Source organism: Apodemus sylvaticus, chromosome 6 (genome assembly GCF_947179515.1).
Source record: "Apodemus sylvaticus chromosome 6, mApoSyl1.1, whole genome shotgun sequence".
In the NCBI taxonomy this organism is placed as follows: Eukaryota; Metazoa; Chordata; class Mammalia; order Rodentia; family Muridae; genus Apodemus; species Apodemus sylvaticus.
Window position 1 is genome coordinate 125,537,242 of NC_067477.1, and position 288,358 is coordinate 125,825,599.

A 288,358-nucleotide genomic window follows, 5' to 3' on the forward strand; every position below is an offset into this window, starting at 1 on the left:
TTAGTATGATGTTCTCTAGCTCCACCCATTTGCCTAAGAATTTCATGAATTCATTGTTTCTAATGGCTGAATAGTACTCCATTATGTAGATATAGACTTCCCTGTCATTTCTCTGCTTTTATGTCCCACCCCATTTTTAAATTCTAAAGATCCCACATCTTGGGAAACTGGTGTTGAAGTAAAATGCACCGATTTAGGGACTTGACACCTAGGCTTCATGCTCATCTCTGCAAAGTCCTCCACCTGTCACTCTGGTCTCATGGATTCTGTGAGGGGATGAATTGTCTGGGGCATAGGTTCCCAGGTTTCACGTTTTGAAACATTGATTTTGGTGGTAACTCCACAGATTTTTTTCAATTTCCTGCAGACACACTGATGACAATTTCACCTGTTTTACACCTTGCCACTTTGGCTCTGAAGGAAATGCCAAAGATTTTCTATTTTTCTGCTCTGATTTCAGTGGCAAATCTGAGAATTTGACACTGGTCAGTGATGGTCCTGCTAAAAGCTTCCTGGTGGACAGTGGTGGCAATACTATCATTGGTTCTTTTGAAGACCGCACACTTTGAGACTGTGCTGCTGGCTTCAAATGTATGGCTTGAACATTTTGAGAAAGAGGTTCTTTCAAAAACACCTTACTTCTCAAGGCGGTCACTAGGCAGAAGTAGATGTTCAGAGCAGGGCGAGCAGAGCGGAAGTGGCTTTGCTCTGGCCGGAGCCCTTGGGTGAAATTGTTAGGCGTGGACGGGGAGTGATGTCTTCCAGACTTGGTGCAGTCACCGCCGCGAGTTTCTTGGTGTGACCATTATACTTTGGAGATAGAACTGTCGAGCAGAGACACACGGTTCTTTGCTTTTGTCTTGAATTCATAGTTGGATTTATTCAGAGCCCAGTAGGCCTCACCCTTTTATATCAGATCCACTTACTTACTTCCCCCCCCCCGCCCCCGTTTTATTTTTATTGCCTATTCCTCTTATCCTCGGTCTCAGTTCCTCAACATATTGTAATTATTCATAATCCTTCAGCATCCCTAGTGCCTCCCGTTGCTGTAAAATATATTACATATATGCATATTTTTCCGTCTTTTCTTTTCGAGCCTCCATCTAGGATAGGGTTTTGAGAATGGGCAATGATGAAAGCTCTGATATTGTCAACCCGTCTGTACAATGTAGACAGCTTCACATCTAGGCACAGGGGGATTCATCTCTTTGGGGACGAGGTACAAAGGTCCCTGGCACTCACTCATGTGCTTGCAATTTGCTAGACCCGGGACCCACATCCAGTAAGCAGCAGAGGAGCACCAGGATCCTGGGAGCTAAGAAGTAAGTCAGGCTTTCTGAGGACATCTTTGTAATTGTGTAGACAGTGCTGCTAATGGTGTTCTGTGTCTGTACTGTGCAGCGTCACAGCCACCAGACAGGTATGGCTTTGGGGCACTTGAGATGTGGCTACAGAAGAATAGAATGACAAATTCTATTTCATTTTAATGGACTGAAACTTCAATAGCCATCTATAGGTAGCGCCTACTGGATTGGACAGTGCAAATATCAGCCTAGTGTGGGGGAAAGAAAACCTACCTTGCAATAAAACTACAGTCTAATAAAAATGAGTGTGTTTCAGTTAGTGGTATCCCTGCATGTCCTCTGCCCCCACATCAAATATGTGCTCATAATTAATTTGATGGACTCTGGGAGGGAAATAAAAATTCCTATGAGCAGTCTTTATATTTCCAAGCTACTTGGTTGCATCACTGATTCATTATTTTGTGTAATGAATGTGCTAAGTTTCTCCATGGCTGATACAAGAGAAAAGATTTTATTAACTTGGACCTCCCTGGTGAGTTCATTCACTTAGATAACACTTAGGAAATGTCTTCTCTGTACTGGCTGTGTTGGGCTCCCAGGCATGAAAACAGCTGTTGGTTTCAACAGATGAGGTGGGAAAACATGGCAAAACAATCCAGGGTAATAGGAATAAAACTATTTTTTAAAGTAGGGCTTCACTATCTGGGAATTCCCTGTGACACTTAGGTTGGCCTGTAACTTGTAGTCCTCATGCATCTGTCTCCTGAGTGCTGGGATCACAGGCCTGTGCCATCAGACACTTATTTCTGTTTGAGACAGGGTTTCACTATGTAGCCCAGGCTGATCAGGAGCTGACTATATAGTCCAGGCTGAACTTTAACTTATGCAGTCTCTGCCCAAAGCCTTCCCAGTGCAGAGTTCACAGGCATGCTTTACGCTTTTAATCTGTGCTCTGCTAGTAAACACGTTTATAGTGGAATTTAATACCATTTTTGGGAATATTTTTCAGTGTTACCAGAATAGTCCACTCATAGACAGAAGCTGGAAGGTCTTTGAATAATAGCTAGTAAGGAGTCCCGGCTTCCTGTCTCAACAGAACAGTATTGGAACTGAAGAAAGAAGTTTAAAATAACTAGTTGTGTATCCTTGGCATGGAGGATGATAGCAGGTAGAGGGTATTGCAGGGTGTCTTTGAGAGGAGTTAGCAAGAGCCAGGTCTTTTAGGGCATGCTAACATGTTGCAATTGTCATTGTCCTGGAGGGGAAAGTTCACCTTTGAAGGCATGGATTGAAAGAAGTGTGGCTGCAAAAAATGTGGTATATCTACATAATGGAGTACTATTCAGCCATTAGAAACAATGAATTCATGAAATTCTTAGGCAAATGGGTGGAGCTAGAGAACATCATACTAAGTGAGGTAACCCAGACTCAAAAGGCGAACCATGGTATGCACTCACTAATAAGTGGATATTAACCTAGAAAACTGGAATACCCAAAATATAATCTACACATCAAATGAGGTACAAGAAGAAAGGAAGAGTGGCCCCTTTTTCTGGAAAGACTCAGTGAAGCAGTATTCAACAAAACCAGAACGGGGAAGTGGGAAGGGGTGGGTGGGAGGTCAGGGGGAGACAAGGGGGCTTACGGGACTTTTAGGTAGTGGGGGGGGGGCTAGAAAAAGAAATCATTTGAAATGTAAATAAAAGATATATCGAATAAAAAAAAGAAAAAAAAACAAGTGGAGAAAGCCAACTTAAAAAAAAAAAAGAAAGAAAGAAGTGTGAAGGTATTTTTGTGTTTCTTCTTAGGGGCTTCTACCTGTTGACCCATATTCTCCTATATTTTTTAAGGGACTTATTTATGGCCTTGAAGTCCTCTATCAACATCATGAGATGTGATTTTTGCCAGGAGCTATTCTCACAGAGATCTCAAAAACCCCCTCCTCTCAGCCATTTCCAGCTTGCTTTCTCTAGGCTGCTTTTAGCAGGAAATGTACCAGTTTAAAGATTATCCAAGTAAGCTAGATGGTCAGTAGGTACAGAGCTCACCCGAGTGGGCTCGAACAAATGAAGCTCACCTGTGGTTAAGTTACCATAGCAACTCCTATCCACCTCACCTCCTCATGATCAAAATATGATGCCAAGTTCCTACAGCACCTGCCAAATCTTAGCTGAGACCCTGAGAGACAATTCTGAGAAACTGTTCCTGAGATACGATGCTAGCCCCCTGAGATTGTTCCCCAAATACAATGACTTTCCCCCTTAACCCCTCCCCACACCTGCTTGCTTGCCTTTATAATGCCTTGTGTGAAAAGTAAAGATTGACAGCTTGATCGGGATTCAGACTTGCTGTCCGGTTCTTTTGTGTCTGTCTTCTCTCTTGCCATTCCCCTAGGTGGTTCCAGGACCCTACTGACTGTCCCATGGGTCGGGACAGATTTTAAACCCAGCTCTTGCTTTTCCGATGTGTTGCAGTATTCAAGATTTGCTGTTGTGGGAGAACTGGGTTCTGATGGTGCCATGTTGCCTTGGTTTCTGTTGGTAATGATGTTCCATTTGCCTTTTGCCATTAGATATCTCTGGTGTTAGCTGTCAGGGGACAGAAGATGCTGGAGATGATGTGGAGAAAGAGGAACACTCCTCCATTGCTGGTAGAATTGCAAACTGGTAAAACCACTCTGGAAATCAATTTGGTAGTTCATCAAAAGTTAGACATAGTACTACCTGAGGACCCAGCTATACTACTCCTGGGAATATACCAAGAACATGCTCCAACATATAATAAGAACACATGCTTCACTCTGTTCATAGCAGCCTTATTTATAATAGCCAGAAGCTGGAAAGAACCCAGATGTCCTTCAACAGAGTAATGGATACAGAAAATGTCTACAGAATGGAGTACTATTCAGCTATTAAAAACAATGAATTTATGAAATTCTTAGGCAAATGGATGGAACTAGAAAGCGTCATCGTGAGTGAGGTAACCCAATCACAAAAGTATGTACACATAGTATGCACTCACTGATAAGTGGATGTTAGCCCAAAAAAAACTCAAGATAAACAAGTTACAATTCACATACCACTGGAAACTCAAGAAGAAGGAGAACTGAAGTAGGGTTGCTTTGGTTCCTCTGAGACAGGGAACCTAATACTCTCAGGAGCAATAATGGAGACAATGTTTAGAGCAGGGACGGAAGGAAAGGCCACCCAGAGAGTGTTCTACCTGGAAAACACCAAACCCCAAAAGTACTATGGATGACAAGTGCATACTGAAAGGAGCCTGCTCTGGTTGCCTTTTGGAGGGGCCCTGCCAGAGCCTTACAGATACAGAGGCTAATACTAGCAGCCAACCATTGGACTGAGCATGGGGTTCACAATGGAGGAGTTGAAGGGTAGACTGGAGGAGCTGAAGGGGTTAGCAACCCCATGGGAAGAACGATGATGTCAGCCATCCAGATGCCTCAGGGCTCCCAGGGACTAAGCCATCAACTAAGGGGTACACATGGTTCCTGCTAAAATAGTGGCAGAGGAATGCCTTGTTGGGTGTCAGTGGGAGGAGAGAGGTCCTTGGTCCTGTGAAGGCTCAATAGAGACCCCAGTGTGGGGAAATCAATTGGGGGTTGTGGGAGTGGGTTGGGTGGAGGAGCATATTCTGGGAGGCAGGGGGTAAGAGCAGGGGTTGGGAGTTTCCAGGAGGGGAGAAATGGGGAAGGGGAAAACCTGCAAGGACTATAACATTTGAAATGTAAATGAAGACACAGGATCGGCGGCGGCGGCGGCGGCGGTAGCAGTGGCTGCTCCAGCTGAAGGGCCATCAGCGGTGGAACCAAGGCGACACAGGGTCCAGTTAGGCCCTGCGCCCACGACCACTGACCTTCGCTGACCAGCCGGGCGGCAAGCAACTGCGGTTCTGCGGAGCCTTTCGCTGCACGGAAGCCACTTCAGAACTCGGCTGCCCGCCAGTCAGGAGAGACTCACCGCCATCTTGATCCCGGGCTCCAGAGATCGGTCAGACTGAGGTACACAAACATAATCCTAGGCCCAACACCGCAGGGGTCTGAGCCAGACGGGTGTTGGCCTGCACCCAGGCCCTGGGCTGTTCGAGTGGCCATCGGGGCGCCAACCCAGCCAGGAGTTTTTTTTTTTTTTTTGCCCCGGCCGGTGCACGGCGCCGCCATTTTGCCTACAGGAGCCAGAGTGCTCGGGAGGGCAGAGACTGCTAACAAGCGTAGCCTGAGGCTAACAAAACGGGGGTCTAGGCCCCAAAAGGCACAGGACTGACCCCAAGAACTGGGCGGCTTGGTGGGCCATCTGTGTGTCAACCAGCCCAGGAGGTTATTAGCACAACAGACTCTCCCGGTGCTTTCGCGGAGCGCGGACGCGCACGCCCGCCATCCGGGTCACCTGGCGGACCCAAATAACAGACATAGCCCTAGGGGAACTTTGCTCGGACCTTGGCCTCCCAGGCTTTTGCCTGGACTCAGGGACTGGGCGACAAGGCTAACCTAGTGTGCGCCAGCCCGGTTGGGGAAATCGGCTGCCCAGCGGAGTGAGCGGAGCACAGGGGAGGTCACAGCAACATTCACCTTCGGAGCTCCCTGGGGGTGCACACGGGTTCCACCTGGTCCACAGACACAATCTGGGGCAAGGCCTCAGGCAGAAGCCCCCAGCTCAACTCTCTCCGCTTCAGATCAGCCTGGGTGGCCGCCACATCTCCAGGTCCCTCAAGAGGCTAGTGGGGGCTTCCGGGCGGCCAGCTGGGAGAAGTCGGTGTGCTCCAATAAATCCTGCGGGCCCCAGCGGGAGCCTTCAGGTGCCTGCTTCGGGATCTGAACAGCCTGGACAACAGCACCCTGTCTATAGGCAGTGCAGAGTGTAAGCTGTGCACCAGAGGCCAACGGGGAAGGGGCAGCTTGCACTGGTGAGTCCAGCACTGACAAGACCAAGTAACACCAGTGAGAGCTAGATGGCAAAAGGCAAACGCAGAAACGTCACTAACAGAAATCAAGGCAATATGGCAACATCTGAACCAAATTCTCCTCTACCAGCAAGTCCTGGATACCCCATCACACCAGTAAAACAAGATTTGGATTTAAAATCACTGGTCATGATGCTGGTACAGGAACACATGAAGGACATACTTAAAGAAATTCAGGAGAAAATGGATCAAAAGTTAGAAGCCCTTGCAAGGGAAACACAAAAATCATTGAAAGAAATCCAGGAGAATACAAAAGCCAACAAGGAGGAAATGCAAAAAACACTTAAAGAAATACAGGAGAACTTTGGTCAACAGGCTGAGGTCATGAAAGACGAAACACAAAAATCTCTTAATGAAATACAGGAGAACTTTGGTCAACAGGCTGAGGTCATGAAAGAGGAAACACAAAAATCTCTTAAAGAATTACAGGAAAACACAAACATGCAAGTGAAGGAGCTAAGCAAAACCATCCAGGATCTAAAATCAGAAGTAGAAACAACTAAGAAAACTCAAAGGGAGACAACTTTGGAGATAGAAAGCCTTGGGAAGAAATCAGGGGACAGAGATGCAAATATCAACAACAGAATACAAGAGATAGAAGAAAGAATCTCAGATGCTGAAGATTCCATAGAAACCATGGACTCAACAGTTAAAGAAAATGCAAAATGCAAAAAGCTTGTAACCCAAAATATCCAGGAAATCCAGGACACAATGAGAAGACCAAACCTAAGGATTATAGGCATAGATGAGAGTGAAGATTTACAACTTAAAGGGCCAGCAAATATCTTCAATAAAATTATGGAAGAAAACTTCCCTAACCTAAAGAGAGAGATGCCCATGAATATACAAGAAGCCTACAGAACTCCAAACAGACTGGACCAGAACAGAAATACTTCCCGTCACATAATAATCAAAACACCAAATGTTCTAAACAAAGAAAGAATACTAAAGGCAGTAAGAGAAAAAGGCCAAGTAACATATAAAGGAAGACCTATCAGAATCACAGCAGACTTTTCACCTGAGACTATGAAGGCTAGAAGGTCCTGGGCAGATCTCATGCAGACTCTAAGAGAACACAAATGCCAACCAAAACTACTATATCCAGCAAAACTCTCAATCACCATAGATGGAGAAACTAAGATATTTCACGACAAAACCAAGTTCACCCAATATCTATCCACAAACCCAGCCCTAAAAAGGATAATAGGAGGACAACACCAATACAAGGAGGGAAACTCCACCCTGAAAAAAGCAAGATAGTAACCTTTCATCAAACCCAAAAGAAGTTAAGCAATCAAATTTAAAAAATAACGTCAAAAATGATAGGAAGTAACAATCACTATTCCTTAATATCTCTTAACATCAATGGACTCAATGCCCCAATAAAAAGACACAGACTAACTGACTGGATACGTAAACAGGACCCTACATTTTGATGCTTACAGGAAACACACCTCAGGGTCAAAGACAAACACTACCTTAGAGTAAAAGGCTGGAAGACAATTTTACAAGCAAATGGTCTCAGGAAACAAGCTGGAGTAGCCATTTTAATATCAGATAAAATTGACTTTCAACCCAAAGTCATCAAAAGAGACTCTGAGGGACACTTCTTGCTGGTCAAAGGAAAAATACAACAAGAAGAACTCTCAATCCTGAACATCTATGCTCCAAATGCAAGGGCACCCTCTTTCATAAAAGAAACTTTATTAAAACTCAAAGCACACATTACACCTAACACAATAATTGTGGGTGACTTCAACACTGCACTTTCCTCAATGGACTGATCAGGAAAACAGAAACTAAACAAGGACACAATGAAACTAATTGAAGCTTTGGACCAATTAGACTTAACTGATATATATAGAACATTCTATCCTAAAACAAAAGAATATACCTTTTTTTCAGCACCTCATGGTACCTTCTCCAAAATCGACCATATAATTGGTCACAAGACAGACCTCAACAAATATAAAAAGATAGAACTAATCCCATGCCTCCTATCTGATCACTATGGAATAAAAGTGGTCTTCAATAGCAACAGAAACAACAGAAAACCCACATACACGTGGAAATTGAACAATACTCTACTCAATGACACCTTGGTCAAGGAAGAAATAAAGAAAGAAATTAAAGACTTTTTAGAACACAATGAAAATGAAAACACAACATACCCAAATCTATGGGACACAATGAAAGCAGTGCTAAGAGGAAAACTCATAGCCCTGAGTGCCTCCAAAAAGAAAATGGAGAGAGCATACATTACCAACTTAATGACACACCTGAAAGCCCTAGAACAAAAAGAAGCTATTTCACCCAGGAGGAGTAGAAGGCAGGAAATCATCAAACTCAGGGCCGAAATCAATCAAGTAGAAACAAAGAGAACCATACAAAAAATCAACAAAACTAGGAGCTGGTTCTTTGAGAAAATCAACAAGATAGATAAACCCTTAGCCAGACTGACCAAAGGGCACAGAGAAAGTATCCAAATTAACAAACTTAGAAATGAAAAAGGAGACATAACAACGGAAACTGAGGAAATCCAAAAAATCATCAGATCCTACTACAAGAGCCTGTACTCAACACAACTGGAGAATCTGGAGGAAATGGACAATTTCCTTGACAGATACCAAATACCAAAATTAAATCAGGACCAACTAGACCATCTAAACAGTCCCATAAAGCCTAAAGAAATAGAAGGAGTCATAGAAAGTCTTCCAACCAAAAAAAGCACAGGACCAGATGGTTTCAGTGCAGAATTCTACCAGACCTTCAAAGAAGAGTTAACACCAATACTCTTTAAACTATTCCACAAAATAGAAACAGAAGGAACACTACCCAATTCCTTCTACGAAACCACAATTACGCTGATACCAAAGCCACACAAAGATCCAACAAAGAAAGAGAACTTCAGACCAATTTCCCTTATGAACATCGATGCAAAAATACTCAACAAAATTCTTGCCAACCGAATCCAAGAACACATCAAAACGATCATCCACCATGATCAAGTAGGCTTTATCCCGGGAATGCAGGGTTGGTTCAATATACGGAAATCCATCAATACAATCCACTACATAAACAAACTCAAAGAACAAAACCACATGGTCATTTCATTGGATGCTGAAAAAGCATTTGACAAAATTCAGCATCCTTTCATGCTTAAAGTCTTGGAGAGAACAGGAATTCAAGGCCCATACCTAAACATAGTAAAAGCAATATACAGCAAACCGGTAGCCAGCATCAAACTAAACGGAGAGAAACTTGAAGCAATCCCACTGAAATCAGGGACCAGACAAGGCTGCCCCCTTTCTCCTTATCTTTTCAATATTGTACTTGAGGTACTAGCTCGGGCAATTCGACAACATAAGGAGGTCAAAGGGATACAAATTGGAAAGGAGGAAGTCAAACTATCATTATTTGCAGACGACATGATCGTCTACCTAAATGACCCAAAGAACTCCACTAGAGAGCTCCTACAGCTGATAAACAACTTCAGCAAAGTGGCAGGTTACAAAATCAACTCAAGCAAATCAGTGGCCTTCCTATACTCAAAAGATAAGCAGGCTGAGAAAGAAATTAGGGAAATGACCCCCTTCACAATAGCCACAAACAGTATAAAGTATCTTGGGGTGACTCTTACCAAACATGCGAAAGATCTGTATGGCAAGAACTTCAAGACTCTGAAGAAGGAAATGGAAGAAGACCTCAAAAAATGGGAAAACCTCCCATGCTCATGGATCGGTAGAATCAATATAGTTAAAATGGCCATTTTGCCTAAAGCACTATACAGATTCAATGCAATACCCATCAAAATCCCAACTCAATTCTTCACAGAGTTAGAAAGAGCAATTATCAAATTCATCTGGAACAACAAAAAACCCAGGATAGCTAAAACTATTCTCAGCAACAAAAGAAAATCTGGGGGAATCAGTATCCCTGACCTCAAGCAATACTACAGAGCAATAGTGTTAAAAACTGCATGGTATTGGTACAGTGACAGGCAGGAGGATCAATGGAACAGGATTGAAGATCCAGAAATGAACCCACACACCTATGGCCACTTGATCCTCGACAAAGAGGCTGAAAACATCCAATGGAAAAAAGATAGCCTTTTCAACAAATGGTGCTGGTTCAACTGGAGGTCAGCATGCAGAAGAATGCGAATTGATCCATCCTTGTCTCCTTGTACTAAGCTCAAATCCAAATGGATCAAGGACCTCCACATAAAGCCAGACACTCTGAAGCTAATAGAAAAGAAACTGGGGAAGACCCTTGAGGACATCGGTACAGGGAGAAAGTTTCTGAACAGAACACCAATAGCGTATGCTCTAAGAGCAAGAATTGACAAATGGGACCTCATAAGGTTACAGAGTTTCTGTAAGGCAAAGGACACCATCAAGAGGACAGATCGGCAACCAACAAATTGGGAAAAGATCTTCACCAATCCTACATCAGATAGAGGGCTAATATCCAATATATATAAAGAACTCAAGAAGTTAGACTCCAGAAAACCGAACAACCCTATTAAAAAATGGGGTACAGAGTTAAACAAAGAATTCTCACCTGAAGAACTTCGGATGGCGGAGAAGCATCTTAAAAAATGCTCCACTTCATTAGTCATTAGGGAAATGCAAATCAAAACAACCCTAAGATTTCATCTTACACCAGTCAGAATGGCTAAGATTAAAAATTCAGGAGACAGCAGGTGTTGGAGAGGGTGCAGAGAAAGAGGAACACTCCTCCACTGCTGGTGGGGTTGCAAATTGGTACAACCACTCTGGAAAGCAGTCTGGCGGTTCCTCCGAAAACTGGGCACCTCACTTCCAGAAGATCCTGCTATACCACTCCTGGGCATATACCCAGAGGATTCCCCACCATGTAATAAGGATACATGCTCTACTATGTTCATAGCAGCCCTATTTATAATTGCCAGATGCTGGAAAGAACCCAGGTATCCCTCAACAGAAGAGTGGATACAAAAAATGTGGTATATCTACACAATGGAGTACTATTCAGCCATTAGAAACAATGAATTCATGAAATTCTTAGGCAAATGGATGGAGCTAGAGAACATCATACTAAGTGAGGTAACCCAGACTCAAAAGGTGAATCATGGTATGCACTCACTAATAAGTGGTTATTAACCTAGAAAACTGGAATACCCAAAACATAATCCACACATCAAATGAGATACAAGAAGAAAGCAGGAGTGGTCCCTGGTTCTGGAAAGACTCAGTGAAACAGTATTTGGCAAAACCAGAACGGGGAACTGGGAAGGGGTGGGAGGGAGGACAGGGGAAGAGAAGGGGGCTTACGGGACTTTCGGGGAGGGGGGGGGCTAGAAAAGGGGAAATCATTTGAAATGTAAATAAATTATATCAAATAAAAAAAAAGACAAAAAAAAAAGAAATGTAAATGAAGAATATATTCAATTAAAAAAAAAAGAAAAAAAAAAGAACTGAAGTAGGGGTGTTTTGGTTCCTCTGAGAAGGAGAACCAAATACGCACAGGAGCAATAACAGAGACAAAGTGTGCAACAGAAACTGAAGGAAAGGCCACCCAGAGAATGCCCTACCTGGGCATTCATCCTATAAACAGGAACCAAACCCCTGCACTATTATGGTCGACAAGAAGTGTATGCGGAATGGAGGCTGCTATGGCTGTCTCCAGAGGGGGTCTGCCAGAGCCTTACAGATACAGAGGCAGATGCTAGCAGCCAACCATTGGTCTGGGCATGGGGTCCTCAATGGAGGACTTGGAGGGCAGACTGGAGGAGATGAAGGGGTTTGTAGCCCTATGGGAAGAACAATGATGTTGGCCACCCAGACACCCCAGGTCTCCCAGGGACTAAACAATCAAGTGGTATAGATGGTTAGAGCCAAAAGTGTAGCAGAGGAATGCCTTGTCCGGCATCCGTGGTAAGAGAGGTCCTTGGTCCTGTGAAGGCTCAATAGATGCCCCAATATAGAGAAATCGAGGGATGTGGTAGGCTAGGAGCAGATTGGGTGGAGGGGCATATACTTGGAGGCAGGGGGTGGGAGAAGGGGTTGGGGGTTTTCTGGGAGAGGAGAAACCGAGAAAGGTTCTAGTATTTGCAATGTAAATGAAGAATATATTGTTTTATCTTTTTTTAATTGAATGTGTTCTTATAACATTTTTTATTTAAAAAAATGAAAGAAAGAAGCTTGAAAACTGGTACTAAGAATATTATACTCAAACCTAAGGAGAAAAGTGAAATGTGGCCTATAATCATAACTGTATCACAGGTGCATATGATAAGAGGAGGTGAGAGTTAAGGGGGGAGGGGAAACAGGGTGTCCACAGGTTTCTGTCTTTGGCAACATCTGGATTTTGCATTCATAAACCAAAGTGGGAATTTCTGAAACAAGATGTAACATTACAACAAAATGAATGGATTTGTACTGAAAGGAAGAGCTGATCTGAAGTGCAGACTTAAGAATTACCATCTGTGAAAAATAATTGGAAAAATGTTATTTTTTTCTCCGTAGATGAATGCATTCATAAGGTCTTCCAGGAGTTGTGGTAAAAGGGGTGTGTGTCGGTGTGTACCTCGAGAAAATTGTTAAGCATTATGAAGGCAAATGGGTTCTTCTTTCAACTAGGATTGGAGTCATTGGGAGAACTCACTTAAAACCCTTTAGATTTATTTCTGTGTTTGTGTTGCTCTCACATGAATGTCTGTGCACCACAGACCCGTGGACGTCAGAAGAGAAGTCGAATAGGAAAAGACTCCAACGGTTGCTGAGACCAACCAAAAGGCTTCTTTAAAAAATTAAATCTAGATTTTGCACCAGGGAGCCAGTCAACTCCACAGCCTTCTATGCACAGCCTGCCAAGAGAGAGTGATCTCCCAGCAGTGTTTTCACTTCTGAGCTTCTGAGGTGAGATCTCCAGCTCCTCTCTGGAGGGAACCAGCTAGGAGCTCACAGGGCAGGCGATCAGTGGAGCAGCTGGGAATGGAAGTCTTCTGGGCACCATTGGCACCAGGGAGCCAGGCAGCTCTACCACCTTCTGTGCACAGACCCTGTCAGAAGAGAGTTGGTCTTCAAGGAGTATGGACACAGGCTTACAGGCCCACAGAAGGGACAAGCTCCATCCAGAGACAACAAGACCAACTAGCACCAGAGATAACCAGATGGAGAAAGGCAAGCACAAGAACCCTACCAACACAAACCAAGGCTACCTGGCAACATCAGAACCCAGTTCTTCCACCACAGCAAGTCCCACACTGGAAAAGCAAGAGTTGGATTTAAAATCCTATCTCATGATGTTGATAGAGGGCTTCAAGAAGGACTTAAATATTTAACTCCCTTAAAGAAATGCAGGAGAACAACTGTCAACAGGCAAAAGCCTTTAAAGAGGAAACACAAAAATACTTTAAAGAAGCACAGGAGATCCTGGGTCAACAGGCAGAAGCCCTTAAAGATGAAAAAAAAAAATCCCTTTAGGAATTACAGGAAAACACAAACAATCAAGTGAAGGAATTGAACAAAAGTATCCAGGCTCTAAAAGTTGAAGTAGAAACAATAAAGGAATCACAAAGTGAGACATCTCTGAAGATAGAATAGCTTGGAAAGAATTCAAGAATCATAGCTATAAGCATAAACAACATAATACAAGAGATCGAAGAAAGAATCTCAGGTGCTAAAGAGACCATAAAAAACATTGAGTCAACAGTCAAAGAAAATGCAAAATGCATAAAGCCTGCAAGCCAAAACATACAGGAAATCCAAGACACAATGAGAAGACCAAACCTAAGGATTATAGGTTTAGAAGAGAATAAAGATTTCCAACTTAAAGGGCCACTAAATATCTTTAACAAAATTATATTGAAAAATTTCCTATCCTAATGAAAGAGATGCCCATGAACATACAAGAAGCCTTCAGAACTCCAAAAGGACTGGACCAAACCAGAAAGTCTTCTAAGCACATAATAATCAAAACACCAAATGCATTCAAAAAAGAAAGAATATTAAATTTAGTAAGGGAATAAGGGTCAAGTAACTTAAAAAGGCAGACCTATCAGAATTATACCAGACTTCTCACCAGAGATGATGAAAGCTAGAAGATCCTGGGCAGACCTCATACAGATCCTAAGAGAACACAAATGCCAGCCCAGACTTCTATACCCAGAAAAACTCTCAACCACGATAGATGAAGAAAATGAGATATTTCATGATAAAACCAAATTTACACAGTATCTGTCCACAAATCCAACCCTACAATGGATAATAGATGGAAACACAAACGCCAACACACAGAGGGAAACTACACCCTAGAAAAAGCAAGAAAGTAATCTTCTTCCAACAAACCCAAATGAAGATATGCACACAAACATAAAAATAACATCAAAAATAACAGGAAGCAACAATCACTAATCCTTAATATCTTTTTTTTTTGTATGTGGGGTATATGTTTTTTTTCTTTTTTTATTCGATATATTTTTATTTACATTTCAAACGATTTCCCCTTTTCTAACCCCCCACTCCCCGAAAGTCCCGCAAGTCCCCTTCTCTCCCCCTGTCCTCCCACCCACCCCTTCCCACTTCCCCATTCTGGTTTTGCCGAATACTGCTTCACTGAGTCTTTCCAGAACAGGAGGCCACTCTTCCTTTCTTCTTGTACCTCATTTGATGTGTGGATTATGTTTTGAGTATTCCAGTTTTCTAGGTTAATATCCACTAATTAGTGAGTGCAAACCATCTGGTCCTGTGCTTTTTTTGGTCGGAATCCTATCTATGACCCCTTCTATTTCTTTAGGGGTTATGGGTCTGTTTAGATGGTCTATTTGATCCTGGTTTAATTTTGGTAATTGGTATCTGTCTAAGAAAATATCCATTTCCTCCAGATTCTCCAGTTGTATTGAGTACAGGTTTTTGTAGTACGATCTGATGATTTTTTTTAATTTCCTCGGTTTCTGTTGTAATGTCTCCGTTTTCATTTCTAATTTTGTTAATTTGGATACTTTCTCTGTGCCCTTTGGTTAGTCTGGCTAAGGGTTTATCTATCTTGTTGATTTTTTCAAAGAACCAGTTTTTGGTTTTATTGATTCTTTGTATGGTTCTCTTGGTTTCTTTCTACTTGATTGATTTCAGCCCTGAGTTTGATGATTTCCTGTCTTCTTCTCCTCCTGGGTGCATTAGCTTCTTGTTCCAGGGCTTTCAGTTGTTCCGTTAATCTTCTTCTTCTTTTTTTTCTCAGACTTTCTTTATTTTATATACATTGCAAATGATTTCCCCTTTTCTGGGTCCCCACTCCCCACAAGTCCCATAAGCCCTCTTCCGTCCCCCTATTCTTCCAACCACCCCTTCCCACTTCCCTGTTCTGGAATTCCTCTATACTCTTGCACTGAGTCTTTCCAGAACCAGGGGCCACTCCTCCATTCTTTTTGGACATCATTTAATTTGTGGATTATGGCCTGGATATTCAAAGTTTCTAGGCTAATATCTACTTATCAGTGAGTGCATGCCATGATTGATCTTTTGAGACTGGGTTACCTCAGTTAGCATGATGTTCTCCAGCTCCATGCATTTGTCTAAGAATTTCATGAATTCATTGTTTCTAATGGCTGAACAGTACTCCATTGTGTAAATATACCACATTTTTTTGTATCCATTCCTCCTTTGAAGGACATCTATGTTCTTTCCAGCTTCTGGCTACTACAAATAGGGCTGCTATGAACATAGTGGAGCATGTGTCCTTATTGCATGCTGAAGAATCCTCTGGATATATGCCCAGTAGTGGTATAAGAGGGTCATCAGGAAGTGACATGCCCAGTTTTCTGAGGAACCGCCAGACTGATTTCCAAAGTGGTTGTGCCATCTCGCAATCCCACCAGCAGTGGAGAAGTGTTCCTCTTTCTCCACATCCTCGCCAACACCTGCTGTCTCCTGAGTTTTTGACCTTAGCCTTTCTGACTGGTGTGAGGTGAAATCTCAGGGTTGTTTTGATTTGCATTTCCCTAATGATTAATGATGTTGAACATTTCTTAAGGTGTTTCTCAGCTCTCCGAAGTTCTTCATGTGAAAATTCTTTGTTTAGCTCCGTACCCCACTTTTTAATGGAGTTATTTGGTTCTCTGGGTTCTACTTTCTTGAGTTCTTTGTATATATTAGATATTAGCCCTCTGTCGGATTTAGGGTTGGTGAAGATCCTTTCCCAGTCTGTTGGTTGACGTTTTGTCCTGTTGACAGTGTCCTTTGCCTTACTGAAACTTTGTAATTTTATTAGGTCCCATTTGTCAATTCTTGATCTTAGAGCTTAAGCTATTGGTGTTCTATTCAGGAACTTTCCCCCTGTGCCCATGTCCTCCAGGGTCTTCCCCAGTTTCTTTTCAATTAGTTTCAGTGTGTCAGGTTTTATGTGGAGGTCCTTGATCCATTTGGAGTTGAGCTTGGTACAAGGAGATAAGAATGGATCGATGCGCATTCTTCTGCATGCTGACCTCCAATTGAACCAGCACCATTTCTTGAAAAGAGTATCTTTTTTCCACTGGATGCTTTCAGCTCCTTTGTCAAAGACCAAGTGACCATAGGTGTGCTGATTCATTTCTGGGTCTTCAATCCTATTCCATTGATCTGCTTGCCTGATATTGTACCAATACCATGCAGTTTTTTTTTTTTATCACTATTGCTCTGTAGTAGTTTAAAGTCTGGGATATTGAATCCCCCTGGAGTTCTTTTACTGTTGAGAATAGTTTTAGCTATCCTGGGTTTTTTCTTATTCCAGATGAATTTGAGAATTGCTCTTTCTAGCTCTATAAAGAACTGGGTTGGGATTCTTATGGGAATAGCATTGAATCTGTAGATCGCCTTTGGCAAGATGGCCATTTTAACTATATTAATCCTGCCAATCCATGCGCATGGAAGGTTTCTCCATTTTCTGAGATCTTCTTCAATTTCCTTCTTCAGAGATCTGAAGTTCTTGTCATATAGGTCTTTCACTTGTTTGGTTAGAGTCAACCCAAGATACTTTATGCTGTTTGTAGCTATTGTGAAGGAGGTCATTTCCCTAATTTCTTTCTCAGTCTGCTTATCCTTTGAATATATAAAGGCTACTGATTTGCTTGCATTGATTTTGTAGCCAGCCACTTTGCTGAAGTTGTTTATCAGCTGTAGGAGTTCTCTAGTAGAGTTTTTAGGGTCACTTAAGTATACGATCATATCATCTGCAAATAGTGATAGTTTGACTTCTTCCTTTCCAATTTGTATCCCTTTGACTTCCTTATGTTGTCTAATTGCTCTAGCTAGGACTTCAAGAACTATATTGAAAAGATATGGAGAGAGGGGGCAGCCTTGTCTAGTCCCTGATTTTAGTGGGATTGCTTCAAGTTTCTCTCCATTTAGTTTGATGTTGGCTACCGGTTTTCTGTATATTGCTTTTATGTTTAGATATGGGCCTTGAATTCCTGTTCTTTCCAAGACTTTTAGCATGAAAGGATGCTGAATTTTGTCAAATGCTTTTTCAACATCCAATGAAATGATCATGTGGTTTTTTTCTTTGAGTTTGTTTATGTAGTGGATAGCATTTATGGATTTCCTTATATTGAACCATCCCTGCATCCCTGGGATGAAGCCTACTTGATCATGGTGGATGATCGTTTTGATGTGTTCTTGGATTCGGTGGGCAAGAATTTTATTTAGTATTTTTGCATCGATATTCATAAGGGAAATTGGCCTGAAATTCTCTTTTTAGTTGGATCTTTGTGTGGTTTTGGTATCAGCGTAATAGTGGCTTCGAAGAAGGAGTTGGGTAGTGTTCCTTCTGTTTCTATTTGGTGGAAAAGTTTGAAGAGTATTGGTGTTAAGTCTTCTTTGAAGGTCTGATAGAATTCTTCACTGAAACCATCTGGTCCTGTGCTTTTTTGGTTGGAAGCCTATCTATGACCCCTTCTTTTTCTTTAGGGGTTATGGGTCTGTTTAGATGGTCTATTTGATCCTGGTTTAATTTTGGTAATTGGTATCTGTCTAAGAAAATGTCCATTTCCTCCAGATTCTCCAGTTGTGTTGAGTACAGGTTTTTGTAGTAGGATCTGATGATTTTTTTGAATTTCCTCGGTTTCTGTTGTAATATCTCCATTTTCATTTCTAATTTTGTTAATTTGGATACTTTCTCTGTGCCCTTTGGTTAGTCTGGCTAAGGGTTTATCTATCTTGTTGATTTGTTCAAAGAACCAGCTTTTGGTTTTGTTGATTCTTTGTCTGGTTCTCTTGGTTTCTACTTGATTGATTTCAGCCCTGAGTTTGATGATTTCCTGTCTTCTTCTCCTCTTGGGTGAATTAGCTTCTTCTTGTTCCAGGGTTTTCAGTTGTTCCGTTAATCTTCTAGTGTATGCTCTCTCGAATTTCTTTTTGGAGGCACTCAAAGCTATGAGTTTTCCTCTTAGCACTGCTTTCATTGTGTCCCATAGATTTATGTATGTTGTGCCTTCATTTTCATTAAATTCTAAGAAATCTTTGATTTCTTTCTTTATTTCTTCCTTGACCAAGGTATCATTGAGTAGAGTATTGTTCAGTTTCCATGTGTATGTGGGCTTTCTGTTGTTTTTACTGTTATTAAAGACCACTTTTACTCCATAGCGATCTGATAGGAAGCATGGAATTATTTCAATCTTCTTATATTTTTTGAGGTCTGTCTTGTAACCAACTATATGGTCTATTTTGGAGAAGGTACCATGTTGTACTGAGAAAAGGGTATATTCTTTTGCTTTGGGATGAAAAGTTCTGTATATATTTGTTAACTCCAATTGGTTCAAAGCTTCAATTAGTTTCACTGTCTCCCTGTTTAGTTTCTGTTTTCCTGATCGGTCCATTGGTGAGAGTGGAGTGTTGACGTCACCCACTATTATTGTGTTAGGTGCAATGTGTACTTTGAGCTTTAGTAAAGTTTCTTTTATGAATAAGGGTGCCCTTGTATTTGGGGCATAGATGTTCAGGATTGAGAGTTCTTCTTGTTGGATTTTTCCTTTGACCAGCAAGTAGTGACCTTCCATGTCTCTTTTGATGACATTAGGTTGAAAGTCAATTTTATCTGAAATTAGAATGTCAACTCCGGCTTGTTTCCTGGGACCATTTGCTTGTAGAATTGTCTTCCAGCCTTTTACTCTAAGGTAGTTTTTGTCTTTGACACTGAAGTGTGCTTCCTGTATGCAGCAAAATGTAGGGTCCTGTTTACGTAACCAGCCTGTTAGTCTATGTCTTTTTGTTGGGGAATTGAGTCCATTGATGTTAAGAGATATCAAGGAGTAGTGGTTATTGCTTCCTATCATTTTTGATTTTAATTTTATACTTGTGTGTTTATCTTCTTTGGGTTTGATGAAAGAAGCTTAATATCCTGCTTTTTCCAGGGTGTAGTTTCCTTCATTGTAATGGTGTTTCCCCCCTATTATCCTTTGTAGGGCTGGGTTTGTAGAAAGATATTGTGTAAATTTGGTTTTGTCATGGAGTATCTTGGTTTCTCCATCTATAGTAATTGAGAGTTTCGCTGGGTATAGTAGTCTCGGCTGGCATTTGTGTTCTCTTAGAGTCTGCATGAGCTCCTCCCAGGTTCTTCTAGCTTTCATGGTCTCTGGTGAGAAATCTAGTGTAATTCTGATAGGTCTTCCTTTATATGTTACTTGCCCTTTTTCTCTTACTGCCCTAAGTATTCTTTATTTAGTACATTTGGGGTTTTGATTATTATGTGACTGGAGGTATTTCTGTTCTGGTCCAGTCTGTTTGGAGTTCTGTAGGCTTCTTGTATATTCATTAGGCATCTCTCTCTTTAGGTTAGGGAAGTTTTCTTCCATAATTTTGTTGAAGATATTTGCTGGCCCTTTAAGTTGTAAATCTTCACTTTCATCAAGGCCTATAATCCTTAGATTTGGCTTTCTCATTGTGTCCTGGATTTCCTGGATGTTTTGGGTTACAAACGTTTTGCATTTTGCATTTTCTTTAACTGTTGAGTCCATGGTTTCTATGGTATCTTCGGCATCTGAGATTCTTTCTTCTATCTCTTGTATTCTGTTGTTGATATTTGCGTCTATGGACCCTGATTTCTTCCCAAGGTTTTCTATCTCCAAAGTTGTCTCCCTTTGTGCTTTCTTAGTTGTTTCTACTTCTGTTTTCAGATCCTGGAAGTTTTTGCTCTGTTCCGTCATTTGCTTGTCTGTGTTTTCCTCCAATACTTTAAGAAATTTTCATGTTTCCTCTTTCATGACTTCTGCCTGTTGATCAAGGTTCTCCTGTATTTCTTTAAGTGATTTTTGCATTTCCTCCTTATTGGCTTTTGTATTCTCCTGAATTTCTTTCAATGATTTTTGTGTTTCCCTTGTAAGGGCTTCTAATTTTTGATCCATTTTCTCCTGAATTTCTTTAAGTATGTCCTTCATGTGTTCCTGTACCAGCATCATGACCAGTGATTTTAAATCCAAATCTTGTTTTTCTGGTGTGTTGGGGTTGCTAATGTTGGAGAATTGGGTTCAGATGCTGTCATAGTGCCTTGGTTTCTGTTAGTAACGTTCCTACGTTTGCCTTTAGCCATCTAGTTCTCCCAGGTGTTAGATGGTCTTATTGTCACTGGCTGGTGCTTCAACCTACTGTGGATCTTTAAGGTTATCTCTGCAACACTGGATGACTGGGTTTCTTCTGGCACAGATTACTGATATGCTCCCTTCCTGTTTTGTGCCTTTGGAGCCCTTCTCTGTCTTGCCTCAAGCAATGTTATACTTAGATTGTCAAGGTTAACCAGGTGTTCTCTGTCTGCTCTATTATGGAGCAAAGATGTTGTGGTGGGGGTCACTCCCTCTGTTGATTCTCACATAGGACACAGGTCCTGTGATGGATTGGCTTGCAGATGAACCGCCTATGTGCTTAGTTCCCGAGTGCAGGCAGACCCCTGGCAGTTTGCACCACCAGAAATCTAAAGCTCAGGGTGACACAGTACCTAGTGATCCTTTTCTGTCCCCGGCAGTCAGCAAATATGGCGGAGGGGCTTCTCCCCTTCCACAGCTCCCTAGGCAGGACACGGCCCCTGGCCAGGCAGGCTGGTAGACAAACCCGCCTATGTGCTCAGTTCCTGAGTGCAGGCAGACCCCTGGCTGTTGGCACCACCAGTAATCTAAAGTTCAGGGTGGTATAGTACCTAGTGAGAGTATATATATTTTTAAAAAGAGAAATTTGTGTAGGCTATTTGGACTCAAACTTCATGGATCTGAAGCACAAGTTTGCATCAGTATATTGGTTGAAGGGCTGTCACTAGGCAGATAACCTGTGGGCTATAAGGTTGCCATTTTAGAGCACACAAAGATAAACCTGTAGAATGTGTGTATGTACTGAGGCATACAACACACATGCAATTCATGAAGAACAGTGGTTCTCAACTTTCCTAATGCTACAACCCTTTAATAGTTCCTCATGCTGTGGTGACCCCCAACCATAAAATTATTTTCATAGCTACTTCATAACTGTAATCTTGCTACTGTTATGAATAATAATGTAAATAAACTCTGTTTTTTGATCATCTTAGGTGATCCCTGTAAAATGGTCCTTTGACACCCAACCTATGGAATCAGAACCACTGATGTAGAAGGACTCTCTTGTGGTGCATGTGTTCTTTGGAAGTGTATTTATCTCCAGCAGTTAGGAGTGACTGCTCTTCTTGCCTCAGATATTGAGTGTAGCAAGACCAATTTTATCTCTGTGTCAGCACAGACACTGTGTGTCCTTTGAGCATGTGGCACTCTAAGATTCTTGATTTTTTTTAATGAGGTCTTTATATGGGACATTTCTTTGTCCCAACACTTTTGCCAACCCATTTTTTTTTAACAGTTTGACTTAGGACCTCAAAGTAACCTGAGTTTTCACTGTTGCTTTTCAGTGTTTTCCCTTTAGGAAGTCTCTCTCTCTCTCTCTCTCTCTCTCTCTCTCTCTCTCTCTCTCTCTCTCTCTCTCTCTCTCTCCCTCTCTCTCTCCCACCCCCCTCTCCCTTTCTCTAATGCTAATCAAGTCATCCAGAACCTGTAAAATTAAAAGGAATTCTTTGAGATCCTATATGTCATAACTCAGGAAACATTGGTTCAGGAACCTGTGAATCCATGTTCTAAGGAAAGCAGGAGAAAGTGGGGCTTTGCATGAGCAAGCAGTTCTGGCTGTGAAGTGCTGAGAGGAACAGGATCCACATGACCAATGGAAGACAAAAGAAAAGAATCTACTTATCTGGTAAAATGCTCATAAAACAGGAGCCAAATACCTATAGATATGTGTCCCTAGTCTCTAGTCACCTGGTCTATCCACTGTTTATTTCAAACGTCCACAGCACAGGGTGGAGGTGACCAAGCTCCCTAAGCAGCAACATGGGCCAAGAAGAGCTTCCATCAGTAGCATCCTGGGCTCAATTGTGAAAAGCATTCAGCTTAGCTTTCTTTGTAACCTTCTTTTCACAGAGGATAAACTACATTCCAAGCACATGCCATGCTCTATGCAGTATCTGTAGGTATTTCACCATGAGGGTGTTTCCAGATTACTTACATGTGTGATATTTGTAGATCGTGTGGAGATACAGATACAGAAGGCACATTGGTAGACATATTAACTGGTATTTCAACACCAGTTTTCTTTTGCTTTGTATCTTAATGGTCTCACCATGAATATAGATTTATACATAATGCATGATTAAGCATAAAATAAGCTCAAAACTATCAATACTACCACCAGACATACTTAACTCTGTGGTAAACTGGGTTACTAAATCATAGACATATTCACCAAATGCCCCAGAATTGTTGGCTAGGCTCTTGAGACATTGATGCCCTGACACAAAAGGAGGGAGTACATATTTGACTCATTTTAATGGTGACAAATGTCATTAATGCCCTTAACCTGACTGTGGGCATCACTGCAATGTCCTATGAGTTTACTACTTGCTAGGAAGACCTTATGGAATAGAATTGAACTCCTACCCCTAAGCTTTCCCTGCTTCTCACCCTCTCAGCACCATCTCCCACAGCTGAGCAAAAGTGCACTTGCAAATGGTTACAGGGCTCCAGACTTTAGCACAGCTGACTCCATGATGGAAGTGCCTTTCAGACTGTAAATCTCAGCACATAGTCAGCACCACCTGCCACAGGTAAAACAATGGCCCAATCCATCAAAGTCCATAGTTCTGGGAGCCTCAAAATGGACTAGCCTCACTTTTTGGCTTCTGCTTCTGGTTAACCATTCTTGTTAATTTATGTCAACCCAGAACATGGTTTTTGTGCTTAAGAGGTCACTCTGAAAAAGGCTTGTGGATACACTGGGGTCCTGAACATCCATTGTAGTTGCTGAGTGGCTAATAAAGACATGCTGGTGGCTAAAATCCATGTCCATCCAGTCTTCTCTGGTGAATGCCCCACAACACAAGTTCCATATGCCTTTTCAGTGGTGTTTTACTTGCTTATAATGCACTTTTTAGCCTAGAAATCAGCTGACTCTCTGATCTGTTGCTCAAATAGAAATTTATGGAGTATTCTTTCATTCTGTTTAAGGAAATTAATCAAGTTCTTCTGAGTTCAGTGATGCATTTCTATTACATTTACCACACTGAAAAAAATTGTGTGTGTGTGTGTGTGTGTGTAAGTGTGTAAGTGTGTGCATGTGTCATGGGGCACAGAGAAGTAGAAGACAACCTACAAGAGTCAGTTCTTTCCATCTACCTTGAAAGCCATAGGAGGTAAATGTCAGTTGGCAAGGCTTGGCAACAGGTACCTGTACCCACTGAGCCATTTTGCTGGCTCCCACACAGTATCTTATCTGTTTAGGTGGCTGTTTTCCTTACTAATGCTTGGCTCTAGAGTAAAGGGGGCATATTTATCTTTAGTCTCAGTATGCCACATAGTAATCTAGAATGTAATTTTTGAAAACACTGAATAACATGTATGCATGTGTGTATGCATGCACAAATGCCATGGCATGCACATGGAGGGAAGTGAGAGGACTGGTGAAAACTGCTTCTCTCCTTTTACTACAAGAGCTCCAGACAACATAGGTTTTGGGCATGGTGTATAGCACCTTTGCCTACAATGCCATCTTGGTATTTCCTTATTATATATAATAAGTTATTCATTAATAAATTAGTATCTAATGACATAATTACACATTTTTCAAGATGATTACATATGACTAAAGCATATCAATAACCCACAGGGAAGATGAGATATATTGTCAATAAAATCTCCAATCTATAACATAAACCTAACTTTCTTGTTTCTTTTTTTCTGTGTGTTTCTCTAGGCTTCAAAGCAACAGGTTCTTGAAGATAACAGGAAAATCAAAGGTCAGAATTACTCTATCCCTTATTGTTAGCTCAAGCTGCTGTGTTTCTGCTTTAAGACACTGATCGTTGACAGCATGTGAAAGAAAATTGAAAATGAGGGTGTGACTAGAGTAAAGGCATCTTTCTAACATCTTCACTTGCAAAGTCATGCATACAACAGCCCCATAACTCCTGCATGGTCCCTTTCCCATGTCCCATATATTTTCATGGAAACTCAAAGTCCTGGAAAGAAACTCACTGGGTCAGGAGACTGGACAAAGAATAACTACTAAGAGTTTGTTGCCTTTAGTCCTCTACTATGTATTCTGGGTAAACATCTCTAAAGGAAGAGATGTATCAGGCTCTCTGTGTCTCCCACTGTTATGTTCCCATTCCCATGCTTCTAGTGGAGACACTTCTGGTCCATGATGAAGAAAGCAGAGAATATGGACATTTAAAACGTGGTAGCTGTGTCGTGCCACTAATTAGCTCCATGGCAGGCATGACTCTATCTTTGCCCTCATGATTATTGAATGAAAGGGATTCTTTTACATTGTATCAGTAGTTACTATGCTAAGTAGTTTCTTTACTCCTATTACCAGCTTTAGAATTGGAAGAATCCAAGAAGTATGCCAAAGCAAGTGATCTGGCATGGTAAGCAGAGTCTGTCTTCAGACTGTCCTAAGATTGTTTCACATCAACTTGATACAAACTAGCCTCATTTTAGAAGAGGAAGCCTCAACTGCTCCTTCCAGATTGCCCTGTGGGCAAGCCTGTGGTGCATTTCCTTAATTGATGATCAATGATTGTGGGAAAGTCCAGCTCACTGTGGGTGGTGCCACTCCAGGCTGGTGTCATAGGTGACATAAGTAGTCAGGGTGAGAAAACCATGAAAACAAGGCAGTAAGCAGAGCCTCTGCATCAGCTCCTGCCTCACGGATCCTGCCCTGAGTTCCTACCCTGACTTCCCTCCACAATGGAGTATGACTTGAAAGTTGGTCGGTGAAACTAACCCTTTACCTGCAAGAATTTTCTAGTCATGTGGTTTCATCACAACACTAGAACCCCTCACTAAGACATAGCCTTAATTGTAAGTGCTAGAAGTATAAAATACCTGATACTTTTACATCATTTACTATGAGAGTAATTGTCTCATTCCTAAATCAATTTTCTATTCTTATTAGTTAACTTACTGATACTTTGATATCACTTCAGTTCCACTTACCTAACCTGCTGTGTTCAGTATTCCAGGACGTCGTCGTAAGGACCAAACCCAGGACTGTATATTATGCTCAATCGATAGAAGCTTTAAAAACATCTTTCAACACCTGGAAAATGCAAGTTCAGGAAACAGAGTTTCTGGGTAGGGGGGTAGGGAAATATTTAAAATAAAAGGAAGGAAAAAGAGTAAAGGGGAAATTTCAGTCAGAAAGAACCATTTTTTTAAATTTATTTATATTTTACATGTATGCCTGTTTTGCATGTATGACTATCTGTGCCCCACATGCATGCCTGGTGCCCTCAGATGCAGAATGGGGTATATGATCTCTTGGTACTAGAGATACTGATGTTTGTGAACCACCATGTGGGTGCTGAGAATCAAACTTGCATCTTCTGGAAGAGAAGTCACTGCTCTTAAGTACTGAACCATCTAACCCCCAAAACGGTGAAGTTTTTTTTTTTAATTAAAAATACATTTATTCATTTTTAGCATTTCTCTTTTTTATGCATGTGTGCACAAGTATGCCACATGTATGTGGAGGTCAGAGGGCAGGCCACAGGTGTCAGTTCTCTTCTAACATGCAGATCTTAAGGACTGAACTGAACTGAGGTCATCCAGCTTAATGGGTATTGAAATTTGGATGTCATTTTTTGGAACCATCCATCTTGTTCTTTGAAATAAAGTCTCTCAGTGGGACAGTGAGCGCCAGGTACATGCCTGTCTCCTCTTCTCCAGCACTGGGACACCATGCACTCTGTTATCGTGTGTGATCTGGGGATAGGGTGCAGCTTCTCTACTTGTATGGCATTCACTTCACTGACTCATCTCCCTTGCTCCTGGTGGAGGGATTCTTTACAATAACTGATGCCCATGGAAGCAACCCCTTTTCCACCCTCTCCTTTCTTACACCAGAACTATGTTAGACTTGAAATGATCACTTTCTTTCTTTGTCCTAATTTTCTCACTACTGATTCCAAAGACAATGAAAAAAATATTCTCTCTGCTTTTCAGCTCAGCACTTAAATACCTGAATTCATCAGAATCAAAGTATACGTCTTCTTCCTCCATCTCTGACACTGCGACTCTGGAGTTTGGGAAACATTCCACTAGCTACAGCATCTCTTCTGAATCAGACGCTGTAGAACTGACACCACAGGTACCATGTTCAGCCACAGACAACAGAAAGGTCACTCCAATGGCATTGCTTCAGGTCATGGATTCAATGGCCATAAACCCAGATTCCCATTCAGAGGTAACAGACTCTGTAGAGCTGACACCCGAGGTACCATGTTCAGCCACAGACAGCACAAAGGACACTCCGATGGAATTGCTTCAGGTCATGGATTCAATGGGAATTATCCCAGATTTACATTCGGAGGATACAGACTCCGTAGAGCTGACACCCAAGGTACCATGTTCAGCCACAAACAGCCGAAAGATCACTCTGATGGCATTGCCTCAGGTCATGGATTCAATGGGAATTATCCCAGATTTACATTCAGAGGATACAGACTCTGTAGAACTGACACCCAAGGTACCATATTCAGCCACAAACAGCACAAAGATCACTCAGATGGCATTGCTTCAGGTCATGGAATCAATGGGAATTATCCCAGATTCACTTTCAGAGCATACAGACTCTATGGGGAAAGCACAAGATAAGACTAACTTATCACAGCCATCAAACCAAGCTGAAACAGTGAGTATACCTCCCAAGTCATCAAACCCAGTAGCAAGTCCTCAACATCAAGCAAGGGCATCAAAGAGTATGTCCTCAAGACTAAATCAAATCACAAATACCTCAAACATAAAGATATTGTTTAACATTGTGGATTCTAGGGAGATAATTAATGAATTATGTTCTTATGTCACAGAATCCACAGAAATAGCCCCAAAGCCACAACACCAAGTCATTGGTGTAGATACATTGGGGGTAGAAACATTGCATAAACAACAAGTTGTAGAACCATCAAAGATGAGTCAAGACCCACACCATCCAGTCTTCAAATCTGGGGAAAGGCTTCTGCTGCATCAGCATAACGTCCCAAAAACATTAAACATGAACTCGGGGTCACAGAATCAAGCCACAAAAGAGGTCAGGTTTACTCCTAGCTCTCTTCAACCTTCACAGCCATCATCTAAAGTCCTTGACTCATCAAGGATGATTCCAGAACCACCAGTGCAATCCATAAAGGTAAACTCAAGGGTTCAGCGGTCCCCCACGGGAGTGATCCCACCTTTACAAACTGGTTTGATTGCACCGTCAGTGGCTCTCGCCAAAGACTCTCTAGAGTTGCCTTCTGCATCTGAGGTTCAAGTCAGAGACTCCATTGGGATGACACGACATCCAGGCACAGAGAATCTGTCATTGACTCCAAAACCACCTCATCAGGTCATGGACCCTTCGGAGTTCACTCCATGGCACCGAGACATAGACTGCTCAGAGGTGAGTCCAACACAAAGTCACAAGATGACAGAGCCTCTAGAGTTAACCTCTGATATGTGGCCACAATGGAAGAATCCTACAGCGATGACTCCATCACATCATCAAATGACAGAATCTGTGACAACAGCCTCAGGGGCCCCAGATCAAGGGACAGTACCTACAGGGATGAGCCAATGGCATCAATTTGCAAATTCTGAAGTCATGCCAGCTACTCCAAAACTTCAAGAAGTGGAGTGTTTGGAGAAAAACACAACACTACAATCTAAGGTTATGGAGTCAGTAAACTTAACAACAGAATTACAGAATGTATATTCAAGACTGCAAGTTATAAAACCTGTGGACATATACAAGGTTTTAGCTCCACAAATGGTAGAAAATGGACTACTGACCCCAACGGTGGTATCTACAGATTTGGCCCCAGAACAACAAGAGCAGGGCATACAGTCTGAGGAATTAACCCCAATACCAAAAATGCAAACTGAGAAACCTGTCCCATTAGTCCCAGAGTCTCAGCTTCCAGATGAAAAGTCTGCCCAAGGTACAGTTGAACCACAACTCCAAGATGTACAATCTCCTGGGTTGGCCCCAAATCAACCGGTGCAAAATAATAAATCTGAAAATTTGACTACTGTTTCACAGTCTCAAGGTATGGAAGGTGTTCATTCGGCCCTACCACAGGAGGTACTAGAAGATATAAAAATGGTTGCATTGGCCTCAAGACTACCACTTGAAGATATAAAATCTTCAAACTTGGTACCAAAAAACATCTCTGAGAATATTGCCAGTGTGCCACTGCTTGAAGATACAAAGATTTCATTGCTAGACTGTAGGAGTTTAATTCCCGAGTCCCTGGTGTAAAGTATGAAAGTTGATGAGTTGACCACACACATTAATGCAGTAAAATCTTCAGATGTGAACCTCATCTTAAGTTCTTTGTCCCCAGATTTTGAAGGGCTGACTGAAAACCAACAAGTCTCAGAAGCACGAGTGACCTCTGACACTTGTCATCAGATAGAAGAATCTGCTGAGTTGACACACTCATCAGTAGGAATGACTCCAGCACCACCGAGCCAAACCTCAGAATCTATAGAGATGGACTTACCACCACTCCAAGATATTCTTGAAACTAGGATCCACCTTGTAAAAGAGGTAAAGGAGACTCCAGAAGATATTCTGAATTTGCTAGCAGAAATTAGAAGTGCCAACCATAGGCCTGGAAGTGATGACCCCAGAACCACAGCCCCGGATGTGGACTTTGCTCATATGACACAAGAACCATGTTCAGAAATTACTAACCCATCAGAAAGAAGTCTATATGAATACACGGAAAGTACCAAATTGGCATTACTTGAAGTTGATGATTTCCAGGGGACCACTGTAGAAACCTATTCAGAAATGGGATCTCAGGGGTTGAATCTAGAACCAAGAGTGCAAAGTGAGGAATCAGAGTCATTGGTAGAAAATTTGAAAATTGAAGAATTAACCTCTGAACCATCTGTACAAGTTGTAGAACCTATAGATTTGACTGCAGGACCCATATCACATATTATAGATGTGATTCCAGGGCCACAGGTCCACAACATAAAGTCTACCCAATTAGATACAGGATTAGGGTTACAAAGTGAGTTATCAGTGGATTTAGTAAAACAGCCATCTCTAGGAGTGATAGATTCTGAAAACAGAAAACCAGAGCCAGGACTACAAAGTTTATCACCAAAGGAGTCATTTGAGGGAACAAAGATTCCAAATGTGAAATCTGTGGATTTGAATCTGGGCCAAGAGCAGCCAATTGCCAAATCAGGACTAACTCCATGGCCACAACTGCAAAGTGTCAGATTTCCAAAGTTATATCAAGGGCTACTTATTCAAGGGGAAAATCCAGCAAATTCTACCTCAGGCCCCCCACATTATGGTTTGAAATCTAATGAAGCAATATCATATTCCCCAATGCCAGAAATCATATCTAGTTTTATTCCGGGGCCAAAGGTTTCAGAACCACAACCACAACATGTGAAATCTATGAAAGTAAATCTGGGACCATGTTTGCAAGATGGGAGATTTTCTGATCCTATCCCCAAAGATACACAGCTCGAACAGGGCTTTCCACTTCAAGAGAAGTCTCAAGGATGTATGCGAGAATTATTACTGCCATTAAGCCAAGAGCCAAAGGTGGAAGAGCGGAAGCTTGCTCTGCCTATACAAGGATCAGAGTTTCACTGGATGAAATTTGCAACACAAGCTTCTGAAATACAGCATCCAAGCATGATATCTGAGGAGGTCAACATAAGATCTTGGGAACAAGATGCCAAATTTTCTGAGCTGGCTTCAAGACCAAAACTTCAAGGGGACAAATTTGGGGAGCTAAACTCAGAATCAATGTTTGTTAGTGACAGTTATATGACTCCAGAATTTGGGATACAGAATCCCAATTTAGCCAAGATGACTCCAGGGCTACAGGATACAAGCCAAGTGAGTTTTAGCATAGGACCACAGCTGGAAGATGTCAAATTTTGGGATGGAATACCAGGAACTCAACTTCAAGGTGTGAAAATATCAGACCTAAAGTCAGGGCCACACTTAGAATGTGTAAAAATTTCTGAGTTGACCACACCACCAGAGAGGGAAGGGATGAAGTCCAAATTGATAGTACACCAGTCCCCGATTCAAGATGTAACATATATCACATGGAATCAAGTGCCAAGTGTTGAAGAGAAAGTGTCTTATGAAACATTATCTGAGCAACAGGTAGCAACATGGGAAACAACGAAATTGAACCCTGGGAAACACTTATCAAATGTAGATCATTTTGAGTTGATCAGAAGATCACAGACCCAAGGCATAGCATCTTCTGAATTGGTTGAAGCACAGCTTTTAGGACATATAAAACCCATGGAGGACAATATAGTCTCAAAGCAAGAAGCTCTGACATCTGTGGAATTAACACCAGGGCTACATTTGGGAGACATTACATCTACAAAATCAAAGTCAAAGTCAGAGCTGGAGCATGTCAAATTTATGCTGTCAACCTCAGGGATGCAAACAGGAGATAGGACCCTTAAAGGACTGCCTCCAGTCTCCAGCTTGAAGGGTTTAAAACCAAAGTTACTACCTTCAAAGCCAACAATGGAAGATAGGAAATCTGTGATCTTAACTGTAGAAGAATGTCTCAAGAGGATAAAATCTGCTGTGATATCCCCAAGTGGTTCCCTGAGAGGAGATATGAAGCCTGTGAAGTTGATTCCTGGTTCAAGAATTCAAGATATAAAAAATAAGGGGTTGGGAGCTTGGCGGCGGCGGCGGCGGCGGCGGCGGTAGCAGTGGCTGCTCCAGCTGAAGGGCCATCAGCAGTGGAACCAAGGCGACACAGGGTCCAGTTAGGCCCTGCGCCCACGACCACTGACCTTCGCTGACCAGCCGGGCGGCAAGCAACTGCGGTTCTGCGGAGCCTTTCGCTGCACGGAAGCCACTTCAGAACTCGGCTGCCCGCCAGTCAGGAGAGACTCACCGCCATCTTGATCCCGGGCCCCAGAGATCGGTCAGACTGAGGTACACAAACATAATCCTAGGCCCAACACCGCAGGGGTCTGAGCCTGACGGGCGTTGGCCTGCACCCAGGCCCTGGGCTGTTCGAGTGGCCATCGGGGCGCCAACCCAGCCAGGAGTTTTTTTTTTTTTTTTTTGCCCCGGCCGGTGCACGCGCCGCCATTTTGCCTACAGGAGCCAGAGTGCTCGGGAGGGCAGAGACTGCTAACAAGCGTAGCCTGAGGCTAACAAAACGGGGGTCTAGGCCCCAAAAGGCACAGGACTGACCCCAAGAACTGGGCGGCTTGGTGGGCCATCTGTGTGTCAACCAGCCCAGGAGGTTATTAGCACAACAGACTCTCCCGGTGCTTTCGCGGAGCGCGGATGCGCACGCCCGCCCGCCATCCGGGTCACCTGGCGGACCCAAATAACAGACATAGCCCTAGGGGAACTTTGCTTGGACCTTGGCCTCCCAGGCGTTTGCCTGGACTCAGGGCCCAGGCGACAAGGCTAACCTAGTGTGCGCCAGCCCGGTTGGGGAAATCGGCTGCCCAGCGGAGTGAGCGGAGCACAGGGGAGGTCACAGCAACATTCACCTTCGGAGCTCCCTGGGGGTGCACACGGGTTCCACCTGGTCCACAGACACAATCTGGGGCAAGGCCTCAGGCAGAAGCCCCCAGCTCAACTCTCTCCGCTTCAGATCAGCCTGGGTGGCCGCCACATCTCCAGGTCCCTCAAGAGGCTAGTGGGGGCTTCCGGGCGGCCAGCTGGGAGAAGTCGGTGTGCTCCAATAAATCCTGCGGGCCCCAGCGGGAGCCTTCAGGTGCCTGCTTTGGGATCTGAACAGCCTGGACAACAGCACCCTGTCTATAGGCAGTGCAGAGCGTAAGCTGTGCACCAGAGGCCAACGGGGAAGGGGCAGCTTGCACTGGTGAGTCCAGCACTGACAAGACCAAGTAACACCAGTGAGAGCTAGATGGCAAAAGGCAAACGCAGAAACGTCACTAACAGAAATCAAGGCAATATGGCAACATCTGAACCAAATTCTCCTCTACCAGCAAGTCCTGGATACCCCATCACACCAGTAAAACAAGATTTGGATTTAAAATCACTGGTCATGATGCTGGTACAGGAACACATGAAGGACATTGAGGAGAAAATGGATCAAAAGTTAGAAGCCCTTGCAAGGGAAACACAAAAATCATTGAAAGAAATCCAGGAGAATACAAAAGCCAACAAGGAGGAAATGCAAAAAACACTTAAAGAAATACAGGAGAACTTTGCTCAACAGGCTGAGGTCATGAAAGACGAAACACAAAAATCTCTTAAAGAAATACAGGAGAACTTTGGTCAACAGGCTGAGCTCATGAAAGAGGAAACACAAAAATCTCTTAAAGAATTACAGGAAAACACAAACATGCAAGGGAAGGAGCTAAGCAAAACCATCCAGGATCTAAAATCAGAAGTAGAAACAACTAAGAAAACTCAAAGGGAGACAACTTTGGAGATAGAAAGCCTTGGGAAGAAATCAGGGGACAGAGATGCAAATATCAACAACAGAATACAAGAGATAGAAGAAAGAATCTCAGATGCTGAAGATTCCATAGAAACCATGGACTCAACAGTTAAAGAAAATGCAAAGTGCAAAAAGCTTGTAACCCAAAATATCCAGGAAATCCAGGACACAATGAGAAGACCAAACCTAAGGATTATAGGCATAGATGAGAGTGAAGATTTACAACTTAAAGGGCCAGCAAATATCTTCAATAAAATTATGGAAGAAAACTTCCCTAACCTAAAGAGAGAGATGCCCATGAATATACAAGAAGCCTACAGAACTCCAAACAGACTGGACCAGAACAGAAATACTTCCCGTCACATAATAATCAAAACACCAAATGTTCTAAACAAAGAAAGAATACTAAAGGCAGTAAGAGAAAAAGGCCAAGTAACATATAAAGGAAGACCTATCAGAATCACAGCAGACTTTTCACCTGAGACTATGAAGGCTAGAAGGTCCTGGGCAGATCTCATGCAGACTCTAAGAGAACACAAATGCCAACCAAAACTACTATATCCAGCAAAACTCTCAATCACCATAGATGGAGAAACTAAGATATTTCACGACAAAACCAAGTTCACCCAATATCTATCCACAAACCCAGCCCTAAAAAGGATAATAGGAGGACAACACCAATACAAGGAGGGAAACTCCACCCTGAAAAAAGCAAGATAGTAACCTTTCATCAAACCCAAATAAGTTAAGCAATCAAATTTAAAAAATAACGTCAAAAATGATAGGAAGTAACAATCACTATTCCTTAATATCTCTTAACATCAATGGACTCAATGCCCCAATAAAAAGACACAGACTAACTGACTGGATACGTAAACAGGACCCTACATTTTGCTGCTTACAGGAAACACACCTCAGGGTCAAAGACAAACACTACCTTAGAGTAAAAGGCTGGAAGACAATTTTACAAGCAAATGGTCTCAGGAAACAAGCTGGAGTAGCCATTTTAATATCAGATAAAATTGACTTTCAACCCAAAGTCATCAAAAGAGACTCTGAGGGACACTTCTTGCTGGTCAAAGGAAAAATACAACAAGAAGAACTCTCAATCCTGAACATCTATGCTCCAAATGCAAGGGCACCCTCTTTCATAAAAGAAACTTTATTAAAACTCAAAGCACACATTGCACCTAACACAATAATTGTGGGTGACTTCAACACTGCACTTTCCTCAATGGACCGATCAGGAAAACAGAAACTAAACAAGGACACAATGAAACTAATTGAAGCTTTGGACCAATTAGATTTAACTGATATATATAGAACATTCTATCCTAAAACAAAAGAATATACCTTTTTTTCAGCACCTCATGGTACCTTCTCCAAAATCGACCATATAATTGGTCACAAGACAGACCTCAACAAATATAAAAAGATAGAACTAATCCCATGCCTCCTATCTGATCACTATGGAATAAAAGTGGTCTTCAATAGCAACAGAAACAACAGAAAGCCCACATACACGTGGAAACTGAACAATACTCTACTCAATGATACCTTGGTCAAGGAAGAAATAAAGAAAGAAATTAAAGACTTTTTAGAACACAATGAAAATGAAAACACAACATACCCAAATCTATGGGACACAATGAAAGCAGTGCTAAGAGGAAAACTCATAGCCCTGAGTGCCTCCAAAAAGAAAATGGAGAGAGCATACATTACCAACTTAATGACACACCTGAAAGCCCTAGAACAAAAAGAAGCTATTTCACCCAGGAGGAGTAGAAGGCAGGAAATCATCAAACTCAGGGCCGAAATCAATCAAGTAGAAACAAAGAGAACCATACAAAAAATCAACAAAACTAGGAGCTGGTTCTTTGAGAAAATCAACAAGATAGATAAACCCTTAGCCAGACTGACCAAAGGGCACAGAGAAAGTATCCAAATTAACAAACTTAGAAATGAAAAGGGAGACATAACAACGGAAACTGAGGAAATCCAAAAAATCATCAGATCCTACTACAAGAGCCTGTACTCAACACAACTGGAGAATCTGGAGGAAATGGACAATTTCCTTGACAGATACCAAATACCAATATTAAATCAGGACCAACTAGACCATCTAAACAGTCCCATAAAGCCTAAAGAAATAGAAGGAGTCATAGAAAGTCTTCCAACCAAAAAAAGCACAGGACCAGATGGTTTCAGTGCAGAATTCTACCAGACCTTCAAAGAAGAGTTAACACCAATACTCTTCAAACTATTCCACAAAATAGAAACAGAAGGAACACTACCCAATTCCTTCTACGAAGCCACAATTACGCTGATACCAAAGCCACACAAAGATCCAACAAAGAAAGAGAACTTCAGACCAATTTCCCTTATGAACATCGATGCAAAAATACTCAACAAAATTCTTGCCAACCGAATCCAAGAACACATCAAAACGATCATCCACCATGATCAAGTAGGCTTTATCCCGGGAATGCAGGGTTGGTTCAATATACGGAAATCCATCAATACAATCCACTACATAAACAAACTCAAAGAACAAAACCACATGGTCATTTCATTGGATGCTGAAAAAGCATTTGACAAAATTCAGCATCTTTTCATGCTTAAAGTCTTGGAGAGAACAGGAATTCAAGGCCCATACCTAAACATAGTAAAAGCAATATACAGCAAACCGGTAGCCAGCATCAAACTAAACGGAGAGAAACTTGAAGCAATCCCACTGAAATCAGGGACCAGACAAGGCTGCCCCCTTTCTCCTTATCTTTTCAATATTGTACTTGAGGTACTAGCTCGGGCAATTCGACAACATAAGGAGGTCAAAGGGATACAAATTGGAAAGGAGGAAGTCAAACTATCATTATTTGCAGACGACATGATCGTCTACCTAAGTGACCCAAAGAACTCCACTAGAGAGCTCCTACAGCTGATAAACAACTTCAGCAAAGTGGCAGGTTACAAAATCAACTCAAGCAAATCAGTGGCCTTCCTATACTCAAAGGATAAGCAGGCTGAGAAAGAAATTAGGGAAATGACCCCCTTCACAATAGCCACAAACAGTATAAAGTATCTTGGGGTGACTCTTACCAAACATGCGAAAGATCTGTATGGCAAGAACTTCAAGACTCTGAAGAAGGAAATGGAAGAAGACCTCAAAAAATGGGAAAACCTCCCATGCTCATGGATCGGTAGAATCAATATAGTTAAAATGGCCATTTTGCCTAAAGCACTATACAGATTCAATGCAATACCCATCAAAATCCCAACTCAACTCTTCACAGAGTTAGAAAGAGCAATTATCAAATTCATCTGGAACAACAAAAAACCCAGGATAGCTAAAACTATTCTCAGCAACAAAAGAAAATCTGGGGGAATCAGTATCCCTGACCTCAAGCAATACTACAGAGCAATAGTGTTAAAAACTGCATGGTATTGGTACAGTGACAGGCAGGAGGATCAATGGAACAGGATTGAAGATCCAGAAATGAACCCACACACCTATGGCCACTTGATCCTCGACAAAGAGGCTGAAAACATCCAATGGAAAAAAGATAGCCTTTTCAACAAATGGTGCTGGTTCAACTGGAGGTCAGCATGCAGAAGAATGCGAATTGATCCATCCTTGTCTCCTTGTACTAAGCTCAAATCCAAATGGATCAAGGACCTCCACATAAAGCCAGACACTCTGAAGCTAATAGAAAAGAAACTGGGGAAGACCCTTGAGGACATCGGTACAGGGAGAAAGTTTCTGAACAGAACACCAATAGCGTATGCTCTAAGAGCAAGAATTGACAAATGGGACCTCATAAGGTTACAGAGTTTCTGTAAGGCAAAGGACACCGTCAAGAGGACAGATCGGCAACCAACAAATTGGGAAAAGATCTTCACCAATCCTACATCAGATAGAGGGCTAATATCCAATATATATAAAGAACTCAAGAAGTTAGACTCCAGAAAACCGAACAACCCTATTAAAAAATGGGGTACAGAGTTAAACAAAGAATTCTCACCTGAAGAACTTCGGATGGCGGAGAAGCATCTTAAAAAATGCTCCACTTCATTAGTCATTAGGGAAATGCAAATCAAAACAACCCTAAGATTTCATCTTACACCAGTCAGAATGGCTAAGATTAAAAATTCAGGAGACAGCAGGTGTTGGAGAGGGTGCGGAGAAAGAGGAACACTCCTCCACTGCTGGTGGGGTTGCAAATTGGTACAACCACTCTGGAAAGCAGTCTGGCGGTTCCTCCGAAAACTGGGCACCTCACTTCCAGAAGATCCTGCTATACCACTCCTGGGCATATACCCAGAGGATTCCCCACCATGTAATAAGGATACATGCTCTACTATGTTCATAGCAGCCCTATTTATAATTGCCAGATGCTGGAAAGAACCCAGGTATCCCTCAACAGAAGAGTGGATACAAAAAATGTGGTATATCTACACAATGGAGTACTATTCAGCCATTAGAAACAATGAATTCATGAAATTCTTAGGCAAATGGATGGAGCTAGAGAACATCATACTAAGTGAGGTAACCCAGACTCAAAAGGTGAATCATGTTATGCACTCACTAATAAGTGGTTATTAACCTAGAAAACTGGAATACCCAAAACATAATCCACACATCAAATGAGATACAAGAAGAAAGCAGGAGTGGTCCCTGGTTCTGGAAAGACTCAGTGAAACAGTATTTGGCAAAACCAGAACGGGGAACTGGGAAGGGGTGGGAGGGAGGACAGGGGAAGAGAAGGGGGCTTACGGGACTTTCGGGGAGGGGGGGGGCTAGAAAAGGGGAAATCATTTGAAATGTAAATAAATTATATCAAATAAAAAAAAAAATAAGGGGTTGGACCGTGATACACATGTTCAAGATGTAAATGCCATGGACTTGAAAATTGAGCCAAAGAAGCAACGGGAGAGTTCTGTGACTTTTGTACCAAGCATGCTGTTTCAAGATAAATCAATAGAGATGTTTGAAAGGCTTCGACTGCAAGGCATAAAGCACAAGGAACTGATGTCACAGACACAAATGCAAGATAGGAAACCTGTGATCACCCCTTGTTTGAAACAACAAAGTTTAATACCTACAACTGTAGCCCCAACCCAAGGAATCCGAGAGGTAAAATGTGTAGATTTCACCTCAATACAACAGTGTCAAGGAAAGGCACACATGGACTCAACTCCTAAGTCTAGAGAGGATGACCAGAGAACTGTAAATCCACTAGAGTGGAAAGGTGGGATTTTTGATCAACAGAAAAAGCAGCTTGGATCAGAAAATACATTACCCATGGAGTCAGCTCAAGAACCCAAACCTGCACATATGAAACCCATAGAGCTCAACCCTAAGTTAAAATTCAAAGATACAACCTCATTTGAATTGGGTCCTCAGCCAATTGTTCAAAGTGTAAAATCTGAAGGGTTCCAAAATGAACTACAGGTGCCAAGTATGAAACCTTGCCATTTGACTCCAGGGTCCCAGATATACCAAGAAAAAGCCTTGGAGTCAACGTTGGACCTACAACTTCAAGGTGTGGAAACTCTGGCACAACCTTCAATTGAAAGCACAAAGACTATTCAATGGATACCAATATCTGAGTTTCAAAGTGAGAAAGGTGTAGCTTCAAACTCAAGGTCACAGTCTGGAGATGCCAGAGCTACAGAACTGAAGCCTCCCATGCTATGGAGAAGTGTGAAGTCATCCAAAGTGACTGCCAGGTCAAAGACTCAAGGAGAAAAAAGGTGGTTATCTTGAACCACAGTTACAGGAAGTAAAAACCTCTCCATTAACAGTACGGTTGCAGGAACTAAATCCACTTCACTTGACTTCAGAGCCACAGACTCAAGGCATCACATCCGAGGAGCTAAACAAAGAGCCAAAGGCTGCAAGTGTTAGATCTGTTCAGTGGACACCTCGAAAGGAGTTCCGAGGTGTAAAGATGTCAGGATTCAATAGGGGGTCACCGTTTCAAGGTGTCACATACACAGAACAGAAACCCTTCATAAAATTGGGAGGTGGGAAGCCATTGGAAATGACTCATGGGGCAAAACTTAAGGGAAAAAAATCTGGGGATTTTAACCTCAGGCCACAAGAACAGTGTGTGAAGACCCTCCAGTTGTTACCAGGACCAGAGGTACAAAAAGGGGGAAACTTCACATCGTGTTCAGAACTACAGTCTCATTGTGTGGAAATTGTGTCATTTCACCATGGAGCAGGGCTTGAAAACACAAAATCTCCCTTGGGCTTACAGCCTAAAGGCAACACAGCCACAGAGTTACAACCCTCAGTACAAGAAAGGGATGTGAAGACATCTGAGGACTTGATGACAAGGCTCAAGACAGAAGGTAAAGAACCTTCCGGGTCAACCCAGGCATGCTTGTCTCACAGGTTCAAAACTATTGACAAATCTATGCTGCCATGGAAAAATCCCAAATGTGATCCTACCTTAAGGTCATTGATCACTAATAAAAAATTAGTGACATTCAAATCCAGGTTCCATATAGAAGACAGGAGATTTCCTAAACTGGCCCCTGGAATACAGTCACGAGAATTGAAACCATTCAAGTCATCTCCAGGAACTCAACAGCCTCAAGATGTAACATTTTCAGTGTTTAAAGAAGAGCCAAGGTCTTTAGAAGCAAAATCTGGGGTATTAGGCCAAGGGTCTGAGATGAAGTCTGAGCCCCAGGGCCAAAGTACAAAATGGTCTGACTTCACACCTGAAACAACATCCTGAAATATGAAATTAAAGCTAACTCCCAGGTCACCGATGAAAAGTAAACCAATTTCGACCAAAATTCAAAGGGTCAAGCTAGATGATAAATCAGGGCCTCAGTCCCAAAGTATAAAATCAGATTCAATTCTGAAGACAAAGCCTCAAGAAATGGAGATGGAAGACTGTGAATCAGGCCCACAGTTACAAGATCTTAAATCTTTGAGGACGATCATGGGTGTAAAAGTCCAAGATGTCAAATCTATGAGCTTCAGTCCTAGAACACACGTGGAAAGTATGCCATCTGAAGTCATCACAGAGAAGAATGTCCTTGGTATGAAACCAGCAGAAATGAGCCTACAAGGTGAGACACCTGTGGTCACCCCAAGGAAGTTGTTTTTAAGCACACAATCTATAGGGCTGGATTCAGGCTTTAATTTGCAAGATTTGAAATATCCTGAGCTGATCATGGGCATGAAACTTCAAGGTGTAGACTCTATGGAAGGACACGTGAGAAGTATAAAACCTTCTGAGGTGATTACTGGGATACAAGATGTAGAATCATCTGAGTTGAGCCCTAGTCCAGACCTTCAGGGTATAAAATTTAAGGTATTCTATCCTGGGTCACACTTGGAAGATGTGAATTCTGCATGTACTCCCAATATACATTCTCAATACGTAGATTCCAGTGGGTATATACCTGGGCCATATCTACAAGATATGAATTCTTCTGTGTGGATTCCACAGTCAAACACTCAGTGTATAAACTCTGAGTGCAATCCTGGAATACATTCAGATGGGATGAATTCTTCCTCTTGCTTTTCGGGATCAAAATTGCAATGCCTATGTTCTACTGGGAGCACACCTGAGTCACATTTGCAAGACATAAATTCTACTGAATTCATCCCAGAGCCAAGTCCTCAGTATGAAAATTCTTCTGCATGCACCCCAGGATCAAAATATCAGTGTGCAGATTCTTCTGCATACATACCAGGGTCAAGTCCTCAGTGTGCAGATTCTTCTGCATGCACCCCAAGATCAAATGCTCAGTGTGCAGATTCTTCTGCATTCACCCCAGAGAATCCTGAATTACATTCGCAAGCTGGGAATTCTTCTGTATACACTCTAGGGCAAAACCATCTGTGTGAAAATTCTAATAGGTATAATCTTGGGCCACTTTTTCAAGGTATGAACTTTTCCTCATTTCCACCACCACAAATTCTGTGTGTAAATCCTGTTTGGTTCAATACTAGAATACATTTGAAAGATATAAATTCTTCTGCATGTACTCTAAGTCAACAATCTCAGTCTGTAAATTCTATTGGCTACAACCCTGGGGCACATTTACAAGCTCTAAAATCTCAAGAATTCCACTTGAAAGATTTGGTGTCTGAACTAAATCCAGGGTCAAGCAATTTGGGTGTATCACCTTCTCAAGATATGAATTCATCTAACTTAATGCTAGGGGCAAAGTTTCAAAAGATCCCAGTTTGGAAGAACCAGCTTGGGTCATGGCAGCAAAGTACAAAACCTATATTTAATTTGAGACCTCAGTCAAATGGTGTGAATTCTGTGGTTTTACCAACGTCATCTCCTGAAGATAAAAAGTTTCCAGAGAGGAGTACACACACACACCTTTTTGTACAAATGCTGTAAAACTGACTCCTGGCAGTGATCTGAATGCCTTGAGAAGTAAGGTGTTTTTGAAAGAACCTCTTTCTCAAAATGTTCAAGCCATACATTTGAAGCCAGCATCACAGTCTCAAAGTGGGCGGTCTTCAAAAGAACCAATGATAGTATTGCCACAGCAGTCCACCAGGAAGCTCTTAGCAGGACCATCACTAACCAGTGTCAAATTCTCAGATTTGCTACTATAATCAGAGCAGAAATATAGAAAATCTTTGGCATTTCCTTCAGAGCCAAAGTGGCAAGGTGTAAAACAGGTGAAATTGTCATCAGTGTGTCTGCAGGAAATTGGAAAATCTGTGGAGTTACCACCAAAATCAATTTTTCAAAACGTGAAACCTGGGAACCTTATGCCCCAGACAATTCATCCCCTCACAGAATCCATGAGACCAGAGCGACAGGTGAAGGACTTTGCAGAGATGTGCATGAAGCCTAGGTGTCAAGCCCCTAAATCGGTGCATTTTACTTCAACATCAGTTTCCCAAGATGTGGGATCTTTAGAATTTACAAATGGGGTGGGACATAAAAGCAGAGAAATGACAGGGAAATCTATGAGGTTGAGCTCCAAACCAACAGATAACATCCTAGAATCGTTAGAGATGCCCCCGAAGCTAGATCTTCAAGTACCAAAATTGTTTGATCTGACTCCAACACTAAGTGATCATGATTTAAAATCCTCAGAGCCAAATCTACAGAAAAGCTACCAGTTCCCAGAACCTCCTGAGTTACATTCTTTGGTCATGGCCTCAATTTCAAGATTTCAAGAAGTTACAGACAAAAGAGGGTACAAAATCTGATAGAATGACCCTCAGCTTCAAGAACCATGTTGCAGACACCATAGAGTTGACTTGTGAAGCAAGACAGCAAGGGGAAGAATTTAGAATGACTCCAAAGGCGATAAATAGAGAGATTGGATTTATAGAAAACTCTCCAAGGCCATGTCCTCAACATGTAGGACCTCTGGGGGTGGGCTCTAAGGAAAGATCTCAAAGGGAACAATCTGTAATAACAAGGCAATTCTGTCCCATCCCAGATTCCACTTCAGGAATAACACCAGGGCCAGGACCTCAGATTCCCAAATCTAAAAATTTGGCCTCTATGGTGTGGCTGCACAAAGAATCCATTGAGTTGGCAGGCGTGCAAAAGAGTCAAGTTGTGGGAAAGAGAGACTCTGTAGAGCTCACCTTTGGTACACAGCAGTCAGGAGGGGTAGTGGCTAAGCTAACAAAACCTCAGAATCTGAGCCTGGAAAATGTAAGCATCACTCCAACAGAATCACTGGATGAAATGATAAACGTTGTAGGAATTAGTGTAAAACCACGAGATCAAGTAACAGAATCTGTGAAGACACAGCTTTCAGTTCCTCACTCAGTGGCCCTCCCAAAAGTGTGTGAATTTGTGGAAATGATCTCCAGACCACCACTTCAAGTTGCAAAGTCTGTGATGATTCCAGAAAGTATCCCTCAAATGTCAAAATACAATGATTTGACTTCTAGAACACATGATGTGATAAGTTCAGAATTTCCTCCAAGCCTTCAGCTACAAAATGTGCAATCCAAAAAAGTAGTCATAGAGCCAAAACATCAGGCTTTAGAAACAAAACAACGGCCAGGCTTTCCACTAATAAAGACTTTAGTAACTGCCAAACCATTGATTCAGATCGTAAAATCTGAAGAAGTGGCACCAGGACCATGTCCCCAGGCTGTAGAACCAATAGGACTGGGCATGAGACCAAGCATTAGAGTAAAGGAGTGTTTGAATTTACACCCAAGACCACATCTTCAAGACCTGGTAAAACCGATGGAGTTAACTCAAAGGGCAGATATTCAAGTGACTTCTGCAGAATTAATATCTCAGCAAACATCTCCCCTTAAGGATCCTACAGTGTCAACTCATGAGCAAAGGCTTCAGGCTGTAAAATCTCTAGGTCTCAAAACAAAATCTCCTAAACTAAAGAAAATCAAGGATTCGAATCAAGGATCAATGTGTGAGAATAAAGACACTGAGATGATCGCACCAGCAAAGTTAGATGCAGAGAATTCCTTATCTAGATCCATACGCAGCCCTTCAATCCCATGTCCTTCTATCATTGACAGAACAACTGAATTAGGGCACAGCCAGGGTTCTGGGGTGCCTGAAGTTTCCATAGCTTTTGGTATGGAAAACATTGGTGTTGGTAGTTTGCAGTCTTCAAAGTCCTATACAGACAATACTATGAAAAAAATCATCAGTTCTTCCTTTGGTCTTTCAAAATCTACCCTCTGATAAGACAGGGGACAGCAAGGGAACCAGGTATCCTGATATCTGGAGCATGAATGTCTTATCTAAGGAAGAAAGTGGAAAGAAGAAAATGGAGGAATTCCAGGGGTATTCTTCATACCCATTCAGATTACTATCCCAGGAGTTTCAGGCAGGATTAGTGGCTCGAAGAAGCGCTATCGCTATCCATTCTTTCCTGGGCATACAGCAGAATGTCTGGGAAAGCCATGTCTGTAGGCAGAGACTACCTAGGAAATACCTCTCCAGTATGCTAATGCTGGGGAATGTCCTGGGAACCACTATGGAAAGGAAGCCTTGTTCTCAACCCTTTTCAATAGAAAAATTCACTATGGACAGCTGTCAGTCCATCGAAAATTTATTTGGGGTTCCAGCTGAACTGATGGCATTTTCACAAAGCCTGCTAGAGAGGGTTCCAAGGACCATGTCTCAGACGTCAGTGGATAAAAAGTACATACAGAGACATATTTTATTTCACAGTAATGAGAAGAAAATGCCACTGAAGATGTGGACCCGCGGCTCCACATCTTCCATAATACAGAGATTCTCTGGCACAAGATTGGGAGTAAGGAAACCAAGCTCAAAATCCCACAATATTTTCCAGGAAGCCACTGAGCATGTGTCCGTCTCATGTACCGGGACCTGGTTTCCTGACTTGATGAGATCAGAGATGCTTTACACTAGGGAAGATTCTGTTTCCAGGGAGCAGAGTAAAATCTCACCATGTGCACCGAGTAGGACTTTTGAGTCTCAGCATTCCCTCAAAACAAGTTCTTTCTCCCAGTCAAACACCGATAACTCAGAACATCTTCTAAGAGAACTCAAGTTAAAAATAGCAGGAAAATTCATAAGAAGTCAAATACCCCACAATGTCCCTCTAGATTCAGGTCTTGTCCTAAAGTATCCAATATGCTTAGAATGTGGCCGATGTTCAGGCCTTAATTGCTCTCATAAGTTACAGTCTACTTGGGGGCCGTACCTTCTCATCTACCCCAAAGCTCCACCTTTTAAACAGCCCTGAAGGCCATGGTGATGTTCAATTGCATCTTGGATTTAAATTAGGGTATCCACAGAAGGGTAGTGCATCACCATCACATAGAGAAGCTAAATTCTCTAAGCTGGCTTCCAACCATCCCGACTATGGAAGCAATCAGGATGAAACATGGATTAAATCAAGCCTCAGAAAGACCTCTGTCTTGACAGATCCTTTGAAGAAATTTGTCAAGGGACCTAAAACACAAAACACAGGGCTATACAAAATCAGTCCTAGAACACTGAGGGGTCTGTCAAGAAACAGAATTGAAACCCCCCAAACAAGCACTGTTTCTTCCAAGACACAACCTGAGAAATCCTCTCAGCCCAAAATCATCCAACCGCTTGTTCAAGGCCTAAGGCAGGCATTCCAAGCAGCACATAGAATTGTGACTTTTATGAGCCAGAAATTGAAGAAGATGAGGCCAGACAAGTTGTGCTCAGTCAACAACTTGCACCACAACAAAAGTGCCAATTGTTATTACTTCATGGGAGATAGCGAAGGAGCGAGGACACCAGCTGTCAGGCTCGGGTCAACAGGCTCAAGCGCTAACCAAAAGGACACGTGGCAGGGAGGAAGAGAGCGTGGTAGACAAGCTCCAGAGCCCAAACCAGCGAGCTCTCTCCCACCCAGACCCTTGCAATCGCAGAAGACCATGGTTTGTGGAAGAGATGACTTAAGTCCCCAAAATAAATGACAATGTCTACGGTGATAAAGCACCAAAAAATCAACCACAGCAACTCGGCTTCTTCAGGGAGAGAACCCCATGTAATCAGCCGTCTGAAAGAAGCCATTGCCTGCTTCCTCAGGGAATGAAATCTCTCTAAGAGGAGACATCACAGTCCTTCTCGGAGAAGGTGTAGCAGTCCCTCTGACAGAACCCTTCGAAGTATTTTGGAGAGGATATATTGCAATCCCTCCCAGAGAAACAGTCTCAGCCCCTCCTTAAGAAGGGTATCTGAGAGAAATCAAAACAGTGTATTTAAGTGGAGAAGCCACAGCCCCTCCAGGAGGAGCCTTCGAAATCCCTCAATTTCACTCAAGGAGCCCTCAAATTGGCTCAAGGAGCCCTCGAATTCACTCAAGGAGGAGCTCTCGCAATCCATTGAGAAGTCCTCATAGTCCCTCAGGGAGGAGCCCTCACAGGCACTCAGTCAGAAGTCCCTGCAGTCCTTCAGGAAGAAACAGTCACAGTCCCTCAAGGAGGAGCCCACATAGGCGCCCTTGTAGACCTCTAGACAGGAGGCATAGCAGTCTCTCTGACAGAACCCTTAGACGTCTTTTGGAGCGGATTTATCACACTCCTTCCCAGATCAACAGTCTTATCTCCTCCATAAGAAGTCTCTCTGACAGAAGCCATAACGGTCTATTTAAGGGGAGAGGCCACAGTCCCTCCAGGAGGAGGCCTCAAAGTCCTTCAGGGGAAAGCCCTAGCAGTCCCTTAAGAAGTCCTCGCATTCCCTCAAGGAGAATCCTTCACAGTCCCTCAAGGAGGAGCCCTTGCAGACCTCTAGAGAGAAGAGGATGCAGTCCCTCTGTGAAGAAGAGTCTACACAGTCATTTTGGGAGGAGCCAACAGAGTCCCTCTTCTCTGAGATGCCTCAGTCCCTCAAAAAAGAGCCATCTCATTCTCATGCGAAGGTCACGGGGCAGTCCTTCAGAAAGGAGCCACGGTGATTTCTCTGAAAGAGATTTTTCCATTCCCTCTCGCTGGAAGAGATGTAGTTCCGGTGATGGACTCTACCCCAACATTACCTGGCAACAGCCAGGTATGCCTGGCCAACTATAAAAGGGGCTGCTTTTCCCTTCTTCTTTTTCTTACTGCTGCTCTCTTGCCCCTTTTCTCCCATCTTTCCCCATTCCCTGGCTGGCCTCAACTTCTTTGCTCTCTCCTTCTCTCTGCCTTCCTCTGTCGCTACTACTCTCTTAACCGTTCTCCCCATAAATAAACCCTATACTATACTATAGCATCATGTGTGTGGTCCCTCAGGGGGAAGGGATGCCTTGGCATGGGCCTGCGGAGCTATCCCCTTGCCCCACGCCTCACCACAGTCCTGCAGAACATATTATATTTCTTTATCTTTTTATAATCACAACATCTGGAATAAGCCCAGGACAGTTCCTCTAACCCAGGCTACACAGGCATTCTTACAGACTCATCCTGTCATTCTGAGAGAACACAGTATAGTCCCTCTGAAAGCAGACACAGTCATTCTGAGAAGATGCACAGAAGTCTCTCTGAGAGGAACCAGCACTGTCACTATGAGAGACCCTGTCACACTCCCAGGGAGAGGCTCAAGCATCGTTCCCCTAATGCTTCCCCTATCGATCTTGGCTAAAGAGGTCATGTCTTCCAGGGACCATACCGAAAATCCAGACGTGTGGAGGCATGAAGTTAGTGGATAAGGAGAGATCTGCCCCTGTTAAGTGTATTCCTGCTCAGCCACTGCCTGCACCCTCAGCTATCTGGGAGGGAAGGGGAAGAGAATGGGTCTGTAATTTAAGATCAATAAAGAAAAGTGCGATTTGAACCCCATTAGCATCTGTGAGACCACTTTTGGGATTGGTGGGACCTGCTGTGCAAATGCAGGTTCAGAGGACCTTCAGACTCCTCCCATTTGCTCCAACCCTCTCTTCCAGTCAGTCAGCCTCCCTTCTCTCCTGTAGCGATGGGGGCGGGGTCTCAATGGAAGCTGAAGATGAGTCCTCATGTGACTCCTTTTCCACTGCAGGTCCTCAGAGGTCACTAGGCAGAAGTAGATGTTCAGAGCAGGGCGAGCAGAGCAGAATTGGCTTTGCTCTGGCCGGAGCCCTTGGGTGAAATTGTTAGGCGTGGAGGGGGAGTGATGTCTTCCAGACTTGGTGCAGTCACTGCAGGGATTTTCTTGGTGTGACCATTATACTTTGGAGATAGAACTGTGGAGCAGAGAACACAAGGTCAGGTCCATTGCTTTTGTCTTGAATTCATAGTTGGTTTTATTCAGAGCCCAGTAGGCCCCACCCTTTTATATCAGATCCACTTACTTACTTCCCCCCCCCCGTTTTATTTTTATTGCCTATTCCTCATATCCTCGGACTCAGTTCCTCAACATATTGTAATTATTCATAATCCTTCAGCATCCCTAGTGCCTCCCGCTGCTGTATAATATATTACATATATTTTTCCATCTTTTCTTTTCAAGCCTCCATCTAGGATAGGGTTTTGAGAATGGGCAATGATGAAAGCTCTGATATTGTTAACCCGTCTGTATAATGTAGACAGCTTCACATCTAGGGACAGGGGGATTCATCTCTTTGGGGATGAGGTACAAAGGTCCCTGGCACTCACTTGTGTGCTTGCAATTTGCGAGACCCGGGACCCATATCCAGTAAGCAGCATTGGAGCACCAGGATCCTTGGAGCTAAGAAGTAAGTCAGGCTTTCTGAGGACATCTTTGTAATTGTGTAGACAGTGCTGCTAACGATGTCTGTGTCTGTACTGTGCAGCGTCACAGCCACCAGACAGGTATCGCTTTGGGGCACTTGAGATGTGACTACAGAAGAACAGAATGACAAATTCTATTTCATTTTAATGGACTGAAACTTCAATAGCCATCTATAGGTAGCGCCTACTGGATTGGACAGTGCAGATATCAGCCTAGTGTGGGGGAAAGAAAACCTACCTTGCAATAAAACTACAGTCTAATAAAAATGAGTGTGTTTCAGTTAGTGGTATCCCTGCATGTCCTCTGCCCCCACATCACATATGTGCTCATAATTAATTTGATGGACTCTGGGAGGGAAATAAAAACTCCTATGAGCAGTCTTTATATTTCCAGGCTACTTAGTTGCAGCACTGATTCAATATTTTTTGTAATGAATGTGCTAAGTTTCTCCATGGCTGATACAAGAGAAATGATTTTATTAACTTGGACTTCCCTGGTGAGTTCACTTAGATAACACTTAGGAAATGTCTTCTCTGTACTGGCTGTGTTGGGCTCCCAGGCATGAAAACAGCTGTTGGTTTCAACAGATGAGGTGGGAAAACATGGCAACACAATCCAGGGTAACAGGAATTAAACTATTTTTTAAAGTAGGGCTTCACTATCTGGAAATGTCCTCTGACACTTAGGTTGGCCTGTAACTTTTTTTCTTTTTAATATTTTTATTTTCTATATTCTTTGTTTACATTCCAAATGATTTCCCCTTTCCCAGATCCCCCCTCCCCATATGTCCTATAAACCTTCTTCTCTCCATCCATTCTCTGATCACCTCCCTCCTTTTTCTCTGTCCTTATATTCCCCTCCAATGCTAGATCAATCCTTTCCAGGATCAGGACCCTCTCCATACTTCTTCATGGGAGTCATCTGTCATGCTATTAGTGCCTTGGGTATTCATAGCTCACAGAAGAGTTTTTAACTTCTGAGAATAGTTTTAGCTATCGTGGGTATTCTGTTATTCCATGAATTTGAGAGTTGCTCTTTCTAACTCTATGAAGAATTGAGTTGGGATTTTGATAGGGATTGCTTTCAATCTGTACATTGCTTTTGGCAAGATGGCCATTTTTACTATATTAATTCTGTCAATCCAAGAGCATGGAAGATTTTCCCATTTTCTGAAGTCTTCTTCGATGTCTTTCTTTACAGACCTGAAGTTCTTGTCATACAGACCTTTCCTTTGTTTGGTAGAGTCACACCAAGATACTTTATAATGTTTTTGGCTATTGTGAAGGGTGTCATTTCCCTAATTTCTTTCTCACCCTGCTTGTCCTTTGAATACAGGCAGTCTACTGACTTGCTTAAGTTGATTTTATAACCAGCCAGTATGATGAAGTTGTTTATCAACTATAAGAGTTCTCTGGTGGAGTTTTTTGTGTCACTTAAGTATACTATCATATCATCTGCAAATAGTGATAGTTTGACTTCTTCCTTTACAATTTGTATCCCTTTGACCTCCTTATGTTGTCTAATTGCTCTAGCTATAACTTCTAATCCTATATTGAAAAGATATGTGGAGAGGGGGCAGCCTTGTCTAGTCCCTGATTTTAGTGGGATTGTTTCATGTTTCTCTCCATTCAGTTTGATGTTGGCTACTGGTTTGCTGTATATTGCTTTTACTGCATGTTTACTGGTATTGTTACATATGGGCCTTGAATTCCTCTTCTTTCCAAGACTTTTAGAATGAAAGGATGCTGAATTTTGTCAAATGCTTTTTCAGCATCTAATGAAATGGCCATGTGTTTTTTTTTTTCTTTGAGTTTGTTTATGTAGTGGATTGCATTGACGGATTTCCGTATATTGCATCCCTGGGATGAAGCCTACTTGATCATGGTGGATGATCTTTTTTTTTTTTATGTGTTCTTGGATTCAGTTGGCAAGAGTTTTACTGAGTATTTTTGCATCGATATTCATAATGGAAATTGGTCTGAAGTTCTCTTTCTTTGTTGGTTCTTTGTGTGGTTTTGATATCAGCTTAATTGTGGCCTCATAGAACGAGTTGGGTAGTGTTCTTTCTGTTTCTATTTTGTGGAATAGTTTAAAGAGTTTTGGTGTTAGGTCTTCTTTGAAGGTCTGATAAAATTCTGCACTAAAACCATCTGGTCCTGTGCTTTTTTTTTTTTTTTTTTTTTTTGACGACTTTCAATATCCACTTCTATTTCTTTACCAGTTATGGGACTGTTTAGATGATCTATCTGATCCTGATTTAGTTTTGTTATTTGGTATCTTTCTAGGAAATTGTCCATTTTCTACAGATTTTCCAGTTGTGTTGAGTATAGGCTTTTGCAGGAGGATCTGATGATTTTTTTAATTTCTTCAGTTTCTATTGTTATATCTCCCTTCTTTTTTTGTTTGTTTTTTGTTTTTTGTTGACAGGGTTTCTCTGTATAGTGCTGGCTGTCCTGGAACTCACTCTGTGGACCAGGCTGGCCTGGAACTCAGAAATCTGTCTGCCTCTGCCTCCCAAGTGCTGGGATTAAAGGCGTGAGCCACCACACCCGGCTTATATCTCCCTTCTAACTTTGTTAATTTGGATAATATCTCTATGCCCTCTGGTTAGTCTGGCTAAGGGTTTATCTATCTTTTGATTTTCTCAAAGAACCAGCTCCTGGGTTTGTTGATTCTTTGTATGGTTCTCTGTTTCTACTTGAGTGATTTCAGCCCTGAGTTTGATGATTTTCTGTCTTCTACTCCTCTTGGGTGAATTAGCTTCTTTTTCTTCCAGGGCTTTCAGGTATGCCATTAAGCTGCTAGTGTATGCTCTGTCCAGTTTCTTTTTGGAGGCACTCAGAGTTATGAGTTTTCCTCTTAGCACTGTTTTCATTGTGCCCATAAATGTGCGTATATTGTACCTTCATTTTCAGTAAAGTCTAAATAGTCTTTGACTTCTTTATTTCTTCCTTGACCAAGGTATAGTTGAGTACAGTATTGTTCAGCTTCCATGTGTATGTGGGCTTTCTGTTGTTTTTGTTGCTATTGAAGACCACCCTTACTCCATAGTGATCTGATCGGAGGCATGGGATTAGTTTGATCTTATATCTGTTGAGGTCTGCCTTGTGTCAAATTATACAGTCAATTTTGGAGAAGGTACCATGAAGTGCTAAGAAACAGGTATATTCTTTTGCTTTAGGATGAAATGTTTTATATATATTTAACATATATGTATGTTAAATCCACCTGGTCCAAAGCTTCTAATAGTTTCACTGTATCCCTGTTTGGTTTGTTTTCCTGATTGGTCCACTGAGGAGAGTGGAGTGTTAAAGTCACACACAATTATTGTGTTAGGTACAATGTGTGCTTTGAGCTATAGTAAAGTTTCTTTTTTGTTTGGTTGGTTTTGGGGTTTTTTTATTTTTATTTTCTAAATTCTTTGTTTACATTCCAAATCCTTACCCCTTTCCTGGTTACTCCTTCCCCATATGTCCCATAAGTTCTCTTCTCTCCACCCATTCTCCAATCACTCCCCTGCTTTTTCTCTGTCCTGGTACTCCCATAAGATGCTGGATCAAGCCTTTTCAGGATCAGGGCCCTCTCCTTACTTCTTCATGGGAGTCATTTGATATGCTATTTGTGTCTTGGGTATTACGAGCTTCTGGGCTAGTTAATATCCACTTATCAATGATTGCATTCCATGTGTATTCTTTTGTGATTGGGTTACCTCACTTAGGATGATATTTTCCAGATCCAACCATTTGCCTAAAAATTTCATGAATTCATTGTTTTTAATTGCTAAGTAGTATTCCATTGTGTGAATATACCACATTTTCTGTATCCATTCCTCCATTGAAGGATATCTGGGTTCTTTCCAGCTCCTGGTTATAATAAATAAGGCTGCTATGAACATAGTGGAGCATGTGTCCTTATTGCATGCTGGGGAATCCTCTGGATATATGCCCAGGAGAGGTATAGCAGGGTCCTCTGGAAGTGTCATGTCCAGTTTTCTGAGGAAACACCAGACTGATTTCCAGAGTGGTTGGACCATCTTGCAATCCAACGAGCACTGGAGGAGTTTTCCTCTTTCTCCACATCCTGGCCACCACCTGCTGTCTCCTGAGTTTTTAACTGTAGACATTCTGACTGGTGTGAGGTGAAATCTCAGGATTGTTTTGATTTGCATTTCCCTAATGACTAATGATGTTGAGCATTTCTTAAGGTGCTTCTCGGCCATCCAAATTTTTTCAGGTGGAAATTGTTTGTTTAGGACTGTACCCCATATTTTAATAGGGTTATTTGGTTCCCTGGGGGTCTAACTTCTTGAGTTCTTTCTATATATTGGATATTGGTCCTCTATCAGATGCAGAGTTGGTGAAGATCTTTTCCCACTTTGTTGGAAGAACTTCAGGTCTCTGAAGAAGGAAATCGAAGAAGACCTCAGAAAATGGAAAAATCTGCCATGCTCGTGGATTGGCAGGATTAATATAGTTAAAATGGCCATCTTGCCAAAAGCAATCTACAGATTCAATGCAATCCCCATCAAAATCCCACCTCAGTTCTTCATAAGGTTAGAAAAAGCAATTCTCAAATTCATCTGGAATAACAAAAAACCCAGGATAGCTAAAACTATTCTCAACAGTAAAAGAACTTCTGGGGGGAATCAGTATCCCAGACCTCAAGCAATACTACAGAGCAATAGTGTTAAAAACTGCATGGTATTGGCACAGTGACAGGCAAGTGGACCAATGGAATAGAATTGAAGACCCAGAAATGAATCCACACACCTATGGTCACTTGATCCGTACAATAGCTCCCTACAAAGGAGCTGAAAGTGGAAAAAAGATAGCCTTTTCAACAAATAATGTTGGTTCAACTGGAGGTCAGCATGCAGAAGAATGCGAATTGATCCATTTTTATCTCCTTGTACTAAGTTCAACTCCAAATGGATCAAGGACCTCCACGTAAAACCAGACACACTGAAACTAATAGAAAAGAAAGTGGGGAAACCCCTTGAGGACATGGGCACAAGGGAAAAGTTCCTGAACCGAACACCAATAGCTTATGCCCTAAGATCAAGAATTGGCAAATGGGACCTCATAAAATTACAAAGTTTCTTTAAGGCAAAGGACACTGTAAAGTTTCTTTTATGAATGAGATTTCCCTTAAATTTGGAGAATAGATGTTCAGAATTGAGAGTTCTTCTTGGTGGAATTTTCCTTTGACCAGTAAGAAGTGTCCTTCCATGTCTCTTTTGATGACTTCAGGTTGAAACTAAATTTTATCCTATACTAGAGTGGGTACTCCGGCTTGTTTCATGAGACCATTTGCTTGTAAAATTGTTTTCCAGCCTTTTACTCTGAGGTAGTGTTGTCTTCGACACTGAGGTGTGCTTCCTGTATGCAGCAAAATGGAGGGTCCTGTTTACATATCCAGTCTGTTAGCCTTTGTCTTTTTATTTGGGAATGAGTCCACTGATGTTAAGAGATATTAAGGAAAAGTGATTATTATTCCCTGTTATTTTTGATGTTATTTTTATATTTGAGTGGTTATCTTCTATTGGGTTTGATGAAAGAAGATTACTATCTTGCTCTATCCAGGGTGTAGTTTCCCTCCTTGTATTGGTGTTTTCCACCTGTTATCCTTTGTAGGGCTGGGTTTGTGGAAAGATATTGTGTAAATTTGGTTTTATCATGGAATATCTTGGTTTCTCCATCTATGGTGATTGAGAGTTTTCTGGGTATAGTAGTCTTGCCTGGCATTTGTGTTCTCTTAGAGTCTGCATGAGATCAGCCCAGGATCTTCAAGCTTTCATAGTCTCTGGTGAGAAGTCCGGTGTAATTCTGACAGTTCTTCCTTTATATGCTACGTGGCCTTTTTCTCTTACTGCTTTTAATATTCTTTATTTAGTACATTTGGGGTTTTGACTAGTATGTGTATTTCTGTTCTGGTCCAGTCTATTTGGAGTTCTGTAGGCTTCTTGTATATTCATGGGCTTCTCTCCCTTTAGGTTAGGGAAGTTCATGGAGCAGGACAAATTTTAGCCATTAAAAATAAGCAGAATAGCACAGCACACTGGAAATGCCTTCGCAGATCTTTAGATGAGGATTTCAATTCAGTAAGCAAGACAGATATATGCAGCATAATTTAGGCATTTAATGTAAAAGTCAAAAGCCCATCAGAAAGACAAGGATATTTGATGGAATGGCTAGAAAATGTGCTTTTATTCATAGGATATTTACCATAAACAAAGTTTTTTCTGTTATTTGAGCCATTTCCAATTTTATTCTCTGTTTGCTTTTCAATTAGTTTTTTATGACAAATGCTAAAATTTAACCCATTTTCTCTTCCTAGTACTATCCAATGACTGACTAACTACATGATGAAATTATATTCGAAGAAAGTTAAAGGACTGTGGCTTAGAGTTAAGAACATTAAATTAATTAGGGACCAGGGGCATCCATCAGTACAGTGCATGCTTACAGTACTGAGCAAGGCTCTGGTACAGTAACCTGTACCAAAAACCAGAAACAAAACCCCACAGGAACAACAAACAAGAATCAACAAAAGAGAAATATACTGAGAAAAAACTGAAAATATTTTACCACTTGATTTTTAAAACTCAGTAAGAGGTATAAACACTATTTCACTTAATCAACTTCAAAGCATTATAATTACAATATACAAATAAAACAATCCGTAATGTGGAATGGCTCAAGGGTAGTCACTAACTACAAGAAATATAAATACAAATGAGAGTGTGCGCCTTTGCTGTCCTAGCGTCTGATGGCATAAAGCACAAGAAAAGAGAACTGCCCCCAGCCGCCCCACTTCATTTTAGGACAAACTGACAACCACACAGGAATAAACCAGATCCCCCTGTGCTATGCTTTGACCTGACCAGCAGCATCTCGCCAGAGAACGCTGTGAGGAACGAGAAAAACATCTAGCTGCACGGGAAAACATCTGGCTAGAGAGGGAAGAGTGAGCCAAGCAGCGCTATGAGAGGCACCTGGACATGCAGAAGAAGCTAGAGGAGCAGCAGCTGGAGGAGGAGCAGGAGGAGGGCTGTGGTGGAGGAGGAGAGGAGGCAGACTGGAGGAGGATTAGGGGCTCCATGAAGCTGTTGTCCGACGGACAATGGAAAGGAGCCAGAAGCCAAAGCAGAAGTATAACCGCGGCCATCGGGAAGCCATCTCCATGGGAGCTCGAGCATCCATGGCGGAGATCCAGATAGGTGGTCAGTATCTTTCCAAACAAGCCGATCCTGTCGTCCTTGTCTGCAACTGTGCTAAACTGTTCAGATAGAGGAAGAGGTGGCTGCTTGGTGCATGGAGCAGACAGTGCTTCCCTCAGCTGGCTAGCAGACCGAGTCAGCCCTTATCCACCAGAACGCACATATTCTTGCTCTCAGTCATCCGGGTGCTGGGAGTTCTGGGTGCCAGCCTTCCAAAGAAAACCTTAAATGACTCGTAATGGCAGTTTTGTTTTGCCAACTTGTTTCTCATTCGGTCAGACTTCTCTCATGCCTTTGCAATGCGTGTGATTGCTTGGTGTCCATTCATCTCAGTCTTGAGGGCTCCGTCTCATTTTAAGACTCTCATCACCGTGTCCTCCAGCAAAGGTCTTAACGGAGTTTGGAGTTTATGCATCCTATGGGTTTACTGTACATAAATATGTAGTTATTCATAAAATGGAAGTTTTGTCTTCTATCATGAATGAAACAATCAAGCTTTGCAGAAAAGCTACTTCTTTTAGTAAGTACAAAGATTTTAAATAAAACCAAAGAATTACCATGTAATGCAAAGCACTCAGTTTTTAAAAATGATAAGTTATGATGATCTTGACTATGTTTTTACAAGATCAGAAAGTGTCATGTCTTAATCTGTAATATGAATGCAATGTACAAATGTTCTGTGTGTCAGTTTATTTATCTTGAATTTTATATTGTGTGACCATTGTAATATATTATGTGCATGTTAGTATTAATCTATAACATGGTAAATGTTTGAGAAAATAATAGATACAGATGAATGGAAAGGCACACTACAAAAAGCTTGTTTTCAGCTTGATTGTTGGTGCAGAATGTGTGGTGGGGGCAGGCTGCCTGGCGGCTGCCTTAGCTTTGCTTGCCTGGCTGGCTCGGACAGCAGTCTCTAGGCGAGCTTTCAGTTCAGGAGCAGCCCCCATCACTGTCTTGAAAGCATGTGGGTACAGAGGTCCAATATGCATTAAGTTCTGGAGTGCAAACTCATGAAGATCTTTGGAGATCGGACTTGCTGAGGCAAAAGAACTTTCATCCAGCAGGTAAGAGATCAGAGTGGGCACTAGAAGAGTGAGTAACTGGACTCCTGGAACAGAGAGCAGAAAGGACTGGCATGACTGGAGAGAGTGCAGATGGACTGGGTTTTGGGGTTTTGTTTTTTGTTTGTTTGTTTGTTTTTCAGGACAGGGTTTCTCTGTATAGCCCTGACTGTCCTGGAACTCACTCTGTAGACCAGGCTGGCCTCAAACTCAGAAGATTGACTGGTTTTTTGTTTTTGTTTTTGTTTTTGTTTTTGTTTTTGTTTTTTTTTTTTTTTTTACAGACAATTGTGAGCTGTCGTGTGGATGCTGCGAATTGAACCCAGGTCATCCAGTGCTCTTAACCACTGACCATCACTCAGTCCTGCAGCTCATCATCTGGAATAATAACGATATTTTATGTAATATATAACATTTATTTGTGCAACTACAGTTTAATAGCAAACAAGGCTGCAGCCGTATCTATGAACTAAATAAATCTCAAAAAGTAAAGTTTAAAACATCAGTACAACTAAAGCATTACAATTTCCATCTTCTAATAGGATCAATTTGCATTATTAGTAAGATGTGCCAATAATACTTGGTTTTACTTTTATTATAAATGTTTTATACTACAGCAAGAGTTTTAAGAGAAAAAATAAGTATATAGTTAGTAAATACACATAAAAAGTAACTGGACTTTTTTTTATTTGATATTTGCTTTATTTACATTTCAAATGGTATCCCCTTTCCTCGTTACCCCTCCCAAAACCCCCTATCCTATTCCCCCACCCCCTGCTTTCCAATCTACTCTCCTCCTCATTCTCCTGACCTGGCATTCCCCTAAACTGTGGCACTGATCCTTCACAGGACCAATGGCCATCCTCTGCTACATGTGTAGCTGCAGCCATGGGTCCCTCCATGTGTACTGTTTGGTTGGTGGTTTAGTCCCTGGGAGCCCTGGGATTACTAGTTGGTACATATTATTGTTCCTATGGGGCTGCAAACCTCTTCAGGTCCTTGAGTCCCTTCTCTAGCTCCGCCATTGGTTAAAATTCAAGACTAAATGCTATGCAAAATAAAGGTTAAGTGTGGAGGTATAGCTTGGTGAGAAAATGGATGTGCCTGGGTTTAATATCAATTCACAGGGATAAAAAGGGTAAAATAATCACTTAATAGGATTAGATAGACTAGGAGGATAGTAATAACTAAATGAATAAGGACTTGAATGAATGATGTTACTTTGATAACATTTTTCAGATTTTTAAAAGTCTTATATAGTCATATGACTTTAAGAGGACCTTTACGTTTTGAATTATCATTTAACTTTTTTGACCTCTTTGCAAATGTGATCTCTTTTCATGAAAAACTTTCCCAGAAACTTGTGAAGAAAGTTGAGAATTTTGACAAGCTATTGTATGACTGGAGACACAGCTCAGCAGTTGATCACAGGCATGAAGCCATGGACTCAAGTTTGCAGCAGGCACAAAATGAAGTCATGTCAGAACTGAGGCAGTAAGGAAGAGAGGACTGTTCACAAGAATTTATTACAGGAAGCAATAAATTAATGTGTAGGTTACTTGGATACAAAGTAGGATTAACTGTATTTCTATTTTTATTTTGCTAACTATAAACTTTATAGACAGGACTTAATCTTATTCACTTTGTAATGGTAACACTGATCTTACTGTCCTTCAATATTTAAAGTACTTTGGAACTGACTTGCCTTTCAGTTCCTTAACAGATGCCCAGTTTAGATTTAAGCTTCACATGGAGACCAACAGAGATGAGACCCCGCCCCTGCTTAGCATGGAGGCCAGGATTCCCTGTGAAGGGGAAGTCTTTCCCCGCTCAGGAAGAGGGTCTTGAAAATTAGGAGCAGCTTAATGTTTAATCATAAGGCATTTGTTGGGAATTTAGCCTTCCCACAACAATTAAAAATCCAATTTGAGTGTGCATCTGCATACATTTCTGGTTCAATAAAGGCATTTTACAGTTTTCATGAAGCAAAAGTTAAGTATCAAATCCTGAGGTATCTTATGATACTTGGTGCTTCTACTTCATGGTTATAACAGAAGGTTTATGTAATTTTTATTTTATTTTAAAAATTATATTAAATCTATACTATTTCTAGTTCTTAAAAACACATTGCTAGAAAATTAAAACCGGAATCCATGTGTTAAAATGCCCTCGGTAATTCACTGAGTAATTCACTGAAAAATAAATATATAGAGACCCAATATGTTGTACTAGTAACATGAGCGAAAACATCATGTACTCAGACCATAACTGCTTCTCAGAAAGCTCACTGCTACAAAGCCCATATTTAATGTTAAGATTCATAAATAACACAGGTCTTCATTTTGGACTAGTGGCATTTAATCAGAAAATACTTACTGTTCTGTTCTTCCCCAAGAACAACCAATGTTTCAAGAACTTTAATTCCTTCTTGGACAGCCAGAAGTTCCGTGCTACTGGCTGGTCTGTTTTTCTCCACAGCTTTCAGCTTCGCGACCACTAGTGGGGCTAATGAGTGGATGTAGGGAGTAGAAAGCGCGCGATTGGAATGCTGGAAGACCGAGAGGAGAAGCTGGTAGCATTTGGCTTGAACCTATGTAAAAGAGAGATTTTAATTAATGCAGCAGGTCTGAGTCACACTGCACCTAACAGCTTCTGAAAAGGACAACAATGGAACTTCATGCTAACAAAATGAAACTGGAGATTAGAGAAATTCCTTATACATGAGTTACCAAAATCATCAGGCTTATATAACCAATATTTCTACTGTGTGGGAAAGTCAGAACTAGAAAGCCTGATTTCTTTTCAATTCTTCCTTTAATGTATAATTGTCTAATTTTAATGCAATAGAGTAAGAGAGGCTAACAAAAGACTGAATAAAGCTATAAAAACACTATTTAGATGTGTCAACCCCTTATGATTCTTGGAAACAACTGTTTATATCAATTTCTAGGACTAGAAAGGAGAGTCCCATTGGATATACCTAGATTAGATAAGCCTCATACTAGCTTTTTCTTTTCTTGTCTCTTGAGGCAAGTTCTCATTATATAGTTCCAGTGAGCATGGAACTCACTATGTAGACCAGGCTAGCTTCAAATTTGTAGAGATGGGGTAGCCTCTGCTCCTGAGTGCTAGCATTTGTCATCATTCTCATTGTGTACATTTGTTTCAATACTTTGTCAGAAAGTAAACCACCATTAATTCCTCTGCAAATAGAAAAGTGTGAGGGTGAGTTTAAGAATACAGGTCCCTGAGCTACAAATCTGAAGATTTTTAAGGAAACTCAGCGTGGAGGCAGGAATGTTCTATACTGATTTTCTTTTCCTGGTGTGCAGCATGTTTGAGAAGCCTTAACTTGGACTTTGACAAAATAAACCATAAAACATGTTCATTGAAAGATGCAATAGTGACAGTGACGCAGGCCTTTTAATCTCAGCACTCAGGAGGCAGAGGCTGGCGGATCTCTGTGAGTTCAAAGCCAGCCTGGTTCACAGATTCCACAGATCCCTCAGATTCCACAGATCCAGTTCTGGGACAGCTAAGCTACACAGAGAAACCCAGTCTGGGGGATAGGGTAACAGAAAAGATGCAACAATGTTATCCTTTAACATCCTTGGTATCACTGAATTAAATGGTATGAAACAAAACCCAGGTAAAGTCTCTAATAATTATGGCTAGGTTAATAAAATATTTCATTCATTAGATAATTTCGGCATATGTGAGTATCTATATATGTCACTTGGAGCACATAAACACAGAGCTCTTAAACAGCTTTTCCATTTAAAAGTCACTCTACAGGCTGACCATACAGTTATGCAGGTAAGAATAGGTGTGGTGGCACACAAGTACGTGCACACACACAGACATCACACATATGCACACAGTAAAAATAAGGAGATGCAAAAGATGAAGCCGTACTGCAGGCATGGAAGTTCTTGTCACACGCATCATCAGCTCTTAGTGGGCTCACCTGAAGACCCCTGAGAAAGTAGGCTTTGGTGGGGTAACTCACCCATGGGTCACATGAGTTCAGGGAACTTTTAAATCTGTTCACGCAGCCATTCTGCAGGGACTGCACTCCTATTATTTCACTGCTGGCAGACCACAGGAAGAGCACAATGGCTGTAAGCATGCTCGCTTCATCAGGCGCGGGCATACAGTCATCTACGAAACAAAAGGCAAGTAACGTGGGGAGATTTGGGGGTTACAGACGTGGACAACACTCTTCCAAGGTTTACCAGAGTATGTCTCAACCTGAAAAATACAGATTACAAAATTCTCATTGTGGAACTATGGTAGGAATAAATGCTTCAGGCACACTTTTTAAATTGGTGTGTTAAAGTTTGACAGGAAGCAGACAGTTAAGACAGACTCTGCAGAGCACTTATTATAGAAACGAGAAATGCAGCATTATAATGTAGAATTGTGGCAGACGCCATCTTGACAAAATAATGAAAGTTAGATTTGCCATGGTGCTGCATAACCATAAACCCGGCAGAGGGAGTTGGAGGCAGGATTATCAGCACAAATTTGAAGGCAGCCTGGTGACAGAGTGACATCAGGCCAGTGTAGACTACAAAGTACAACTTTGTCTTAAAAAGGAAAACCCAAAGGTCTAAAGAGATGCCTCAGCAGTTGAGGGCACTGGCTGTTCTTCCAGAGGATCTGGGATCAATTCCCAGCATCCACACGGTAGCTCATGGTTGTCTGGTGCTCTATTTCTAGGGGATCCAATGCTCTTGTACAAGCACACATGCATATGGAAATTAAATAAATAAATAAATGAAGTAGATTTTGTTTGTTTATTTGCTTCCTTATTTGAGACAAGGTCTCTCTCTATAGATTTGGCTGACTGTCCTAAAACTCACTATATAGACCAGGCTGGCCTCAAACTCAGAGATGCACTTGCCTCTGCCTACTGAGTGCTGGGACTAAAGGTGTGTGCCACCAACCCTGGCCTAGACATTCTGGTGGCCAAGACATTCTGGATGTTGGACAAAGCAATATTATATGTTGTCTTACATGACTGTCTGAGAAAGATATACATTACTTATGTGGTATTCCTGCTCAAAAGGTATAAACTGAATGTATATTAAAACAAGGGGAGAATTGAACAACTATAAATCAGGGAACATTCTACACAATAGGTGTCCTGTCGTCTTCAAATCCAGGAATATGCATTGACTGCATGCTCGTGATCCTAGCACTGAGGGGTAAGGGGGGGCAGAGAGAGGAGTATCCCTGAGTTCCAGGCTAACCTAGTCTATGTGACTTCCAGAACAGCCAGGGCTACACAGAAAACAACAAAACAGAATAAAACCAAACTCGGAATACTATAAAAGATAAAGGCTAGGGAAATGTCCCAACGAAACATGAGAATAACGCAGAGAAAAAGGCATTCTTAGGACAACTTCCGAAATTTACATTTGAACAGCAATAACACTGCATGATTGCTAAATTCCTAAGTTTGGCAATTCTTTTGTGGGTATTTAAGGAATTTCTCTGTTCTTAGGATACCTATGAAGTATTCAGGAGTAAAACCTCACAAAGATGTCGGCATATTCTCAAATGGCTCAGTAGAGTTAATTAAGATGAGGAACAGTAGTGATATATTAATTTCACCAGGGTCCAATGGAGTGGGAGGCAGTATCTAGGACAATACTGGACAATACTGAAGTCCACAAATCTATTCTCCACCATCTGATTAAAGTTTGAAATTCTTTCAAAATCAAACGTTCTAAAAATGACGAAAAGTATTGCAACAGTTTTAAAGGACTCATTGCTCCCTGGAGGATTTCTGAGTGAACGTACACACAACTTTTAAGTGCAGATCCTCAATTCTTTAAATAAGAAACATTCCAGGCTGGAAATGCTCTCCATAGCGAGCCTGCCCTCACTGTCTAAGGACTGGGATTAGATATGAGCCTTGATGCCTGGCTGTGAAAAGGTTTCAAAAACAAGGTGGCAGACTTTTCCTTCTTACTCTGTTTTCACAGCAATGATATTTTATTTAAAAAGAAAATACAATTTAAGTAGGAAAAGATAAAAACTATGAAAAAGTACTTTCCCTGAATTAAAAATGAATATCAAAATGGTTATATTCACCAGTACAAGGACAATACAAATTGATGTACAGAGATTAGATTAGCAGATGTTGCTGATGGAATCATAAATTCATAAAGACACAGTGGACATCAATTTGGCATTATCTGATGAAAGTGGTGTTAAAAAATATGTATTCTCAGTCCTCATATGTGCCATTAAAAAACATGAGGAATCTTTAAGGATGTTTATCACAACTATCTTTGTAATTGTGGAAAATTAGAAATTAAAAAACATACTCATTAACAGATAACAAGTAACTGGCAAATTGATTAAAAAGATAAAATAATGAAATTTTACTAATATAATAAATTTACTTAATTAAAAACATAAACAAATACCATATATTTCATAATTACTTATCTTACTCATTATAAGCATGAACATATACATATATATTTGCTAACTAATACATATTTTTTTAATATTTTTATTTTCTATATTTTTGTTTGCATTCCAAATGATTTCCCCTTTCCCAGATCCCCGCTCCCCATATGTCCCATAAAACTTCTTCTCTCCATCCATTCTCCAATCACCTCCCTCCTTTTTCTCTGTCCTTATATTCCCCTCCAATGCTACATCAGTCCTTTCCAGGTTCAGGACCCTCTCTGTACTTCATGGGAGTCATTTGCTATGCAATTTGTGCCATGGGAATTCAGAGCTTCTGGGCTAATTAATATTAACATATTAATATATAATATGTAATTAACATATAATATGTAATTAACATATACTAATATAATTAACATAAAATATAATTAACATATTAATATTACATATTAACATAAGAAATCCCTCACTTCTATATACAAGCATAGGATAAAATATTTCAATATCAAGACTGTAGTTTTATTTGGGGATATGTTAGGATACAGTCATAAATATTTAGTCTCCTCTTTTATTACTTTTTCTCTGGAGATAGGGCCTCATTATATTGGCTCTGGCTGGCCTGGAACTCACTATGTAGACTTGGGAGGCTTTGAGCTCACAGAGAAACACCTGCCCTGCCTCTTATAGGGTAGCAGGATGTGCTATCCTGTCCTGCTATGATTTTGTTATTTTCATTGCAACACATGCCAGACATTGTGGTATATTTCTGTAATCTTAGGAATCAAGAGACTAACATGGGATGATCATGACTTTGAAGGTATCCTAGGCTTCATAACAAGGCCCTGATTCAAAAAATAAATGAAACAATATCAAAAGGAGGAAGAGGAAAGAAGGAGAGAGGGAGGAAAGGAGAGAGGGAGGGAGGAACAGGATTCCAAAGGGAGAGAATAAGAAGAAAACCTGTAAGTAAGCATACATGTACCAGTACATGTCAGTTCTGGGTCTATACTGTCTCTCCTTTTAACCTGGGAACATGCATATAAGCACTTAGAAAAAGGTTTTTTAGAGCCCATGCTCTTGGAAGATGCATTTATACTTCAAGTCTGAGATGTGACAAAACATCTCTTGGGCTGATGCAGTGTTGTACAGCAGTCTCCTGACAAGGTTCTTCAAGTCATAATTTATTACCAAACAAACATCTTTTTTATTTTTAAAGATCTGTTTATTTATTTTATATACATAATATATATATAAATATGAGTATACTATCACTGTCTTCAGAAACACATGAAGAGGGCCTTAGATATAATGACAGATGTTATGAGCCATTATGTGGTTGCTGGGAATTGAACTCAGGACCTTCAGAAGAGCAGCCAGTGCTCTTAACCACTAAACCATCTCTCCAGCCCCAGGAACAAACATCTTCAGAAATTAAAACTTTGAAAACTCAGACAGGCTACCTGGTTGAGAATATTCCAGGATGCAGGCAAGAGTGCTCCGAATTAGAGCTGTCCACTGTCTCTGAGTTTCCTCAGTTTTGGCCATGGACAGAGTCACGATACTTTTTATTCCCTGAAGAGCTGCACTGACTGGGGCAGGAACCTGGTTGTCCGCAGACTTTATTGCTGTGTCTTTCAATATTCTTGCAATTAAGAACAGAATTGTGGGCAGGATTGTCATACATCCTGAAATAAAAACAAATAAAATAAAATATTTTGTAACTCCTTCAATTCTCCCATGATAACTGTTTCCATCACACAGACACACAGACACACACACACACACAGACACACACACGCAGATATATACACAGACACACACAGATACACACACAGATACACACACAGACACAAACAGAGATAGATACACAGACACATATACACACCACATACACACATACACACACACACACACACACACACACACACACACACACACACTGTTTTTAAACAGTTAACTGTGTTCTTCTCCCCCTCAGATAAGGGCTCATGACTGTGTTCACCTGGCTTCACACTCCTGCACTCAAACAATCCTGCCTCAGCATCACTGTGCCTGGCTGACAGTGATTTAATATTAATTCTATCCTTGATTTTATTCAAAATTTACTGTATTACTATCATAAATCAATATCTAAAAATGACAAAGAGCCACATCGTTTTTAAAACAGAAGTGGCATTTTCATTTTTGTTTCAACTGAATCTCGGTTTTCTTACGTCCAATGGTGGCTATATAACACTGCCCTTCATAAGGGAAGAGAGGAGAGCCACGAACAGTCCAAAACTAGCCACGCACTCTGAGTAGCCTGGGGAATCTAAGATATGTAATCACCTTTCAGTAGGCAAGAGTCAACTCAGGTCAGGGAAATAAACTCCTGAGCAGAGAGTGCAGACAAAAGCATCCTAGAGCCTGAGCCTGCCCTCACTGAGGCTCCTTCCAAGAGACCGAGATGGAGAAGGCACCAGTTCATGCTTGCCAGGTAGGCGTCTGAAAGGTCTGCTTGGGCTGAATGGGCCCACACACTTCCTGGGACTGTTTTGGCTTTAACACTGAGGGAAGTCTATTCCGTGCCATAGTTGTTCAATCTACTGACAACTATCACCTTTATTCACCAGTTCTTTTCAGTGCTCCTTACAGTTGACTGTCACTGTCTTCAGGCATGCATTAGTTAGCAATGACACTCATGAATGGGAACCAGATTATAAAACAGGAGCTGTCATTCTTTCCATGTTTGTCTGCTGACTTCATGTCTTCCCTCAACCTTCAGGTGTTCGTTTGTTTTATGATATTGGGAATCAAAACCAAGATGAGGATTTTGCACATGTGGGCAAGGCTACCTTAGGTTGTAAGCTTTAGAAATTTTAGTTTTTCCAGGCTGTTAAAGGCAAACTAACCCTTTAAAAAACTTCTCATTTAGCAGCTGAGATTTAAGAAAGGAAACAGAAACTGTAACAATCAAAGGACACTCATCTTTGTCTACTTCCACATAGCACACTCTCAAATACTGATCAATACACACCAGCCGGTGAACAAAGCGATGGCAGATCCGAGAGAATGGCCACCGTGGCTGCCACCAAGCGAGTACTTTCCTCTGACAGCTGAGTTTTCGTGACCATGTGACTTGGAGAGTCCAACATCTTGGTACTCAGGTGTGGCATATGCCGTACTAAAATGAACATCATCAGCTCCATGGTTGCAAACACAAGGGACTTTCCAGGAATGAGGCCACCGGTGTCACCCCCTTCTCCTAATGTAGGACAGGACTCTTTTTCCACATCCTCTTCATCTTAGGAAAAGATATAATTTGACATTTCCAGCAAAAACATACACAAAATAATAAGTATATTTAAAGCCATTTGTAAAGGATTTATAAGTCAATATGTAATGGGTGCCATCTGCCCTGGTACAGTGCTCAGGCTGGAAGAAACATCCTTGAAAGCCATGAGCAGGCCATTTCACCTGGAAAATCATTGCTAGGCATTTTATTAAGTTTGTACTTCACAACAGGAATAACAAATATGCTAGGTGAACCATATAACATTGATACTTCGGAATGGAAGAAGTAAAATAAACTATTTTCATTTTCATTTTAATTTTGTTTTGAGACCGGTCTCTAGTCCAAATTGACTTTGAATCTGCTATATGGTGCTGAACAAACATTGTACTTTTTCATCTTTTCGTTTCTACCTCCCAAATGCTGAGATTACAGGTATGTCCATCATGCCTGGTTATAAAACTCAGAGTGTAGAGCTAGAGAGATGGCTCAAGTTAAGATAGCAACCAGTTAAGAGCACTGGTTGCTCTTCCAGAAGCCCTGGGTTTGATTCCTGGCACCCACATGGCAGCTCACAACCATCTGAAAGTCCACTTCTAGGGAACCGATGCCCTCTTCCGGTCTCTGTGGGCCCCAGGCATGCATGTGGCAAAACAGCCATACACATAAAAGAACCAATTCCAAACCCTGGGGAACAAACAAGGTTGCTTCCAGTGCTTACTTAGAGCGCTTCTCTTTTCCTGTACATAGTCCTGAGCAGCCCTGACAATCTGCTGCACAACTCCAGTGACCAGCAGATGGATAGCGGGTGGGTTCCAGGTCAGTAACAGGCGGTGCAGGACACTTAGCAGCTCAACACCAATCAGCTTTTATAGTTAATACAAATGCACTTAGTTAATTTCAATTTCAAATGACAGATGTGTACTATTAAAATCTGAGAAAATACAAATGCAATAATGATTTTATAACTAAAATTTAATATATGAAATAAGAAGAGTGAGAGATCACATTTTCTCCTATAAGATATTCAAGCAACATATAGTATTTAAATATTTAAATGTTTTATATGCAGAGATTATTATTCTCCTACTGGAATAAAACACCTAAGCTATTAGTGTTGCTAGAATTCAATGTCACTGAAGTTCCTAATTGCCCACCTAAGCTGAGGAATTGGTGTGTTTTCACATTAACAACTATTACAAACTGTAATCTTTTTTTTTTAAAGATTTATTTATTTATTTATTTTATGTGCGTACATTGTAGCTGTCTTCAGACACACCAGAAGAGGGCATCAGATCCTAGTGCAGATTGTTGTGAGCCACCATGTGGTTGTTGGGAAAAGAACTCAAGTCCTCTGGAAGAGCAGTCAGTGCTCTTAACCACAGACTGTAATTTTAGGTCTCTAAATTTTTCTTCATCTAACTGATACAATGAGCTTGCCATAAATTAAGAAACAGAAAAGAAAGTTAATTCAGTCAGAACTCTCCTCTCTTCTCTTAACACAGGAACGCCCCTACACAGCTTGGGGCACTGCTCAGTCAGAAAGTGCTGGCTCAGCATACATGAGGCTCTGGAGCCAATTCCCTCAATTGCAAAGAAATTCACAACCAAAATACATCTCAGTCTGTTCCTTGTTCTTCATGTTCTTCACAGATCCTAGCAGGCTTCCAGGGACTGAGAGACCAGTGCCTCTCCTGTCAAGCTACTCTCCTCGGTAACTGAATGTTCTAGACTTTCTTACTTAAAGCCCCTGCAGGCCTCCTCTGCCCTTGCTGTAGTCCTGAATCTGTCTGTACTTTCTTCCCTTCCATGTCCCTGCCTCTCCCAGAGTATCCCTTGCCCCTGAGAGCTGCTGGCTTTTGCCCTACTCCCTCTTTTGCCCTCTCTGGTCCCCACTGCCCATCTAGTTCTCGATTTTTGACCCATAACTGCTGTTTATCCTCAGGTTCCCAATATGATCCCCTATTCACCTTCGTTCAAGTTTTCTAGACTACTGTTCTCTGGAGGATTAGATAGAGAGCCTCATAACTGGTCTCCGTGCTCCCTTCTCAGACCTCATAAACCAACCTCTTCAAGGCTAACTGTATAATCCTTCTGTGTCTGTCACTCTCAGTCATCTATCTACTTTTCTATCTGTATGTGCTGATGCTCTTTAACTGAGTTACATCCAAACAAAATTAATCATCCTTCTATTTAAACATTGTTAAGCATTTCCTTTAGCTTTCAGTATGGAGTCCAATTTCCTTTGTTTGTAAAGAAAGCTTCATGTTTGGCCTTCCCAGCCTTGCCCAGCCCCACCCATGATGTCTATCTGCCTTACATCAGTGACAGTAAATGACTGTACACCCTTGAACTTGCCATGCACTCCTGGATCTGGTTTTTGTATTTGTGTTGCTCTTTCTCAGAAGGAAACTTGTCCCTTGGCAGTTCCTCTCTAAGATCCCATTCGACTACCTCTCTGTGAGAAGGTGTCCTTTGCCTGTGCATCACAGTGCTGTGGCCCTGGGGGCTGACCCCCATACTCACTACTCCCGATCTAAGATGGTAAAGCCATGGTGTGTAGCTGCAGTCTAACTCTGTGTAGTCATCTAAGAGTAAGGAGACACAAAATCCCTTTTGTTGGTATTAGTTACACAATCTTGTTAGCAATATACAATGTTTAATTCCAATGTGAGAAATTTATTCCAAGATAGATGCAATTAAAACATAGCATACAATTACCCATTATAGAAATACACTGTACCTGATCTTCCACAATGTGGATTCGTGCATAAGGAGAACCCAGTAAGGTATGTAAGGCCTGCAGGCATGCTGTAACATGTTCAATGGGCTCCTCTGGTCGAGGGGAACAAAGAAACTGTATACTCACACCTGGAATGCACAAAGTAAAACCATGAGTCTTCAACACAAAACACTTGTGTTGCTTTGATATAATATTTTTCTCTATTTTTCCCAGATTACTATATACTTATTTATACCAGGAAGTTAAAAAATGTTTTCTAGGCTACACAGACAAACACAATATGGGGTTGTACTGAGTGCTTCAATTAATTTAATATTTAAATTAGGTGTGTTATGAAGATAATCACTTTTCAATTTCTAGAATTAAAAAAATATACAGTACATTAGCCAGACAGTGGTGATGTTCACCTTTAATCCCAGTACTTAGGAGGCAGAGACAAGTCTATCTCTGAGTTTGAGGCCAGTCTGGTCTACAAAATGAGGACATCCCAAGCTACACATTGAGACTTTATCTCAAAAAAATATACTACATTAAGAATAAATTTATGACTATTTTACTACTTTCACTAAAGAGTTGTCCAACAATATCGTATACATATGTTTTTTAAGATTTAATGATGTGTGTGTGTGTGTGTGGTTTGTTCCTGTGAGTGTGCATGCCTGCAGAGTCCAGAGGACAGTGTCAGAGCCACTGGAGCTGGAGTTAGAGCAGTTGGGAACCCACCTGAGGGGTGCTAGAATTGAACTTAGGTCCTCTCTAAAAGGAGTAAGTACTCTTAACCACTGAGCCATCCATCTCCCATACAAGGTTTATAAATGCCCAGCTAAATACAAGGCTTGTCCAAACAAGTGCTCACAGTGTACAAGGCCAAGACTCTGGTGTTTTACATATTTTCAACTGTGAGATCTACTTAAAATTTCACTAATTACACCTACTAGTTGTCTTACTTTGCACTTCCAGAAAAATATGAGATGACAAATTCCCTGCAGAATATTAAATTCATAACTAAGAACACTTATAAATTAAAAATTATTGAAAACCAAATCATAAAATGTTTTTTCTCCATTGGACAATAAATACCAATTCAAAAAAGCAAGTTGAATAAAAAACCGTACATTTTTTTCCTTGAAATACCAATACTGTTCTGTGAGTGAACATAATGGCTGAGCTTTTAGAGTAGTTCTAGATAATTTGTAGATAGAAATTCATCTATTTCATAAGTGGAGCTGAAGGTCCTTGTACTACTCTTTCTCTGAAGTGTGCTACACAAGGCTTTACACAGCATTGCAATGAGAGCTCCAAGCTCTGCAGCCGCAGGGCCTGGAGTGCATCACAGTGAGCCCACCTAGGGTCAGGTGCATTCTGTCCTTGTTAACTTCTGGCAAGGCTTCCGCACTAGTCATTGCTCCTGGAACCTGCTTTAAACTGACCGCTGGGGAGCGTTTCTGTACACCAGACTCAGTTGTTGCTTCTGTGCACTCTTGACATATAAATCCTGTGCTGTTTAACCAGAGTGCCACTGCATGGAGAATTGGGGCCCAGGAGTTCCGGTAGTGAAGTCTTGCTGTATCGATGGTTTCGGGAGTATAAAATGCTCCCCCTGTGGGAAAAAAAAAACCAAATCAAGTAAAAACATACTTTCTATCTTAGTCAGGGTTTCTATGCCTGCACAAACATCACGAACAAGAAGTAAGTTGTGGAGGAAAGGGTTTATTGAGCTTACACTTTCACACTGCTGTTCATCACTAAAGGAAGTCAGGAGTGGAACTCAAGCAGGTTAGGAAGCAGGAGCTCAGGCATAGGCCATGGAAGGATGCTCCTTTCTGGCTTGCTCAGCTTGCTTTCTTACAGAACCCAAGGCTACCACGCCAGGGACGGAACCACCTACAGTGGGCCCTCCCCCGTTATCACTGAGAAAATGCCCCACAGCTGGATCTCATGGGCATCTCCTCAACTGAAGGTCCTCTCTCTGTGATAACTCCAGCCTGGTCACGGTGACACACAAAACCATCCAGTACACTTTCTGTTACAAAGGTTCACACATTTAAGAATAACATAGGCTAGCTGAGATGCCTCCTACAAGAGTGCTCTGGCAACAAGCTCCTCTCTGAGCCTCCCGACCCCCGCCTTCCAGCCTCTCCTCTCTGCAGCCAGGGACAGCATGTAACCTATACTGTGCACCCCTGGTGGGACTAGCCGCACTTCTTAAGGCACCGGCTCCTGATTTCTGCTCTCCCCCCCACACACCTCCCATTTCTACTGCCAACACTGAGCTGCTACTATCTCCTCGTTGTCACCTGATGGTGCCTGATGAGAAGTGAATAAAGGAGAACTCAATGATTATCATTAAAATATTTGAGAAGAAGGCTCAGTTTTGAGGAGGAATTTTTCCTAAACAAAAAACATGTTCATAATGGTGTCTCTATTGATTCAACAGGAGAACTAGTTATATGATATAAGCAAAGGCCTTAGGAACAGGTTTTGGCTTGACTATAGTTTACATGAAAACACAATCACTGGGCAGCACAGTATGATACTCGATCAGGGTTAAAGGTCACTAGTTGTTTCCTATAGCTACTTAGAATGCTCTATTTGTACCGCTATCACTACAACATCGCTAATGGTTTTGCTTCAGTTAATAATAGACTCCTTGCTGTCATACCCTGAATTCACAAAACCAGTACAAAGGACATATACCCTGAAGGAAATAGTTCCAGATTTACGTCCACAAATTTCAAGATGTTATTATGTTACTGTTGGTTCTAGACCCTGCCAAGTCCATTTTATTATTAGTTTGAACTTCATAAAAGCAAACTACCACACATAATACTTACCATCTGCGGGAAGCTGACTGGAAAACTCAGCTGGTGGAAGTCAAAAGTGCATAGTCTCTCAATGCTGCCAGCCACAGGTGGCTGAGTGTCGGCAGTTCAGGCTGCACCAGGGTTATTAAACTGTCTGGAGGCAGTTCGTCTATGGCACCATAATCGTCGTCATCATCATCAGTATTTTTCATTGCTCTCTTTGGTTTTGACTCAGCTTCTTTCTTAATATTCATAGCAACCACATATACCTAATAAGACATTCATGAGTTGAAAATATGGTTTAAATAAAAATTGGAATATTTTAGATTGTTATAATCATGCAGTTACATGACCAACAGAAAGTGGTATAAATATTAGGGCATATATAACTTTATGATTCTTTTATTTGATGTTTTGTTTTCTTTTTTCAAGACAAGATTTTCTGTGAAGCCCTGGCTGTTGTAAAGCTCACTCTGAGGATCAGGCTAGCTTTGAATTAACAGAGATCACTTGCCTCTGACTCCTGAGTGCTGAGATAAAAGGTGTGCGCTACCACTGCCAGTCACTTTCTGAATTCTTGATAACTACTACAGAGAGACTTTGCCTCCTGCTTCCCAAGCATTTTTTTTTAAATGTATCTGATTTCTAACTATTCATCTCAAGTAGGCTTCCCTGAGTTAGTCTGGCATCCTGGGTCCATTTTGAAAGTCTCTCGCAGCACAGAGTATAACTTCCTATCTGACGCCTCTTTCCCAGGCTTACTAGACACAATCAAACAGCATTCAAAGAAAAGGACTGAGAGAAGGGAGGTGGCCAGAGAAAGGATCACCATAAATATCCCCCAAATCTGCCTCCTACATAGGCCTTAAATGATACTTAAGAATCTTACAATTACAGCAGATAGCCGATCTAAGAATACAATGTACTTGCCACATGTATTTTCTGTGTCCTTTGTAGTTTGTGACCTTTTAAAAAAGACATGTAATAGCAAGTTTCCTAAAGCATATTCAGCGTAATTTCTACTTGAGTTTCTTTTTTAACATTTATATTTAGAATCTGTACAAGCGATAACACAGTGCTGGAAAATATTAATTAAAACAGGAAAAGGGCCAGGCAGTGGGGGCCTTTAATCCCAGCACCTGGGAGGCAGAGGCAGGCAGATTTCTGAGTTCGAGGCGAGCCTGGTCTACAGAGTGAGTTCCAGGACGGCCAGGGCTACACAGAGAAACCCTGTCTTGAAAAAAACAAAACAAAAAACTAGGGAAAAGGAGTAAAACAAGCAAGTGAGAAAAGCAGCTGCAGTACACAAAGTCGTGAAGGCTCCTCTCACGCTCCAGCACTGCTCCTTGTATCTACTGAGGAAACTAATGCACGTGCCTAACATGGAAAGCTTCTGACAGATAGAGGAATGCTTACAGGAAACGTCAGGGAATGAGAAAATTTCAGGGAAAAAAGGAGACTACAAAGACAAAGAGCATGAAGGTGATGTGAGGATGGGGGGGGAGAGTACCTGACCAGAGCTTTGAACTCTTCATATGAGCGCCTGCCTGCTATCTACTCTTGTCCTCCAAATTTCCACTCAAACATCACTTGCTCCAAAATTTTAGCCCTGAGACTACAGCGCAGCTCAGTGCCCTGCCCTGTTTCAGAACTCTGGGTTCTCCTGTGGTAGCTCACTTTACTTTCTGTCCCATCTCCTCGTTCTGACTTGGTCTTGCTCAGTAAATACAGCACAGCTGCCTTGTTCTTTACTATCCTGCCAGAGCGCTGACAATCCATAACACACTGGTGGATAAATCAGAGTGTCAAGAAGAGAAATATTAGCCCTGGATTAAAGCAAAACTTTAATAACTGTAAAACTAATTACAGAAGGTAATGTTCATTATGAATAAAATAGCAGGTGTTGCACACAGTCCTTTACATAAATTATATGTAATTTAATTCACATTATAATCCTATGAAATATTCAGTCATTTCCAAACTTTTAAATTAAAAAACAGAACAGAGCTAAAGATATGGCTCTGTGATTAAGAGCACTTGTGCAGAACATCAGACATGCAAGTGGTATACATACATACATGCATATATACATACATACATGCATGCATGCAAACAAAATTAAAGATAAAAGTGAATGTGAAGAAAATAAGTTTTGAATAAGCAAGTAAGTAATATCCAATGTCACACAGTTCACATAAACCTAAAGAATTGGAGGAGTTGTCAAACAAACTCTCTAAGTGAAGTAAACAGAGGTAAAATAGGTCTCAGTGGACAGACCTAGGACATGCTGGCACCTAAGAAAGCGATAAAAGAAATGAAGTGGTGTAACAATTCCCAGTCAGCAGAAAAAACTAAGCCTGAGGTACAAATTGCTAAACTATTAGCCCCGACTACAAAAGTACTCCAAATGAATGCACACTACTAATTCTGTTAAGTGGCATTCTGACCAAATTTTGAAGGCATTTATTTATCTCAGTTAGGTGCCAGGCACAAATATTTGCACTGTTATACCGCATAGTCTACAAAAGATATTTCCACTTTTTAATGATAAAACTGAGGCAGCGAGCCAGTTGTCTCTTGCAGGAGTCACACAGATGATAAATCTTAAGATAGAACTTGTTCCAGGGCTTGACTCCATTTTAATGTTCTTTACCCTCAGCATTGCCAAACTTCGCAGCAGGCCCATCAGTCACAGAAGCAAATGTGCAGAGGACCTGCTACCATAAAAAGGATCTTCGTGGTCATCAGAACACACACTGCTACACATACCTGGGAAGATTAGTTAAGGAAGAGCTGAGATTGAAGAACAATTGTTAGGGGCCTATTCTTAAAAAATAAATAAAATCCACTAAATGGTATCTTTTCCATATTTGCATTCATTTTAAGAAACTAAATTTAATAAATAAAAGCAAACATTTTACTAAAATAAACAAAAATCATTATTTTGCCAAAATACCAGAGTGAAGTGCAGGATCCCAGGGATATTTTATTTGCAAGACAGCTGGATCTATAGTCTAAAACCTGGAGAGAAAATTAATTCTTATGGTACTTCATCGATACACCATAATTTCTTTCTCTGGAGGAATGTGTCTAAGTCCCTAGCCTGAAGCCCAGTATCCTTTATCTCAACTGACTATTACACATGCTGAGGCAGCATTGCTGTTCAGTGGTCCTAACCACCAGAACCATAGGAACAGAGAGGAATGGCTGAGGGGCTGCAGAGATGCTCAGAAGCTAAAGGACCTGAGTTTGGGTCCCAGCACCACATGATGCCTCACAACCACCCAAAAATACAGTTCCAGAAGATCCCTTTTCTGGTCTTTGAAAGTAATAATAACTCTTCTACAATACAGAGAATTTGTGTTCTGTTTTTCAGGCAGGTCTTGGTTTGTACCTCTGACTGTCTTAGAACTTGCTGTGAAGTGCAAGAGTGGGCCTGACTCGGCAATCTCCTGCTCCAGGCCCCACCCCCAGCATTGTGATTACAGGTGGATGTCACCATACAAAATGAGATAAAAGTTTGCCAAAGACTGACTGACAAAGGTTGGAAAGGCTTTCCACACACAGGGTCCTCCAGTGGGCTCAAATGGAGGAATGGTGAGCCGTGGGAGGCCATGTTTACCTCTGCCCATGCCTTAAGAACAGCCAGCTTCTCCATGATGGTGGCACTCTCTCGGTATAGTTGACTAGAAGATCCCTTGCCAGCCTGAACTTTGTCCAGAGAGGAAACAAGTAGATTATGCACCCGATGGAGATCATTGAGATCGCTGACAACACCGCTTCCAATCCATGTGCTGCACACCTGGGTAGGAACAGCGGAAGTTACAGTGTACGGAGTAACTGAACAGAGGAGAGTGGGATGGATTTCCTCATATCCCTGCACAGAGAATAAAAGGGCTCATTCCATCCCCCTGCAGAAAACAGAGCAGCACTGAGTTTCCACTCTGTTTGTCTGAGACAGGGCTTTGCCATGCACTACAGGGTGGCTCTGAACTCATCTCCTAAGTACAGGAATTACAAGTTTGTGCCACCATGTCCAGATTCTATTTTTCCACTATTTAATGAAAAAATTAAAATAAGTGGTTTTCTACTTGAAAACTTCTTCAACAATTACCTATTTACTATCAAACTATCAAATTACTTATCATGAAAGACTTTTGTAACAGGGAAAAAGAAAAGTCAAATTTATAAGTACAGAGTTTATAAACGCACTTATAGCTAGGAAGGAGAGAAGAGTCTCAGACATCAGGAGAGCTTGATTATAAAGACACCAGGGTGTGAGGTGAGGAACAAGTGAAGACCGGGAAAGCTGAGGTCAGACAGGATGAAACTGCCGAATCCCATGACTAAATCGGATGATGGTACTGAGTTGCCAAGGATCCTTGCCATTAGATTTATGCTTTATAAAAAGTATACATACAATAAATAGCACATTCAGTTCCATGTCTCTACAGCAATGCAAGAGACATGCATGACGTGGATGGACCTGGGAATAATAGCCAAGGTAACCTTGGAGACAGGACTCCAAGAATGCAAAGTGAGAAACCATGTATGGCGGGCGTGGACACTGAGACTCGGGTTGGGGAGTCAGAGCTCCAACCTTGAAGAACAGAAGGAAGGTGGCACCACCATCAGGAGTACAGCTAAAACCTAGGAAAAGTTCAGCAGAGACAAGTCAGCATAAGTTTGATTCCTAACACTTTCACATGTGAGTTGTACGTAACACTAAAAGATCCACAAGACAGCTGGAAACTCTGTTCTAGACGCAAGTGGAAGGTAACCACATAAGACCAGAAACTTCCACACGAAGGCAATAACTAAAGTAAGATTAGGAGGCAGATTTGTTCAGGAAGAGAATATCTTAAAGGCCTCTACCAAGACAACAGAGGAAGTAGGTACACTGAAGGGGTAAGTAGAGCAAGAAAAATAAATGGAAACCCAGGGAAATAAAGGAAACGCACTGAGGACAGACACCGAAGTCAACAGAAGGATGCCAACCAGGAAGAGGCCTGGGCAGCGCCAGCTTTGGCAACTCTGCTCACGCCCACGACTTCTGGGTAAAATGGACAAAGGAACCACTTGAGGAACACAGTGGGAAGGGTCGGGGGTGAAACACACTGTGGACACATGGACATTGTAATAGAGAACTCATTAGAAATCACTCAGAGACAAATGAAGACTAAAACCTCATCCAGCTTCAGGGGCAAATAAGTGTTGTAAGCTCAGGTTTTGCTGCCAAAAAGATTATAAAACCATTCTAGGTTTCTGGAGTATTTGGGTTTCAAATCATAGCTGATGGACTTTTAAGGTTTAAAACCTTAAAAACTGACCAAATACTTACATCAACAACTTTATTTGCTTAAAATCTTATTGGGACTTCATAAAATTACAAAGTTTCTGTAAGGCAAAGGACACTGTCAAAAGGACAAAATGGCAACCAACAAATTGGGAAAAGATGTTCACCAACTCTACATCCAATAGAAGGCTAATATCCAATATATACAAAGAACTCAAGAAGTTAGACCCCAGGGAACTAAATAAGCCTATTAAAAAAATGGGTTAGAGATCTAAACAAAGAATTTTCTCCTGAAGAAGTTCAAATGGCCGAGAAGCACCTTAAAAAAAATGCTCAACATCATTAGTCATTAGGGAAATGCAAATCAAAACAACCCTGAGATTTCACCTCACACCAGTCAGAATGGCTAAGGTTAAAAACTCAGGAGACAGCACGTGTTGGCGAGGATGTGCAGAAAGAGGAACACTCCTCCACTGCTGGTGGGATTGCAAGATGGTACAACTACTATGGAAATCAGTCTGGCGTTTCTTCAGAAAACTGGACATGACACTTCCGGAGTACCCTGCTATACCTCTCCTGGGCATATACCCAGTGGATTCCCTGGCATGCAATAAGGACACATGCTCCACTATGTTCATAGCAGCCTTATTTATAATAGCCAGAAGCTGGAAAGAACTCAGATATCCCTCAATGGAGGAATGGATACAGAAAATGTGGTATATATACACAATGGAATACTACTCAGCAATTAAAAACAATGAATTCATAAAATTCTTAGGCAAATGGTTGGAACTGGAAAATATCATCCTAAGTGAGGTAACCCAATCAAAAAAGAATATACATGGAATGCAATCAGTGATAAGTGGATATTAACTAGCCCAGAAGCTCTGAATACCCAAGACACAATCAGCATCAAATGACTCCCATGATCCTGGAAAGTCTTGATCCAGCATTGTAGGGGAGTACCAGGACAGAGAAATGGGAGGGGGGTGACTGGGGAATGGGTGGAGAGAAGAGAGCTTATGGGACATATGGGGAGAGGGGAGCCTGGAAAGGGAAAAACATTTGAAATATAAACAAAGAATTTAGAAAATAATAATAATAATAATAATAAAAACGAAAAACTTATTTTCAAAAACTGAAAACTATGTTTAGTAAAAATAAGAGCACTTAAAAACATTGCTATTAAAGGCATACTTCTGGCAAGATAAATTCCTCCACCAAAATAGTTCTGCAAATACCAAGTTCAAAATGACATGCAATATAATAAGAGTGTCAGAAGAAATAAAGGAGTTGATTCCTACAGAACTAAACATCCTGGAGATACAGGACGTTTGTGCAATTTGGTTGAAATGTAACTAAAAGTCAGGGAATTTCGTGAACACCAGAAATGTGGCTCTAAACTTTCTTTGCAAAACACCTTCCTACTTTCTCTTCTTTAAGGAATCTAGGGCAGCTGTTCTCAACCTGTGGGTCACATCCACTTTGACAGTCCTCTATCTCCAAAAATATTTTCCATTATGACTCATACCAGCAAAATTAGTTAGGAAGTAGCTCTGAAAATAATGTTATGGTTGGGGTCACCACAACATGAGGAACTGTATTAAAGGGCCACAGCGTTAGGAAGGCTGAGAACCACTCATCTAGGGGCTGAAGGGATGGCTCAGTGCTTAGGAGCCCTTGCTCTCTTGACGAAGCCCAGAGTTTGGTTCTCAGCAGCACTGTCAGGCAGCTCTCAACTGCCCAGAACTCTAGTATAGCTCCAGGAGAAATGATACCCTCTTTTAGCATCTGTGGCCACCCACATGCATGTGAGCATATACACACAAACACACGTACAGAAATAAAAATGTAAGTGGGTTTTTAAGAGTATTTATATCTGGAAAATGCAAGTAATGCTTTATGGATTTGTGTGTAAAGAAAGACAATGCGGTGAAGAGTCAACAAAACCGTATTCAGAGAAAAGACCCTGGCCCCACACCAAGCAAGCAAGTGTACATTTTTTGCACTTTAGGCTCAAGTGAAATATTTAAGGTACACTGTGTCTGTTTGTGACTCTGTTCTGGCTTTCACTGTCTGTTTTTCGGCCTCACGGAAACAGCCAGTGTCCTACAGGTGAAGCTTTTTCCGGTCTGCCTACAGATAACACTGATTAGAAGCTTCTGAAGTGAAGTTATTCTCACCAACAAACAAGAACCTTGTAAGCTGCTCCCTCCTTTATAAAGAAAACAAATGTGCAACTCACTGTCTCACCAGTTCCACACTAAGTTTCCTTGTGCAAGTGGAAAGGAGGCCAGACATTTGAACCTGCTACCAGGAAACAATAACCATTATAGAAAAAGCAACTTGTGCCACCAACAAGCAAGTTCCAGGGAACTCAACACTAGGAGCCTTCACACTGCTCCCTGGGAGACGAAATTCTAGGGGCTTTCACTATTCCAGCACTCAGCAGCTTTGTGGGAGGACCGAGTGCTGTGCTGTGCTGTGCTCACAACGCCATCATCAAACGGAAAATTGCACATGACTACTTTCAATACTTGTTTGTTAGTGTCCCAAAGGATTGACTTTCACCCCAACACTTCAACCACAAAGCAAAGATCTACCCCTTACAGCAAAGATCCTCTTCTCTCTGTGCCGTACTGTCTGTGGAAGGACTTAATTTCCCTAAAGAGCAAGAAGTACCAGAGACACCAACTCAATGACATGGAGTTAACCATTCAACCACAAGAATAAAGAACTTCATGCTGGGCACTGCTGAGGGCAGTCGCAGGCAGTGTGCCTATGGATCCCAAGCAAAGATGAGGGCCATGGCTCTGCTCTCCAGCCGACTGTGGAGGAGACAGCTCTGTTCAATGCTGTGCACACAAAGAATGCCATTTTTGAAAAGATTGGAACTCAGTGCAGGAATCCTTCCTCGGGGAGACATGGGAGAGGAAGGCCCTTAGCACAGGGGTAGGACACGTGTGCTTGGGTGGCTCTCTCCCTGCAGATGGGACAATTCGAGACTACCTCTCATGGACTGATGGTACAATGTCACTTCCATAATGTGCAGCTCTTTCCAGGAATCCAGGAATTCTCATAACCTATGGTCAAAAATGTCTAGTGCCCTAACTGTTGCTACACTCATTTGTTATCACAAATTTTATATTTTATGTTTATTTTGGCTCCCCTTAGGATGTTTACAGGTCTGTTCACTTGGACATAATATAGTAGCTGAGGATCCAAAGTCGAAGCCTGAGCTATGACAAAAAAGGAGTGTGATTAACGCCTACTATTTTACATTTCCTATAGAATAAAATAGGAGACAAGATGAGGAGGGGCAGCAAGATGGCTCAGCTGGCAGGTTCCCCCCCTTGGTCAGAATGGTGACCTGTGTGGGAATCACGCAGTGGAGGAGACGGCTGACACCTACAAGTTGTCCTGCCATCCATATGAGCGCAGTGCCTCACACAGATCAGACAACTGAATGAATGAACAGATGGATGAATGGATGATTTTATTTGAAAATTTATAAAAAAGGAATGAACACTATTGTATTTCAATAGTGTTTGCCACTATTTGATTTTTCTCCGTTTAAGTAAAATCTAAGACTTCTAGGAATTTATAGAAGGTGGCTATAGAAAGCCTGCTTTCTTCTTACCTGACAAGCTTTTGCTATTATATCTGATGGCGTATCTTGTGAAAAGGCTGGTCTTAGGGCAGCTCCCACCTAGAAAAATGAGCAAATTTTTATTTTAGAGACAACTACTAAACAGAAAGCCTGTTGAGTCATTGGAGGTTAAAACACCAAATACACAAGGACTAGTGAGATGGCTCAGTGGTTAAGAGCACTGACCACTCTTCTAAAGGTCCTGAGTTCAAATCCCAGCAACCACATAGTAGCTAATCTGTAATGAGCATGATGTTCTTTCTGGGGTATCTGAAGACAGCTACAGAGTACTTACATATAATAAATAAATAAATCTTAAAAAAAAACACCAAATATACATCTATGTCCCTTTCTTCTTTATCACCTCCTCCTTATCCACTTCTTTTATAGTAAGATTAAACATAACTTTGCGTTTTAGGAAGTTATCAATATCAAATCTATATGGGAAGAATGCCCAAAGGACAAGCTTGTTTCCTTTGTTTTTGCTTCTGTTTAACAGTAAATGGGATTTTCTGATACAGTCATATGTAATCAAAGATATGTGCAGACTGTTGTGATTTGTGTTTCTTCCTCACCCCTATATGTATTTCTGAACATATTTCTAATCGCATTTATGTATTTCTTGGGCAAATCCCATGTAAGTGGATCAATTTCTTTAGCTAACTGAGGAATAATAAAAATTAAGAGGCACAAAAACACCTCAAAACCATCTCACCTCAAAAGTATTGCCTTTTAGGAATGGGTAAAAGCAGCTGACAATCGAGGTGGACACTCTGAGTTCAATGGCTGAGAACCACGGGGGAAAGAGAGAACTGACTCTCGAAGACTGTCTTCTGACCCCATTCAATCATTTATGTGTGTATACAACTCTCTCTCTTTGACACATGTATTCACTCTCACTGTACACACAATAAAGGTAAGATTATGATGTTAGTAAGCTTTCCTATTATCACAATATCAATAAGTAAAGGAATACAAACAAGCTTTAGTTTTAAGGAAGCCAGCATCAGTCATGAAGGCCAGAATCATATCAGAGAGATGATGAGGTGTAATGTATGTAGGCTGAATAAAGACATTGCAAGAAGTCTACTGCTATGTTGAGATTTCTACCAATAGTCACTCCATTGTTTACACAGTAGTGTCTACAGACAGTCAAAAGTTCTGTTCAATGACTAAAGGCGTGACAGACTTAATAAAAGCAAGGAGTCAATACTGAACTAAAAGCACATAATAACTGTTCTATGGTTACATAAGACAACGTTCTTATCCTTTGGAAATACAGTTCAAATGGCTCAAGGGTAACATTTTATTTGTTATTTTTATTTCATGTGTAGGGGTGTTTTGATTACATGTAGTTCTGTGTACCATGTGCAGCCAGTAATTGAGGAGTCCACAAAAGGATGTTGGGTCGCCTAGACCTGGAGTTACAGACAATTGTTAGCCATCACATGAGTGCTGGAAATTGAACCTGGGTCCTCTGAAGAGCAGCTCATGCTCTTAACCACTGAGCCATTGTTCCAGCTCCAACATTGAAAACGTCTATGCAGACTTTCTACTTGTGCTCCATCTCTAACCCAATCACTTTGACTCTTACTGCCATCATTCTTCCAGCAAGTTCTTGCTATGAGCAATCATGTGACAAAGGTCAAAGGGCATATTGCAGCTCTCCTCAGGCCTTATCAGTATTTGATACAGCTATCTGCTCCTCTACTGCGTTTGGCTTGTGTGAATACACCCTCTACTTTCCTTCAGTCTTTCTTATATCACTGCTATCCCCCTGTTCCCCTTCCCATTTCCTCTCAGTTCACTGAGAGTCTTCTTTTATTTTATAAATCTACCACGGTGGGTTTCTCACTCAGCACTCTCTCTGATCTCATCTACTCCCATTGGTCATCTAAACGACTTACAGTACCAAACCAATTGCTCCAATCCAGTCTTTTGTTTGTTTGCTTGGTTTGATTTATGACAAAACCTTTCTCTCTGTAGCTACAGCTGTCCTGGAACTCACTGTAGACCAGGCTGGCCTAGAACTCACAGAGATCTGCCTGCCCTCTGCCTTCCAAGTGCTGGGATCAAAGACATGAGCTACCACCCCCTAACTTAATCCACTCATTTTTTAACTGAGCTCCAGGCTCATGTAATCAGTCACACACCTATAAGCAAATAATGGTATTCCACTCCTCCCAACCCTGCCCAACAATGCCAATCACAGGAAATTCCATCACCATGCTCAGGACAGAACCTAAAACAGCTTCTTGCTTTTCCTTCAGGGCCAATTAATCAACTCATTCTGTCAATTCTTCCTCCTAAATGTCATTTGAAACCATCCTTTTCCCCCTTATTCTAATTGCAAACAACCTAAAACAACTGTTATCATCATTCTCCTACAATACCAAGATTCTTAGCTTACTGTAAAGGAGAATCCAGTCTCCATTATGCATCGAGGACAGAATGGAGAAAGTACAGATCTGATCATGTCACCTGCCTTTCAAGTTCCTTGTTACAGAATTAACTCCAAGGTTTTACTATCTATGAACATCTGCATGATCTGGCCCCTGGCTAGCTATCCTTGCTTTCCCACCTTGCTTTCCACTGTCCATACTTTCACCTCTTCCAGGTTTAACCACACCTTTAAGCACATCATACCTCTCATATAGAGGCCTTCCTACTTTTCCCAATGAATACTCTGGTACTGACACTAAATCCTATTCTACAAAACACATCTTTAGTACTATTTTTCAGGAAACTAATTTCTCAATGTCTGGCTTATGATAGGCCCTGTGTTATATACTCCTTATGGGAAGTGTATGCCTTTTCTTTTCTGTTTTCTGTTTGTTGAGAATCAAAACCAGGGCCTTCTAAACGCTACACAAGTGCTTTAACACTGAGCAATATCCTCAACCTTTTACCAACGTTCTACAGCCTCCCTAGCTCTTACCTTCTTTGTAAATAGCTATTGTTAACGGTCTCCTTAGCTTAAGCCTCATGACAAAGGCTAATCTTGTCTTATTTATATAACTGTCTGCAGTAGTCTGCCTTGTACCTTACATCTAACAGGCAATCCATAAATATTTGCTGAATGGACACATTGAACATTGCAATGACATCAGCAGATCTCAGAAGCCATCAATCAAGTGCTAAGAAATACAGTTCTAAGAGAATGGGACCACAGACTGCAAGTTCTTAGCTAGGAAATAAGCAGTTCATCAAAATATTTCTTAAAATTTAAAACAAAAGTAAATAAAAGAAAAGAAGATAACTATTGAAACTTAAACACTAAAACATATAATCCAGCCAGTATGTTTGTGTTTTAGTCCAGTTTGGTCTTTGGACAAAGAAAATTTAAAGCTCTCGATAGAAAATGGTGAATGACTGTATACTCACACAAAGGCTTGGAACAAGGCTGGACAGATTGACGTGTTGTGGGGCAAACATGTGAAGCTCTTGAAGGCAAGAGATGGCAGCTGCCTGAAGCAGAGAATCAGAGTGGTCCTGGGTGATGGCACAACCCACCAAGCAAGAGGAGCGGATGGTGGAAATGGTGGCTGCATTTCCTTATAGGAAAATAAAAGATAACATTAAATGTAACTATGCTATTAGTGTCACAAAAAGACTCTCAGAAAGTAGTCATCTTCCAGCTAAACCCTTCTTCAAATCATTATTCAGATTATTTTTTTTAAAAAAAAAAACAACCCATATAGTCCACAAATATGACTTTGAAACACAACTGTATTTGCAAGGTAAGAATTTAGGTCTTAGAAATGAATTACTTTTAAAAAAATCATATTATCCTTTATAACCACCAGTCTTCTGGCTAAAGAACCATAGGATTTCTCATTCTGTGGTTCTCTACTCAACAAACACAACTCTACTTTCATTATGACAACTTTAAATACTGTTTGTCTAATAATAAAACCTTATAGAGGAAATGAAGGAAATTATATTACATATTTTTTATTTTTCTACATTCTTTGTTTACATTCCTAATGATTTCCCCTTTCCCGGTTCCTCCCTCCCCATAACTCTTATAAGCCCTCTTCCCTCCCCCCATTCACCAGTCAACCCCCTCGCACTTCTCTGTCCTGGTAATCTCCTACATTGTTGCATCAAGCCTTTCCAGGACCAGGGCCCTCTCCTTCCTTCTTCTTGGAAATCATTTGATATGTAAATTGTGTCTTGGGATTCAGAGCTTCTGGGCTAATATCCACTTATTAGTGACACATTATTCCATGTGTGTTCTTTTGTGATTGGGTTACCTCACTTAGGATCGTATTTTCCAGTTCCAACTATTTGCCTAAGAATTTCATGAATTCATTGTTTTTAATTGCTGAGTATAATTCCATTGTGTAAATATATCACATGTTCTATATCCATTGCTCTGTTGAGAGATATCTGGGTACTTTCAAGTTTCTGGCTATTATAAATAGGGCTGCTATGAACATATAGCATGTATCCTTAAGACACGCTGGGGAAACCTCTGTGTATATGCCCAGAAATGGTATATCAGGGTCCCCTTGAAGGGTCATGCCCAGTTTTCTGAGAAACCACCAGACTGATTTCCAGAGTGGTTGAATCTGCTTGCAATCCCAACAGTAGTGGAGGAGTATTCCTCTTTCTCCACATCCTCACCAATGCCTGCTGTCTACTGAGTTTTTGATCTTAGCCATTCTGACTGGTGTGAGTTGAAATCTCAGGCTTGTTTTGATTTGCATATCCCTAATGACTAATGATGTTGAAAATTTCTTTTTTTTTTACATTATTTTTTTTATTCGATATATTTTTTATTTACATTTCAAATGATTTCCCCTTTCCTAGCCCCCCCACTCCCAGAAAGTCCCATAAGCCCCCTTCTCTCCTCCTGTCCTCCCACCCACCCCTTCCCACTTCCCCGTTCTGGTTTTGCTGAATACTGCTTCACTGAGTCTTTCCAAAACAAGGGGCCACTCTTCCTTTCTTCTTGTACCTCATTTGATGTGTAGATTATGTTTTGGGTATTCCAGGTTTCTAGGTTAATATCCACTTATTAGTGAGTGCATATCATGATTCACCTTTTGAGTCTGGGTTACCTCACTTAGTATGATGTTCTCTAGCTCCATCCATTTGCCTAAGAATTTCATGAATTCATTATTTCTAATGGCTGAATAGTACTCCATTGTGTAGATATACCACATTTTTTGCATCCACTCTTCTGTTGAGGGATACCTGGGTTCTTTCCAGCATCTGGCAATTATAAATAGGGCTGCGATGAACATAGTAGAGCATGTATCCTTATTACATGGTGGGGAATCCTCTGGGTATATGCCCAGGAGTGGTATAGCAGGATCTTCTGGAAGTGAGGTGCCCAGTTTTCAGAGGAACCGCCAGACTGATTTCCAGAGTGCTTCTCAGCCATTCTAAATCCTTCAGGTGAAAACTCTTTGTTTAGCTCTGTACCCAATATTTTAATAGGGTTATTTGGCTCTCTGAAGCCTAACTTCTTTACTTTTTTTTAAATATTGGATATTAGCCCTCTGTCGTATGTAAGGTTTCTGAAAATATTTCCCAATTTTTTGGTTGCCGTTTTCTCCGATTGACAGTGTCCTTTGCCTTACAGAAACTTTGCAATTTTATGAGGTCCATTTGGTCAATTCTTGATCTTAGAGCATAAGCTATTGGTGATCTGTTCAGGATATTTTATCCTTGGCCCAGGTCCTCAAGGGTCTTCCCCAGTTTCTGTTCTATTAGTTTCAGTGAGTCTGGTTTTATGTGGAGGTCCTTGATCCACTTGGACTTGAGCTTAGTATAAGGAGATAAGAATGGATCGATTTGCATTCTTCTGCATGCTGACCTCCAGTTGAACCAGCACCGTTTGATTAAAAGGCTATCTTTATTCCACTGGATGGTGTTAGCTCCTTTGTCAAAAATCAAGTGACCATAGCTGTGGGGGTTCATTTCTGGGTCTTCAGTTCTATTCCATTGATCTACCTGCCTGTCACCGTATCAATACCATGCATATTTTAACACTACTGCTCTGTAGTACTGCTTGAGGTAAGGGATTCTGATTCCCCCAGAAGTTCTTTTACTGTTGAGAATAGTTTTAGCTATCCTGGGTTTTTTTGTTATTACAGATAAATTTGAGAATTGCTCTTTCTAACTCTATAAAGGACTGAGTTGGGGTTTTGATGGAGATTGCATTGATTCTGTGTATTGCTTTTGGAAAGATGGCCATGTTTACTATATTAGTCATGGCAATCCAAGAGCATGGAAGATTTTTCCATTTTTTGAGGCCTTCTTCAATTTCCTTCTTCAGAGACCTGAAGTTGACCTCCTCAAAACATAAAATAAACAGAAAGGGAAGCAGGAATTCTGAGTGTATGCATTCAGGGTCCAGTCATGACTCACTGAATTCAGGTTGAAGTCACCATCAGGAAGATCCAGTTCCAAGTACAGCAGCAGTCAACCTTCTATGAACCTTTCCTCTGAACTAGCTGCCTCAGTGACAGGTAACACACCGTTAGGGGTGGTAAAATCAAAGAGTAAGCTCATGGAGGCAGTATTTGGCATCCCAGACTAAAAGAACTTCCTTTCCATTTTTTGTGGTGGAGGAGATGTCCAAGTAGAGTTTCATTTAAAATGTTTTCTCTGTTCAAGACTTTTAAAAATGCTTTACCCAGGAGTGGTGATGCATACCTTTAATCCAAGCACTCCAGAGACTGCAAATTCAACGATAGCCTGCTCTACATAGAGATGTCTAAGCCCTCTACAACTGCCAGTAAAACCCTGACACCTGTTCTGGTTTGCCTGCTGTCTTAATTAGGGTTTTACTGCTGTGAACAGACACCATGACCATGGCAAGTCTTATAAGGCACAACATTTCATTGGGTCTGACTTACAAGTTCAGTATCATCAAAGTGGGAAAATGGCAGCATCCAGGCAGGCATGGTACAGGAGGAGTTGAGAGTTCTACATCTTTATCTGAAGGCTGCTAGCAGAAGACTCACTCCCAGGCAGCTAGGTTGAGGGAATTTAAGCCCATCAGACTATGACAGACTCCCTCCAACAATGCTACACCTACTAATAGTGCCACTCCCTGGGCCAAGCACATACAAACCATCACATCCATATTATTTTAAAAATGGCACATATAAAACATTGAGTGCCACATTTTGGAAAACAAAATGTATGGTAGATGATAATTATTAAAATGCTTTGCAAGCAACACAATGGTGATATTGAGGAAACCAGCGGAACAGTACTTGCCCAGGCACTCTCTTTAACTGAAGATGAATTTGCTTACCCTGCAGCTCTGGTCCAACAGTAGTTATGGTGGCCCCCAAGCATCTGCCCAAACACTGGTGAACTTCTGTGTGTGAAGGTGGAACTGTCAGCAGCAAGGTAACAACCAGGGACAGCGTGGGTTCCAAGTATCCACGGTACATTGGGCCACTAGAATCCACTCTCAGGACAAGGAATGATGAGACCAAGTCTAAGATAAAACATAATTGCATTTTAGTTGGAGAAAACAATTCACTATACTGAATCAAGAATCCTAAATTGTTATATTCATGGAAATATCTTCAATATGTTTTGAGTTAGTCTTATTGCATCCTAGGATGGCCTTGAACTTGTGATCCTCATTAGCCTTCTAAATGCTTAGCCTTCTAATTGCTAATTGGTAAACCTCTGTGAATGGTTTCCATATGTATACTTTTAAAGTTTCACTGCAGCTACATTTGCTTAAATGTAAAATGTTCGGGAAACAAAAAAGGTTAGAAAACTAGAAAACTAGTCCAGGAATAACTAGATACATATATATGTATACATATATATACATATATATGTATATATATGAACAAACACACGCAGAGCATTAAAATGCAGTGACGCTATAACAGGGCAACAATGCTCCTCCTAGAGGCTAAGAAGAGCCCAATGCCAGGTATGAGTTACTTCTAAAGTCACTGGCCACTGAGGTCCCATAGACACTCCTTCCCTGAACATTACAGGCTTTTGCCAGTGTTCCAGGTTATATGTTCTAGATATGCTTGTGGGTAACTCCCTTAACAGTTGCTAATCCACATGATATAAGGGAAGGGAATGATTTTAGGGGGTTGGCAAAGGATGGGTTTGAAAACAATAAATTGGTGTAAATGTCTTAACTCAGAGAGAGAGAGAGAGAGAGAGAGAGAGAGAGAGAGAGAGAGAGAGAGAGAGAGAGAACACGAATGAATCTCTGCTAGCCTTGAATCCATCATGTAGCTGAGAATGACTGTGAACTTTTGCTCACTCCTCCACTTCCCAGGGCTAGGATTATTACAACGGCCACCACATACACTTGTTCTATGTGGCGATAGGAATTAAACCCAGGGCTTTCTGCATGGTGGAGGCAAGTACTCTAGCAGCTGAGCTCCAGGCCAGCCCAGATGTCTTTTCAAAGCAGTTATGTAAAGTGGTGGTAGGAGTCATAGGAGTGAGTATCACTGAAAAGGAAGACTGACAACTCTCACAACAAAACACAGTGAGGGCTAAGTATTTAAAGCAGAGGATAAGCCACATGTAAAGATAGAAGGGAGCCAAATACAACACATCCAGATGATTGCTGTAGGCAGTGTGAGTCATGGGCCAGCTCCAAAAAGACTTTTCCTTGGAAGGGAAACAACAAATGCCCAGTTACAGGAGGTTTAAAAGACAAAAAGAAAATTCCAGTTAAAGGTTACTAGGGTATCCATGGCCACAACAATAGGAAAGGAACTTGGACAAAACTTGAAAGCCAACAGGGAACCTAAAAGTGATTCTTGGTCTTTCAGGCGAGAATAAATCTGCACCCAGAAATAAAAGGAATTACTAGTTGACTGTCCAAGAGGCTATACTGGAGTACACCCATCATGCCCAGCATTTCACCACTCAGACAGCTAATGCAGGAAGACAGCTGAATGTTTGAGGCCAGTCTGGGATATGCAATGAGCCCCAGGCCAGCCAGGAATAACTAATAAAGCGGTCAGACAAAGTAAAATCAAAGCCAACAAACAAACAAAATTTTCTACCCTCCTTTCTTCCATTCCAGAAGAAAGCTAGAGGCTTGCGTCCTGGAAAAAAAATGAGATAGGACATCTTTGAACAAGAAGGATCAGACAAAACTGTGGACTGAGGTCGCTGTACTAAAATAGGAATTAAGTGAATGTTTACATCATGAATGTTAAAGTCTTTAGTCTCCCTATCCCAATTCCTCAGTCCCAGACAATTATCCACATTCCCTTCAGACAACAGAGTAGAAAGGCATCTTCTAGGGAACAATTAGTCTAGAGAAACATACTAAGATAAGGTCAGGTCTAGCCAATTGTGACATTCACTTTGTAAAATTCACCTTTTCCAGAAAACCTTTTAGGATTCACTCTTACATTTTCCCACTAGAGGAAAGCATCTAATACTAACAAAATAAAAAAAAAAAAAACATACACAAAACAAGTTTGAATCAAAGAGGTTGTAGAAGGGAAAGTAAAAATCTCTTATCGCAGAGGCCTTCCCAGGCACTGGAATTATAAGTGGATTATAAGTGACACCAGCACAGTGACGTTTTAATCCAGTCACATTGCACTGCCTAGACAGATATGACGCATGCAACAAGCAGATGTAAACAGGGTTTGGGCTTTACTGCTGACTAAGAGACGGATAAGCTAGAAATTCCCATAGTATGACATCCTCCAATTCCTGAGGTAAATGACTCATAACATTTAAAAAACACAATATTTTCATCTTTCTTTATGTCAATCTTATGGTGGGGAGTGGGCAATACTCACCTTGTTGGCAGCAACTAGGACTTTATCAAGAAATCTTAACCATTCAAAGATGAACACTGGTCCCTTTGCCTTTGTGATCTGAGCCAATGCTTCTTCATTTAGCAATAAACTGTGAGCTAGCTCCATTATTGATGTTCTTAATGCCAACCTTAAATGAACAGATTAGTTTTTTAAAAAGTAAAATATATATGTAAGCAATTTTTTATTTGTGTAGGAATGTTTTGCCCACATGTATGTATACGGACTACATGTGTGCCTGGTGCCCACAGAGGTCAAAACAGGGTGTTGGTTTCCCCTGGAACTGGAGAAAAAGATGGTTTCGAGCCATCATGTGGGCTCTGGAAACCAAACCCAGGTCCCTATCAAAAGCAACAAGTATACTTAATCACTGAGCCATCTCTCCAGCCCTTACATGTAAGGATTATTTAAATATTAAATACCAAGTTTCATAAATGCAACCACTAAGATATGGAAGGACAGCGTGGTTTCACTTCTCACTAGAGAATTAACTTCGTAAAGACAATGATAAACAAAAAGAGACTGTTTGGCAATAAGAATGGAATGAAAGGAAAATGTAAACACTGCACAAAGACATTATCCCCGGGCTGTTGTTTGTCTATTAGAACATAGGCTATTAACTCATTCTACCTTGAGAACCGAACTTCTGAGCATGGGCGAGGCTTCTCCTCCACCTGCTGAGCGTCATGGGCACCTTTACCTGTCCCTCGCCACCGGGACACAGAATAAAGACCCCAGGGATCTGACAAGCAGGAGCGAGCCCGACGGGGCCCGGGACAACCCCTCGCCCGGGAACGCGGTGCTCCGGGTCCGGGTGCCCCGGGCCGCTCCCAGGACCCCGACAACTGGGAGTCTGCGGGAAACCGCAAACTGGGGTCCCGGGCCGCCCTGCGAGGTCAGCCTCGTGTCGAAGGAGTCCTCGAGCTGCCAACCCCGAGGCTGAAAACTCGAATTCCTTCCTGAAGATGTCCAGGGACACAGGGATCGCGGTGCGTGTCAGCCTGGCAGAGCGGGACACCTCCTCACCTCCTAGTCTAGTCAGGACCGACCTGCCCAGCTCCGCACAGCCAAGGGACGCGGATGCCCCGCCTCCCAAACTCCTGCCCACAGGAAGCCTGGAGACAACGCATGCGCAGGACGCTGGTCACGCGCACCCACACTCCCCCACGCTCTCTTAACCCTGCCCGCCCCAAGTTTCAAAGCGAATCTGCTTTCAGGGCCTAGTGGGAGGTTCCTGGGTCCCGCACCAATTGCGCAGCGCATGCGCAGCGCACCCTCAGCAGAACAGGGTCAGTGCTGTAAAGCTCGGGTTTGGGGCGTCAGGGCGACCTGGAGGATGACAGAGGGCCCTGCTAGTTGGCTGTGACTGCCCAGCACAGCGGCAGCTAAGCCCCATCCGTGAGTGCTTTGGTGGGTGGGTGCAGGAGGGAGGAGCGCAGGACGGAAGAGCCTGCGATGCGGAGGCACCCATAGGAGACTTAGCGCATCTCTCTGTGTGTTTAGTAGCCCTCGCTTCTTACTCTGTGTCCAATACTGAAATAAGCTAGCAGCACCTATAGCCTTCCTGTTGAGAAAATGGTTACTCCATTATTCCGGAACAGGCAAAGAGCGTCACGTAACCTTGTTCCAGTTCTTGGACACCCACCAACTCCAACCATCAACAAATGCTGTGCTTTCTCCTCCCTCAGATAGACCCAGAATCCTGGCTGCCTCGATGTGACTCTTAAGTAGTGGTTCAGGTGACCAGCATTCCTGCCTGGATAATCCATCTACTTGTGGAGTTTATTCTTATTTTTGAAGAAAGTGGATAATGGTAGTGTATATTTTCTTCAGAGGAGAAGGAGGAGGAGAACAGTCACATTTTAGGACTCAATTCCTTATTCTTTTTTCTTTTTTTTTTTTTAAGATTTATTTATTATACAACGTTCTGTCTGCATGTGTGCCTACAGGCCAGAAGAGGGCACCAGATCTCATTATAGATGGTTAAGAGCCACCACATGACTGCTCAGTATTGAACTCAGTACCTCTAGAAGAGCAGACAATTCTCTTAAACTCTGAACCATCTTTCCAGCCCCCATATTCCATTTACCAACATAACTTCCTCACCATTGGTAATTAATTTCCTTAAATCGTATTATTTAATGAAACTTCAATACCCATCTATGAATTTTCAGTGTGATTGTATATGAAAAGTATACATAAAACATGGAATAACGGAAGTCAGGTGCTCATGCTAAAACGGCTAACCAGTTTACCTGGTGTGCCATCTTGCTATTCCAGGATATTGTTTTTCGTTTTTTAAATATGACATTAAAACCAACTTTACTGCCAGGTATGGTGACACATATCTTTAGTCCCAGAACTTGGGAGTCTAAGGCGGGTGGATCATGGGATTAAGCCTGAGTCCCTGTTAACAGGTAGGGTTTCAGTACATCTAAGGCTTCAAAGAGAAACCCTGACTGAAAACAAACAACCAAACAACAAACAAACAAAATGTTGTTGCTATATTTTTCCAACCAGGTAAAAGAAATCTCAACTCAATCAGTAACAATATAAGCTATAAGCCTAGATTGGGCTGATCTCCCACTACACTAATCTATTCCCATCTCTATTATCCCATCTAACTTGCAGTTTCTCTAGGCCATGAGCTTCTCTCTGCAGCCTCTCCATGCATCCTCCATAGCTAGTCCCACAAACTCTCAGCCCCTCCTCCTCCTTCCTGCCCAATCATAGGCTCAAGCCTTTATTTGAAAAGTTAGGGTGGGGAGAAGGTTCACAAGGCAACTCCTCTTGTGCAGCACATCAGAGGAGTAGAATTAGCATCAAATTACAAGCCCAGAGGTATCCACAACTCCTCCCCCTTTCTGTCCAATTGAAAGGCTCTTTTATCTCAGACATCAATTGAGTGTAATTATTACCATTTTGTAATTTATAATATACAGGATAGACCTAACACCCAGTCCATCAATTTTTATCAATTAAATAGTACTTCTGTTGTCTATCTGAACTTAAAAGACTTAAAATTCTACACATGACTCAAGTCCTGGCTTTAAATTGTAACCCATCTGAAAACCATCCTCTCAAATCTGTACCATATTTCTAAATGCTAAACAGCTTGAACTGACTATGAGCCTACTAGTCTTCAACCCCATCAGAAATCCAAGAATGACTAATATTACCTGAATGTATGAGAAACACAACATATACCTTCTAAAACTTAGCCAATTTATAGAGACTGCTGATCACCTGAACAGAGCCTATACACCAAAACATTGGAACATCAGTCTTCAGCCTTCTGGCCCAGGATCATCTGACAGACTTGGTAATGGAGAATTTTGAAGGGCTAATTACTCTATCTTGGCAGAGATTATCAATCGACTATTTTGCATAGTGTGTCCTTTTTTTTGGACAGTATTTTTCTGTAGATGAAATGAGGCAATTCTTGCTTGGTGACTGTCTTGCCACAACTGAAGCAACTCTATTGATGCTCAATTTCCTTTTTGAATTAAAGAAAGGAGTGCTGTCAGGAGCAGACAGGTCTCCAGTCAAATGAACTTTAAAAAAGAAATGTCAATAAATGTCATGTTCTGTGTACTTCTGACACATTTGAAGACCATCTATCTACCTAAAGCATCTCAAAACTGTTAAGCATTGACTACTCTTGGCCATTTCTAATTAAAATAACTCAGTAACACACTTTTAATTAACCCACAACCAATTAACCCACAACCACAACTTTGCTATCTGGTCTTCTGTTGTTGTATTTTTTTTCTTGGTTCTTAGAGACAGGGTTTCTCTGTGTAGCCCTGTCCTGGAACTCACTCTGTAGACCAGGCTGGCCTAGAACTCAGAAATCCATCTGCTTCTGCTTCACAGGTACTGGGATTAAAGGCCTATGCCACCACCACCCAGCTCCTTTTATTCTTAAATGTGTTATATGGACACAATGCCTACATGGGAATAATAATATTAATCTCAGTTTTATATCAATAATACATTTATACCAACGAAAACCTTAAATTTGCATAAGTAAATTCTGAACCAATATAAGAGATTACAACTTCAACTTCGTATCAGTTATAAAGACTTCTAACAATGTTAGATCTGGCTATGTAATGTTTTGCTTAAAAGTACATTTGCTAACCTATCCCTATTTGTCTATTTCTATAATTTCTATGAATTATAATTTCTATAATTTCTATATATCCCCCTTTTTCTTTTCTGCCCCCTTCCCCTTTACCTAAGAAGGAAGTATAGGAAAGAAGAAAGGTAGAAGTACCTGAGTTTAACTTCTTTAGCTCCCTCCCTGTCCAAATCTACTTTTGTAAAGTACCTCTAAAATGACAACATATCTATAATTCCTAAAATAATCAGAACCATCTACCCCAACATAGGGAACTGGGATAATGATTATCTTCTGTCTGCTTCCAGCTGAATTATGGCGAAGAATTCCCATCTGGAGGCCCAAAGGGAAATAGGAAAGTTGACTCGTCAGAGGAGACATTATTTGCCTTCCAGTCGCTATGTTCATTGGTCAGCTGACATCTTGATCATGACATTCTGAAAGGCTGAATAGGTGAGTAGTTCTGGAAACAAGTCTCTAAAACAATCAGCTTTGATGGAGTTGAAGTAGAGTCAAGTGTGAAGCTGGAATGGAAGGTCCCAGAATCTCAGCATCCCCAGAGTGTGAGTCTTTTTAGGGCTGTCTTTCTCTTCTTTTATCCTGTAGTATACAAAACTATTTTGTTGATTGTGTTAGTCTCCCTTTACGTCTCTGTCACTAAGGTCTTCAGGAGGTCTCTCTTTGTCATGTCTGATTTTTATCACCTTGGAAAGAACCCACAGCTTTTCTTTTATGTGGAAACAGGCATAGCCCTTCCCCCAGCATAATATATTTCCCACACATGGTCGTGTGTCATGAAGCCATCTTGTCTTATGTTCTTTCTATTTACACAGAAGGTCTTTCTCTGGGTGTAGTTCATCATTATCTGACATCCTTTAATGAACATTTTTTTAAAACTACAATGCTGCTTCCTCTCATCTCAGAAAAGATTATAAAGATATGTTTGCAGGTGTCTTCCAAAGGACAGTGTTTTCACAAAAGAGCCATTCTTACATGAAGCCTCCAGGAGTTCACTTCTTACTGTGTTGGAATTTTAGGCTCTAGGCCTCATTGGTAGGGGCATAATGGTTTCTAGAGAGAGGGCTTCCTCTGGTCTCTGTTTCTTACCTTAGTACCAGAGGGGTCAGCCCTGGCCAGAACCTCAGACCTGTTTTCTGCTTCCTGGATGAACATTTCTGTTCCCTCCCAGGTGCTGTGTTAATTGTCTCACACTCTAGGGTCAGTGCATCTCCGTTGCTCACTATACAATATCTCCAGTGTCCTTTATGATTTCATTTTCACCTGTGAATTATTTAGGAGAAGGTTATTAAATTCTTAAATGTATGAATATTTTTGTGTTTTGTTTTAGAATATCTTTTTGTTTTGTTTTCTCTTTTCTTGTTCTGTTGAGAAGAGTTTCTTTGTGTAACAGCCCTCACTGTCCTGGATTCTCCTTGTAGACCAGGCTAGCCTCACGAGATCCACTTGCCTCTGTCTCCAGTACGACAGAATTAACAGGACCAGCTTGTTTTAGAATAGCTTACAGCTGTTGGTTTCTAACTTGATTCTGATATGGTCAAAAATCATTTGGTAATTTTCCTCCCTTCAATATAAACTTAATATTTGAGACCCAAAATATTCTCCATTTTGGTAAATACACATCATGTACTTGAAAAGAATGTGTATCCTTAACACATTAGCAAAAGCTAATGGCCATGAGGTATTCTGTAAATTCTAAAGATAAATTATATTTCTGAGATCATTTATTCTTCACTGAAGTTTTTTCTTGTTGTCCTATTAGTAGCTGAGAGAGATAAGTGTACTCTTTAAACTTATGGAGTTGTCTGATAGACCTGCTGCTGTCAGTTTTCAGTATGTGTAGTTCGAAGTTCTGTTATTAGATATTGCAACAGATTATCATGTCTTCTGAATATTTTCACATATTTTGTCATTAGGAAGCCTGTCTTTAACTATCTGGATGTAGTCTCTGTCTTAAAGTCTGTATTATTGAAATTAAAATAGCCATCACAGTCGTCTTGTGCTTGGTGATTACATACTGTAGTTTCATTGATGCATGATTTTGAACTGTAGTGAATTTAAAAATGTGTATGTGTGCTATGTGAGTCTGTGCATGGGAGTGCAGGTGCCTGCCAAGTGCAGAAGCATCAGATCCCTCTGGAGCTGGACTTACAGGTAGTTGTGAGCCACCTGAAGTGGGTGCTGGGAACCGAACTCAGGTCCTTTAGAGCTTAGTACACAATTTAAAATCACCAGGCATCACTCAAGCCCCCATTTATTTATTTTATTTATTTATATTACAGGTCCCCAATAATAGATAGCATATACAAGTAGGATATCTTTGTAGTCACTCTGTCAATCATAACTGGTGTCTTAGGGTTTTACCGATGTGAACAGACATCATGACCAAGGCATCTCTTATAAACGACAACATTTAAGTGGGGCTAAATTACAGATTCACAGGGTCAGTCCATTATCATCAAGGCAGGAACATGGCAGCATCTTGTCAAGCATGCTGCAGGAGGAGCTGAGAGTTCTACATCTTCATCTGAAGGATGTTAGCAGAATCCTTCCAGTCAGCTAGGATGAGGGTCTTAAAGCCCACACCCACAGTGACACACCTACTCCAATAGGGCCTCACCTTCTAATAGTGCCGCTGGACCAACCATATACAAGCCATCACAACTGAAGTGTTTAGCCCGAAAGCATTTGAATGAATATTATTAGGGTTGGATTTGGGTCTGTCTTTTTAATTTTGGTTCTTTATGATTTGTTCCTATACTTCTTTTGAGTTAGTTGAACGCTTAGGGTCCCATTTAAACTTTACTACAAGTGGCTGGATACATGGCTCTGGTTAAGAGTGCATACTTGTGTGGTAGAGGACATGAGTTTAATTCTCAGCACCTACACTGGGGAATCTGTACATTCTTTCATAGTCTATTAGCGCTAATGTCTGCTTCTGCTTAAATGTAGAAACCTCACAAACTCAGAGATTCCTTCCATCTCCTGCTACCTACCCTTATATAGTAGTTTTGGATGTCTTGGCTACATATAGTCTACTTTCAGTATCTTATCCTTATCAAACAATGTGAACATTTTGCTTTAAATTATTTTAAATTTGTAAAAATATTTCCCAAACTATTTGTGCAAGCATACATTCTCATACTGGAAATGCAAGATGTACTCCATTATTCCCTTCTGTTGCTTTGTCCTTCTTTCCTTCCTTCCTTCCTGCCTTCCTTCTTCTTCCTTTTCTTCCTCTTCTTCCTCCTTTTTTCTCTTCTTCCTCCTCCTGTCTTCTCCACCCCCACTGCCCCCCCACCCCAAGGTAAGATCATGTTCTCTTGTTGAGGATAGACTTAAACTTGAGGCACTTCTCCTGTCTCATCCTTGTAAGTACATGGATGATAGTAATGAGCTAAGACATCTGGATGCCTGGTCCCCTTCCTTCTTCCTTACTGCCTCTGTTTAATTCAACTATTCTTGAACTGTCAAGATGGCCCAGTGGGTAAAGGCCAAGCCTAAAGACATGAGTTCAGTTCCTGGGATCCATATGGTGGAAGGAGAGAACAAACTTTATACACACACAATTAACTTTCTCCTTTTCATGTAGTCCAGGACCCAGGGAATAATATCCACTTCTAGGGTGGTTCTTCCTACCTCAATTAATGAAGTCAAGATAGCCACTCCCAGGCATGCCCAGAGGCTTACCTAATCTGGATAACCAGTCACACATAGTCCCTTCAGTGATCCTAGATCCTGTCATTGACAGGATTAATGATCATACCTCTACCCCTTGTCAACTTGACCCAAACACATCAAGCATATTTTTTATCACATCTTTAGTTTGTATATGTATATAACTGTGTCAGTACCAAGGTACATGTGTGGAGGTCAGAAGACCAATATGTGGTTCTTGAAAATCAAATTTAGGGAGTCATGTTTGATAATAGACAGCTTTACCTGTTGAGCCATCGTGCTGGCCCCCAAACACATTGTTCTTAATCCACAGTCCTTTACTGTTTGTCTTCATAGGTTCATGCTACCTCCTAACACAAAATTATGCTCATTCCAACTTCAAAAGTGTCTGGAATCTAACAGTTCTAAAACTTCTAGGTCTCTTGTGACATTTCAGGGAATGTCCTAACTCTGAGCTTCAACATAATTAAAAACATGTTACATCCTTTAAGCATGAAGATATACAAAGTAAACATTCCCAGTCCAAAGATAAGAGCGGGAACATAGCAATGATAAAACCAAGACAAGACAAATCCAGCAGGGTAACCACCAAATACTGCATCTCCATGTCCAGCATCATCATTCCATGGTGGAATCACACACACACACACACACACACACACACACACACACACACACACAAAGAGTCCTTGTTGCTCTTGGCAGAGGACCTGGGTCCTAGCACCACATGGATGCTGACTGCCATCTATAACTCCAGTTGTAGGAATCCGAAGCCCTCATCTGACTATGCACATGCTATGCGTACATTGGTGTATATATACAAACGCCAACAAGGTATTTAGTCTCAAAATAAGAGTCTAGATAATTTGCTGGCATTTCTATGGGCAGTGGTCATTTACCACCTGGTGAGGATGCTAGAACCCAACCCTCAGGAGGTGGTTCTTTCCTTTTTCTTTATGTGTACTGGGAATCAAGCTCAGGTAATCAGGCCCCACTGCCTGAACTCAGGGTACTGAGTAACCTAGATGAATGTGTGAGGCGGCTTTGTATTTTCTTAGTAAATTTTTCTTTTTCTTTTTCTTTTTGTTTTCTTGCTTTGTGTTCCAGAGAGGGTTTCTCTATGTAGCCCTGGAACTTACTCTGTAGACCAGGCTGCCCTGGAACTCAGAGATCTGCCTGTCTCTACGTTTCTTTTGTGTGTGTGTGTGTGTGTGTGTGTGTGTGTGTGTTAGATATTTGCTTTATTTACATTTCAAATGGTATCCCCTTTCCTCATTACCCCTCTGAAAACCCCCATTCTATCCCTCCTCCCCCTGCTCACCCCCCAAATTTCCTGACTTGCATTCCCCTATTCTGGAGAATTGAGTCTTCACAGGACCAATGGCCTCTCCTCTTATTGAAGTCTGAAATGGTCATTGTCTGCTACGTATGTAGCTGGTGCCAAGAGTCCCTCCATCTGTACTGTTTGGTTGGGAGTTTAGTCCCTGGGAGATCTGGGGGTACTGGTTGGTACAAATATTGTTTCTCCTGCTGGACTGCAAAGCTCTTGAGCTCCTTGGGTCCTTTCTCTAGCTGCTCCATTGGTGGACCCTGTGCTCATTCTATTGGTTGGCAGTGAACCATGGATGTTTTGATCCACTTTCCAATAAGGATCAAAAAATACACATTTTGGTCTTCCTTCTTCTTGAGGGTCATGTGATCTCTGGTTGTTTCTTGGGTATTCCAAGCTTTTGGACTAATAATCACTTATCAGTGAGTGCATACCATATGTATTCTTTTATGACTGGGTTACTTCACTCAGGATGACATTTTCTAGCTCCATCCATTTGGCTAAGAATTTCATTCATTCATTGATTTTAGTAGCTGAGTAGTACTCCATTGTATAAGTGTACCACATTTTCTGTATCTTCTACTCTGTTGGGGGACATCTGGGTTCTTTCCAACTTCTGGCTATTATAAAGAAGGCTGCTATGAACATAGTGAAGCATGTGTCCTTATTACATGTTAGAGCATCTTCTGGGTATACGCCCAGGAGTGGTATAGCTGGGTCCTTACATAGTGCTATGTCCAATTTTCTGAGGAACCACCAAACTAATTTCCAGAGTGGTTTTACCAACTTGCAATCTCACCAGCAATTGAGGAGTGTTCCTCTTTCTCCACATCCTCTCCACCATTTGCTGTCCCCTGAGTTTTTGATCCTGACCATTCTGACTGGTGTGAGGTGGAATCTCTGGGTTGTTTTGATTTGCATTTCCCTGATGATTAAGGATGTTGAACATTTCTTTAGGTGTTTCTCACCCATTCAGTATTCCTTAGTTGGGAATTCTTCGTTTAGCTATGAATGCAATTTATAATAGGGTTATTTGGTTCTCTGGAGTCTAACTTCTTAAATTCTTTGTATGCCAGGGGCCATCTTCACTTAGATCTCAATGTGATACCAGGAGCTATCTCCACCTAGATCTCGATACCAGGAGATCTCAATACCAGGATTCCTTCTCACTTAGATCTCGATGCCAGGGGGCATTCTTACTTAGATCTCAAAATGTTCTTCTTTTGAAGCTTACCTGTGGATAGGTTACTATAGCAACTCCTTTCCACTTCACCTCCTCATGAACCCCTTTTTATCATGCCAAAATTCCAGCAGCAATAACTAGCTTTCCCCAGAAACTCTGATAAACTGTTTCTTAGAAATGATGCCAACCCCCTGAGATTGTTCCCCCTTTACCCCTCCCAAACCTTGTGAGCTTCCCTTTATATTGACTTTGTAAAAAATAAAATTTGACTGCTTGATCAGAATACAGACTTGCTGTCCATATCTCGTGTCTCTTGTGTCTCGCCTTTCCCTTGGTAGTTCCGGGGACCCTGTTGACTGTCCTGCAGGTCTGGCACTCTGGCACCCAAAATGGATCCATCAATGGGGAAGGAGGCTGTAGGGGAAAAAAAGGAAGAGCTCTTCATGTGCAGCTCCTGGAGCGGATTAAGTCAAGGCATGTTTGACCCACCAGCACTCGGCCAGAGGAAAATCTCCATGGCAACAACGTCTCAGAAGCTGAGACCCCATGGGACAAGAATTTATCCAGTCTTTTTTAAGGCTCAAGGGATCTCTCAATATGCGAGAGGCTAGGTTAATAAAAAGAGATTTTAGGTACTTACTTCTTGAGAAGTACGTAGGGTCTTAAGTATCATGTCAGACAAATTTGTCCCTGGTTCCCAGAGGAAGGAACCATAGATAAGAAAACATGGCTAGAGTAAGTAATTGTTTTAGATTACTATGCAACTTTTTATTGGGGGGGTGTAGAGGGGTGGGGGGCTGGGAGGGAGGGGGGCAGGGGAAAGTTCTGGTTACTGCCTTTAACTACTGGTCTCTGATTAATGACATTATTCAGAATTCCTCCGGCTTCCAGGATCTAGTTCTCTGAAAAAGTGCTCATCCATACACTGTCTCTGTGCTCTCTTATCCCTCCCACCTCTGATAGATATGGAGGAGGGACATTTAAAACAGTCTCTGTCTATGTCTGCTCTTTTCCCTAATTTCTCAAAAAGGCCAACATCTATCCTTGTCTATAAACTCTGAAATCTAGTCATAATTCAGGTGATGACACTCTATCTCCCAGGGAGGAAGCCAGCTTGGAGGAGAAAGCTGCCAGCAGAAGAGCCACTGAAAAAATTTCTAACAAGTAGCTCTCTTAAAGGAGCTAGGAGAGTTAGAAGGACAAATGGTCACTCTAACTTCACGATTTATTTCAAAGACAAATACCCAGAAAAAGCCAGAGCCAAAACAAGCCCCTTGACTTTAAAATTTTAGAAAAATTAAAGTCTGCAGTCACAGCCTATGGGCAGACTGCTCCCTTCACTTTGGCACTGGATCAGTTCTCAAATATCCTGAGGATAGTCATTTATTTAAAGAACATATCTTTTTAAAACTCAAATTATATTTGCATAAACAAGTGTAAAAATTAAGAATTAGCAGTATCAAAATGAAGGAACAATTTTGACTAATTGTAATCCGTGGTGTGTGTGTCTGTGTGTGTGTGTCTGTGTGTGAGTGTGTGTGTATTTCTAAAGGCTTCATTTTTTTAAATTTTTTTTATTAATCATTTTATTCATTTACATTTCTTTTTTTTTCTTTTTTTTATTATTATTCGATATAATTCATTTACATTTCAAATGATTTCCCCTCTTCTAGCCCCCCCACTCCCCGAAAGTCCCGTAAGCCCCCTTCTCTTCCCCTGTCCTCCCACCCACCCCTTCCCACTTCCCCATTCTGGTTTTGCTGAATACTGTTTCACTGAGTCTTTCCAGAACCAGGGGCCACTCCTCCTTTCTTCTTGTACCTCATTTGATGTGTGGATTATGTTTTGGGTATTCCAGTTTTCTAGGTTAATATCCACTTATTAGTGAGTGCATACCATGATTCACCTTTTGACTCTGGGTTACCTCACTTAGTATGATATTCTCTAGCTCCATCCATTTGCCTAAGAATTTCATGAATTCATTGTTTCTAATGGCTGAATAGTACTCCATTGTGTAGATATACCACATTTTTTGCATCCACTCTTCTGTTGAGGGATACCTGGGTTCTTTCCAGCATCTGGCAATTACAAATAGGGCTGCTATGAACATAGTAGAACATGTATCCTTATTACATGGTGGGGAGTCTTCTGGGTATATGCCCAGGAGTGGTATAGCAGGATCTTCTGGAAGTAAGGTGCCCAGTTTTCGGAGGAACCGCCAGACTGATTTCCAGAGTGGTTGTACCAATTTGCAACCCCACCAGCAGTGGAGGAGTGTTCCTCTTTCTCCACACCCTCTCCAACACCTGCTGTCTCCTGAATTTTTAATCTTAGCCATTCTGACTGGTGTAAGATGAAATCTTAGGGTTGTTTTGATTTGCATTTCCCTAATGACTAATGAAGTTGAGCATTTTTAAAGATGCTTCTCCGCCATCCGAAGTTCTTCAGGTGAGAATTCTTTGTTTAACTCTGTACCCCATTTTTTAATAGCGTTGTTTGGTTTTCTGGAGTCTAACTTCTTGAGTTCTTTATATATATTGGATATTAGCCCTCTGTCTGATGTAGGATTGGTGAAGATCTTTTCCCAATTTGTTGGTTGCCGATTTGTCCTCTTGATGGTGTCCTTTGCCTTACAGAAACTTTGTAATTTTATGAGGTCCCATTTGTCAATTCTTGCTCTTAGAGCATACGCTATTGGTGTTCTGTTCAGAAACTTTCTCCCTGTACCGATGTCCTCAAGGGTCTTCCCCAGTTTTTTTTCTATTAGCTTCAGAGTGTCTGGCTTTATGTGGAGGTCCTTGATCCATTTGGATTTGAGCTTAGTACAAGGAGACAAGGATGGATCAATTCGCATTCTTCTGCATGCTGACCTCCAGTTGAACCAGCACTATTTGTTGAAAAGGCTATCTTTTTTCCATTGGATGTTTTCAGCCTCTTTGAGGAGGATCAAGTGGCCATAGGTGTGTGGGTTCATTTCTGGATCTTCAATCCTGTTCCATTGATCCTCCTGCCTGTCACTGTACCAATTCCATGCAGTTTTTAGCACTATTGCTCTGTAGTATTGCTTGAGGTCAGGGATACTGATTCCCCCAGATTTCCTTTTGTTGCTGAGAATAGTTTTAGCTATCCTGGGTTTTTTGTTGTTCCAGATGAATTTGATAATTGCTCTTTCTAACTCTGTGAAGAATTGAGTTGGGATTTTGATGGTTATTGCATTGAATCTGTATAGTGCTTTAGGCAAAATGGCCATTTTAACTATATTGATTCTACCGATCCATGAGCATGGGAGGTTTTCCCATTTTTTGAGGTCTTCTTCCATTTCCTTCTTCAGAGTCTTGAAGTTCTTGTCATACAGATCTTTCACATGTTTGGTAAGAGTCACCCCAAGATACTTTATACTGTTTGTGGCTATTGTGAAGGGGGTCATTTCCCTAATTTCTTTCTCAGCCTGCTTATCCTTTGAGTATAGGAAGGCCACGGATTTGCTTGAGTTGACTTTATAACCTGCCACTTTGCTGAAGTTGTTTATCAGCTGTAGGAGCTCTCTAGTGGAGTTCTTTGTGTCACTTAGGTAGACGATCATGTCGTCTGCAAATAATGATAGTTTGACTTCTTCCTTTCCAATTTGTATCCCTTTGATCTCCTTATGTTGTCGAATTGCCCGAGCTAGTACCTCAAGTACAATATTGAAAAGATAAGGAGAAAGGGGGCAGCCTTGTCTGGTCCCTGATTTCAGTGGGATTGCTTCAAGTTTCTCTCCATTTAGTTTGATGCTGGCTATCGGTTTGCTGTATATTGCTTTTACTATGTTTAGGTATGGGCCTTGAATTCCTGTTCTCTCCAAGACTTTAAGCATGAAGGGATGCTGAATTTTGTCAAATGCTTTTTCAGCATCCAATGAAATGACCATGTGGTTTTGTTCTTTGAGTTTGTTTATGTAGTGGATCGTATTGATGGATTTCCGTATATTGAACCAACGCTGCATTCCTGGGATAAAGCCTACTTGATCATGGTGGATGATCGTTTTGATGTGTTCTTTGATTCGGTTGGCAAGAATTTTATTGAGTATTTTTGCATCGATGTTCATAAGGGAAATTGGTCTGAAGTTCTCTTTCTTTGTTGGATCTTTGTGTGGCTTTGGTATCAGTGTAATTGTGGCTTCGTAGAAGGAATTGGGTAGTGTTCCTTCTGTTTCTATTTTGTGGAATAGTTTGAAGAGTATTGGTGTTAACTCTTCTTTGAAGGTCTGGTAGAATTCTGCACTGAAGCCATCTGGTCCTGTGCTTTTTTTGGTTGGAAGACTTTCTATGACTCCTTCTATTTCTTTAGGCATTATGGGACTGTTTAGATGGTCAAGTTGGTCCTGATTTAATTTTGGTATTTGGTATCTGTCAAGGAAATTGTCCATTTCCTCCAGATTCTCCAGTTGTGTTGAGTATAGGCTCTTGTAGTAGGATCTGATGATTTTTTGGATTTCCTCAGTTTCCGTTGTTATATCTCCCTTTTCATTTCTAAGTTTGTTAATTTGGATACTTTCTCTGTGCCCTTTGGTCATTCTGGCTAAGGGTTTATCTATCTTGTTGATTTTCTCAAAGAACCAGCTCCTGGTATTGTTGATTTTTTGTATGGTTCTCTTTGTTTCTACTTGATTGATTTCGGCCCTGAGTTTGATGATTTCCTGCCTTCTACTCCTCCTGGGCGAAATAGCTTCTTTTTGTTCCAGGGCTTTCAGGTGTGTCATTAAGCTGGTAATGTATGCTCTCTCCATTTTCTTTTTGGAGGCACTCAGGGCTATGAGTTTTCCTCTTAGCACTGCTTTCATTGTGTCCCATAGATTTGGGTATGTTGTGTTTTCATTTTCATTGTGTTCTAAAAAGTCTTTAATTTCTTTCTTTATTTCTTCCTTGACCAAGGTATCATTGAGTAGAGTATTGTTCAGTTTCCACGTGTATGTGGGCTTTCTGTTGTTTCTGTTGCTATTGAAGACCACTTTTACTCCATAGTGATCAGATAGGAGGCATGGGATTAGTTCGATCTTCTTATATTTGTTGAGGTCTGTCTTGTGACCAATTATATGGTCGATTTTGGAGAAGGTACCATGAGGTGCTGAGAAAAAGGTATATTCTTTTGTTTTAGGATAGAATGTTCTATATATATCTGTTAAATCTAATTGGTCCAAAGCTTCAATTAGTTTCATTGTGTCCCTGTTTAGTTTCTGTTTTCCTGATCGGTCCATTGAGGAAAGTGCAGTGTTGAAGTCACCCACAATTATTGTGTTAGGTGCAATGTGTGCTTTTAGTTTTAATAAAGTTTCTTTTACGAAAGAGGGTGCCCTTGCATTTGGGGCATAGATGTTCAGGATTGACAGTTCTTCTTTTTGTATTTTTCCTTTGACCAGCAAGAAGTGTCCCTCAGGGTCTCTTTTGATGACTTTGGGTTGAAAGTCAATTTTATCTGATATTAAAATGGCTACTCCAGCTTGTTTCCTAAGACCATTTGCTTGTAAAATTGTCTTCCAGCCTTTTACTCTAAGGTAGTGTTTGTCTTTGAACCTGAGGTGTGTTTCCTGTAAGCAGCAAAATGTAGGGTCCTGTTTACGTATCCATTCAGTTAGTCTGTGTCTTTTTATTGGGGCATTAAGTCCATTGATGTTAAGAGATATTAAGGAATAGTGATTGTTACTTCCTATCATTTTTGACGTTATTTTTTAAATTTGAATGCTTAACTTCTTTTGGGTTTGATGAAAGGTTACTATCTTGCTTTTTCCAGGGTGAAGTTTCCCTCCTTGTATTGGTGTTGTCCTCCTATTATCCTTTTTAGGGCCGGGTTTGTGGATAGATATTGGGTAAACTTGGTTTTGTCATGAAATATCTTAGTTTCTCCATCTATGGTGATTGAGAGTTTTGCTGGATATAGTAGTTTTCGTTGGCATTTGTGTTCTCTTAGAGTCTGCATGAGATCTGCCCAGGACCTTCTAGCCTTCATAGTCTCAGGTGAAAAGTCTGCTGTGATTCTGATAGGTCTTCCTTTATATGTTACTTGGCCTTTTTCTCTTACTGCCTTTAGTATTCTTTCTTTGTTTAGAACATTTGGTGTTTTGATTATTATGTGACGGGAAGTATTTCTGTTCTGGTCCAGTCTGTTTGGAGTTCTGTAGGCTTCTTGTATATTCATGGGCATCTCTCTCTTTAGGTTAGGGAAGTTTTCTTCCATAATTTTATTGAAGATATTTGCTGGCCCTTTAAGTTGTAAATCTTCACTCTCATCTATGCCTATAATCCTTAGGTTTGGTCTTCTCATTGTGTCCTGGATTTCCTGGATATTTTGGGTTACAAGCTTTTTGCATTTTGCATTTTCTTTAACTGTTGAGTCCATGGTTTCTATGGAATCTTCAGCATCTGAGATTCTTTCTTCTATCTCTTGTATTCTGTTGTTGATATTTGTATCTCTGTCCCCTGATTTCTTCCCAAGGCTTTCTATCTCCAAAGTTGTCTCCCTTTGAGTTTTCTTAGTTGTTTCTACTTCTGATTTTAGATCCTGGATGGTTTTGCTTAGCTCCTTCACTTGCATGTTTGTGTTTTCCTGTAATTCTTTAAGAGATTTTTGTGTTTCCTCTTATTTTTGTGTTTCCTCTTTCATGAGCTCAGCCTGTTGACCAAAGTTCTCCTGTATTTCTTTAAGAGATTTTTGTGTTTCGTCTTTCATGACCTCAGCCTGTTGAGCAAAGTTCTCCTGTATTTCTTTAAGTGTTTTTTGCATTTCCTCCTTGTTGGCTTTTGTATTCTCCTGGATTTCTTTCAATGATTTTTGTGTTTCCCTTGCAAGGGCTTCTAACTTTTGATCCATTTTCTCCTGAATTTCTTTATGTATGACCTTCATGTGTTCCTGTACCAGCATCATGACCAGTGATTTTAAATCCAAATCTTGTTTTACTGGTGTGATGGGGTATCCAGGACATGTTGGTAGAGGAGAATTGGGTTCAGATGTTGCCATATTGCCTTGATTTCTGTTAGTGACGTTCCTGCGTTTGCCTTTTGCCATCTAGATCTCACTGGTGTTAGTTTATCTTGTCAGTGCTGGACTCACCAGTGCAAGCTGCCCCTTCCCAGTTGGCCTCTGGTGCACAGCTTACCTCCTGCACTGCTTGTAGACAGTGTGCTGCTGCCCAGGCTGTTCCGATCCCAAAGCAGGCACCCGAAGGCTCCCGCTGGGGCCCGCTGGATTCACTGGAGCACACTGACTTCTCCCAGCTGGCCGCCCGGAAGCCCAGCTAGCCACTTGCAGGACTTGGAGATGTAATGCTGCCGCCCAGACTGATCTGGATCCGGAAGCGGGGAGAGTAGAGCTAAGGGCTTCTGCCTGAGGCCTTGCCCCAGATTGTGTCTGTGGAGCAGATGGAGCCCGTGTGCACTCCCAGGGAGTGCCGACGGTGTATGCTACTGTGACCTCCCCTGTGTTCCTCTCACTCCGCTGGGCAGCCGATCTGCCAACCGGGCTGTCGCACACAAGGTTAGCCTGGCCGCCCAGTCCCTGAGTCCAGGCAAAAGCCTGGGAGGCCAAGGTCCGAGCAAAGTTCCCCTAGGGCTATGACTGTTAATTGGGTTTGCCAGGTGACTAGGATGGCGGGCGTGCGCGCCCGCGCTCCCTGAAAGCGCCGGGAGAGTCTGCTTTGCTAACAATCACCTGGGCGGGTTGACTCACAGATTGCCCACCAAGCCGCCCAGTTCTTGGGGTCAGTCCTGTGCCTTTTGGGGCCTGGACCCCCGCTTTGTTAGCCTTAGGCTATGCCTGTTACAGGTCTGCCCGCCTGAGCTCTCTGTCATCCTGCAGGCAAAATGGCGGCGGCGCGCTCGCAGGCCTGGGCAAAAAACCTCCTGGCTGGGTTGGCACCCCGATGGCCCCCCGACCCGCCCAGGGCCTGGGTACAGGCCAACACCCGTCGGGCTCAGACCACCGCGGTATTGGCCTCGGATTATGTTTGTGTACCTCAGTCTGTCCGATTCCTGGAGTACGGAACCAAGATGGATGCTCCTCTCCTGACTGGTGGGAGGCCGAGTTCTGAAGTGGCCTCCCTGCAGGAAAGGCGCCGCACAACTGCAGCTGCTTGCTGCCCGGCTGGTCAGCGAAGGTCAGTGGTCGTGGGCGCAGGGCCTAACTGGTCCCTGTGACGCCTTGGTTCCACTGCTGATGGCCCTTCAGCTGGAGCAGCCACTGCTGCCGCTGCCGCCGCCCTTTTTTAAATTTTTTATTTGATATAATTTATTTACATTTCAAGTGATTTCCCCTTTTCTAGCCCCCCCACTCCCCGAAAGTCTCATAAGCCCCCTTCTCTTCCCCTGTCCTCCCACCCACCCCTTCCCACTTCCCTGTTCTGGTTTTGCCAAATACTGTTTCATTGAGTCTTTCCAGAACCAGGGGCCACTCCTCCTTTCTTTTTGTACCTCATTTGATGTGTGGATTATGTTTTGTGTATTCCAGATTTCAAGGTTAATAACCACTTATTAGTGAGTGCATACCATGATTCACCTTTTGAGTCTGGGTTACCTCACTTAGTATGATGTTCTCTAGCTCCATCCATTTGCCTAAGAATTTCATGAATTCATTGTTTCTAATGGCTGAATAGTACTCCATTGTGTAGATATACCACATTTTTTGCATCCACTCTTCTGTTGAGGGATACCTGGGTTCTTTCCAGCATCTGGCAATTATAAATAGGGCTGCTATGAACATAGTAGAGCATGTATCCTTATTACATGATGGGGAATCCTCTGGGTATATGCCCAGGAGTGGTATAGCAGGATCTTCTGGAAGTGAGGTGCCCAGTTTTCGGAGGAACCGCCAGACTGATTTCCAGAGTGGTTGTACCAATTTGCAACCCCACCAGCAGTGGAGGAGTGTTCCTCTTTCTCCACACCCTCTCCAACACCTGCTGTCTCCTGAATTTTTAATCTTAGCCATTCTGACTGGTGTAAGATGAAATCTTAGGGTTGTTTTGATTTGCATTTCCCTAATGACTAATGAAGTTGAGCATTTTTTAAGATGCTTCTCCGCCATCCGAAGTTCTTCAGATGAGAATTCTTTGTTTAACTCTGTACCCCATTTTTTAATAGGGTTGTTCGGTTTTCTGGAGTCTAACTTCTTGAGTTCTTTATATATATTGGATATTAGCCCTCTATCTGATGTAGGATTGGTGAAGATCTTTTCCCAATTTGTTGGTTGCCGATTTGTCTTCTTGATGGTGTCCTTTGCCTTACAGAAACTTTGTAATTTTATGAGGTCCCATTTGTCAATTCTTGCTCTTAGAGCATATGCTATTGGTGTTCTGTTCAGAAACTTTCTCCCTGTACTGATGTCCTCAAGGGTCTTCCCCAGTTTCTTTTCTATTAGCTTCAGAGTGTCTGTTTTTATGTGGAGGTCCTTGATCCATTTGGATTTGAGCTTAGTACAAGGAGACAAGGATGGATCAATTCGCATTCTTCTGCATGCTGCCCTCCAGTTGAACCAGCACCATTTGTTGAAAAGGCTATCTTTTTTCCATTGGATGTTTTCAGCCTCTTTGTCGAGGATCAAGTGGCCATAGGTGTGTGGGTTCATTCCTGGATCTTCAATCCTGTTCCATTGATCCTCCTGCCTGTCACTGTACCAATACCATGCAGTTTTTAACACTATTGCTCTGTAGTATTGCTTGAGGTCAGGGATACTGATTCCCCCAGATTTTCTTTTGTGGCTGAGAATAGTTTTAGCTATCCTAGGTTTTTTGTTGTTCCAGATGAATTTGATAATTGCTCTTTCTAGCTCTGTGAAGAATTGAGTTGGGATTTTGATGGGTATTGCATTGAATCTGTATATTGCTTTTGGCAAAATGGCCATTTTAACTATATTGATTCTACCGATCCATGAGCATGGGAGGTTTTCCCATTTTTTGAGGTCTTCTTCCATTTCCTTCTTCAGAGTCTTGAAGTTCTTGTCATACAGATCTTTCACATGTTTGGTAAGAGTCACCCCAAGGTACTTTATACTGTTTGTGGCTATTGTGAAGGGGGTCATTTCCCTAATTTCTTTCTCAGCCTGCTTATCCTTTGAGTATAGGAAGGCCACTGATTTGCTTGAGTTGATTTTATAACCTGCCACTTTGCTGAAGTTGTTTATCAGCTGTAGGAGTTCTCTAGTGGAGTTTTTTGGGTCACTTAGGTAGACTATCATGTCGTCTGCAAATAATGATAGTTTGACTTCTTCCTTTCCAATTTGTATCCCTTTGATCTCCTTACGTTGTCGAATTTCCCAAGCTAGTACCTCAAGTACAATATTGAAAAGATAAGGAGAAAGGGGTCAGTAAAGGCTTCATTTTTAACATTTTAAAAAGAGTAGCTACAAGCCAGGCAGTAGTGGTGCAAGCCTGTAATCCCAGCACGCTGGGAGGCAGAGGCAGGTGGATTTCTGAGTTCGAGGCCAGCCTGCTCTACAGAGTGAGTTCCAGGACAGCCAGGGCTATACAGAGAAACCCTGTCTCGAAAAAAAAATCCCAAAAAACAAAGAAAAAATATATAGCAGCTACAACCCCCAATTTAATTAACTGTGCTGTAATAAGGGGATTCCCACAGTATATGTAGTCCTTATAGGATGTATGTATAGAAATATAAAAGCAAATTGCAACAAATTTTTTGTATAACCATTATTGATTTTGCCTAAAAAGGCTTGCCATGTAATAGATTAACCATCAATAATAATCAATTTGATTGGTGTTTAAAACAAGGAACAAACATTGTATCAGGCTCTTAAAACATTTTTTAGATGATCTATTTGGCCCTGATTTAATTTTGGCATTTGGTATCTGTCTAGGAAATTGTTCATTTCCTCCAGATTCTCCAGTTGTGTTGAGTATAGGCTTTTGTAGTAAGATCTGATGATTTTTTGAATTTCCTCAGTTTCTGTTGTTATATCCCCCCTTTTATTTCTAATTTTGTTAATTTGGATACTTTCTCTGTGCCCTTTGCTCAGTCTGGCTAAGGGTTTATCTATCTTGTTGATTTTCTCAAAGAACCAGCTCCTGGATTCATTGATTCTTTGTATGTTTCTCTTTGTTTCCACTTGATTGATTTCAGCCCTGAGCTTGATGATTTCCTGTCTTCTACTCCTCCTGGGTGAATTAGCTTCTTTTTGTTCCAGAGCTTTCACGTGTGTCATTAAGCTGCTAGTGTATAGTCTCTACAGTTTCTTTTTGGAGGCACTCAGGGCTATGAGTTTTCCTCTTTAGCACTCCTTTCATTGTGTCCCAAAGATTTGGGTATGTTGTGCCTTCATTTTCATTAAATTCTAAAAAGTCTCTGATTTCTTTCTTTATTTCTTCTTTGGCCAAGGTGTCATTGAGTAGAGTTTTGTTCAGCCTCTATATGGTTGATTTTGGAGGAGGTACCATGAGGTGCTGAGAAAAGTGTATATTCTTTTGCTTTAGGGTAAAATGTTCTATAAATATCAGTCAAATCCAATTGGTCCAAAGCTTCAATTAGTTTTACTGTGTCCCTGTTTAGTTCCTGTTTTCCTGATTGGTCCATTGAGGATAGTGGAATGTTGAAGTCACACACAATTATTGTGTTAGGTGCAATGTGTGCTTTGAGCTTTAGTAAAGTTTCTTTTACGAATGAAGTGCATTTGACATGTAGATGTTCAGCATTGAGAGTTCTTCTTGGTGGATTTTTCCTTTGACCAGCAAGAAGTGTCCTTCTGTGTCTCTTTTGATGACTTTAGGTTGAAAGTCATTTCTATCTGATATTAGAATGGCTACTCTGGCTTGTTTCCTGAGACCATTGGCTTGTAAAATTGTCTTCTAGCCTTTTACTCTAAGGTAGTTTTTATCTTTGACACTGAGGTGTGTTTCCTTTATGCAGCAAAATGTAGGGTCCTGTTTCCTTATCCACTCTGTTAGTCTGTGTCTTTTTATTGGGGAATTGAGTCCATTGATGTTAAGAGATATTAAGGAATAGTGATTATTACTTCCTGTCATTTTTTATGTTATTTTTATATTTGAGTGGTTATCTTCTTTTGGGTTTGATGAAAGAAGGTTATTATCTTGCTTTTTCCAGGGTGTAGTTTCCCTCCTTGTATTGGAGTTTTCCTCTTATTATTCTTTGTAGGGCTGGGTTTGGGGAAAGATATTGTGTAAATTTGGGTTTGTCATGGAATATCTTGGTTTCTCCATCTATGGTGATTGAGAGTTTTGCTGGGTATAGTAATCTTGGCTGACATTTGTGTTGTCTTAGAGTCTGCATGAGATCTGCCCTGGATCTTCTAGCTTTCATGGTCTCTGGTGAGATGTCTGGTGTGATTCTGATAGGTCTTTCTTTATATGTTACTTGACCTTTTTCTCTTACTGCCTTTAATATTCTTTCTTTGTTTATTACATTTAGGGTTTTGATTATTATGTAACGGGAAGTATTTCTGCTCAGGTCCAGTCTGTTTTGAGTTCTGTAGGCTTCTTGTATATTATTCATGGGCATCTCTCTCTTTAGGTTAGGGAAGTTATCTTCCATAATTTTGTTGAAGATATTTGCTGGCCTTTTCAGTTAAAAATTTTTTTGATACCTTTATGTTTTTATGTTACAACATTTTACCAACACACCAATATCTTTATTGAAGGAAGTAAAAACTTTATTTGGAGAGGAAAAAGCTGATTTTACGTTAATGTTCTCCTTGCCAAGGAAGTGCAGTGAACACGTTATAAACCGTTTGACAAATGCTTACAGTAGCTTTCTCTGAGTTATGTCTCTTATCATTTATTTTGAAAACATCAGAGCTTAAATCCTTTTGTGGGAAGCTTAAAGCAATGTCTTAGCCAATTAATTTATCTTACCAACTTTTGAAAATCACTTACTTAAAAAATGTTAAAAGCCCATAGTTAAGAGCAAAGGCCTGTAATTAAATTCTATGAACAATACTCTGAAAAATCTAAGATCCTAGCTTCTTGTATTGAAGCAGAGACAAAACATTTTTTCTCACCTAAGTTAAGGCTATTTAGCCATTCCTTGAGGAAAAAATCTTAATGAAATTGCTTTTTTGTTTCTTTTAAAGTTAGCTCATGCTCTTTTAAAGTTAGAAACAATTGCTTTTACCACCATACCAATAATCTTGTGAAAAAATCGCAACAGGCCCATTCTGCCAACAGCTGCTTTTAACCTTATCAGTCTTAAAGTCATCCCAATTACAAAACATGCTAAAAATCGTGAGCCTCCAACCAGACTGCAAACTGCAGCCAATGGCACACTGGCAATCCTTATTGTAACTCTTAATTTTCTCTTATAATATTAGAGCATAACTATAACTTTGGAGAGTAAAACCCAATTTTAATTAATCTATTTTCTTTAAAATCAATGGCAATTGCACTACTTCCACACCACAAAGTCTGTCTCCCAGTTCCCATGTTTGAATGCATGACAGTGTAACTTATTAAAGAGACATTATCTTAAATCCTATTCCCTACAAGTTCAATTTCTAGGATAAGATTCATACAAAATACCATGCCTGTTTAGGACCATCTTAGAGGCCTGTGTTTTCCCTGGGTTGTATCATGCCACGTGTTCAAGATGGCTCCAACCCTGAGCTACCAGCTCTAAAGTCACCTCTTATTACCAACCTTAATATTTTAAACCATGTAGAATAATTTATAAGCCAATACTCTATAGTCAAGACATGCAAAACGTACTTATATTTTTAAGAACAATTATAAACAAAAATAAAGATTGAGTTGCATTATGCCTCATGTTGCTGTTTAAGATGGCTCCAACCCTGAGTTACCAGTTTATACTAATCTGTTATTACCAACATTATACCTTTTAAATCATAACCAATAACTTTTAACTCTATAGTCAAGATATGTAAAACTTTATACCATTAAGACCAATAGAAGCAAGAATAAAGCGATTAAATGAATCTCATAACTTAAACCAAAAATTTTCCCTAAATCTTGAGGCTGCTGGCCCTTTAAGAAGCAGCCTTTTTTTCTCCAGCCTTGTTTGAATCCCGTTTTATTGCTGGGCTGCTTTAAATCAGCCTCTGCTGTACAAACTGTGGCCAGATCGAGAGATAGACTGCCAGCAGATGAAATCTTCACCAGTTTTTCTTATTAACATGAAACAGATCAACAATCATTCAATCAATGAAACAAAGAGGACACAAACGTAAATGAAGACGTGGTGTACACCAGAGACCAAAAAACTCTACATAGAAAGGGAAGTGTGCTTGTGGGGGAATTCAATCCATGTTCCTTCTCTCTTTCTCTTTCATATTTCTAAAATATGGGGGTTTTTTGTATTTTACTCTTTTTATTTTGTTTTATTTTATTTTTGCACTATTCCTCTTCCCTGATACAGTTCTTAGACTGTGAAACCACGTGCCTAATTGAATTAATTCCCTGTTCCATTTTGCTGTCACACCCTAGCTGATCCAGTCTAGCCTGTATCTCTTTTGTACACCTGCAACAACAGCCTTGAAAAAATGACATTCTTAGCCATAAAATTAATACTCTGTTGCTTACCGTGCCAGATACATAACATTTTTCTTTTTCCTTTTCCATGGAGCACCACCCAAGACAGCTTCCCTCATTCAGCCTCTGCCTTTCTGGGTTCCATCCATTGGCACCACTCTTTAGCAGCCTACAGCTACATGGTAACAGCCTGGGTTCTCTGGAAGAAGAGATGGGGATTGAAAATCAGGGTGGCAAGGGAAGCACATGGACACAAAATCATAAATGTTGACATGATTTCTTGCTCAAAGCTCGACCTTTAATGAGTCTCTCCAAAGATAAATAGGCAGGCCAAGACCCTTCCCCAAAAGCTGGAAACTGGTTCTGCTTGTTCTGCAGGAGGCTGGCATCAGGTGACTGGGCTGCTATTCTTTGAGAACAATGGGCCAGATATTCAAGGGATGGGGGAGGTCACAACTTCTATTTCTTTAGGGTTATGAGATCATTTAGATGGTCTATAAACCTGATTTAACTTTGGTATTTGGTATGTTTCTAGAAAATTGTCCATTTCATCCAGATTTTCTAGTTGTGTGGAGTATAGGCTTTTTTAGTAGAATCTGATGATTTTTTAAAATTTCCTCATTTTCTGTTATTTCTCCCTTTTCATTTCTGATTTTGTTAATTTGGATACCTTCTCTGTGCCCTCTGGCTAGTCTGGGTAAAGGTTTATCTATCTTGTTGATGTTCTCAAAAAACCAGCTTCTGGTTTTGTTGATTCACTGTATAGTTCTTTTTGTTTCAACTTGGTTGATTTTAGCCCTGAGTTTGATGTTTTCCTGCCTTCTACTCCTCTTGGATGTATTAAATTCTTTCTGTTTTAAAGCATTCAGGTGTGCTGTTAAGCTGCTAGTGTATGCTCTCTCCAGCTTCTTTTTGGAGGCACTCAGAGCAATGAGTTTTCCTCTTAGCACTGCTTCCATTGTGTCCCATAAGTGTTGGTATGTTATGCCTTCATTTTCATTAAATTCTAAAAAGTCACCCACAGTTTTGTGTGGGGTGCGATGTGTGCTTTAAGCTTTAGTAAACTTTCCTTTTGGAATGCCGGTGCCCTTGTATTTGGAGAATAGATGTTCAGAATGGAAAGGTCTTCTTGGTAGATTTTTCCTTTGATGAGTATAAAGTGTCCTTCCGTGTCGTTTTTGATGACTTTTGGTTGAAAGTCTGTTTTCTTGGATATCAGCATGGCTACTCCAGCTTGTTTCCTGAAACCATTTCTTTGGAAAATTTGTCTCCAGCCTTTTACTCTGAGGTAGTGTTTGTCTTTGACACTGAGATGTGTTTCCTGTATCCAGTAAAATGCTGGGTCTTGTTTATGTATCCACTCTGTTAGTGTATGTCTTTTTATTGGGGAATTGAGTCCATTGATGTTAAGAGATATTAAGGAATAGTGATTGCTGCTTCCTGCAATTTTTGATGTAATTTTTATGTTTGTATGGTTATCTTCTTTTGGGTTTGTTAAAAGAAGATTAATTTGTTGCTTTTTCTAGTGTGTAGTTTCCCTCCTTTTGTTGGTGTTTTCCATTCATTATCCTTTGAAGGGCTGGATTTGTGGAAAGATATTGTGTAAATTTGTTTTTATCACAGAATACCTTGGTTTCTCCATCTATGGTAATTGACAGATTTTCTGGAAATAGCAGTCTGGGTTGGCATTTGTGTTCCCATAGGGTCTGTATGACATCTGTCCAGGCTCTTGTGGCTTTCATAGTCTCTGGTTTGAAATCAGTTCTGCCTCTCCTGTGTTCCCTGTGCTCCTGGTTGGTCCTAACTGCTCAGTTGCTAGAGAGAAGATGGCGCCCTCACCTCCAAAGCTGGGAGTCAAATCACACCCTGCAGTGCAGTTCTCCCTGGCAGGATTGGCTCACAGATGGCTGTGGTGCTTCCCAGCTTCTGGGTGCAGGTTTAGCCTGGGTGGACCCTGTCCCAGCTGCTCTGCCACTCCTGTGTTCCCTGCACTCTGTACCCACCTGCTCAGTCACTGGAGAGAAGATGGCCTGCCTCTGCTTTCCAAGTGCTGGAATGAAAGATGAGCACCACCACTTCCTGGCTCATTAATTTTTCTCAAAGAATAGTGGGATTTTGAAATCTGAGTCCACCGCCCAGAGGACAAGGGGGATGAAGTAAGGATTGTGGGAAAGGGTGGCCTAGAGGAGAGCAGTGAGCAGAACATAAAGTTAATAAGTTAAAAAAAAGAGAGAAAAAAATCAGAACACAGCTATTAGGGGTTGGTTTTGTACACTGTGTATACAGATTCTGATTTCTGTGCCTCTTTTCTTTTTCCTTTATTCGGGTTTTTTGGGGTTTCTTGGTTTTTTGTTTTGTTTTTGTTTTTTGTTTTGTTTTGTTTTTGAGACAGGGTTTTTCTTTGTAGCCCTGGCTGTCCTAGAACTCACTCTGTAAGCCAGGCTGGCCTCAAACTCAGAAATCCACCTGCCTCTACCTCCCGAGTACGAGGATTACAGGCATGTGCCACCACCGCCCAGCTCTGATTGCATCTCAATGTTGTATAAAAATTGTTTTCTATCACCTCTGATGGTTTAGTAAAGTGCTGATCAGCCAATAACTAGGCAAGACTTCCAGTCCCAGTTGGGGGTCCCTGGGAGACGAAAGAGAGAGACAAGATACATGCACATGCACACATATACACAGGGACAGACAGACAGACAGAGGGACTGATAGAGAAGAGAGCTGTGGAGGGACATGGGAAGAGTCACCATGAAGACACATATGGAACAGAGCCAGTCTGAGCAAGATTCAGACTCAGATTCAGATTACAAATAAAGGGTCACATGGCTGGGATGTAGCCACGCTAGCACGCCATGGTTAGAATAGATGAGTATCTGCCCAGTTACAGGGCTCATAGCTTGTTAATAAATTTAGTATGTCTCTATTGTTTATTGCGGAGCTAAAATGGGCTAGAGTGGGTATAGAAACACCTTGTCATTATTTGGGAGCAAAAGGGTTGAAGCAAACCCCCCATTATCACTTTTTTTTATTTATCATTCCATTTGTTTATATCTCAAATGATATCCTTCTTCCGGGTTAGTCCTCCACCAGCCCCCATCCTACATCTGCCTCTCCATCCTCCCCTTTGCCTCTATGAGGGTGCTCACCCACCCACCCTCTCTCACCCTTCTGTTCCAACATCCACCTGGGCTGGGGCATCAAACCTCCACAGTACCAAGGGCCTGCCCTCCCATTGATGTCAGACAAGGCCATCCTCTGCTACATCTATATCTGGAGCCATGGATCCTCCATGTACACTCCTTGGTGGATTAGTTATTTCCTAGGATTCTCTGGCCACTTCACTAAGACATGATTGCATTGTTCCTAAACTATGTAAGTTAAGGGTTGTGTTGTGTAAGTAGGACAGGATGCCATCTCAGTGTTGGGAACAGAGGGGGAGGAGGAGGGGGAAGGAGGAGGAGGGAGAGGTAGGGGAAGGGGAAAGAGGCGGAGGACAGTGTCAGTGTAGAATCCACAGACTATCCTTTGTGCTGAGAAGCCTTTAGATTATGGTCCTTCTATCAGAGAAAGGACAGATGGGTACACGTGATTCTACTTCCAAGGAGCCTTATCACTTTGCCTACTCTCTTTTCTCAGAGTAGTCTGGGAAGGTCTGGGCTGCAGAGGGATCACTTGTGTAGCCTGTTTACTCTGACGGACCTGGGTTTAAGAAGAATTGTATATACCGTGTTGAATTGACTTGTAAAGGTTAGTATGTTTTAACCCATGTGCTGTTTTTGTGTGCATTTGATTTCATTTTATTTTTTGCTTTTTGTAAACAAAACAAGTCTTCATAACTTTGCACAATTTTTTAACTTGGTTGTGTTTTTACAATGTAAGAATAAGTAATAGATAATGTCTCCAGCTTCTCCTCTGTGGTACATGTGTCTGTGTTGTGTCAGTAATAGGACCCAGTGCTCCATAAAGGATAATAGCTTCCAGTGCACTATCCCTCATGAGGACTCCCTGAGTGGTTCGTCATCTGCCTCCTCATGTGAACCAGTGACTGACTTCCCTGCAACCTTCCGAAAGTCTACCTACTGGATTAAGATGAGAAGAATCAAGCCTGCTGCCACTTCACAGGTTGAAGGTATCCATTTCAGATTCTCAGTTCTGAGACAAGAGAGTGTATCTCATGTGCTTGGTGTTTTGGTGTGGTGTGGCTCCTTATCAGTAGTGATTAGATGAGATTTTGTTTGACACAGGGCTTTCACCATGTGGCTCTGGCTGGCTTCACACTCAGTATCTGGTTCACACAAGCATTGGATGTATTATGAACTCCTGCATGGGCCTCCAGTGTTTGGGAGCTACACTACGACCAACCTGAATAAGCAGATGTGAAGGAGTCAGGCTATCACACACTGTTGCCTTCGTGACTCTCCCTTTGTCAGCTCTACCAATCCTACCCAGTGGCAGCCTTCTTCTCCATGGCATTTGACCTTCTTTTTCTTACTCTTATGTTTTCCTCTGATTTTGAGGATGTGAGGACTGGGTAACAGGTTATCGTGGCAATGTATGCCAGAGGGTCACAGTCAGTGATTGATCCACAGGTGTCTTTGTTGAGTTCTGGTTCTGTAGATATAAATCATAGTCAAGAGACGTGTTTAGGCATATGGAAGATCTGATGGTTTCTGAGGAAAGACAATCTACAGGGAAAAGGGAGACTCCATAGGTTAGGATCTGTTCACACCAAGTTTCTCCAAGCTGTTCTGCGAGGGTACATTTTTTAGTGATTCATGCCTTGTGGTGCTATGACAAGGTTTGGAAGGCATTTATAGACTGCTTTGTTGTTGTGTGGAATGTCAGGCACAGGTGAAAAGGAAAAGGAGAAGGCCAAAGGAAAGAGGAAAGTCAAGCAGGAAGAAGATGAAGACTACAGTGAGCTTCTGCAAAAGAAGCACAAGATGTACGGTAGGGTCCTGCGCTGTCTGGGAGACTGAGCTTCACTCTTTAAGCTGGAGGTAGAAAGCCTTTGCTTTGTTGGCTTGATTGACTTTGGAATCCCTAGAATTTGGTGAGGGGATGACTTTTACCGGCTTTCTTATTCCTTTTCAGTCAGTCCTGTGTGAAAGGAAGGTCAGGAGGTTGAGGGAGTGGGGCCTAGTCTACTAAAGAGAAGGGGAAGGTGATTTGGGAAGTTGATGTGTTTCAGGTTTCTGAGTTTGCATCTTATGCGGGAAGGAAGCAGCGGCCTAAAGCTCAGCCTCACCCCAAAGCCCAGGCTCGTAGGGTTCGGAAGGAGCCGCCAGTCTATGCAGCAGGTACTCTTCTCTTTGAATATGCGTGTTATTTCTGTGAGGGTTGATGTACCAGATGAGGCTGTCACCTATTTCTCCCTCTTTCTTACCTCCCTTCTCTCTCTGTCTCTGTGAGAAATTGAACTGAGCCCTTCATTCCTGATGGGGAGGCATCGACCACCAAGCCTCACCTGCTGTTCATGGAAGCAGCAGCTGCTGCTGGTTTGGAGGTCACACAGGCTTAAATTTTGGCCCTGTGTGCCTTCTGAGCTGCCTAGGGCTGTCCCTTACAGTCCTCGATTTCCTTGTATGTAGACAGGAAATATTATATCGATGAAATTTAAATGACAAAAACATTTAGCATCATCTCAGGCACATAGAAAAAAATTTCAGACAGCAATTTTGCATATCTAAGTATGTTTTTCTTACATCATGATCTGAAAAGTTGCCCCCCAGTTCTGACTCACTCCATGGGACTTGAGAGTGAGCCTCAGATGGGTTTTTTTTGGGGGGGGGGAGAAATGGACAGAGGTTTCTGAAACTGTGCAGTGAATAGAAACAAGTTATTTTTGAAAGTCTTTTACTGCAAGAATGTATTCAATATTTTCCCTCAATTGTAGACTTAAGTTTTTTGTTTCTGAAGAATTCTACAGATTACAGTGTCCCATTCTTTCCACTGTAGGCAGTGTGGAGGAAAAGTGGTACTTAGATATCTTGGATAAAACAGTGTGTCCTGTCCTACCTGCCAGGCAGTGGGGGAGGAAGCCTACAGAGACTTTAGAGAAACATGTGGAAAACTGCAAGCAGGTTAGCTATTTTGTGGCACTTCCTGACTGTTAGGAATTTTCTCTATTGGTGCAGTGATAGGACTCTTGGTTACAACTCAGAGGGCTCTGGGTTCGGTCTCCAGCAACATGGTGCTCTAAAATGGATCCTGACACTGGTGGGAGAATATGAGATGCAAATGAAAGTAGGAATCAATGTACCAATGTTTGCATTTTCGTGAGATAGGGTTTATGGAGCTCAAGCTGGCTTTGAATTTGCAATGAAGCCAAGGATGCCCTTTGATTCTGGATGCTCCACCTCCCATTTTAATCTCATGGTCTTGACAAGTGTACTGAAGTCATATAAGATGTGAAGAGTGGGGCTGGAGAGATGGCTCAATGGTTAGTGCACAGGCTGCTCTTGCAAAGGGCTAGTGCTGAGTTACAGCACCCACATAGCCTCTCAAAACTGTCCCTAACTCCAGTTTTTGGGGGATCTGATGCTGTCTTGTGAATGTCTTGGGCACGCATGCGGTATACAAACATACATCCAGGCAAATTATACTTACACATAAAATACATTTTTTAAAAAACGAGTGAGATAACCCAGACTCAAAAGATGAATCATGGTATGCACTCACTAATAAGTGGATATTAACCTAGAAAACTGGAATACCCAAATCATAATCCACACATCAAATGAGGTACAAGAAGAATGGGGGAGTGGCCCCTTGTTCTGGAAAGACTCAGTGAAGCAATATAGGGCAAAACCAGAACAGGGAAGTGGGAAGGGGTAGTTGGGAAAACGGGGAGGGAAGGGGGCTGATGGGACTTTCGGGGAGTGGGGGTCTAGAAAAGGGGAATTCATTTGAAATGTAAATAAAAAATATATCGAAGAAAAAAAAAGAAAAAAAAAGCTGTTATGGATAGATGAGAAAGGGTAAGAGGTATTTGCTGAACTATTATTGTAGCTTCTTTGGTAACTCCAAAATATAGTATAGATAAACTTGGCAGTAAGAGAGTAGGTCCTAGGATAAGGTGTTCCTCTAAGGTTACTACTCAATTTGATGCATTCAGGTCAACAGGAACTAGGGAATATGGAGACCCATGAACTTTGAGAACTAAGCACCTCAGAGCATATGAGCATGTCCACTCCAACTGTTCTGTCTCTAATTCTACTTCTAACCAGAAGTTTGAAATGTATGGCATGGGACCTAATCCAAGTATAGGATAGTGGCCAGCTCCAGAGAAGATGTGAATTGGAACAGGCCATTTTGAAAGACTTTGAAACTTTGCCTCATCACTTCTTCCTTAATGTCACTTTATCAAGCTGGACCTCGGAAGATTCATAGCTGGATTCTTCCTTGAGATTTGGGATATAAGGGATCTGAGAGCTAGGGGTAGCCCCAGGGAAGGGCAGTGGCTGAAATGTACAATGACTGGCCTTACCTTGAAGTACCTATTATGATATCATAATGGTGCCATTCTGGAGACAGAGACTCTTTAGTTGAGTTGAGTTTAGTTAGTTAGTTAAAGCAATGTGCTTGAGTAATGGAGCCAAGTTGGGGGATGGATATCCCACTGCTGGGCCATTTCAAGATTAGTCTAATTAGTTTCATGATTGGCGCTATCTGTGTGTTGTTTTCTAGGTATAGGAGCCAGACAAAGGCGGCGGCCAAGACAAAGGTATGTGATAGCCACTTTCTCTCAAAACCCACTTCTCTCTGTGCTGAACCCCTATAGGTTTTTAGAAATGCTGAGCCTCTGGGCCATCTGAGGGAATGAGCAGAGGGTAGGGGGAGTTGAGGTAATACCCATAGATGTCTTTCTATTAATTCAGTTTGAGAAGCTTTAGGCCGGGCATGGTGGTGCACACCTTTGATGTCAGTACTTTGGAGGCAGAGGCAGGAGGAACTTTCTGAGTTCAAAGTCATCCTAGTCCACATAGTAAGTTCCAGGAGAGCAAGGACTACTCTCTCAAAAAAGCCAAGAAAAGAAGAGCAAGAGAGAAGAACAGAAAGAAGAGGAAGAGCAGGTAGAACAAGGAATAGGAAAGAAAGAAAAGGGAGGAAGAGAAGGAGAGAGAGGTCAAGAGGAAGAGGTGGTAATAGTAGTAGTAACTTTAGTATCATATTATCAAAAAGGAAGAACGTACAAGATATTAAAGAAGTGCTGCCTAGAAACTTGAGCTAGGGGAGACAGTCAGACTGACATACATAGAACTTTTTGGGGAAAGAATGTGATAAGAGTTGAGAAATGGATATTGTCCATCACATGGGAGGCAGAAGGCCGATGGAGCCAGTTTGGAAAGAAAGATTTATACTCATAGGACAAGACAATGAAGGTCTTGGGACATTAATTACAACTTTGTGGGTGGGTGGAAATTTTTATTTTCAACAGAAGAAAAATTGTTCGCAGACATGGTGCACATGGTGAATGTTAGTAAGCACTGATGGTCTTCTTGAGGACCTGGTAGGTCATGCCTCCAGTCTGAGTTTCCTGTCCTCTGACACACACACACACACACACACACACACACACGACAAGAAACTGTGGCCAAGAAATTGATTCTCACAGCTCTTCTGAAATTCATAGACAAACTCAGGTAAAAGTTAGTGTCATTGTCCTGAGTCCAAAAGATGCAGCAAAGGGCAGGCTAGAGAAATGGTTACACCTTTTGTGCTTCACTCCTGTGGAAGAAGTCTTTTCTCTTCAGGAGTTCTGATCTCTGCTATTAAAGCCTTCAGCTGATTGGGTGATGGCTACTCACAGTATGGAAAGCAATATGCTTTAAAGTGTACTGATTCTAAATGTTAGTCATATGTAAGAATTACTGTCAAAGAAATGTTCTAGGCTAATATATGACCAAACCACTGGGTTCCATAGCCTAGCCAAGTTGACATATGATTAACCATTACAATTCTTTCTCTTCTCTAAGTTCATTTGTAAAATTGTGTGTTTGTGTGGGAGAATTGGAACACAAGTGCCTGCAGAAGCCAGAGGTGCTTGGATCACCCTGGAGCTAGAATTCCAGGGTATCATGAACCATCTGACATAGATGCTAAGAACTGAACCCAGCTCCTCTGCAAGTGCAGTATGTGCAGCTGAACCATCCTCCCATGCCCTTCTCCTCTTTCTCCTCCTTCTCTTCCTCTTTCTCTTCCTCTTTTTGTATTTCCCCCTGCTCTTACTCCTTCTCCTTCTTAGTTTGTAGAGTTTCATTACTTTAGTTCTTACATTTATGTTTTTTACTTTATCTCAATTTTGTTTTTAAATATGATATGAAGTAAGGCCCAACTTCACTCATCAACAAGTGGCCTTCCAGTGTCCCAAAACCATTTATTAAAGCTTTTGTTTTGTTTTGTTTTGTTTGCATTGAATGGTCTCAGTGTCTGTGTAGAGAAGCAGTTGATTTTTAGTGTTAGCTTTCATTGATCCTAAAGGTCTGTTCTTATGCTAGTTTCATGACTATTTTTGATTACTGTAAAACCATTTGTACATGGTTTTAAAAATAGAAACTGAGTCATTTAACTATGCTTTTTCAAGAATAATTTTTGGCTCCTGGGGGACCTTTGTGATTCCTTTAAATGGTCCCTCCGTCCACCATGGCAGGGGAAGAAGCCACAGCATAGGGGCTCAGGGTAGCGATTCAGGTGCCATCCACAGTAAAGAAGCAGAGAGAAGGAACAAGTTCAAGCTGCTCTTCTCTTTCCCTAGGGACACAGTCTAGGATCCCAGTCATAGCTTGGCGCCACCCAGAGGTGCCTCAGGATGGTTATCCAGACACTTCCCTACAGACATGCTCAGAGGCTCATCTCCAGATGATTCTAGATTTTGTCAAGTTGACATTTGTCATCACAGTACTGGCATTGTTTTCTTGCTGCTATGTGGAGCTCTCCTCAATTAAACTGTCATATTGTCATATGGAAATGAACTTGGTTCAGAGCTGGGTGTTTGTTTTGGGACAGACTCTCTCTTTGTAGCTCTGGGTCTCCTGGAACTAGTATTTAGACCAGGCTGGACTTCAGTGCACAGAAATCCTCTCCCTCCTGATATTTCAGAGCCTTTTAAAAACATTTTAATTCCACCTGCCTGTTTTTGTTATTAACCATGGTTGTGTAGCTGTTTTTGCTTTTGGTCCTACAAGTCTCTCTCTCTTCTTATTCTCCATTGAGAAAGCTTCAAGGTAGACTTGAACTCGAGGTGGATTGACATTTTTTATATTAAAATCATCCCAGCCAAGAGCCTGAAATATCTTTCCAATTATGCATATTATCATCAATCTCCTGTGTTAAATATTTATGGTTTTATATATGAAGGTCTTCTGTATTATTAATCCAATACTTTGATATTTTATGATCTTTATTAATATAAAAATATATTTTATGACTTTAAGGGTTATAGAGTTTTTACTGAGGTAAAAGTGATGTGTGTGTGTGTGTGTGTGTGTGTGTGTGTGTGTGTGTTTTGTTTTAGTTTTTGAGATAGGATCTTGCTTTATATCTCCAGCTAAGCTGGTGCTCACTACGAAGATTATCTCAAACCAGTAACAATCCTCTTCCTTACTTCAAGTGTTGGTATTACAGGCATGTGCTACTAGAATCAGTGGCTGTTCATATTCATAAGTTGTTTTAGATTTGTAAATTTAGGGAAGTATGCACATATCTATATGTATATAGACAGAGAGAGAGAGAGAGAGAGAGAGAGAGAGAGAGAGAGAGAGAGAGAATGAATAATATATTATAGCTGCATTCAAAGAAGCCAAGACAAAAGAGAGGTCTTGGTCTGTCCTGGAACTCACTCTGTAGATCAGTCTGGCCTCGAACTCAGAAATCCACTTGCATCTGCCTCCAGAGTGCTGGGATTAAAGGCATGTGCAACCACTGCTCAGCCAATAGAGAGATCTTAAAGGCAAAGAGTGAAAGGGACTGGAGAGCTGTCTCAGAGGTTAAGAGCACTGGCTGCTCTTCTAAAGGACCTGGGTTCCATTCCCAGCACCCACACAACAGTTCACAGTTGCCTGTAACTCCTGTTCCAAGGAATTCAACTCTTTCCTACAGGCATACATGCAAGCATAACATACATTCACTTAAAATAAAAACAAATGAAAACTTTATAAAAGAGTATATATTTTTAAAAAAGGAGAAATTTGTGTAGGCTATTTGGACTCAAAGATCTGAAGCATGAGTTTGCATCAGTATATTGGTTGAAGGGCTGTCACTAGGCAGATAACCTGTGGGCTATAAGGTTGCCATTTTAGAGCACACAAAGATAAACCTGTAGAATGTGTGTATGTACTGAGGCATACAACACACATGCAATTCATGAAGAACAGTGGTTCTCAACTTTGCTAATGCTACAACACTTTAATATAGTTCCTCATGCTGTGGTGACCCCCAACCATAAAATTATTTTCATAGCTACTTCATAACTGTAATCTTGCTACTGTTATGAATAATAATGTAAATAAACTCTGTTTTTTGATCATCTTAGGTGACCCCTGTAAAATGGTCCTTTGACACCCAACAGAGTAGTGACCTATGGAATCAGAACCACTGATGTAGAAGGACTCTCTTGTGGTGCATGTGTTCTTTGGAAGTGTATTCATCTCCAGCAGTTAGGAGTGACTGCTCTTCTTGCCTCAGATATTGAGTGTAGCAAGACCAATTTTATCTCTGTGTCAGCACAGACACTGTGTGTCCTTTGAGCATGTGGCACTCTAAGATTCTTGATTTTTTAATGAGGTCTTTATATGGGACATTTCTTTGCCCCAACACATTTGCCAACCCATTTTTTTTTAAGAGTTGACTTAGGACCTCGAAGTAGCCTGAGTTTTCACTGTTGCTTTTCAGCTTTTTCCCTTTAGGAAGTCTCTCTCTCTCTCTCTCTCTCTCTCTCTCTCTCTCTCTCTCTCTCTCTCTCTCTCTCTCTCTCTCTCTCCCCTTTTCTCTTTCTCTCTTTATGCTAATCAAGTTATCCAGAACCTGTAAAATTAAAAGGACTTCTTTGAGATCCTATATGTCATAACTCAGGAAACATTGGTTCAGGAACCTGTGAATCCATGTTCTAAGGAAAGCAGGAGAAAGTGGGGCTTTGCATGAGCAAGCAGTTCTGGCTGTGAAGTGCTGAGAGGAACAGGATCCACATGACCAATGGAAAACAAAAGAAAAGAATCTACATATCTGGTAAAATGCTCATGAAACAGGAGCCAAATACCTATAGATGTGTGCCCCTAGTCTCTAGTCACCTGGTCTATCCACTGTTTATTTCAAACGTCCACAGCACAGGGTGGAGGTGGCCAAGCTCCCTAAGCAGCAACATGGGCCAAGAAGAGCTTCCATCAGTAGCATCCTGGGCTCAATTGTGAAAAGCATTCAGCTTAGCTTTCTTTGTAACCTTCTTTTCACAGAGGATAAACTACATTCCAGGCACATGCCATGCTCTATCCAGTATCTGTAGGTATTTCACCATGAGGGTGTTTCCAGATTACTTACATGTGTGATATTTGTAGATCGTGTGGAGATACAGATACAGAAGGCACATTGGTAGACATATTAACTGGTATTTCAACACCAGTTTTCTTTTGCTTTGTATCTTAATGGGCTCACCATGAACATAGATTTATACATAATGCATGATTAAGCATAAAATAAGCTCAAAACTATCAAAACTACCACCAGACATACGTAGCTCTGTGGTAAACTGGGTTACTAAATCATAGACATATTCACCAAATGCCCCAGAATTGTTGGCTAGGCTCTTTAGACATTGATGCCCTGAGGAAGGAGTACATATTTGACTCATTTTAATGGTGACAAATGTCATTAATGCCCTTAACCTGACTGTGGGCATCACTGCAAAGTCCTATGAGTTTACTATTTGCTAGGAAGACCTTATGGAATAGAATGGAACTCCTACCACTAAGCTTCCCCTGCTTCTCACCTTCTCAGCACCATCTCCCACAGCTGAGCAAAAGTGCACTTGCAAATGGTTACAGGGCTCCAGACTTTAGCACAGCTGACTCCATGATGGAAGTGCCTTTCAGACTGTAAATCTCAGCACATAGTCAGCACCACCTGCCACAGGTAAAACAACGGCCCAATCCATCAAAGTCCATAGTTTTGGGACCCTCAAAATGGACTAGCCTCACTTTTTGGCTTCTGCTTCTGGTTAACCATTATTGTTAATTTATGTCAACCCAGAACATGGTTTTTGTGCTTAAGAGGTCACTCTGAAAAAGGCTTGTGGATACACTGGAATCCTGAACATCCATTGTAGTTGCTGAGTGGCTAATAAAGACATGCCGGTGGCTAAAAGCCATGTCCATCCAGTCTTCTCTGGTGAATGCCCCACAATACAAGTTCCATATGCCCTTTTCAGTGGTGTTTTATTTGCTTATAATGCACTTTTTCGCCTAGAAATCAGCTGACTCTCTGATCTGTTGCTCAAATAGAAATTTATGGAGTATTCTTTCATTCTGTTTAAGGAAATTAATCAAGTTCTTCTGAGTTCAGTGATGCATTTCTATTACATTTACCACACTGAAAAAAATTGTGTGTGTGTGTGTGTGCATGTGTCATGGGGCACAGAGAAGTAGAAGGCAACCTATAAGAGTCAGTTCTTTCCATCTACCTTGAAAACCATAGCAGGTAAATGTCAGTTGGCAAGGCTTGGCACCAGGTACCTGTACCCACTGAGCCATTTTGCTGGCTCCCACATAGTATCTTATCTGTTTAGGTGGCTGTTTTCCTTACTAATGCTTGGCTCTAGAGTAAAGGGGGCATATTTATCTTTAGTCTCAGTATGCCACATAATAATCTAGAATTTAATTTTTGAAGACACTGAATAACATGTATGCATGTGTGCATGCATGCACAAATGCCATGGCATGCACATGGAGGGAAGTGAAAGGACTGGTGAAAACTGCTTCTCTCCTTTTACTACAAGAGCTCCAGACAACCCAGGTCTTTGGGCATGGTGTGTAGCACCTTTGCCTACAATGCCATCTTGGGGCTTCCTTATTATATATAATAAGTTATTCATTAATAAATTAGAATCTAATGACATAATTGCACATTTTTCAAGATGATTACATATGATTAAAACATATTAATAACCCACAGGGAAGATGAGATGTATTGTCAATAAAATCTCCAATCTATAACATAAACCTAACTTTCTTTTTTTTTCTTTATTTTTTTAATTTTTTTTATTCGATATAATTTATTTACATTTCAAATGATTTCCACTTTTCTAGCCCCCCCACTCCCCGAAAGTCCCGTAAGCCCCCTTCTCTTCCCCTGTCCTCCCATCCACCCCTTCCCACTTCCCCGTTCTGGTTTTGCTGAATACTGTTTCACTGAGTCTTTCCAGAACCAGGGGCCACTCCTCCTTTCTTCTTGTACCTCATTTGATGTGTGGATTATGTTTTGGGTATTCCAGTTTTCTAGGTTAATATCCACTTATTAGTGAGTGCATACCATGATTCACCTTTTGAGTCTGGGTTACCTCACTGAGTATGATATTCTCTAGCTCCATCCATTTGCCTAAGAATTTCATGAATTCATTGTTTCTAATGGCTGAATAGTACTCCATTGTGTAGATATACCACATTTTTTGCATCCACTCTTCTGTTGAGGGATACCTGGGTTCTTTCCAGCATCTGGCAATTATAAATAGGGCTGCTATGAACATAGTAGAACATGTATCCTTATTACATGGTGAGGAGTCTTCTGGGTATATGCCCAGGAGTGGTATAGCAGGATCTTCTGGAAGTGAGGTGCCCAGTTTTCGGAGGAACCGCCAGACTGATTTCCAGAGTGGTTGTACCAATTTGCAACCCCACCAGCAGTGGAGGAGTGTTCCTCTTTCTCCACACCCTCTCCAACACCTGCTGTCTCCTGAATTTTTAATCTTAGCCATTCTGACTGGTGTAAGATGAAATCTTAGGGTTGTTTTGATTTGCATTTCCCTAATGACTAATGAAGTTGAGCATTTTTTAAGATGCTTCTCCGCCATCCGAAGTTCTTCAGGTGAGAATTCTTTGTTTAACTCTGTACCCCATTTTTTAATAGGGTTGTTTGGTTTTCTGGAGTCTAACTTCTTGAGTTCTTTATATATATTGGATATTAGCCCTCTATCTGATGTAGGATTGGTGAAGATCTTTTCCCAATTTGTTGGGTGCTGATTTGTCCTCTTGATGGTGTCATTTGCCTTACAGAAACTTTGTAATTTTATAAGGTCCCATTTGTCAATTCTTGCTCTTAGAGCATACGCTATTGGTGTTCTGTTCAGAAACTTTCTCCCTGTACCGATGTCCTCAAGGGTCTTCCCCAGTTTCTTTTCTATTAGCTTCAGAGTGTCTGGCTTTATGTGGAGAAACCTAAGTTTCTTGTTTCTTTCTGTGTGTTTCTCTAGGCTTCAAAGCAACAGGTTCTTGAAGATATCAGGAAAATCAAAGGTCAGAATTACTCTATCCCTTATTGTTAGCTCAAGCTGCTGTGTTTCTGCTTTAAGACACTGATCGTTGACAGCATGTGAAAGAAAATTGAAAATGAGGGTGTGACTAGAGTAAAGCCATCTTTCTAACATCTTCACTTGCAAAGTCATGCATACAGCCCCTTAACTCCTGCATGGTCCCTTTCCCATGTCCCATATATTTTCATGGAAACTCAAAGTCCTGGAAAGAAACTCACTGGGTCAGGAGACTGGACAAAGAATAACTACTAAGAGTTTGTTGCCTTTAGTCCTCTACTATGTATTCTGGGCAAACATCTTTAAAGGAAGAGATGTATCAGGCTCTCTGTGTCTCCCACTGTTATGTTCCCATTCCCATGCTTCTAGTGGAGGCACTTCTGGTCCATGATGAAGAAAGCAGAGAATATGAACATTTAAAACTTGCTAGCTGTGCCCTGCTACTAATTAGCTCCATGGCAGGCATGACTCTATCTTTGCCCTCATGATTATTGAATGAAAGGGATTCTTTTACATTGTATCAGTAGTTACTATGCTAAGTAGTTTCTTTACTCCTATTACCAGCTTTAGAATTGGAAGAATCCAAGAAGTATGCCACAGCAAGTGATCTGGCATGGTAAGCAGAGTCTGTCTTCAGACTGTCCTAAGATTGTTTCACATCAACTTGATACAAGCTAGCCTCATTTTAGAAGAGGAAGCCTCAACTGCTCCTTCCAGATTGCCCTGTGGGCAAGCCTGTGGTGCATTTCCTTAATTGATGATCAATGATTGTGGGAAAGTCCAGCTCACTGTGGGTGGTGCCACTCCAGGCTGGTGGTCATAGGTGACATAAGTAGTCAGGGTGAGAAAACCATGAAAACAAGGCAGTAAGCAGAGCCTCTGCATCAGCTCCTGCCTCACGGATCCTGCCCTGAGTTCCTACCCTGACTTCCCTCCACAATGGAGTATGACTTGAAAGTTGGTCGGTGAAACTAACCCTTTACCTGTAAGAATTTTCTAGTCATGTGGTTTCATCACAACACTAGAACCCCTCACTAAGACATAGCCTTAATTGTAAGTGCTAGAAGTATAAAATACCTGATACTCTTACATCATTTACTATGAGAGTAATTGTCTCATTCCTAAATCAGTTTTCTATTCTTATTAGTTAACTTACTGATACTTTGATATCACTTCAGTTCCACTGACCTAACCTGCTGTGTTCAGTATTCCAGGACGTCGTCGTCGTAAGGACCAAACCCAGGACTGTATATTATGCTCAATCGATAGAAGCTTTAAAAATATCTTTCAACATCTGGAAAATGCAAGGTCAGGAAACAGAGTTTCTGGGTAGGGGGTAGAGAAATATTTAAAATCAAAGGAAGGAAAGAGAGTAAAGGGGATATTTCAGTCAGAAAGAACCATTTTTTGAAATTTATTTATATTTTACATGTATGCCTGTTTTGCATGTATGACTATCTGTGCCCCACATGCATGCCTGGTGCCCTCAGATGCAGAATGGAGTATATGATCTCTTGGTACTAGAGATACTGATGTTTGTGAACCACCATGTGGGTGCTGAGAATCAAACTTGCATCTTCTGGAAGAGAAGTCACTGCTCTTAAGTACTGAACCATCTAACCCCCAAAACAGTGAAGTTTTTTTTAATTAAAAATACATTTATTCATTTTTAGCATTTCTCTTTTTTATGCATGTGTACACATGTATGCCACATGTATGTAGAGGTCAGAGGGCAAGCCACAGGTGTCAGTTCTCTTCTAACATGCAGATCTTAAGGGCTGAACTGAACTGAGGTCATCCAGCTTAATGGGTATTGAAAATTGGATGTCATTTTTTGGAACCATCCATCTTGTTCTTTGAAATAAAGTGTCTCAGTGGGACAGTGAGCCCCAGGGACGTGCTTGTCTCCTCTTCTCCAGCACTGGGACACCATGCATTCTGTTATCGTGTGTGATCTGGGGATAGGGCCCAGCTTCTCTACTTGTATGGCATTCACTTCACTGACTCATCTCCCTTGCTCCTGGTGGAGGGATTCTTTACAATAACTGATGCCCAAGGAAGCAACCCCTTTTCCACCCTCTCCTTCCTTACACCAGAACTATGTTAGACTTGAAATGATCACTTTCTTTCTTTGTCCTAATTTTCTCACTACTGATTCCAAAGACAACGAAAAAATATTCTCTCTGCTTTTCAGCTCAGCACTTAAATACCTGAATTCATCAGAATCAAAGTATATGTCTTCTTCCTCTATCTCTGACACTGGGACTCTGGAGTTTGGGAAACATTCCACTAGTTACAGCATCTCCTCTGAATCAGACTCTGTAGAGCTGACACCACAGGTACCATGTTCAGCCATAGAGAACAGAAAGGTCACTCCAATGGCATTGCTTCAGGTCATGGATTCAATGGGAATAAACCCAGATTCCCATTCAGAGGTAACAGACTCTGTAGAGCTGACACCCAAGGTACCATGTTCAGCCACAGACAGCAAAAAGGAAACTCCGATGGAATTGCTTCAGGTCATGGATTCAATGGGAATTATCCCAGATTTACATTCGGAGGATACAGGCTCCATAGAGCTGACACCCAAGGTACCATGTTCAGCCACAAACAGCCGAAAGATCACTCTGATGGCATTGCCTCAGGTCATGGAGTCAATGGGAATTATCCCAGATTTACATTCGGAGGATACAGACTCTGTAGAGCTGACATCCAAGGTACCATGTTCAGCCACAAACAGCCGAAAGATCACTCCGATGGCATTGCCTCAGGTCATGGAGTCAATGGGAATTATCCCAGCTTTACATTCGGAGGATACAGACTCTGTAGAACTGACACCCAAGGTACCATATTCAGCCACAAACAGCACAAAGATCACTCAGATGGCATTGCTTCAAGTCATGGAGTCAATGGGAATTATCCCAGATTCACTTTCAGAGGATACAGACTCTATGGGAAAAGCACAAGATAAGACTAACTTATCACAGCCATCAAACCAAGCTGAAACAGTGAGTATACCTCCCAAGTCATCAAACCCAGTAGCAAGTCCTCAACATCAAGCAAGAGCATCAAAGAGTATGTCCTCAAGACTAAATCAAATCACAAATACCTCAAACATAAAAATATTGTTTAACGTTGTGGATTCTAGGGAGATAATTAATGAATTATGTTCTTATGTCACAGAATCCACAGAAATAGCCCCAAAGCCACAACACCAAGTCATTGGTGTAGATACATTGGGGCTAGATACATTGCATAAACATCAAGTTGTAGAACCAGCAAAGATGAGTCAAGACCCACGTCATACAGTCTTCAAAGCTGGGGAAAGGCTTCTGCAGCCTCATCATAAAGTCCCAGAAACATTAAACATGGACTCGGGGTCACAGAATCAAGCCACAAAAGAGGTCAGGTTTACTCCTAGCTCTCTTCAACCTTCACAGCCATCATCTAAAGTTCTTGACTCATCGAGGATGATTCCAGAACCACCAGTGCAATCCATAAAGGTAAACTCAAGGGTTCAGCAGTCCCCCACGGGAGTGATCCCACCTTTACAAACTGGTTTGATTGCACCGTCAGTGGCTCACGCCAAAGACTCTCTAGAGTTGCCTTCTGCATCCCAGGTTGAGGTCAGAGACTCCATTGGGATGACACGACATCCAGGCACAAAGAATCTATCATTGATTCCAAAACCACCTCATCAGGTCATGGACCCTTCAGAGTTCACTCCGTGGCACCAAGACATAGACTTCTCAGAGGTGAGTCCAACACAAAGTCACAAGATGACAGAGCCTTTAGAGTTAACCTCTGATACGTGGCCACAATGGAAGAATCCTACAGCGATGACTCCATCACATCATCAAATAACAGAATCTATGACAACAGCCTCAGGGGCCCCAGATCAAGGGACAGTACCTACAGGGATGAGCCAATGGCATCAATTTGCAAATTCTGAAGTCATGCCAGCTACTCCAAAACTTCAAGAAGTGGAGTGTTTGGAGAAAAACAGAACACCACAATCTAAGGTCATGGAGTCAGTAAACATAACAACAGAATTACAGAATGGATATTCAAGACTGCAAGTTATAAAACCTGTGGACATATACAAGGATTTAGCTCCACAAATGGTAGAAAATGGACTACTGACCCCAACGGTGGTATCTACAGATTTGGCCCCAGAACAACAAGAGCAGAGCATACAGTCTGAGGAATTAACCCCAATACCAAAAATACAAACTGAGAAACCTGTCCCATTAGTCCCAGGGTCTCAGCTTCCAGATGAAAAGTCTGCCCAAGGTATAGTTGAACCACAACTCCAAGATGTACAATCTGCTGGGTTGGCCCCAAATCAACAGGTGCAAAATAATAAATCAGAAAATTTGACTACTGTTTCACAGTCTCAAGGTATGGAAGGTGTTCATTCAGCCCTACCACGGGAGGTACTAGAAGATATAAAAATGGTTGCATTGGCCTCAAGACTACCACTTGAAGATATAAAATCTTCAAACTTGGTACCAAAAAACATCTCTGAGAATATTGCCAGTGTGCCACTGCTTGAAGATACAAAGATTACATTGCTAGACTGTAGGAGTTTAATTCCCGAGTCCCTGGTGGAAAGTATGAAAGTTGATGAGTTGACCACACACATTAATGCAGTAAAATCTTCAGATGTGAACCTCATCTTAAGTTCTTTGTCCCCAGATTTTGAAGGGCTGACTGAAAACCAACAAGCCTCAGAAGCACGGGTGACCTCTGACACTTGTCATCAGATAGAAGAATCTGCTGAGTTGACACACTCATCAGTAGGAATGACTCCAGCACCACCGAGCCAAACCTCAGAATCTATAGAGATGGACTTACCACCACTCCAAGATATTCTTGAAACTAGGATCCACCTTGTAAAAGAGGAAAAGGAGACTCCAGAAGATATTCTGAATTTGCTACCAGAATTAGAAGTGCCAACCATAGGCCTGGAAGTGATGACCCCAGAACCACAGCCCCCGGATGTGGACTTTGCTCATATGACACAAGAACCATGTTCAGAAATTACTAACTCATCAGAAAGAATTCTATATGAATACACGGAAAGCACCAAATTGGCATTACTTGAAGTTGATTCCCAGGGGACCACTGTAGAAACCTATTCAGAAATGGGATCTCAGGGGTTGAATCTAGAACCAAGAGTGCAAAGTGAGGAATCAGAGTCATTGGTAGAAAATTTGAAAATTGAAGAATTAACCTCTGAACCATCTGTACAAGTTGTAGAACCTACAGATTTGACTGCAGGACCCATATCACATATTATAGATGTGATCCCAGGGCCACAGGTTCACAACATAAAGTCTACCCAATTAGATACAGGATTAGGGTTAAAAAGTGAGTTATCAGTGGATTTAGTAAAACAGCCATCTCTAGGAGTGATAGATTCTGAAAACAGAAAACCAGAGCCAGGACTACAAAGTTTATCACCAAAGGAGTCATTTGAGGGAACAAAGATTCCAAATGTGAAATCCGTGGATTTGAATTTGGGCGAAGAGCAGCCAATTGCCAAATCAGGACTGACTCCATGGCCACAACTGCAAAGTGTCAGATTTCCAAAGTTATATCAAGGGCTACTTATTCAAGGGGAAAATCCAGCAAATTCTACCTCAGGCCCCCCACATTATGGTTTGAAATCTAATGAAGCAATATCATATTCCCCAATGCCAGAAATCATATCTAGTTTTATTGCGGGGCCAAAGGTTTCAGAACCACAACCACAACATGTGAAATCTATGAAAGTAAATCTGGGACCATGTTTGCAAGATGTGAGATTTTCTGATCCTATCCCCAAAGATACACAGCTTGAACAGGGCTTTCTACTTCAAGAGAAGAAGTCTCAAGGATGTATGCCAGAATTATTACTGCCATTAAGCCAAGAGCCAAAGGTGGAAGAGAGGAAGCTTGCTCTGCCTATACAAGGATCAGAGTTTCACAGGATGAAATTTGCAACACAAGCTTCTGAAATACAGCATCCAAGCATGATATCTGAGGAGGTCAACATAGGATCTTGGGAACAAGATGCCAAATTTTCTGAGCTGGCTTCAAGACCAAAACTTCAAGGGGTCAAATTTGGGGAGCTAAACTCAGAATCAATGTTTGTTAGTGACAGTTATATGACTCCAGAGTTAGGGATACAGAATCCCAACTTAGCCAAGATGACTCCAGGGCTACAGGATACAAGGCAAGTTAGTTTTAACACAGGACCACAGCTGCAAGATGTCAAATTTTGGGATGGAATACCAGGAACTCAACCTCAAGGTGTGAAAACATCAGAGCTAAAGTCAGGGCCACACTTAGAATGTGTAAAAATTTCTGAGTTGACCACACCACCAGAGAGGGAAGGGATGAAGTCCAAATTGATAGTACACCACTCCCCGATTCAAGATGTAAAATATATCACAGGGAATCAAGTGCCAAGTGTTGAAGACAAAGTGTCTTATGAAACATCTGAGCCACAGGTACCAACATGGGAAACAACGAAATTGACCCCTGGGAAACACTTAGCAAATGTAGATCATTCTGAGTTGATCAGAAGACCGCAGACACAAGGCATAGCATCTTCTGAATTGGTTGAAGCACAGCTTTTAGGACATATGAAACCTGTGGAGGACAATATAGTCTCAAAGCAAGAAGCTCTGACATCTGTGGAATTAACACCAGGGCTACATTTGGGAGACATTAAATCTACAAAGTCAAAGTCAGAGCTGGAGCATTTCACATTTATGCTGTCAACCTCAGGGATGCAATCAGGAGATAGGACCCTTAAAGGGCTGCCTCCAGTCTCCAGCTTGAAGGGTTTAAAACCAAAGTTACTACCTTCAAAGCCAACAATGGAAGATAGGAAATCTGTGATCTTAACTGTAGAAGAATGTCTCAAGAGGATAAAATCTGCTGTGATATCCCCAAGTGGTTCCCTGAGAGGAGATATGAAGCCTGTGAAGTTGATTCCTGGTTCAAGAATTCAAGATATAAAAAATAAGGGGCTGGACCGTGATACACATGTTCAAGATGTAAATGCCATGGACTTGAAAATTGAACCGAAGAAGCAACGGGAGAGTCCTGTGACTTTTGTACCAAGCATGCTGTTTCAAGATAAATCAATAGAGATGTTTCAAAGGCTTCGACTGCAAGGCATAAAGCACAAGGAACTGATGTCACAGCCACAAATGCAAGATAGGAAACCTGTGATCACCCCTTGTTTGAAATAGCAAAGTCTAACACCTACAACTGTAGCCCCAACCCAAGGAATCGGAGAAGTAAAATGTGTAGATTTCACCTCAATACAACAGTGTCAAGGAAAGGCACACATGGACTTAACTCCTAAGTCTAGAGAGGATGACCAGAGAACTGTAAATCCACTAGAGTGGAAAGGTGGGATTTTTGATCAACAGAAAAAGCAGCTTGGATCAGAAAATACATTACCCATGGAGTCAGCTCAAGAACCCAAACCTGCACATATGAAACCCATAGAGCTCATCCCTAAGTTAAAATTCAAAGATACAACCTCATTTGAATTGGGTCCTCAGCCAATTGTTCAAAGTGTAAAATCTGAAGAGTTCCAAAATGAACTACAGGTGCCAAGTATGAAACCTTGCCATTTGACTCCAGGGTCCCAGATATACCAAGAAAAAGCCTTGGAGTCAACGTTGGACCTACAATTTCAAGGTGTGGAAACTCTGGCACAACCTTCAATTGAAAGCACAAAGACTATTCAATGGATACCAATATCTGAGTTTCAAAGTGAGAAAGGTGTAGCTTCAAACTCAAGGTCACAGTCTGGAGATGCCAGAGCTACAGAACTGAAGCCTCCCATGCTATGGAGAAGTGTGAAGTCATCCAAAGTGACTGCCAGGTCAAAAACTCAAGGAGAAAAAAAGGTGGCATTTTATCTTGAACCACAGTTACAGGAAGTAAAAACCTCTCCATTAGCAGTACGGTTGCAGGAACCAAATCCACTTCACTTGACTTCAGAGCCACAGACTCAAGGCATCACATCCGAGGAGCTAAACAAAGAGCCAAAGGCTGCAAGTGTTAGATCTGTTCAGTGGACACCTCGAAAGGAGTTCCGAGGTGTAAAGATGTCAGGATTCAATAGGGGGTCACCGTTTCAAGGTGTAACATACACAGAACAGAAACCCTTCATAAAATTGGGAGGTGGGAAGCCATTGGAAATGACTCAAGGGGCACAAGAACAGTGTGTGAAGACCCTCCAGTTGTTACCAGGACCAGAGGTACAAAAAGGGGGAAACTTCACATTGTGTTCAGAACCACAGTCTCATCGTGTGGAAACTGTGTCATTTCACCATGGAGCAGGGCTTGAAAACACAAAATCTCCCTTGGGCTTACAGCCTAAAGGCAACACAGCCACAGAGTTACAACCCTCAGTACAAGAAAGGGATGTGAAGACATCTGAGGACTTGATGACAAGGCTCAAGACAGAAGGTAAAGAACCTTCCGGGTCAACCCAGGCATGCTTGTCTCACAGGTTCAAAACTATTGACAAATCTATGCTGCCATGGAAAAATCCCAAATGTGATCCTACCTTAAGGTCATTGATCACTAATAAAAAATTAGTGACATTCAAATCCAGGTTCCATATAGAAGACAGGAGATTTCCTAAACTGGCCCCTGGAATACAGTCACGAGAACTGAAACCATTCAAGTCATCTCCAGGAATTCAACAGCCTCAAGATGTAACATTTTCAGTGTTTAAAGAAGAGCCAAGGCCTTTAGAAGCAAAATCTGGGGTATTAGGCCAAGGGTCTGAGATGAAGTCTGAGCCCCAGGGCCAAAGTACAAAATGTTCTGACTTCACACCTGAAACAACATCCCAAAATATGAAATTAAAACTAACTCCCAGGTCACCGATGAAAAGTAAACCAATTTCGACCAAAATTCAAAGGGTCAAGCTAGATGTTAAACCAGGGCCTCAGTCCCAAAATATAAAATCAGATTCAATTCTGAAGACAAAGCCTCAAGAAATGGAGATGGAAGACTGTGAATCAGGCCCACAGTTACAAGATCTTAAATCTTTGAGGACGATCATGGGTGTAAAAGTCCAAGATGTCAAAGCTATGAGCTTCAGTCCTAGAACACACGTGGAAAGTATGCCATCTGAAGTCATCACAGAGAAGAATGTCCTTGGTATGAAACCAGCAGAAATGAGCCTACGAGGTGAGACCCCCGTGGTCACCCCAAGGAAGTTGCTTTTAAGCACACAGTCTATAGGGCTGGATTCAGGCTTTAATTTGCAAGGTTTGAAATATCCTGAGCTGATCATGGGCATGAAACTTCAAGGTATAGACTCTATGGAAGGACACGTGAGAAGTATAAAACCTTCTGAGGTGATTACTGGGATACAAGATGTAGAATCATCTGAGTTGCACCCTAGTCCAGACCTTCAGGGTATAAAATTTAAGGTGTTCTATCCTGGGTCACACTTGGAAGATGTGAATTCTGCATGTACTCCCAATATACATTCTCAATACATAGATTCCAGTGGGTATATACCTGGGCCATATCTGCAAGATATGAATTCTTCTGGGTGGATTCCACAGTCAAACATTCAGTGTATAAATTCTGAGTGCAATCCTGGAATACATTCAGATGGGATGAATTCGTCCTCTTGCTTTTCGGGATCAAAATTGCAATGCCTATGTTCTACTGGGAGCACCCCTGAGTCACATTTGCAAGACATAAATTCTACCGAATTCATCCCACAGCCAAGTCCTCAGTATGCAAATTCTTCTGCATGCACCCCAGGATCAAAATGTCAGTGTGCAGATTCTTCTGCATGCATACCAGGGCCAAGTCCTCAGTGTGCAGATTCTTCTGCATGCACCCCAAGATCAAATGCTCAGTGTGCAGATTCTTCTGCATTCACCCCAGAGAATCCTGAATTACATTCGCAAGCTGGGAATTCTTCTGTATACACTCTAGGGCAAAACCATCTGTGTGAAAATTCTAATAGGTATAATCTTGGGCCACTTTTTCAAGGTATGAACTTTTCTTCATTTCCACCACCACAAATTCTGTGTGTAAATCCTGTTTGGTGCAATACTAGAATACATTTGAAAGATATAAATTCTTCTGCATGTACTCTAAGTCAACAATCTCAGTCTGTAAATTCTATTGGCTACAACCCTGGGGCACATTTACAAGCTCCAAAACCTCAAGAACAGCACTTGAAAGATTTGGTGTCTGAACTAAATCCAGGGTCAAGCAATTTGGGTGTATCACCTTCTCAAGATATGAATTCATCTAACTTAATGCTAGGGGCAAAGTTTCAAAAGATCCCAGTTTGCAAGAACCAGCTTGGGTCGCGGCAGCAAAGTACACAACCTATATTTACTTTGAGGCCTCAGTCAAATGGTGTGAATTCTGTGGTTTTACCGACGTCGCCTCCGGAAGATAGAAAGTTTCCAGAGAGGAGCACACACACACCTTTTTGTACAAATGCTGTAAAACTGACTCCTGGCAGTGATCAGAATGACATGAGAAGAAGTAGGGTATTTTTGACAGAACCTCTTTCTCAAAATGTTCAAGCCATACATTTGAAGCCAGCATCACAGTCTCAAAGTGTGCGGTCTTCAAAAGAACCAATGATAGTATTGCCACCACAGTCCACCAGGAAGCTCTTAGCAGGACCATCACTGACCAGTGTCAAATTCTCAGATTTTCCACTGAAATCAGAGCAGAAAAATAGAAAAGCTTTGGCATTTCCTTCAGAGCCAAAGTGGCAAGGTGTAAAACAGGTGAAATTGTCATCAGTGTGTCTGCAGGAAATTGGAAAATCTGTGGAGTTACCACCAAAATCAATTTTTCAAAACGTGAAACCTGGGAACCTTATGCCTCAGACAATTCATCCCCTCACAGAATCCATGAGACCAGAGCGACAGGTGGAGGACTTTGCAGAGATGAGCATGAAGCCTAGGTGTCAAGTCCCTAAATCGGTGCATTTTACTTCACCACCAGTTTCCCAAGATGTGGGATCTTTAGAATTTACAAATGGGGTGGTACATAAAAGCAGAGAAATGACAGGGAAGTCTATGAGGTTGAGCCTCAAACCAACAGATAACATCGTAGAATCGTTAGAGATGCCCCTGAAGCTAGATCTTCAAGTACCAGAATTGTTTGATCTGACTCCAACACTAAGTGATCATGATTTAAAATCCTCAGAGCCAAATCTACAGAAAAGCTACCAGCTCCCAGAACCTCCTGAGTTACATTCTTGGTCGTGGCCTCAATTTCAAGATTTCAAGAAGTTACAGACAAAAGAGGGTACAGAATCTGATAGAATGACCCTCAGCTTCAAGAACCATGTTGCAGACACCATAGAGTTTACTTGTGAAGCAAGACAGCAAGGGGAAGAATTTAGAATGACTCCAAAGACGATAAATAGAGAGATTGGATTCATAGAAAACTCTCCAAGGCCATGTCCTCAAGACTTAGGACCTCTGGGGGTGGGCTCTAAGGAAAGATCTCAAAGGCAACAATCTGTAATAACAACAAGGCCATTCTGTCCCATCCCAGATTCCACTTCAGGAATAACACCAGGGCCAGGACCTCAGATTCCCAAATCTAAAAATTTGGCCTCTATGGAGTGGCTGCACAAAGAATCCTTTGAGTTGGCAGGCAAGGATAAGAGTCAAGTTGTGGGAAAGAGAAACTCTGTAGAGCTCACCTTTGGTACACAGCAGTCAGGATGGGTAGCGGCTAAGCTAACAAAACCTCAGAATCTGAGCCTGGAAAATGTAAGCATCACTCCAACAGAATCACTGGATGAAATGATAAACGTTGTAGGGATTAGTGTAAAGCCACGAGATCAAGTAACAGAATCTGTGAAGACACAGCTTTCAGTTCCTCACTCAGTGGCCCTCCCAAAAGTGTGTGAAATTGTGGAAGTGATCTCCAGACCACCACTTCAAGTTGCAAAGTCTGTGATGATTCCAGAAAGTATCCCTCAAATGTCAAAATACAATGATTTGACTTCCAGAACACATGATGTGATAAGTTCAAAATTTCCTCCAAGCCTTCAGCTATCCACAAACCCAGCCCTAAAAAGGATAATAGGAGGACAACACCAATACAAGGAGGGAAACTTCACCCTGGAAAAAGCAAGATAGTAACCTTTCATCAAACCCAAAAGAAGTTAAGCATTCAAATTTAAAAAATAACGTCAAAAATGATAGGAAGTAACAATCACTATTCCTTAATATCTCTTAACATCAATGGACTTAATGCCCCAATAAAAAGACACAGACTAACTGAATGGATACGTAAACAGGACCCTACATTTTGCTGCTTACAGGAAACACACCTCAGGGTCAAAGACAAACACTACCTTAGAGTAAAAGGCTGGAAGACAATTTTACAAGCAAATGGTCTCAGGAAACAAGCTGGAGTAGCCATTTTAATATCAGATAAAATTGACTTTCAACCCAAAGTCATCAAAAGAGACCCCGAGGGACACTTCTTGCTGGTCAAAGGAAAAATACAAAAAGAAGAACTGACAATCCTGAACATCTATGCCCCAAATGTAAGGGCACCCTCTTTTGTAAAAGAAACTTTATTAAAACTAAAAGCACACATTGCACCTAACACAATAATTGTGGGTGACTTCAACACTGCACTTTCCTCAATGGACCGATCAGGAAAACAGAAACTAAACAGGGACACAATGAAACTAATTGAAGCTTTGGACCAATTAGATTTAACAGATATATATAGAACATTCTATCCTAAAACAAAAGAATATACCTTTTTCTCAGCACCTCATGGTACCTTCTCCAAAATCGACCATATAATTGGTCACAAGACAGACCTCAACAAATATAAGAAGATCGAACTAATCCCATGCCTCCTATCTGATCACTATGGAGTAAAAGTGGTCTTCAATAGCAACAGAAACAACAGAAAGCCCACATACACGTGGAAACTGAACAATACTCTACTCAATGATACCTTGGTCAAGGAAGAAATAAAGAAAGAAATTAAAGACTTTTTAGAACACAATGAAAATGAAAACACAACATACCCAAATCTATGGGACACAATGAAAGCAGTGCTAAGAGGAAAACTCATAGCCCTGAGTGCCTCCAAAAAGAAAATGGAGAGAGCATACATTACCAGCTTAATGACACACCTGAAAGCCCTGGAACAAAAAGAAGCTATTTCGCCCAGGAGGAGTAGAAGGCAGGAAATCATCAAACTCAGGGCCGAAATCAATCAAGTAGAAACAAAGAGAACCATACAAAAAATCAACAATACCAGGAGCTGGTTCTTTGAGAAAATCAACAAGATAGATAAACCCTTAGCCAGAATGACCAAAGGGCACAGAGAAAGTATCCAAATTAACAAACTTAGAAATGAAAAGGGAGATATAACAACGGAAACTGAGGAAATCCAAAAAATCATCAGATCCTACTACAAGAGCCTATACTCAACACAACTGGAGAATCTGGAGGAAATGGACAATTTCCTTGACAGATACCAAATACCAAAATTAAATCAGGACCAACTAGACCATCTAAACAGTCCCATAATGCCTAAAGAAATAGAAGGAGTCATAGAAAGTCTTCCAACCAAAAAAAGCACAGGACCAGATGGCTTCAGTGCAGAATTCTACCAGACCTTCAAAGAAGAGTTAACACCAATACTCTTCAAACTATTCCACAAAATAGAAACAGAAGGAACACTACCCAATTCCTTCTACGAAGCCACAATTACGCTGATACCAAAGCCACACAAAGATCCAACAAAGAAAGAGAACTTCAAACCAATTTCCCTTATGAACATCGATGCAAAAATACTCAATAAAATTCTTGCCAACCGAATCCAAGAACACATCAAAACGATCATCCACCATGATCAAGTAGGCTTTATCCCAGGAATGCAGGGTTGGTTCAATATACGGAAATCCATCAATACAATCCACTACATAAACAAACTCAAAGAACAAAACCACATGGTCATTTCATTGGATGCTGAAAAAGCATTTGACAAAATTCAGCATCCCTTCATGCTTAAAGTCTTGGAGAGAACAGGAATTCAAGGCCCATACCTAAACATAGTAAAAGCAATATACAGCAAACCGGTAGCCAGCATCAAACTAAATGGAGAGAAACTTGAAGCAATCCCACTGAAATCAGGGACCAGACAAGGCTGCCCCCTTTCTCCTTATCTTTTCAATATTGTACTTGAGGTACTAGCTCGGGCAATTCGACAACATAAGGAGGTCAAAGGGATACAAATTGGAAAGGAAGAAGTCAAACTATCATTATTTGCAGACGACATGATCGTCTACCTAAGTGACCCAAAGAACTCCACTAGAGAACTCCTACAGCTGATAAACAACTTCAGCAAAGTGGCAGGTTATAAAGTCAACTCAAGCAAATCAGTGGCCTTCCTATACTCAAAGGATAAGCAGGCTGAGAAAGAAATTAGGGAAATGACCCCCTTCACAATAGCCACAAACAGTATAAAGTATCTTGGGGTGACTCTTACCAAACATGTGAAAGATCTGTATGACAAGAACTTCAAGACTCTGAAGAAGGAAATGGAAGAAGACCTCAAAAAATGGGAAAACCTCCCATGCTCATGGATCGGCAGAATCAATATAGTTAAAATGGCCATTTTGCCTAAAGCACTATACAGATTCAATGCAATACCCATCAAAATCCCAACTCAATTCTTCACAGAGCTAGAAAGAGCAATTATCAAATTCATCTGGAACAACAAAAAACCCAGGATAGCTAAAACTATTCTCAGCAACAAAAGGAAATCTGGGGGAATCAGTATCCCTGACCTCAAGCAATACTACAGAGCAATAGTGTTAAAAACTGCATGGTATTGGTACAGTGACAGACAGGAGGATCAATGGAACAGGATTGAAGATCCAGAAATGAACCCACACACCTATGGCCACTTGATCCTCGACAAAGAGGCTGAAAACATCCAATGGAAAAAAGATAGCCTTTTCAACAAATGGTGCTGGTTCAACTGGAGGTCAGCATGCAGAAGAATGCGAATTGATCCATCCTTGTCTCCTTGTACTAAGCTCAAATCCAAATGGATCAAGGACCTCCACATAAAGCCAGACACTCTGAAGCTAATATAAAAAAAACTGGGGAAGACCCTTGAGGACATCGGTACAGGGAGAAAGTTTCTGAACAGAACACCAATAGCGTATGCTCTAAGAGCAAGAATTGACAAATGGGACCTCATAAAATTACAAAGTTTCTGTAAAGCAAAGGACACCATCAAGAGGACAAATCGGCAACCAACAAATTGGGAAAAGATCTTCACCAATCCTACATCAGATAGAGGGCTAATATCCAATATATATAAAGAACTCAAGAAGTTAGACTCCAGAAAACCAAACAACCCTATTAAAAAATGGGGTACAGAGTTAAACAAAGAATTCTCACCTGAAGAACTTCGGATGGCGGAGAAGCATCTTAAAAAATGCTCAACTTCATTAGTCATTAGGGAAATGCAAATCAAAACAACCCTAAGATTTCATCTTACACCAGTCAGAATGGCTAAGATTAAAAATTCAGGAGACAGCAGGTGTTGGAGAGGGTGTGGAGAAAGAGGAACACTCCTCCACTGCTGGTGGGGTTGCAAATTGGTACAACCACTCTGGAAATCAGTCTGGCGGTTCCTCCGAAAACTGGGCACCTTACTTCCAGAAGATCCTGCTATACCACTCCTGGGCATATACCCAGAAGACTCCCCACCATGTAATAAGGATTCATGTTCTACTATGTTCATAGCAGCCCTATTTGTAATTGCCAGATGCTGGAAAGAACCCAGGTATCCCTCAACAGAAGAGTGGATGCAAAAAATGTGGTATATCTACACAATGGAGTACTATTCAGCCATTAGAAACAATGAATTCATGAAATTCTTAGGCAAATGGATGGAGCTAGAGAATATCATACTAAGTGAGGTAACCCAGAGTCAAAAGGTGAATCATGGTATGCACTCACTAATAAGTGGATATTAACCTAGAAAACTGGAATACCCAAAACATAATCCACACATCAAATGGGGTACAAGAAGAAAGGAGGAGTGGCCCCTGGTTCTGGAAAGACTCAGTGAAACAGTATTCAGCAAAACCAGAACGGGGAAGTGGGAAGGGGTGGCTGGGAGGACAGGGGAAGAGAAGGGGGCTTGCGGGACTTTCGGGGAGTGGGGGGGCTAGAAAAGGGGAAATCATTTGAAATGTAAATAAATTATATCGAATAATAAAAAAAAATTGTAAAAAAAAAAAAAAAATAGCAGGAAAACTCATAAGAAGTCAAATACCCCACAATGTCCCTCCGCCTCTAGATTCAGGTCTTGTCCTAAAGTATCCAATATGCTTAGAATGTGGCCGATGTTCAGGCCTTAATTGCTCTCATAAGTTACATTCTGCTTGGGGGCCGTACCTTCTCATCTACCCACAGCTCCACCTTTTAAACAGCCCTGAAGGCCATGGTGATGTTCAATTGCATCTTGGATTTAAATTAGGGTATCCACAGAAAGGTACTGCATCACCATCACATAGAGAAGCTAGATTCTCTAAGCTGGGTTCCAAGCATCCTGGCTATGGAAGCAATCAGGATGAAACATGGATTAAATCAAGCCTCAGAAAGACCTCTGTCTTGACAGATCCTTTGAAGAAAATTGTCAAGGGACCTAAAACACAAAACACAAGGCTATACAAAATCAGTCCTAGAACACTGAGGGGTCTGTCAAGAAACAGAATTGAAACCCCCCAAACAAGCACTGTTTCTTCCAAGACACAACCTGAGAAATCCTCTCAGCCCAAAATCATCCAACCACTTGTTCAAGGCCTAAGGCAGGCATTCCAAGCAGCGCATAGAATTGTGACTTTTACGGGCCGGAAATTGAAGAAGATGAGGCCAGACAAGTTGTGTTCAGTCAACAACGTGTGCCCCAAACAAAATGCCAATGATTACTTCATGAGAGATAGCGAAGGAGCGAGGACACCAGCTGTCAGGCTCAGGTCAACAGGCTCAAGCCCTAAGCAAAAGGACACATGTCAGGGAGGAAGTGAGCGTGGTAGACAAGCTCCACAGCCCAAACCAGCGAGCTCTCTCCCAGCCAGACCCTTGCAATTGCAGAAGACCATGGTTCGTGGAAGAGATGACTCTAAACAAGCTACTCGAGTCCCCAAAATAATTCACAATGTCTATGGTGATGAAGCACCAAAAAATCAACCACAGCAACTCGGCTTCTTCAGGGAGAGAACCCCATGTAATAAGCCGTCTGAAAGAAGTCATTGCCTGCTTCCTCAGGAAACTCATTGGCAAAATCTCTCTAAGAGGAGACATCACAGTCCTTCTCGGAGAAGGCGTAGCAGTCCCTCTGACAGGACCCTTAGAAGTATTTTGGAGAGGGTATGTTGCAATCCCTCCCAGAGAAACAGTCTCAGCCCCTCCTTAAGAAGTGTATCTGAGAGAAGCCAAAACAGTGTATTTAAGTGGAGAAGCCACAGCCCCTCCAGGAGGAGCCTTCGAAATCCCTCAAGGAGGAGCCCTCAATTTCACTCAAGGAGCCCTCAAATTGGTTCAAGGAGCCCTGGAATTCGCTCAAGGAGGAGCTCTCGCAATCCATTGAGAAGTCCTCATAGTCCCTCAGGGAGGAGCCCTCACAGGCACTCAGTCAGAATTCCCTGCAGTCCTTCAGGAAGAAACAGTCACAGTCCTTCAAGGAGGAGCCCACATAGGCGCCCTTGTAGACCTCTAGAGAGGAGGCATAGCAGTCCGTCTGACAGAACCCTTAGACGTCTTTTGGAGGGGATTTATCACACTCCCTCCCAGATCAACAGTCTTAGCTCCTCCATAAAAAGTCTGTCTGACAGAAGCCATAACGGTCTATTTAAGGGCAGAGGCCACAGTCCCTCCAGGAGGAGGCCTCAAAGTCCTTCAGGGGAAAGCCCTAGCAGTCCCTTAAGAAGTCCTCGCATTCCCTCAAGGAGAATCCCTCACAGTCCCTCAAGGAGGAGCCCTTGCAGACCTCTAGAGAGAAGAGGATGCAGTCCCTCTGTGAAGAAGAGTCTACACAGTCATTTTGGGAGGAGCCAACAGAGTCCCTCTTCTCTGAGATGCCTCAGTCCCTCAAAAAAGAGCCATCTCATTCTCATGCGAAGGTCACAGGGCAGTCCTTCAGAAAGGAGCCATGGTGATTTCTCTGAAAGAGCTTTTTCCATTCCCTCTCGCTGGAAGAGATGTAGTTCCGGTGATGGACTCTACCCCAACATTACCTGGCAACAGCCAGGTATGCCTGGCCAAGTATAAAAGGGGCTGCTTTTCCCTTCTTCTTTCTCTTACTGCTGCTCTCTTGCCACCTTTCTCCCCTCTTTCCCCATTCCCTGGCTGGCCTCAACTTCTTTGCTCTCTCCTTCTCTCTGCCTTCCTCTGCCGCTACTACTCTCTTAACTCTTCTCCCCATACCCTAAATAAACCCTATTCTATACTATAGCATCATGTGTGTGGTCCCTCAGGGGGAAGGGATGCCTTGGCATGGGCCTGCGGAGCTATCCCCTTGCCCCACACCTCACCACAGTCCCATAGAACATATTCTTATATTTCTTTATCTTTTTATAATCACAACATCTGGAATAAGCCCAGGACAGTTCCTCTAAACCAGGCTACACAGGCATTCTTACAGACTCATCCTGTCATTCTGAGAGAACACAGTATAGTCCCTCTGAAAGCAGACACAGTCATTCTGAGAAGATGCACAGAAGTCTCTCTGAGAGGAACCAGCACTGTCACTATGAGAGACCCTGTCACAGTCCCCAGGGAGAGGCTCAAGCATCGTTCCCCTAATGTCCCCCTAATGATCTTGGCTAAAGAGGTCATGTCTTCCAGGGAAAATACCGAAAATCCAGAGGTGTGGAAGCATGAAGTTAGTGGATAAGGAGAGATCTGCCCCTGTTAAGTGTATTCCTGCTCAGCCACTGCCTGCACCCTCAGCACTGAAAGAGCTATCTGGGAGGGAAGGGGAAGAAAATGGGTCTGTAATTTAAGATCAATAAAGAAAAGTGCGATTTGAACCCCATTAGCACCTGTAAGACCACTTTTGGGATGGGTGAGACCTGCTGTGCAAATGCAGGTTCAGAGGACCTTCAGACTGCTCCCATTTGCTCCAACCCTCTCTTCCAGTCAGCCTCCCTTCTCTCCTGTAGCGATGGGGGCGGGGTCTCAATGGAAGCTGAAGATGAGTCCATGTGACTCCTTTTCCTCTGCAGCCCCCTCTGAAGTCACTAGGCAGAAGTGGATGTTCAGAGCAGGGCTAGTAGTTGCGGAGACCACATCCGGGAGAGGCGAGCAGAGCGGAAGTGGCTTTAATCTGGCCAGAGCCCTTGGGTGAAATTGTTAGGTGTGGAGGGGGAGTGATGTCTTCCAGACTTGGTGCAGTCAACGCTGCAAGTTTCTTGGTGTGACCATTATACTTTGGAGATAGAACTGTCGAGCCGAGAACACACGTTTCTTTGCCTTTGTCTTGAACACATAGTTGGTTTTATTCAGAGCCCAGTAGGCCCCACCCTTTTATATCAGATCCACTTACTTACTACCCTCCCCCCATTTTATTTTTATTGCCTATTCCTCGTATCCTTGGACTCAGTTCCTCGACATATTGTAATTATTCATAATCCTTCAGCATCCCTAGTGCCTCCCGTTGCTGTATAATATATTAAATATATGCATATTTTTCTGTCTTTTCTTTTCGAGCCTCCATCTAGGATAGGGTTTTGAGAATGGGTAATGATGAAACCTCTGATATTGTCAACCCGTCTGTACAATGTAGACAGCTTCACATCTAGGCACAAGGGGGATTCATCGATTTGGGGATGAGGTACAAAGGTCCCTGGCACTCACTCATGTGCTTGCAATTTGCTAGACCCGGGACCCACATCCAGTAAGCAGCAGAGGAGCACCAGGATCCTGGGAGCTAAGAAGTAAGTCAGGCTTTCTGAGGACATCTTTGTAATTGTGTAGACAGTGCTGCTAACGGTGTTCTGTGTCTGTACTGTGCAGCGTCACAGCCACCAGACAGGTATGGCTTTGGGGCACTTGAGATGTGGCTACAGAAGAATAGAATGACAAATTCTATTTCATTTTAAAGGACTGAAACTTCAATAGCCATCTATAGGTAGCGCCTACTGGATTGGACAGTGCAGATATCAGCCTAGTGTGGGGGAAAGAAAACCTACCTTGCAATAAAACTACAGTCTAATAAAAATGAGTGTGTTTCAGTTAGTGGTATCCCTGCATGTCCTCTGCCCCCACATCACATATGTGCTCATAATTAATTTGATGGACTCTGGGAGGGAAATAAAAATTCCTATGAGCAGTCTTTATATTTCCAAGCTACTTGGTTGCATCACTGATTCATTATTTTGTGTAATGAATGTGCTAAGTTTCTCCATGGGTGATACAAGAGAAAAGATTTTATTAACTTGGACCTCCCTGGTGAGTTCATTCACTTAGATAACACTTAGGAAATGTCTTCTCTGTACTGGCTGTGTTGGGCTCCCAGGCATGAAAACAGCTGTTGGTTTCAACAGATGAGGTGGGAAAACATGGCAAAACAATCCAAGGTAATAGGAATAAAACTATTTTTTAAAGTAGGGCTTCACTATCTGGGAATTCCCTGTGACACTTAGGTTGGCCTGTAACTTGTAGTCCTCATGCATCTGTCTGCTGAGTGCAGGGATCACAGGCCTGTGCCATCACACACTTATTTCTGTTTGAGACAGGGTTTCACTATGTAGCCCAGGCTGACCAGGAGCTGACTATATAGCCCAGGCTGGACTTTAACTTATGCAGTCTCTGCCCAAAGCCTTCCCAGTGCAGAGTTCACAGGCATGCTTTACGCTTTTAATCTGTGCTCTGCTAGTAAACACGTTTATAGTGGAATTTAATACCATTTTTTGGGAATACTTTTCAGTGTTACCAGATTAGTCCACTCATAGACAGAAGCTGGAAGGTCTTTGAATAATAGCCAGTAAGGAGTCCCAGCTTCCTGTCCCAAACAGAACAATATTGGAACTGATGAAAGAAGTTTAAAATAACTAGTTGTGTATCCTTGGCATGGAGGATGATTTCAGGTAGAGGGTATTGCAGGGTGTCTTTGAGAGGAGTTAGCAAGAACCAGGTCTTTTAGGGCATGCTAACATGTTGCAATTGTCATTATCCTGGAGGGAAAAGTTCACCTTTGAAGACAAGGATTGAAAGAAGTGTGAAAGTATTTTTGTGTTTCTTCTTAGGGGCTTCTACCTGTTGACCCATATTCTCCTATATTTTTTAAGGGACTTATTTATGGCCTTGAAGTCCCCTATCAGCATCATGAGATGTGATTTTTGCCAGGAGCTATTCTCACAGAGATCTCAAAAAACCCCTACTCTCAGCCATTTCCAGCTTGCTTTCTCTAGGCTGCTTTTAGCAGGAAATGGACCAGTTTAAAGATTAGCCAAGTAAGCTAGATGGTCAGTAGGTACAGAGCTCACCCGTGTGGGCTCGAACAAACGAAGCTTACCTGTGGTTAAGTTACCATAGCAACTCCTTTCCACCTCACCTCCTCATGATCAAAATATGATGCCAAGTTCCTACAGCACCTGCCAAATCTTAGCTGAGACCCTGAGAGACAATTCTGAGAAACTGTTCCTGAGATATGATGCTAGCCCCCTGAGATTGTTCCCCAAATACAATGACTTTCCCCCTTAACCCCTCCCCACACCTGCTTGCTTGCCTTTATAATGCCTTGTGTGAAAATTAAAGATTGACAGCTTGATCAGAATTCAGACTTGCTGTCCGGTTCTTTTGTGTCTGTCTTCTCTCTTGCCATTCCCCTAGGTGGTTCCAGGACCCTACTGACTGTCCCATAGGTCGGGACAGATTTTAAACCCAGCTCTTGCTTTTCTGATGTGTTGCAGTATTCAGGATTTGCTGTTGTGGGAGAACTGGGTTCTGATGGTGCCATGTTGCCTGGGTTTCTGTTGGTAATGATGTTCCATTTGCCTTTTGCCATTAGATATCTCTGGTGTTAGCTGTCAGGGGACAGAAGATGCTGGAGATGATGTGGAGAAAGAGGAACACTCCTCCATTGCTGGTGGAATTGCAAACTGGTAAAACCACTCTGGAAATCAATTTGGTAGTTCATCAAAAGTTAGACATAGTACTACCTAAGGACCCAGCTATACTACTCCTGGGAATATACCCAGAACATGTTCCAACATATAATAAGAACACATGCTTCACTCTGTTCATAGCAGCCTTATTTATAATAGCCAGAAGCTGGAAAGAACCCAGATGTCCTTCAACAGAGTAATGGATACAGAAAATGTCTACAGAATGGAGTACTATTCAGCTATTAAAAACAGTGAATTTATGAAATTCTTAGGCAAATGGATGGAACTAGAAAGTGTCATCCTGGGTGAGGTAACCCAATCACAAAAGTATGTACACATAGTATGCACTCACTGATAAGTGGATGTTAGCCCAAAAAAAAACTCAAGAAAAACAAGTTACAATTCACATACCACTGGAAACTCAAGAAGAAGGAGAACTGAAGTAGGGTTGCTTTGGTTCCTCTGAGAAAAGGAACCTAATACTCTCAGGAGCAATAATGGAGACAAAGTTTAGAGCAGAGACAGAAGGAAAGGCCACCCAGAGAGTGTTCTACCTGGAAAACACCAAACCCCAAAAGTACTATGGATGACAAGTGCATACTGAAAGGAGCCTGCTCTGGTTGCCTTTCGGAGGGGCCCTGCCAGAGCCTTACAGATACAGAGGCTAATACTAGCAGCCAACCATTGGACTGAGCATGGGGTTCACAATGGAGGAGTTGAAGGGTAGACTGGAGGAGCTGAAGGGGTTAACAACCCCATGGGAAGAATGATGATGTCAGCCATCCAGATGCCGCAGGGCTCCCAGGGACTAAGCCATCAACTAAGGGGTACACATGGTTCCTGCTAAAATAGTGGCAGAGGAATGCCTTGTTGGATGTCAGTGGGAGGAGAGGTCCTTGGTCCCGTGAAGGCTCAATAGAGACCCCAGTGTGGGGAAATCAATTGGGGGTTGTGGGAGTGGGTTGGGTGGAGTAGCATATTCTGGGAGGCAGGGGGTAAGAGCAGGGGTTGGGAGTTTCCGGGAGGGGAGAAATGGGGAAGGGGGAAACCTGCAAGGACTATAACAGTTGAAATGTAAATGAAGAATATATTCAATTAAAAAAAAGAAAAAAAAAAAGAACTGAAGTAGGGGTGTTTTGGTTCCTCTGAGAAGGAGAACCAAATACGCACAGGAGCAATAACGGAGATAAAGTGTGCAACAGAAACTGAAGGAAAGGCCACCCAGAGAATGCCCTACCTGGGCATTCATCCTATAAACAGGAACCAAACCCCTGCACTATTATGGTCGACAAGAAGTGTATGCTGAAAGGAGGCTGCTATGGTTGTCTCCAGAGGGGGTCTGCCAGAGCCTTACAGATACAGAGGCAGATGCTAGCAGCCAACCATTGGTCTGGGCATGGGGTCCTCAATGGAGGACTTGGAGGGCAGACTGGAGGAGATGAAGGGGTTTGTAGCCCTATGGGAAGAACAATGATGTTGGCCACCCAGACACCCCAGGTCTCCCAGGGACTAAACAATCAAGTGGTACACATGGTTAGAGCCAAAAGTGTAGCAGAGGAATGCCTTGTCCGGCATCAGTGGTAAGAGAGGTCCTTGGTCCTGTGAAGGCTCAATAGATGCCCCAATATAGAGAAATCGAGGGATGTGGTAGGCTAGGAGCAGATTGGGTGGAGGGGCATATACTTGGAGGCAGGGGGTGGGAGAAGGGGTTGGAGGTTTTCTGGGACAGGAGAACCCGAGAAAGGTTCTAGCATTTGCAATGTAAATGAAGAATATATTGTTTTATCTTTTTTTAATTGAATATGTTCTTATAAAATTTTTTTATTTAAAAAAATGAAAGAAAGAAGCTTGAAAACTGGTACTAAGAATATTATACTCAAACCTAAAGAGAAAAGTGAAATGTGGCCTATAATTGTAACTGTATCACAGGTGCATATGATGAGAGGAGGTGAGAGTTAAGGGGGGAGGGGAAACAGGGTGTGCACAGGTTTCTGTCTTTGGCAACATCTGGATTTTGCATTCATAAATCAAAGTGGGAATTTCTGAAACAAGATGTAACATTACAACAAAATGAATGGATTTGCACTTAAAGGAAGAGCTGATCTGAAGTGCAGACTTAAGAATTACCATCTGTGAAAAATAATTGGAAAAATGTTATTTTTTTCTCCGTAGATGAATGCATTCATAAGGTCTTCCAGGAGTTGTGGTAAAAGGGGTGTGTGTTGGTGTGTACCTCGAGAAAATTGTTAAGCATTATGAAGGCAAATGGGTTCTTCTTTCAACCAGGATTGGAGTCATTGGGAGAACTCACTTAAAACCCTTTAGATTTATTTCTGTGTTTGTGTTGCTCTCACATGAATGTCTGTGCACCACAGACCCATGGATGTCAGAAGAGAAGTCAAATAGGAAAAGACTCCAAAGGTTGCTGAGACCAACCAAAAAGGCTTCTTTAAAAAATTAAATCTAGATTTTGCACCAGGGAGCCAGGCAACTCCACAGCCTTCTATGCACAGCCTGCCAAGAGAGAGTGATCTCCCAGCAATGTTTTCACTCCTGAGCTTCTGAGGTGAGATCTCAAGCTCCTCTCTGGAGGGAATCAGCTAGGAGCTCACAGGGCAGGCGATCAGTGGAGCAGCTGGGAATGGAAGTCTTCTGGGCACCATTGGCACCAGGGAGCCAGGCAGCTCTACCACCTTCTGTGCACAGACCCTGTCAGAAGAGAGTTGGTCTTCAAGGAGAATGGACACAGGCTTACAGGCCCACAGAAGGGACAAGCACCATCCAGAGACAACAAGACTAACTAGCACCAGAGATAACCAGATGGAGAAAGGCAAGCACAAGAACCCTACCAACACAAACCAAGGCTACCTGGCAACATCAGAACCCAGTTCTCCCACCACAGCAAATCCCACACTGGAAAAGCAAGAGTTGGATTTAAAATCCTATCTCATGATGTTGATAGAGGGCTTCAAGGAGGACTTAAATATTTAACTTCCTTAAAGAAATGCAGGAGAACAACTGTCAACAGGCAAAAGCCTTTAAAGAGGAAGCACAAAAATACTTTAAAGAAACACAGGATATCCTGGGTCAACAGGCAGAAGCCCTTAAAGATGAAAAAAAAAATCCCTTAAGGAATTACAGGAAAACACAAACAATCAAGTGAAGGAATTGAACAAAAGTATCCAGACTCTAAAAGTTGAAGTAGAAACAATAAAGGAATCACAAAGTGAGACATCTCTGAAGATAGAATAGCTTGGAAAGAATTCAAGAATCATAGCTGTGAGCATAAACAACATAATACAAGAGATAGAAGAAAGAATCTCAGGTGCTAAAGAGACCATAAAAAACATTGAGTCAACAGTCAAAGAAAATGCAAAATGCATAAAGCCTGCAAGCCAAAACATCCAGGAAATCCAAGACACAATGAGAAGACCAAACGTAAGGATTATAGGTTTAGAAGAGAATAAAGATTTCCAACTTAAAGGGCCACTAAATATCTTAAACAAAATTATATAGAAAAATTTCCTAGCCTAATGAAAGAGATGCCCATGAACATACAAGAAGCCTTCAGAACTCCAAAAGGACTGGACCAAACCAGAAAGTCATCTAAGCACATAATAATCAAAACACCAAATGCATTCAAAAAAGAAAGAATATTAAAATTAGTAAGGGAAAAAGGGTCAAGTAACTTAAAAAGGCAGACCTATCAGAATTATACCAGACTTCTCACCAGAGATGATGAAAGCTAGAAGATCCTGGGCAGACCTCATACAGATCCTAAGAGAACACAAATGCCAGCCCAGACTTCTATACCCAGAAAAACTCTCAATCACGATAGATGAAGAAAACAAGATATTCCATGATAAAACCAAATTTACACAGTATCTGTCCACAAATCCAGCCCTACAACAGATAATAGATGGAAACACAAATGCCAACACACAGAGGGAAACTACACCCTAGAAAAAGCAAGAAAGTAATCTTCTTCCAACAAACCCAAATGAAGATCTGCACACAAACATAAAAAATAACATCAAAAATAACAGGAAGCAACAATCACTAATCCTTAATATCTCTTAACCTCAATGGACTCCACATATTCTAACAGAAATATTTTTCATGTAAATCTTCAATTCTATCAGAAAAGGTTTGTAATTCCTCTTTCAATTTATATAGTAAATATTGGTGTTTTTCAGTGGTCTTAGGATATGTAAGTTTAGAACCCCTGGGCTATAGGCTCTTGAAAAATGGGCCTCACCACACAGGCCCATTCTTCTCCTCTAATATTCCTTGCTCTGCCCCCTTTTATCTTGTCCAATCACAGACCCTCTCTGCCCTGATGTAGCCTCATAGAAAAGTTCCTGAAGGATTGTAGATTATAAAACTTGAAGATTATATTAAAGTACAGAAAGCCAGAGGCTTGGAACCAAAGATTTGTTTCAGAAGGATGAGAGGGGAGTATTTGGAAAGCTGTGGGTACAGAGAAGAGTTTGATTCCTGGCCCAGATATAAAATGTTTGATCAAAGACTCCCGTCTGGAACCAAACATTCCCACCCAAGATCATGCAGTAGTTCACAGACAGAAGACTGGGTACCTCAGTGGTTACCAGCTCATGACAAGATAAGACTAAACTCTCTGTGCTACTGTCGGTTTAGCAGGGATGGCTTCACAGAAAAACCAATCCCCTTGAACCTTAGTTAGCAAGAATACAATTGTGGCTCATATAGTGTAGAATCTGTAGTTCACAAGCATCTCTGCTCAGGTCACACTACCATCGACCCTCAAGTCAGTCATAGACAATTGCACCAGAAGAGGAAAAGACATGTAAAAGAGGGCAGAGAAAGGTAGGAAGAACTGCCCAAACATGAGAGAAAATGGAGTTCTGAGGAAATAGATTTAATCAAACATAGGAGCATCCAAAGAAAGAAAACAAAGGCAGAAACAGAAACCTTACAAGATGGTACAGAAAATCTTAAGAATCAAAAAGAGAAATAAAAATGAGATGTATCATCTAAGAAAGAGGACCGTAAGCATAGGAAGGAAACCAAGGAAAGAGGAGGAGATGCTTTGGGACCAGTCTCTCCTTGGATTTTGAAGATCCCTAGATCTCCTCAGGCTCAAGTGAAATACCAGTCAAGAGCTTGCTTTCATTTGCATTCATATTCATCTCACTTGCATGCGTGGACATAGGTTCCAACTTCTGACAGAGTAAGAATGAAGTACTTAGTGGGCTTGCTTCCCACATGGAGATTACTTTTGTATTTTCTAGAAGATTAATAATTTTTCTTACATATGGTAGAATTTCCCTTTAACAGAGTGGCTCTGCTTTTATTGACCAAATTGCTGTGGTAGTGGAATTATTTTCCCTTGGGAAATCATTTATTTAAAATTGGAGGATTGACTGATGGCTTTTGTGGAATCTATTTCTTGGTTGGGTTTCTTTTAGTTTTGAGTCACATATTTTTATGCTCATTGGCTTTCTGTATGAAGCAACTTAGATTTCCCTTTTTTAGATCTAACTTGCAATTTATTTTCTGGGTTGGAAAGTGAAATAACATAATAATTTTTTCTGACATACAGTTTGAAAATTTTCAGAGACTCACACAAAATCAGTTTATATTCTGAAAATGTTTATAATAAAGTATTTTTACTTCTGGGAAAAATAGTTTCTCTCTAAGTACTGGAGAGATTGCTCAGAGGTTAATAGCACTGGCTGCTCTTCCAGGGGTCCTAAGTTCAATTACCAACAACCACATGGTGGTTCATATCCATCTAGAATGACAGCTGGTGCCTTCTCTGGTCTGCAGGTATATATGTAATCAGAATACTGAATACATTATAAATAAATAAAAAAAAACCTTTTCCCTCCTAGTTTGTGCATTGAATTGTTTTTCCTTCTTTGGTTAAGTTTGCTTCTCTTGTTAAGACATCTTTCACTGAATCCTTATGTCCATGACTTTGAGTCCTCCTGAAGGGAGCAGGGAAGTAGAGCTTCCTGTTCCCTCCAGGTGCCTTCTTAATTGTCTCACACCCTAGGGTAAGTGCATCTCTGTTGCTCACTGTACAATGTCTCCAGTGTCCTTAATGGATTCATTTTCATATGTGTATTATTTAGGAGCAGGTTATTAAATTACTAACTATTTGAACATTTTTGTGTTTTGCTTTAGAATATCTTTTTGTTTTGTTTTGTTTTGTTTTGTTTTGCTTTGCTTTGTTCTGTTGAGACATGGTTTCTTTGTGTAACAGCCCCGACTGTCCTGGATTCACTTGTACAACACACTGGCCTCAAGAGATGCACTTGCCTCTGTCTCCAGAGCACTGGGATTAACATGCCAGTCTTGTTTAGGATAAATTATTACTGTTAATTTCTAACTTGATTCTGATAAGGTCAAAAAACCCATGGTGATATTCCTCCCTTCAGTGAACATTAATATTTGAGAACCAAAATATTCTCCATTGTGAATTCACAACGTGAACTTGAGAAGAATGTATATATTTAACACAGTATTTTGAAAAAGCTAATGTCCATGAGGTATTCTGTAAATGCTAAAGATTAATTATGTGATATAGATCATTTATTCTTCACTGAAGTTTTGTCTTATTGTCCTGTCAGTTGCTGAGAAAGATAGCTATAGTATTTAAACTTATGGTTACACACTCATTGGCTTTTGGGGACAGGTTCATTGTTGACATTGAAGTCATTATCACCACCCAAACACTTTTAAGAACCTTTCTTTTGCATAGTACACTATGCTGAACATAATCCAACTGTTACCCCCATGGAGTCCTCCCTCAATAATAAAATTACAATCCAGGAGATGTATTGATAGGAATCATATAAATGTTGAGCCATTTCCTCATTGTGTTCCTATGTGCCTTGGTCCTACGATATGGGCTGGTTCTCCTCATGAGCTCCCCAAGAGAAGCTTTGACATATTACTCTTTTTTTATTGTGCCTTAACATCTTTATTCCTTCAGGGTATGCTGCTGTACATGTCACAAAGGGATCAGCCAGTCTAGCTTCTTTTTTTAAGATTAATGTAAATTGACTATTTTATTAATATTCTATATTCTTTGTTTACATTCCAAATGCTTTCCCCTTTCCCATTTCCCCCCTCCCCATATGTCCCATAAGTCCTCTTCTCTCCACCCATTCTCCAATCATCCCCTTCCTTTTTCTCTATCCTGGTACTCCCATAAAATGCCGGATCAAGCCTTTCCAGGATCAGGGCCCTCTCCTTACTTCTTCATGGAAATAGTTTGTTATGCTATATCTGCAGTATTCACAGCTTTTGGGCTAATTAATATCCACTTATCAGTGATTGCATTCCATGTGTATTCTTTTGTGATTGGCTTACCTCACTTAAGATGATATTTTCCAGTTCCAACCATTTGCCCAAGAATTTCATGAATTCGTTGTTTTTAATTGCTTAGTAGTATTCGATTGTGTAAATACACCACATTTTCTGTATCCATTCCTCCACTGAAGGGACATCTAGGTTCTTTCCAGCTTCTGGCTATAAGGCTGCTATGAACATAGTGGAGCATGTGTCCTTGCTGCATGCTCGGGAATCCTCTGGGTATATACCCAGGAGTGGTATAACCAGGTCCTCTGAAAGTGTCATGCCTAGTTTTCGGAGGAGCTGCCAAACTGATTTCCAGAGTTTGTTGTACCATCTTACAATCCACAAGCAGTGGAGGAGTGTTCCTCTTTCTCCACATCCTCGCCAACACCTGCTGTCTCCTGAGTTTTTAACCTTAGCCATTCTGACTAGTATGAAGTGAAATCTCAGGGTTCTGTTGATTTGCATTTCCCTAATGACTAATGAGGTGACACAAAACTCCACCAGAGAACTCCTACAGCTGATAGGGAAAAAAAAAAACAAAAACGTCCTGCTGACATGCCCACCAGCCAGAGTGATGGAGGCCCTTCCTCATTTAAGGTTTCCTCTTCACACAGGATTCTAGCTTGTGTCAAGTTGACCACACCCAGCTAGACTTGTGGCTTTAGTTGTAGAAATATTTTTGATACTTTAATGGTCTTCACTCTTAATTTGAAACACCGTGTCCTATTCACTGGCCCCCTCTGTCACATTTCCTTCATCCCTTTCTGTTCCCTAGAGCACATGACAGAAAAGTGAGGTTGTCTTATACTTCACACAGTGACAGGCACAGTGGCACATCCTGTAATCCCAGCATCTGGGGGCAAAAGCAGGATCAGGAAGATCTACATAAGGTACATAGCTACATAAGGAATTCAAGGTCACTCTGGGTTACATGAGACCTTGTCCAAAAAAATGAAAATAACACCTCAAACCAAAACTTTATACCAATTATCCACTCTGGGAATGACAATAAATTTTATACCATTACCAAAATTCAGATTTCCTGATTTATCCCTGGGGAAGTTGTTTTTATTTTCCAAATCTAAAACCCAATCAAGGAGAACCTACCAAATGTAGTCTCTAGGTCTCTGCCTTCTTTCTTATCTTCACTCTTTTTCTTTTTTCCTTGTTTCTCAGGATACAGACAGTTAAAAAAATCTAGGCAAATGTTTTTCCAGAATGTACCTCACATTTCCAGAATGTACAAAGGTGCTATGTTGTCTTTTCCTCATTTTCAGGTTTAAAGTTCCCCTGCCCCAGCATAGCCTAGTATGTCACATCAAGAGTCACCTGACAGGTGTGTCACCTTGGCGAGACCAAAGGGGCATTCAGGAGTGGTGATGGCTGCTGTCTCTTCACATCCTGTCATCCAGTAATCCTTACTCACTGTTTCCAAGTGTGCTGCTGATTTCCACTTGACTCAGTTTTTCCCACAGTGACTCTTAACTGGTGATTTTCTACTTGTAGCTCTCTTCCTCTTAAACATTCATTAACTGATCTTTTCCCCTAAAGAGCTTGTGATTGATTCCCCAATGCTACTGTATTTGTTTAATATCATTATGGACACACAAATTTTCTTTTGTTGTTAAATGTTTACCTTTTTTTTTTGAGACAGGGTTTCTATATAGCAAGGCTGGAGTAGAACTATTATAAAGCCCAGACTAGCCTTGAACTCATAACCCATCTCCTCAGGCTCCAGAATACTGGGATTACCAAAGAAGAGTTAAAAGAGTCTGTAAGGTCAAAGGGAGTTTAAACCAGGAAGGGCACGGAAGTACCAACATGGCTCCAGACATGGGCTCAACAAACAGCAAAATGCCTAGTGTCCATCAGAACTCAAGGCAGGGTTTGTACACAGGGACTAAATCTTAGTGTTCCAAGAACTAACTTTGTATATAGAATCTATTAGAAATCACTCCCTTCATAGGAGAGGGAAGAATTGAGTCTCTGTTTAGCTGGTGACTGAAGGCTACAGAATGGGAGACACAGAAGATTCGCTCTGTTTATAGAGTTCCCAGACTCTATGGTGATGTGAAGTGGAAACCTCCGGTTTATTTAGAAAGCCAGTTTGGTCAAATGATGTTTCCTGAGGCACACAGGTGCAAGGATGTCTTGCTAAAGCAGACACGTGAAAGGACCCATGATGGAGTATAAATATGACCCATAGAGCGATGGAGAGGAGCACTGAGCACTGGGCATTGAGATTTGCTCTGCCTCACTGTTCTTTGCTAACGATATGCATATATTGCTTTGCCATCCATAGTGTCTTAGTCAGGGTTTCTATTCCTGCACAAATACCATGAACAAGAAGCAAGTTAGGAAAGAAAGGGTTTATTCAGCTTATACTTCCATGCTGCTGTTTATCACCAAAGAAAGTCAGGACTGTAACTCAAGCAGGTCAGGAAGCAGGAGCTGATGCAGAGGCCATGGAGGGATGTTTCTTACTGGCTTGCTTCCCCTGGCTTGCTCAGCCTGCTGTCTTATAGAACCCAAGACTACCAGTCAAGGAAGGACACCACCCACAAGGGGCCCTCCCCAGTTCATCACTAATTGAGAAAATGTCCCACAGCTGGATCCCCTGCAGGCATTTCTTCAACTGAAGCTCCTCTCTTTGTGATAACTCCAAACTGTGTCAAGTTGACACACAAAACCAGCCAGTACAATTGATCCTTTGTCAACTTAACACACAAACACATCACTATTAACCTCAACCTTTACTTTTTAATTCATCCCCAAGACCTAAATAACTTTAAAAGTCTGACAGTCTTTACATATTAAAAGTTCAATCCCTTTAAAACATCCAAACTCTTTTTTTTTTTTGTGGAGTAGGGGTCTTCTTTTCATTTTTTATTGAATATATTCTTCATTTACATTTCAAATGTTATATGATTTCCCAGTTTCCCTGTTCCCAGAAAACCCCAACCCATCCTCTCACACCCTGCCTCCAAGAATATGCCCTTCTACCCAGTCCACTGCCACCTACCCCCTTCAACCTCAATTTCCTCACACTGGGTAATCTATGGAGTCTCATAGGACCAAGGACATCTCCTCCCTCTGATGCCCAACAAGGAGTTCCTCTGCCTCATTTTTGGCTGGAACCATGTGTACACCTTGGTTGATGGCTTAATCTCTAGGAGTTACGGAATGTCTGGTTGGTAGACATTATCATTCTTCTCATGAGGCTGCAAACCACTTCAGCTCCTCCAGTCCTCACTCCAACTCCTACATTGGGGACCCCACACTCAGTCCAGTGGTTGGCTGTAGCATTTGCCCCTGTATCTGTAAGGCTCTGGAAGGGCCTCTGTGGAGACAACCATAACAGCCTCCTTTCAGTACTTCTTGCCATCCATAATAGTGTTGGGGTTTGGTGACTTTATAGGATGAACCGCCAGGTAGAACAGTGTCTGGGTGGTCTTTCCTTCAGTCTCTGTTGCACTCTTTGTCTCCATAATTGCTCCTGTGAGTATTTTGTTCCCTTTCTCAGAAATACCAAAGCACCCCCACTTTGGCCTTTCTTTTTCTTGAGCTTCTTGTGGTCTTTGTAATGTCTTTATTTTGAGCTTCCTGGGCTAACTTCCACTTATCAGTGATTACAAACCATAAGTGTCTTTTTTGTGATTGGGTTGCCTCACTCAGGATGACACTATCTAGTTCCATTCATTTCCCTAAGAATTTCATGAATCCATTGTTTTTAATAGCTGAATAGTACTGCATTGTTTAGATATACAACATTTTCTGTATTCATTCCTCTGTTGAAGGATATCTGTGTTCTTTCCAGCTTCTAGCTATTATAAATAAGGCTGCTATGAACATAATGGAACATGTGTACTTATTACATGTTGGAGCATCTTCTGGATATATACCCAGGAGTGGTATAGCTGGGTCCTCAGGTAGTGCTATGTCTAATTTTCTGAAGAACTGCCAAAGTGATTTCCAGCGTGGTTTTACCAGCTTGCAATCCCTCCAGCAATGGAAAAAGTGTTCCTCTTTCTCCATATCCTTGCCAACATCCGCTGTTCCCTGAGATTTTTATCTTAGCCATTCTGACTGGGATGAGGTGAAATCTCAGGGTTGTTTTGATTTCCATTTCCCTGATAACTAAGGATGCTGAACATTTCTTTAGGTGCTTCACAGCCATTCAAGTTTCCTCACTTGAGAATTCTCTGTTTAGCTCGGTATCCAATTTTAAAATAGGGTTATTTGTCTTTCTGGAGTCTAACGTCTTGAGTTCTTTATATACCTCGGATATTAGCCCTCTATTGGGTGCAGGATTGGTAAATATCTTTTCCCAGTCTGTTGGTTGCCATTTTGTCCTATTGACAGTGTCCTTTGCCTTGTAGAGGCTTTGCAGTTTTATGAGGTCCCATTTGTTGATTCTTGTTCTTAGGGCATAAGTCATTGGTGTTCTATTCAGGAAATTTTCCCCTGTGCCCACATGTTCAAGGCTCTTCCCCATTTTCTCCTCTATAAGCTTCAGGGTATCTGGTTTTATGTGAAGGTCCTTAATCCACTTGGACTTGAGCTTTGTACAAGGAGATAAGAATAGTTCAATTTGCATTTTTCTATATGTTGACTTCCAGTCAATCCAGCACCATTTGTTAAAAATGCTGTCTTTTTAACACTGGATGGTTTTAGCTCCTTTGTCAAGGATCATATGACCGTAGGTATGTGAGTTCATTTATGATCTATTCCATTCATCTTCCTTCCTGACTCTGTACAAATACCATACAGTTTTTTTTTTTATCACTATTGCTCTATAGAAGAGCTTGAGGTCAGGGATGGTGATTCTCCCAGGAGATCTTTTCTTGTGGAGAATAGTTTTTGCTATCCTGGGTTTCTTGTTATTCTGGATAAATTTGAGAATTGATCTTTCTAGATCTATGAAAAATTGATTTGGGATTTGATGGGAATTGAATTGAATCTGTAGATTGCTTTTGGCAAGATGTCAATTTTTATATTAACCCTGCCAATCCATGAGCATGGTAGATCTTTCCATCTTCTGAGATCTTCAATTTCTTTCTTTAGAGGCTTAAAGTTCTTGTCATACAGATCTTTTACTTGCTTGGTTAGAGTCAGATCAAGGTATGTAATATTATTTGTGACTATTGTGAAGGGTGTCATTCCCCTAATTTCTTTCTCAGCTTGTTTATTCTTTGAGTAGAGGAAGGCTACTAATTTGCTTGAGTTAATTTTATATCAAGCTGGCAAAGCCTGCCCAGAGGAAGTGATCTTCCAGCAGGCTGTCACTTTTGCGCACAGAGGTGAGATATCCACCTTCTCTCTGGAGGGGCTCAGTTAGGAGCACACAGGGCCTAAGATCAGTGGAGCATCTGGGGCGGAAGTCTTCCCGCCACCATTTGCACCAGGGAGCCGGGAGATTCCACAGACTTCTGTGATCAGTGGACCAGCTGGGACAAAAGTCTTCCTACCACCATTTGCACCAGGGAGCCAGGAGACTCCACAGCCTTCTGTGCATAGCCCACCAGGAGAGAAAGGTCTCCTAGCATTGCTTTCACATTTGAGCACAGAGGAGTAAGGACACAGGCTTACAGGCCCACAGGAGTAACAAACTCCAGCCAGAGACAAGAATACCAACTAGCACCAGATGGCGAAAGGCAAGCACAAGAATCCTACTAACAGAAACCAAGGCCACACCGCAACATCAGAACTCAGTTCTTCCACCACAGCAAGTCCCATATACCCCAACACACCAGAAAAGCAAGAGTTGGATTTAAAATCGTATCTCATGATGCTGATGGAGGACTTCAAGAAAGACTTAAAAAACTCCCTTAAAGAAATACTGGAGAACATTGGTCAACAAGTAAAAGCCCTTAAAGAGGAAACACAAAAATCCCTTAAACAATTACAGGAAAACACAAACAATCAAGTGAAGGAACTGAACAAAACCATTCAAGGATCTAAAAGTAGAAGTAGAAACAATAAAGAAATCACAAAGTGAGACATCTCTGGAGATAGAAAACCTTGGAAAGAATCCAGGAGTCATAGATGCAAGCATCAAAAACAGAATACAAGAGATAGAATAAAGAACCTCAGGTGCTAAAGATACCATAGAAAACATTGACTCAACAGTCAAAGAAAGTGCAAAATGCATAAAGCTGCTAACTCAAAACATCCAGGAACTCCAGGACACAATGACAAGACCAAACCGAAGGATTATAGATATAGATGAGAGCAAGGATTTACATCTTAAAGGCCCAGTAACTATCTTCAACAAAATTGTAGAAGAAAACTTCCCTAACCTAGAAAAAGAGATGCCCGTGAACATAGAAGAAGCCTTCAGAAGTCCAAACAGACTGAACCAGAACAGAAAGTCCTCCCATTACATAATAATCAAAACACCAAATTCACTAAACAAAGAAAGAATATTAAAAGCAGTAAGGGGAAAAGGGCAAGTAACATATAAAGACAGACCTATCAGAATTACACCAGACTTCTCATCAGAGACAATGAAAGCTAGAAGATCCTGGGAAAACCTCATACAGACCCTAAGAGAACACAAATACCAGCCCAGGCTACTATACCAGCAAAACTCTCAATCATCATAGATGGAGAAACCAAAATATTCCATGATAAAACCAAATTTGCACAATATCTGTCCACAAATTCAGCCCTACAAAGGATAATTGATGAAAAATGCCAAAACAAGGAGGGAAACTACTCCCTAGAAAAAGCAAGAAAGTAATCTTCTTCCAACAAACCCAAAAGAAGATACCCACACAAACATAAAAATAACATCAAAAATAACAGGAAGCAACAATCACCATGATTAAGGTGTGTAGGGATGGTTCAATAGAGAGAAATCCATCAATGTAATTCAATACATAAACAAACTTAAGGAAAATAAAACACATGGCCATTTTGTTAGATGCTGAAAAAGCTTTTGACAAAATTCGGCATCCCTTCATGATAAAAGTCTTGGAGAGATCGGGAATCCAGGCCCATACCTAAACATAGTGAAAGCAATATACTGCAAACCGGTAGCCAACATCAAACTAAATGGAGAGAAACTTGAGTCAATCCCACTAAAATCGGGGACCAGACAAGGCTGCCCACTCTCTCCTTATCTATTCAATATAGTATTTGAAGTCCTAGCCAGAGCAACCAGGCAGCAAAAAGAGGTCAAAGGTATACAAATTTGAAAGGAAGAAGTTAAAATATCACTATTTGCAGATGATATGATAGTATACTTAAGCGACCCCAAGACTTCTATCAGAGAACTCCTAAAGCTGGTAACAAAACTTCAGCAAAGTGGCTGGATATAAATTTAACTCAAGCAAATCAGTAGCCTTCTTCTACTCAAAGGATAAACAAGATGAGAAAGAAATTAAGAAAATGACACCCTTCATAATAGTCCCAAATAATATTTCATACCTAGGTGTGACCCTGACGAAGCAAGTGAAGGGTCTATAGGACAAGAAATTTAAGCCTCTGAATAAAGAAATTGAAGAAAGTCTCAGAAGATGGAAAGATCTCCCATGTTCATGGACTGGCAGGATCAATATAGTAAAAATGGCCATCTTGCCAAAAGCAATCTACAGATTCAATCTCCATCAAAATTCCAAATCAATTCTTCATAGATCTAGAAAGAGCAATTCTCAAATATATCTGGATTTACAAAAAACCCAGGATGGCAAAAACTATTCTCCACAACAAAAGATATTTTGGGAGAATCCCCATCCCTGACCTCAAGCTCTACTACAGAGTGATATTGATTTAAAAAAAAAACTGTTTGGTATTAGTATGCAGACAGGCAGGAAGATCAATGGAATAGAATTGAAGACTAAGAAAAGAACCCACACATGTACGGTCACTTGATTTTTGACAAAGGAACTAAAAACATCCAGTGGAAAAAAGAGCATTTTTAACAAATGGTGCTGGATCAACTGGATATCTGCATGCAGAAAAATCTGCATGCAAATCAACCCATTCTTATCTCCTTGTACAAAACTCCAAGTCCAAGTAGATCAAGGATCTACACATAAAAACAGAAACACTGAAGCATATAAAGGAGAAAGTGTGGAAGAATCTTGAACACATGGACACAGGGCAAAAGTTCCTGAACAGAACACCATGGCTTATATTCTAAGAACAAGAATCAAATAGGACCTCATAAAACTGCAAAGCTTCTGTAAGGCAAAGGACACAGTCAATAGGACAAAACGGCAAAGAACAAATTGGGAAAGCATCTTTATTAACCCTACATCAGATAGAGGGCTAATATCCAATGTATACAAAGAACTCAATAAGTTAGTCTCCAGAGAATCAAATAACACTATTAAAAAATGGGGTACAGAGCTAAACAGGGAATTCTCAACTGAGGAAACTCAAATGGCTCTAAAGCACCTAAAGAAATGTTCAGCATCCTTAGTTATCAGAGAAATGCAAATCAAAACAACACTGAGATTCCACCTTACACCAGTCAGAATGGCTAAGATGAAAAACTCAGGGGACAGCAGATGCTGGAGAGGATGTGGGGAAAGAGGAACACTTGTCCATTGTTGGTGGGATTGCAAGCTGGTAAAACCACTCTGGAAATCAGTTTGGCGATTCCTCAGAAAATTAGACATAGTACTACCTGTGGAGCCAGCTATACCACTCCTGGGCATATACCCAGAAGATGCTCCTACATGTAATAATGAGACATGCTCCACTATGTTCATAGCTGCCTTATTTATAATAGCCAGAAGCTGGAAAGAACACAGATGTCCATCAACAGAGGAATGGATACAGAAACTGTGGTATATATACACAATGGAGTACTATTCAGCTATTAAAAACAATGAACTCATGAAATTCTTAGGCAAATGGATGGAACTAGAAAGTGTCATCCTGAGTGAGGTAATCCAGTCACAAAAAAATGTTCATGGTATGCACTTACTAATAAGTGGATGCTAGTCCAAAAGCTCAAAATAAACAATTTTTTTCCTAGCATTTGCAGGGGGTGGGGTGAGGGTGGGGGTAGGGGCGGGGTGCGGGAAGGGGGTGCGGACAGAGAGAGGAGTTCCAGACTAACCGAGTCTATGTGAGTTCCTGAACAGCCATGGCTACACAGAAAACAACAAAACAGAATAAAACCAAACTCGGAATACTATAAAAGATAAAGGCTAGGGAAATGTCCCATCGAAACATAACACAGAGAAAAAGGCATTCTTAGGACAACTTCTGAAATTTACATTTGAACAACAATAACACTGCATCAATGCTAAATTCCTAAGTTTGGCAATTCTTTTGTGGGTATTTAAGGAATTTCTCTGTTCTTAGGATACCTATGAAGTATTCAGGAGTAAAACCTCACAAAGATGTCGGCATATTCTCAAATGGCTCAGTAGAGTTAATTAAGATGAGGAACAGTATTGATATATTAATTTCACGAGGGTCCATTGGAGTGGGAGGCAGTATCTATGACAATACTGGACAATACTGAAGTCCACAAATCTATTCTCCACCATCTTATTAAAGTTTGAAATTCTTTCAAAATCAAACGTTCTAAAAATGAAGAAAAGTATTGCAACAGTTTTAAAGGACTCATTGCTCCCAGGAGGATTTCTGAGTGAACGTACACACAACTTTTAAGTGCAGATCCTCAATTCTTTAAATAAGAAACATTCCAGGCTGGAAATGCTCTCCATAGCGAGCCTGCCCTCACTGTCTAAGGACTGGGATTAGATATGAGCCTTGATGCCTGGCTGTGAAAAGGTTTCAAAAACAAGGTGGCAGACTTTTCCTTCTTACTCTGTTTTCACAGCAATGATATTTTATTTAAAAAGAAAATACAATTTAAGTGGGAAAAGATAAAAACTATGAAAGTGTACTTTCCCTGGATTAAAAATGAATATAAAAATGTTTATATTCACCAGTACAAGGACAATACAAATTGATGTATGGAGATTAGATTAGCAGAAGTTGCTGATGGAATCATAAATTCATAAAGACACAGTGGACATCAATTTGGCATTATCTAATGAAAGTGGTATTGAAATATGTATTCTCAGTCCTCATATGTGCCATTAAAAAACATGAGGAATCTTTAAGGATGTTTATCACAACTATCTTTATAATTGTGGAAAATTAGAAATTAAAAAAAAATACACATTGACAGGTTACAAGTAACTGGAAAATTGATTGAAAAAATAAAAGAATGAGATTTTACTAATATAAATTTACTTAAGTATATTAAAAACATAAACAAATACCATATATTTCATAATTATTTTTCTCAGTCAATATATGCATGAACATATACATATATATTTGCTAACTAATACATATTAACATATTAACATAAGAAATTCCTTATTTCTATATATAAGCATGGAAGAAGCAAGATAGTAGCCTTCTTTCATCAAACTCAAAAGAAGATAACCAATCAAATTTAAAAATTAACATCAAAAAATGACAGGAAGTAATAATCACTATTCCTTAATATGTCTTAATATCAGTGGGCTCAATGCCCCAATAAAAAGACATAGACTAACGGACTGGATACATAAACAGGACCCTACATTTTGCTGCATAGAGGAAACACACCTCAGTGTCAAAGACAAACAAACATTACCTTAGAGCAAAAGGCTGGAAGACAATTTTACAAGCAAATGGTCTCAGGAAACAAGCTGGAGTAGCCATTCTAATATCAGATAAAATTGATTTTCAACCCAAAGTCATCAAAAGAGACTCTGAGGGACACTTCTTGCTGGTCAAAGGAGAAATACAACAAGAAGAACTCTCAATCCTGAACATCTATGCTCCAAATGCAAGGGCACCCTCATTCATAAAAGAAACTTTACTAAAGCTCAAAGCACACATTGCACCTAACACAATAATTGTGGGTGACTTCAACACTGCACTTTGCTCAATGGATCGATCAGGAAAACAGAAACTGAACAGGGACACTGTGAAACTAATTGAAGCTTTGGAACAATTATATTTAACAGATATGTATAGAACATTTTATCCTAAAGCAAAAGAATTTATCTTTTTCTCAGCACCTCATGGTACCTTCTCCAAAATCGACCATATAATTGGTCACAAGACAGACCTCAACAAATATAAGAAGATCGAACTAATCCCATGCCTCGTACCGGACCTCTATGGAGTAAAAGTGGTCTTCAATAGCAACAAGAATAACAGAAAACCCACATATACGTGGAAACTGAACAACATTCCACTCAATGATACCTTAGTCAAGGAAGAAATAAAGAAAGAATTAAAGACTTTTTAGAACTTAATGAAAATGAAGACACAATATACCCAAATATATGGGACACAATGAAAGCAGTGCTAGGAGGAAAACTCATAGCCCTGAGTGCCTCCAAAAAGAAAATGGACCTCCACTGCTGGTGGGGCTGAAAGATGGTACAACCACTTTGGAAATCTGTCTGGAGGTTCCTCAGAAAACTGGACATGACACTTCCGGAGGACCCTGATATACCTCTCCTGGGCATATACCCAAAGGATTCCCCGGCATGCAATAAAGACACATGCTCCATTATGTTCATAGCAGCCTTATTTATAATAGCCAGAAACTGGAAAGAACCCAGATGCCCCTCAAAGGAGGAATGGATACAGAAAATGTGGTGTATTTACACAATGGAATACTACTCAGCAATTAGAAACAATGAATTCACAAAATTTTTAGGCAAATGGTTTGATCTGGAAAATATCATCCTAAGTGAGGTAACCCAATCACAAAAGAATACACATGGAATGCAATCTCTGATAAGTGGATATTAATTAGCTCAGAAGCCCTGAATACCCAAGTCACAAATTGCATAACAAATGACGCCCATGAAGAAGTATGGAAAGGGTCCTGATCCTGGAAAGGATTGATCTAGCATTGGAAGGGAATATAAGGACAGAGAAAAAGGAGGGAGGTGATTGGAGAAGGGATGGAGAGAAGAAGGTTTATGGGACATATGGGGATGGGGAAATCTGGGAAAGGGGAAATCATTTGGAATGTAAACAAAAAATATAGAAAATGAAAATATATATATATATAAAAAAAGAAAAAGAAAATGAAGAGAGCATACACTAACAGCTTAATGTCACACCTGAAAGCCCTGGAACGAAAAGAAGCTATTTCACCCAGGAGGAGTAGAAGGCAGGAAATCATCAAACTCAGGGCTGAAATCAATCAAGTAGAACAAAGAGAAACAAAGAGAACCATACAAAGAATCAACAAAACCAGGAGCTGGTTCTTTGAGAAAATCAACAAGATAGATAAACCCTTAGCCAGCCTAACCAAAGGGCACAGAGACAGTATCCAGATTAACAAACTTAGAAATGAAAAGGGAGATATAACAACAGAAACTGAGGAAATTCAAAAAATCATTAGATCCTACTACAAAAGTCTATACTCAACACAACTGGAGAATCTGGGGGAAATGGACAGTTTCCTAGACAGATATCTGACACCAAAACTAAATCAGGAAGGACACAAAAGGATCACTAGGTACTGTAACACCCTGAGCTTTAGATTTCTGGTGGTGCAAATCGCCAGGGATCTGCCTGCACTCAGGAACTGAGCACATAGGCAGCTTTTGTCTGCCAGCCCGCTGGGCTCAGGGCCTGTATCCTGCCCAGGGAGCCGTGGAAGGAGAGAAGCCCCTTATACTCGCTGCCTGCAGGGACACAAAAGGATCACTAGGTACTGTAACATCCTGAGCTTTAGATTTCTGGTGGTACAAACCACCAGGGGTCTGCCTGCACTCAGGAACTGAGCACATAGGCGGTTCATCTACAAGCCAGTCCATCGCAGGACCTGTGTCCTATGTGAGAATCAACAGAGGGAGTGACCCCCAGGACAACTTCTTCCCTCCATAATAGAGCAGACAAAGAACACCTGGTTGACCTTGACAACCTAAGTATAGCATTGCTTGAGGCAAGACTGAGAAGGGTTCCACAGGCACAAAAGAGGAAGCAATCTGTGCCAGAAGAAACCCAGTCATCCAGTGGTGCAGAGATAATCTTAAAGATCCACAGTAGGTTGAAGCACCAGCCAGTGACAATAAGACCCCATCTAACCCCTGGGAGAACCAGATGGCTAAAGGCAAACGTAGGAACATTACTAACAGAAACCAAGGCATTATGGCAGCATCTGAACCCAATTCTCCAACATTAGCAACTCCTGGATACCACAATACACCAGAAAAACAAGATTTGGATTTAAAATCACTGGTCTTGATGTTAGTACAGGAACACATGAAGGACATACTTAAAGAAATTTAGGAGAAAATGGATCAAAAATTAGAAGCCCTTACAAGGGAAACACAAAAATCATTGAAAGAAATTCAGGAGAATGCAAAAGCCAATAAGGAGGAAACCAAAAAATCACTTAAAGAAATACAGGAGAACCTTGATCAACAGGCAGAAGTCATGAAAGAGGAAACACAAAAATCACTTAAAGAATTAGAGGAAAACACAGACAAGCAAATGACAGAACTGAGCAAAAATTTCCAGGATCTGAAAACAGAAGTAGAAACAACTAAGAAAGCACAAAGGGAGACAACTTTGGAGATAGAAAACCTTGGGAAGAAATCAGGGACCATAGACGCAAATACAACAACAGAATACAAGAGATAGAAGAAAGAATCTCAGATGCCGAAGATACCATAGAAACCATGGACTCAACAGTTAAAGAAAATGCAAAATGCAAAAAGCTTGTAACCCAAAATATCCAGGAAATCCAGGACACAATTAGAAAGCCAAATCTAAGGATTATAGGTATTGATGAGAGTGAAGATTTACAAATTAAAGGGCCAGCAAATATCTTCAACAAAATTATGGAAGAAAACTTCCCTAACCTAAAGAGAGAGATGCCCATGAATATACAAGAAGCCTACAGAACTCCAAACAGACTGGACCAGAACAGAAATACCTCCAGTCACATAATAATCAAAACCCCAAATGTACTAAACAAAGAAAGAATACTTAGGGCAGTAAGAGAAAAAGGGCAAGTAACATATAAAGGAAGACCTATCAGAATTACACCAGATTTCTCACCAGAGACCATGAAAGCAAGAAGATCCTGGGCAGAGCTCATGCGGACTCTAAGAGAACACAGATGCCAGCCGAGACTACTATACCAAGCGAAACTCTCAATTACTATAGATGGAGAAACCAAGATATTCCATGACAAAACCAAATTTACACAATATCTTTCTACAAACCCAGCCCTACAAAGGATAATAGGGGGAAAGCACCATTACAACGAGGGAAACTATACCGTGGAAAGAGCAGGATATTAAGCTTCTTTCATCAAACCCAAAGAGGATAACCACACACGTATAAAATTGAAATCAAAAATGTTAGGAAGCAATAAGCACTACCCCTTGATATCTCTTAACATCAATGGACTCAATTCCCCAATAAAAAGACAGACTAACAGACTGGTTTCATAAACAGGACCCTACATTTTGCTGCATACAGGAAACACACATCAGCCTTAGAGTAAAAGGCTGGAAGACAATTCTACAAGCAAATGGTCCCAGGAAACAAGCCGGGAGTTGCCATTCTAATTTCAGATAAAATTGACTTTCAACCTAATGCCATCAAAAGAGACATGGAAGGTCACTACTTGCTGGTCAGAGGAAAAATCCAACAAGAAAAACTCTCAATCCTGAACATCTATGCACCAAATACAAGGGCGCCCTCATTCCTAAAAGAAACTTTACTAAAGCTCAAAGTACACATTGCACCTAACACAATAATTGTGGGTGACTTCAACACTCCACTTTCATCAATGGACCGATCAGGAAAAGAGAAACTAAACAGGGAGACAATGAAACTAATTGAAGCTTTGAACCAATTGGAGTTAACAGATATATATATAGAACTTTTTAATCCCAAAGCAAAAGAATATACTTTTTTCTCAGCACCTCATGGTACCTTCTCCAAAATAGATCATATAGTTGGTCACAAGACAGACCTCAACAAATATAAGAAGCCTGAAATAATCCCATGCCTCCTATCAGATCACTATGGAGTAAAAGTCGTCTTTAGTAACAGCAAAAACAACAGAAAGCCCACATACACATGGAAACTGAACAATACTCTACTCAATGATACCTTAGTCAAGGAAGAAATAAAGACAGAAATCAAAGATTTCTTAGAATTTAATGAAAATGAAGGCACAACATACACAAATCTATGGGACACAATGAAATCAGTGCTAAGAGGAAAACTCATAGCTTTGAGTGCCTCCAAAAAGAAATTTGAGAGAGCTTACACTAGATGATTAATGGAACAACTGAAAACCCTGGAACAAGAAGAAGCTAATTCACCCAGGAGGAGGAGAAGACAGGAAATCATCAAACTCAGGGCTGAAATCAATCAAGTAGAAACCAACAGAACCATACAAAGAATCAACAAGACCAAAAGCTGGTTCTTTGAAAAAATCAACAAGATAGATAAACCCTTAGTCAGACTAACCAAAGGGCACAGAGAAAGTATCCAAATTAACAAAATTAGAAATGAAAACGGAGATATTACAGTAGAAACCGAGGAAATTCAAAAAATCATCAGATCCTACTACAAAAACCTGTACTCAACACAACTGGAGAATCTGGAGGAAATGGACATTTTCTTAGACAGATACCAATTACCAAAAGTAAACCAGGATCAAATAGACAATCTAAACAGACCCATAACCCCTAAAGAAAGAGAAGGGGTCATAGATAGGCTTCCAACCAAAAAAAGCACAGGACCAGATGGTTTCAGTGCAGAATTCTATCACACCTTCAAAGAAGACTTAACACCAATACTCTTCAAACTTTTCCACCAAATAGAAACAGAAGGAACACTACCCAACTCCTCCTTCGAAGCCACTATTACGCTGATACCAAAACCACACAAAGATCCAACTCAGAAAGAGATAATTTCAGGCCAATTTCCCTTATGAATATTGATGCAAAAATACTAAATAAAATTCTTGCCCAACGAATCCAAGAACACATCAAAACGATCATCCACCATGATCAAGTAGGCTTCATCCCAGGGATGCAGGGATGGTTCAATATAAGGAAATCCATAAATGCTACCCACTACATAAACAAACTCAATGAAAAAAAAACACACGATCATTTCATTAGATGTTGAAAAAGCATATGACAAAATTCAGCATCCTTTCATGCTAAAAGTCTTGGAAAGGACAGGAATTCAAGGCCCATATCTAAACATAGTAAAAGCAATATATAGCAAACCGGTAGCCAACATCAAACTAAATGGAGAGAAACTTGAAGCAATCCCACTAAAATCAGGGACTACACAAGGCTGCCCCATCTCTCCATATCTATTCAATATAGTTCTTGAAGTCCTAGCTAGAGCAATTAGACAACAGAAGGAAGTCAAAGGGATACAAATTGGAAAGGAAGAAGTCAAACTATCACTACTTGCAGATGATATGATCGTATACTTAAGTGACCCTAAAAACTCTACTAGAGAACTCCTACAGCTGATAAGCAACTTCAGCAAAGTGGCTGGCTACAAAATCAATGCAAGCAAATCAGTAGCCTTTATATATTCAAAGGATAAGCAGACTGAAAAAGAAATTAGGGAAATGACCCCCTTCACAATAGCTACAAACAGCATAAAGAATCTTGGGATGACTCTAACCAAACAAGTGAAAGACCTATATGACAAGAACTTCAGATCTCTGAAGAAGGAAATTGAAGAAGATCTCAGAAAATGGAAAAACCTTCCATGCTTGTGGATTGGCAGGATTAATATAGTTAAAATGGCCATCTTGCCAAAGGCAATCTACAGATTCAATGCTATTCCCATAAAAATCCCAACCCAGTTCTTCATAGAGCTAGAAAGAGAAATTCTCAAAAATTCATCTGGAATAACAAAAAACCCAGGATGGCTAAAACTATTCTCAACAGTAAAAGAACTTCAGGGGGATTCAATATCCCAGACTTTAAACTCTACTACAGAGCAATAGTGATAAAAACTGCATGGTATTGGTACAATATCAGGCAAGCAGATCAATGGAATAGGATTGAAGACCCAGAAATGAACCAACACACCTATGGTCACTTGGTCTTCGACAAAGGAGCTAAAAGCATCCAGTGGAAAAAAGATAGCCTTTTCAACAAATGGTGCTGGTTCAATTGGAGGTCAGCATGTAGAAGAATGCGCATCGATCCATTCTTATCTCCTTGTACCAAGATCAACTCCAAATGGATCAAGGACCTCCACATAAAACCTGACACACTGAAACTATTCGAAAAGAAACTGGGAAAGACCCTGGAGGACATGGGCACAGGGGAAAAGTTCCTGAGTAGAACACCAATAGCTTATGCTCTAAGATCAAGAATTGACAAATGGGACCTCATAAAACTACAAAGTTTCTGTAAGGCAAAGGACACTGTCAAAAGGACAAAACGTCAACCAACAGACTGGGAAAGGATCTTCACTAACCCTAAATCCGACAGAGGGCTAATTTCTAATATATACAAAGAACTCAAGAAAGTAGAACCCAGAGAACCAAATAACCCCATTAAAATGTGGGGTATGGAGCTAATCAAAGAATTTTTACATGAAGAACTTCGGAGAGCTGAGAAACACCTTAAGAAATGTTCAGCATCATTAATCATTAGGGAAATGCAAATCAAAACAACCCTGAGATTTCACCTCACACCAGTCAGAATGGCTAAGGTCAAAAACTCAGGAGACAGCAGGTGTTGGCGAGGATGTACAGAAAGAGGAACACTCCTCCACTGCTGGTGGGATTGCAAGATGGTGCAACCACTTTGGAAATCAGTCTGGCGGTTCCTCAGAAAACTGGGCATGTCACTCCCTGAGGACCCTGTTATACCACTACTGGGCATATATCCAGAGGATTCTTCAGCATGCAATATGGACACATGCTCAACTATGTTCATAGCAGCCCTATTTGTAGTAGCCAGAACCTGGAAAGAATCTAGGTGTCCTTCAACGGAGGAATGGATACAAAAAATGTGGTATATTTACACAATGGAGTACTATTCAGCGATTAGAAACAACGAATTCATGAAATTCTTAGACAAATGGATGGAGCTGGAGAATATCATACTAAGTGAGGTAACCCAGTCTCAAAAGATCAATCATGGTATGCACTCACTGATAAGTGGATATTAGCCTAGAAACTTTGAATACCCAGGACATAATCCACAAATTAAATGATGTCCAAAAAGAATGGAGGAGTGGCCCCTGGTTCTGGAAAGACTAGTGCAAGAATATAGGGGAATTCCAGAACAGGGAAGAGGGAAGGGGTGGATGGAAGAATAGGGGGACGGAAGAGGGCTTATGGGACTTGCTGGGAGTGGGGACCCAGAAAAGGGGAAACCGTTTGCAATGTAAATAAAAATAAAATAAAATAAAATATAAAAAAAACTAAATCAGGATCAAATAGATCATCTAAACAGTCCCATAACACCTGAAGAAATAAAAAGGGCGATAGAAAGTCTCATAACCAAAAAAATCACGGGACCAGATGGCTTCAGTGCAGAATTCTATCAGACCTTCATAGAAGACCTAACACCAATACTCTTCAAACTATTCCATAAAATAGAAATAGAAGGAACTCTACCCAACTCGTTCTATGAAGCCACAATTACGCTGATACCAAAACCACACAAAGATCCAACAAAGAAAGAGAACTTCAGGCCAATTTCCCTTATGAATATTGATGCAAAAATACTTAATAAAATTCTTGCCAACCGAATCCAAGAACACATCAAAACGATCATCCACCATGATCTAGTAGGCTTCATCCCAGGGATGCAGGGATGGTTCAGTATAAGGAAATCCATCAATGTGCTCTACTACATAAACAAACTCAAAGAAAAAAACCACATGATCATCTCATTAGATGCAGAAAAACCATTTGACAAAATTCAGCATCCTTTCATGCTAAAAGTCTTGGAAAGAACAGGAATTCAAGGCCCATACGTAAACATTGCTAAAGCAATATACAGGAAACTGGTAGCCAACATCAAACTAAATGGAGAGAAACTTGAAGCAATCCCACTAAAATCAGGGACTAGACAAGGCTGTCCTCTCTCTCCATATCTTTTCAATATAGTACTTGAAGTTCTAGCTAGAACAATTAGACAACATAAAGATGTCAAGGGGATACAAATTGGAAAGGAAGAAGTCAAATTATCACTATTTGCAGATGACATGATAGTCTACATAAGTGACCCGAAAACCTCCACCAGAGAACTACAGCTGATAAACAACTTCAGCAAAGTGGCTGGTTATAAAATCAACTCAAGCAAATCAGTTGCCTTCCTATACTCAAAGCATAAGCAGGCTGAGAAAGAACTTAGGGAAATGACACCCTTCACAATAGCCACAAATAATATAAAGTATCTTGGTCTGACTCTAACCAAACAAGTGAAAGATCTATACGACAAGAACTTCAGGTCTCTGAAGAAGGAAATCGAAGAAGACCTCAGAAAATGGAAAAAATCTGCCATGCTCGTGGATTGGCAGGATTAATATAGTTAAAATGGCCATCTTGCCAAAAGCGATCTACAGATTCAACGCAATCCCCATCAAAATCCCAACTCAGTTCTTCACAAAGTTAGAAAAAGCAATTCTCAAATTCATCTGGAATAACAAAAAACCCAGGATAGCTAAAACTATTCTCAACAACAAAAGAAATTCTGGGGGAATCAGTATCCCTAACTTCAAGCAATACTACTGAGCAATAGTGTTAAAAACTGCATGGTATTGGCACAGTGACAGACAAGTGGACCAATGGAATAGAATTGAAGACACAGAAATGAATCCACACACCTAGGGTCACTTGATCTTCGACAAAGGAGCCGAAAGCATCCAGTGGAAAAAAGATAGCCTTTTCAACCCATGGTGCTGGGTCAACTGGAGGTGAGCATGCAGAAGAATGGGAATTGATCAATTCTTATCTCCTTGTACTAAGTTTAACTCCAAGTGGATCAAGGACCTCCACGTAAAACCAGACACACTGAAACTAATAGAAAAGAAAGTGGGTAAACCCCTTGAGGACATGGACACGGGAAAATTTCCTGAACTGAACACCAATAGCTTATGCCCTAAGATCAAGAATTGGCAAATGGGACCTCATAAAATTACAAAGTTTTTTTAAGGTAAAGGACACTGTAAAGCTTCTTTTATGAATGATATTTCCCTTACATTTGGAGCATAGATGTTCAGAATTTTCCTTTGACCAGTAAGAAGTGTCCTTCCATGTCTCTTTTGATGACTTCAGGTTGAAACTCAATTTTATCCTATATTAGAGTGGCTACTCCGGCTTGTTTGATAAGACCATTTGCTTGTAAAATTGTTTTCCAGCCTTTTACTCTGAGGTAGTGTTTGTCTTTGACACTAGGTGTGCTTCCTGTATGCAGCAAAATGGAGGGTCCTGTTTACATATCCAGTCTGTTAGCCTTTGTCTTTTTATTTGGGAATCGAGTCCATTGATGTTAAGAGATATTAAGGAATAGTGATTATTACTCCCTGTTATTTTTGATGTTATTTTTATATTTGAGTGGTTATCTTCTATTGGGTTTGATGAAAGAAGGTTACTATCTTGCTCTATCCAGGGTGTAGTTTCCCTCCTTGTATTGGTGTTTTCCACCTAGTATCCTTTGTAGGGCTGGGTTTGTGGAAAGATATTGTGTAAACATGGAATATCTTGGTTTCTCCATCTATGATGATTGAGAGTTTTCTGGGTATAGTAATCTTGTCTGGCATTTGTGTTCTCTTAGAGCCTGCATGAGATCAGCCCAGAATCTTCTAGCTTTCACAGTCTCAGGTGAGAAGTCTGGTGTAATTCTAACACTTCTTCCTTTATATGCTACTTGGCCTTTTTCTCTTACTGCTTTTAATATTCTTTATTTAGTACATTTGGGGTTTTGACTAGTATGTGTATTTCTGTTCTGGTCCATTCTGTTTGGAGTTCTTTAGGCTTCTTGTATATTCATGAGCATCTCTCCCTTGAGGACATGGGCACAGGGGAAAAGTTCCTGAACAGAACACCAATAGCTTATGCTCTAAGATCAAGAATTGACAAATGGGACCTCATAAAATTACAAAGTTTCTGTAAGGCAAAGGACATTGTTAAAAGGACAGAATGGCAACCATCAAATTGGGAAAGGATATTCACCAACCCTACATCTGATAGAAGGCTAATATCCAATATATACAAAGAACTCAAGAAGTTAGACCCCAGGGAAACAAATAACCCTATTAAAAAATGGGGTACAGATATAAACAAAGAATTTTCACCTGAAGAAATTCAGATGGCCAGGAAGCACCTTAAAAAGTGCTCAACATCATTAGTCATTAGGGAAATGCAAATCAAAACGACCCTGAGATTTCACCTTACAGCAGTCAGAATGGCTAAGATCAAAAACTCAGGAGACAGCAGGTGTTGGCGAGGATGTGGAAAAAGAGGACCACTCCTACACTGCTGGTGGGGCTGTAAGATGGTACAACCACTTTGGAAATCAGTCTGGAGGTTCCTCAGGAAACTGGACATGACACTTCTGGAGGACCCTGATATACCTCTCCTTGGCATATACTCAAAGGATTCCCCGGCATGCAATAAAGACACATGCTCCATTATGTTTATAGCAGCCTTATTTATAATAGCCAGAAGCTGGAAAGAACCCAGATGTCCCTCAGTGGAGGAATGGATACAGAAAATGTGGTATATTTACACAATGGAATACTGCTCAGCAATTAGAAACAATGAATTCACAAAATTTTTAGGCAAATGGTTTGATCTGGAAAATATCATCCTAAGTGAGGTAACCCAATCACAAAAGAATACACATGGAATGTAATCTCTGATAAGTGGATATTAATTAGCCCAGAAGCTCTGAACCCAAGGCACAAATCGCATAACAAATGACTCCCATGAAGAAGTATGGAGAGGGTCCTGATCCTGGAAAGGATTGATCTAGCATTGGAGAGGAATATAAGGACAGAGAAAAAGGAAGGAGGTGATTGGAGAAGGGATGGAGAGAAGAAGGCTTATGGGATATATGGGGAGGGGGATCTGGGAAAGGGGAAATCATTTGGAATGTAAATAAAGAATATAGAAAATAAAAATATTAGAAAAAACAAAAAACAAAAAACAACAACAAAAAAACAAAACAAAACAAAAAACAAAAAAAAATATTTATTGGCTCTTTAAGATGTAAATCCTTAAGTTACTAGCTTGGGCAATTCGACAACATAAGGAGGTCAAAGGGATACAAATTGGAAAGGAAGAAGTCAAACTATCATTATTTGCAGATGACATGATAGTCTACCTAAGTGACCCAAAAAACTCCACTAGAGAACTCCTACAGCTGACAAACAACTTCAGCAAAATGGCAGGTTATAAAATCAACTCAAGCAAATCAGTGGCCTTCCTATACTCAAAGGATAAGCAGGCTGAGAAAGAAATTAGGGAAATGACCCCCTTCACAATAGCCACAAACAGTATAAAGTATCTTGGGGTGACTCTTACCAAACATGGAAAGATCTGTATGACAAGAACTTCAAGACCCTGAAGAAGGAAATGGAAGAAGACCTCAAAAAATGGGAAAACCTCCCATGCTCATGGATCGGCAGAATCAATATAGTTAAAATGGCCATTTTGCCAAAAGCAATATACAGATTCAATGCAATACCCATCAAAATCCCAACTCAATTCTTCACAGAGTTAGAAAGAGCAATTATCAAATTCATCTGGAATAACAAAAAACCCAGGATAGCTAAAACTATTCTCAGCAACAAAAGAAATTATGGGGGAATCAGTATCCCTGACCTCAAGCAATACTACAGAGCAATAGTGTTAAAAACTGCATGGTATTGGTACAATATCAGGCAAGCAGATCAATGGAATAGGATTGAAGACCCAGAAATGAACCAACACACCTATGGCCACTTGATCCTCGACAAAGGGGCTGAAAGCATCCAATGGAAAAAAGATAGCCTTTTCAACACATGGTGCTGGTTCAACTGGAGGTCATCATGCAGAAGATCCATCCTTGTCTCCTTGTACTAAGCTCAAATCCAAATGGGATCAAGGACCTCCACATAAAGACAGATACTCTGAAGCTAATAGAAAAGAAACTGGGGAAGATCCTTGAGGACATCAGTACCGGGAGAAATATTCTGAATAGAACACCAATAGCATATGCTCTAAGATCAAGAATTGACAAATGGGACCTCATAAAATTACAAAGTTTCTGTAAGTCAAAGGACACCATCAATAGGACAAATCGGCAACCAACAAATTGGGAAAAGATCTTCACCAATCCTACATCAGATAGAGGGCTAATATCCAATATATATAAAGAACTCAAGAAGTTAGACTCCAGAAAACCAAACAACCCTATTAAAAAATGGGGTACAGAGTTAAACAAAGAATTCTCACCTGAAGAACTTCGGATGGCGGAGAAACATCTTAAAAAATGCTCAACTTCATTAGTCATTAGGGAAATGCAAATCAAAACAACCCTGAGATTTCACCTTACACCAGTCAGAATGGCTAAGATTAAAAATTCAGGAGACAGCAGGTGTTGGCGAGGATGTGGAGAAAGAGGAACACTCCTCCACTCTGGAAATCAGTCTGGCGGTTCCTCCGAAAACTGGGCACCTCACTTCCAGAAGATCCTGCTATACCACTCCTGGGCATATACCCAAAAGATTCCCCAGCATGTAATAAGGATACATGTTCCACTATGTTCATAGCAGCCCTATTTATAATTGCCAGAAGTTGGAAAGAACCCAGGTATCCCTCAACAGAAGAGTGGATGCAAAAAATGTGGTATATCTACACAATGGAGTACTATTCAGCCATTAGAAACAATGAATTCATGAAATTCTTAGGCAAATGGATGGAGCTGGAGAACATCATACTAAGTGAGGTAACCCAGACTCAAAAGATGAATCATGGTATGCACTCACCAATAAGTGGATATTAACCTAGAAAACTGGAATACCCAAAACATAATCCACACATCAAATGAGGTACAAGAAGAACAGGGGAGTGGCCCCTTGTTCTGAAAAGACTCAGTGAAGCAGTATAGAGCAAAATCAGAACAGGGAAGTGGGAATGGTTGAGTGTGAAAACAGGGGGAGGGAAGGGGACTGATGGGACTTTCGGGGAGTGGGGGTCCAGAAAAGGGGAAATCATTTGAAATGTAAATAAATATATCAATAAATTAAAAAAAAAACATGTAAATCCTCGCTTTGTTGTATTCCTGTAATCCTTAGGTTTGGTCTTCTTATTGTGTCCTGGATTTCCTGAATGTTTTGGGTTACAAGCTTTTTGCATTTTGCATTTTCTTTGACTGTTGAATCAATGTTTTCTATGGAATCTTCAGCATCCGATATTCTTTCTTCTATCTCTTGTATTCTGTTGTTGATGCTTGCATCTATGACTCCTGAATTCTTTCCAAGGTTTTCTATCTTCAGAGATGTCTAACTTTGCAATTTATTGATTCTATTTACAGTTTTAGATCCTGCATAGTTTTGTTTTGTTCAGTTCCTTCACCTGTTTGTTTTTTTCCAGAAATTCTTTAAGGAATTTTTGTGTTTTCTCTTTAAGGCCTTCTACCTGTTGACCCATGTTCTCCTTTGTTTCTTTTAGGGATTTTTGTGATTCCTCTTTAAGGGTTTCTGCATGTTGACCCATGTTCTCCCATAATTCCCTATGGGATTTTTGGATTGCCTCTTTAAGGGCTTCAATCTGTTGACCCATGTTCTCCTGTATTTCTTTAAGAGATTTTTGTGTTTCTTCATTAACGGCTTCTACCTTTTGATCCATATTCTTTAAGGGATTTTTGTGCTTCTACCTGTTGACTTAAGTTCTCTTGTATTTCTTTAAGGGAGTTATTTATATCCTTCTTGAAGTCCTCCATCAGCGATATGAGATATGATTTTAAATCTAGTTATTGCTTTTCTGATGTGATGGAGTATGCAGGATTTGCTGTTGTGGGAGAACTGGGTTCTGATGGTGCCATGTTGTCTTTGCTTCTGTTGATAATGATCTTGCATTCGCCTTTGGCCATCTCGCTATCTCTGGTGTTAGCTGGTCTTGCTGTCTCTATTTTCTCTGACCTGCAGGCCTGTGTTTCTGTACTCCTGGGCTTCTCTTTATGTCCGATGCCCTGCAAAAACCTGGTTCTCCAGGAAGTATCAGGTGATGGGGTCTTCTGTCTGGCAGACTTGGCAAGAGTCGAATGCCCTGTAGTCTGCTCACTCTCAAATCATCTGCTGATAACAGATCTTGAATGCCCTGTTGATGCTGGTTTTTGAATGCCCTGCTTCTATCTGTTTAAATGCCCTGCTGCTGCCAGATCTCAAATGACCTGCTCCTGCCAATTCTTGAATGCCCTGCTCCTGTCAGTTCTCTAGAGAGAATCAGGAAGTAGGACCCTCTCTGTGCCAGATGTGGCACAGGTCTACCACATCCAATGGAAAAGGTAGAAGGTAAAAGGGGAAGGGTAGAAGAGGTGGAAGGGGGGGTGGCAATCTGGAGGTTGCTGGGTAGTGAGTCCTAGAGCAGAGCGGCTCCAGGACACTAGGTGGTGGGCAGTAGCCTTGCCAGAGCCTTACAAATACAGAAGCAGAAACTAGCAACCAACTATTGGAGCGTGGGGTCTCCAAAGGAGGAGCTGGAGGGTGGTCCGGAGGGGCAGAAGGGTTTATAGACCCATGTGAAGAACAATGACTTCGGCCACCCAGATGCCCCAAGACTCCCAGGGACTGAACCATCAACCAAGGGATACACATGGTTCCAGCCAAAAATGTGGCAGAGGAAGGCCAAATTGGGCATCAGTGGGAGGAGTAGTCCTTGGTCAGTTAAAGGCTCAATAGAGGCCCGAAGAACGGGAAACCAAGCAGGGGGGAGGGGGAGAAGGTAAGAGTGGGTTGGGTGGAGGGGCATATATGGGGGGGAAGGAGGGGTTGGGGGTCTTTGGGGAGGGGGGAATGGGAAAAGATTTTACCATTGGCAATATAAATGAAGGCGATATTAAAAAAAAAAAAAACAGTGATAAAGTGATAAAAGAAGTGGTTTAACAACTCCCAGTCAGCAAGAAAAACTAAGCCTGAGGTACAAATTGGCAAACAATAAAACACATTACCCCCGACTACAAAAGAATTAATGCACACTATAATAAGGATCTTCATGGTCATCAGAACACACACTGCTACACACACCTGGGACAACTAGTTAAAGAAGAGCTGAGATTGAAGAACAATTGTTAGGGGCTTATTTTTATAAAAATAAAAAATAAAATCCACTAAATAGTATCTTTTCCATGTTTGCATTAATTTTAAAAGACTAAATTTAATAAATAAAAGCAAACATTTTACTAAAATAAGTAAAAATCATTATTTTGCCAAAATAACAGAGTGAAGTGCAGGATCCCAGGGATATTTTATTTGCAAGATAGCTGGATCTATAGTCTAAAACTGGGAGAGAAAATTAATTCTTATGGTACTTCATCGATACACCATAATTTCTTTCTCTGGAGGAATGTGTCTAAGTCCCTAGCCTGAAGCCCAGTATCCTTTATCTCAACTGACTATCGCACATGCTGAGGCAGCATTGCTGTTCAGTGGTCCTAACCACCAGAACCACAGGAACAGAGAGGAACAGCTGAGGGGCTGCAGAGATACTCAGAAGCTAAAGGACCTGAGTTTGTTTCCCAGAACCACATTGATGCCTCACAACAAACCAAAAATACAGTTCCAGAAGATCCCTTTTCTGGCCTTTGAAAGTAATAATAACTCTTCTACAATACAGAGAATTTGTGTTCTGTTTTTCAGGCAGGTCTTGGTTTGTAGCTTTGACTGGCTTAGAAATTGTTGTGAAGCACAAGAGTGGGCCTGACATGGCAATCTCCTGCTCCAGGCCCCGCCCCTAGCACTGTGATTACAGGTGGATGCCACCATACAAAATGAGATAAAAGTTTTCCAAAGACTGACTGACAAAGGTTGGAAAGGCTTTCCATGCAGGGCCAGTTTTAGCACAACAGGGTCCTCCAGTGGGCTCAGATGGAGGAATGGTGAGCTGTGGGAGGCCATGTTTACCTCTGCCCATGTCTTAAGAACAGCCAGCTTCCCTATTTATAATTGCCAGATGGTGGAAAGAACCCAGGTATACCTCAACAGAAGAGTGGATGCAAAAAATGTGGTATATCTACACAATGGAGTACTATTCAGCCATTAGAAACAATGAATTCATGAAATTCTTAGGCAAATGGATGGAGCTAGAGAACATCATACTAAGTGAGGTAACCCAGACTCAAAAGGTGAATCATGGTATGCACTCACTAATAAGTGGTTATTAACCTAGAAAACTGGAATACCCAAAACATAATCAACACATCAAACGAGATACAAGAAGAAAGGAGGAGTGGCCCCTGGTTCTGGAAAGACTCAGTGAAACAGTATTCGGCAAAACCAGAACGGGGAAGTGAGAAGGGGTGGGAGGGAGGACAGGGGAAGAGAAGGGGGCTTACGGGACTTTCGGGGAGTGGAGGGGCTAGAAAAGGGGAAATCATTTGAATTGTAAATAAACTATATCGAATAAAAAAAATTAAAAAAAAAAAAAAGAACAGCCAGCTTCTCCATGGTGGTGGCACTCTCTCGGTACACTTGACTAGAAGATCCCTTGCCAGCCTGAACTTTGTCCAGAGAGGAAACAAGTAGATTATGCACCTGACATAAATCATTGAGATCACTGACAACACCACTTCCAATCCATGTGCTGCACACCTGGGTAGGAACAGCGGAAGTTACAGTGTACAGAGTAACTGAACAGAAGAGAGTGGGATGAGTTTCCTCATATCCCTGCACAGAGAATAAAAGGGTTCATTCCATCCCCCTGCAGAAAACAGAGCAGCACTGAATTTCCACTCTGTCTGAGACAGGCCTTTGCCATGCACTACAGGGTGGCTCTGAACTCATCTCCTAAGTGCAGGAATTACAAGTTTGTGCCACCATGACCAGATTCTATGTTTCCACTATTTAATGAAAAATTTCAAATAAGTGGTTTTCTACTTGCAAACTTCTTCAACAATTCTCTATTTACTATCAAACTATCAAATTAGTTATCATGAAAACCTTTTGTAACAGGGAAAAAGAAAAGTCAAAGTTATAAGTACAGAGTTTATAAACGCACTTATATCTAGGAAGGAGAGGAGAGTCTCAGACATCAGGAGAGCTTGATTATAAAGACACCAGGGTGTGAGGTGAGGAAGAAGTGAAGACCGTGAAAGCTGAGGTCAGACAGGATGAAACTGAGGAATCCCATGACTAAATTAGATGATGGTACTGAGTTGCCAAAGATCCTTGCCATTAGATTTATACTTAAAAAAAAGGTATACAGGATAATAAATAGCACATTCAGTTCCATGTCTCTACAGCACTGCAGGAGACAGGCATGACGTGGATGGACCTGGGAATAATAGCCAAGGTAACCTTGGAGACAGGACTCCAAGACTGCAGAGTGAAACACCATGTATGGCGGGCATGGACACTGAGACTTGGGATGGGGAGTCAGAGTTCCAACCTTGAAGAACAGAAGGAAGGTGGCACCACCATCAGGAGTACTGCTAAAACCTAGGAAAAGTTCAGCAGAGACAAGTCAGCATAAGTTTGATTCCAAACACTTTCACGTGTGAGTTGTACGTAACACTAAAAGATCCACAAGACAGCTGGAAACTCTGTTCTAGACACCAGGAGCAAGTGGAAGGTATCCACATAAGACCAGAAACTTCCACATGAAGGCAATAACTAAAGTAAGATTAGGAGGCAGATTTGTTCAGGAAGAGAATATCTTAAAGTCCTCTACCAAAACAACAGAAGAAGTAGGTATATTGAAGGGGTAAGTAGAGCAAGAAAAATAATTGGAAACCCAGGGAAATAAAGGAAACGCACTGAGGACAGACACTGAAGTCAACAGAAGGATGCCAACCAGGAAGAGGCCTGGGCAGTGCCAGCTTTGGCAACTCTGCTCACGCCCACGACATCTGGGTAAAATGGACAAAGGAACCACTTGAGGAACACAGTGGGAAGGGTCGGGGGGTGAAACACACTGTGGACACATGGACATTGTAATACAGAACACATTAGAAATCACTCAGAGACAAATGAAGACTAAAACCTCATCCAGCTTCAGGGGCAAATAAGTGTTGTAAGCTCAGGTTTTGCTACCAAAAAGATTATAAAACCATTCTAGGTTTCTGGAGTATTTGGGTTTCAAATCATAGCTGATGGACTTTTAAGGTTTAAAACCTTAAAAACTGACCAAATACTTACATCAACAACTTTATTTGCTTAAAATCTTATTTTCAAAAACCGAAAACTATGTTTAATAAAAATAAGAGCACTTAAAAACATTGCTATTAAAGGCATACTTCAGGCAAGTTAAATTCCTCCACCAAAATAGCTCTGCAAATACCAACTTCAAAGTGACATGCAATATAAGAGTGTCAGAAGAAATAAAGGAGTTGATTCCTACAGAACTAAACATCCTGGAGATACAGGACGTTTGTGCAATTTGGTTGAAATGTAACTAAAAGTCAGGGAATTTCGTGAACACCAGAAATGTGGCTCTAAACTTTCTTTGCAAAACACCTAACTACTTCCTCTCCTTTAAGGAGTCTAGGGCAGCTGTTCTCAACCTGTGGGTCACATCCACTTTGACAGTCCTCTATCTCCAAAAATATTTTCCATTATGACTCATACCAGCAAAATTAGTTAGGAAGTAGCTCTGAAAATAATGTTATGGTTGGGGTCACCACAACATGAGGAACTGTATTAAAGGGCCACAGTGTTAGGAAGGCTGAGAACCACTCATCTAGGGGCTGAAGGGATGGCTCAGTGCTTAGGAGCCCTTGCTCTCTTGAAGAAGCCCAGAGTTTGGTTCTCAGCAGGACTGTCAGGCAGCTCTCAACTGCCCAGAACTCTAGTATAGCTCCAGGAGAAATGATACCCTCTTTTAGCATCTGTGGCCACATACATGTATGCGAGCATATACACACACACATACAGAAATAAAAATGTAAGTGGGTTTTTAAGAGGATTTTATACCTGGAAAATGCAAGTAATGCTTTATGGATTTGTGTGTAAAGAAAGACAATGCACTGAAGAGTCAACAAAACCAGATTCAGAGAAAAGACCTTGGCCCTACACCAAGCAAGCAAGTGTACATATTTTGCACTTTAGGCTCAAGTGAAATATTTAAGGTACACTGTGTCTGTGACTCTGCTCTGGCTTTAACTGACTGTTTTTCAGCCTCACAGAAACAGCTGGGTGTCCTACAGGTGAAGCTTTCTCAGGTCTGCCTACAGATAGATTACCCTGATTAGAAGCCTCTGAAGTGAAGTTATTCTCACCAACAAACAAGAACCTTCTAAGCTGCTTCTTCCTTTATAAAGTAAAAGAATGTGCAACTCACTGTCTCACCAGTTCCACACTAAGTTTCCTTGTGCAAGTGGAAAGGAGGCCAGACATTTGAATCTGCTACCAGGAAACAATAACCATTATAGAAAAAGCAACTTGTGCCACCAACAAGTAAGTTCCAGGGAACTCAACACTAGGAGCCTTCACACTGCTCCCTGGGAGACGAAATTCTAGGGGCTTTCACTATTCCAGCACTCAGCACCTTTGTGGGAGGACCGAGTGCTGTGATGTGCTGTGCTCACAACGCCATCATCAAACGGAAAATTGCACATGACTACTTTCAATACTTGTTTCTTAGTGTCCCAAAGGATTGACTTTCACCCCAACACTTCAACCACAAAGCAAAGATCTACCCCTTACAGCAATGATCCTCTTCTCTCTGTGCCGTACTGTCTGTGGAAGGACTTAATTCCCCTAAAGAGCAAGAAGTACCAGAGACACCAACTCAATGACATGGAGTTAACCATTCAACCACAAGAATAAAGAACTTCATGCTGGGCACTGCTGAGGGCAGTCGCAGGCAGTGTGCCTATGGATCCCAAGCAAAGATGAGGGCCATGGCTCTGCTCTCCAGCAGACTGCGGAGGAGACAGCTCTGTTCAATGCTGTGCACACAAAGAATGCCATTTTTGAAAAGATTGGAACTCAGTGCAGGAATCCTTCCTCGGGGAGACATGGGAGAGGAAGGCCCTTAGCACAGGGGTAGGACACGTGTGCTTGGGTGGCTCTCTCCCTGCAGATGGGACAATTCGAGACCACCTCTCATGGACTGCTGGTACAATGCCACTTCCATAATGTGCAGCTCTTTCCAGGAATCCAGGAATTCTCATAACCTATGGTCAATAATGTCTAGTGCCCTAACTGTTGCTACACTCCTTTGTTATCACAAATTTTATATTTTATGTTTATTTTGGCCCCCCTTAGAATGTTTACAGGTCTGTTCACTTGGACATAATATAGTAGCTGAGGATCCAAAGTCGAATCCTGAGCTATGACAAAAAAGGAGTGTGATTAACGCCTACTATTTTACATTTCCTATAGAATAAAATAGGAGACAAGACGAGGAGGGGCAGCGAGATGGCTCAGCTGGCAGGTGCCCGCCCTCGGTCAGAATGGTGACCTGTGTGGGAATCACACAGTGGAGGAGACGGCTGACACCTAGGAGTTGTCCTGCCCTACATATGAGCGCAGTGCCTCACACAGATCAGACAACTGAATGAATGAACAGATGGATGAATGAATGAATGATTTTATTTGAAAATTTATAAAAAAGGAATGAACACTACTGTATTTCAATAGTGTTTGCAACTATTTGATTTTTCTCCCTTTAAGTAAAATCTAAGACTTCTAGGAATTTACAGAAGGCAGCTATAGAAAGCCTGCTTTCTTCTTACCTGACAAGCTTTTGCTATTATGTCTGATGGCGTATCTTGTGAAAAGGCTGGTCTTAGGGCAGCTCCCACCTAGAAAAATGAGCAAATTTTTATTTTAGAAACAACTAGTAAACAGAAAGCCTGTTGAGTCACTGGAGGATAAAACACCAAATACACAAGGACTAGTGAGATGGCTCAGTGGTTAAGAGCACTGACTACTCTTCCAAAGGTCCTGAGGTCAAATCCCAGCAACCACATAGTAGCTAATCTGTAATGAGTATGATGTTCTTTCTGGGGTATCTGAAGACAGCTACAGAGTACTTACATATAATAAATAAATAAATCTTAAAAAAAAGAAAACACCAAATACACATCTATGTCCCTTTCTTCTTTATCACCTCCTCCTTATCCACTTCTTTTATAGTAAGATTAAACATAACTTTGCTTTTTAGGAAGTTATCAATATCAAATCTATATGGGAAGAATGCCCAAAGGACAAGCTTGTTTCCTTTGTTTTTGCTTCTGTTTAACAGTAAATGGGATTTTCTGATACAGTCATATGTAATCAAAGATATGTGCAGACTGTTGTGTTTTGTGTTTCTTCCACACCCCTATATGTATTTCTGAACATATTTCTAATCGCATTTATGTATTTCTTGGGTAAATCCCATGTAAGTGGATCAATTTCTTTAGCTAACTGAGGAATAATAAAAATTAAGAGGCACAAAAACACCTCAAAACCATCTCACCTCAAAAGTATTGCCTTTTAGGAAAGGGTAAAAGCAGCTGACAATCGAGGTGGACACTCTGAGTTCAATGGCTGAGAACCACGGGGGGGGGGGGGGGGGAAGAGAGAACTGACTCTCGAAGACTGTCTTCTGACCCCATTCAATCATTTATGTGTGTATACAACTCTCTCTCTTTGACACATGTATTCACTCTCACTGTACACACAATAAAGGTAAGATTATGATGTTAGTAAGCTTTCCTATTATCACCATATCAATAAGTAAAGGAATACAAACAAGCTTTAGTTTTAAGGAAGCCAGCATCAGTCATGAAGGCCAGAATCATATCAGAGAGATGATGAGGTGTAATGTATGTAGGCTGAATAAAGACGTTGCAAGAAGTCTACTGCTATGTTGAGATTTCTACCAATAGTCACTCCATTGTTTGCACAGTAGTGTCTACAGACAGTCAAAAGTTCTGTTCAATGACTAAAGGTGTGACAGACTTAATAAAAGCAAGGAGTCAATACTGAACTAAAAGCAAATAATAACTGTTCTATGGTTACATAAGACAACGTTCTTATCCTTTGGAAATACAGTTCAAATGGCTCAAGGGTAACATTTTATTTGTTATTTTTATTTTATGTGTAGGGGTGTTCTGACTACATTTAGTTCTGTGTACCATGTGCAGCCAGTAATTGAGGAGTTCACAAAGGATGTTGGGTCTCCTGGACCTGGAGTTACAGACAATTGTTAGCCATCACATGAGTGCTGGAAATTGAACCTGGGTCCTCTGAAGAGCAGCTGATGGTCTTAACCACTGAGCCATTGTTCCACCTCCAACATTGAAAACGTCTATGCAGACTTTCTACTTGTGCTCCATCTCTAAACCAATCACTTTGACTCTTACTGCCATCATTCTTCCAGCAAGTTCTTACTATGAACAATCATGTGACAAAGGTCAAAGGGCATATTGCAGCTCTCCTCAGGTCTTGTCAGTATTTGATACAGCTACCTGCTCCTCTACTGCGTTTGGCTTGTGTGAATACACCCTCTACTTTCCTTCAGTCTTTCTTATATCACTGCTATCCTCCTGTTCCCCTTCCCACTTCCTCTCAGTTCACTGAGAGTCTTCTTTTATTTTATAAATCTACCATGGTGGGTTTCTCACTCAGCACTCTCTCTGATCTCATCTACTCCCATTGGTCATCTAAACGACTTACAGTACCAAACCAATTTCTCCAATCCAGTCTTTTGTATGTTTGCTTGGTTTGATTTATGACAAAAAGTTTCTCTCTGTAGCTACAGCTGTCCTGGAACTCACTGTAGACCAGGCTGGCCTAGAACTCACAGAGATCTGCCTGCCCTCTGCCTTCCAAGTGCTGGGATCAAAGACATGAGCTACCACCCCCTAACTTAATCCACTCATTTTTTAACTGAGCTCCAGGCTCATGTAATCAGTCACACACCTATAACCAAATAATGGTATTCCACTCCTCCCAACCCTGCCCAACAATGCCAATCACAGGAAATTCCATCACCATGCTCAGGACAGAACCTAAAACAGCTTCTTGCTTTTCCTTCAGGGCCAATTAATCAACTCATTCTGACAATTCTTCCTCCTAAATGTCATTTGAAACCATCCATTTCCCCCTTATTCTAATTGCAAACAACCTAAAACAACTGTTATCATCATTCTCCTACAATACCAAGATTCTTAGCTTACTGTAAAGAAGAATCCAGTCTCCATTATGCATCGAGGACAGAATGGAGAAAGTACAGATCTAATCATGTCACCTGCCTTTCAAGTTCCTTGTTACAGAATTAACTCCAAGGTTTTACTATCTATGAACATCTGCATGATCTGGCCCCTGGCTAGCTATCCTTGCTTTCCCACCTTGCTTTCCACGGTCCATACTTTCACCTCTTCCAGGTTTAACCACACCTTTAAGCACATCATACTTCTCATATAGAGGCCGTCCTACTTTTCCCAATGAATACTCTGGTACTGTGCTGGTCTGCACACTAAATCCTATTCTACATAACACATCTTAAGTACTATTTTTCAGGAAACTAATTTCTCAATGTCTGGCTTATGATAGGCCCTGTGTTATATACTCCTTATGGGAAGTGTATGCCTTTTCTTTTCTGTTTTCTGTTTGTTGAGAAACAAAGCCAGGGCCTTCTAAACGCTACACAAGTGCTTTATCACGAGCAATATCCTCAACCTTTTACCAATGTTCTACAGCCTCCCTAGCTCTTACCTTCTTTGTAAATAGCTATTGTTAACTGTCTCCTTAGCTTAAGCCTCATGACAAAGGCTAATCTTGTCTTATTTATATAACTGTCTGCAGTAGTCTGCCTTGTACCTTACATCTAACAGGCAATCCATAAATATTTGCTGAATGGACACATTGAACATTGCAATGACATCAGCAGATCTCAGAAGCCATCAATCAAGTGCTAAGAAATACAGTTCTAAGAGAATGGGACCACAGACAGCAAGTTCTTAGCTAGGAAATAAGCAGTTCATCAAAATATTTCTTAAAATTTAAAACAAAAGTAAATAAAAGAAAAGAAGATAACTATTGAAACTTAAACACTAAAACATATAATCCAGCCAGTATGTTTGTGTTTTAGTCCAGTTTGGTCTTTGGACAAAGACAATTTAAAGCTCTTGATAGAAAATGGTGAATGACTGTATACTCACACAAAGGCTTGGAACAAGGCTGGACAGATTGACGTGTCGTGGGGCAAACATGTGAAGCTCTTGAAGGCAAGAGATGGCAGCTGCCTGAAGCAGAGAATCAGAGTGGTCCTGGGTGATGGCACAATCCACCAAGCAAGAGGATCGGATGGTGGAAATGGTGGCTGCATTTCCTAACAGGAAAATAAAAGATAACATTAAATGTAACTATGCTATTAGTGTCACAAAAAGACTCTCAGAAAGTAGTCATCTTCCAGCTAAACCCTTCTTCAAATCATTATTCAGATTGTTTTTTTTTAAAAAAACCACCCATATAGACCACAAATATGACTTTGAAACACAACTGTATTTGCAAGGTAAAAATTTAGGTCTTAGAAATGAATTACTTTAAAAAAAATCATATTATCCTTTATAACCACCAGTCTTTTGGCTAAAGAACCATAGGATTTCTCATTCTGTGGTTCTCTACTCAACAAACACAACTCTACTTTCATTATGACAACTTTAAATACTGTTTGTCTAATAATAAAACCTTATAGAGGAAATGAAGGAAATTATATTACATATTTTTTTATTTTTCTACATTCTTTGTTTACATTCCTAATGATTTCCCCTTTCCCGGTTCCTCCCTCCCCATAACTCTTATAAGCCCTCTTCCCTCCCACTATTCACCAGTCAACCCCCTCGCACTTCTCTGTCCTGGTAATCTCCTACATTGTTGCATCAAGCCTTTCCAGGACCAGGGCCCTCTCCTTCCTTCTTCTTGGAAATCATTTGATATGTGAATTGTGTCTTGGGATTCAGAGCTTCTGGGCTAATATCCACTTATTAGTGACACATTATTCCATGTGTGTTCTTTTGTGATTGGGTTACCTCACTTAGGATCCTATTTTCCAGTTCCAACTATTTGCCTAAGAATTTCATGAATTCATTGTTTTTAATTGCTGAGTATAATTCCATTGTGTAAATATATCACATGTTCTATATCCATTGCTCTGTTGAGAGATATCTGGGTACTTTCAAGTTTCTGGCTATTATAAATAGAGCTGCTATGAACATATAGCATGTATCCTTATGACACGCTGAGGAAACCTCTGTGTATATGCCCAGAAATGGTATATCAGGGTCCCCTTGAAGGGTCATGCCCAGTTTTCTGAGAAACTACCAGACTGATTTCCAGAGTGGTTGAATCTGCTTGCAATCCCAACAGTAGTGGAGGAGTATTCCTCTTTCTCCACATCCTCACCAATGCCTGCTGTCTACTGAGTTTTTAATCTAAGCCATTCTGACTGGTGGGAGTTGAAATCTCAGGCTTGTTTTGATTTGCATTTCCCTAATGACTAATGATGTTGAAAATTTCTTTTTTTTTTTTTTACATTATTTTTTTATTCGATATAATTTTTATTTACATTTCAAATGATTTCCCCTTTCCTAGCCTCCCCCACTCCCAGAAAGTTCCGTAAGCCCCCTTCTCTCCTCCTGTCCTCCCACCCACCCCTTCCCACTTCCCCGTTCTGGTTTTGCTGAATACTGCTTCACTGAGTCTTTCCAAAACAAGGGGCCACTCTTCCTTTCTTCTTGTACCTCATTTGATGTTTAGATTATGTTTTGGGTATTCCAGGTTTCTAGGTTAATATCCACTTATTAGTGAGTGCATATCATGATTCACCTTTTGAGTCTAGGTTACCTCACTTAGTATGATGTTCTCTAGTTCCATCCATTTGCCTAAGAATTTCATGAATTCATTATTTCTAATGGCTGAATAGTACTCCATTGTGTAGATATACCACATTTTTTGCATCCACTCTTCTGTTGAGGGATACCTGGGTTCTTTCCAGCATCTGGCAATTACAAATAGGGCTGTGATGAACATAGTAGAGCATGTATCCTTATTACATGGTGGGGAATCCTCTGGGTATATGCCCAGGAGTGGTATAGCAGGATCTTCTGGAAGTGAGGTGCCCAGTTTTCGGAGGAACCGCCAGACTGATTTCCAGATTGCTTCTCAGCCATTCTAAATCCTTCAGGTGAAAACTCTTTGTTTAGCTCTGTACCCAATATTTTAATAGGGTTATTTGGCTCTCTGAAGCCTAACTTCTTTACTTTTTTTTAAATATTGGATATTAGCCCTCTGTCGTATGTAAGGTTTCTGAAAATATTTCCCAATTTTTTGGTTGCCGTTTTGTCCGATTGACAGTGTCCTTTGCCTTACAGAAACTTTGCAATTTTATGAGGTCCATTTGGTCAATTCTTGATCTTAGAGCATAAGCTATTGGTGATCTGTTCAGGATATTTTATCCTTGGCCCATGTCCTCAAGGGTCTTCCCCAGTTTCTGTTCTATTAGTTTCAGTGAGTCTGGTTTTATGTGGAGGTCCTTGATCCACTTGGACTTGAGCTTAGTACAAGGAGATAAGAATGGATCGATTTGCATTCTTCTGCATGCTGACCTCCAGTTGAACCAGCACCATTTGATGAAAAGGCTATCTTTATTCCACTGGATGGCGTTAGCTCCTTTGTCAAAGATCAAGTGACCATAGCTGTGGGGGTTCATTTCTGGGTCTTCAGTTCTATTCCATTGATCTACCTGACTGTCACCGTATCAATACCATGCATATTTTAACACTACTGCTCTGTAGTACTGCTTGAGGTAAGGGATTCTGATTCCCCCAGAAGTTCTTTTACTGTTGAGAATAGTTTTAGCTATCCTGGGTTTTTTGTTATTACAGATAAATTTGAGAATTGCTCTTTCTAACTCTATAAAGGACTGAGTTGGGGTTTTGATGGAGATTGCATTGATTCTGTGTATTGCTTTTGGAAAGATGGCCATGTTTACTATATTAATCATGGCAATCCAAGAGCATGGAAGATTTTTCCATTTTTTGAGGCCTTCTTCAATTTCCTTCTTCAGAGACCTGAAGTTGACCTCCTCAAGACATAAAATAAACAGAAAGGGAAGCAGGAATTCTGAGTGTATGCATTCAGGGTCCAGTCATGACTCACTGAATTCAGGTTGAAGTCACCATTAGGAAGATCCAGTTCCAAGTACAGCAGCAGTCAACCTTCTATGAACCTTTCCTTTGAACTAGCTGCCTCAGTGACAGGTAACACACCGTTAGGGGTGGTAAAATCAAAGAGTAAGCTCATGGAGGCAGTATTTGGCATCCCAGACTAAAAGAACTTCCTTTCCATTTTTTGTGGGGGGAGGGGTGGAGGAGATGTCCAAGTAGACTTTCATTTAAAATGTTTTCTCTGTTCAAGACTTTTAAAAATGCTTTACCCAGGAGTGGTGATGCATACCTTTAATCCAAGCAATCCAGAGACTGCAAATTCAAGGACAGCCTGCTCTACATAGAGATGTCTAAGCCCTCTACAACTGCCAGTAAAACCCTGACACCTGCTCTGGTTTGCCTGCTGTCTTAATTAGGGTTTTACTGCTGTGAACAGACACCATGACCTTGTGGCAAGTCTTATAAGGCACAACATTTAATTGGGTCTGACTTACAAGTTCAGTATCATCAAGATGGGAAAATGGCAGCATCCAGGCAGGCATGGTACAGGAGGAGTTGAGAGTTCTACATCTTTATCTGAAGGCTGCTAGCAGAAGACTCACTCCCAGGCAGCTAGGTTGAGGGAATTTAAGCCCATTGGACTATGACAGACTCCCTCCAACAATGCTACACCTACTAATAGTGCCACTCCCTGGGCCAAGCATATACAAACCATCATATCCATATTATTTTAAAAATGGCACATATAAAACATTGAGTGCCACATTTTGGAAAACAAAATGTATGGTAGATGATAATTATTAAAATGCTTTGCAAGCAACACAATGGTGATATTGAGAAAACCAGTGGAACAGTACTTGTCCAGGCACTCCCTTTAACTGAAGATGAATTTGCTTACCCGGCAGTTCTGGTCCAACAGTAGTTATGGTGGCCCCCAAGCATCTGTCCAAACACTGGTGAACTTCTGTGTGTGAAGGTGGAACTGTCAGCAGCAAGGTAACAACCAGGGACAGCGTGGGTTCCAAGTACCCATGGTACATTGGGCCACTAGAAACCACTCTCAGGGCAAGTGAATGAAGAGACCAAGTCTAAGATAAAACATAATTGCATTTTAGTTGGAGAAAACAATTCACTATACTGAATCAAGAATCCTAAATTGTTATATTCATGGAAATATCTTCAATATATTTTGAGTTAGAGTCTTATTGCATCCTGGGATGGCCTTGAACTTGTGATCCTCATTAGCCTTCTAAATGCTTAGCCTTCTAATTGCTAATTGCTAAACCTCTGTGAATGGTTTCCATGTGTATACTTTTAAAGTTTCACTGCAGCTACATTTGCTTAAATGTAAAATGTTCGAGAAACAAAAAAGGTTAGAAAACTACTCCAGGAATAACTGGATACATATATATGTATACATATATATACATATATATGTATATATATGAACAAACACACGCAGAGCATTAAAATGCAGTTACGCTATAACAGGGCAACAATGCTCCTCCTAGAGGCTAAGAAGAGCCCAATGCCAGGTATGAGTTACTTCTAAAGTCACTGGCCACTGAGGTCCCATAGACACTCCTTCCCTGAACATTACAGGCTTTTGCCAGTGTTCCAGGTTGCCCTCCAGAACTTGTCAGATCCTACTGCTGAAGACACAACACGCTGGAGTGATAGAGCAGGGTAACACAGCACGCTTGTATGGACCTAGAAGCTGCATCACTACTAGCTAACTTTCATAGTCCTTGAAGGTTCTACCAGAGAAGAAAAATAATCACCAGTCATACAGTTATGAACTTCAACCTGAGAAAGATGGCACAACAGGGATTGTTATCACCATTGTCCTCTCCTAACAGTCTAAGCAACCACACATGCAAAATGGGAAACTATTCTGGAACCTAATGCTCTAAGGGTCTTTATAACTGACTTTGAACAAGAAATTTATAAATAGTATTTGTGGGACTGAGGATGTGGCCCAGAGGCAGAGAATGTGCTTAGTGTGTACAAAGTCCTGGGTTCAATCCCCAGTACCACAAAGAAAAAACCTGCATTCTGAGAATACACAAAATATTTCTTACTTTACTTAAGAAATTTCCTATATTTTGTCTTGTTTCTGAAGTGCTGGGGACTAGATCCAGGGTCTTGTGTACACTAAGCAAGCATTCTATCACTGGGATATGCCCCAGCTGCTTATAATTACAATCAAACTCTTTATAAAACAGGAAAATTTCTACATATATTTTAGATGTATATATATATATATATATAAAAGATTTATTTTTTTGACATGAGAGTGTGAATTAAGTGTGGATACCCACAGAAAGCAGTGGAGGGCACTGGATTCCCAAAGGTGGAGTTACGGGAAGTTGTAAGCTGCCTGATGTAGGTTCTGGACATTGAATTTGGGTCTTCCAAAAAAACAGAAATGCTTTTAATTGCTAGGCCATTTCTCCAGCCTCTAGTATATACATAATAAATTATAAAATTAAATATTGTATATACATTTTATAATAATTTAATTGAGATGTATTTATTATGTAAAGCTAATTAATTACCCAGGCTAGCCTCGAACTCGTGGCAATCCTGTCTTAGCCTTCCAAATGCCGCTGCTATTACAGGGATGAGCCATCACACCTGGCTTTAAAACTCATCAATTTAAAGTGTCAAGTATGCAATGATCATTGGACACTGTATATAACCATCACATAAACACAACATTGAGCAGAAATGTTCAAAATAGCACAGATATAGCATCTAATTAATACTCTTGTGCTAATACAGAAGTGAAAATACAGAAATTAATTTTAAAAAGTTTTAACAAAGTACTAGCAAAGCATTAAAATATCATAATGCAATTAACAAGTTACTGAGATATTTTACACTGTTTTTCAAAGTAAGTATTAAAATCTGATGTAAAATAACTACTTAACAGTATTGAGAATTTGGAGAAGAAATACTTCAACTATTCAGTAAGCAAAGCAATCATGTTGAGAGCAAACCCTCTCTACTTCCTAATTAAGGGCAGCATGGAGCCAGCTGCCTCACAGTCCTGCCACCATGCCCTTCCTGGAGGAGGGACCATCATCCGCAATTAGTGACAGAAGTAAATCCGTCTTTCCTTGAGTAGCTTTTTCAGGGTTTTTACCTGCCAACAGTGTCATCATCTTATAGCCAAGAGGTCTACCACTGGTTTTAAAAAAATTATTCTCAAAGTGAGTTGGGTAGAGTGGCATATATATGGAGGGAGGGGTAGGAGGAGGGGTTGGGGGTCTTTGGGGAGGGGGGAAATCGGGAAAGGTTTTATTACTGGCAATGTATATGAAGACGATATTCAATAAAAAAAAAGTATTCTCAAAATGTAAGTATTCAGAAACTGCTTTTACTCATTAATCCTTACTTTCAATTCTTTCTTTTTAATGATTATGATGTGGATTAATGTTTACTGTTCAAAATATATGACTTAAGAATGGTAATTTATATGACTTGTGTTATTTCTTGGCCTTTTGGTTGTTTTTTTAACTTCAAGTAACAATATTAAAAGCCACATTCCTCACCTTAGTCACACTTGTTTGACTCTCTGAGGTCACTCTTCATAACTGACATGCACAATAATTCTTAAAAGCCTTAAAGTGTAACGTTATTCTTTTCTCCCCTAAAGTGAGGTATTACTCCAAGAAGTGAGTAAGTAAAAGAGTGAACAGAATTAAAGGAGGCAGAGAGGCGGGCACAGCTGCAGGTGCCTGTGCAAAGTCTTGACTAAGGCTTCCATGTCCTCCTTCAAAGCTCTTAACATATTACATCTCTCCCAGAATCTAGAGGTCACTAAATTACTGAATTAAAGTTTGAGATTATGGAAAGCAACAAGAACAAAAACATGTCACATGCTGTAAGCCATGTGGAAAGTACAGTCTAGGTAACATGGTCTGCTTAAGAGACACCTTAGACTAGTGGAGAAGATGGGCAAGAGACGCACGTATTGTCAAAGCTATACTGGGCCATCCTGGCAATAAAAGATGCTTCTCCCAACACCTGAGCCATTCTTCTGAGGGATTCCCCTGCCGCACACCTTAAAATGGGGTTTGGGTTGTCAAGAGCTCCCATAACCAGGGTCAGAGCAGACTTGCGAACCTCCTTAGGCCCTAAAGTGCTCTTGTTTTCAGCTAAGCCCTATATTGATTAAAAGATAAAAAAGAAGAATGATATCTACATAGCAGAGACTGAAGGATAGCAGCACATAAGATGCCAGACTCCTATAAACATGATACAAATCATTTCATAAATATGAGAAAAATATGCTCATGTTAACGTGTACACCACTGTCACAAAAAAAATGTATCAGAGAGTGTCATTTAGTTCTTTTGTTTGGTGAAAAAGGTATGTAATGATTTAGATGCCTTTAAAGTAGTCTCCATAAGTCATAACTAATTTAGAAGAAAACATTTTTCTTTCTTTTTTTTAAAGGTTTATTTATTATTATATCATTATAAATGATTGTGAGATACATGTGGTGGCTGGGATTTGAACTCGGACCTTCAGAAGAGCAGTCAGTGCTCTTAACCTCTGAGCTTTCTCTCCAGCCCCAGAAGAAAGCATTTTCTAAGCCTTCTAATGCCTACAATAGTCCAATGCAGGGTTAGCCAACAACAGTACCTCTTGCCTGTTTAGGCATCAATGCTGTAGCCATGACTGTTCCTAGTAGTTTAGATACTGTGACTCATACCCCATAATTTGAGTTTTCCAAAGCCTTAAAGCAGAGGATAGCTATATTTTCTAGTTCAACAGTCCACATGAACACAGCTTCATTCTGTAGTTCCAGAAGGCACTAGGATCAAAAACAAGGCAGAAAGTAAATTATATTCTCACTCTATTCCACAGATGGAGGAACACAACCAAACTGATGCTCTCCTGCAATACCCAAAGAACTGCACAAAACATATGAACAGTTTTCAAAACTGCCGGCAAGGCAATGCATGGACATTGTTCTTTAAGGAACAACAAATCCTAATATAAATGTTTTAAATTCCAGAACTAATTAATGTAATCCACATTAGGAAAGCTTTAGATCTCTGGTGGTGCAAAGCACCAGGGGTCTGCGTGCGCCAAAGAACTAAGCACATAGTCAATTTGTCAGCCAGCCTGCCGGGCGTGGGGCCTGTGTCCTGCCCAGAGAGCTGTGGAAGGAGAGAAGCCCCGCAGCCATATTTGCTGCCTGCCTGGACAGAAAAGGGTCACTAGGTACTGTATCACCCTGAGCTTTAGATCTCTGGTGGTGCAAAGCACCAGGGGTCTGCCTGCGCCAAGTAACTGAGCACATAGGTGGTTTGTCTGCCAGCCAGTCTGTCCGGGGACCTGCGTCCTAGGTAAGAATCAACAGAGGGAGTGGCCCCCACCACACCATCTGCGCTCCATAATAGAGCAGACAGAGAACACCTGGATGACCTTGACAACCTAAGTATAACATTGCTTGAGGCAAGACTGAACATGGCTCCAAAGGCACAAAAGAGGAAGGCAGCATAACAGTAATCTGTGCCAGAGGAAACCCAGTCATCCAGTGTTGCAGAAATAACCTTAAAGATCCATAGTCTGGTGGTGCTGGTTCAATTGGAGGTCAGCCTGCAGAAGAATGCGAATCGATCCATTCTTATCTGCTTGTACCAAGCTTAACTCCAAATGGATCAAGGACCTCGACATAAAACCTGACACACTGAAACTAATAGAAAAGAAACTGGGGAAGACCCTTCAGGACATGGTCACAGGGGAAAGGTTCCTGAATAGAACACCAATAGCTTACGCTCTAAGATCAAGAATTGACAAAGGGGACCTCATAAAACTACAAAGTTTCTGTAAGGCAAAGGACACTGTCAAAAGGACCAAAAGTCAACCAAGAGATTGGGAAAGGATCTTCACCAACCCTAAATCCAACAGAGGGCTAATATCTAATATATACAAAGAACTCAAGAAGGTAGAACCCAGAGAACCAAATAACCCCATTAAAAAGTGGGGTACGGAGCTAAACAAAGAATTTTCACTTGAAGAACTTTGGAGGGCTGAGAAACACCTTAAGATATGTTCAACATCATTAATCATTAGGGAAATGCAAATCAAAACAACCCTGAGATTTTACCTCACACCAGTCAGAATGGCTAAGGTCAAAAACTCAGGAGACAGCAGGTGTTGGCGAGGATGTGGAGAAAGAGGAACACTCCTCCACTGCTGGTGGGATTGCAAGATGGTGCAACCACTTTGGAAATCTGTCTGGAGGTTCCTCAGAAAACTGGGCATGACACTTCCTGAGGACCCTGTTATACCACTCCTGGGCATATACCCAGAGGATTCTTCAACATACAATAAGGACACATGCTCCAGTATTTGTAGTAGCCAGAAGCTAGAAAGAACCCAGGTGTCCTTCAACTGAGGAATAGATACAAAAAAATGTGGTATATTTACACAATGGAGTACTATTCAGCCATTAGAAACAATGAATTCATGAAATTCTTAGACAAATGATGGAGCTGGAGAACATCATACTAAGTGAGGTAACCCAGTCTCAAAAGACCAATCATGGTATGCACTCACTGATAAGTGGATATTAGCCTAGAAACTTTGAGTACCCAAGACATAATCCACATATTAAATGATGTTCAAAAAGAATGGAGGAGTGGCCCCTGGTTCTGGAAAGACTCAGTGCAAGAGTATAGGGGAATTCCAGAACAGGGAAGTAGGAAGTGGGAGATGGAGGAACAGGGGGAGGGAAGAGGGCTTATGGGACTTGCGGGGAGTTGGGACCCAGAAAAGGGGAAATCATTTGAAATGTAAATAAAAATATATCAATAAAAAAAATTAAAAAAAAACAAAGAATAAGGAAGTACAGCCTAGCATTCTTTTCTGTCTTCTCTCTGTTCCCTGGACTACCACCACATCTTCCTCCACTCACCGCCCCCATGATAGACCGTATTCTCAAACCACAGGGCAGAAACAAAACAAAACAAAACAAAACAAAACAAAACACCCTCTCTTAAGTCAGCTCACAGGTTATTGAGAAAATATTTGTAAATTAATATTTTGTGTAAAGAAAGTATAAACAGTTCTGTTTATAGCTGGGGATCATCCTCTGACATAGAACACCATATGGAGGTGGTGTAGGGAGGTAGTTAAGCACCCAGGAGTGTGGAGAGGCCTGAGGGGACAGATAGGACCAAGACTGCTGCTCAGAGGTACCTAGCCGGAACCCTCAGGCAGGAGCCTTCTGGTTTCTGTCTCTGGCTGGGGACCATCCTCTGCCACAGTGCACCATATGCAGGTGGTGCAGGGAGATAGCTAAGCAGCCAGGAGTGCGTAGAGGACTGAGAGCACAGGAAGCACCAACCCTGCTGCTCAGAGGAACCCTTCTGGAACCTGGAGGACACAAGAGCCCAGAAGCAGCCTGGGATAGAAGTCTTCCAATTAACATCTGCACCCAGATCTGATCCTGGGCTAGAGAGCTACATACACAAATACCACTAGGAAAGAGCTGGTCTCCCACGAGTGCCTACATACCTGTGCACACAGAGATAACAGGTCTCCCAGGAGTACAGGTACACAGGCTTGCAGGACAGATAAGCCACAGTCAGAGACAGCAAGACCAGCAAATACCAGAGATCATCAGATGGCAAAAGGCAAATGCAAGAACACTGCAACAGAAACCAAGGCATCATGGCATCATCTGAACTGAGTTCTACCACAACATCAAGTCCTGGATAGCCCAACACTCTGGAAAAGCAACAGCTCATGACTCTGGGAAATGACTTCAAGAAGGACATAAACAACTCCCTTAAAGAAATACAAGAGATCATGGATCAACAGGCAGAAGCCCTTAAAGAGGAAACACAAAAATCCCTAAAAGAAGTACAGGAAAACACAAACAAACAAGTGAAGGAACTGAACAAAACCATCCAGCATCTAAAAGTGGAAGTAGAAACAATAAAGAAATTACAAAGGGAGGCAACTCTGGAGATAGAAAACCTAGGAAAGAAATCAGGAGTCATAGATGCAAACATCAATAACAGAATACAAGAGACAAAAGAAAGACTCTCAGGTGCTGAAGATACCATAGAAAACTCAACAGATACCATAGATACAACAGATAACTCAAGATACCATAGATACCAATAGATAACTCAAGATACCATAGAAAACTCAACAGTCAAAGAAAATGCAAAATGCAAAAAGCTTATAATCCAAAACATTCAGGAAATCCAGGACAAAATGAGAAGACCAAACCTAAGGATTATAGGTATAGAAGAGAGCAAAGATTTACAATTTAAAGGGCCAGTAAATATCTCCAACAAAATTATAGAAGAAGACTTCCCTAACTTAAAGAGATGCTCATGAATATTCAAGAAGCCTTCAGAACTCCAAACAGATTGAACCAGATCAGAAAGTCCTCCCTGCACATAATAATCAAAACACCAAAGGAACTAAACAAAGAACGAATACTAAAAGCAGTAAGGGAAAAAGGCCAAGTAACATATTAAGGCAGACCTATCAGAATCACACCAGACTTCTCACCAGAGACCAAGAAAGCTAGAAGATCCTGGGCAGATCTCATACAGACCCTAAGACAACACAAATGCCAGCCCAGACTAAAATACTCAGCAAAATTCTCAATCACCATAGACAGAGAAACTAAGATATTCCATGATAAAACCAAATTTACATAGTATCTTTCCACAAATCAGCTCTAGAAAGGATAATAGATGGAAAACGCCAACATAAGGAGGGAAACTACACCCTAAAAAAGCCAAAAAAGTAATCTTCTTTCAACAAACCCAAAATAAGATAACGACACAAACGTAAAAATAACATAAAAATTAACAGGGAGCAACAATCATTTTTCCTTAATATCTCTTAATATCAATGGACTCAATTCCACAGTAAAAAGACATAGAATAGCATACTGGATACATAAACAGGACCCAGCATTTTGCTGCATACAGGTAACGCAACTCAGTGTCAAAGATAATCACTACCTCACAGTAAAAGGCTGTAGAACAATTTTTCAAGAAAATGGTCCCAGGAAACAAGCTGGAATAGCCATTCTAATGTCCAATAAGATAGACTTTCAACCAAAAGTCATCAGAAAAGACATAAAAGGACATTTCATACTCATCAAAAGAAAAACCGACCAAGATGAACTCTCAATTCTGAACATCTATGCCCCAAATGTAAGGGCACCCACATTCAAAAAAGAAACTTCACTAAAGCAAAGAGCACACATGGTACCTCACACAATAATTGTGGGGGACTTCAACATCCCACTCTCATCATTGGACAGATCAGGGAAACACAAGCTAAACCAGAGGCACAGTGAAACTACCAGAAGTTATGGACTGAATGGATTTAACAGATATCTGTAGAATATTTCATCCTAAATCAAAAGAATATATCTTCTTCTCAGCACCTCATGGTACCTTCTCCAAAACTGATCATATAATTGGGCACAAAACAGACCTCAACAGATAAAAGAAGACTGACATAATCCCATGCCTCCTATCAGATCACTACAGATTAAGGCTGGTCTTCAATAGTGACAAAAACAACAGAAAAAACCCACATACACATGGATGCTAAACCATGCTCTACTCAATGAAAACTTGGTCAAGGAAGGAATAAGGAAAGAAATCAAAAGACTTAGCTGGGCAGTGGTAGTGCACGCCTTTAATCCCAGCATTTGGGAGGCAGATGCAGGTGAATTTCTGAGTTAGAGGCCAGCTTGGTCTACAGAGTGCGTTCTAGGACAGCCAGGGATACAGAGAGAAATCCTGTCTCTAAAAACCAAAATAAATAAAGAAAGAAAGACTTTATAGAATTTAATGAAAATGAGGGCACAACATACCCAAACTTACGGGAAACAATGAAAGCAGTGCTAAGAGGAAAACTCATAGCTCTGAGTGCCTCCAAAAAGAAACTGGAGAAAGCTTACACTAGCAGCTTAACAGCACACCTGAAAACTCTCGAACAGAAAGAAGTTAATACACCCATGAGGAGTAGACAGCAGGAAATCATCAAACACAGGGCTGAAACCAACCAAGTAGAAACAAAAAGAATCATACAAAGAATCAACAAAACTAAGCTGGTTCTTTGAGGAAATCAACAAAAAAGATAAACCCTTAGGCAGACTAACGAGAGGGCACAGAGACTGTATCTAAATTAACAAAATTAGAAATGAAAAGGGAGAAATAACAACAGAAACTAAAGAAATCAAAAAAGAAAGAAAGAAAATCATCAGATCCTACTACAAAAGCCTATACTCAACACAACATAATTCCAAGATTTACACATAATCAATATCTAGTCAATATCACCCATGTATTTAAGAAATATGATGCAGTTCCTACATACCAAGTACTAATCTAGGAGGCCCTGGGAGCAACAGTGCAAAAAAAAAAAATAGACAAAGTCCTCATTCTCATGAAATTTACATTCTGGGGTAGGGACAGAATATAAATATGTGAGTGGTATGAGAAAACACCTCTCTCTAAGGTGAAATGGTGAGCTACACATCTATTTAAAAAAATATCCGAGGAGCAGGAACAAGATGTGAAAGGCTTTGCAGATGAAGTAAGATCTGCATATCTGAGGACAGCAAGGTTAGGGGAGCTGGTGGAGTAATAGAAAATTGTCTAAGATAAAGTCATAAGAAAACAGATGATGCTCCAGACACACTGAAGAGCATTAAATTTATGCCGAGTGATTGTTCTGAGCAGAGAAGGGTTGTATTCTAAATATTCTGCCAATTCACTTGGACTGTTCAAACTGTACAACATATATATATATATGTGGCAGACACATGGTGAGCAGTTAAAACCCTACTACAATGACCCAGATGAGAGACACTGCAGAGGCAGATGATGGGAAATGAATGAATTCTAGATATGCTTGTGGGTAACTCCCTTAACAGTTGCTAATCCACATGATATAAGGGAAGGGAATGATTTTAGGGGGCTGGCAAAGGATGGGTTTGAAATCAATAAATTGGTGTAAATGTGTTAACTCAGAGAGAGAGAGAGAGAGAGAGAGAGAGAGAGAGAGAGAGAGAGAGAGAGAGAACACAAATGAATCTCTGCTAGCCTTGAATCCACCATGTAGCTGAGAATGACTGTGAACTTTTGCTCACTCCTCCACTTCCCAGGGCTGGGATTATTACAACGGCCACCACATACACTTGTTCTATGTGGCGATAGGAATTAAACCCAGGGCTTTCTGCATGGTGGAGGCAAGTACTCTAGCAGCTGAGCTCCAGGCCAGCCCAGATGTCTTTTCAAAGCAGTTATGTAAAGTGGTGGTAGGAGTCATAGGAGTGAGTATCACTGAAAAGGAAGACTGACAACTCTCACAACAAAACACAGTGAGGGCTAAGTATTTAAAGCAGAGGATAAGCCACATGTAAAGATAGAAGGGAGCCAAATACAACACATCCAGATGATTGCTGTAGGCAGTGTGAGTCATGTGCCAGCTCCAAAAAGACTTTTCCTTGGAAGGGAAACAACAAATGCCCAGTTACAGGGGGTTTAAAAGACAAAAAGAAAATTCTAGTTAAAGGTCACTAGGGTATCCGTGGCCACAACAATAGGAAAGGAACCTGGACAAAACTTGAAAGCCAACAGGACCCTAAAAGTGATTCTCGGTCTTTCAGGCGAGAATAAATCTGCACCTAGAAATAAAAGGAATTACTAGTTGACTGTCCAAGAGGCTATACTGGTGTACACCCATCATGCCCAGCATTTCACCACTCAGACAGCTAATGCAGGGAGACAGCTGAATGTTTGAGGCCAGTCTGGGATATGCAATGAGCCCCAGGCCAGCCAGGAATAACTAATAAAGCAGTCAGACAAAGTAAAATCAAAGCCAACAAACAAACAAAATTTTCTACCCTCCTTTCTTCCATTCCAGAAGAAAGCTAGAGGCTTGCGTCCTGGAAAAAACATGAGATAGGACATCTTTGAACAAGAAGGATCAGACACAACTGTGGACTGAGGTCGCTGTACTAAAATAGGAATTAAGTGAATGTTTACATCATGAATGTTAAAGTCTTTAGTCTCCCTATCCCAATTCCTCAGTCCCAGACAATTATCCACATTCCCTTCAGACAACAGAGTAGAAAGGCATCTTCTAGGGAACAATTAGTCTAGAGAAACATACTAAGATAAGGTCAGGACCAGCCTATTGTGACATTCAGTTTGTAAAATTCACCTTTTCCAGAAAACCTTTTATGATTCACTCTTACATTTTCCCACTAGAGGAAAGCATCTAATATTAACAAAATAAAAAAAAAAATACACAAAACAAGTTTGAATCAAAGAGGTTGTAGAGGGGAAAGTAAAAATCTCTTATCGCACAGGCCTTCCCAGGCACTGGAATTATAAGTGGATTATAAGTGACACCAGCACAGTGACGTTTAAATCCAGTCACATTGCACTGCCTAGACAGATATGACGCATGCAACAAGCAGATGTAAACAGGGTTTGGGCTTTACTGCTGACTAAGAGACGGATAAGCTAGAAATTCCCATAGTATGACATCCTCCACTTCCTGAGGTGAATGACTCATAACATTTAAAAAAACACAATATTTTCATCTTTCTTTATGTCAATCTTATGGTGGGGAGTGGGCAATACTCACCTTGTTGGCAGCAACTAGGACTTTATCAAGAAATCTTAACCATTCAAAGATGAACACTGGTCCCTTTGCCTTTGTGATCTGAGCCAATGCTTCTTCATTTAGCAATAAACCGTGAGCTAGCTCCATTATTGATGTTCTTAACTCCAACCTTAAGTGAACAGATTAGCTTTTTAAAAAGTAAAATACATATGTAAGCAATTTTTTATTTATGTGTAGGAATGTTTTGCCCACATGTATGTATATGGACTACATGTGTGCCTGGTGCCCACAGAGGTCAAAACAGGGTGTTGGCTTCCCCTGGAACTGGAGAAAAAGATGGTTTCGAGCCATCATGTGGGCTCTGGAAACCAAACCCAGGTCTTTATCAAAAGCAACAAGTATACTTAATCACTGAGCCATCTCTCCAGCCCTTACAGGTAAGGATTATTTAAATATTAAATACCAAGTTTCATAAATGCAACCGCTAAGATAGGGAAGGACTGCGTGGTTTCACTTCTCACTAGAGAATTAACTTCGTAAAGACAAAGATAAACAAAAAGAGACTGTTTGGCAATAAGAATGGAATGAAAGGAAAATGTAAACACTGCACAAAGACATTATCCCCGGGCTGTTGTTTGTCTATTAGAACATAGGCTATTAACTCATTCTACCTTGAGAACCGAACTTCTGAGCCTGGGCGAGGCTTCTCCTCCACCTGCTGAGCATCATGGGCACCTTTACCTGTCCCTCGCCACCAGGACACAGAATAAAGACCCCAGGGATCTGACAAGTAGGAGCGAGCCCGACGGGGTCCGGGACAACCCCTCGCCCGGGAACGCGGTGCTCCGGGTCCGGGTGCCCCGGGCCGCTCCCAAGACCCCGACAACTGGGAGTCTGCGGGAAACCGCAAACTGGGGTCCCGGGCCGCCCTGCGAGGTCAGCCTCGCGTCGAAGGAGTCCTCGAGCTGCCAAGCCCGAGGCTGAAAACTCGAATTCCTTCCTGAAGATGTCCAGGGACACAGGGATCGCGGTGCGTGTCAGCCTGGCAGAGCGCGACACCTCCTCACCTCCTAGTCTAGTCAGGACCGACCTGCCCAGCTCCGCACTGCCAAGGGACGCGGATGCCCCGCCTCCCAAACTCCTGCCCACAGGAAGCCTGAAGACAACGCATGCGCAGGACACTGGTCAGGCGCACCCGCACTCCCCAAGCTCTCTTAACCCCGCCCGCCCCAAGTTTCATAGCGAATCTGCTTTCAGGGCCTAGTGGGAGGTTCCTGGGTCCCGCACCAATTGCACAGAGCATGCTTAGCGCACCCTCAGCAGAACAGGGTCAGTGCTGTAAAGCTCGGGTTTGGGGCGTCAGGGCGACCTGGAGGATGACAGAGGGCCCTGCTAGTTGGCTGTGACTGCCCAGCACAGCGGCAGCTAAGCCCCATCCGTGAGTGCTTTGGTGGGTGGGTGCAGGAGGGAGGAGCGCAGGACGGAAGAGCCTGCGATGCGGAGGCACCCATAGGAGACTTAGCGCATCTCTCTGTGTGTTTAGTAGCCCTCGCTTCTTACTCGGTGTCCAATACTGAAATAAGCTAGCAGCACCTATAGCCTTCCTGTTGAGAAAATGGTTACTCCATTATTCCGGAACAGGCAAAGAGCGTCACCTTGTTCCAGTTCTTGGACACCCACCACCTCCAACCATCAACAAATGCTGTGCTTTCTCCTCCCTCAGATAGACCCAGAATCCTGGCCGCCTCGATGTGACTCTTAAGTGGTGGTTCAGGTGACCAGCATTCCTGCCTGGATAATCCATCTACTTGTGGAGTTTATTCTTATTTTTGAAGAAAGTGGATAATGGTAGTGTATATTTTCTTCATAGGAGGAGGAGGAGGAGAACAGTCACATTTTAGGACTCAATTCCTTATTCTTTTTTCTTTTTCTTTTTCTTTTTCTTTTTTTTTTTTTAAAGATTTATTTATTATACAACGTTCTGTCTGCATGTGTGCCTACAGGCCAGAAGAGGGCACCAGATCTCATTATAGATGGTTAAGAGCCACCATATGACTGCTGGGTATTGAACTCAGTACCTCTAGAAGAGCAGACAATTCTCTTAAACTCTGAACCATCTTTCCAGCCCCCATATTCCATTTCCCAACATAACTTCCTCACCATTGGTAATTAATTTCCTTAAATCGTATTATTTAATGAAACTGCAATACCCATCTATGAATTTTCAGTGTGATTGTATATGAAAAGTATACATAAAACATGGAATAATGAAAGTCGGGTGCTCATGCTAAAACGGCTAACCAGTTTACCTGGTGTGCCATCTTGCTATTCCAGGATATTGTTTTTTGTTTTTTAAATATGACATTAAAACCAACTTTACTGCCAGGTATGGTGACACATATCTTTAGTCCCAGAACTTGGGAGTCTAAGGCAGGTGGATCATGGGATTAAGGTTGAGTCCCTGTTAACAGGGAGGGTTTCAGTACATCCAAGGCTTCAAAGAGAAACCCTGACTGAAAACAAACAACCAACCAACCAACAAACAAAATGTTGTTGCTATATTTTTCCAACCGGGTAAAAGAAATCTCAACTCAATCAGTAACAATATAAGCTATAAGCCTAGATCGGGCTGATCTCCCACTACACTAATCTATTCCCATCTCTATTATTCCATCTAACTTGCAGTTTCTCTAGGCCATGAGCTTCTCTCTGCAGCCTCTCCATGCATCCTCCATAGCTAGTCCCACAAACTCTCAGCCCCTCCTCCTCCTTCCTGCCCAATCATAGGCTCAAGCCTTTATTTGAAAAGATAGGGTGGGGAGAAGGTTCACAAGGCAACTCCTCTTGTGCAGCACATCAGAGGAGTAGAATTAGCATCAAATTACAAGCCCAGAGGTATCCACAACTCCTCCCCCTTTCTGTCCAATTGAAAGGCTCTTTTATCTCAGACATCAATTGAGTGTAATTATTACCATTTTGTAATTTATAATATACAGGATAGACCTAACACCCAGTCCATCAATTTTTATCAATTAAATAGTACCTCTGTTGTCTATCTGAACTTAAAAGACTTAAAATTCTACACATGACTCAAGTCCTGGCTTTAAATTGTAACCCATCTGAAAACCATCCTCTCAAATCTGTATCATCTTTCTAAATGCTAAACAGCTTGAACTGACTATGAGCCTACTAGTCTTCAACCCCATCAGAAATCCAAGAATGACTAATATTACCTGAAAGTATGAGAAACACAACATATACCTTCTAAAACTTAGCCAATTTATAGAGACTGCTGATCACCTGAACAGGGCCTATACACCAAAACGTTGGAACATCAGTCTTCAGCCTTCTGGCCCAGGATCATCTGACAGACTTGGTAATGGAGAATTTTGAAGGGCTAATTACTCTATCTTGGCAGAGATTATCAGTCGACTATTTTGCATAGTGTGTCCTTTTTTTTGGACAGTATTTTTCTGTAGATGAAATGAGGCAATTCTTGCTTGGTGACTGTCTTGCCACAACTGAAGCAACTCTATTGATGCTCAATTTCCTTTTTGAATTAAAGAAAGGAGTGCTGTCAGGAGCAGACAGGTCTCCAGTCAAATGAACTTTAAAAAAGAAATGTCAATAAATGTCATGTTCTGTGTACTTCTGACACATTTGAAGACCATCTATCTACCTAAAGCATCTCTAAACTGTTAAGCATTGACTACTCTTGGCCATTAACTCAGGAACACACTTTTAATTAACCCACCACCAATTAACCCACAACCACAACTTTGCTATCTGGTCTTCTGTTGTTGTATTTTTTTTTTTTTTTTTTGGTTCTTAGAGACAGGGTTTCTCTGTGTAGCCCTGTCCGGGAACCCACTCTGTAGACCAGGCTGGCCTAGAACTCAGAAATCCATCTGCTTCTGCCTCACAGGTACTGGGATTAAAGGCCTATGCCACCACCGCCCAGCTCCTTTTATTCTTAAATGTGTTATATGGACACAATGCCTACATGGGAATAATAATATTAATCTCAGTTTTATATCAATAATACATTTATACCAATGAAAACCTTAAATTTGCATAAGTAAATTCTGAACCAATATAAGAGATTACAACTTCAGCTTCGTATCAGTTATAAAGACTTCTAACAATGTTAGATCTGGCTATGTAATGTTTTGCTTAAAAATACATTTGCCAACCTATCCCTATTTGTCTATTTCTTTAATTTCTATGAATAATAATTTCCATAATTTCTATATATCCCCCTTTTTCTTTTCTGCCCCCTTCCCCTTTACCTAAGAAGGAAGTATAGGAAAGAAGAAAGGTAGAAGTACCTGAGTTTAACTTCTTTAGCTCCCTCCCTGTCCAAATCTACATTTGTAAAGTACCTCTAAAATGACAACATATCTATAATTCCTAAAATAATCAGAACCATCTACCCCAACATAGGGAACTGGGATAATGATTATCTTCTGTCTGCTTCCAGCTGAATTGAGGCGAAGAATTCCCATCTGGGGGCCCAAAGGGAAATAGGAAAGTTGACTCGTCAGAGGAGACCTAGCTGCCATTATTTGCCTTCCAGTCGCTATGTTCATTGGTCAGCTGACATCTTGACCATGACATTCTGAAAGGCTGAATAGGTGAGTAGTTCTGGAAACAAGTCTCTAAAACAATCAGCTTTGAGGGAGTTGAAGTAGAGTCAAGTGTGAAGCTGGAATGGAAGGTCCCAGAATCTCAGCATCCCCAGAGTGTGAGTCTTTTTAGGGCTGTCTTTCTCTTCTTTTATCCTGTAGTATACAAAACTATTTTGTTGATTGTGTTAGTCTCCCTTTACTTCTCTGTCGCTAAGGTCTTCAGGAGGTCTCTCTTCGTCGTGTCTGATTTTTATCACCTTGGAAAGAACCCACAGCTTTTCTTTTATGTGGAAACAGGCATAGCCCCTCCCCCAGCATAATATATTTCCCACACATGGTCGTGTGTCATGAAGCCATCTTGTCTTATGTTCTTTCTATTTACACAGAAGGTCTTTCTCTGGGTGTAGTTCATCCTTATCTGACATCCTTTAATGAACATTTTTTAAAACTACAATGCTGCTTCCTCTCATCTCAGAAAAGATTATAAAGATATGTTTGCAGGTGTCTTCCAAAGGACAGTGTTTTCACAAAAGAGCCATTCTTACATGAAGCCTCCAGGAGTTCACTTCTTACTGTGTTGGAATTTTAGGCTCTAGGCCTCATTGGTAGGGGCATAATGGTTTCTAGAGAGAGGGCTTCCTCTGGTCTCTGTTTCTTACCTTAGTACCAGAGGGGTCAGCCCTGGCCAGAACCTCAGACCTGTTTTCTGCTTCCTGGATGAACATTTCTGTTCCCTCCCAGGTGCTGTGTTAATTGTCTTACACTCTAGGGTCAGTGCATCTCCGTTGCTCACTATACAATATCTCCAGTGCCCTTTATGATTTCATTTTCACCTGTGAATTATTTAGGAGAAGGTTATTAAATCCTTAAATATATGAATATTTTCGTGTTTTGTTTTAGAATATCTTTTTGTTTTGTTTTCTCTTTTCTTGTTCTGTTGAGAAGAGTTTCTTTGTGTAACAGCCCTCACTGTCCTGGATTCTCCTTGTAGACCAGGCTAGCCTCACAAGATCCACTTGCCTCTGTCTCCAGTACGACAGGATTAACATGACCAGCTTGTTTTAGAATAGCTTACAGCTGTTGGTTTCTAACTTGATTCTGATATGGTCAAAAATCATGTGGTAATTTTCCTCCCTTCAATATAAACTTAATATTTGAGACCCAAAATATTCTCCGTTTTGGTAAATACACATCATGTACTTGAAAAGAATGTGTATCCTTAACACAGTATTTTGCAAAAGCTAATGGCCATGAGGTGTTCTGTAAATTCTAAAGATAAATTATATTTCTCAGATCATTTATTCTTCACTGAAGTTTTTTCTTGTTGTCCTATCAGTAGCTGAGAGAGATAAGTGTACTCTTTATACTTATGGAGTTGTCTGATATGCCCGCTGCTGTCAGTTTCAGTATGTGTAGTTCGAAGTTCTGTTATTAGATATTGCAACAGATTATTATGTCTTCTGAATAATTTGACATTTTTTGTCATTAGGAAGCCTGTCTTTTTCTATCTGGATGTAGTCTCTGTCTTAAAGTCGGTTTTATTGAAATTAATTAGTCATCACAGTCGTCTTGTGCTTGGTGATTGCATACAATAGTTACATTGATGCATGATTTTGAAATGTAGTGAATTTAAAAATGTGCATGTGTGCTATGTGAGTCTGTGCATGGGAGTGCAGGTGCCTGCCAAGAGCAGAAGCATCAGATCCCTCTGGAGCTGGACTTACAGGTAGTTGTGAGCCACCTGAAGTGGGTGCTGGGAACCGAACTCAGGTCCTTTAGAGCTTAGTTCACAAGTCCCTTCAGTAATCCTAGATCCTGTCATTTGACAGGATTAATGATCACACCTCTACCCCTTGTCAACTTAACCCAAACACATCAAGCATATTTTTTATCACATCTTTAGTTTGTATATGTATATAACTGTGTCAGTACCAAGGTACATGTGTGGAGGTCAGAAGACCAAGATGTGGATCTTGAAAATCAAATTCAAGGAGTCATGTTTGATAATAGACAGCTTTACCTGCTTAGCCATGTTGCTGGCCCCCAAACACATCATTCTTAATCCACAGTCCTCTACTATTTGTCTGCATAGGTTCATGCAACCTCCTAACACAAAAATATGCTCATTCCAACTTCAAAAGTGTCTGGAATCTAACAGTTCTAAAACTTCTAGGTCTCTTGTGACATTTCAGGGAATGTCCTAACTCTGAGCTTCAACATGATTAAAAACATTTTACATCCTTCAAGCATATAGATATACAAAGTAAACATTCCCAGTCCAAAGATAAGAGTGGGAACATAGCAATGATAAAACCAAGACAAGAAAAATCCAGCAGGGTAACCACCAAATACTGCATCTCCATGTCCAGCATCATCATTCCATTGGTGGAATCATCTGACTTCCAGGGGGCTTAAGTGGTTTCTTCCTCCAGCTTTGCCATCTGTAGTACACATCCTCTAAATCAAGCAAGCCCTCGCTATGCCTCTAGCTTGCTTTCCTGTCTCGATCTCCATGTCTTCACCTTCATAGCTTCACACTGTGGTATTGTGGGGCCTCCTCTCAGGGAGCCTGACCCTAACACACATTGCCAATTTCAGGGTGGATTTTCCCACTTCGATTAACCTAATCAATGTAATCCTTAATAAGCATGTCTAGGCTAATCTAATCTAGATGGTTCCTCACAGGTATGCCCTCCCTTGATTCTCTAGCCTCTTGAGTGGAAACTCACAATTAGCTTACAAAAGACCAGGAGTGGGTACAAAAATGGCTTGGTGGTTAAAATACTTTCTGTGCAAATATGAGGACCGGAATTTGGACCCCCAGAAATCCATGGAAAGGTTGGATGAGTTCGGTGGCCCACCCGTAATTCCAACCTCAGAAGGCAGAGGAGAGAGAAGCTTAAACCTTTTTTACCTCCAGTAGCCACCTCTGTTTATTCATTCTTCAAACCCAAGTCTCCCTCCCATAGCATTATCTTCTGCTGGAGAGACTTGCTCACACATTCTTACAGATTTACTTGATAAGTTATCTGTCCAAATTTGAAATGAGTCATGTCAAGCCATATTCAATTATATCAAATGCAGAATTGTTGTCCTCAAGGACAGAGGACAGAGGCCTAGGCAGTCACCAAGGGAAGGGAGTGTGTAGAGAGAGAAAGAAAGCTCTCAGGCAAGAGAGTAGAGACAGAGATGTCTAGATATATGGGGACTGCTTTGACATGTAAAATAGGCACTAAGCCCCTTTGTTCATGGCCATAGCCAAACAATTCTGAATGCAAAAGCTTACTTTTTCCATTAATGAAATATTAACTTAGGAATTTTTACTGGAGCTTGAGTTCTGAATTAACAAATCTTTTCTGTTAAGATACTTAAAATGGGCTAGAGAGATGGCTCTGCTCTTCCAGAGGTCCTGAGTTCAATTTCCAGAAGCCTCATGGTGGATCACAGCCATCTGGAATTGGATCTGATGCCCTCGTCTTGTGTCTCTGAAGACAGCAACAGTGTACTCTTATACATAAATAAAATAAATCTTTAAAAATACTTTTTAAAAACAGTGTTACATGGCTCACTGACTTCTTCCTTTCTCTTGGGCATCCAGGACCCTATGGGGCACTGTTTCCCGCATTATGCTCTTCTGAAGCTAGGCTCTAGTTTAGTTTGTTTTAAGACTGTTTTCATTAATCGTTTCATTAAGATGCATATAGCTATGTTTCTCTGTGAGTAATCTTACAGTTAAGCTTCTTGAATCTTTCAGTTTGTATCTATCACCAAATGCTGGACTTTTTTTTAAAAAGCAACTTGAATTTTTTCAAATGTGTTTTTTTGTGGCTATGTGGAATCCATGTGTATACATGTGTGAATATGTCTGTAGGGCAGACACTGATGTGGTTGTCCTCCTAGCTGTTCATCTTATTTATTATTTTTAGTGTTCAGGAGGGCTGCTGCAGAGAGGACTGAGCAGTTAAGAGTACTCATTCCACAAAAAGGCTGGAGAGATGGCTCAGAGGATAAGGGCACCGACTGCTCCTCCTAAGGTCATGAGTTCAAATCCCAGCAACCACATGATGGCTCACAACCAGCTGTAATGAGATCTGATGCCCTCTTCTTAAGTGTCTGAAGATAGCTACAGTGAGCAAGCAGGGCCCGAGCTAGAAGAAAATGTGTCTGAAGACAGCCTCAGTGTACTTACATATAATGAATAAATCTTAAACACACACACACACACACACAGCGAGAGAGAGAGAGAGAGAGAGAGAGAGAGAGAGAGAGAGAGAGAGAGAGAGAGAGAGAGAGAGAGAGAGTCCTTGTTGCTCTTGGCAGAGGACCTGGGTCCTAGTACCACATGGATGCTGACTGCCATCTGTAACTCCAGTTGTAGGAATCCGAAGCCCTCATCTGACTATGCACATGCTATGCGTACATTGGTGTATATACACAAATGCGAACAAGGCATTTAGTCTCAAAATAAAAGTCTAGATAATTTGCTGGCATTTCTATGGGCAGTGGTCATTTACCACCTGGTGAGGATGCTAGAGCCCAACCCTCAGGAGGTGGTTCTTTCCTTTTTCTTTATGTGTACTAGGAATCAAGCTCAGGTAATCAGGCCCCACTGCCTGAACTCAGGGTACTGAGTAACCTAGATGAATGTGTGAGGCGGCTTTGTATTTTCTTAGTAATTTTTTCTTTTTCTTTTTGTTTGTTTCCTTGCTTTGTGTTCCAGAGAGGGTTTCTCTATGTAGCCCTGGAACTTACTCTGTAGACCAGGCTGCCCTGGAACTCAGAGATCCGCCCGTCACTGCTTTTCTTTTATGTGTGTGTGTGTTAGATATTTGCTTTATTTACATTTCAAATGGTATCCCCTTTCCTCATTACCCCTCTGAAAACCACCATTCTATCCCTCCTCCACCTGCTCACCCCCCATATTTCCTGACTTGCATTCCCCTATTCTGGAGAATTGAGTCTTCACAGGACCAATGGCCTCTCCTCTTATTGAAGTCTGAAATGGTCATTGTCTGCTATGTATGTAGCTGGTGCCAAGGGTCCCTCTGTGTGTACTGTTTGGTTGGGAGTTTAGTCCCTGGGAGATCTGGGGGTACTGGTTGGTACAAATATTGTTTCTCCTGCTGGACTGCAAAGCTCTTGAGCTCCTTGGGTCCTTTCTCTAGCTGCTCCATTGGTGGACCCTGTGCTCATTCTATTGGTTGGCTGTGAACCATGGATATTTTGATCCACTTTCCAATAAGGATCAAAAAATACACATTTTGGTCTTCCTTCTTCTTGAGGGTCATGTGGTCTCTGGTTGTTTCTTGGGTATTCCTAGCTTTTGGACTAATAATCACTTATCAGTGAGTGCATACCATATGTATTCTTTTGTGACTGGGTTACTTCACTCAGGATGACATTTTCTAGCTCCATCCATTTGGCTAAGAATTTCATTTATTCGTTGATTTTAGTAGCTGAGTAGTACTCCATTGTATAAGTGTACCACATTTTCTGTATCTTCTACTCTGTTGAAGGACATCTGGGTACTTTCCAACTTCTGGCTATTATAAAGAAGGCTGCTATGAACATAGTGAAGCATGTGTCCTTATTACATGTTAGAGCATCTTCTGGGTATATGCCCAGGAGTGGTATAGCTGGGTCCTTACATAGTACTATGTCCAATTTTCTGAGGAACCACCAAACTAATTTCCAGAGTGGTTTTATCAACTTGCAATCTCACCAGCAATTGAGGAATGTTCCTCTTTCTCCACATCCTCTCCAGCATTTGCTGTCCCCTGAGTTTTTAATCCTGACCATTCTGTCTGGTGTGAGGTGGAATCTCTGGGTTGTTTTGATTTGCATTTCCCTGATGATTAAGGATGTTGAACATTTCTTTAGGTGTTTCTCACCCATTCAGTATTCCTTAGTTGGGCATTCTTCGTTTATCTATGAATGCCATTTATAATAGGGTTATTTGGTTCTCTGGAGTCTAACTTCTTGAGTTCTTTGTATGCCAGGAGCCATCTTTACTTAGATCTCAATGCAAAACCAGGAGCTATCTCCACCTAGATCTCGATACCAGGAGATCTCGATACCAGGATTCCTTCTCACTTAGATCTCGATGCCAGGAGTCATTCTTACTTAGATCTCAAAATGTTCTTCTTTTGAAGCTTACCTGTGGATAGGTTACTATAGCAACTCCTTTCCACTTCACCTCCTCATGACCCCCTTTTTATCATGCCAAAATTCCAGCAGCAATAACTAGCTTTCCCCAGAAACTCTTGATAAACTGTTTCTTAGAAATGATGCCAACCCCCTGAGATTGTTCCCCCTTTACCCCTCCCAAACCTTGTGAGCTTCCCTTTATATTAACTTTTGTAAAAAAATAAAATTTGACAGCTTGATCAGAATACAGATGTACAGACGTGCATCTCTCCTGTCTCATGTGTCTCGCCTTTCCCTTGGTAGTTCCGGGGACCCTGTTGACTGGCCTGCAGGTCCGGCACTCTGGCACCCAACATAGTGCCCCCATGGATCCATCAACGGGGAAGGAGGCCGTAGGGAAAAAAAAGGAAGAGCTCTTCATGTGCAGCTCCTGGAGCGGATTAATTCAAGGCATGTTTGACCCGCCAGTGCTAGGCCAGAGGAAAATCTCCATGGCAACAATGTCTCAGAAGGTGAAACCCCATGGGACAAGAATTTATCCAGCCTTTTTTAAGGCTCAAGGGATCTCTCAAGATGCGAGGGCTGGGTTAATAAAAAGAGATCTTAGGTACTTCTTGAGAAGTACTTAGGGTCTTAAGTATTATGTCAGACAAATTTGTCCCTGGTTCCCAGAGGAAGGAACCATAGATAAGAAAACATGGCTAGAGTAAGTAATTGTTTTAGAGATTACTCTGCAACTTTTTATCAGGGATGGGAGGGTGGGGGGTCGGGTTGGGGGGAGGGGGGCAGGGGAAAGTTCTGGTTACTGCCTTTAACTACTGGTCTCTGATTAATTAATGACATTATTCAGAATTCCTCCGGCTTCCAGGATCTAGTTCTCTGAAAAAGTGCTCATCCATACACTGTCTCTGTGCTCTCTTATCCCTCCCACCTCTGACAGATATGGAGGAGGGACATTTAAAACAGTCTCTGTGTATGTCTGCTCTTTTACCTTATTTCTCAAAAAGACCAATGTCTATCCTTGTCTATAAACTCTGAAATCTAGTCATAATTCAGGTGATGACACTCTATCTCCCAGGGAGGAAGCCAGCTTGGAGGAGAAAGCTGCCAGCAGAAGAGCCACTGAAAAAAATTTCTTCTCTCTGCCAAATGATAGCTGCAAGGAGCAAGTAGCTCTCTTAAAGGACCTAGGAGAGTTAGAAGGACAAATGGTCACTCTAACTTCAGGATTTATTTCAAAGACAAATACCCAGAAAAAGCCAGAGCCAAAACAAGCCCCTTGACTTTAAAGTTTTAGAAAAATTAAAGTCTGCAGTCACAGCCTATGGGCAGACTGCTCCCTTCACTTTGGCACTGGATCAGTTCTCAAATATCCTGAGGATAGTCATTTATTTAAAGAACTTATCTTTTTTTTTAACTCAAATTATATTTGCATAAACAAGTATAAAAATTAAGAATTAGCAGTATCAAAATGAAGGAACAATTTTGAGTAATTTTAATCCATGGTGTGTGTGTGTGTGTGCGTGTGTCTGTGTGTGTATGTATTTCTAAAGGCTTCATTTTTAACATTTTAAAAACAGCAGCTATAAGCCAGGCAGTAGTGGTGCAAGCCTGTAATCCCAGCACTCTGGGAGGCAGAGGCAGGTGGATTTCTGAGTTCGAGGCCAGCCTGCTCTACAGAGTGAGTTCCAGGACAGCCAGGGCTATACAGAGAAACCCTGTCTCGAAAAAAAAAAAAATCACAAAAAACAAAGAAAAAATATATAGCAGCTACAATACCCAATTTAATTATCTGTGCTGTAGTAAGGGGATTCCCACAGTATATGTAGTCCTTATAGGATGTATGTATAGAAATATAAAAGCAAATTGCAACAAATTATCTTTTGTATACCCATTATTGATTTTGCCTAAAAAGGCTTGCCATGAAATAGATTAACCATCAATAATAATCAGTTTGATTGCTGTTTAAAACAAGGAACAAACATTGTATCAGGCTCTTAAAACATTTTTTAGATGATCTATTTGTTCCTGATTTAATTTTGGCATTTGGTATCTGTCTAGGAAATTGTTCATTTCTTCCAGATTCTCCAGTTGTGTTGAGTATAGGCTTTTGTAGTAAGATCTGATGATTTTTTTGAATTTCCTCAGTTTCTGTTGTTATATCCCCCTTTTCATTTCTAATTTTGTTAATTTGGATACTTTCTCTGTGCCCTTTGCTCAGTCTGGCTAAGGGTTTATCTATCTTGTTGATTTTCTCAAAGAACCAGCTCCTGGATTCATTGAATCTTTGTATGTTTCTCTTTGTTTCCACTTGATTGATTTCAGCCCTGAGCTTGATGATTTCCTGTCTTCTACTCCTCCTGGGTGAATTAGCTTCTTTTTGTTCCAGAGCTTTCACGTGTGTCATTAAGCTGCTAGTGTATAGTCTCTACAGTTTCTATTTGGAGGCACTCAGGGCTATGAGTTTTCCTCTTAGCACTCCTTTCATTGTGTCCCAAAGATTTGGGTATGTTGTGCCTTCATTTTCATTAAATTCTAAAAAGTCTCTGATTTCTTTCTTTATTTCTTCTTTGGCCAAGGTGTCATTGAGTAGAGTATTGTTCAGCCTCTATATGGTTGATTTTGGAGGAGGTACCATGAGGTGCTGAGAAAAGGGTATATTCTTTTGCTTTAGGGTAAAATGTTCTATAAATATCAATCAAATCCAATTGGTCCAAAGCATCAATTAGTTTTACTGTGTCCCTGTTTAGTTTCTGTTTTCCTGATTGGTCCATTGAGGATAGTGGAATGTTGAAGTCACACACAATTATTGTGTTAGGTGCAATGTGTGCTTTGAGCTTTAGTAAAGTTTCTTTTACGAATGAATTGCATTTGACATGTAGATGTTCAGCATTGAGAGTTCTTCTTGGTGGATTTTTCCTTTGACCAGCAAGAAGTGTCCTTCTGTGTCTCTTTTGATGACTTTAGGTTGAAAGTCATTTCTCTCTGATATTAGAATGGCTACTCTGGCTTGTTTCCTGAGACCATTGGCTTGTAAAATTGTCTTCTAGCCTTTTACTCTAAGGTAGTTTTTATATTTGACACTGAGGTGTGTTTCCTTTATGCAGCAAAATGTAGGGTCCTGTTTCCTTATCCATTCTGTTAGTCTGTGTCTTTTTATTGGGGAATCGAGTCCATTGGTGTTAAGAGATATTAAGGAATAGTGAGTATTACTTCCTGTCATTTTTGATGTTATTTTTATATTTGAGTGGTTATCTTCTTTTGGGTTTGATGAAAGAAGGTTATTATCTTGCTTTTTCCAGGGTGTAGTTTCCCTCCTTGTATTGGAGTTTTCCTCTTATTATTCTTTGTAGGGCTGGGTTTGGGGAAAGATATTGTGTAAATTTGGGTTTGTCATGGAATATCTTGGTTTCTCCATCTATGGTGATTGAGAGTTTTGCTGGGTATAGTAATCTTGGCTGACATTTGTGTTGTCTTAGAGTCTGCATGAGATCTGCCCTGGATCTTCTAGCTTTCATGGTCTCTGGTGAGATGTCTGGTGTAATTCTGATAGGTCTTCCTTTATATGTTACTTGACCTTTTTCTCTTACTGCCTTTAATATTCTTTCTTTGTTTAGTACATTTAGGGTTTTGATTATTATGTGACGGGAAGTATTTCTGCTCAGGTCCAGTCTGTTTTGAGTTCTGTAGGCTTCTTGTATATTATTCATGGGCATCTCTCTCTTTAGGTTAGGGAAGTTTTCTTCCATAATTTTGTTGAAGATATTTGCTGGCCTTTTCAGTTAAAAAATTTTTTTGATACCTTTATGTTTTTATCTTACAACATTTTACCAACACACTAATATCTTTATTGAAGGAAGTAAAAACCTTATTTGGAGATGAAAAAAGCTGATTTTATGTTAATGTTCTCCTTGCCAAGGAAGTGCAGTGAACACGTTATAAACCGTTTGACAAATGCTTACAGTAGCTTTCTCTGAGTTATGTCTCTTATCATTTATTTTGAAAACATCAGAGCTTAAATCCTTTTGTGGGAAGCTTAAAGCAATGTCTTAGCCAATTAATTTATCTTACCAACTTTTGAAAATCACTTACTTAAAAAATTTTAAAAGCCCATAGTTAAGAGCAAAGGCCTGTAATTACATTCTATGAACAATATACTCTGAAAAATCTAAGATCCTAGCTTCTTGTATTGAAGCAGAGACAAAACATTTTTTCTCACCTAAGTTAAGGCTATTTAGCCATTCCTTGAGGGAAAAATCTTAATGAAATTGCTTTGTTGTTTCTTTTAAAGTTAGCTCATGCTCTTTTAAAGTTAGAAACAATTGCTTTTACCACCATACCAATAATCTTGTGAAAAAATCGCAACAGGCCCATTCTGCCAACAGCTGCTTTTAACCTTATCACTCTTAAAATCATCCCAATTACAAAACATGCTAAAAATCGTGAGCCTCCAACGAGACTGCAAACTGCAGCCAATGGCACACTGGCAATTCTTATTGTAACTCTTAATTTTCTCTTGTAATATTAGATCATAACTATAACTTTGGAGAGTAAAACCCGATTTTAATTAATCTATTTTCTTTAAAATCAATGGCAATTGCATTACTTCCACACCACAAAGTCTGTCTCCCAGTTCCCATGTTTGAATGCATGACAGTGTAACTTATTAAAGAGACATTATCTTAAATCCTATTCCCTACAAGTCCAATTTCTAGGATAAGATTCCTACAAAATGCCATGCCTGTTTAGGGCCATCTTAGAGGCCTGTGTTTTCCCTGGGTTGTATCATGCCACGTGTTCCAGATGGCTCCAACCCTGAGCTAACAGCTCTAAACTCACCTCTTATTACCAACCTTAATCTTTTAAATCATGTAGAATAATTTATAAGCCAATATTCTATAGTCCAAACATGCAAAACGTACTTATACTTTTAAGAACAATTATAAACAAGAATAAAGATTGAGTTGCATTATGCCTCGTGTTGCTGTTTAAGATGGCTCCAACCCTGAGTTACCAGTTTATACTAATCTTTTATTACCAACATTATACCTTTTAAATCATAACCAATAACTTTTAACTCTATAGTCAAGATATGTAAAACTTTATACCATTAAGACTAATAGAAGCAAGAATAAAGCGATTAAATGAATCTCATAACTTAAACCAAACAAATTTTCTCTAAATCTTGAGGCTGCTGGCCCTTTAAGAAGCAGCCTTTTTTTTTTCTCCAGCCTTGTTTGAATCCCGTTTTATTGTTGGGCTGCTTTAAATCAGCCTCTGCTGTACAAACTGTGGCCAGATCGAGAGGTAGACTGCCAGCAGATGAAATCTTCACCAGTTTTTCTTATTAACATGAAACAGATCAACAATCATTCAATCAATGAAACAAAGAGGACACAAACGTAAATGAAGACATGGTGTACACCAGAGACCAAAAAACACTACATAGAAAGGGGAGTGTGCTTGTTGGGGAATTCAATCCATGTTCCTTCTCTCTTTCTCTTTCATATTTCTAAAATATGGGGGTTTTTTTGTATTTTACTCTTTTTATTTTGTTTTATTTTATTTTTGCACTATTCCTCTTCCCTGATACAGTTCTTAGACTGTGAAACCACGTGCCTAATTGAATTAATTCCCTGTTCCATTTTGCTGTCACACCCTAGCTGATCCAGTCTAGCCTGTATCTCTTTTGCACACCTGCAACAACAGCCTTGAAAAAATGACATTCTTAGCCATAAAATTAATACTCTGTTGCTTACCGTGCTGGATACATAACATTTTTCTTTTTCCTTTTCCATGGAGCACCACCCAAGACAGCTTCCCTCATTCAGCCTCTGCCTTTCTGGGTTCCATCCATTGGCACCACTCTTTAGCAGCCTGCAGCTACATGGTAACAGCCTGGGTTCTCTGGAAGAAGAGATGGGGATTGAAAATCAGGGTGGCAAGGGAAGCACATGGACACAAAATCATAAATGTTGACATGATTTCTTGCTCAAAGCTCGACCTTTAATGAGTCTCTCCAGAGATAAATAGGCAGGCCAAGACCCTTCCCCAAAAGCTGGAAACTGGTTCTGCTTGTTCTGCAGGAAGCTGGCATCAGGTGACTGGGCTGCTATTCTTTGAGAACAATGGGCCAGATATTCAAGGGCTGCGGGAGGTCACAACTTCTATTTCTTTAGGGTTATGAGATCATTTAGATGGTCTATAAACCTGATTTAACTTTGGTATTTGGTATGTTTCTAGAAAATTGTCCATTTCATCCAGATTTTCCAGTTGTGTGGAGTATAAGCTTTTTTAGTAGAATCTGATGATTTTTTAAAATTTCCTCATTTTCTGTTGTTATTTCTCCCTTTTCATTTCTGATTTTGTTAATTTGGATACCTTCTCTGTGCCCTCTGGCTAGTCTGGCTAAAGGTTTATCTATCTTGTTGATGTTCTCAAAGAACCAGCTTCTGGTTTTGTTGATTCGTTGTATAGTTCTTTTTGTTTCAACTTGGTTGATTTTAGCCCTGAGTTTGATATTTTCCTGCCTTCTACTGCTCTTGGATGTATTAATTTCTTTCTGTTTTAAAGCATTCAGGTGTGCTGTTAAGCTGCTAGTGTATGCTCTCTCCAGCTTCTTTTTGGAGGCACTCAGAGCAATGAGTTTTCCTCTTAGCACTGCTTCCATTGTGTCCCATAAGTGTTGGTATGTTATGCCTTCATTTTCATTAAATTCTAAAAAGTCACCCACAGTTTTGTGTGGGGTGCGATGTGTGCTTTAAGCTTCAGTAAACTTTCCTTTTGGAATGCCGGTGCCCTTGTATTTGGAGAATAGATGTTCAGAATGGAGAGGTCTTCTTGGTAGATTTTTCCTTTGATGAGTATAAAGTGTCCTTCCGTGTCGTTTTTGATGACTTTTGGTTGAAAGTCTGTTTTCTTGGATATCAGCATGGCTACTCCAGCTTGTTTCCTGAAACCATTTCTTTGGAAAATTTGTCTCCAGCCTTTTACTCTGAGGTAGTGTTTGTCTTTGACACTGAGATGTGTTTCCTGTATCCAGTAAAATGCTGGGTCTTGTTTATGTATCCACTCTGTTAGTGTATGCCTTTTCATTGGGGAAATGAGTCCATTGATGTTAAGAGATATTAAGGAATAGTGATTGCTGCTTCCTGCAATTTTTGATGTAATTTTTATGCTTGTGTGGTTATCTTCTTTTGGGTTTGTTAAAAGAAGATTAATTTGTTGCTTTTTCTAGTGTGTAGTTTCCCTCCTTTTGTTGGTGTTTTCCATTCATTATCCTTTGAAGGGCTGGATTTGTGGAAAGATATTGTGCAAATTTGTTTTATGTCACGGAATACCTTGGTTTCTCCATCTATGGTAATTGACAGATTTTCTGGAAATAGCAGTCTGGGTTGGCATTTGTGTTCCCATAGGGTCTGTATGACATCTGTCCAGGCTCTTGTGGCTTTCATAGTCTCTGGTTTGAAATCTGCTCTGCCTCTCCTGTGTTCCCTGTGCTCCTGGCTGGTCCTACCTGCTCAGTTGCTAGAGAGAAGATGGCGCCCTCACCTCCAAAGCTGGGAGTCAAATCACACCCTGCAGTGCAGTTCTCCCTGGCAGGATTGGCTCACAGATGGCTGTGGTGCTGCCCAGCTTCTGGGTGCAGGTTTAGCCTGGATGGACCCTGTCCCAGCTGCTCTGCCACTCCTGTGTTCCCTGCACTCTGTACCCACCTGCTCAGTCACTGGAGAGAAGATGGCCTGCCTCTGCTTTCCAAGTGCTGGAATGAAAGATGAGCACCACCACTTCCTGGCTCAGTAATTTTTCTCAAAGAATAGTGGGATTTTGAAATCTGAGTCCACCGCACAGAGGACAAGGGGGATGAAGTAAGGATTGTGGGAAAGGGTGGCCTAGGGGAGAGCAGTGAGCAGAACATAAAGTTAATAAGTTAAAAAAAAAGAAAGGAAAAAATCAGAACGCAGCTATTAGGGGTTGGTTTTGTACACTGTGTATATGGATTCTGATTTCTGTACCTCTTTTCTTTTTCCTTTATTTGGGTTTTTTGGGGATTTTTGGTTTTTTGTTTTGTTTTTGTTTTTTGTTTTGTTTTTTGAGACAGGGTTTTTCTGTGTAGCCCTGGTTGTCCTAGAACTCACTCTGTAAGCCAGGCTGGCCTCAAACTCAGAAATCCACCTGCCTCTACCTCCCGAGTACGAGGATTACAGGCATGTGCCACCACCACCCAGCTCTGATTGCATCTCAATGTTGTATAAAAATTGTTTTCTATCACCTCTGATGGTTTAATAAAGTGCTGATCAGCCAATAACTAGGCAAGACTTCCAGTCCCAGTTGGGGGTCCCTGGGAGACGAAAGAGAGAGACAAGATACATGCACATGCACACATATACACAGGGACAGACAAACAGACTGTCTGGACTGTCAGACAGAGGGACTGACAGAGAAGAGAGCTGTGGAGGGACATGGGAAGAGTCACCATGAAGACACATATGGAACAGAGCCAGTCTGAGCAAGATTCAGACTCAGATTCAGATTACAAAAAAAGGGTCACATGGCTGGGATGTAGCCAAGCTAGCATGCTGCAGTTAGAATAGATGAGTATCTGCCAAGTTACAGGGCTCATAGCTTGTTAATAAATTTATTATGTCTCTATTGTTTATTCCAGAGCTAAAATGGGCTGGAGTGGGTATAGAAACACCTTGTCATTATTTGGAAGCAAAAGGGTTGAAGCAAACCCCCCATTATCACTTTTTTTATTTATCATTCCATTTGTTTATATCTCAAATGATATCCTTCTTCCAGGTTAGCCCTCCACCAGCCCCCATCCTACATCTGTCTCTCCATCCTCCCCTTTGCCTCTATGAGGGTGCTCACCCACCCACCCTCTCCCACCATACTGTTCCAACATCCACCTGGGCTGGGGCATCAAACCTCCACAGGACCAAGGGCCTGCCCTCCCGTTGATGTCAGACAAGGCCATCCTCTGCTACATCTGTATCTGGAGCCATGGATCCCTCCATGTACACTCCTTGGTGGGTTAGTTATTTCCCAGATTCTCTGGCCACTTCACTAAGACAAGATTGCATTGTTCCTAAACTATGTAAGTAAAGGGTTGTGTTGTATAAGTAGGACAGGATGCCATCTCAGTGTTGGGAACGGAGGAGGAGGATGGGGAAGGAGGAGGAGGAGGGAGAGGTAGGGGAAGGGGAAAGAGGAGGAGGACAGTGTCAGTGCAGAATACACAGACTATCCTTTGTACTGAGAAGCCTTTAGATTATGGTCCTTCTATCAGAGACAGGACAGATGGGATACACGTGGTTCTACTTCCAAGGAGCCTTATCACTTTGCCTACTCTCTTTTCTCAGAGTAGTCTGGGAAGGTCTGGGCTGCAGAGGGATCACTTGTGTAGCCTGTTTACTCTGACGGACCTGGGTTTAAGAAGAATTGTATATACCGTGTTGAATTGACTTGTAATGGTTAGTATGTTTTAACCCATGTGCTGTTTTTGTGTGCATTTGATTTCATTTTATTTTTTGCTTTTTGTAAAAAAAAACAAGTCTTCATAACTTTGCACAATTTATTAAGTTGATTGTGTTTTTACAATGTAAGAATAAGTAATAGATAATGTCTCCAGCTTCTCCCCTGTGGTACATGTTTCTGTGTTGTGTCAGTAATAGGACCCAGTGCTCCATAAAGGATAATAGCTTCCAGTCCACTATCCCTCATGAGGACTCCCTGAGTGGCTCGTCATCTGCCTCCTCATATGAACCAGTGACTGACTTCCCAGCAACCTTCTGAAAATCTACCTACTGGATGAAGATGAGAAGAATCAAGCCTGCTGCCACGTCACAGGTTGAAGGTATCCATTTCAGATTCTCAGTTCTGAGACAGGAGAGTGTATCTCAGTGCTTGGTGTTTTGGTGTGGTGTGGCTCCTTATCAGTAGTGATTAGATGAGATTTTGTTTGACACAGGCCTTTCACCATGTGGCTCTGGCTGGCTTCACACTCAGTATCTGGTTCACACAAGCATTGGATGTATTATGACCCCCTGCATGGGCCTCCAGTGTTTGGGAGCTACACTACGACCAACCTGAATAAGCAGATGTGAAGGAGTCAGGCTATCACGCACTGTTGCCTTCGTGACTCTCCCTTTGTCAGCTCTACCAATCCTACCCAGTGGCAGCCTTCTTCTCCATGGCATTTGACCTTCTTTTTCTTACTCTTATGTTTTCCTCTGATTTTGAGGATGTGAGGACTGGGTAACGGGTTATCGTGGCAATGTATGCCAGAGGGTCACAGTCAGTGATTGATCCACAGGTGTCTTTGTTGAGTTCTGGTTCTGTAGATATAAATCATAGTCAAGAGACGTGTTTAGGCATATGGAAGATCTGATGGTTTCTGAGGGAAGACAATCTACAGGGAAAAGGGAGACTCCATAGGTTAGGATCTGTTCACACCAAGTTTCTCCAAGCTGTTCTGTGAGGGTGCATTTTTTGGTGATTCATGCCTTGTGGTGCTGTGACAAGGTTTGGAAGGCATTTACAGACTGCTTTGTTGTTGTGTGGAATGTCAGGCACAGGTGAAAAGGAAAAGGAGAAGGCCAAAGGAAAGAGGAAAGTCAAGCAGGAAGAAGATGAAGACTATAGTGAGCTTCCGCAAAAGAAGCACAAGATGTACGGTAGGGTCCTGCGCTGTCTGGGAGACTGAGCTTCACTCTGTAAGCTGGAGGTAGAAAGCCTTTGCTTTGTAGGCTTGATTGACTTTGAAATCCCTAGAATTCGGTGAGGGGATGACTTTTACCGGCTTTCTTATTCCTTTTCAGTCAGTCCTGTGTGAAAGGAAGGTCAGGAGGTTGAGGGAGTGGGGTCTAGTCTACTAAAGAGAAGGCGAAGGCGATTTGGGAAGTTGATGTGTTTCAGGTTTCTGAGTTTGCATCTTATGCGGGAAGGAAGCAGCAGCCTAAAGCTCAGCCTCACACCAATTCCCAAGCTCCTCGGGTTCGGAAGGTCTTCCAGTGTATGCAGCAGGTACTCATGTCTTCGAATATGCATGCTGTTTCTATGAGGGATGATGTACCAGATGAGGCTGTCACCTATTTCTCCCTCTTTCTTACCTCCCTTCTCTGTCTCTGTGAGAAATTGAACCGAGCCCGCCCTTCATTCCTGATGGGGAGGCATCGACCACCAAGCCTCACCTGCTGTTCATGGAAGCAGCAGCTGCTGCTGGTTTGGAGGTCACACAGGCTTAAATTTTGTCCCTGTGTGCCTTCTGAGCTGCCTAGGGCTGTCCCTTACAATCCTCGATTTCCTTGTATGTAGACAGGAAATATTATATCGATGAAATTTAAATGACAAAAACATTTAGCATCATCTCAGGCACATAGAAAAAAATTTCAGACAGCAATTTTGCATATCTAAGTATGTTTTTCTTACATCATGATCTGAAAAGTTGCCCCCCAGTTCTGACTCACTCCATGGGACTTGAGAGTGAGCCTCAGATGGGTTTTTTTTGGGGGGGGGGGGAGAAATGGACAGAGGTTTCTGAAACTGTGCAGTGAATAGAAACATGTTATTTTTGAAAGTCCTTTACTGCAAGAATGTATTCAATATTTTCCCTCAATTGTAGACTTAAGTTTTTTGTTTCTGAAGAATTCTACAGATTACAGTGTCCTATTCTTTCCACTGTAGGCAGTGTGGAGGAAAAGTGGTGCTTAGATATCTTGGATAAAACAGTGTGTCCTGTCCTACCTGCCAGGCAGTGGGGGAGGAAGCCTACAGAGACTTTAGAGAAACACGTGGAAAACTGCAAGCAGGTTAGCTATTTTGTGACCCTTCCTGACTGTTAGGAATTTTCTCTATTGGTGCAGTGATAGGACTCTTGGATAGAACTCAGAGGGCTCTTTGTTCAGGCTCCAGCAACATGGTGCTCTAAAATGGATCCTGACACTGGTGGGAGAATATGAGATGCAAATGAAAGTAGGAATCAATGTACCAATGTTTGCATTTTCTTGAGATAGGGTTTATGGAGCTCAAGCTGGCTTTGAATTTGCAATGAAGCCAAGGATGCCCTTTGATTCTGGATCCTCCACCTCCCATTTTAATCTCATGGTCTTGACAAGTGTACTGAAGTCATATAAGATGTGAAGAGTGGGGTTGGAGAGATGGCTCAATGGTTAGAGCACAGGCTGCTCTTGCAAAGGGCTTGTGCTGAGTTCCAGCACCCACATATCCTCTCACAACTGTCCCTAACTCCAGTTTTTGGGGGATCTGATGCTGTCTTGTGAATCTCTTGGGCACACATGTGGTATACAAACATACATCCAGGCAAATTATACTTACACATAAAATACATTTTTTTTTAAAAAACAGGGAGATAACCCAGACTCAAAAGATGAATCATGGTAGGCACTCACTAATAAGTGGATATTAACCTAGAAAACTGGAATACCCAAATCATAATCCACACATCAAATGAGGTACAAGAAGAACTGAGGTGTGGCCCCTTGTTCTGGAAAGACTCAGTGAAGCAATATAGGGCAAAACCAGAACAGGGAAGTGGGAAGGGGTAGGTGGGAAAACGGGGAGGGAAGGGGGCTGATGGGACTTTCGGGGAGTGGGGGTCTAGAAAAGGGGAATTCATTTGAAATGTAAATAAAAAATATATCGAAGAAAAAAAAGAAAAAAAAAGCTGTTAAGGATAGATGAGAAAGGGTAAGAGGTATTTGCTGAACTATTATTGTAGCTTCTTTGGTAACTCCAAAATATAGTATAGATAAACTTGGCAGTAAGAGAGTAGGTCCTAGGATAAGGTGTTCCTCTAAGGTTACTACTCAATTTGATGAATTCAGGTCAACAGGAACTAGGGAATATGGAGACCCATGAACTGCGAGAACTAAGCACCTCAGAGCATATGAGCATGTCCACTCCAACTGTTCTGTCTCTAATTCTACTTCTAACCAGAAGTTTGAAATGTATGGCATGGGACCTAATCCAAGTATAGGATAGTGGCCAGCTCCAGAGAAGATGTGAATTGGAACAGGCCATTTTGAAAGACTTTGAAACTTTGCCTCATCACTTCTTCCTTAATGTCACTTTATCAAGCTGGACCTCGGAAGATTCATAGCTGGATTCTTCCTTGAGATTTGGGATATAAGGGATCTGAGAGCTAGGGGTAGCCCCAGGGAAGGGCAGTGGCTGAAATGTACAATGACTGACCTTACCTTGAAGTACCTATTATGATATCATAATGGTGGCATTCTGGAGACAGAGACTCTTGAGTTGAGTTGAGTTTAGTTAGTTAGTTAAAGCAATGTGCTTGAGTAATGGAGCCAAGTTGGGGGATGGATATCCCACTGCTGGGCCATTTCAAGATTAGTCTAATTAGTTTCATGATTGGCGCTATCTGTGTGTTGTTTTCTAGGTATCGGAGCCAGACAAAGGCAGCGGCCAAGGCAAAGGTATGTGATAGCCACTTTCTCTCAAAACCCACTTCTCTCTGTGCTGAACCCCTATAGGTTTTTAGAAATGCTGAGCCTCTGGGCCATCTGAGGGAATGAGCAGAGGGTAGGGGGAGTTGAGGTAATACCCATAGATGTCTTTCTATTAATTCAGTTTGAGAAGCTTTAGGCCAGGCATGGTGGTGCACACCTTTGATGTCAGTACTTTGGAGGCAGAAGCAGGAGGAACTCTCTGAGTTCAAAGTCATCCTAGTCCACATAGTAAGTTCCAGGAGAGCAAGGACTACTCTCTCAAAAAAGCCAAGAAAAGAAGAGCAAGAGGGAAGAACAGAAAGAAGAGGAAGAGCAGGTAGAACAAGGAATAGGAAAGAAAGAAAAAGGAGGAAGAGAAGAAGGAGGGAGAGGTCAAGAGGAAGAGGTGGTAATAGTAGTAGTAACTTTAGTATCATATTATCAAAAAGGAAGAACGTACAAGATATTAAAAAAGTGCTGCCTAGAAACTTGAGCTAGGGGAGACAGTCAGACTGACATACATAGAACTTTTGGGGGAAAGAATGTGATAAGAGTTGAGAAATGGATATTGTCCATCACATGGGAGGCAGAAGGCCGATGGAGCCCATTTTGTAAAGAAAGATTTATACTCATAGGACAAGACAATGAAGGTCTTGGGACATTAATTACAACTTTGTGGGTGGGTGGAAATTTTTATTTTCAACATAAGAAAAATTGTTCGCAGACATGGTGCACATGGTGAATGTTAGTAAGCACTGACGGTCTTCTTGAGGACCTGGTAGGTCATGCCTCCAGTCTGAGTTTCCTGTCCTCTGACACACATACACACACACACACACACACACACACACACACACACACACACACACGAAAAGAAACTGAGGCCAAGAAATTGATTCTCACAGCTCTTCTGAAATTCATAGACAAACTCAGGTAAAATTTAGTGTCATTGTCCTGAGTCCAAAAGATGCAGCAAAGGGCAGGCTAGAGAAATGGGTACACCTTTTGTGCTTCACTCCTGTGGAAGAAGTCTTTTCTCTTCAGGAGTTCTGATCTCTGCTATTAAAGCCTTCAGCTGATTGGGTGATGGCCACTCACAGTATGGAAAGCAATATGCTTTAAAGTGTACTGATTCTAAATGTTAGTCATATGTAAGAATTACTGTCAAAGAAATGTTCTAGGCTAATATATGACCAAACCACTGGGTTCCATAGCCTAGCCAAGTTGACATATGATTAACCATTACAATTCTTTCTCTTCTCTAAGTTCATTTGTAAAATTGTGTGTTTGTGTGGTTGTGTGGGAGAATTGGAATACAAGTGCCTGCAGAAGCCAGAGGTGCTTGGATCACCCTGGAGCTAGAATTCCAGGGTATCATGAACCATCTGACATAGATGCTAAGAACTGAACCCAGGTCCTCTGCAAGTGCAGTATGTGGTGCTGAACCATCCTCCCATGCCCTTCTCTTCTCTTTCTCCTCCTTCTCTTCCTCTTTCTCTTCCTATTTTTCTATTTCCCCCTTCTCTTACTCCTTCTCTTTCTTAGTTTGTAGAGTTTCATTACTTTAGTTCTTACATTTATGTTTTTTACTTTATCTCAATTTTGTTTTTAAATATGATATGAAGTAAGGCCCAACTTCACTCATCAACAAGTGGCCTTCCAGTGTCCCAAAACCATTTATTAAAGCTTTTTTTTTTTGTTTTGTTTTGTTTTTTGTTTTTTTTTTGCATTGAATGGTCTCAGTGTCTGTGTAGAGAAGCAGTTGATTTTTAGTGTTAGCTTTCATTGATCCTAAAGGTCTGTTCTTATGCTAGTTTCACGACTATTTTTGATTACTGTAAAACCATTTGTACATGGTTTTAAAAATAGAAACTGAGTCATTTAACTATGCTTTTTCAAGAATATTTTTTGGCTCCTGGGGGACCTTTGTGATTCCTTTAAATGGTCCCTCCGTCCACCATGGCAGGGGAAGAAGCCACAACATAGGGGCTCAGGGTAGCGATTCAGGTGACATCCACAGTAAAGAAGCAGAGAGAAGGAACAAGTTCAAGCTGCTCTTCTCTTTCCCTAGGGACACAGTCTAGAATCCCAGTCATAGCTTGGCGCCACCCAGAGGTGCCTCAGGATGGTTATCCAGACACTTCCCTACAGACATGCTCAGAGGCTCATCTCCAGATGATTCTAGATTTTGTCAAGTTGACATTTGTCATCACAGTAGTGGCATTGTTTTCTTGCTGCTATGTGGAGCTCTCCTCAATTAAACTGTCATATTGTCATATGGAAATGAACTTGGTTCAGAGCTGGGTGTTTGTTTTGGGACAGACTCTCTCTTTGTAGCTCTGGGTCTCCTGGAACTAGTATTTAGACCAGGCTGACCTTCAGTGCACAGAAATCCTCTCCCTCCTGATATTTCAGAGCCTTTTAAAAACATTTTAATTCCACCTGCCTGTTTTTGTTATAACAATGGTTGTGTAGCTGTTTTTGCTTTTGGTCCTAGAAGTCTCTCTCTCTTCTTATTCTCCATTAAGAAACCTTCAAGGTAGACTTGAACTTGAGGTGGATTGACATTTTTTATATTAAAATCATCCCAGCCAAGAGCCTGAAATATCTTTCCAATTATGCATATTATCATCAATCTCCTGTGTTAAATATTTATGGTTTTATATATGAAGGTCTTCTGTATTATTAATCCAATACTTTGATATTTTATAATCTTTATTAATATAAAAATATATTTTATGACTTTAAGGGTTATAGAGTTTTTACTGAGGTAAAAATGATGTGTGTGTGTGTGTTTTGTTTTAGTTTTTGAGATAGGATCTTGCTTTATATCTCCAGCTAAGCTGGTGCTCACTACGAAGATTATCTCAAACCAGTAACAATCCTCTTCCTTACTCCAAGTGTTGGTATTACAGGCATGTGCTACTAGAATCAGTGGCTGTTCATATTCATAAGTTGTTTTAGATTTGTAAATTTAGGAAAGTATAGTATATGCACATATCTATATGTATATAGACAGAGAGAGAGAGAGAGAGAGAGAGAGAGAGAGAGAGAGAGAGAGAGAATACAGTATATTATAGCTGCATTCAAAGAAGCGAATACAAAAGAGAGGTCTTGGTCTGTGCTGGAACTCACTCTATAGATCAGTCTGGCCTCGAACTCAGAAATCCACTTGCATCTGCCTCCAGAGTGCTGGGATTAAAGGCATGTGCAACCACTGCTCAGCCAATAGAGAGATCTTAAAGGCAAAGAGTGAAAGGGACTGGAGAGCTGTCTCAGAGGTTAAGAGCACTGGCTGCTCTTCTAAAGAACTTGGGTTCCATTCCCAGCACCCACACAACAGTTCACAGTTGCCTGTAACTCCTGTTCCAAGGAATTCAACTCTTTCCTACAGGCATACATGCAAGCATAACATACATTCACTTAAAATAAAAACAAATGAAAACTTTAAAAAAGAGTATATATTTTTAAAAAAGGAGAAATTTGTGTAGGCTATTTGGACTCAAAATTCATAGATCTGAAGCACGAATTTGCATCAGTATATTGGTTGAAGGGCTGTCACTAGGCAGATAACCTGTGGGCTATAAGGTTGCCATTTTAGAGCACACAAAGATAAACCTGTAGAATGTGTGTATGTACTGAGGCATACAACACACATGCAATTCATGAAGAACAGTGGTTCTCAACTTTGCTAATGCTACAACACTTTAATATAGTTCCTCATGCTGTGGTGACCCCCAACCATAAAATTATTTTCATAGCTACTTCATAACTGTAATCTTGCTACTGTTATGAATAATAATGTAAATAAACTCTGTTTTTTGATCATCTTAGGTGACCCCTGTAAAATGGTCCTTTGACACCCAACAGAGTAGTGACCTATGGAATCAGAACCACTGATGTAGAAGGACTCTCTTGTGGTGCATGTGTTCTTTGGAAGTGTATTCATCTCCAGCAGTTAGGAGTGACTGCTCTTCTTGCCTCAGATATTGAGTGTAGCAAGACCAATTTTATCTCTGTGTCAGCACAGACACTGTGTGTCCTTTGAGCATGTGGCACTCTAAGATTCTTGATTTTTTTTAATGAGGTCTTTATATGGGACATTTCTTTGTCCCAACACTTTTGCCAACCCATTTTTTTTTTTTAACAGTTTGACTTAGGACCTCAAAGTAACCTGAGTTTTCACTGTTGCTTTTCAGTGTTTTCCCTTTAGGAAGCCTCTCTCTCTCTCTCTCTCTCTCTCTCTCTCTCTCTCTCTCTCTCTCTCTCTCTCTCTCTCTCTCTCTCTCTCTCTCTCTCTCTCCCCTTTTCTCTTTCTCTCTTTCATGCTAATCAAGTTATCCAGAACCTGTAAAATTAAAAGGACTTCTTTGAGATCCTATATATCATAACTCAGGAAACATTGGTTCAGGAACCTGTGAATCCATGTTCTAAGGAAAGCAGGAGAAAGTGGGGCTTTGCATGAGCAAGCAGTTCTGGCTGTGAAGTGTTGAGAGGAACAGGATCCACATGACCAATGGAAAACAAAAGAAAAGAATCTACATATATGGTAAAATGCTCATGAAACAGGAGCCAAATACCTATAGATATGTGTCCCTAGTCTCTAGTCACCTGGTCTATCCACTGTTTATTTCAAACGTCCACAGCACAGGGTGGAGGTGACCAAGCTCCCTAAGCAGCAACATGGGCCAAGAAGAGCTTCCATCAGTAGCATCCTGGGCTCAATTGTGAAAAGCATTCAGCTTAGCTTTCTTTGTAACCTTCTTTTCACAGAGGATAAACTACATTCCAGGCACATGCCATGCTCTATCCAGTATCTGTAGGTATTTCACCATGAGGGTGTTTCCAGATTACTTACATGTGTGATATTTGTAGATCGTGTGGAGATACAGATACAGAAGGCTCATTGGTAGACATATTAACTTGTATTTCAACACCAGTTTTCTTTTGCTTCTTATCTTAATGGTCTCACCATGAACATAGATTTATACATAATGCATGATTAAGCATAAAATAAGCTCAAAACTATCAAAACTACCACCAGACATACTTAGCTCTGTGGTAAACTGGGTTACTAAATCATAGACATATTCACCAAATGCCCCAGAATTGTTGGCTAGGCTCTTTAGACATTGATGCCCTGAGGAAGGAGTACATATTTGACTCATTTTAATGGTGACAAATGTCATTAATGCCCTTAACCTGACTGTGGGCATCACTGCAAAGTCCTATGAGTTTACTACTTGCTAGGAAGACCTTATGGAATAGAATGGAACTCCTACCACTAAGCTTCCCCTGCTTCTCACCTTCTCAGCATCATCTCCCACAGCTGAGCAAAAGTGCACTTGCAAATGGTTACAGGGCTCCAGACTTTAGCACAGCTGACTCCATGATGGAAGTGCCTTTCAGACTGTAAATCTCAGCACATAGTCAGCACCACCTGCCACAGGTAAAACAATGGCCCAATCCATCAAAGTCCATAGTTCTGGGACCCTCAAAATGGACTAGCCTCACTTTTTGGCTTCTGCTTCTGGTTAACCATTATTGTTAATTTATGTCAACCCAGAACATGGTTTTTGTGCTTAAGAGGTCACTCTGAAAAAGGCTTGTGGATACACTGGAATCCTGAACATCCATTGTAGTTGCTGAGTGGCTAATAAAGACATGCTGGTGGCTAAAATCCATGTCCATCCAGTCTTCTCTGGTGAATGCCCCACAATACAAGTTCCATATGCCTTTTTCAGTGGTGTTTTATTTGCTTATAATGCACTTTTTCGCCTAGAAATCAGCTGACTCTCTGATCTGTTGCTCAAATAGAAATTTATGGAGTATTCTTTCATTCTGTTTAAGGAAATTAATCAAGTTCTTCTGAGTTCAGTGATGCATTTCTATTACATTTACCACACTGAAAAAAATTGTGTGTGTGTGTGTGTGTAAGTGTGTGCATGTGTGCATGTGTCATGGGGCACAGAGAAGTAGAAGACAACCTACAAGAGTCAGTTCTTTCCATCTATCTTGAAAGCCATAGGAGGTAAATGTCAGTTGGCAAGTCTTGGCACCAGGTACCTGTACCCACTGAGCCATTTTGCTGGCTCCCACATAGTATCTTATCTGTTTAGGTGGCTGTTTTCCTTACTAATGCTTGGCTCTAGAGTAAAGGGGGCATATTTATCTTTAGTCTCAGTATGCCACATAATAATCTAGAATTTAATTTTTGAAGACACTGAATAACATGTATGCATGTGTGCATGCATGCACAAATGCCATGGCATGCACATGGAGGGAAGTGAGAGGACTGGTGAAAACTGCTTCTCTCCTTTTACTACAAGAGCTCCAGACAACGCAGGTCTTTGGGCATGGTGTGTAGCACCTTTGCCTACAATGCCATCTTGGGGCTTCCTTATTATATATAATAAGTTATTCATTAATAAATTAGAATCTAATGACATAATTACACATTTTTCAAGATGATTACATATGATTAAAGCATATTAATAACCCACAGGGAAGATGAGATGTATTGTCAATAAAATCTCCAATCTATAACATAAACCTAACTTTCTTGTTTGTTTCTTTGTGTGTGTTTCTCTAGGCTTCAAAGCAACAGGTTCTTGAAGATATCAGGAAAATCAAAGGTCAGAATTACTCTATCCCTTATTGTTAGCTCAAGCTGCTGTGTTTCTGCTTCAAGACACTGATCGTTGACAGCATGTGAAAGAAAATTGAAAATGAGGGTGTGACTAGAGTAAAGCCATCTTTCTAACATCTTCACTTGCAAAGTCATGCATACAGCCCCTTAACTCCTGCATGGTCCCTTTCCCATGTCCCATATATTTTCATGGAAACTCAAAGTCCTGGAAAGAAACTCACTGGGTCAGGAGACTGGACAAAGAATAACTACTAAGAGTTTGTTGCCTTTAGTCCTCTACTATGTATTCTGGGCAAACATCTTTAAAGGAAGAGATGTATCAGGCTCTCTGTGTCTCCCACTGTTATGTTCCCATTCCCATGCTTCTAGTGGAGGCACTTCTGGTCCATGATGAAGAAAGCAGAGAATATGAACATTTAAAACTTGGTAGCTGTGCCTTGCTACTAATTAGCTTCATGGCAGGCATGACTCTATCTTTGCCCTCATGATTATTGAATGAAAGGGATTCTTTTACATTGTATCAGTAGTTACTATACTAAGTAGTTTCTTTACTCCTATTACCAGCTTTAGAATTGGAAGAATCCAAGAAGTATGCCACAGCAAGTGATCTGGCATGGTAAGCAGAGTCTGTCTTCAGACTGTCCTAAGATTGTTTCACATCAACTTGATACAAGCTAGCCTCATTTTAGAAGAGGAAGCCTCAACTGCTCCTTCCAGATTGCCCTGTGGGCAAGCCTGTGGTGCATTTCCTTAATTGATGATCAATGATTGTGGGAAAGTCCAGCTCACTGTGGGTGGTGCCACTCCAGGCTGGTGTCATAGGTGACATAAGTAGTCAGGGTGAGAAAACCATGAAAACAAGGCAGTAAGCAGAGACTCTGCATCAGCTCCTGCCTCACGGATCCTGCCCTGAGTTCCTACCCTGACTTCCCTCCACAATGGAGTATGACTTGAAAGTTGGTCGGTGAAACTAACCCTTTACCTGCAAGAATTTTCTAGTCATGTGGTTTCATCACAACACTAGAACCCCCAACTAAGACATAGCCTTAATTGTAAGTGCTAGAAGTATAAAATACCTGATACTCTTACATCATTTACTATGAGAGTAATTGTCTCATTCCTAAATCAATTTTCTATTCTTATTAGTTAACTTACTGATACTTTGATATCACTTCAGTTCCACTGACCTAACCTGCTGTGTTCAGTATTCCAGGACGTCGTTGTCGTAAGGACCAAACCCAGGACTGTATATTATGCTCAATCGATAGAAGCTTTAAAAATATCTTTCAACATCTGGAAAATGCAAGGTCAGGAAACAGAGTTTCTGGGTAGGGGGTAGAGAAATATTTAAAATCAAAGGAAGGAAAGAGAGTAAAGGGGAAATTTCAGTCAGAAAGAACCATTTTTTGAAATTTATTTATATTTTACATGTATGCCTGTTTTGCATGTATGACTATCTGTGCCCCACATGCATGCCTGGTGCCCTCAGATGCAGAATGGAGTATATGATCTCTTGGTACTAGAGATACTGCTGTTTGTGAACCACCATGTGGGTGCTGAGAATCAAACTTGCATCTTCTGGAAGAGAAGTCACTGCTCTTAAGTACTGAACCATCTAACCCCCAAAACAGTGAAGTTTTTTTTAATTAAAAATACATTTATTCATTTTTAGCATTTCTCTTTTTTATGCATGTGTGCACATGTATGCCACATGTATGTAGAGGTCAGAGGGCAAGCCACAGGTGTCAGTTCTCTTCTAACATGCAGATCTTAAGGACTGAAGTGAACTGAGGTCATCCAGCTTAATGGGTATTGAAAATTGGATGTCATTTTTTGGAACCATCCATCTTGTTCTTTGAAATAAAGTGTCTCAGTGGGACAGTGAGCCCCAGGGACGTGCTTGTCTCCTCTTCTCCAGCACTGGGACACCATGTACTCTGTTATTGTGTGTGATCTGGGGATAGGGTGCAGCTTCTCTACTTGTATGGCATTCACTTCACTGACTCATCTCCCTTGCTCCTGGTGGAGGGATTCTTTACAATAACTGATGCCCAAGGAAGCAACCCCTTTTCCACCCTCTCCTTCCTTACACCAGAACTATGTTAGACTTGAAATGATCACTTTCTTTCTTTGTCCTAATTTTCTCACTACTGATTCCAAAGACAACGAAAAAATATTCTCTCTGCTTTTCAGCTCAGCACTTAAATACCTGAACTCATCAGAATCAAAGTATATGTCTTCTTCCTCTATCTCTGACACTGCGACTCTGGAGTTTGGGAAACATTCCACTAGTTACAGCATCTCCTCTGAATCAGACTCTGTAGAGCTGACACCACAGGTACCATGTTCAGCCATAGAGAACAGAAAGGTCACTCCAATGGCATTGCTTCAGGTCATGGATTCAATGGGAATAAACCCAGATTCCCATTCAGAGGTAACAGACTCTGTAGAGCTGACACCCAAGGTACCATGTTCAGCCACAGACAGCAAAAAGGACACTCCGATGGAATTGCTTCAGGTCATGGATTCAATGGGAATTATCCCAGATTTACATTCGGAGGATACAGGCTCCATAGAGCTGACACCCAAGGTACCATGTTCAGCCACAAACAGCCGAAAGATCACTCCGATGGCATTGCCTCAGGTCATGGAGTCAATGGGAATTATCTCAGATTTACATTCGGAGGATACAGACTCCGTAGAGCTGACATCCAAGGTACCATGTTCAGCCACAAACAGCCGAAAGATCACTCCGATGGCATTGCCTCAGGTCATGGAGTCAATGGGAATTATCCCAGATTTACATTCGGAGGATACAGACTCTGTAGAACTGACACCCAAGGTACCATATTCAGCCACAAACAGCACAAAGATCACTCAGATGGCATTGCTTCAGGTCATGGAGTCAATGGGAATTATCCCAGATTCACTTTCAGAGGATACAGACTCTATGGGAAAAGCACAAGATAAGACTAACTTATCACAGCCATCAAACCAAGCTGAAACAGTGAGTATACCTCCCGAGTCATCAAACCCAGTAGCAAGTCCTCAACATCAAGCAAGAGCATCAAAGAGTATGTCCTCAAGACTAAATCAAATCACAAATACCTCAAACATAAAAATATTGTTTAACGTTGTGGATTCTAGGGAGATAATTAATGAATTATGTTCTTATGTCACAGAATCCACAGAAATAGCCCCAAAGCCACAACACCAAGTCATTGGTGTAGATACATTGGGGCTAGATACATTGCATAAACATCAAGTTGTAGAACCAGCAAAGATGAGTCAAGACCCACGTCATACAGTCTTCAAAGCTGGGGAAAGGCTTCTGCAGCCTCATCATAAAGTCCCAGAAACATTAAACATGGACTCGGGGTCACAGAATCAAGCCACAAAAGAGGTCAGGTTTACTCCTAGCTCTCTTCAACCTTCACAGCCATCATCTAAAGTCCTTGACTCATCGAGGATGATTCCAGAACCACCAGTGCAATCCATAAAGGTAAACTCAAGGGTTCAGCGGTCCCCCACGGGAGTGATCCCACCTTTACAAACTGGTTTGATTGCACCGTCAGTGGCTCACGCCAAAGACTCTCTAGAGTTGCCATCCACATCCCAGGTTCAGGTCAGAGACTCCATTGGGATGACACGACATCCAGGCACAAAGAATCTGTCATTGATTCCAAAACCACCTCATCAGGTCATGGACCCTTCGGAGTTCACTCCGTGGCACCAAGACATAGACTTCTCAGAGGTGAGTCCAACACAAAGTCACAAGATGACAGAGCCTTTAGAGTTAACCTCTGATACGTGGCCACAATGGAAGAATCCTACAGTGATGACTCCATCACATCATCAAATAACAGAATCTATGACAACAGCCTCAGGGGCCCCAGATCAAGGGACAGTACCTCCAGGGATGAGCCAGTGGCATCAATTTGCAAATTCTGAAGTCATGCCAGCTACTCCAAAACTTCAAGAAGTGGAGTGTTTGGAGAAAAACACAACACTACAATCTAAGGTCATGGAGTCAGTAAACTTAACAACAGAATTACAGAATGGATATTCAAGACTGCAAGTTATAAAACCTGTGGACATATACAAGGATTTAGCTACACAAATGGTAGAAAATGGACTACTGACCCCAACGGTGGTATCTACAGATTTGGCCCCAGAACAACAAGAGCAGAGCATACAGTCTGAGGAATTAACCCCAATACCAAAAATACAAACTGAGAAACCTGTCCCATTAGTCCCAGAGTCTCAGCTTCCAGATGAAAAGTCTGCCCAAGGTATAGTTGAACCACAACTCCAAGATGTACAATCTGCTGGGTTGGCCCCAAATCAACAGGTGCAAAATAATAAATCAGAAAATTTGACTACTGTTTCACAGTCTCAAGGTATGGAAGGTGTTCATTCGGCCCTACCACAGGAGGTACTAGAAGATATAAAAATGGTTGCATTGGCCTCAAGACTACCACTTGAAGATATAAAATCTTCAAACTTGGTACCAAAAAACATCTCTGAGAATATTGCCAGTGTGCCACTGCTTGAAGATACAAAGATTTCATTGCTAGACTGTAGGAGTTTAATTCCCGAGTCCCTGGTGGAAAGTATGAAAGTTGATGAGTTGACCACACACATTAATGCAGTAAAATCTTCAGATGTGAACCTCATCTTAAGTTCTTTGTCCCCAGATTTTGAAGGGCTGACTGAAAACCAACAAGCCTCAGAAGCACGGGTGACCTCTGACACTTGTCATCAGATAGAAGAATCTGCTGAGTTGACACACTCATCAGTAGGAATGACTCCAGCACCACCGAGCCAAACCTCAGAATCTATAGAGATGGACTTACCACCACTCCAAGATATTCTTGAAACTAGGATCCACCTTGTAAAAGAGGAAAAGGAGACTCCAGAAGATATTCTGAATTTGCTACCAGAATTAGAAGTGCCAACCATAGGCCTGGAAGTGATGACCCCAGAACCACAGCCCCCGGATGTGGACTTTGCTCATATGACACAAGAACCATGTTCAGAAATTACTAACTCATCAGAAAGAATTCTATATGAATACACGGAAAGCACCAAATTGGCATTACTTGAAGTTGATGATTCCCAGGGGACCACTGTAGAAACCTATTCAGAAATGGGATCTCAGGGTGTGAATCTAGAACCAAGAGTACAAATTGAGAAATCAGAGTCATTGGTAGAAAATTTGAAAATTGAAGAATTAACCTCTGAACCATCTGTACAAGTTGTAGAACCTATAGATTTGACTGCAGGACCCATATCACATATTATAGATGTGATCCCAGGGCCACAGGTTCACAACATAAAGTCTACCCAATTAGATACAGGATTAGGGTTACAAAGTGAGTTATCAGTGGATTTAGTAAAACAGCCATCTCTAGGAGTGATAGATTCTGAAAACAGAAAACCAGAGCCAGGACTGCAAAGTTTATCACCAAAGGAGTCATTTGAGGGAACAAAGATTCCAACTGTGAAATCTGTGGATTTGAATTTGGGCGAAGAGCAGCCAATTGCCAAATCAGGACTGACTCCATGGCCACAACTGCAAAGTGTCAGATTTCCAAAGTTATATCAAGGGCTACTTATTCAAGGGGAAAATCCAGCAAATTCTACCTCAGGCCCCCCACATTATGGTTTGAAATCTAATGAAGCAATATCATATTCCCCAATGCCAGAAATCATATCTAGTTTTATTGCGGGGCCAAAGGTTTCAGAACCACAACCACAACATGTGAAATCTATGAAAGTAAATCTGGGACCATGTTTGCAAGATGTGAGATTTTCTGATCCTATCCCCAAAGATACACAGCTTGAACAGGGCTTTCTACTTCAAGAGAAGAAGTCTCAAGGATGTATGCCAGAATTATTACTGCCATTAAGCCAAGAGCCAAAGTTGGGAGAGAGGAAGCTTGCTCTGCCTATACAAGGATCAGAGTTTCACAGGATGAAATTTGCAACACAAGCTTCTGAAATACAGCATCCAAGCATGATATCTGAGGAGGTCAACATAGGATCTTGGGAACAAGATGCCAAATTTTCTGAGCTGGCTTCAACACCAAAACTTCAAGGGGTCAAATTTGGGGAGCTAAACTCAGAATCAATGTTTGTTAGTGACAGTTATATGACTCCAGAGTTAGGGATACAGAATCCCAACTTAGCCAAGATGACTCCAGGGCTACAGGATACAAGGCAAGTTAGTTTTAACACAGGACCACAGCTGCAAGATGTCAAATTTTGGGATGGAATACCAGGAACTCAACCTCAAGGTGTGAAAACATCAGAGCTAAAGTCAGGGCCACACTTAGAATGTGTAAAAATTTCTGAGTTGACCACACCACCAGAGAGGGAAGGGATGAAGTCCAAATTGATAGTACACCAGTCCCCGATTCAAGATGTAAAATATATCACAGGGAATCAAGTGCCAAGTGTTGAAGACAAAGTGTCTTATGAAACATCTGAGCCACAGGTACCAACATGGGAAACAACGAAATTGACCCCTGGGAAACACTTAGCAAATGTAGATCATTCTGAGTCGATCAGAAGACCACAGACCCAAGGCATAGCATCTTCTGAATTGGTTGAAGCACAGCTTTTAGGACATATGAAACCTGTGGAGGACAATATAGTCTCAAAGCAAGAAGCTCTGACATCTGTGGAATTAACACCAGGGCTACATTTGGGAGACATTAAATCTACAAAGTCAAAGTCAGAGCTGGAGCATTTCACATTTATGCTGTCAACCTCAGGGATGCAAACAGGAGATAGGACCCTTAAAGGGCTGCCTCCAGTCTCCAGCTTGAAGGGTTTAAAACCAAAGTTACTACCTTCAAAGCCAACAATGGAAGATAGGAAATCTGTGATCTTAACTGTAGAAGAATGTCTCAAGAGGATAAAATCTGCTGTGATATCCCCAAGTGGTTCCCTGAGAGGAGATATGAAGCCTGTGAAGTTGATTCCTGGTTCAAGAATTCAAGATATAAAAAATAAGGGGTTGGACCGTGATACACATGTTCAAGATGTAAATGCCATGGACTTGAAACTTGAACCAAAGAAGCAAGGGGAGAGTCCTGTGACTTTTGTACCAAGCATGCTGTTTCAAGATAAATCAATAGAGATGTTTCAAAGGCTTCGACTGCAAGGCATAAAGCACAAGGAACTGATGTCACAGCCACAAATGCAAGATAGGAAACCTGTGATCACCCCTTGTTTGAAACAACAAAGTCTAAAACCTACAACTGTAGCCCCAGCCCAAGGAATCCAAGAAGTAAAATGTGTAGATTTCACCTCAATACAACAGTGTCAAGGAAAGGCACACATGGACTTGACTCCTAAGTCTAGAGAGGATGACCAGAGAACTGTAAATCCACTAGAGTGGAAAGGTGGGATTTTTGATCAACAGAAAAAGCAGCTTGGATCAGAAAATACATTACCCATGGAGTCAGCTCAAGAACCCAAACCTGCACATATGAAACCCATAGAGCTCATCCCTAAGTTAAAATTCAAAGATACAACCTCATTTGAATTGGGTCCTCAGCCAATTGTTCAAAGTGTAAAATCTGAAGAGTTCCAAAATGAACTACAGGTGCCAAGTATGAAACCTTGCCATTTGACTCCAGGGTCCCAGATATACCAAGAAAAAGCCTTGGAGTCAACGTTGGACCTACAACTTCAAGGTGTGGAAACTCTGGCACAACCTTCAATTGAAAGCACAAAGACTATTCAATGGATACCAATATCTGAGTTTCAAAGTGAGAAAGGTGTAGCTTCAAACTCAAGGTCAAAGTCTGGAGATGCCAGAGCTACAGAACTGAAGCCTCCCATGCTATGGAGAAGTGTGAAGTCATCCAAAGTGACTGCCAGGTCAAAAACTCAAGGAGAAAAAAAGGTGGCATTTTATCTTGAACCACAGTTACAGGAAGTAAAAACCTCTCCATTAGCAGTACGGTTGCAGGAACCAAATCCACTTCACTTGACTTCAGAGCCACAGACTCAAGGCATGACATCCGAGGAGCTAAACAAAGAGCCAAAGGCTGCAAGTGTTAGATCTGTTCAGTGGACACCTCGAAAGGAGTTCCGAGGTGTAAAGATGTCAGGATTCAATAGTGGGTCACCGTTTCAAGGTGTCACATACACAGAACAGAAACCCTTCATAAAATTGGGAGGTGGAAAGCCATTGGAAATGACTCAAGGGACAAAACTTAAGGGAAAAAAATCTGGGGATTTTAACCTCAGGCCACAAGAACAGTGTGTGAAGACCCTCCAGTTGTTACCAGGACCAGAGGTACAAAAAGGGGGAAACTTCACATTGTGTTCAGAACCACAGTCTCATTGTGTGGAAACTGTGTCATTTCACCATGGAGCAGGGCTTGAAAACACAAAATCTCTCTTGGGTTTACAGCCTAAAGACAACACAGCCACAGAGTTACAACCCTCAGTACAAGAAAGGGATGTGAAGACATCTGAGGACTTGATGACAAGGCTCAAGACAGAAGGTAAAGAACCTTCCGGGTCAACCCAGGCATGCTTGTCTCACAGGTTCAAAACTATTGACAAATCTATGCTGCCATGGAAAAATCCCAAATGTGATCCTACCTTAAGGTCATTGATCACTAATAAAAAATTAGTGACATTCAAATCCAGGTTCCATATAGAAGACAGGAGATTTCCTAAACTGGCCCCTGGAATACAGTCACGAGAATTGAAACCATTCAAGTCATCTTCAGGAATTCAACAGCCTCAAGATGTAACATTTTCAGTGTTTAAAGAAGAGCCAAGGCCTTTAGAAGCAAAATCTGGGGTATTAGGCCAAGGGTCTGAGATGAAGTCTGAGCCCCAGGGCCAAAGTACAAAATGTTCTGACTTCACACCTGAAACAACATCCCAAAATATGAAATTAAAACTAACTCCCAGGTCACCGATGAAAAGTGAACCAATTTCGACCAAAATTCAAAGGGTCAAGCTAGATGTTAAACCAGGGCCTCAGTCCCAAAATATAAAATCAGATTCAATTCTGAAGACAAAGCCTCAAGAAATGGAGATGGAAGACTGTGAATCAGGCCCACAGTTACAAGATCTTAAATCTTTGAGGACGATCATGGGTGTAAAAGTCCAAGATGTCAAACCTATGAGCTTCAGTCCTAGAACACACGTGGAAAGTATGCCATCTGAAGTCATCACAGAGAAGAATGTCCTTGGTATGAAACCAGCAGAAATGAGCCTACGAGGTGAGACACCCGTGGTCACCCCAAGGAAGTTGCTTTTAAGCACACAGTCTATAGGGCTGGATTCAGGCTTTAATTTGCAAGATTTGAAATATCCTGAGCTGATCATTGGCATGAAACTTCAAGGTATAGACTCTATGGAAGGACACGTGAGAAGTATAAAACCTTCTGAGGTGATTACTGGGATACAAGATGTAGAATCATCTGAGTTGAGCCCTAGTCCAGACCTTCAGGGTATAAAATTTAAGGTGTTCTATCCTGGGTCACACTTGGAAGATGTGAATTCTGCATGTACTCCCAATATACATTCTCAATACATAGATTCCAGTGGGTATATACCTGGGCCATATCTGCAAGATATGAATTCTTCTGTGTGGATTCCACAGTCAAACATTCAGTGTATAAATTCTGAGTGCAATCCTGGAATACATTCAGATGGGATGAATTCTTCCTCTTGCTTTTCGGGATCAAAACTACAATGCCTATGTTCTACTGGGAGCACCCCTGAGTCACATTTGCAAGACATAAATTCTACTGAATCCATCCCAGAGCCAAGTCCTCAGTATGCAAATTCTTCTGCATGCACCCCAGGATCAAAATGTCAGTGTGCAGATTCTTCTACATGCATACCAGGGCCAAGTCCTCAGTGTGCAGATTCTTCTGCATGCACCCCAAGATCAAATGCTCAGTGTGCAGATTCTGCATTCACCCCAGAGAATCCTGAATTACATTCGCAAGCTGGGAATTCTTCTGTATACACTCTAGGGCAAAACCATCTGTGTGAAAATTCTAATAGGTATAATCTTGGGCCACTTTTTCAAGGTATGAACTTTTCTTCATTTCCACCACCACAAATTCTGTGTGTAAATCCTGTTTGGTGCAATACTAGAATACATTTGAAAGATATAAATTCTTCTGCATGTACTCTAAGTCAACAATCTCAGTCTGTAAATTCTATTGGCTACAACCCTGGGGCACATTTACAAGCTCCAAAACCTCAAGAACAGCACTTGAAAGATTTGGTGTCTGAACTAAATCCAGGGTCAAGCAATTTGGGTGTATCACCTTCTCAAGATATGAATTCATCTAACTTAATGCTAGGGGCAAAGTTTCAAAAGATCCCAGTTTGCAAGAACCAGCTTGGGTCGCGGCAGCAAAGTACACAACCTATATTTACTTTGAGGCCTCAGTCAAATGGTGTGAATTCTGTGGTTTTACCGACGTCGCCTCCGGAAGATAGAAAGTTTCCAGAGAGGAGCACACACACACCTTTTTGTACAAATGCTGTAAAACTGACTCCTGGCAGTGATCAGAATGACATGAGAAGAAGTAGGGTATTTTTGAAAGAACCTCTTTCTCAAAATGTTCAAGCCATACATTTGAAGCCAGCATCACAGTCTCAAAGTGTGCGGTCTTCAAAAGAACCAATGATAGTATTGCCACCACAGTCCACCAGGAAGCTCTTAGCAGGACCATCACTGACCAGTGTCAAATTCTCAGATTTGCCACTGAAATCAGAGCAGAAAAATAGAAAATCTTTGGCATTTCCTTCAGAGCCAAAGTGGCAAGGTGTAAAACAGGTGAAATTGTCATCAGTGTGTCTGCAGGAAATTGGAAAATCTGTGGAGTTACCACCAAAATCAATTTTTCAAAACATGAAACCTGGGAACCTTATGCCCCAGACAATTCATCCCCTCACAGAATCCATGAGACCAGAGAGACAGGTGGAGGACTTTGCAGAGATGAGCATGAAGCCTAGGTGTCAAGTCCCTAAATCGGTGCATTTTACTTCACCACCAGTTTCCCAAGATGTGGGATCTTTAGAATTTACAAATGGGGTGGTACATAAAAGCAGAGAAATGACAGGGAAGTCTATGAGGTTGAGCTCCAAACCAACAGATAACATCCTAGAATCGTTAGAGATGCCCCTGAAGCTAGATCTTCAAGTACCAGAATTGTTTGATCTGACTCCAACACTAAGTGATCATGATTTAAAATCCTCAGAGCCAAATCTACAGAAAAGCTACCAGCTCCCAGAACCTCCTGAGTTACATTCTTGGTCGTGGCCTCAATTTCAAGATTTCAAGAAGTTACAGACAAAAGAGGATACAGAATCTGATAGAATGACCCTCAGCTTCAAGAACCATGTTGCAGACACCATAGAGTTTACTTGTGAAGCAAGACAGCAAGGGGAAGAATTTAGAATGATTCCAAAGGCGATAAATAGAGAGATTAGATTCATAGAAAACTCTCCAAGGCCATGTCCTCAAGACTTAGGACCTCTGGGGGTGGGCTCTAAGGAAAGATCTCAAAGGGAACAATCTGTAATAACAACAAGGCCATTCTGTCCCATCCCAGATTCCACTTCAGGAATAACACCAGGGCCAGGACCTCAGATTCCCAAATCTAAAAATTTGGCCTCTATGGAGTGGTTGCACAAAGAATCCTTTGACTTGGCAGGCAAGGATAAGAGTCAAGTTGTGGGAAAGAGAGACTCTGTAGAGCTCACCTTTGGTACACAGCAGTCAGGATGGGTAGCGGCTAAGCTAACAAAACCTCAGAATCTGAGCCTGGAAAATGTAAGCATCACTCCAACAGAATCACTGGATGAAATGATAAACGTTGTAGGAATTAGTGTAAAGCCAGGAGATCAAGTAACAGAATCTGTGAAGACACAGCTTTCAGTTCCTCACTCAGTGGCCCTCCCAAAAGTGTGTGAATTTGTGGAAGTGATCTCCAGACCACCACTTCAAGTTGCAAAGTCTGTGATGATTCCAGAAAGTATCCCTCAAATGTCAAAATACAATGATTTGACTTCCAGAACACATGATGTGATAAGTTCAAAATTTCCTCCAAGCCTTCAGCTACAAAATGTGCAATCCAAAAAAGTAGTCATAGAGCCAAAACATCAGGCTTTAGAAACAAAACAACGGCCAGGCTTTCCACTAATAAAGACTGTAGTAACTGCCAAACCATTGATTCAGATCGTAAAATCTGAAGAAGTGGCACCAGGACCATGTCCCCAGGCTGTAGAACCAATAGGACTGGGCATGAGACCAAGCATTAGAGTAAAGGAGTGTTTGAATTTACACCCAAGACCACATCTTCAAGACCTGGTAAAACCTATGGAGTTAACTCAAAGGGCAGATATTCAAGTGACTTCTGCAGAATTAATATCTCAGCAAACATCTCCCCTTAAGGAACCTATAGTGTCAACTCATGAGCAAAGGCTTCAGGCTGTAAAATCTCTAGGTCTCAAAACAAAATCTTCTAAAATAAAGAAAATGAAAGATTCGAATCAAGGATCAGTGTGTCAGAATAAAGACTCTGGCATGATCGCACCAGCAAAGTTAGATGCAGAGAATTCCTTATCTAGATCCATACACAGCCCTTCAATCCCATGTCCTTCTATCGTTGACAGAACAACTGAATTAGGGCACAGCCAGGGTTCTGGGGTGCCCGAAGTTTCCAGAGCTTTTGGTATGGAAAACATTGGTGTTGGTAGTTTGCAGTCTTCAAAGTCCTATACAGACAATACTATGAAAAAATCATCAGTTCTTCCTTTGGTCCTTCAAAATCTACCCTCTGATAAGACAGGGGACAGCAAGGGAACCAGGTATCCTGATATCTGGAGCATGAATGTCTTATCCAAGGAAGAAAGTGGAAAGAAGAAAATGGAGGAATTCCAGAGGTATTCTTCATACCCATTCAGATTACTATCCCAGGAGTTTCAGGCAGGATTAGTGGCTCGAAGAAGCACTATCCATTCTTTCCTGGGCATACAGCAGAATGTCTGGGAAAGCCATGTCTGTAGGCAGAGACTACCTAGGAAATACCTCTCCAGTATGCTAATGCTGGGGAATGTCCTGGGAACCACTATGGAAAGGAAGCCTTGTTCTCAACCCTTTTCAATAGAAAGATCCACTATGGACAATTGTCAATCCATCGAAAATTTATTTGGGGTTCCAGCTGAACTGATGGAATTTTCCCAAAGCCTGCTAGAGAGGGTTCCAAGGACCATGTCTCAGACATCAGTGGATAAAAAGTATATACAGAGACATATTTTATTTCACAGTAATGAGAAGAAAATGCCGCTGAAGATGTGGACCCGCGGCTCCACATCTTCCATAATACAGAGATTCTCTGGCACAAGATTGGGAGTAAGGAAACCAAGCTCAAAATCCCACGATATTTTCCAGGAAGCCACTGAGCATGTGTCTGTCTCATGTACCGGGACCTGGTTTCCTGACTTGATGAGATCAGAGATACTTTACACTAGGGAAGATTCTGTTTCCAGGGAGCAGAGTAAAATCTCACCATGTGCACCGAGTAGGACTTTTGAGTCTCAGCATTCCCTCAAGACAAGTTCTCTCTCCCAGTCAAACACCGATAACTCAGAACATCTTCTAAGAGAACTCAAGTTAAAAATAGCAGGAAAACTCATAAGAAGTCAAATACCCCACAATGTCCCTCCGCCTCTAGATTCAGGTCTTGTCCTAAAGTATCCAATATGCTTAGAATGTGGCCGATGTTCAGGCCTTAATTGCTCTCATAAGTTACATTCTGCTTGGGGGCCGTACCTTCTCATCTACCCACAGCTCCACCTTTTAAACAGCCCTGAAGGCCATGGTGATGTTCAATTGCATCTTGGATTTAAATTAGGGTATCCACAGAAAGGTACTGCATCACCATCACATAGAGAAGCTAGATTCTCTAAGCTGGGTTCCAAGCATCCTGGCTATGGAAGCAATCAGGATGAAACATGGATTAAATCAAGCCTCAGAAAGACCTCTGTCTTGACAGATCCTTTGAAGAAAATTGTCAAGGGACCTAAAACACAAAACACAAGGCTATACAAAATCAGTCCTAGAACACTGAGGGGTCTGTCAAGAAACAGAATTGAAACCCCCCAAACAAGCACTGTTTCTTCCAAGACACAACCTAAGAAATCCTCTCAGCCCAAAATCATCCAACCACTTGTTCAAGGCCTAAGGCAGGCATTCCAAGCAGTACATAGAATTGTGACTTTTACGGGCCGGAAATTAAAGAAGATGAGGCCAGACAAGTTGTGTTCAGTCAACAACGTGTGCCCCAAACAAAATGCCAATGATTACTTCATGAGAGATAGCGAAGGAGCGAGGACACCAGCTGTCAGGCTCAGGTCAACAGGCTCAAGCGCTAAGCAAAAGGACACATGTCAGGGAGGAAGTGAGCGTGGTAGACAAGCTCCACAGCCCAAACCAGCGAGCTCTCTCCCACCCAGACCCTTGCAATCGCAGAAGACCATGGTTCGTGGAAGAGATGACTCTAAACAAGCTACTCGAGTCCCCAAAATAATTCACAATGTCTACGGTGATGAAGCACCAAAAAATCAACCACAGCAACTCGGCTTCTTCAGGGAGAGAACCCCATGTAATAAGTTGTCTGAAAGAAGTCATTGCCTGCTTCCTCAGGGAACTCATTGGCAAAATCTCTCTAAGAGGAGACATCACAGTCCTTCTCGGAGAAGGCGTAGCAGTCCCTCTGACAGGACCCTTAGAAATATTTTGGAGAGGATATATTGCAATCCCTCCCAGAGAAACAGTCTCAGCCCCTCCTTAAGAAGTGTATCTGAGAGAAGCCAAAACAGTGTATTTAAGTGGAGAAGCCACAGCCCCTCCAGGAGGAGCCTTCGAAATCCCTCAAGGAGGAGCCCTCAATTTCACTCAAGGAGCCCTCAAATTGGTTCAAGGAGCCCTGGAATTCGCTCAAGGAGGAGCTCTCGCAATCCATTGAGAAGTCCTCATAGTCCCTCAGGGAGGAGCCCTCACAGGCACTCAGTCAGAAGTCCCTGCAGTCCTTCAGGAAGAAACAGTCACAGTCCTTCAAGGAGGAGCCCCCATAGGCGCCCTTGTAGACCTCTAGAGAGGAGGCATAGCAGTCCCTCTGACAGAACCCTTAGACGTCTTTTGGAGGGGATTTATCACACTCCCTCCCAGATCAATAGTCTTAGCTCCTCCATAAGAAGTCTGTCTGACAGAAGCCATAACGGTCTATTTAAGGGGAGAGGCCACAGTCCCTCCAGGAGGAGGCCTCAAAGTCCTTCAGGGGAAAGCCCTAGCAGTCCCTTAAGAAGTCCTCGCATTCCCTCAAGGAGAATCCCTCACAGTCCCTCAAGGAGGAGCCCTTGCAGACCTCTAGAGAGAAGAGGATGCAGTCCCTCTGTGAAGAAGAGTCTACACAGTCATTTTGGGAGGAGCCAACAGAGTCCCTCTTCTCTGAGATGCCTCAGTACCTCAAAAAAGAGCCATCTCATTCTCATGCGAAGGTCACAGGGCAGTCCTTCAGAAAGGAGCCATGGTGATTTCTCTGAAAGAGCTTTTTCCATTCCCTCTCGCTGGAAGAGATGTAGTTCCGGTGATGGACTCTACCCCAACATTACCTGGCAATAGCCAGGTATGCCTGGCCAACTATAAAAGGGGCTGCTTTTCCCTTCTTCTTTCTCTTACTGCTGCTCTCTTGCCCCCTTTCTCCCCTCTTTCCCCATTCCCTGGCTGGCCTCAACTTCTTTGCTCTCTCCTTCTCTCTGCCTTCCTCTGCCGCTACTACTCTCTTAACTCTTCTCCCCATACCTTAAATAAACCCTATTCTATGCTATAGCATCATGTGTGTGGTCCCTCAGGGGGAAGGGATGCCTTGGCATGGGCCTGCGGAGCTATCCCCTTGCCCCACACCTCACCACAGTCCCATAGAACATATTCTTATATTTCTTTATCTTTTTATAATCACAACATCTGGAATAAGCCCAGGACAGTTCCTCTAACCCAGGCTACACAGGCATTCTTACAGACTCATCCTGTCATTCTGAGAGAACACAGTATAGTCCCTCTGAAAGCAGACACAGTCATTCTGAGAAGATGCACAGAAGTCTCTCTGAGAGGAACCAGCACTGTCACTATGAGAGACCCTGTCACAGTCCCCAGGGAGAGGCTCAAGCATCGTTCCCCTAATGTCCCCCTAACGATCTTGGCTAAAGAGGTCATGTCTTCCAGGGAAAATACCGAAAATCCAGAGGTGTGGAAGCATGAAGTTAGTGGATAAGGAGAGATCTGCCCCTGTTAAGTGTATTTCTGCTCAGCCACTGCCTGCACCCTCAGCACTGAAAGAGCTATCTGGGAGGGAAGGGGAAGAGAATGGGTCTGTAATTTAAGATCAATAAAGAAAAGTGCGATTTGAACCCCATTAGCATCTGTAAGACCACTTTTGGGATGGGTGAGACCTGCTGTGCAAATGCAGGTTCAGAGGACCTTCAGACTCCTCCCATTTGCTCCAACCCTCTCTTCCAGTCAGCCTCCCTTCTCTCCTGTAGCGATGGGGGCGGGGTCTCAATGGAAGCTGAAGATGAGTCCATGTGACTCCTTTTCCTCTGCAGCCCCCTCTGAAGTCACTAGGCAGAAGTGGATGTTCAGAGCAGGGCTAGTAGTTGCCGAGACCACATCCGGGAGAGGCGAGCAGAGCGGAAGTGGCTTTAATCTGGCCAGAGCCCTTGGGTGAAATTGTTAGGCGTGGAGGGGGAGTGATGTCTTCCAGACTCGGTGCAGTCAACGCTGCAAGTTTCTTGGTGTGACCATTATACTTTGGAGATAGAACTGTCGAGCCGAGAACACACGGTTCTTTGCCTTTGTCTTGATTTCATAGTTGGTTTTATTCAGAGCCCAGTAGGCCCCACCCTTTTATATCAGATCCACGTACTTACTTCCCCCCCCATTTTATTTTTATTGCCTATTCCTCGTATCCTCGGACTCAGTTCCTCGACATATTGTAATTATTCATAATCCTTCAGCACCCCCAGTGCCTCCCGTTGCTGTATAATATATTACATATATGCATATTTTTCCGTCTTTTCTTTTCGAGCCTCCATCTAGGATAGGGTTTTGAGAATGGGTAATGATGAAAGCTCTGATATTGTCAACCCGTCTGTACAATGTAGACAGCTTCACATCTAGGCACAGGGGGATTCATCTCTTTGGGGATGAGGTACAAAGGTCCCTGGCACTCACTCATGTGCTTGCAATTTGCTAGACCCGGGACCCACATCCAGTAAGCAGCAGAGGAGCACCAGGATCCTGGGAGATAAGAAGTAAGTCAGGCTTTCTGAGGACATCTTTGTAATTGTGTAGACAGTGCTGCTAATGATGTCTGTGTCTGTACTGTGCAGCGTCACAGCCACCAGACAGGTATGGCTTTGGGGCACTTGAGATGTGGCTACAGAAGAATAGAATGACAAATTCTATTTCATTTTAATGGACTGAAACTTCAATAGCCATCTATAGGTAGCGCCTACTGGATTGGACAGTGCAGATATCAGCCTAGTGTGGGGGAAAGAAAACCTACCTTGCAATAAAACTACAGTCTAATAAAAATGAGTGTGTTTCAGTTAGTGGTATCCCCCTGCATGTCCTCTGCCCCCACATCAAATATGTGCTCATAATTAATTTGATGGACTCTGGGAGGGAAATAAAAATTCCTATGAGCAGTCTTTCTATTTCCAAGCTACTTGGTTGCATCACTGATTCATTATTTTGTGTAATGAATGTGCTAAGTTTCTCCATGGGTGATACAAGAGAAAAGATTTTATTAACTTGGACCTCCCTGGTGAGTTCATTCACTTAGATAACACTTAGGAAATGTCTTCTCTGTACTGGCTGTGTTGGGCTCCCAGGCATGAAAACAGCTGTTGGTTTCAACAGATGAGGTGGGAAAACATGGCAAAACAATCCAGGGTAATAGGAATAAAACTATTTTTTAAAGTAGGGCTTCACTATCTGGGAATTCCCTGTGACACTTAGGTTGGCCTGTAACTTGTAGTCCTCATGCATCTGTCTCCTGAGTGCTGGGATCACAGGCCTGTGCCATCACACACTTATTTCTGTTTGAGACAGGGTTTCACTATGTAGCCCAGGCTGACCAGGAGCTGACTATATAGCCCAGGCTGGACTTTAACTTATGCAGTCTCTGCCCAAAGCCTTCCCAGTGCAGAGTTCACAGGCATGCTTTACGCTTTTAATCTGTGCTCTGCTAGTAAACACGTTTATAGTGGAATTTAATACCATTTTTTGGGAATACTTTTCAGTGTTACCAGAATAGTCCACTCATAGACAGAAGCTGGAAGGTCTTTGAATAATAGCCAGTAAGGAGTCCCAGCTTCCTGTCCCAAACAGAACAGTATTGGAACTGATGAAAGAAGTTTAAAATAACTAGTTGTGTATCCTTGGCATGGAGGATGATTGCAGGTAGAGGGTATTGCAGGGTGTCTTTGAGAGGAGTTAGCAAGAACCAGGTCTTTTTTGGCATGCTAACATGTTGCAATTGTCATTATCCTGGAGGGAAAAGTTCACCTTTGAAGACATGGATTGAAAGAAGTGTGAAAGTATTTTTGTGTTTCTTCTTAGGGCCTTCTACCTGTTGACCCATATTCTCCTATATTTTTAAGGGACTTATTTATGGCCTTGAAGTCCTCTATCAGCATCATGAGATGTGATTTTTGCCAGGAGCTATTCTCACAGGGATCTCAAAAAACCCCTACTCTCAGCCATTTCCAGCTTGCTTTCTCTAGGCTGCTTTTAGCAGGAAATGGACCAGTTTAAAGATTAGCCAAGTAAGCTAGATGGTCAGTAGGTACAGAGCTCACCCGAGTGGGCTCAAACAAATGAAGCTCACCTGTGGTTGTTACCATAGCAACTCCTTTCCACCTCACCTCCTCATGATCAAAATATGATGCCAAGTTCCTACTGCACCTGCCAAATCTTAGCTGAGACCCTGAGAGACAATTCTGAGAAACTGTTCCTGAGATATGATGCTAGCCTCCTGAGGTTGTTCCTCAAATACAATGACTTTCCCCCTTCACCCCTCCCCACACCTGCTTGCTTGCCTTTATAATGCCTTGTGTGAAAATTAAAGATTGACAGCTTGATCAGATTCAGACTTGCTCTCTAGTTCTTTTGTGTCTGTCTTCTCTCTTGCCATTCCCCTAGGTGGATCCAGGACTCTGGTGACTGTCCCATGGGCTGGGACAGATTTTAAACCCAGCTCTTGCTTTTCTGATGTGTTGCAGTATTCAGGATTTGCTGTTGTGGGAGAACTGGGTTCTGATGGTGCCATATTGCCTTGGTTTCTGTTGGTAATGATGTTCCATTTAACTTTTGCAATTTAGTTATCTCTGATGTTAGCTGTCAGGGGACAGAAGATGCTGGAGATGATGTGGAGAAAGAGGAACACTCCTCCATTGCTGGTGGAATTGCAAACTGGTAAAAGCACTCTGGAAATCAATTTGGTAGTTCATCAAAAGTTAGACATAGTACTACCTGAAGACCCAGATATACTACTCCTGGGCATATACCCAGAACATGTTCCAACATATAATAAGAACACATGCTTCACTCTGTTCATAGCAGCCTATTTATAATAGCCAGAAGCTGGAAAGAACCCAGATGTCCTTCAACAGAGTAATGGACACAGAAAATGTCTACAGAATGGAGTACTATTCAGCTATTAAAAACAAGGAATTTATGAAATTCTTAGGCAAATGGATGGAAATAGAAAGTGTCATCCTGAGTGAGGTAACCCAATCACAAAAGTATGTACACATAGTATGCACTCACTGATAAGTTGATGTTAGTCCAAAAATCTCAAAATAAACAAGTTACAATTCACAGACCACAGGAAGCTCAAGAAGAACGAGAACTGAAGTGGGGGTGCTTTGGTTCGTCTGAGAAAAGGAACCTAATACTCACAGGAGTAATAATGGAGACAAAGTGTAGAGCAGGGATAGAAGGAAAGGCCACCCAGAGAGTGTTCTACCTGGTAAACACCAAACCCCAAAAGTACAATGGATGACAAGTGCATACTGAAAGGAGCCTGTTATGGTTGCCTTTGGAGGGGCCCTGCCACAGCCTTACAGATACAGAGGCTAATACTAGCAGCCAACCATTGGACTGAGCATGGGGTTCACAATGAGGGAGTTGAAGGGTAGACTGGAGGAGCTGAAGGGGTTAGCAGCCCCATGGGAAGAACGATGATGTCAGCCATCCAGATGCCTCAGGGCTCCCACGGCTCCATCAACTAAGGGGTGCACATGATTCCTGCTAAAATAGTGGCAGAGGAATGCCTTGTTTGGCATCAGTGGGAGGAGAGGTCCTTGGTCCTGTGAAGGCTCAATAGAGACCCCAGTGTGGGGAAATCAATTGGGGGTTGTGGGAGTGGGTTGGGTGGAGGAGCATATTCTGGGAGGCAGGGGGTAAGAGCAGGGATTGGGAGTTTCCAGGAGGGGAGAAATGGGGAAGGGGGAAACCTGCAAGGACTATAACATTTGAAATGTAAATAAAGAATATATTCAATTAGTAAAAGAAAAAAAAGAACTGAAGTAGGGGTGTTTTGATTCCTCTGAGAAGGGGAACCAAATACTCACAGGAGCAATAATGGAGACAAAGTGTGGGACAGAAACTGAAGGAAAGGCCACCCAGAGAATGCCCTACCTGGGCATTCATCCTATAAACAGGAACCAAACCCCTGCACTATTATGGTCGACAAGAAGTGTATGCTAAAAGGAGCCTGCTATGGTTGTCTCCAGAGGGGATCTGCCAGAGCCTTACAGATACAGAGGCAGATGCTAGCAGCCAACCATTGGTCTGGGCATGGGGTCTTCAATGGAGGACTTGGAGGGGAGAACTGGAGGAGATGAAGGGGTTTGTAGCCCTATGGGAAGAACAATGATGTTGACCACCCAGACACCCCAGGTCTCCCAGGGACTAAACAATCAAGTGGTACACATGGTTAGAGCCAAAAGTGTAGCAGAGGAATGCCTTGTCCGGCATCAGTGGGAAGAGAGGTCCTGGTCCTGTGAAGGCTCAATAGATGCCCCAATATAGAGAAATCAAGGGGTGTTGTAAGCTAGGAGTAGAGGGTGGAGGGGCATATACTTGGAGGCAGGGGGTGGGTGAAGGGGTTCGGGATTTTCTGGGACAGGAGAAACCGAGAAAGGTTCTAGCATTTGCAATGTAAATGAAGAATATATTGTTTTATCTTTTTTAATTGAATGTGTTCTTATAACATTTTTTATTTCAAAAAATGAAAGAAAGAAGCTTGAAAACTGGTACTAAGAATATTATACTCAAACCTAAGGAGGAAAGTGAAATGTGGCCTATAATCGTAACTGAATCACAGGTGCATATGATGAGAGGAGGTGAGAGTTAAGGGGGAGGGGAAACAGGGTGTCCACAGGTTTCTTTCTTTGGCAACATCTGGATTTTGCATTCATACACCAAAGTGGAAATTTCTAAAACAAAATGTAACATTACAACAAAATGAATGGATTTGCACTTAAAGGAAGAGCTGACCTGAAGTGCAGACTTAAGAATTACCAATGAAAAATAATTGGAAAAATGTTATTTTTTTCTCCGTAAGATGAAGGCATTCATAAGGTCTTCCAGGAGTTGTGGTAAAAGGGGTGTGTGTTGGTGTGTACCTCGAGAAAATTGTTAAGCATTATGAAGGCAAATGGGTTCTTCTTTCAACCAGGATTGGAGTCATTGGGAGAACTCACTTAAAACCCTTTAGATTTATTTCTGTGTTTGTGTTGCTCTCACATGAATGTCTGTGTACCACAGACCTGTGGACGTCAGAAGAGAAGTCGAATAGGAAAAGACTCCAAAGGTTGCTGAGACCAACCAAAAGGCTTCTTTAAAAAATTAAATCTAGATTTTGCACCAGGGAGCCAGGCAACTCCACAGCCTTCTATGCACAGCCTGCCAAGAGAGAGTGATCTCCCAGCAGTGTTTTCACTTCTGAGCTTCTGAGGTGAGATCTCCAGCTCCTCTCTGGAGGGAACCAGCTAGGAGCTCACAGGGCATGCGATCAGTGGAGCAGCTGGGAATGGAAGTCTTCTGGGCACCATTGGCACCAGGGAGCCAGGCAGCTCTACCACCTTCTATGCACAGACCCTGTCAGAAGAGAGTTGGTTTTAAGGAGTATGGACACAGGCTTACAGGCCCACAGAAGGGACAAGCTCCATCTAGAGACAACGAGACCAACTAGCACCAGAGATAACCAGATGGAGAAAGGCAAGCACAAGAACCCTACCAACACAAACCAAGGCTACCTGGCAACATCAGAACCCAGTTCTCCCACCACAGCAAGTCCCACACTGGAAAAGCAAGAGTTGGATTTAAAATCCTATCTCATGATGTTGATAGAGGGCTTCAAGAAGGACTTAAATAACTCCCTTAAAGAAATGCAGGAGAACAACTGTCAACAGACAGAAGCCCTTAAAGAGGAAACACAAAAATCCCTTAAAGAATTACAGGAAAACACAAACAATCAAGTGAAGGAATTGAACAAAATCATCCAGGCTCTAAAAGTTGAAGTAGAAACAATAAAGAAATCACAGAGTGAGACATCTCTGAAGATAGAATAGCTTGGAAAGAATTCAGGAATCATAGCTGTAAGCATAAACAACATAATACAAGAGATAGAAGAAAGAATCTCAAGTGCTAAAGATACGATAAAAAACATTGACTCAACAGTCAAAGAAAATGCAAAATGCATAAAGCCTTCAAGCCAAAACATCCAGTAAATCCAGGACACAATGAGAAGATCAAACCTACGGATTATAGGTTTAGAAGAGAATAAAGATTTCCAACTTAAAGGGCCACTAAATATCTTTAACAAAATTATATAGAAAATTTTCCTAGCCTAATGAAAGAGATGCCCATGAACATACAAGAAGCTTTCTGAAATCCAAAGGACTGGACCAAACCAGAAAGTCTTCCAAGCACATAATAATCAAAAGACCAATGCAATCAAAAAAGAAAGAATATTAAAAGTAGTAAGGGAAAAAGGGTCAAGTAAGTTAAAAAGGCAGACCTATCAGAATTATACAAGACTTCTCACCAGAGATGATGAAAGCTAGAAGATCCTGGGCAGACCTCATACAGATCCTAAGAGAACACAAATGCCAGCCCAGACTTCTATACCCAGAAAAACTCTCAATCAAGATAGATGAAGAAAACAAGATATTCCATGACAAAACCAAATTTACACAGTATCTGTCCACAAATCCAGCCCTACAATGGATAATAGATGGAAACACAAACGCCAACACACAGAGGGAAACTACACCCTAGAAAAAGCAAGAAAGTAATCTTCTTCCAACAAACCCAAATGAAGATATGCACACAAACATAAAAATAACATCAAAAATAACAGGAAGCAACAATCACTAATCCTTAATATCTCTTAACATCAATGGACTCCACCAATTCTAACAGAAATATTTTTCATGTAAATCTCCAATTCTATCAGAAAAGGTTTGTAATTCCTCTTTCAATTTATATAGTAAATATTGGTGTTTTTCAGTGGTCTTATGATATGTAAGTTTACAACCACTGGGCTATAGGCTCTTGAAAATTCTTAATCTGGGCTGGAGAGATGGCTCAGCGGTTAAAAGTACTAACTGCTTTCCAGAGTGTTTGTACCAATTTGCAACTCCACCAGCAGTGGAGGAGTGTTCCTCTTTCTCCACACCCTCTACAACACCTGCTGTCTCCTGAATTTTTAAACTTAGCCATTTTGACTGGTATAAGATGAAATCTCAGTGTTGTTTTGATTTGCATTTCCCTGATGACTAATGAAGTTGAGCATTTTTTAAGATGCTTCTCCGCCATCCGAAGTTCTTCAGGTGAGCATTCTTTGTTTACCATGCCAGATCACTTGCTGTGGCATACTTCTTGGATTCTTCCAATTCTAAAGGTAGTAATAGGAGTAAAGAAACTACTTAGCATAGTAACTACTGATACAATGTAAAGGAATCCCTTTCATTCAATAATCATGAGGGCAAAGATAGAGTCATGCCTGCCATGAAGCTAATTAGTAGCAAGGCACAGCTACCAAGTTTTAAATGTTCATATTCTCTGCTTTCTTCATCATGGACCAGAAGTGCCTCCACTAGAAGCATGGGAATGGGAACATAACAGTGGGAGACACAGAGAGCCTGATACATCTCTTCCTTTAAAGATGTTTGCCCAGAATACATAGTAGAGGACTAAAGGCAACAAACTCTTAGTAGTTATTCTTTGTCCAGTCTCCTGACCCAGTGAGTTTCTTTCCAGGACTTTGAGTTTCCATGAAAATATATGGGACATGGGAAAGGGACCATGCAGGAGTTATGGGGCTGTATGCATGACTTTGCAAGTGAAGATGTTAGAAAGATGGCTTTACTCTAGTCACACCCTCATTTTCAATTTTCTTTCACATGCTGTCAACGATCAGTGTCTTAAAGCAGAAACACAGCAGCTTGAGCTAACAATAAGGGATAGAGTAATTCTGACCTTTGATTTTCCTGATATCTTCAAGAACATGTTGCTTTGAAGCCTAGAGAAACACACACAAAGAAAGAAACAAGAAAGTTAGGTTTATGTTATAGATTGGAGATTTTATTGACAATACATCTCATCTTCCCTGTGGGTTATTAATATGCTTTAATCATATGTAATCATCTTGAAAAATGTGTAATTATGTCATTAGATACTAATTTATTAATGAATAACTTATTATATATAATAAGGAAGCCCCAAGATGGCATTGTAGGCAAAGGTGCTACACACCATGCCCAAAGACCTGGGTTGTCTGGAGCTCTTATAGTAAAAGGAGAGAAGCAGTTTTCACCAGTCCTCTCACTTCCCTCCATGTGCATGCCATGGCATTTGTGCATGCATGCACACATTCATACATGTTATTCAGTGTCTTCAAAAATTAAATTCTAGATTACTATGTGGCATACTGAGACTAAAGATAAATATGCCCCCTTTACTCTAGAGCCAAGCATTAGTAAGGAAAACAGCCACCTAAACAGATAAGATACTATGTGGGAGCCAGCAAAATGGCTCAGTGGGTACAGGTACCTGGTGCCAAGCCTTGCCAACTGACATTTACCTCCTATGGCTTTCAAGGTAGATGGAAAGAACTGACTCTTATAGGTTGTCTTCTACTTCTCTGTGCCCCATGACACATGCACACATGCACACACAATTTTTTTCAGTGTGGTAAATGTAATAGAAATGCATCACTGAACTCAGAAGAACTTGATTAATTTCCTTAAACAGAATGAAAGAAAACTCCATAAATTTCTATTTGAGCAACAGATCAGAGAGTCAGCTGATTTCTAGGCGAAAAAGTGCATTATAAGCAAACAAAACATCACTGAAAAAGGCATATGGAACTTGTATTGTGGGGCATTCACCAGAGAAGACCGGATGGACATGGCTTTTAGCCACCGGCATGTCTTTATTAGCCACTCAGCAACTACAATGGATGTTCAGGATTCCAGTGTATCCACAAGTCTTTTTCAGAGTGACCTCTTAAGCACAAAAATCATGTTCTGGGTTGACATAAATTAACAATAATGGTTAACCAGAAGCAGAAGCCAAAAAGTGAGGCTAGACCATTTTGAGGCTCCCAAAACTATGGACTTTGATGGATTGGGCCATTGTTTTACCTGTGGCAGGTGGTGCTGACTATGTGCTGAGATTTACAGTCTGAAAGGCACTTCCATCATGGAGTCAGCTGTGCTAAAGTCTGGAGCCCTGTAACCATTTGCAAGTGCACTTTTGCTCAGCTGTGGGAGATAGTGCTGAGAAGGTGAGAAGCAGGGGAAGCTTAGTGGTAGGAGTTCCATTCTATTCCATAAGGTCTTCCTAGCAAGTAGTAAACTCATAGGACTTTGCAGTGATGCCCACAGTCAGGTTAAGGGCATTAATGACATTTGTCACCATTAAAATGAGTCAAATATGTACTCCTTCCTTTTGTGTCAGGGCATCAATGTCTAAAGAGCGTAGCCAACAATTCTGGGGCATTTGGTGAATATGTCTATGATTTAGTGGCCCAGTTTACCACAGAGCTAAGTATGTCTGGTGGTAGTTTTTATAGTTTTGAGCTTATTTTATGCTTAATCATGCATTATGTATAAATCTATGTTCATGGTGAGACCATTAAGATACAAAGCAAAAGAAAACTGGTGTTGAAATACCAGTTAATATGTCTACCAATGTGCCTTCTGTATCTGTATCTCCACACGATCTACAAATATCACACATGTAAGTAATCTGAAAACACCCTCATGGTGAAATACCTACAGATACTGGATAGAGCATGGCATGTGCCTGGAATGTAGTTTATCCTCTGTGAAAAGAAGGTTACAAAGAAAGCTAAGCTGAATGCTTTTCACAATTGAGCCCAGGATGCTACTGATGGAAGCTCTTCTTGGCCCATGTTGCTGCTTAGGGAGCTTGGTCACCTCCATCCTGTGCTGTGGACGTTTGAAATAAACAGTGGATAGACCAGGTGACTAGAGACTAGGGGCACACATCTATAGGTATTTGGCTCCTGTTTTATGAGCATTTTACCAGATATGTAGATTCTTTTCTTTTGTTTTCCATTGGTCATGTGGATCCTGTTCCTCTCAGCACTTCACAGCCAGAACTGCTTGCTCATGCAAAGCCCCACTTTCTCCTGCTTTCCTTAGAACATGGATTCACAGGTTCCTGAACCAATGTTTTCTGAGTTATGACATATAGGATCTCAAAGAAGTCCTTTTAATTTTACAGGTTCTGGATAACTTGATTAGCATGAGAGAGAGAAAGAGAGAGGGGTTGGGAGAAGAGAGAGAGAGAGAGAGAGAGAGAGAGAGAGAGAGAGAGAGAGAGAGACTTCCTAAAGGGAAAACGCTGAAAAGCAACAGTGAAAACTCAGGCTACTTTGAGGTCCTAAGTCAACTCTTAAAAAAAAATGGGTTGGCAAATGTGTTGGGGCAAAGAAATGTCCCATATAAAGACCTCATTAAAAAATCAAGAATCTTAGAGTGCCACATGCTCAAAGGACACACAGTGTCTGTGCTGACACAGAGATAAAATTGGTCTTGCTACACTCAATATCTGAGGCAAGAAGAGCGGTCACTCCTAACTGCTGGAGATGAATACACTTCCAAAGAACACATGCACCACAAGAGAGTCCTTCTACATCAGTGGTTCTGATTCCATAGGTCACTACTCTGTTGGGTGTCAAAGGACCATTTTACAGGGGTCACCTAAGATGATCAAAAAACAGAGTTTATTTACATTATCATTCATAACAGTAGCAAGATTACAGTTATGAAGTAGCTATGAAAATAATTTTATGGTTGGGGGTCACCACAGCATGAGGAACTATATTAAAGTGTTGTAGCATTAGCAAAGTTGAGAACCACTGTTCTTCATGAATTGCATGTGTGTTGTATGCCTCAGTACATACACACATTCTACAGGTTTATCTTTGTGTGCTCTAAAATGGCAACCTTATAGCCCACAGGTTATCTGCCTAGTGACAGCCCTTCAACCAATATACTGATGCAAACTCGTGCTTCAGATCTATGAATTTTGAGTCCAAATAGCCTACACAAATTTCTCCTTTTTTAAAAATATATACTCTTTTATAAAGTTTTCATTTGTTTTTATTTTAAGTGAATGTATGTTATGCTTGCATGTATGCCTGTAGGAAAGAGTTGAATTCCTTGGAACAGGAGTTACAGGCAACTGTGAACTGTTGTGTGGGTGCTGGGAATGGAACCCAGGTCCTTTAGAAGAGCAGCCAGTGCTCTTAACCTCTGAGACAGCTCTCCAGTCCCTTTCACTCTTTGCCTTTAAGAGCTCTCTATTGGCTGAGCAGTGGTTGCACATGCCTTTAATCCCAGCACTCTGGAGGCAGATGCAAGTGGATTTCTGAGTTGGAGGCCAGACTGATCTACAGAGTGAGTTCCAGGACAGACCAAGACCTCTTTTTTGTCTTGGCTTCTTTGAATGCAGCTATAATATATTATTCTCTCTCTCTCTCTCTCTCTCTCTCTCTCTCTCTCTCTCTCTCTCTCTCTCTCTGTCTGTCTCTGTCTATATACATATAGATATGTGCATATACTATACTTCCCTAAATTTACAAATCCAAAACAACTTATGAATATGAACAGCCACTGATTCTAGTAGCACATGCCTGTAATACTAACACTTGGAGTAAGGAAGAGGATTGTTACTGGTTTGAGATAATCTTCGTAGTGAGCACCAGCTTAGCTGGAGATAGAAAGCAAGGTCCTATCTCAAAAACTAAAACAAAACACAGACACACACACACAACACACACACACAACACACACATTATTTTTACGTCAGTAAAAACTCTGTGACCCTTAAAGTCATAAAATATGTTTTTATATTAATAAAGAATATAAAATATCAAAGTATTGGATTAATAATACAGAAGACCTTCATATATAAAACCATAAATATTTAACAGGAGATTGATGATAATATGCATAATTGGAAAGATATTTCAGGCTCTTGGCTGGGATGATTTTAATATAAAAAATGTTAATCCACCTCAAGTTCAAGTCTATCTTGAGACTTTCTTAATGGAGAATAAGAAGAGAGAGAGACTTGTAGGACTAAAAGCAAAAACAGCTACACAACCATGGTTAATAACAAAAATGGGCAGGTGGAATTAAAATGTTTTTAAAAGGCTCTGAAATATTAGGAGGGAGAGGATTTCTGTGCACTGAAGGCCAGCCTGGTCTAAATACTAGTTCCAGGAGACCCAGAGCTACAAAGAGAGAATCTGTCCCAAAACAAACAAACACCCAGCTCTGAACCAAGTTCATTTCCATATGACAATATGACAGTTTAATTGAGGAGAGCTCCACATAGCAGCAAGAAAACAATGCCACTACTGTGATGACAAATGTCAACTTGACAAAATCTAGAATCATCTGGAGATGAGCCTCTGAGCATGTCTGTAGGGAAGTGTCTGGATAACCATCCTGAGGCACCTCTGGGTGGCGCCAAGCTATGACTGGGATCCTAGACTGTGTCCCTAGGGAAAGAGAAGAGCAGCTTGAACTTGTTCCTTCTCTCTGCTTCTTTACTGTGGATGTCACCTGAATCGCTACCCTGAGCCCCTATGCTGTGGCTTCTTCCCCTGCCATGGTGGACGGAGGGACCATTTAAAGGAATCACAAAGGTCCCCCAGGAGCCAAAAAATATTCTTGAAAAAGCATAGTTAAATGACTCAGTTTCTATTTTTAAAACCATGTACAAATGGTTTTACAGTAATCAAAAATAGTCGTGAAACTAGCATAAGAACAGACCTTTAGGATCAATGAAAGCTAACACTAAAAATCAACTGCTTCTCTACACAGACACTGAGACCATTCAATGCAAAACAAAATAGAACAAAAAAAAAGCTTTAATAAATGGTTTGGGGACACTGGAAGACCACTTGTTGATGAGTGAAGTTGGGCCTTACTTCATATCATATTTAAAAACAAATTTGAGATAAAGTAAAAAACATAAATGTAATAGCTAAAGTAATGAAACTCTACAAACTAAGAAGGAGAAGGAGGAGTAAGGGAAGGGGAAATAGAAAAAGAGGAAGAGAAAGAGGAAGAGAAGGAGGAGAAAGAGAAGAGGAGAGGGGCATGGGAGGATGGTTCAGCAGCACATACTGCACTTGCAGAGGAGCTGGGTTCAGTTCTTAGCATCTATGTCAGATGGTTCATGATATCCTGGAATTCTAGCTCCAGGGTGATCCAAGCACCTCTGGCTTCCGCAGGCACTTGTGTTCCAATTCTTCCACACAACCACACAAACACACAATTTTACAAATGAATTTAGAGAAGAGAAAGAATTGTAATGGTTAATCATATGTCAACTTGGCTAGGCTATGGAACCCAGTGGTTTGGTCATATATTAGCCTAGAACATTTCTTTGACAGTAATTCTTACATATGACTAACATTTAGAATCAGTACACTTTAAAGCATATTGCTTTCCATACTGTGAGTGGCCATCACCCAATCAGCTGAAGGCTTTAATAGCAGAGATCAGAACTCCTGAAGAGAAAAGACTTCTTCCACAGGAATGAAGCACAAAAGGTGTACCCATTTCTCTAGCCTGCCCTTTGCTGCATGTTTTGGACTCAGGAAATGTCACTAAATTTTACCTGATTTTGTCTATGAATTTCAGAAGAGCTGTGAGAATCAATTTCTTGGCCTCAGTTTCTTTTCGTGTGTGTGTGTGTGTGTGTGTGTGTGTGTGTGTGTGTGTGTGTGTCAGAGGACAGGAAACTCAGACAGGAGGCATGACCTACCAGGTCCTCAAGAAGACCATCAGTGCTTACTAACATTCACCATGTGCACCATGTCTGCGAACAATTTTTCTTCTGTTGAAAATAAAAATTTCCACCCACCCACAAAGTTGTAATTAATGTCCCAAGACCTTCATTGTCTTGTCCTATGAGTATAAATCTTTCTTTACAAAATGGGCTCCATCGGCCTTCTGCCTCCCATGTGATAGACAATATCCATTTCTCAACTCTTATCACATTCTTTCCCCCAAAAGTTCTATGTATGTCAGTCTGACTGTCTCCTCTCAGCTCAAGTTTCTAGGCAGCACTTCTTTAATATCTTGTACGTTCTTCCTTTTTGATAATATGATCCTAAAGTTACTACTACTATTACCACCTCCTCCTCTTGACCTCTCCCTCCTTCTTCTCTTCTTCCTTTTTCTTTCTTTCCTATTCCTTGTTCTACCTGCTCTTCCTCTTCTTTCTGTTCTTCCCTCTTGCTCTTCTTTTCTTGGCTTTTTTGAGAGAGTAGTCCTTGCTCTCCTGGAACTTACTATGTGGACTAGGATGACTTTGAACTCAGAGAGTTCCTCCTGCCTCTGCCTCCAAAGTACTGACATTAAAGGTGTGCACCACCATGCCCGGCCTAAAGCTTCTCACCTGAATTAATGGAAAGACATCTATGGGTATTACCTCAACTCCCCCTACCCTCTGCTCATTCCCTCAGATGGCCCAGAGGCTCAGCATTTCTAAAAACCTATAGGGGTTCAGCACAGAGAGAAGTGGGTTTTGAGAGAAAGTGGCTATCACATACCTTTGCCTTGGCCGCCGCCTTTGTCTGGCTCCGATACCTAGAAAACAACACACAGATAGCGCCAATCATGAAACTAATTAGACTAATCTTGAAATGGCCCAGCAGTGGGATATCCATCCCCCAACTTGGCTCCATTACTCAAGCACATTGCTTTAACTAACTAACTAAACTCAACTCAACTAAAGAGTCTCTGTCTCCAGAATGCCACCATTATGATATCATAATAGGTACTTCAAGGTAAGGCCAGTCATTGTACATTTCAGCCACTGCCCTTCCCTGGGGCTACCCCTAGCTCTCAGATCCCTTATATCCCAAATCTCAAGGAAGAATCCAGCTATGAATCTTCCGAGGTCCAGCTTGATAAAGTGACATTAAGGAAGAAGTGATGAGGCAAAGTTTCAAAGTCTTTCAAAATGGCCTGTTCCAATTCACATCTTCTCTGTAGCTGGCCACTATCCTATAATTGGATTAGGTCCCATGCCATACATTTCAAACTTCTGGTTAGAAGTAGAATTAGAGACAGAACAGTTGGAGTGGACATGCTCATATGCTCTGAGGTGCTTAGTTCTCGAAGTTCATGGGTCTCCATATTCCCTAGTTCCTGTTGACCTGAATGCATCAAATTGAGTAGTAACCTTAGAGGAACACCTTATCCTAGGACCTACTCTCTTACTGCCAAGTTTATCTATACTATATTTTGGAGTTACCAAAGAAGCTACAATAATAGTTCAGTAAATACCTCTTACCCTTTCTCATCTATCCTTAACAGCATTTTTTTCTTTTTTTTTAATTCGATATATTTTTTATTTGCATTTCAAATGATTTCCCCCTTTCTAGACCCCCACTCCCCGAAAGTCCCATCAGCCCTCTTCTCTCCCCGTTTTCCCACCTAACCCTTCCCACTTCCCTGTTCTGGTTTTGCCCTATATTGCTTCACTGAGTCTTTCCAGAACAATGGGCCACTCCATTCTTCTTGTACCTCATTTGATGTGTGGATTATGATTTGGGTATTCCAGTTTTCTAGGTTAATATCCACTTATTAGTGAGTGCCTACCATGATTCATCTTTTGAGTCTGGGCTATCTCCCTGTTTTTTTTTTAAAAAAATGTATTTTATGTGTAAGTATAATTTGCCTGGATGTATGTTTGTATACCACATGTGTGCCCAAGAGATTCACAAGACAGCATCAGATCCCCCAAAACTGGAGTTAGGGATAGTTGTGAGAGGCTATGTGGGTGCTGGAACTCAGCACAAGCCCTTCGCAAGAGCAGCCTGTGCTCTAACCATTGAGCCGCCTCCCCAGCCCCACTCTTCACATCTTATATGACTTCAGTACACTTGTCAAGACCATGAGATTAAAATGGGAGGTGGAGGATCCAGAGTCAAAGGGCATCCTTGGCTTCATTGCAAATTCAAAGCCAGCTTGATCTCCATAAACCCTATCTCAAAAAAATGCAAACATTGGTACATTGATTCCTACTTTCATTTGCATCTCATATTCTCCCACCAGTGTCAGGATCCATCCTAGAGCACCATGTTGCTGGAGCCTGAACCCCGAGCCCTCTGAGTTCTATCCAAGAGTCCTATCACTGCACCAATAGAGAAAAGAAATCCCTACATTTGAGGCTCTGTGATGTTCTCTTTATGTTTAGACTGAGAGTCTATGTTTGGGGAGGGGTAGGAATGGAGACTACACAGCTGTAACCCATCCTTCTCATTCAAGCACATCTAGAGGGACAACACTATCAACTTGTAACACTAGTGTCAAGCTATTTGCAGAGTGTGAGTGCTGCATGCCTCTTCCTGACGTTACTATTTTCCTTTGTTCATAACTTTGCTTCCAGAAGAGTCCTATAAATCTAACTCCTATTGGAGGTCCAGGGTTAGCGTGATTAAGCGGCATATCCTTGAGGAAGACTAAAACACATACTACTTGAAATTCTTGAGGAAGAGAGATTTGCCACCCCTCTCAGCACTTTCTATTTGTTCTTTTACATTTATTGGTAAGGGTGCATGTGTATTCCTTTTGCACTTGGTGCTATGGCTCAATACTATCCTTTGTTTTCTTGATCAATTTTTATAGCTTTATCTTCAGGAAGCTCTTCTTACCTGCTTGCTTCTAATAGACCTCAGGATTGTAGGTATAAATTTTTTGCAACCTATTTTAAGAAACATTCAACCTCAACTCTTGCTGACCACCCACCAGAGGGAGTGGAAGAGAAAAGTCATTAGGAGATGGGGGACGTGGGCCTATTTATAAATAGTTCTTTGTGGTTGAGCTCACTCTTCTTTGTCAGCAGTTCAGTTCCATAGCAAACACCGGATACTAACCAGCAGTCCAGTCTTCTCAGCAGGCAGACGCCATACATGAACCAAGAGCTGTATATATTTTTTAATTTTTTATTCGATATAATTTATTTACATTTCATATGATTTCTCCTTTTCTAGCCCCCCACTCCCCAAAAGTCCCTCAAGCCCCCTTCTCTCCCCCTGTCCTCCCACCCACCCCTTCCCACTTCCCCATTCTGGTTTTGCCGAATACTGCTTCACTGAGTCTTTCCAGAACCAGGGGCCACTCCTACTTTCTTCTTGTACCTCATTTGATGTGTGGATTATGTTTTGGGTATTCCAGTTTTCTAGGTTAATATCCACTTATTAGTGGGTGCATACCATGATTTACCTTTTGAGTCTGGGTTACCTCACTTAGTATGATGTTCTCTAGCTCCATCCATTTGCCTAAGAATTTCATAAATTCATTGTTTCTAATGGCTGAATAGTACTCCATTGTGTAGATATACCACATTTTTTGCATCCACTCTTCTGTTGAGGGATACCTGGGTTCTTTCCAGCATCTGGCTGGAAATAGGGCTGCTATGAACATAGTAGAGCATGTATCCTTATTACATGGTGGGGAATCCTCTGGGTATATGCCCAGGAGTGGTATAGCAGGATCTTCTGGAAGTGAGGTGCCCAGTTTTCGGAGGAACCGCCAGACTGATTTCCAGAGTGGTTGTACCAATTTGCAACCCCACCAGCAGTGGAGGAGTGTTCCTCTTTCTCCACACCCTCTCCAACACTTGCTGTCTCCTGAATTTTTAATCTTAGCCATTCTGACTGGTGTAAGATGAAATCTCAGGGTTGTTTTGATTTGCATTTCCCTAATGACTAATGAAGTTGAGCATTTTTTATGATGCTTCTCCGCCATCTGAAGTTCTTCAGGTGAGAATTCTTTTTTAAACTCTGTACCCCATTTTTTAATAGGGTTGTTCGGTTTTCTGGAGTCTAACTTCTTGAGTTCTTTATATATGTTGGATATTAGCCCTCTATCTGATGTAGGATTGGTGAAGATCTTTTCCCAATTTGTTGGTTGCCGATTTGTCCTCTTGATGGTGTCCTTTGCCTTACAGAAACTTTGTAATTTTATGAGGTCCCATTTGTCAATTCTTGCTCTTAGAGCATACGCTATTGGTGTTCTGTTCAGAAAGTTTCTCCCTGTACCGATTTCTTCAAGGGTCTTCCCCAGTTTCTTTTCTATTAGCTTCAGAGTGTCTGGCTTTATGTGGAGGTCCTTGATCCATTTGGATTTGAGCTTAGTACAAGGAGACAAGGATGGATCAATTCGCATTCTTCTGCATGCTGACCTCCAGTTGAAGCAGCACCATTTGTTGAAAAGGCTATCTTTTTTCCATTGGATGTTTTCAGCCTCTTTGCCGAGGATCAAGTGGCCATAGGTGTGTGGGTTCATTTCTGGATCTTCAATCCTGTTCCATTGATCCTCCTGCCTGTCACTGTACCAATACCATGCAGTTTTTAACACTATTGCTCTGTAGTATTGCTTGAGGTCAGGGATACTGATTCCCTCAGATTTTTTGTTGCTGAGAATAGTTTTAGCTATCCTGGTTTTTTGGTTGTTCCAGATGAATTTGATAATTGCTCTTTCTAACTCTGTGAAGAATTGAGTTGGGATTTTGATGGGTATTGCATTGAATCTGTATATTGCTTTTGGCAAAATGGCCATTTTAACTATATTGATTCTACCGATCCATGAGCATGGGAGGTTTTCCCATTTTTTGAGGTCTTCTTCCATTTCCTTCTTCAGAGTCTTGAAGTTCTTGTCATACAGATCTTTCACATGTTTGGTAAGAGTCACCCCAAGGTACTTTATACTGTTTGTGGCTATTGTGAAGGGGGTCATTTCCCTAATTTCTTTCTCAGCCTGCTTATCCTTTGAGTTTAGGAAGGCCACTGATTTGCATGTGTTGATTTTATAACCTGCCACTTTGCTGAAGTTGTTTATCAGCTGTAGGAGCTCTCTAGTGGAGTTTTTTGGGTCACTTAGGTAGACTATCATGTCGTCTGCAAATAATGATAGTTTGACTTCTTCCTTTCCAATTTGTATCCCTTTGACCTCCTTATGTTGTCGAATTGCCTGAGCTAGTACCTCAAGTACAATATTGAAAAGATAAGGAGAAAGGGGGCAGCCTTGTCTGGTCCCTGATTTCAGTGGGATTGCTTCAAGTTTCTCTCCATTTAGTTTGATGCTGGCTACCGGTTTGCTGTATATTGCTTTTACTATGTTTAGGTATGGGCCTTGAATTCCTGTTCTCTCCAAGACTTTAAGCATGAAAGGATGCTGAATTTTGTCAAATGCTTTTTCACCATCTAATGAAATGACCATGTGGTTTTGTTCTTTGAGTTTGTTTATGTAGTGGATTGCATTGATGGATTTCCGTATATTGAACCAACCCGGCATTCCCGGGATAAAGCCTACTTGATCATGGTGGATGATCGTTTTGATGTGTTCTTGGATTCGGTTGGCAAGAATTTTATTGAGTATTTTTGCATCGATGTTCATAAGGGAAATTGGTCTGAAGTTCTCTTTCTTTGTTGGATCTTTGTGTGGCTTTGGTATCAGCGTAATTGTGGCTTCGTAGAAGGAATTGGGTAGTGTTCCTTCTGTTTCTATTTTGTGGAATAGTTTGAAGAGTATTGGTGTTAACTCTTCTTTGAAGGTCTGATAGAATTCTGCACTGAAACCATCTGGTCCTGTGCTTTTTTTTTGGTTGGAAGACTTTCTATGACTCCTTCTATTTCTTTAGGCATTATGGGACTGTTTAGATGGTCTAGTTGGTCCTGATTTAATTTTGGTATTTGGTATCTGTCAAGGAAATTGTCCATTTCCTCCAGATTCTCCAGTTGTGTTGAGTACAGGCTCTTGTACTAGGATCTGATGATTTTTTGGATTTCCTCAGTTTCCGTTGTTATATCTCCCTTTTCATTTCTAAGTTTGTTAATTTGGATACTTTCTCTGTGCCCTTTGTTCAGTCTGGCTAAGGGTTTATCTATCTTGTTGATTTTCTCAAAGAACCAGCTCCTGGTTTTGTTGATTTTTTTGTATGGTTCTCTTTGTTTCTACTTGATTGATTTCGGCCCTGAGTTTGATGATTTCCTGCCTTCTACTCCTCCTGGGTGAAATAGCTTCTTTTTGTTCCAGGGCTTTCAGGTGTGTCATTAAGCTGGTAATGTATGCTCTCTCCATTTTCTTTTTGGAGGCACTCAGGGCTATGAGTTTTCCTCTTAGCACTGCTTTCATTGTGTCCCATAGGTTTGGGTATGTTGTGTTTTCATTTTCATTGTGTTCTAAAAAGTCTTTAATTTCTTTCTTTATTTCTTCCTTGACCAAGGTATCATTGAGTAGAGTATTGTTCAGTTTCCATGTGTATGTGGGTTTTCTGTTGTTTCTGTTGCTATTGAAGACCACTTTTACTCCATAGTGATCAGATAGGAGGCATGGGATTAGTTCTATCTTCTTATATTTGTTGAGGTCTGTCTTGTGACCAATTATATGGTCGATTTTGGAGAAGGTACCATGAGGTGCTGAGAAAAAGGTATATTCTTTTGTTTTAGGATAGAATGTTCTATATATATCTGTTAAATCTAATTGGTCCAAAGCTTCAATTAGTTTCATTGTGTCCCTGTTTAGTTTCTGTTTTCCTGATCGGTCCATTGAGGAAAGTGCAGTGTTGAAGTCACCCACAATTATTGTGTTAGGTGCAATGTGTGCTTTTAGTTTTAATAAAGTTTCTTTTTTACGAAAGAGGGTGCCCTTGCATTTGGGGCATAGATGTTCAGGATTGAGAGTTCTTCTTGTTGTATTTTTCCTTTGACCAGCAAGAAGTGTCCCTCAGAGTCTCTTTTGATGACTTTGGGTTGAAAGTCAATTTTATCTGATATTAGAATGGCTACTCCAGCTTGTTTCCTGAGACCATTTGCTTGTAAAATTGTCTTCCAGCCTTTTACTCTAAAGTAGTGTTTGTCTTTGACCCTAAGGTGTGTTTCCTGTAAGCAGCAAAATGTAGGGTCCTGTTTACGTATCCAGTCAGTCTGTGTCTTTTTATTGGGGCATTAAGTCCATTGATGTTAAGAGAAATTAAGGAATAGTGATTGTTACTTCCTATCATTTTTGACGTTATTTTTTAAATTTGATTGCTTAACTTCTTTTGGGTTTGATGAAAGGTTACTATCTTGCTTTTTCCAGGGTGAAGTTTCCCTCCTTGTATTGGTGTTTTCATCCTATTATCCTTTGTAGGGCTGGGTTTGTGGATAGATATTGGGTAAACTTGGTTTTGTCATGAAATATCTTAGTTTCTCCATCTATGGTGATTGAGAGTTTTGCTGGATATAGTAGTTTTGGTTGGCATTTGTGTTCTCTTAGAGTCTGCATGAGATCTGCCCTGGATCTTCTAGCCTTCATAATCTCAGGTGAAAAGTCTGCTGTGATTCTGATAGGTCTTCCTTTATATGTTACTTGGCCTTTATCTCTTACTGCCTTTACTATTCTTTCTTTGTTTAGAACATTTGGTGTTTTGATTATTATGTGACGGGAAGTATTTCTGTTCTGGTCCAGTCTGTTTGGAGTTCTGTAGGCTTCTTGTATATTCATGGGCATCTATCTCTTTAGGTTAGGGAAGTTTTCTTCCATAATTTTATTGAAGATATTTGCTGGCCCTTTAAATTGTAAATCTTCACTCTCATCTATGCCTATAATCCTTAGGTTTGGTCTTCTCATTGTGTCCTGGATTTACTGGATATTTTGGGTTACAAGCTTTTTGCATTTTGCATTTTCTTTAACTGTTGAGTCCATGGTTTCTATGGAATCTTCAGCATCTGAGATTCTTTCTTCTATCTCTTGTATTCTGTTGTTGATATTTGCATCTCTCTCCCCTGATTTCTTCCCAAGCCTTTCTATCTCCAAAGTTGTCTCCCTTTGAGTTTTCTTAGTTGTTTCTACTTCTGATTTTAGATCCTGGATGGTTTTGCTTAGCTCCTTCACTTGCTTGTTTGTGCTTTCCTGTAATTCTTTAAGAGATTTTTGTGTTTCCTCTTTCATGACCTCAGCCTGTTGACCAAAGTTCTCCTGTATTTCTTTAAGTGTTTTTTGTGTTTCCTCATTATTGGCTTTTGTATTCTCCTGGATTTCTTTCAGTGATTTTTGTGTTTCCCTTGCAATGGCTTCTAACTTTTGATCCATTTTCTCCTGAATTTCTTTAAGTATGTCCTTCATGTGTTCCTGTACCAGCATCATGACCAGTGATTTTAAATCCAAATCTTGTTTTACTGGTGTGATGGGGTATCCAGGACATGCTGGTAAAGGAGAATTGGGTTCAGATATTGCCATATTGCCTTGATTTCTGTTAGTGACGTTTCTGCGTTTGGCTTTTGCCATCTAGTTCTCACTGGTGTTAGTTGGTCTTGTCAATGCTGGACTCAGCAGTGCAAGCTGCCCCTTCCCAGGTGGCCTCTGGTGCACAGCTTACCTCCTGCACTGCCTGGAGACAGGGTGCTGTTGCCCAGGCTGTTCAGATCCCAAAGCAGACACCCGAAGGCTCCAGCTGGGGCCCGCTGGATTCACCGGAGCACACCGACTTCTCCCCGTTGGCCGCCCGCAAGCCCCTCTTGCCTCTTGCAGGACCTGGAGATGTGGTGTTGCCGCCCAGGCTGATCTGGATCCGGAAGTGGAGAGAACCAAGGGCTCCCGCCAGAGGGCTCAGGACTGGAACCCAAGCTCCTTGCCACAGGAGCAAGCTGTGCTGTGAGCTCCCAGACTCCCGCTGGGTGCACACCAGGTCTCCCGCACTTCCTGGAGTCCAAGTGCTGTGGCCCAGGCTGTTCAGATCCGGAAGCAGGCACCCGAAGGCTCCCGCTGGGGCCTGCTGGATTCACTGGAGCACATCGACTTCTCCCAGCTGGCCGCCCGGAAGCCCCTCTAGCCTCTTGCAGGACCTGGAGATGTGGTGCCGCCGCCCAGGCTGATCTGGATCCGGAAGCAGAGAGAGTTGAGCTGAGGGCTCCCGCCTGAGGCCTTGCCCCAGATTGTGTCTGTGGACCAGATGGAGCCCATGTGCACCCCCAGGGAGTGCCTACGGTGTATGCTGCAGGGACCTCCCCTGTGTTCTGATCACAACGCTGGGCAGCGGATCTCCCAACCGGGCTGGCGCACACAAGGTTAGCCTGGTCGCCCAGGCCCTGAGTCCAGGCAAAAGCCTGGGAGACCAAGGTCCGAGCAAAGTTCCCCTAGGGCTATGACTGTTAATTGGGTCTGCCAGGTGACCAGGATGGCGGGCGTGCGTGCTCGCGCTCCCCGAAAGCGCTGGGAGAGTCTGCTGTGCTAACAACCTCCTGGGCGGGTTGACACACAGATGGCTCACCAAGCCGCCCAGTTCTTGGGGTCAGTCCTGTGCCTTTTGGGGCCTAGACCCCCGCTTTGTTAGCCTCAGGCTATGCCTGTTATGGCTCTGCTCGCCAGAGCTCTCTGTCGTCCTGTAGGGAAAATGGCAGCACACGCGCAGGCCAGGGCAAAAAACCTCCTGGCTGGGTTGGCACCCGGATGGTCCCCCGAACAGCCCAGGGCCTGGGTGCAGGCCAACACCCATCGGGCTCAGACCCCCGCAGTGTTGGCCTCGGATTATGTTTGTGTACCTCAGTCTGTCCGATGTCTCTGGAGTCCGAAACCAAGATGGAGGTGAGCCTCTCCTGACTGGCGAGAAGCCGAGTTCTGAAGTGGCTTCTGTGCAGCGAAAGGCGCCGCAAAACTGCAACTGCTTGTAGCCATGCTGGTCAGCAAAGGTCAGTGGTCGTGGGCGCAGGGCCTAACTGGACCCTGTGTTGCCTTGGTTCCACTGCTGATGGCCCTTCAGCTGGACCAGCCACTGCTGCACTGCCGCCGCCGCCGCCGCCCTGTATATTTTTTTTTTTAAAAAAGGGTAAAATTGGTTAAAAACAATCTGTGAAAAGATAATACATTTCTTTTTATCATTAAGTCAGCTTTCAAGATTACTAGTGACAAAGCAATTATGCACTCATAGACGCAAAAGTGTGTCCTTCTCTTTCAATAAACACCAGCTCTCCTGATTCACCCTCAGATAATATCAGTCCCTTCCCTCACTGACTCCATACCTCTGCTTTGGGACTTGAACCCGTTGGAGCCAAACTCTAGCAGAAGCCTTCTTTCAGACAATTCCATGTGGAGAGATATAACCAGTACCAAGTGAAAGATTAAAAACCACCAAAGAATAAAAATCCTAATAGATTGTAATATAGACCAAAAACTAAATAAGATGTCACTACATTAAAATCAGAGATAAGTTGCTGGGGAGATGGTAAATCTGAACACACACTTAGGAGATTGCTATGAGACCTGAGATGAAAGACATGAAATATTCACCAACTATAAAGGGCTGTATTTATATTAGGGATCATGGCTGTGTAAGTGTAGAGAAAATGGTAATATGGAGAGCAAAGTTAATCAGAGAAGATTTCTCCAAGAACAAGCGAGGTAGGAGGAGACTGTGAATGTGGGAAGAAGTAGAGATGTAACACTGAACACTGAAACACTATTTAGAACAAAAGACAAAGGAGAGTAGACCTCCCACTGGTGAGAGTCTTTTCTGTAAGTGTTCTAGGTTCCATGAGGCCTTGTGTTGGCTCCTTATGGCTAAGTCTAGAAGCTTCCAGAAGGAAGCAGTGTGAATCATGATCAAAGACCACTCTCCCCCTGACCTCTGTGGGCCCTGCTTCTGCCCTGTAGAGGGTAGGCAGGTCATGGGTGAGAACAGTAAAGCACACAGATATATATTTCTTTTCTTCCTTGGGCCACCCAGCAGAGCTGGCCTGACACCTAGATTTCCCAATGAGCACTCCAAACCAAATTGCAAAGCTCATACAAACTGCTCAGTATTTCTATGATTCCTATCAGTGCATCTCCTGGATTATAATTTCACTATTGAGGGAGGACTCTGCTGGGTTATGTTCAGCATAGTGTACCATGCAAAAAAAAAGTCCTAAAAGCCTTTGGGTGATGATAATGACTTCAGGGTCAAAAACGATCCTGTCCCTAAAATACCAATGAGTGTGTAACCATTGGTGGACTGTCTTGCCCTTTCTGTATATTCCTAGAAAGAACTGAACCCTGTTGTCTTGGCAACACTCTTTAAAGACATAAGAAATTGTTTATTTACCCAGCCTGGGGAGGGAAGAAGACTAAACAAATCTTCAGGCTTGCCCACCCATCTAGCTTTGGGGCGTTAGGACGCCTCTGCTTCTTAGGAAAACATTGCTTCTCATCCCTGCCTCCCTGAACATAGTTTCCTTTGTAACTGAAAAAAGAAGTGGCCGTGTGATGCCGATGAGCAAGGGAAAGAGCTTCCTTAGAGGGGCCTGAGGAGAACAAGATGAAGAGCGAGGTTTGCTCCAGAAGACCTGGCTGCACCATGCACCGGCAAGGACTGCCCCACAGTGCTGTGCACCAGGGCCTCCATGTTATGGCTCTTCACTCTCACCCTTTCTGCCAAGGCCTCTACTTTAGTGAGGTTATCTGGACAGGATAGGCGACATTGGAGCTTAAAAGGCTGGGCTATGAAACAGTCTCCTGCTGCCAGGATACTCATTTGGTCCCGAGCTGCATAGGTTTCTGTCAGCTTGACACAAACCAGCATCATTTGGTAGAAGGGAACCATCATGTGTCACTCCTTCCTCACTGAGTTATGGCTTGAATGTGATGTTGCCACAGGCTCATGTGTGGAATACTGGGTCCTCGGCTGGTGTCACTGTCCCAGGCTCCTGTGTAGAACACCAGGTCCCTGGCTGCTGTCACTCTTTTGGAAGATTATGGAACCTTTTGGAAAGGGAGGGGGGTCTGGCTGGTGGTGCAGGATCACTTAGAAGCAGACCTCTGGAGGTTATGTCCCTGCTTCCCTCCTATTCTGAATCCTGATTCAACTGCCCTGTGAGAAGCTCTGACCCAAGTACCTGGAACCTGATAATGAGTCACTAAAGCCAGTATGGTTTCCTGGCCACTGAAGGGCTTCTACCTTCCTAAACCCTGAAGCAAGGTAGCCTTCTTCCTTGAGCTCTTTGGGTAAGGTATCTGCTCACAGTGATAGAAAATAAACACAGTACTGGGGCAAAGCAAGCTCCTCCCTTTAGCTCTTTGAGTCAGGCATCTGCACATGGCAATATAGAATAACAAATTTGTTAAAGCAGTTGTCACTTTTCTCTGCATTCTATGTGCACACATTAAACATGCAACTAGTAGTGCAATTAAATAAGCATGCAAACCCAAGCCTGTACAGGCAAAGTCTGTTTCTCTAAGGCACAATGCTGCTCCTAATTAGCTAGAATAGACTGCACACAGGACCAAAGTCTATAGTTTAGAAGAAAATTCCTAACAGTCAGGAAGTGCCACACAATAGCTAACCTGCTTGCAGTTTTCCACGTGTTTCTCTAAAGTCTCTGTAGGCTTCCTCCACCACTTCCTGGCAGGTAGGACAGGACACACTGCTTTTATCCAACATATCTAAGTACCACTTTTCCTTTACACTGCCTACAGTGGAAAGAATAGGACACTGTAATCTGTAGAATTCTTCAGAAACAAAAAACTTAAGTCTACAATTGAGGGAAAATATTGAATACATTCTTGCAGTAAAAGACTTTCAAAAATAACTTGTTTCTATTCACTGCACAGTTTCAGAAACCTCTGTCCATTTCTCCCCCCCCCCCAAAAACCCATCTGAGGCTCACTCTCAAGTCCCGTGGAGTGAGTCAGAACTGGGGGGAAACTTTTGAGATCACGATGTAAGAAAAACATACTTAGATATGTAGAATTGCTGTCTGAAATTTTTTTCTATGTGCCTGACATGATGTTAAATGTTTTTATGTCATTTAAATTTCATCGATATAATATCTACATACAAGGAAATCGAGGACTGTAAGGGATAGCCCTAGGCAGCTCAGAAGGCACACAGGGCCAAAATTTAAGCCTGTGTGACCTCCAAACCAGCAGCAGCTGCTGCTTCCATGAACAGCAGGTGAGGCTTGGTGGTCGATGCCTCCCCATCAGGAATGAAGGGCGGGCTCGGTTCAATTTCTCACAGAGACAGAGAGAGAAGGGAGGTAAGAAAGAGGGAGAAATAGGTGACAGCCTCATCTGGTACATCATCCCTCATAGAAACAGCATGCATATTCGAAGACATGAGTACCTGCTGCATACACTGGAAGACCTTCCGAACCCGAGGACCCTGGGAATTGGTGTGAGGCTGAGCTTTAGGCTGCTGCTTCCTTCCCGCATAAGATGCAAACTCAGAAACCTGAAACACATCAACTTCCCAAATTGCCTTCCCCTTCTCTTTAGTAGACTAGGTCCCACTCCCTCAACCTCCTGACCTTCCTTTCACACAGGACTGACTGAAAAGGAATAAGAAAGCCGGTAAAGTCATCCCCTCACCGAATTCTAGGGATTCCAAAGTCAATCAAGCCAACAAAGCAAAGGCTTTCTACCTCCAGCTTAAAGAGTGAAGCTCAGTCTCCCAGACAGCGCAGGACCCTACCGTACATCTTGTGCTTCTTTTGCGGAAGCTCACCATAGTCTTCATCTTCTTCCTGCTTGACTTTCCTCTTTCCTTTGGCCTTCTCCTTTTCCTTTTCACCTGTGCCTGACATTCCACACAACAACAAAGCAGTCTGTAAATGCCTTCCAAACCTTGTCACAGCACCACAAGGCATGAATCACCAAAAAATGCACCCTCACAGAACAGCTTGGAGAAACTTGGTGTGAACAGATCCTAACCTATGGAGTCTCCCTTTTCCCTGGAGATTGTCTTCCCTCAGAAACCATCAGATCTTCCATATGCCTAAACACGTCTCTTGACTATGATTTATATCTACAGAACCAGAACTCAACAAAGACACCTGTGGATCAATCACTGACTGTGACCCTCTGGCATACATTGCCACGATAACCCGTTACCCAGTCCTCACATCCTCAAAATCAGAGGAAAACATAAGAGTAAGAAAAAGAAGGTCAAATGCCATGGAGAAGAAGGCTGCCACTGGGTAGGATTGGTAGAGCTGACAAAGGGAGAGTCACGAAGGCAACAGTGCGTGATAGCCTGACTCCTTCACATCTGCTTATTCAGGTTGGTCGTAGTGTAGCTCCCAAACACTGGAGGCCCATGCAGGAGGTCATAATACATCCAATGCTTGTGTGAACCAGATACTGAGTGTGAAGCCAGCCAGAGCCACATGGTGAAAGGCCTGTGTCAAACAAAATCTCATCTAATCACTACTGATAAGGAGCCACACCACACCAAAACACCAAGCACATGAGATACACTCTCCTGTCTCAGAACTGAGAATCTGAAATGGATACCTTCAACCTGTGAAGTGGCAGCAGGCTTGATTCTTCTCATCGTCATCCATTAGGTAGATTTTCAGAAGGTTGCTGGGAAGTCAGTCACTGGTTCATATGAGGAGGCAGATGACGAGCCACTCAGGGAGTCCTCATGAGGGATAATGGACTGGAAGCTATTATCCTTTATGGAGCACTGGGTCCCATTACTGACACAACACAGAAACATGTACCAGAGAGGAGAAGCTAGAGACATTTCCTATTAATTATTCTTAAATTGTAAAAACACAACCAAGTTAATAACTTGTGCAAAGTTATGAAGACTTCTTTTGTTTACAAAAAGCAAAAAATAAAATAAAATGAAACCAAATGCACACAAAAACAGCACATGGGTTAAAACATACTAACCATTACAAGTCAATTCAACACGGTATATACAATTCTTCTTAAACCCAGGTCCTTCAGAGTAAACAGGCTACACAAGTGATCCCTCTGCAGCCCAGACCTTCCCAGACTACTCTGAGAAAAGAGAGTAGGCAAAGTGATAAGGCTCCTTGGAAGTAGAACCACGTGTATCCCATCTGTCCGGTCTCTGATAGAAGGACCATAATCTAAAGGCTTCTCAGCACAAAGGATAGTCTGTGGATTCTGTACTGACACTGTCTTCCTCCTCTTCCCCCTTCCCCCTTCCTCTCCCTCCTCCTCCTCCTCCTTCCCCCTCCTCCTCCTCCGTTCCCAACACTGAGATGGCATACTGTCCTACTTATACAACACAACCCTTTACTTACATAGTTTAGGAACAATGCAATCTTGTCTTAGTGAAGTGGCCAGAGAATCCTAGGAAATAACTAAACCACCAAGGAGTGTACATGGAGGGATCCATGGCTCCAGATACAGATGTAGCAGAGGATGGCCTTGTCTGATATCAATGGGAGGGCAGGCCCTTGGTCCTGTGGAGGTTTGATGCCCCAGCCCAGGTGGATGTTGGAACAGTAGGGTAGGAGAGGGTGGGTGGGTGAGCACCCTCAT

At 41.4% G+C, this 288,358-nt stretch overlaps 2 protein-coding genes, 1 long non-coding RNA gene and 1 pseudogene across 3 annotated transcripts; 3 read left to right on the plus strand and 1 right to left on the minus strand.

The window, feature by feature from the left end:
- Positions 1–24,314: 24,314 nt before the first annotated feature.
- Positions 24,315–47,597, plus strand: LOC127687997 (uncharacterized). The gene is given in 14 exon segments (XM_052186757.1): positions 24,315–24,350; positions 24,551–24,593; positions 25,175–25,226; positions 26,806–28,778; positions 29,184–31,515; positions 38,235–39,031; positions 39,084–39,940; positions 40,043–40,763; positions 41,738–42,346; positions 42,390–43,844; positions 43,921–44,957; positions 44,959–45,657; positions 45,828–45,953; positions 47,114–47,597. Coding segments are annotated over 14 exon segments (10,962 nt in total). The 3' UTR covers positions 47,339–47,597.
- Positions 47,598–56,440: 8,843 nt separating this feature from the next.
- LOC127687598 (HEAT repeat-containing protein 5B-like) lies at positions 56,441–195,882 on the minus strand. Its single transcript, XM_052186399.1, is given in 17 exon segments — positions 56,441–56,757; positions 59,087–59,300; positions 60,720–60,871; positions 64,600–64,824; positions 66,156–66,422; positions 67,132–67,276; positions 69,154–69,281; positions 70,499–70,753; positions 71,988–72,021; positions 72,023–72,226; positions 75,580–75,759; positions 80,894–80,962; positions 84,287–84,456; positions 88,179–88,367; positions 115,556–115,703; positions 192,447–192,515; positions 195,864–195,882. Coding segments are annotated over 15 exon segments (2,556 nt in total). The 5' UTR covers positions 115,575–115,703; positions 192,447–192,515; positions 195,864–195,882; the 3' UTR covers positions 56,441–56,452.
- Positions 130,963–132,326, plus strand: LOC127687611 (uncharacterized). The gene is made up of 3 exons (XR_007978426.1): positions 130,963–131,007; positions 131,586–131,637; positions 132,228–132,326. It is a non-coding gene; the product is annotated as an uncharacterized LOC127687611 (long non-coding RNA).
- Positions 154,767–158,303, plus strand: LOC127687998 (lysine-rich coiled-coil protein 1-like; annotated as a pseudogene).
- Positions 195,883–288,358: the final 92,476 nt, after the last annotated feature.